Genomic DNA, 238,679 nt, shown 5'->3' on the forward strand with positions numbered 1-238,679 from the left:
ACGCTGTTGTTGAGCTCTAACGTGTTTAATTATTCCACCAGCATCCAACCCGATAACAATAAAAGTAAATTGGGAAAATACGAAACGATTTTGTAAACCAAGCACCGTCGTAATGTTCAAAACAAATATTCGTAGCCGTAATAAAAAGTAATATAGGTACTCTGAATCATCTTAAAAATTCAATTCTCATTAACCTTTCATCGGCTATCAGAGTTCAATTCTGTTTACATTGCGTGACAGAAATGCTAAGATATTCAAACGTTATAATCAAAGGAGGGATCAAAACAGTGTAATTATTTATGCATCAAAGGTTATAAGTACTTCCATAAAATATGACACGTATGTGCTCCTTTTAAGGCACCAGATCAAAATGTCTTCAGCCTTGTTGGAGACTAAAATTTAAGTGGAATGTTCCAGACAGTTTCACATATCATTAACTGCATATGCAACACTGAATTTACTAATTGCCATTGATGGCATATTGTTCATTCGATTTGTGCTGACATCTAGAATATTTTAAAATTATTAATTTTTAAGTCTTTCTTTGCACCACATTGCTCTTTACGCAATGATCACATTCTCTCCACTAACCGTTTTGTTTCGGGACATTAATATTAATCAACTTGAAGATACAAAGCATTCAACCTTATTAAAATATAATAAATAGCATTTACCCACGTTACATTGAAAGTGTGGGCAGAATTCGTTAATTATTGCGTAAATAGGTAAAATTGATTTATTTTCCAACCTTTGGCATACAACCAAACCTGATTTTTATTGTTGAATGGCCAACAACTGCAGATAATAATATTCATTCTTGCATCGCAGACAGAATTTCGCTTCGAGATGTTATTTGCCTTGTTTGGACAAAGGTCAAGTGCTATAAATATTGCTTTTGTTTTAACACCAGCGGATGGCAGTGCCAAACCTTTTTCCGATTGCAAAAAAAAATACCAATAAGCAAATAAAATACAATCTTGTACTTACATATTACGTTTATTCAATCAAATCGAAATATTACAAAAATATAATTTATATGTACATGAGTCCATGACCAATTTAAGAATAAAATATTTTACCACCACCCGCTGGATCTCCATCCGCCTAAAACAACAATTTAAGTGAGTTGAAAAAATGATTGACTGTAATAAATACCTCCTCCGGATCTCCATCCACCACCGCCATAACCCCCACCGCCTCCGATAACTTTGATGACTCTAATGGTGTTGCCACCACCGTATCCTCCGGATCTCCATCCGCCGCCTCCGGATCTCCATCCACCTCCACCAGAGCTCCATCCACCGCCTCCGGATCTCCATCCACCGCCTCCAGATCTCCATCCACCGCCACCATAGCTAATGTAGCCAGCTTCAGCTAATGCCATGATGGCAAGAAGTAACAGACAAGCGAACACCTGTAAAAATTGTGGTCTTCATAAAGGTTGGGCAATAATAGTTCTGTTTAGGTCAATTATTTCTAAACAAGATGACATTTTCTTGGAAAGATGTAAAATAACAATTGACACAAAGCACACACTTTTTTAGTAGTTCACTGATATTTACCTTCATATTTCGATCAAAATTGGAAACTAAATAGTAACCCTGCTTGATCAAGTTTTATATAGTAAAACAAAACCTTGAAACTCCCGTCTGTGATTGTAGGGGCCCATCATCCCCTCTATTATTAAGATAAATCTAAAGTAATTATAGACCGTGAATTACTGGCTTTTCGGAATTTGAATTGTGTGCAATATTGCATGCTTTTGTTAAACATAATTTGAATAATTTTATTTTTTAATTACAACTTATAATGAGAAAGTTGCGCAAAAGAATTATTTTTCGTCAATTTATTATAAAAGCGAAATTTACGCCCACAAAGTCGGAAACACCAAGAGGTTGCATCCTTAACTTTTAGATCAAGGACTGTGTAAAAACAAAGAATAAACAAGTATTGGTTATTGTTTTAAAAAATTATTGAAAATGTAAAAATTAGGATTACCATACATAATTTATTCTTTAGCACTTTTCAAATTATCTCCTGGCAACTGATAATTACAACACATGCGTACTAAATCTGCCTGACATTAACAAGACTTATTCTCCTTTCATAATACAAATTCCACCAAGCAATTTATTGCAGTTTATTAAAGTTCTCTATAGGCAGAAACAAGAGCGCATTTTCAGCCTTCTGATTTTTAGGGTACATAAATTTTTGGTTTGCTAACTTCACCAGACATTTACATATGTAAATAAGCATCTTCATTAAAATTTAATGTCTTTGTGCCATTGAAAGTCAACAAAATGCCTAATAAATATGTTATTAATGTTTTATTATTACGATTTCTGTGTAGCGCAATTTTTAAGCAGCTGGGCAGTTGCATCAGGATTGGACGCATTGGTTGGAATAAAATGGGTTCAAGGATCTCTGGGTCAGAGGAATATTTTCAGTTTTAAAGTTACAATAAATAAAATTATTTTTCAAGTCATGGAATTTTATTCTGACTGAAATGAAGGAGTTTCTAAAGGTTAAAACGAAGGGGTAGCTCTGTTTTGTTGTATATTAATGTTTAAGTAAAAATTGTCAAATATAGACAGATTGACAGTTTAGACGTTTAGACGTCGTTTTTATTGTTTTTTTTTGTTTTTTTGACATTGACGGGATATAGAAGATTTTTTAAGGCAATTTAAAATAGCCGACAATCAAAAACGCTATGACAAAGAATTTAATTAAAAAAACGATAAATAAAATGAATTTTAAACACATTTTTCTACTTTGTGTTCGGATGTGACTGTTTCAATACGTTTTATTGCGTATCGAAAAAAAAATCCCATGCAACAATAACAGTGAATTTTTTTTTGAGTTAAAAACTGTCAATTGTGTCGATGGTTCGATTCCAGCTGGATGCAGAGCTCGATAATTTAATTAAATTAAATTGAATGAGTAAAATACATAAATATTTATTGTTGTACTTGGTAGATTTTGTAATTTATATTTTATGAGGCAAAGTATAGCTCGTTTATAATGCATTTTACCGCACTTATCTTTTATGGCACTCCTCGCTACGCTTATCGTGTCCTAAACCCGGACTTGCGACAAAATGCCGATTATTAAACGCGTATCACAATATAGGACTATTTGTTTTCAATTTTATTTTCTTTATATCAAGAGCATCAGATTTCATGCTATAAAAAAAACAATCTAAAAAAAGCAGATCTTTTTATTTTTTCCAATTCGTAACATAATTAACTTAATCACAGTTTCAATGGAATGAGTTAATTTTTTTGTATTCACTCATTCCCTCATTTATCTTTATTCAAAAGTGTCTACTCTTTTTTTTTATGAATGGACAACACTCCATTTAACACAATGCAAACCTGAAAGTGAAATTAAACTTAATAACAACAACAGTGACGGTTTAATTCTTGTCACCTGACAACATTAATTTCGGCTTTTTTATAACTCTTCACTTTAATTAAGTTTTAGACAAGCATCCAATAAAAAGCGACAAATATATGTAAACAAGTATCAATTAACGTGTTGTAACACACGCCACTCTTAAGATTCTTGTAAAATGATACGTACTTACATGATAATTATGAATGTTAATCACTGAAAGAAATTGCATTGTACAAACAACTCCGCATCTAATCAGAATGCAAATTTCTTTATCTAACTAATTAAGAAGTTGCATTAAAATTGAAATTAGCGTGTCATTAAGACTATTTTTCACATCATTCTTTTTAGGTGACACAATAAGGATTTGGTTAGAATTTCAAAATATCTTGCTACATTGTTTGTGATCGGATTCAAATTTAATTACGTAATTTAATTATATACAACTTTAACAAACAACAATTTCTGTGATATTGATATCTGCTTCAATTTCTGCACTTTTGCAATAGCTACATTTCATAAATAGAACAAAACGCAGCGAGATAATCACATCCTATTGTAATTCCATTCACTTCAGAGAGTGTTGCCCCTCGGAGTCGAAAAAATTATTACAACGTTGGATCGAATTTTTGTAATAGAATCAATTTGTCTTCACACTAACGTAAATTATTATTTTATTAACCCCATGAGGAATATTATGCGATTTGGTTGCACCACACCCGATGATTTAGTGCTTTGAAAAATCATGTAATTAAATGTCTCAATTACGTAACGACTACCGGTATACTTCCTTATGCGCTGAAATCTAGTATTAAATAGTAGTCGCTTGCATACATTTCTGCACAATTTTTAACGTTGTAGTAAAAGAGAGGTGATTTATTCGCCACTTGTAAATGTTAATGCACTTTTTATCGGTAGTTAATAACAAGCAGAAGAGCATTAAGAATGTGGTCACCTTAATTTAAATTTATTAGTTGAGTTACTAATTAGTTGACTTAAGTGTTGGTGATTGTAAAATTATCTTTAGATTCTATTGATCATTTTATTACTATTAAAAGTAAACGAGGATTTGTGTCAGGGAGCATAAAAAACACAATTTAATTTAATGGAAATGTAATTCATGTAAGAGTTTTTTTGTAGTTTATGCAAATTGATGTCTTTACTCATCTACTGAAGTAGTGGAATGTTATAACTTTATTTTCCAGATCAAAATTAATTGATAACTAATTGAAGATTTAATTAAGCCTTTAAGATTTTATTCAAATTTTTAAAATTTTGTATTTATTTACGACGAGTTTTTTCAAGCTCATATTTCAGCTGCACCTACAAAATTGCGAAAATTATGACACTTGTATTTATGTTTCTTAGTTTTCATAAAAACAAAAAGAATTAAACTTTACTCATATTATGTGGGTTTTAAAAATTGAAGTTTTTAGCAAAAAGCAGACAATTAGTGTGGCGCATCCACCATTTGTACAGCAATTTTAAAAATATGTGTCTTAATTTTACGAATAATTATATAAAACTCTTGGTATGTGCAATTTTGTACTTATTTTGTTATTATTAATAAAAGAGTCATGAATTTTTTGGCTCAATAAATATGTACAAGAAAATTTAAATTTCTGAAAATTCTTATCACTAAACACACTAATTTTATTAGAAATCTCTGTACCTATGCAGGTAAGATTAACAGGAAATAAATGACAATACTTTCAAACGGAAGCTTTTGGCAAAACAATTTATTGTAGAAGATTTGTAACTTTCACCATTTTTTTAGAATTTATTATTACCTTTGGTACTTTTTTGGCACTTTAACTGAAAATTGTTTTTGTCTATTTTGCTTATCAGCCACATCTGTGCAATTTCCTTCCACTTAGCGGCTACACTCTTCGACGACACCAACACGCCTTGAATCTCAGCTAACCTTTCTTTTAATGCACCGTTTGCCTTAATTTGCGCAATTACTCGAATCTAACGTAAATCTAGAGAATCAGTTTTCGGTATAGGTCAAAATCACCAAATGTCATTCAAATTAGTCCCTAAACCCGAGAAAATTAATTTACTAAATAGCTTCCAAGACCAAGTTCTTCGTGCTAACCTTGTTATGATTGCCAAATCTGATTATTTTTCTGAACTGAAGATATATTATCCAGAGTTATTATTTATTACAAACAGAAGGTGAGCGACTGTTGCGTTTATGGTAATAATCGTGCAAGTTTTAATTCTGCACATAATGAATTGTGGCTTTTCAGTGAAAGGACAATGTAACATCTTACATTTATGAGATTAGTACGATTAAATTTGTTACATAACAGGCGTGTTCATGTGGCTTGTCAGGAAAGAGTTTACTTTTTATTTAATTGTGCTTTGTTGTCTCTGAGGAAAATCTAGCGAAATTTTTTGGCAGTGCGTGATGATGAAATGCTTGTATGCGTCATCGAGTGATGCAGATGACGAAAATTGAAGTGATAGGGGCTACTGGCAAACAAATCACGTTCAGACTACCGCAGAGACGTGGATAATCGATGGAAGACGTGAAAGTTTTGGTAATAAAGGATCATAATCGCAATGAGCTTTCTAGAATAAGGAAGAAATGAACTTTGCAGTTTTGCGTCGTTTTTAGAGTCAAGTGAATTGCATCCTGACCTCTGGTCACGGCTAAAATATTCCACAATTTTTTTAAATATCCGATGGGGCAATGTATGCCTCAAGCCACGCAACTTTGACCACTCCATTAAAGATTCACTAGTAATGGAAGATCAACTCGGGTCATTGCCGGACCTGACAAGGTTAAAACACTTTCACTGTAAGGTGTTTACGCTGTTTCCGAATCCTACAAGTAATAATTACAGAACAACAAAGTATCCCTTTGTATCTAATTAGCGACATGCCAAGATGAACCATTAAACCAAGTAATGAGATTTATGCATTTTTCCTTGCCATTTCTGACAAGCGTAACAAAGAAATAATTTCACGTGTCGTAATTTTTAAGAAGAGGCCGCATTGGAGTTTCATAATTTAATCAGTGCGACTTGATCGTAATTGTTTGTGTTCTTTTCACGTTTCTAACTGAAATTAAACACTACGCTCTACGTGTCATCGCAGTGACGTGTTGAATTTAAATATAATTATTAGATTTTATTCTGCTTGGCAAATTATGTTTTTAGACTTACAGTCAAAATTGGAAACGCTTTCCAACGATGAATTTTATTGTTAAAGCACGTACGGACGCACCTTGATAATGATGATGATGAATTATTTGCTAATCCACCCAAATACTCACATTTCTTTGATTCATACTTTTTTAAATGTGTTTAAAACCTTGGATCTGAATGCTAGTCATCCGAATGATGACGAAGGGCGTCCTTAAAATTAGAGTTCATGTAAGGACTATTACACAGTTCCGTGTGGAAGATTTTTAGATTCGAGGATTAAGATAAGAGGTACATAGCATTTTTATAATTTATTCCTAATTTGAGTGTTGCAAAATTGTTCTGCGGTCAAGTGCAGATTCTCATTATTCAGTTATTTGTTTATACGGTTGTAAGGTAATTAACAGTTAATTGAATCGCTAACATGTTCTTTAGTTCACCTTTAAGAGTAAACGTTTCATCTTCATAAAACGTTTCTTAATCTAATAACTTGCCATACATAGCACAGAAACATTTATGTCAGTTTCTATTGCAGCTTTTTGTACTAATCTAATTTCTTTTGTAGAGGATTTACTCGGTTGTTTTATAAAATTTAAGCATTTTTGCTTTAAAAATTAAAGTGTTACTCGTTCATTCAGACGAGACTTATTGAAATCCCTATTTTCAAAATAAAGGAAAAAGTTCTTGTTCCTTCTTTATGTTTTTTTTTGTTTATTAATTGTAGCAGTTTTTTTATTGTTTGTTTCTTAAGGCGGTTTAAACGATCACATTTTTTCTCAAATTTTTATTTGTAAGAGTATTTTTCTTTCAAATTGAGGTTCAAGATTTGTCACAAAATTAATGCAGAAATTTTTTTTCTGATAGCCAACCTCCAAAATCAGCGGTAAGGAGGTTTTTTCTCTTTACATGGCGCATTGTTACTGCAAAAAAAATAAAACATGTTCTAAAAATTGTAACAACGCGCTAAGTGAATAGAATAAATCCCTAAACCGCTGATTTTGGACGTTGGCGAACAGGAAAAATTTTTCTGCATTAATTTTGAGACAGATATTAAACGTCAATTTGTAAGAAAATTTCTCTAATTTTTCGAATAAAAATTTGAGAAAAAATGTGATCGTGTCAAACCGCCTTTAATTTCCTGCTAATAGTAAAAATTTGGAAAGGCTACTAAGTACTTTTTGCTTTCTTTTTGCCTGTGCGAATTCAATAAACTTTGGAGCAAAAAAAACATTTTGAAGATTTTAATTTTTAGAAATACCAAAACATTCCAAAAGTAATTAAAACTTGGAGCTTTGGCATTTCTCCCCGAGCAGCTTCAAGTTTGATTACATATTTACACATCATGGCTAAAGTACAATCCTTGGAGTTAATAAGAACAAATCGCCGGTTTGTAATTTTTAATTGGAAAGGAAGAATTGCTAATGAATGTCAAAGTTTCTACGAATATACCGCGTATCTACTATGTCCTATCCGCAGTTGCAGCAATTTGAGCGGATGTTTCAGTTATCAAGATTAACTATTTTTACGATTTTTTGGTCCATAAATTCTCAAATTTTACTCAGTTGACCTCTGCTTTTAGTTCCCCCAAATTTTGTTACACAATCAGTTGTAGCCACACATAACCAGTAACTCGCAATAGCAATTTGAATAAAAATTCACGTATTGTTTATAGACAGAGAAATCCCAATACATATTCAAAGCTGCATGATTACTTTGACTTTCGCCTTGAATAGTTTAGGCAAATACTCACAAGCTCAGTCTAATTAATAGACGAAATTAAAGCAAACAAGCTCCAGCTTGTTCGATTATCACATCAAAAATGACGTGAATACAATAATTAACCGTGCAAGATTTCCAATTTAAACAATTTATTACGACAACTATAATGTTATTATTTTTCAGAACTGTGCCTCGCGGTAAATACAATTCGGCCACGCCACATTGGTTACCACATTCGCAAGAGCATCCTATTTACCTTTTTCTGGTGTGTGATGAAATAGATTTGTTATTACGCAGTGGAAGATTTTTATCAAAAAATGGGCTACAACAGGATTGATTATATATAATTAAGGCCGGGCCTTACGATTATTCAAACTATGTGAAGATTTATTCAGTAACATGCTGAATTTTCACACTGCACCGATTCCCAAGTATAATAGACAAATTGCGCAAGGAATCATTGACCACAGTCATTTCATCTTCTTGGCCGAGATACGGGATTTCGTAAGAATTTTACTTTTGTTTATTAAGACGAGTTTGTTCACATAGTCGCCTTACAAAAAAGGCACCACCGGTAAGATGAGAAATCGGCTTATTACCACATAATTAATTCAAAAAAGGTCATTATTGATTGAAATTTGTGTTGTGGTCATCTCGAGTATCGACCTCGCGATAAAACACGAAGATTTGCAGGGACCTTGGAAAAACTTTCAGATTTATTTCGTCCACGTCAACATCAAAAACGGAAACAATTAGATGCAATTGCGATTGCGTTTGATGACTCCTGGAAACCTTGAATTTGATATCCAGACTAAGATAAAAGGTGTTTGTTGACACGGTTCCATTTTTTGCAGGATTCTCATGTTTGAGATGGGAAAAGTGATGGTGATGGTAAATCCCAAAACCTTGCTATCTGAGTCACTTCCGAAGAAGTGTTGGTTTAAGCAGACTCAGCGGAGTGGGATGCGATGTTTGCTTTAATAATAAAAAATTAACTTCTCTGAAAGTAGACAAAACTAGGAAGTCGAGTCAGTGGTTTCAATGTGACCAATACAAATGAATAAACATGTCACGATTTGTATCTCAGAACATTTCGTCTAAATCCAGGAACAGGTGTCTCTTTAATATTAATATCATCCGTTGCATAATTTGCGTTATAATGGGCGATCCGGATCAACCGGCATTTGCAAAACGAAAGTGCATAACGATGGGTAACCCAAATACGACCGCTGGTCAATTAAATCTTTAACTAACCAGTTATAGACAGACTTTACTTTTCCACCAGGTCCTCCACGGTTCAATGACCATCGCTGATTTTGAACCTTACGCAACAAGCTCTATATTGAAAGGAACATTATTCTCACGATCATTTGGCGTATTGTGGTCCCAATTTAGCAAAAATAATGGTGGCATTTTACTTTCTATGAAACAACTCGACAGGAAACTGTTCTTTATTGGTAGCCCTGTTGATGAGAGGAAGAAAAACAGTGTTAGGAGTTTTGCCATGGGACTATTAACAAAAGGAATCCTTCAGGTGACAAATAACAGCACGCTTGCTGAGGATTTACATTTTGGGGTAACTGGTAGGATCTGGTAGTCGCCATAGATCGTTGCCGATTTGGAATTATTTCTTTTGATTCAGTTACTATTTGGATGCCTGTTGGACCAACAGTGCATTTGACTTCTTCAGGTTTGAATCCCCGGGTGTCCACTAGAAGCTACTATCAACAGTAATTATTCAAATTACACTATTTTGTATTACTTCAAACTGTTGTTCGTTAAAAAATACGCTGTCCATGGCTTTGTTATCAGGAGGGGTCGGATCAGACAGCCAAAGTTGAGCTAAAATGCAAATGTACTGTCTTAAATTACAACTGCAATTCTTACCCTTTTGTTTAAAGTTTATAAAAAGTGGATTGTCGAATGCTGATAAGTCGCATTGGCATATAGGAACGACTTCGCGGTCTCCCATATTTTAGAGCATTGCTACTTTAAATTTTAATACACAAGAATTTAGAGGAACGTTTACCGAAAAAATGACATTGATGACAGAAAATGACTGACTGTTTTAAACAAACGCTAATTTGATTCTTTTTTGCGTTTCAGAAATTTAATGGAGCCGACCCTGTCCTACTCAAAATAGTTTTTTTTTATAATTTAGACAATTTTCCCACAGATGGCGCATCTATCAATAGAATTACAGGTTTCTGTAAAGTAAGTAAAGAATGAGGTTAGGCATATTGAAAAGAATTTGCGCTTAAAATTTCACCTGATCGCAAAGTGTGGGTCAAAAAATCTCAGTTAAATTTTGTAAATCCACGCTATACATTTTAATCTCACGTATTATTTGTCTCAGTTCACGCAGGGATGAGTGGTAGTCCCTCAGGTGAGTGGTTTTTATTGTTGTAAACATAACCATGTTTCGGTTGTGAATTTCTGCAATTTAAGCGAAATTCTTGCTTTAGATTTCACAGAAGATGAGCCCTTGCCAACAAGGAGCTTCAACAATCAACCGAGAGGGAATAACTCTGACTTTAAAATTCCTCAGAAGCTAAGTCCAGCACCAACAGTTTTTAGAAGAAATGTAGCATCTCCTACCAAGCCCAACACTTCTTTTAATAATAATAACATTCACAATAGATTGGGTCATAGAAATTTTCAAAGAAACAACAATGGCGATGGCTTCAATAATAATAGAAATAATGGCAATCAGAATAGGAACAACTTTAATAACTTCAATAGGAAGAGACATAGTGAAGGCAATGAGGGTCCTTCTGCGCCCAAAAGACGATGGAACAACAAGAGACAACAACATCATCAAAATAATTTTGCACAAAACAGACTTAACCGTATTAGAAGTCAGTCAGATCTGAGTGGACATAATTTTGAAGATGGAAGATCTCTGTCAAACTCCAATGATTCTAATGATACACAAGAAATAGACGCAACTGATATTACAGTAGAAGTGATAAATCACAACGCTACTGCACAACAAGAGGAATCAAATCTCAAAAGGTTTAAAATGGTGTTGGATCCTAAAACACAAGCTGCAGTTAGAGTTATTCAGAGTAAGAGAAGAGATAAGCAAGTAATCTTCCCTTTTCCTGTTACTCCTAATGTTACGGAAATTTCTCTACATGAGAGATTCACCATGTTGTAAGTTAACATGACTTCAATATAAATGTTTAAAAAAAAATATATTATTTTTGTTTTGGGGTAGTCTGTGCATTTTTATAAAATGCGGGTATTACCAGTTTTTTGTATTATAGCATGCTTTTATCAATAATGACACTTCATTGTAGTTTATTAATAAATTTAACAAAATGTAAATTGGTGACCTAAGAAACTTTTGTTCCAAAATCAGTTTTGTTCAATTTATTATTTAGTTATAACATATTTTTATACCGTTTAACTGTAATTGTTATACAGACAGAATTCATTTTTCAGTTATGTTAATCACTTAAGAAATTTACAAGTGAGATTTGATACTTGTAGTATACTTGTTAATAAATTTTTGCCATAAACTAATGTACTTTGTTCATTAAATTTCAGCATTGTTTTTAGTAGTAATTGAAGAAAGAGTGAATTCATTTCCTGTATTCTTGGTTGCCTTCTCTCAACATTGAAAACAATTCAGTTTATTTAGGAATCTGAATATTACAATGTGTTTCAATTTAATGTTTTCAGAATATTGTTCATATTATTAGCATAATAACTTCTTAATCACTTATTAAAAAATCTTAAATATTCGGATGGTTTAACTTTTGTAAGTAATAATAGTAATAAACTCCGAACTATCTTTACACGTACCTACAATAATTAAATTAAAAAGATGAAATCTATATCCACCATAACAAAAAAAGACAAAAAAGTCGAATTACATTTAATAAAGGTGAAATGAAAATAAAGCATTTTTTAGAGGTACGAAGTTGAAGTTTATTCCAGTTGAAAAGTTATTTTTTTGTTATTGACCTTACCTTAGCGACATTGAATGAGGAGTTTTTTGTCTGTTTGAATTGCATTTTATCAACGTTGTCTTCTTTCTTGTTACTGCACAGCCCTATTCGCATTTTTTTCTATCCTTTATTCTTGTTTTATCTTCTGCATTTTCAATACGTCTCATTTCACTAACAGTTATCTATTCTTTCCGTTTTCCGATGTTTACCCAGATTTGTTTTTGTACAAAAGTATTCGCTTTGTTTTTGGGTATCTCTTTCATCTTCGGACTGTGTTGATTCCACAGATTTGCGGCACTCAAAATGACAAAAATTGGGCAAATAGGAAGATCCCTTAAATTAGAAATGTGTGCCTTTTTTTCATTTTATTGGAAAACCGGTTTTTACAGCGTTCTTCTTCAAAACGGTCTTAGATTTTCATCACTAACTAGCGCTAATTTCTATCAAAATATATCCAAAGTTTTAGAAATAGGACATCAATTTTTACCTGGCGCATCCACCATTTTTCACAATTCGAAAACTCGTTGCTAATTGTTTTACGATTTTTTTAAAGCACTAAAATATGAGGCTTTAACATTTTATTGGAAGCATTCGAGGATTATGAAACAAACTTTGCTTTGAGAGTATTTTCAAAGTTTTGCTAAAATTATCCCAAATAAAAGATCGTGCAGGTTTCCGAATTTATGAACCAATAACATGTTACAACACTGTAAAGTAACGATTTTCTCGTTTGACGAACTTGTTAGTATAAACACGTCACTTTTTGACCGATAATTTGTTATTTATTATCCACTCAAAATCTCATTATCGAATGCAGATATTCATTATCACTGAAAAAATTCAGAGAATTGCAAGTAATTTTCTTACTTCAAGATACAATTTACATACATACATAATATACTTGTTAGACAAGATTGCCAACTTTACCATCGTTACGAAAGACTCAAGAAATCGTTCTATTTCGAGTATCAATAATCCTAACATCATAACACACTAAGCCCCCTCTCGTTCTGGAAACTTCGAGTTCATCGCTCTTACCTCACAATCAATTTCCATAAAATTTGCAAAATCCTGCTAATCTAGTTTCGCCCCTCGATAATCCCAAAATGCAGGTCAAGAATACCAAATCTTTCATTCACAGAATTCGCTTTCCGGACCTGCGCGCACAAACGGATTAACACATGGAGTGTACAGACACTGTTTGCAGTCGGATTGAGTCATTTTATAATTCCTGTGTATGTACAACAACACTCAGTGATAACATTATCGTTTATTTCTACCACTCTAATACACATGGTGTCGGTTAAATAGTGTCAGTAGTGGAACGAAAAGCATCGCCTCAGAGAAAAACGTTGATTTTTGGATTAGAATCGATTCTGTGCGACGCAACGGTGGTGAGTTTTTTAGGGATGATTTTGTTACAGAAAGAATGAAAGGGGAGAAGTGTTGGGTAAAACTTGGTTTTGTTTGATGTAAATGTTGGGTAGGAGACTTGTTATTTCAACCCACGTGATGTACATAAATATTTGCATTTTTTATTTATGCTCAAACGTTTGTTTATGGTGGTCTGACCACAAATATTGTGGGATATTTTGAATAAACAGTTTGTTTTCATGCACATTTGTACACTGGGATTTTTTTGTACTTTTCCTATACGTTAATTCATTTCACGGTAAATTAAGTTATTTTTTTTGTGTTTGCAATAATTGCAGTAATACGAGTATAGTGGTTGTAAAAGTGCAGTATAAAATGTGACGTCTTTTTAAAATAACAAAATTTTTTGTGACGACAACTTCTTTGTATCGCATTTTTTCACATACTTTACCGATAAAATAATTTGAAACGGTACTGTAAGAATGCAATTATTTATGAATAATGCAAATTATTTCTGTGCACTAAGATCATACAATAGGAATTTTACAATATTTTGCACTTTTAAAATTCGCAATAAAGACGTTTTGTTAATTTTAAATTTAGTATCAAAATTTTTCAGGTTTTATTAAGATTTTCTGGGATTTTTAATTTTTTTAGTCCTTCTAGATGTCTCAAAATTTTTCAAAATTTCTCGAAAATTTCAAGACTTTTTTGAAATTTTTTTAGGATTATTTAGGAGTAAAATTTCGTAAGATTCTGAAATTCTGTAGAATTTTTCTTTATAACTTCATGAGCTTCTCCAAGCTTCTATATGATTTTTTGAATTCTTATACATATGTATGTTTCACCTTTAATTAATATTTAATTATTAATATTTCAAAGATTACAAATTCAAATAATTAATCAAAAAAATGTAAGTAATATTTTTATACACTTATGATTTTCGTAAATTAATGAATAGATATATTTTGTTATTCCGAAATAGATTATTTTGCAAGATAAAAATGGTCTGACCCGTCAAGATATTATCTAATTAACAAATTCCATTGTAACACGTGATGTGATAATCCAATTGATAATAATTTTCATTCAAAAACTACAAATCCCAGTCAGATCAATAAAACAATAAATTAGCGTCTGCCGATCTTGGATAACTCAAGATCGTTGTCAGATAAAAATATTCCGAAGGTAACATTTCATCTGCGACACATTTAAATTACAAAAAGCCAAGTATTACGTGACCTTTCAAAAGCAGCTTCGCTTTTTCACCCTCCGCTTTAATTTCAGCCAAATTACGATGCAAAATCACGATACCGAAAAACACGGAGCTTTGCCGGAAATCGAGAAATTAAAAGTATATAAAGTTAGATGGTTCATTTTGGCAATTTTTGTTCTTTATTCGACGTCAAATTCCATGCAATGGATTCAATACTCCATCATTGCTAATGTTATAACGAAATATTATGGGATTTCGACGACATGGGTGGACTGGACTTCCATGCTTTACATGATCCTTTATATCCCGTTCATTTTTCCAGGAAGCTACCTCTTGGATAAATTGGTAAGTGGACGAGTATGACTAAGGCTAAAAATTATGCCTTGACCTTGACTTTGAACAAATATGCATTCAGCTGATTTATTTAAATTTGCATTATAATGGAGCGAGCATTGTAGGTTAATAAAATTGAGAGTATAAATTAAATGCGTGGCAAAACTTTATCGAGTAACGTTGATAGGATTATTATTTTTAACATTGCATATCGTGTTATTATAACACTCATAACTGATATCACCACAGTTTAATGGCAGTGTCACAGATTTATTATCAATTTAGTTTGTATTTACTTTTTTAAAATAATAGTATATTACTCAATGCGGAAAATAAGATTTTATGTATAAGAATATTGTCGTACACGTGTAGATACCGTGACCATGGCAGTTTTATCGGCCGAGACCGATAAAGTTTACGATATCTGCCTAGGCCGCTGAAGGCCCCTTTTTCGTAACCGATGAAAAATTAATTCATTTTTAATAATAAATTTTCTAATTTAATAAATTCAAGTCAATTCTCCTTTTTTTATTCAGTGAGAGTTATGTAATAAGAATAAACATAAGACAAACAAATTTGTACTCTCAAGAATAATCTGAATGTCTCTTAATCCCTCCAACAATAAAAAATTCCTGTTACCGAGCAGCCAAAACAAAAGTAATCCCATGAGATTAAAATTGTTAATCACTTTTACTGGCTAGGCAGTAAAATATTTTGAGCATTTTACATCTTTTCCTTATTGTTTTTATATTTAGGGTGTCAGAATCTCTGTCCTCATCGGAATAATCGGAACATGCGGCGGAGCCTGGATAAAAGTCGGCTCAGTATCTCCAGATCGTTTTTGGGTCGGATTTATAGGTCAAGCCATAGTAGCATTATCCCAAGTTTTCGTTTTATCAGTACCGGCGAGATTAGCAGCAGTCTGGTTCGGCCCATCTCAAGTTTCTTCAGCTTGTAGTATCGGAGTTTTCGGAAATCAGGTAAAGATAAAAATAACTCGGCATAATGTCCCTAATTTTATATGAGTATTATCATCATTAAATTGTTATGTCAGTTATATGAGGACATCCGCAAGGGCCACCAGGCTCAGACACCATTATTTTATTAATCGTAATAACCTAATCTTGCATGCGACAAATTATCTTGTCAATCTCTAATCAAATGGATTTATTGTAGCTGGGAGTCGCTCTCGGATTTCTTATACCACCTATGGTAGTTAATAGCAGTGGTACGCAGGATGACATCTCCAGAGATCTGTACATTTTATTTATATCCACGGCGATTTACACCTCGATCTTACTAGTCGTTATACTTTTCTGTAGGTTTCAAGAGTTAACAGTCAATTTTCTAATATAAACGATTTTAGTCTTCAAAAATGAACCCCCGACGCCCCCATCCTACGCTCAGTCCCAACCAAACGAAAATCAAGACCCTGGGAACTTCGCTCAATCTCTTAAAAGATTACTACTCAACCGCTCTTACATGCTGCTATTCATGTCTTATGGAATTAACACTGGAGTATTTTACGCGATTTCCACCCTCCTCAATCAAATCGTGCTGCTGTATTATCCGGACGGCGAAGAAGACGCAGGAAGAATCGGTTTGGTCATCGTGGTTGCAGGAATGCTTGGATCCGTCGCTTGTGGAATTTGTCTAGACAGGTGGCACAAGTTCAAGTACGTAACACGGAACGCGTAACATCTCCAAACTAATAGAAATTGATTTTTTTAGGGAAACGACCCTAGCCGTATACGCTTTCTCTTTGATTGGAATGGTTATCTTCACTTTCACCCTCAACGAAGGGATCGGGGTGGTTTATTTCACGGCAGCGTTATTGGGGTAAGAAAAGTAGCGACTCAGTTCAGAAAAAAATGCTTTTTTGCAGATTTTTTATGACCGGTCTTTTACCCGTGGGCTTTGAATTCGGAGCAGAATTAACTTATCCAGAACCGGAAGGAACCTCAGCAGGACTACTCAACGCCTCAGCGCAAATTTTCGGGATCGCATTTACTAACATTTATTCGGTTATTTTTAACAGTTTGAATGATATTTGGGCAAACTCTATAATGTCGGGGATGTTATTGATCGGCACAGTTATGACAGCGTTGATCAGGTCAGATCTTAGGAGACAAGCAGCTCAAGCTTCCAACAAATAAGACTTTGATGAACACCAAATTTTGTCTCATAGTTTGTGATAAGAGTAAAAATTAGGCTTTAATTATTGAGATTCGTATTTTTGAAGGGAACTCAAGACAATAAGATATTAGCTTTTTTTATAATAGAGATGTTCCAGGGTCCATTGAGCATGGAACTAACCAATGTTTTTTATTTTTTTTTGTGAAAGTAAAATTGTTACATAATTAAGCCAAAAAAAAAACATTAAAACTCATATTGATTTCTCCATGTTCGTCCTGGAATTTCAACTACATTCTTTTATGTGGAAACATTCCACGAAGAAAAAGTATTATAGGCAACAGCAGCAGTGTCGCCACGTATAATATAGTGCAGGGATATTTAGTTATGCATTTTGTTCTCTACAACTCGTGTCAAGATTTTGCAGAGATGGATTCCAAATAACAAGATTTTTTAGAACGAAAATCTAAATTTTTGATAACCAACTTTCTGTAATTTTTTTTTATATTGGAGAGAATCCAGCTATGAAAACTTTTGAAACGCTTGGTAATGACTAAACTTACTTCTTAAAAAAGTAACGTAACACCTCTTAAACTATTCTGACAATAATATTCAAACAGAATGTATTTTAAACAAAAGCTTCTATTTTATAGAAAAAAATGTTTCAGCTGTATACTCGTTGTTAGATATTTATTTTTATAGAACGTGTCTGTGAGAAACGTAATTGTTACTATTTATCAAAAACAGTATTTTACCGACAATATTAATCTTCCAGGGTTTATTTAGATAACCTGAAATTAGTAGTACAATATTTACCTTTGAAAATTTTCAAGCTCATCTCGTTCCATTTATAAATTATAAGCTAGTCGTCAGATAGAATTAGTACTCGTTAAAGTCGTTAATTTTCGACTTTACCCTTTGATTTGTGCTCAATTGTCAAAATTGTGGTGCTGCATGATATCTAGCTCGTAGTTAGTTTTAGGACTCTTTGTGATTATAAAACTTGATGTGAGAATGTATGTGCTATTAGTATCGAAAAACTATCAAAAAAAACCTATAAAAAGTTGCTATTTTTAAAAACGTAGGCGCACTCGTTAATCAATCACTGTTAGAGTTTAACTGGTTGCATACCGTTTTACAAAAAAATCCAAAAATATTTTGTGATTTCGCAAACCAGCGATGGTTTACTCTTGGATTCAATCCAATCGTTACAAAGGCTTTAAATGTGATATTTTGTCTTCAATTTTATCAAACGGTTGATGTTACGTAGCTTAGTTGCGAAACTAGAAATTGAAAGTCAGTGAAATTAATTTTATATGAATTTTACATTGTATATCAAAGATTCTAAAAGTAACATGAATATTGTTTTGTAATCTGAAATTCAACTGGGACAATAAATAAACGACTTTCATGATAATGCGAGTTTTATTTGGGAGAGAAATTCTTAATGAATATTTAATTTTACTCATTTACGAAAAGGAGTCGTTAATTTTCACTTCGTGGACAGAAATATTTGCGATATAAACATTTCCTAGTCGCTGTCTTATCTCTGGCCTATTTTTAATTTCCTGGCTCTTTGTCCCGGAATCATTTCAGCCGTTCATAAATCAGAATTGTAAATAAAACGAAAACGACATTTGAATTATTTCTTGGTAAAAATCCGCAAATAGGGTCTTTATTGAGCGAAATACATAAACATTACTACCAACTATTAATAATTCCCCCCACTTTGTCCCCGCGAAATGCCGCGACGATCCACGAACCGTCTTACACTTATTTCAAATTCTACAACAAACTTCATTTAAACTCCTGCGAGGTCGAAAAGTAAATAATTCTTAGTGATAGTGGTCGAATACGTGAAAATTTCAAGAAAAAAATTTAGGAAATAAGTAGTGCAACATGGCTTCTTTGATCACTGTGCGTCTCGACAAGGGAAGTTCCCCCAATTTGGGCTTCAGATTACAGGGAGGAAAAGATTTCGGCACGCCACTGGTCGTTCAAAAGGTAAGAAAAATTTAAGAAATTTTCGAAGCGTTGCAAATTCGGTCGCCTTACATAAACGCGCGTAAATTTAGCTTTTTGTATTTTTAGATTTTTAGATCAGCGTCAGGGTATTAATGGCCTATTTACTCGCCGTGTTTTAATGTAATTCGATCTTGGATGATTTAGTGGTTCGATGGGCTTACTGACCCAACGAACAAGGAATTTCTCGTAATTTTTCTTCTTAATAACCGGACTGCTGCATCCCGACACTTTCTCCGAATTTCGTCTTTGAATGTGTAATGTAATAACTAATAACATGTAATTTACTCGGTACGACATTCCACTACCTTGTGCCGCTATGACTTTTATTTTATGACCGCTGTAATTACGATAAATCACCGTGATTGACTGAAATTTCGTGCAAATGGGAATTTGGTGCCTTTTCCGACAACCTCACTCATCACACAATAAACACCAAACGTCCGGTTTTCTTCAAGCTGGGGATTTTTAAAACGAGTTTCTCTGATTTACGGCGTCTTTAGCAGGAAAATTGACGCCAATTAATACTGGCAAACGATCAAATTACACGTGAAATTCAAAGTTAAACAATTGTTTGGCCTATTTTTACGACGAAATTACCGGAAAATTCATTGAAACAGCTGAATCAGCAAATGATTAGAAAATTCCAGAACAATGCATAAAGTGAGTGCATTCCGTCTAATCGCCCATTTTCGCAGTTTTGTTATTGTTCTTCATGCACGTAGGTATTTCTAACAATAAAATTCAAGGCAGCAATCAAAACTTCCTCGATGCAACTGTGCAGCGGATTCAAGAAATTAGCGATAAAATTAACATAAAGTGAGGCACGCATTATTCACGTGGGAGTGCAAATTTTAAAAACATGTGTTACTAATTAATTATTAATTTAATAATGAGTGATGTGGTAATATTATTTTTTTCCTGGATTGATAGGCATTTTCCAGTAAATTTGTGTAATGGGGAATTCAGGTACTTGAATAAGATAAAATTATCTATATCTTTATAGGGGGAGATATGAATGTAATTAAAAAAAAATCTTGTGTTCATTTTTAGTAAGTACCTACTAATCAGCCGTGATATCAGTAATTCTCAGAAATTGTATTTATTTAATGAAAATTTTGGGTTTGCCTTAAGATGACATCAACTGTTACGTGTAATCTTAAATAAAGTCAAATTGATTGTATTTATCCAAGGTAAAATTAAAAATGAGTTAGTCAACTGTTCAATGACACATAAACATGTCATTATAAAGTTTCAGTGATAACAATAGAACGTTAAAATTAACATTAACAATTTATAATCTATAAAAAACATAGGCTTAGTTAAGGGGAGTATGTAGCACTTTCTGTCAGCAATTTTAAAATTTTACTTCTTTGACATCAATTAAAGTAAAATTTGTCTCTTCTGCTTCATAAGACAGTAGCTTGTACAAATTTCGTTATATGTAATTGTAAATTTTTACCAAACCATGGGAAATTTAGATTTGGTTCTAAAAAAAATTGTTTTTTCTTCTCTGTAATTTTGTAATTTAACACTATTAATAAGCAGGCTAAAAGTAGTAACCTTCAAAATTTCATTGTCATAGCGTTCAAACTACCAGAATTATAAGAATTGTGTAGATTTGCATGTTAAATATTTTATTCAAAACTGTAGTTTGCAATGTTGGAAGCTTCTGTGTTTCTCCTAAAAACAAAAATTTGTCTCTGACCCTATAATTATGTAATTTGGCACAAATATTTCCCTAAAGACGAAATTATACTGTCCCACATTGTCTGAAAACCTACCTCCGCCCATTCTTATAGTGTCAATTTCGTGATGTTTGTAGCACTATAACATTTTTTATAAACAAGTGGAGCCACTATTAATGGCTCATTCATTTTTAAATAGCTGCTTAAAACAAACATTAATCATCACCCAGACCACAAATGAAATTTTAAAAAAGATGTGTTATGCCAAGAATTTTGGCGTTTCATATAAATTTTATCAAAGAATGGCCAAGAAAACGAAATTTTCGAGTTAAAGCCGGAGAGTAGGATCCTCGTTTTTCCAGAAGGAATAAACAGTGATTTATTGCTACTTTTAATGAAACGCAATGCAACAAACGCATTTTGCAACGACTATATTTAGTTGAAGCCAATCATTCTAATATCATCGGAATTGGAATTAAACGTTTATGGTTGTAGAAGAACAGTAATGCGCTATTAGTTTTCATTTTTATCTTAGGTACAACTGTTGATCGGCACTACAAAGCGTAATCTGGTTTATTTACAAAACCGTATTTTTCACATTCTTTCAGCAGGTCGTACGTAAACTAATTAAAAATAACCCCAACAATGTTGGTTTACATTATTTGCTCCTCCTCATCAAGGTTTTGCACACCGTTTCTAAAATAGATACGATTGCAGAAAAATAACTCGTTAAACAAATCTGATTAAGTTGTGACAACAGTCTCGTCGGAAATTATTATTAATTGTCTCTGATGCAATCACAAATCTCATGTAGATTAGTGCATATTAGGTCAACGCCAACATCAACTCGTTTTAATTGCTTCTGGAGCGAAGACGAAAAACAAGGATCAAAGTCAATGAGATTTAAAAAAATAGCGGAACAGAAATAAAGTCATTATCACGCAACAGGAAGTAGTATCGCGGCCAAAGAAAACATTTGAAATAAATCCGTATAACATGCTTAATAATTAATAGAATAGAGTCTAAGATTTATTGTACTATTGTTTGTACGCACGTGTGAGAAGAGAACTGATTAATTTCTCGAGCGGGAAAAGCGGTGCTACTGTACCGTTAAATTTTATCCGCGTGCTAATTTTTGAATAAAATCCACAAGGTCTTCCAATGTCAATTTACCTCGTTCACCCATTTCAGCCACGCAGCATCGAACGCTCGCTGCACTTCAAGAGCAGGAATATCCTTGGCAGATGTTGCTGGAATTGTTAATAACCACATAAATAGTCCAGTATTCCGGTTGTTCAACCACCTGCAGCTGTTTAAATACCCAAGATACCTGCGAGATTCAGTCGTGTAGATATTATACCCCTCAACATGCTATCTAACCCATAAATAACAGTGAAACAATTAGTTGCCATTTTTTGTCGCAGTGACGACTGTCGAAGAATGGACGGACTGGGTTTCAATTATCTACAGGTTGTTGTTGCACTCTTTTTCTTGGTAAATTGCTTCATACTGGGCACATCCTACGTGCTGAATCCTCGTTGTTCGATTTTTTGTGGTAATAAAACAATGGAAAGCTTGAATGTTGTAGACTAGTTCGAAATCTGAATTGTCTTGTTATGGCGAATTTATAGATTCAGGTAGTTTACATTAGAAAGCAATAAATTTGCTGTGAATGGAAATACAGATCTATTAAGATGTTGATTACCAACTTATAAAAATCTACTTTATTGGAATTTGTAATTAGTTCGATCACATTGAAACCACTGAATTCGAGTTTCGTCACAAGTCTCATTGCAACGTATAATTAAATATGTAGTTAATAATAAATTAGAATTTCATTTCAAATTATTATGTACAAGATATCGGGTATCATTTTAATTGATAATAATTTAATGTTTTTAAGAATATTTTTGCACTTTGCCACAATAATTAATAAACAGGCCAAAGATAGTAATGTCCCCAAATCCAATTGCAACAGCTTCAGAACTGGCACAATAATTATGGATAAACATAAGATAAGTTGAAAACTGGGTTGTTCTAATTTATTTTTTGTTTTAACGCCTAATTTGGAAAAATGGCACAGCTATTAAATAGTTAGAAGTAAGTACCATTCATGGTTTTTGAACTATGTACTAACATTACAGCAATTAATTGAAAACGTTAAAATCTCTTCTCTTTCAAAAAATGGAAATTTCTAAAATATGTGTCTCTGCTCTATCAATTTGAATTTTGACACGATTAATAAGCAAGTCAAATAAAATAACTTTCTCATATTTCATTGCATAACTTCTAAAAATTTATTAATTTGATCACATTGAAACCACTGAATTCAGATCTCGCTGAATTTCCCATAATATGAAAATATGGCCAATTTTATTTGTGTACTCAAAGAGTTACTTTGAATTTGATAACAAGTTTGTCTACGTAGAGAAATGAAAAAACAGCCGATTAGCATACATGAATAAGATTTGCAAATCTTGGAAAAGAAAATAATACCATAAAATTTATTACGATGGTTCTGTAAGAAGCGGAGAACAATAACCTACAAAGTTCGATTTCTTTAATAAATTTTGTAATATCTGACATTTTCTTTCTTGTACATAGAAATTGTTTTCAGCGTTGCGTTGCTATCTTACAAATTTGCATTGAATTTCTTATTACTGAAGGCAAATTTCACGCTAGATCACCACGTCATATCTAGCAGTACAGTTGAAAGAAATTCCTAGTTGAATTTTTAGACATTTCAGTACTTAATTTTACAGTAATTGATTAAGTTATAATAACAAAATGGGCCATGGACACCTGAAAGATTAGAAAAATGAATAAAATAGTTCAGGTGCAACCATTTGTTTTATAAGCAACATAAAGCCGATATACCATTTTACTGCCGACTTTATAGCACCTTATATAGCTCTAACTGATAATTTAAACAATGACGCATCGGTACGATTTTAGACAAAGTATTATGCATTTCCTGGATCAAGATGGAATTAGCACCTTTTTAACCTTCGTCTCATGCCTTCAAGACCCCATCATCGTCTACTTTAGTCCCGGATGCATCGATTAAAATTTTTTCACTTTAAACCTGATTATCTTCAATGTGTCAGCCTCATTCGCAAGGCGTTAACATGCAAAACAGCAGCGTCCCATCCCGGGCGTCTCCTCCACCGTCTGCGATTCGCTATTTATAAATCTACCAGTGCCAGTGTTTCAAAATCATACGGCGAAAGTGCCGTGTGCACACAAGAACTGAATAGCCGCTGGCCGGCTGCGTTATCGGCACACTTCTGCAGTGGAGCGCCAGCAGATCCACTCTAATTTTGAGTTTTTGGCAACCATCACCGACAACACGCTCCCACGACATGGTAACTTGACACCGAACTGAATCCAATGAGCACTAGGTCAGACAAGCTATGTGGATGGCGAAAGGGTGTCGTGATTTCCTGGAGGAGGACCGGAGAGCGTTAAAGAGGGAAAAGTACTTACACTTGAGCTAAATATACTTGGCAGTTTGACGCCGCATTTAAGTGTAGCAGTTTAGAGTCCATAAAATTTGCAACAACCAACTCAGATCCTTTTACATAAAAAGTGATAATGTGAATGTGAAGATACAACTTTTATGAATATTCAAACAGAAGACGAATTAACACTTACAATCTAAGACCATTCACACTTTTTATACGAAATTTTCGACAAGTCTTCACTATTGTCAGGTTTTACTAAATTAAGTTCTCACGCTAAAGAACTTTCATGATTATTTTTGGGTTACAGCAAGGTTTTTGATATCGAATTCATACAAATGAATCTAAATACCCCGATACAGGTGTTTTTTTTAATCATTTTCGTATTTTTATTGCTTTAAACTTAATTCGTATTAAATCTACTGATAAACTCGCCGCAATTGAGTGGGAAATTTTTATGGCCTTTACATCTGTAATAATACTAATAATGTAATAATAATAGCAATTAATACGGTGCATTAAAATATTGGACTGTGGGCGTTTTCTACAATGGAACATTTAAAACAGAAAATAAAAATGTTTGCACATTCACAGTTGATAACATTTTCCGTGTAAATACAAAAATTCATTGATTCAATCTATGAAATACGAAATTTATCATCAAATCAATATTTGGCGGCCATCAATGTGTCCTGAAATCCCTGGAATGGGACTATTTGTCCACGCTGACATCGTTTTGTTTATGTAGCAAATAATTTCGTGTTGCTTAGCAATTTCAGCCTCGAAACTGGTGGGTGGATGCAAAAATACATCGTGAAATTTTCATAAACTGAGTTAAATTTGTCCCGATGAGTAACTCAGTTAGTACAACAATTAACATTAATATATCGGGTACTCTACTTGTATTTCCTGTGCCAAAAAATAATTGTGGCTATGAAGAAGATGAAAGAGGGTAACCACGTCGATAAACGCACCGGAAACAGGATCATTTATGTCATCTCGCAATTTCAATAGAACCACGGTATTATTATGCAATTAATTTCGTTGCTTATCCCAGTGCGGGAAATTGCAGTTTTTTTCTTCTAAGAAAGATAGTCTACCGGATTTCCGTTCATGGTCTGCGGCTTCTGCTTCTTGACAGCGAAAAAAGTGCACTAGAGTAACAATCTGTAAATATTTAATAAATATCGCTCTGCCCGTTCGTTATTGTTCGCAGGAATGTTGCAGGTTTCTCGTTTTTGTTGCACTTATCGTAAATATTTCGAAGGTAAATGGGTTTCCGTCCAGACAAGGTTTTATAAAACAAAAAGTGCAGACGAGCAAGACTACAAAAATGCAAACAATGCAACAAGTCATAAACAACAACGAACCCATTTTGTTTACTTGGTGCGCAGTTTTTCTAATGATAATTTGACAATTCCGTGGCGCCGCGCGAATTATTATCGATTTCTGCATGGGTCAAATATGGTTATATTTAGCGAACTGATTCATTCTGCAAATGTTTGCGGTTTCCAAAGATTTGTGGGTTAGACCGGTAACGTTACTTAAAAGTGAAGATATTTCTTGTGGCTGACTTCATTTCTATCAGTGATTAATCCAACGTCTGGAACCAATTTCGTGATCACACATGAGTTATTATCTATGTAACGTGATATTCAAAGACGCTTTTATGAGAGTGGGCCGATCTTGAGCCGCTTAAATTCCTTCAATGAAGAGTATTTATGTGTTTGTCAAAAAAAGTAATGGAAATTTAATAACCAATAAAATTCTAAAAATGTTGATAAATGAGTTACCACGGACTGTTGACCATAAAAGCCCAAAATTAGCGGCGACGCTGACGCGTTTTTTATCAACGTCATTAATAATTAATTTGTTATCGACAAAACCATAGCTGTATAAACTGTAACCATTTCAGATTTATTTAAATAAACCATTGGATGCGCTTGATATGTTTCTTTGTGGCTTGCCAAGAGGATTTTTTTAACTTGAATATATTCATAGGTTCCACCTGCCCCCTACATTATCACCGTTCGTTTCTTGACTCACATTTGAATAATTCACTGAACTTTTACAATGGCGTATTTACTTTAGTTCGTGTCTTTTTAATAGGTTCAGCGATAACATATCTAAATTCTTGTTGAGGCGTAACTTTTTCAAGGTAAATACAATTGTGTAAATATGGAACTCATTTTCTTCCTTCCTTCGTATTGTGGGACCTACTTTAAGAACCTCTTAGTAATAATCTCAAAACGCGTGTGGCCCAACTTTCTTTTTACTCATCAACACTTTTATCTTCGGTAAATTTAATACAAAATGTGACTAATGTGTCTTTGAACTTTGGAAAAAAGGATGATGATTCATGGAGAAGCTTCGTGAAAGCTATGCAGTAATATAAGATGTCACAAAAAGAATAAATAAATATTTTATCGAGTCTAAGATCATTCAACTCCACCTTCAGATTCAGTATAAATATTTTAAAATTTTGCAAAAAATCAAAATCCCTCCAAATATCTCTGTACAGAAGGACACACCACCCCCCCAGCTCCCGGTTGCTTCTTCCTCAGCTCCCTTGCATCCTCCAACTGCCTCCTCAACTTATCTAGTTCAGGACTTTGTACTAATTTCGTTGGACGAATTGGCACCGTCCGTTTCGGCTTTGACATTCGAACTTGCGTAACGAAATTCTTCACATTCTCAACCATTCGCCTTTGTTTCTCTCTATAATTCTGAATACACCTTCGTTTTTCCTCCAATTCGCGCTCCATTTTCAACTTCATCCGTGACAACTCCGACTGCAGATCGGCTATGGACATCTGACACAAAAGACCGAAATTTGAGCTTTCTGTGGGATCGAACTCCTTACGATTGAGCGACTTTAAGTGGTGCAAAGTTCGAATCTCTTCAATTAATTTAACTTTCTTTGCAAGTTCGTCCTGTTGTTTTTCATACGCTGCTTGTAACATCTTCTTGGTTTGCTCTTTGAACTGGTTCACTTGAGTTTTGATTTCTTTTTTGTGTCTTTTTTCGGATTCTTTAGCATTGCGTTCGATTTCTTGTCCCTTTTTCACCATCAGTTTAATTCTTTCTTCTTCGGCGTTTCTCCAGTCTTGGATCTGTCGCAAGAAACTCTCGCGTTGTTCCATGAACTGTTTGAAGCGTTCTTTGTTGCACTCCACGAGTTTCTTCTTAGCTAGAATCGCATCCTCAAAGGTTAACAAGCCTTCCAAGTGTTTACGCTCAATCTCTTCTAGTGATTTCTGTTCTTCAAGTTGACGCACTGTGTTCTCTAGTTCTTTGTACTTATCCAAAGTTGAGCTTCCTTTCATTAGAGCCTCGATGTGTTTAATCTCCTCTTCTTGTTCTTTGACGCAACGACTGGCTTCTCGGAGCACCGTAGCGACATTTCCTTTGATACTAACACTATTTCTTACTTTCGGAGCTTTCTTGGCTTTAAAAATAGGTGGAGGAGCCTCCACGGGAACAGCTTGTCGCCTCGGTTTACAGTAGTTCTTATTCAAAGCTTTAGCACGTGCTAACAACTTCTGAGCTTTCAAGTGATTCTTCTCGAACTCACCCATGAGTCTTCTTTCGATGCCGTCAGGCACATAGAGAGTTCTCGGAATATCTTGTGCTTGGAACGTCATCGTTTCAACTGGCGTGTTTAAAGGTACAATTGGTGTTGGTTTTTTTCTTTGGAAAATTGTGAGCACATCTGGGACTGTTGGAGCTTTCGGGGCGCGTTTCAACATTTTGTCTTTATAGAGGAGTTCATCCACGGTTTCAAAGAGATCTTTGTTGTTGAGCAGTGGGTTTATGACCTGGTTGACTACGTAGTCGTCTTCGAAGAACTGGCATCCTGTTAACGCCGTTTGAACGAGATTGTCTTCGTTCCAAAAGTACTGCAACAGTTTGATCTTGAAGGCACACTTGACTTCCTTCAACAACGCGTATAATTTCTTCGGATCTTGATCGCAAGCAAACATGAGGACGAAAATGACCATCATCATCCTGACGTCTTTGTAATTTCTCAGATTGTAGTGTGAGACCACGTTATTTTTGATAGCGTCCAAGAATCTTCTGTGCGTGATAATTAAAACGAACTTTTCTATTTCTTCTTCCGTTAAAGGTAGCGCCTGTGTTATCAGCTTATTTTCGATGAATTCGTCTCCGGTCACATCCTCACTTTGGCAAAATTCTTGTAATAGCTTGTATAACTTGTTGTATGAGTTGATGTCCATTTTGAAGGCTGACGTTTTGACTATCATTTTTCCAGGTGAACGGTGGCTCCCCTGCAGAACGAGCTGGACTAATAGCTGGTGATTCCGTAATCAAAATCAACACAACTGATGTGTTCAATCTGAGGCACAAAGATGCTCAAGATGTGATAATTCGAGCTGGGCCTTCATTTGAAGTGACTGTTCAAAGGTAAAAAATAGACCCGCAGCCTTGATTGCATTATTGATCAATTGCCCAAATCGTGATTTTTATAGAGGAGGATCTGTTTGGAAACCTGCAGTTATACCCACAGGGCACTCAACATCGGGCACTGTCACTAAGACGTCTTTGGCTGCTAACAAAAGCGAAAATATTGGGAGCATCGGAACTGGACATAATCTCTCAGCTAAACCTTTCAGTCCACAGGTATGGATGCGGTTGTGGCGTCTTGCTTTTAACATTTTTCTTATAGTTGAATGGTGCTGTGAATGGTGGACCAAAGTTAGTCAATAATCAGTACAACTCTCCTTTGAAATTGTACTCTGAGCAGAGCATAGCTGAAACTTTGTCTGCACAGACGGAAGTTTTGTCGACGGGAGCCTTAGGGTATGTCGTACAAAACAACACGTATCCATTTCCTTCCAGAACTTGTTCCTTGCCAAATTACTAAATTTAAAGTCATGTTAAGTATCAGGGTTACTAAAAATAGTTTATACGTCACATTTATTTGCATTATTTACTTTACGTATCTATTGTGATTTCTTCATTTCTAAAGTGAAAACTAGTTTGGTACTGTGCCAACAGTTATATAACCACAGTTTAGCTAATTTTTATTGCTCATAATTTTACGTTTTCAGAGTTAATTTTAAGAAAAACGAAAAGTCATATGATCACACTAACAGCGCCGTTTATCGTATGCTCCAGGAGGCTGAGAGCGAGCCCAAAACACCAGAACCAGGTACTAAAACTATGATTTTGATCAAAGTTTTTGGAGTTAATTTAAACAGGGTACTAGTTTATGTAATCTTATTTAAATTAATTCCACTGTTATCGTGCTCGTATTAATCTTCCCCAACCAGAGCCAGAGACCACAGTAGCCCCATCAGCAATTACCGGTTTGCGCCACGTTTCTGCCCCCATAGACCGTCCCCAATCGGAGAAACCACAACTTCCTCCAGGCCAAAACATTTGCGCAGACTGTGAGCGTTTAATTGTGTAAGTAAGCAAGTTTGCAGGTGGTGGCGGCGGCGTAACGAAAGGTTGCTTGTTTCTGTAGTCGGCCATGTTTTGACGGATTTTTGTTTTCTTGTGCTTAACAGTAAGCCCTCGATCCGATTTATACGTTGGCGGGCGCCAAGTGACATCGCCGAGATCTAACACTCCGCTAGACGACCACAGTCGGCTAAGCAGTCGATTGGGGAATTACCCAAATTCATATAACCCTAATCAGGAGGGAGTCACTAAGTGCAGCGAATGCGAAAGGGTCATCGTGTAAGTCCGACTTTGATGTTGGATCGATGTTGTTTTGTTCGATACCCTTTATTGTAGACACTTCGAGAATCTATGCACTTATGTTATGGTTAGTCCATGCATGACTCTCAACTTAGTATTTCCTCTTAGTCAATTCTGCATTAACACTGGGGTGTAAAAACTACCCTAATCCTAACAATCTTTTATGTTTTTATTACTTCTTACAGCGGAGTCTTTGTTCGCATCAAGGACAAAAACTTACACGTTGAGTGCTTCAAGTGCTCCACTTGTGGATCCTCTTTAAAGAACGTTGGGTCAGTACCACGAATCACCATCACAACTGGTACTAAACTTTACTTGCAGATATTATAACATCAATAACAAACTATACTGTGACGTCCACGCGAAACTAGCTGCACGAAGCAATCCTCCGGCTCCGAATTTGGTGCCAGTAACAGTACCACCGTAAGTTCATTCACTAATCTCCGCCACGGATAAAAACTTTTTTTTCTTAGTGGTGGTAAGGCCCCCGCGAGTGCCATCTCTTCAGCCTTAGCAAGTCACTCTCTCCCATCACCATCTCCATTGTCTCCAAAAACCAACTTGGCCCAACCCTTCCAGGTAAATCTCGTTTGACCTCGCGGTAACTCAATGTTGTGTTGTCTGCATGCACGTCGTTTTAGCCTTCACAGGACAGGAAGGAAGATATTTCAACACCTTTGCAAAATCTAAATATAACACCAGACTATAACAGTAACAAACCCAATAATTTTTACAATAACAGCACCCCTCTTTCATTCAACAAATACATCAAGGTAAGGACTAACTAACTCCGACTTTTAACTACCTTGAAACTATTTCTAATTGTTTGATTTTTAGGCCGGGAACTACTCGACAACTCCCAAACCATTTTCAAGCGTCAGCGCTCCATCGCAAGGTTTTAACACTTTACCAAGAACCGCAGCTCCGGTAATTGCTCCGTTGTCTCCAGTAGTGCCAGCACCTGCGCCATCTTTCAGTCCAGCATCGTCGGCTGGTACGTATTGTTCTTATTAGAACTTAAAACAGTCGCCCTGAAGCCAAATAAGAAACTAGTTATTTCTGATTAGGACGCCTTCCTGCTAAACCAGTCGGTTCCGTGTTTAAAGGTACAGCAGCTGCAGTGCGCTTATTTTGACTTTGGGTGCTAATCTTGGGTGGCTTGTAATTGGTGTAACTTTGTGGTATCAAGAAATCTCCCTCCCTGTCATGTGTTGTGATTGTTACTTTGTTCTTCACTCGTTTAATTTTTTCACTCTTCTTTACAGATTATAAGTCTTTTAATCCGAAACCTCGTCCTTTTTCCCTCTGTTAGAACAATAGCCTCCGCAAGCTTTGTACTTAGCTTTGTAGAAACTTAGTTAATCAATGTTCCTTGATACTTTAGATATAACTTTCTCTAAAATGTATTTTTCGTTATTTTTGCATCCTACTTGGGGTTTTCTTGATATTTTTCTAGTTATACTGTCTTACAGGCACCACAAGATGAAAGATAACAAATTTGCTTGGCGCTTGCTAATTTTTTCTTTTTTCTTTTTTACCTGTGTGGTCTTTTATCACTCTCTGTCTAATCTCATCATGTTGACTAAAAGATCGTAGTGTGAATTTTGTGTGGCCGCCTCCGCCTGAAGAACCCGAAGTTCCCACGGCTTGTCCTCTTTACGTTCCACCCTCTAGTCACCTAAAAGTTATCCCTAAACCTATCAAACAACAAGAAGACGAAGAAGAAGACATAGAACTTGGTCAAATTGAAATAATGGCTCAGTTCCAAGAACCAAAATTATCAGTGTGCTCTCAGGAAGTGTCCGAACTAACAGGGCGAAGAAGTGTTGAGATTATTTCTGAAACTCTGGAGACTCAGAGACTTGTTGAAAGTGTCTTAAAAAACAGACCAAAATCTCCGCCTCCACTTAACGTGGATATTGTCACTGGGGTCACCCCAAGTGCGTCTGTGTGTTCTTTGAAAGAATCTTGTCAGAGGAAAGGATCGTGCCAAAGAAAGGATTCGAGCGAGCTCAGAAGACTAACAGATTTTACACCCAACACCATTGAATGTCAGTTAAAGAGTCAAGTTGAAAACGTAGTACCGCAAAAATGGGAATCCCAAATGGTACAAGCATTGAGAACCATCCCAGACTCAGATCCGTTTACTCAAATTCCGAAAAAGTTTTCTTCAAGTGCATTGGCTTCAGCTCTGGCGATCGCTCCTTCGGAACCTTTCACCACACCTTATAGTACCCTAGATGCGGTACCACTTCCAGAAGAAACCGTCCCTTATTTCCCACCCGAGCATCCTCTGATTATAGAGCCGAAAGAACCAAAACCTGAGAAACCAGATAGTATGTTTGTTAAGGCTCTGCAGACAGCACCGGAGCGACCTTTTACACCAGTGGGTGCACCGGTTAAGAAAAAGAAAAATCCGGCAGACGAGTTTCTTAAAGACCTTCCTAAACCACAGTCGAAATTATCAATGAGAGACGCTTTAACAACTGCAAGTGATCGACCGTACTCACCGATGATTTTAGAAAGTGTAAAACTTGGTGACAAAACCAAAGAAACTACACATGAGTACATAGAGAAAAAGAACCTACAGAAGCCGATGAAACCAACTGCGCTCCCGGCGTCGTTTCAGAAGCCTTTGGTGGACAAACCACAGGCGCCGAAGCCTTTCCCTGTGGTCATCCACGATAAGAAAGAAGAAAAGGAACTTGATGTAAAGACGTCATCTTCCAAGACTATTGAAAAACATAAGTCCGAAAGTACCGTGGAAGAGTCAGTGGAAAACGCTGAAGAACAGCCGATAGGGATGTATCCACTCTTTAAAGGTTTCAGTTGTTCTTTCGAGAACAAATCAGAACATTCGCAGTTTTCGATCGAGGTTTCAACTACACCTCCCATAATTTACGGTGACAGATCCCAAACTCCGAGTGTTAAAATTTCACGGTCTGGTCAGAGCACTGAAAGTGTCACAGAAACAGTAACTGAGGAGTCCAAAAAACACGAAAAACTCCATGAAGAGACAAAGAAAATTGAAAAGCAAGCCGAGCAGATCGTGTTGAGGAAACCTCTACCTGTTACTGAAGCTCTTCACAAGCCTGACAAACTTCCACGGTACCAAGTGAATCTCTCGGAAAACGCCGAAGCAGATTTGATGTTGATGGAAAAGATGGAAGCTGCCAAGGCGCGACAGCAACAAAAAGTGGTTTTGCCCCCGCCCCCCAAACCTCCTAGAGAATTCCAAACTAAACCGATCATCACCATACAACCAGGAGAAAACAATTTATCTCCTGAACAATCCTTTAAACCAGTTTGTGAAGAGCGACCTCCAAGTTCAACATTTTCACCACGTCCACGACCGATTACTCCTAGCATGATTAACAAACCTCCTCCGACTCTTCCTTATTATCAAGCTAACTTGGTAGCGCAACACTACCAAGCGCCAACGATTAATCTCTTGGATCCTACAAGTCCTGCAGTCTCGAGATCTCCAAGTCCGTGTCCAGAACGAAGCACTTCTCCTTTTCCTTCAAAGGCTGCATCCGCTGCTAGACCCAAGTCTCCAGCTCCGGGACCTCCTCCAAATCCTTTGAGATCCAACCAACCTTTACCTACTCCAAGAGATAGTCGCGTAGAAGCGGCGAAGAAAAGTTTGGGTAGTTATATTCCTCAGTATCAAGAAAAAATGAGCGTGGAAAGAAGAAGTGTTCCGCAGATTTACACCTCGAGTGTCCAGACTCAAAGTGCGGTCGTTGACGCACAAAGTCAGAACTTGCAATGCGTGATGAAAGAAAGTAGGAATGTCGAGGATGCTGCTAGGGCACAAGTTATGGCTCGACAAGTTGGTGGTACTACCATGACCACAGCGATCCAAGAGCAGTCTCATTTAGACCAATTGGAACAAATGAAAAAATCTCAGTCTAGGAGCGTCGAAAACGTAGGAGCTCTACAAATTCAACGCAAAAAAACAGTAACTGAAGAGTTCGAGCACACGCAAAAATCTAAGCTTGTACAGATCGAAAAGAATGTGAGCACCACTAAGCATCCATTTCGAGATGTGAGGACTTCCAGCATTGATCAACAAGCCCTGCAAGGTTTACATGTGACTAACCCACAACCTATCACGTCTCCGTTCCTCAAACCTAATCTAGCGCAACCTGCTCCTCCTCTTCAAGTACCGCAGCTTCCTAGACCTACACAACCTATTAAACCAACTCAGCAACCTCCAACAAAGCACGTTCCTTCTCCGTCTTTATCTTCACCAATTAGACACGTCCCTGCGCCTTCGGGTTCTGCAAAGAAACCTGACCAAAATGTAACTAGGTCCAATATTCCCGTTCCCAATGCAGGTGCAGGTTCGGGAGCCAGTGGTGGCCGTCAAGCTGGGGCTGTAGGTGTTGCACCGAAACGTGGCCGCGGTGTTCTTAACACCGCCGCTCTTGCAGGAACAAGAGTACCACTTTGCGCGTCTTGTCACAGTCAGATCAGGTACAAGGTTTTGTGTGGTTTCTGTGGCGACTAATTTTACTGCCTTTGATGTGATTTTGCCTTTATTTTTAGAACTTAACTCTTTAGCTAACAAGGAAAACAAGCGTAGTTCGATTTACTTGCAAATTGGAGAGAATAACACTCCAACTTACAACCAAGTTAATATCACGATACCTCTATCCACGTCCCCGCAATTGGATTCTAAAGGATCTTCTCCGCGTTCAGATTACTCCTCTCATTCTTCCTCCAGTTCTAAAAACACCCAAAACGACATGTCAAGAGACAAGTTTTTGTCTGAGATGTGCAGTAACCCAAACCCTCGAGCTTCCGCCTTGTATTCCGAAATTTCCAAACCGCAAAGTAGCAAAGAGTTTCACCAGCACCGACCAGAGGTTGATTTAGATTTGCCAGATAACTTAACATTTGCTAACAAGCCTGAGAATGGTGCACTAATAACAGTACCAGATGCAAACACGCAAACCCCTTTGTGTTGTCAGTGTCAAACACAGATTGTCAGGTAACTGAAGAAACCCAACGCTAACACCATCATAACGTGTGATTGCTAGGGGACCTTTCATTACCGCTCTCGGCAAGATTTGGTGTCCTGATCACTTCATCTGCACGACACCCTCGTGTAGACGCCCTCTTCAAGACCTTGGCTTTGTAGAAGAACAAGGTCAGTTGTATTGCGAGTACTGCTTCGAGCAGTACTTGGCTCCCAACTGCGCCAAGTGCAATTCTAAAGTCAAAGGGGTAATGTTTCGAAGTTTGGAGGTTTGATCTAACAGAAAGTTGCAGGATTGCTTGAAAGCCATTGGAAAGAACTTCCATCCTGAGTGCTTCAGCTGCTTCTACTGTTCGAAGCTGTTCGGAAACTCTCCGTTCTTTTTGGAGGATGGTAATCCGTACTGCGAAACTGGTAAGTATCAATTTTGATTTTTAGGCAGTTTGTCAGTGTTTTTTGTAGACTGGAACGAACTCTTCACTACCAAGTGTTTCGCTTGCGGCTTTCCGGTCGAAGCCGGCGATCGTTGGGTGGAAGCTTTGAACAACAATTACCACAGTCAATGCTTCAATTGCACGGTAAGTTTAACTCGGTATCGATACAAAAAAGTTAAATTTTTGTTCGTAGATGTGCAAGAAGAATTTGGAAGGACAGAGCTTTTTCGCCAAAGGAGGACGTCCTTTCTGCAAGAATCACGCTCGCTAAGAAGCTTCCAAAGTCTATGTTAATATATTTTTGTGCTTTGTAATTGTAGGCACCTACTACTAAGCTGTATCCCATTATACATGACATGACATAACCAAAAGAGCTAATATACTCTGTATATTAGTATTGTTAATAGTGCTAGTCTTAAAGTGTTACGCAAATACAATCGAAATGTAGATATGTTATATAATGTATCATAACTTATCGTGTTAAGTGCCATTAAGATGTAATAAATAGATGGATTGTTTGAAAAATCATCTACAATAAATATTCTAGATGTATTTAAAGTCTGTGTTAAAACACCTTGACCTTTGAACTTAATCCAAAGAACTAATCGAGTAGCTGAAAGTCACTTGTTATTACTTTTTTACGAGAAATGTATCGAAAAGTGTACATAAAAATAACAATTCGCAATTATCGATTTATTATGGAGGTTTTGCTATAAATTTCTACTTCGTAATTAGTTGAAACGATTTCATAAAAGCAAAAAATGAAAACTGATAATTTATTCTCTGGTAGTTACTTCGATGATATCAACTGGTGGTAGTACAAGGTGTTTATAAATGTTTCTAGAATCAGAATTTCTGTCGTGCACTATCTTTTCCGCTTTGTTTTTATAGTGAATATAACTATCTTGAAAATTATTTAGAATGTTACTTACGTCAACGACGTTTAAGTTACGGTTTTGTATCCAAGTTTTTGATTTTTAGGTTTCAAACCACAACTAGAACAATTTTCTTCTCAAACCTTAGTTTGCTCTATAATCAGAGATAAGTTATATCTGCTATACTTGAAGTTTTTGGAAAATCCAAACTGACATTTATAATGAGCGGCAAATTTCTTTGACTTTTCATTACTACCCCTGATGTTAGAAACATTTATAAACACCTTGTATATCAATTATGTACCTCTATACTTTTTAACTGAATTATTTCAGTGAGCTACAGTTTTTGTGACGAGAATGAACATTTGAAATTATATGGTGCTATTGAAACATGTCCTGCCTTAAACACAACCCACATAAGTTATGCTTGTTTTATTGGTTGTTTTTGTAACGAGAATTTTGTAAGAGATAAAAATGGCGTCAAATGTATTCTGAAAGAATCGTGCAAATCCGAAATTACTTGAAAAAAGGTGCTGAATTTTAACAACAGAATAAAAACATTATTAAAGGTGTAAAGTTTTGTGATTTCTACCTAATCCAAAGGCATTTTATCAACTGAAAAGTTCAAAATCTAATACCTTAAAATATCAAAATTGCAATCTTAATTTTCTATTGCTAATGTTGTTTTCACGACAAATGTACGGCAGCAAATGAAAAATATACATAAAAAGAACAATGCAAAATTAACGATTTATTATGATAGGAAGGTTTAGCTATAAATTTCTTGCTTTTTATGAGTTCAATTAATTGAGCAGATTTCAAGCCAAAGATGAAGATGATGACATTTTTTTTCCTGGTAGTTGCTTTCATCATGTCTATTGTATCGGCTGGTCCAACATTCCCAAGTTTACCTCGAGTTTATCAAAAAGAATACTTTTTTACTAAATTGTGTAAGGACCCGAATGTGGCGAAAATAAGCATTTGAAAGGTGTTTTAATTCAACATGTAGTTTTATAATATACGATAGATTAAAATTTCCTCAGCAGTGCAGCCGTGACTGTGTAAGTGATTGTTTTTGCAACAAAGGATTCCAGAAGAATTGTGTCTTAGGAAGTTGAATAAGAAAAGGTGTACTTAGTACGTATTTAAACAATAAAATAAACACTGGTATTGGTTCAAACTCTGTTATTTATTGTTAATGCTAATTGGTTTCATTTACAAAATTATTTCAAGGCTAGTTTTGTTTATACAATTTTCAAATTTACTAAAATTGCATAAAAATTACAGTGTTGAGGTTCTTAAATGAAGCTTGATTTTTCCGAGATATTACAATTAATTTTCTAAAACTGTACAAATTGTCCAAAATTTCTTAAATATGTTTTTAATCTAAGGAATGTACGGATGTGAAGTGATTCAAAAATTCTAAAATCCTTAACAAAAGTACACAGATCGATCCAGAAGTTTGCCAAGACCAGTTGACTTTTAATAATGGATGTTTAATTAAGGGGATGCATAAATTTTATTAAAAAATAGAAAATATTATAGAAACATCCAAAACGATCTCAAATAAAATAAATCATTTGTCTAATGCCTTTTTTAATACTATACTATTTATTTATTTTTGTGCAATCTACTGCTTTTATACCAAATATACTATATCAAATAAAAAATACAGGGTGTCCCAGAACTCGCGCCCCAGAGAGAAGGGGCTTATGGAGGCAACAATTCTGAACCAAAATTTTGAAACCATAATTTTTTAACTCAAAAAATAACCGAGATAAGACAAAAAAACTGTAGCCAATCCCGAAGCCGAACAGAATTTGAAAATTGGTAACTATATGGACACATACTATCATCCATTGGTCAGTTAAGCATTAGATTCTCGTTGCCTAGGAAATTGGGATGGCCATTTACTCCAATTCTCGAATAAGCTTTTGGGATTGGTTGTTAACTTTTTATCAGTTCTCGAAAACTATTAAACTTAGTCAATTTTTGTTTGGAAGTTTACCACCTGTATTGCTATTGGCACCCTCCCTTGTTCTCTGGGGCGCGAGTTCTGGGACACCTGTATAGACATAAAAAACAATACATAATTATCCATTTATTGCTATGCTTTTGTTATAAATTTATCGGAAATTCCGTGCTCTCCATTCGTTAGTAAGATTTTAACTCAAAAATGAAAACATTAACTTTTTTTTTCTGATAGTTGCTTCCTTGGTGTGTATGAGTTCAGTTGATCAACATGAAGCTCCAGGTTTTTTATACTTACCTATTTGTAAATATACTTTTTTTAATTCATTGTTTTAGAAAGTGGCAAAGATTGCAATGAAAATGAACATTTCAATCTATGCATTGTCACATGTGTAACTTTAAAAGAACCCGTTCGCTGCCCCCGACGTGTGGTAGAGGTTGTTATTGTCATGACGGATATGTAAAAGATGTAGAAGGAGGCAAATGTATCCCAATAAACATGTGCCCATTAGAAGACGATGGAAAACTAGATAAATTGTTAAAAGTTGAATAATAAAACACTTTCATCTTTGAACATTTATTGAATCGAGAAAGAGGCAGTGATGGAACTAATCGAGCAAGATTCAGCGCAACTTAGAATCACTTGTTTTTGGCATTGCTACAACACAGCAGTAGCAAAAAATAGAAATCTTAAACAGGAGGAATCCAAATTTCGCCGGACATTTCCGTTTCTTGTTGCAAGAACTCGTTCAACTGACACTCAGAGGCAGTGGGGTGGTTTTTTGCTAACTCTTTCGCGCATTTCGTAAATTTAACGACTTTCGAAACCATTTGCTTAACACTGAGGGAGTTCTTGGGGGAGTCTAGCGACATAGGCCAAATCCGAATCCAACCGCCTTCGCTGCTTGTGGCAAAGTTCCAATCGCGACCATTTCCCCATTTTTTGTATGCGGCCGGTTTTTTAACATCGTCTTCATACTGAAACAGACAACTTCAAGATTTTGTCTTTGATTTGACAACGTACATTTTTGTTTACGTCGTAGTTTGGCTTGGCTTTTGGCATGTGTAGGTTTACTTTTGGCAAGTTTACAATTTCTAGAAAAGAAAGTCAGTGTTAAAGGTCTAGATCAAGAAAAAGTGTTACTGGGAGAGTTTGCTGACACCGTCCGGACTTTTGCGCGGACAGCAGAGTTTGACCTGGAGCTGGAGATCTGCTTTGCAGACATTTTTCTATGCTTTCGCCGCCACCTTCCAGCGGCGTTCAACACCGAGAGGGTGTTTTTGAACGCAGCACTCTTAGCTCGCTCTTCCTCGCTTAAATGAAGTTGAGAAAAAACATAAACATGATTTGGGGCTTACTTAGACTCGTCCAACCAAACGTCAAAGACTGCAAGACCCGTGTTGTACAGTGGCAGCCCCAAAAGATCAAACATGTCGTGTAACATCGGCTTTTTTACTGATCTATCAGCGTCACAGTCGTTGCTTAAAGCAGGGCTCAAGTTGACCTGTAACATTTCCATGATTGATTAAGTAATAAAAAGAAGTTAAAAATAATAACGGCGAAATAACGTGCGTCTTGGGGGTTGCAAAATTAAAGTTTGAACCAATCAAAGGTCGTAAAACTTGAATTAAAGTTTATACCATCTTTGGATCTCATTAACATTCCAATAAAGCTTCGAGAAGAGCCGGAATAAAATTATAGTGTTCGTGATTGGAACTGGGGAAGAATTGTCAACTCCAGTTTGATCGATATTGCATAATCAAAAGCGATTAATTAGTGTTTATTCCTGCGTCACGCGTGGGGTTTGGAACCAATCATCATATAATTTATCCCACTTGAGAATGATTTAGAAATCGATTTCACAAACCTCAAGTAGCCACGGTCTCAAAGAGCTGTCAATCAGAACGTCAAAACCGAAGAACTCGAAACAATTAACAGTCGGTGGTACTTGATTGACGTGACTCAACACCGTCAGGATGACTAATGAAGAGATACGTTGCCACAACAACCAGTCAGAGATTCCAGCTTGTTGGAAGTACCTCCTTAACTGTCTTAGAGTCCACTTACAACCTAAATACAAGACATGTCAGAGTTCCTACGAGAATTTCTTATACCTGAGCCTATCCTGTCTTTCATTTCTGTGTATCCTGGCCCGAGTTTATTAATAGAAGAGTTAGTAAGGTGTCGAAACGGGTTCCTCAAATCGTTGAGGCTAAACTTATCAGTACCAAACCTTGCAAGACCTTCTTTGTACATGTAAATGGTAATTGGATGGTACGACGGTACGCACACGTAAAGTCTTAGATCAAACTTGTACCCTCCGATCAAAAGCGGCTTCTCGATGTACCTCTGCACGATGGTGTTGGAGTCATAGCTTAATTCGCTCAATTTCTAAAATAAGAGTTCAAGAGAACGTCACAATTCCAGAAGTGTTACCCTGAACAAAAAAATGCCTCGTCCCTGACTTTGAGCAACAGGTTTGCAGATCCAGATGGGTTTATCCTCCATGACTCTCTCATTTCCGTCGTTCTTCCCAGTGAACGGGCGGCCGCTTCGACTACATTCCGCCGCCAGTTTCGTGTATTCCAGAGGAAGGTTGTAACCGTGAGGGCTACCAACAAAAATCACCCAAAAATTTCAATTCTTTTTCTTACCTAAAATCGTAGATCGAGCCGTAAACTTTTCGCATGCATCGTAAATATCGAACTAGGTTGTCTTTTCGACAAATGGTTGATCCCTTGGGTATATGATTGATGTACTAATAAAGTGACGCGTATAAATCAATTGAGACTTTTATTTTCAAGTACCTGCCATGCATACAAATTCCGGTGATGGCTAACCGGGAAACCTGAAGTTCTCCACCAGAGATTCCATTGCTCTCCGGATTCAGAATTGAATTCTCGCCAGCCGCGTTCGAGGCAAACCTACGAATATATTAAAGTAATTTACCACCAATTATATCAGCAAGTCTGATTAATTGAAATGTGTGAAGAGTTAATGTGTAATTAAATTCCCGAGTAGTGTTAGTTCATTTCACGTTTCATTTAACTTAAGTGGATTGAGCGTAAACCTTATTTTTGGAAATGATCAAAAATTATCAAATCTAAAAGTAATTTAGTAAAAGAATTGAAATCGAGGTGAATGAATAATAAAAATTTACGAAAATGGGCCTGAAAACACGAAACCACGCCAAAAAACTATAATATCTAATTAATTAACTTGTTGTTTAGTCAATATTGCCATTTGGGAAATTCCGTAATGGATTTCCGTTATCAGTTTATTTTAAGATTCTAATTTGGGAATAAATCAAAATTCCATTAGATGGGTTATGTCTAAATTTAATTTGGTAACAAAGTTAATGTTTAAGTTTACATATCCATAATTATGTTTGTTGATTGGTAGTATTAAGGCCTCACGGAATTAGTATCTGCGGTATAATGTTATCTATTCATTCTTAAAGAGGTTGCGCATCATAAAGGCTAACAGAAATCACGCAAACCCCACAGTTACTCACAACCTAATAAATATAACTTGTAGTATTTAATGAATTCGATATTTGCACGCGACTTGGATTCAGATTCTATCTAACCCTGACCTGTTAAGTTCATTGCGGTAGGTTTGCTCTTTTCGCGTAATGATAACTTGCATACTTTTCGGGTAAAAATTTATTGCTCCACTAAAAAACAATAGGCATAGTTAAACTTGCAACTTGAAGAAGCGAGAGCTAAAAATAGTCGATTTTATGCAGTTCGTGCAAGAGTGTGATTATTTATTATTTCTCGACCTACGAAATTAAAGTAAATTTTATTCAGAAATTGCTCCAATTAAAAAACGCTTGAATTTACGATTTTACATCGGTGAAAAAATTAATGAAAAATTGGTAATTTTCTTTGCTTTCTTATGAATCTAATGAACATGAACGAATGCTCTAATGAAATTTTCACGGTTTGTTTTAAAAATTTTGCGGTTTAGAGTTTTTTAATGAAGTCATTTGAAATAACTGTCAAAAAACACGTCAAACTATTAATTACAACAATACAATAGATTGGAAACTAATCTTCATTCTTTGACTTCCTGGTCCGTATTTCAGACTGATTTATAATGTTGCGGCGTTGTTTACCATGTCTGTTTGCTGAAATCTTTTATTTCTATTGATTTGTTTTTATTGCTTTGCTGAGAGTATTGATTCTCGCCTTTTCGGTTTCAATATGTTCTTTTGATCAGCGGTTTTTATTTCCAAACACGCCAAACCATGAAAACTCATGAAAATGAATCTGAAGACAAGAAAAGTGGAAATAAAAACATAACATTTCAGCGAGAATTTGAACAATTTTTCAATTGTACAGTTTTTCAATTTCTCAGATATTTAAATTTTCAGAATCTAAGCAATAATAAGCATTCATGATCTAAAATTTGTTTACGGATATTTAGATTTTCTATGCTTTGGTTTTGTATTTTTTTTTCTTACTAAAACAGAAAGTCAATAGTTTGCCAAATTATTATCTATTAAAAATTATTTGTGCTCAATTACAAACTTTCAGAGCAAAAGAGACTAATTATGCGCAACGATTTACCCATTCTTCATATAAAAATGAAGAATGTGATTAAAATCGGATTAAAACCCAAAAAAAAAACGTATTAAATGGTCGGCATTGTCGATATCTCAGTAGATTTTACATCAAAAACGCAACCAAGTACCCAATTCCGTTGTAACTTTGCGTTTATTGGTTACAACTGTAGTTTATTGGGCAAATGTCCGAGGTAAACTAAATACATACTAATATAGTGGACGCCAAGATAAAAAATAACGTCAACATTTTCATTATTTTCTGATAACAAGAATACAAAGTTGACTAAAACAATACCCTGACAGCAATTAAAAATTTATGTCGCACAATTATCGTTTAATTAGCATTTACCAATCGCCACATATCTATACAATATCGATACGGTTAGCAGGTGTTGGTGAGACAAATCATTCCAAATTTAAACGCTTTTCGCTGATTCAAAGTTCTATAGATACACCTTGATGACGCTTTGACGCCGAAAATATAATGTAGCTTAAGACAAAAATAAAGTAGCATGCATTTATTGTAATTTCTGATGTATAAACCTCCCCGTAAAAATAATTAATTTAATGATAGCAATTTAAAAAATTGCATTGGCACGTAAACACAGGTCTTAAAATACATAAATAGCCTGTCACAACAAAGTTGGTTATTCATCATCTTGATTCGCGTTTGCAAGCTTAAATTCGTTAAACTACTTGACAGTCATTAAAATCGATATGTAGAACTTTATTTTTGCTGTTGTTGGAACTATGTTTTGCATGGTTTGTCAACATATCAGTGTAAGTAACAAATTTTTGTGACACTATAAAGTTCCGTTATCTGATTTTCTGTCATGGGAGGTAAATTATGTTAGGATAACGCCATTTCTAGGGAAATTTCACCTTTCGCGTGTGTGGTGCGTTCATAACTCACCTGCGTGAGCAATTGTGGTCCTGTGCCGCTCTCGTTTAATCTAAATATGAATGGTCCATCGCCGAAACATTCCTCGAACATTATCCTGGCGCAGGACTAAACCTAAAAACTAAAAGTGTTGCCGGTACTGACTTTGTACCTTTTTAATTTTCCTTTCGTTTTGCACAAACAGACACTTTTAACCTAAATATAAAGAAATCCATAAAGAAAATTAAAATCCCGGCGAAGCACGCGGTGTCTCGTGAGCGAGTTCACTGACTACGAAATTCAGCTCTTAGCGTCGTGACGCCGAACCAGTCGCAGTCGTTGTCAACGGAGACATTCGCCTCATTCATGCTACTAGCAGGAAGCAGGAAACTCTTATATAGACGCAGGAACTCCGTGGGGGGAGTTGCACCGGGGGTTCCCGCCAACAGGACTATCAATGAATTTTTCAGAGGCTAAAGCCAATTTTAGTTTCCGCTTTGGAACAGTTTAAACTCATTGAAACTGGGTCTCCAATCGAACTGCATTTAATTTTATTTCTTAATTTCTTTGGCCTCGAATCAGACTAACGAGATTTCTATTGACTTATAAAGTAATCTATTGTCACGATAAAAATAAATTTCTGGGCTATTTTAAAAATAGATTGCCTGACAGGATAAAATTATGTGAAATTTCCGATTTATTTCAATAGAAGTTTCAAAGGAACCGGAAACTGGCAGATTGTTCCAGAATAAAGCGATTTAAGCTTCGACTAGGTAAGGACTTTGAGGACCGCAATTTTTACAGCGTTGGTGTGAAATTGTTATTTTATTTAGGAAAGATATTAACCACTGCAGACACTGAATTTAAGTAGCTTTTATCAATTTGCCACGCTCCAAAATCAGACAAAGCAATTTTATTTTCAAACTATGAAATTGTTGTTACAGGCGCGGCTCTATAAAGATAACAGAAAAGGATACGTAAATTAGTTGTGGTATTGAATGCCACCATTTTTTTTAGTTTCTCTGTTTCTAGTGGATTTTGTTTTATTATAAACTGTTCTTATTTTTGTTTCCTTTGTTCTTTGATTCCTTTCTGACATTTCATTATACTCGAATTCTTAAACCACCTCTGCAATCTTTTATTACCTTTTGTATGATAAAGCTGTCGTGTCAAAGCATGACTGGTTTAAATTTTTCGAAACAATATAAGAAAATAGCTAGATCGTTTAACCCTTTTCAAATTTTGCTGAAGGGTTCGTCGAGAATAAATAATACAATGTTGGAGCAGTTTATATTTATTTTTTATTTACTATATTAATTCTTATATCTGATTCCTTCTCGTTCTAGAAATTCCGTTTCTTCAATCCAATCTCCAATCCTCTTTTTTTGTATAGCTTTCCAATTGTACTTTTTCGTTTTTCAGGAAATTTTCTATAGCTTTGTGTGCTAAGCATCGCACGTTATTCTATCCATTAGCTAATTTCACAGTAATGTAAAACTGAAATTATCGGACGAACGTAAATATCTACTTCTGCATGTAATTGCGTTAACATTGCTATCGTAGCCTACTGTTTCAATTTTACACAAGGATGCAAAATCAAATTAATTTAATGTAATTGGAACGAATTTGTAATTTTATTGCCAACCAATAATTAGATTTCTAGCAACAAAGTAATTGGAAACTCAAGAATATTTAAATTATGAAGCTTGCATGTCTTCGTCGGTGTGTTAGTTTAAATCAAAATGAGTACTCTCTGATTAAAATTGAATTAAAGTTTAACTAATTAGTAGAACTTTTTCTCCAAACTAATCGCCGAATTTTTAAAGTGGGTGATTCAAACGTTATAAAACCGACAGCTATAATTGAACATTGTTTCAGTTATGAGCTTTGCGAGTGCACACAATGTTTGATAAAGTGCACTGTTTCAAAGCGATTTTTTTGTTGTTGTTCTGCCGTACTGTAAGTAAAACTTGTGGTTCTTCTGAACTGAATATTATTTCAACTTATTTCTAGATTTCAACGCAGTTTATAAATTCAGCGGTTCTTGAATCAAATGGTTGCGAAAACATCCAACCATTTCTAAACCGCCTAACTCAACTTCCACCTATTTTTGCTTTTAAATTATTGATCTCACCGTTACAATATAGTAGTCCAGAAATCCTAAGCGTTCATGGACAGTTACTGCATTTTGCAAGAAGCGGACTTTTAAATATTCGTCGTATTTTGGGAGCATTCCGTCGTGCAACTTACAATCGAAACGATTTGCTATTGAAAACTTTACTGCTTCTTAACACAGAAGCGTCACTACCTCCGTCGGTGAAATCTCAAACTAGTCGACTTATCTTCTATCTGCTGAAGAAACGATACTTGCAAGTGGACGATTATGCAAACGCACAGGTTGGATTTACCTCTAGTGATAATAGCTTTGGACAAGGAAGATCTGACTTGTCTATAGGATTGCATAGTATTTTAAGTGAAGCGAATTGTCTTAATGCATTCCAAAGGGTCATAGGGTTGATTTCATCAAATTGTCAGATAAATAAACCGATTGATACCACACCTTCCTTTGGACCGCAGCAAAATACAAATGTTGGTTCAGAAAATTATCAGTTTGGCAGTGATACATCGGGTGTGGAAAATTATCAACAAGCAAGTGACACTAGTTTAGGACTTCCGCAGTTTGACAATGTTCCTTCTGTTGCACCTTATCAATATGGAAGTAATACGCCATCAGCTGTGGACTATCAAGGCGACATGACTTCGTCCTTTATGCCTCAGCAATACGGAAATATTCCTTCCGTTGAAAATTATCAATATGGAAGTGATACTACTGCAAATGTGGAGCAATATCAACAACCAATGGATAGGACACCTTCTTGGGGAATTCCGCAATTTGAAAATGTTGCGCCCTTGAGAAATTATCAATATCAAAGTAACACGGTACCGACTGTGGAGCAATATCAACCAGAAAGTGTTCCTTCTTCTTTTGGAAATTATCAATATCAAGGTGATACGGCAGCGTCTATGGAAAACTATCAGCAAGCAAATGACATCACATCTTTAGGAACTCAACAGTTTACAAATGTTGCACCGTTAAGACCTTATCAATATGGAAGAAACATGGCCACGGCAGAAAACTATCAACATGCAAACGACTTCGGAACTTCCTTGGGAACGCAACAGTATGGAAATGCTCCTTCCTTGGTGAACTATCAATATGGCAGTGATTCCGGGAACAACTACCAACAAGCATTTGACACGACAGCTTTAAGAACTCAGCAGTTTACAAATGTTGCTCCTTTGAGGCCTTATCAATATGGAAGAAACATGGCGGCGGAGACACAATATCAACAGGCAAGTGACTTCAGAGCTTCCTCAGGAATGCAACAGTTTGGAAATGCTCCTTCCATGGTGAATTATCCAATCAGACCTGCCGTACAAACAAACACATTCAATTATCAGAACGACCGTGCTGATCAATTTAAAAAAGCGGCTAGTTGTTCTGCGGACAGACAGCAACCGACAAACTTCCCTAAACCAATATCATATCAACCTTCTCAACCTCAACTTAATAACTACCCTAAACCCCAACCCATCGTGCCAAACGTCCCTAAAGTAATTCCTTACACGCCTCAATTGCAACCCGTTCAGACAAATTTCCAGCCACAAGCTACTCAACCATCCTCTGTCCAGTCACAATCTACACAATCATTTTCTGCTCAGGCAAATTCAGTCCAAACAAGCTCTTTGTTGCTTAAAGGTTTACCAACACCGGCAAATGATGTAGAAAAGGGGTACTACAATTTGATCAAAAACAATATGGTGCAGCTTGGCCCCACCACAGATGTTCAAGGAACAACCACGCAGAAGCTAGTAACAACATTTGAAAACATGCTTCAAAGTAGTTCGCTGGGTCAGAATGTTTTGGAAGCTGTTCGTTTCTATCTGCCTGTGATTAGAGGTCAAACTAGTGTCAACTTAATTAAGACCCTACCGACTCTACAACTTGTGAAAACTGAAGATGAACAACAGTACAACATGCTAACGAGTTTCCTAAGAAGTAATCAGTTTTACACCCTCGCAGCAACTCTAAAGTTAGAGTCTTTAACTCAAGAAGAACAAATATGGCAGATTTTAGCCTACATAATCAATAATAATTACAACAACCTCCAGCAAGTTGCACGTTGGTACCGAAATTTGCTGATAACGCAAAAATTCGGGTTTAATTTCTTCGAATTGTTGAGTTTGATACAAGTAACACCAGATATGCAACCAAATCTTAAAGTAATCAACGATTATTTCTATAGTTTAGAATTCCAACAAATTTTGAAGAAACTAAACGTGACTACTTTAGCGAATGTTAACAAACTTATGACGATTCTTCAAGCTGTAGTAACCTCTTCTACCAACTCCACTGTTGTTCAGTCTGCTACCTTCCTACTGCAAAAGCTCCAAATTGTGGCATTCTACTCAAATATGGATACAATAATCAGTTTGATCCCATCGCCACAAAACCCGAACGAGCAACAAAAATACAAAATAGTGACCAGTTTCTTGAAGACTGAAGAAGCTTATCGGCTTTTAGGCTCTGTGGACACTTCAATTTTCCCTGATAACAAAGCGATACTGGAGTACATTTTCAAATTGGTGGTGGACAACAGTGCAGACGCCACTATCAAAGACGCTTTCGAGTATTACATTGACTTGACAGAAAAGTTAGGTCCACTGGAGTTCTTCACTAAGAAAGAAATTACAAAGAATTTCAGACTAACTGAGATTTTCACCGACACCTTGGACATCAAATCACTGACTCTTTCACAAAAAGACGCCTTCAGGAAGTTCTTTAAGTACATTTCTCAAATCAAACCTGATGCCCTTACCAGTTTCAAATCTTGGGATGAAGCAAAAACAAGAGGACAATTTATGAAGTTGCTTTTCCAGCATCTGTTAAGTACAGCGGATGTCGGACAGGAAATTAAGGACAGCATTAAGGTTTTGGATGTTTTGGTCAGGATGGACGGAAAAGCGTCTTTGCCGCCGTGAAAACTTATAATTTTGTAAGTACAAAATTAATAAAAAATTGTAAGTGCTGTTTATTGTACACTTAAATCCTCTTCTTAAATCGGATCTTTACTCCATTACAAGAAACCAAAGTAAGTCGCGCACCGAGTTCAGGCTCATGGTGAGGAACAGCTGGTAAGAGTTCGAGACTTCTAACAATTCTCGAAATAACGCTCGTCAGTTCAGTCATCGCAAACTTCTGTCCTGTAATTTCTCTTAGAGCAAATTACGGAGGATCTCGTCTTACCTATGCAGTTTCTTGCCCCGGCACTGAATGGAAGAAAAGCGAAAGGCATTTTACCATCCACTGTTTTAAATCGAGAGGGGTTAAATTTATCAGGCTCCGAAAAGTACTTCGGATTTCTATGTAGTCCAAATACAAACAACGACAACGTGAGACCTGCTGGTAAAATTGTACCTTTGTACTCAATGTCTTGTTCTAATTCTCTTGCAAAGAACGCACCAGGAGGATAAAGCCGCAACGATTCTTTGATTACTAGTTCCAGATACTTCATTTTTTTAAGGTCTTGAAGAGTAACTGTTCGTTCGAAATCGTTACCGAAAATTTCTCTTTGCTCTGATAGCACTTTCGCCTACAAAAACGAACGAAAAAGTCAGATTTCTTAAAATACGTACTTACTTGGTCTTCAGGGTGGTTAGCCAAGCAATACAAAATAAAGCAAATTGCAGTACCCGTGGTATCGTGGCCCTGCACAAAAAATAATAATATTAGTCCCATAGTTCGAGTTCAGTTACCGCAAACATGAAGTTATCCACTTCTTCTCTAATTTCTTTAAGAGTGAGTCTCTCTTCGTTGACATTTTGTTCCAGCAGGAGGTCTAGAAACGCTTTTCGCTTCCTATTTTTATTAGTCCTCTCATTTCGTGTCATCATTTCTTGTCGGTTTTTGATGACATTCCAAGAAAACGAATGAAGGACGTTGATCGCTTTTTGTTCTCTTTTATAGTCTTCAGTGAAGTGGTAGAGCCATTCGATCATCTTAATTGGTGAGAACGATCTTGAAATGATGACATCGCTTATGGTGTGAACACTCTTTACATATTCTGACTCGGCACATTCTTGAGCATTTATAGAGGTCCCCATTGCACTTTCTGTTGATTGAAAAATCAGAAAAAATACAAGAGTTGGAGGGAGGACTTACCACAGATTACATCCAAGGTGCATAAATGGACCAGATCGCAAATGTCCACAGATGTTTGATTTAAACATTTTTCAAACTTCTTCAATAGTATTTTGGCGTTATTTTCGAAAATCTCAACAAAGTCTTCTAAGATTTGGAAGTGAAACGTAGGAGTAATAATGTGTCGGTGTTTCCTCCATTTAGCACCGCTGGAGGTGATGAGACCTTTACCTAGCCACCCTTCCAAGTACTTATAATCCATTGATTTCTTTAGTATGTTCATGTTGGTAACAACGAATTGGAAAAAATCGTAATCAGCGATAAGAAGTAACTGGCGTTGTGGTCCAGTTTTCACCCTGACGATATCACCATAATTTTTGATGTAGTTAGCAAAAACCATTAAAACATCTGAAATGTTTCCTTAATTTTTATCGCGGTTTTGGAACCCACCTTTTCCGCTCGTGAAGTCCAAAATGTGTCCCAAAACCGGCACTTCCGGAGGAGACGGAAACCTCTTCAGTTGTTTGTTGAAAACGTACACATGTTTGTAGTAGACACGAACAAGTAAACATAACAAAAAAATCACCAAAATCAACAACATTGCTTTGAGTCTCGTGCGCACTGTTTAAGGAAAGTGAAAGTGGAACAAGATAGCAAGTTATCAGTCGGCTGTCTGATTCTGATGCATTTAAGTAAATAAGACTACAGAATTTGCAACAAGGTCAAGTTTAAACTTGTTATTGAAGGCCAAAACATCCAAATATTTACATGTGTCTCCACGTGTGGGTTTTAAATTAATGCAGAAAAAGATGGAAAAAATAGTAAGCGAAAAATAGAAAGAAGAAAAACGGAGTTGTTGGCACCGATTTTAAGACAAAAGAACAAGAATATGAGATGCAAACTCGCTGTAGCTGAAAAGATCCGTGTTTTATGCTTAACATTAGTTCTCAAAAGATAAATACATATTTCTATAAGCCAATCAGTGGAAAGGCCGTGTTAAAGGTAAAAACGTTTTACGATAAGAACTGCGAAACAATAACACAGTCAGTTTTGCAAGCAATTCACTTAGGTGAAAACTTGATGAACTCAAAAATGACAACTTGATGATTTTTATGTTTTTTGAAGCAGAAAATCAGTCTTTTTTTATCGAACAAAATTTTGAAAGACTTAACATAACACAAGGCCAAAGACGCACAATATCATTACGCCCAAGTAAGTAAAAATCGTAAGAGTTTAAAAAAAATATCGTCACCAGAAGTTTGAAAAGTCATAATTTTTGATTTTGAATATTAAACGTTAAAGTTAGATTCCTAGCTTTCTTTTAAAACAAATTTTTATCTCTATTTTAGTTTACATAAAACATAAAATTAAAGGCGCTGGCAAAGTTAACATAGTAACTTATATCTGGTTGACACACATTTTTAACAACGACCTTCTGGCCCAATTTATGAAAATGTGAAAATAACTTGTGTGCTAGTTTTTGTGAGCAACAGCAAAAAGTAACAGCGAAAATGTAACATGTTAGTAAGTCTTTTAGTTTTATTTTTAGGCTTTTAGGTACATATTTTCATATTGTGATTACCAAACACAACTTATATTCTTTTTAGCTTCTTTTATTAATACGAACTTACTTAAACGTTCTGATAAGCTGATAATACCGCACGACTTTAGCGTTTTCGTAAAACTACTTATACAATTGTAAAAAAATTCAATGTACAACATGACAACGAACTCTAAGATCTTCAACGAGACTTTGGAACTTTTTACATGGCCTGACTACACCATGGTTGTTTTCCTACTCCTGATTAGTCTGGTTATTGGATTTTATTTCGGTACGATTAAAGGTTTTAAAGGCACAGAAGACTATTTAATGGGGGGCAGAAGAATGAAAATTATTCCAGTCACAATATCCCTTTTGGCAAGGTAAATTTGTAAGGACTGTATTACAAAAAATTACTCTTTTTTCAGTTATATCAGTGGAATTTCTATGTTGGGGGTTCCCACAGACACTTATCTCAATGGAATCGATTATGTGTATGTCATTATCGGTCATTTTATAGCTGCAGTAATTATGAATACAATTTTTCTTCCTGTTTTCTATGATTTGAAACTAACTTCTTGCTACGAAGTAAGTCGTTCTGTGTAAAAAATGCATATTGGGACAAGGTTTTTCAGTATTTTGAGAAAAGGTTCGACAGGAAAGTTAGAATTTTGGGTTCTGTTGTATTCGGGATTAATCTGGTACGTGTCAAAGCTTTGATTTTAAATTTCCGAAAAAATGACTGATTTTTGAAATTTACTTCTCTATTAATATTGCAGATGACTTGGCTTGCAATGGTTATGTATGTGTGTGCTATAACTTTAAATCAAGGTAACATTAAAGAAATTTTATACTTATAAATCAATTTAATTTTCTAGTGACAAATTTAAATATCCACTTTATCACTCCCGTAATTTGCTTAGTCTGCATTGTATACACATCCATGGTACTTTTAATTCATCTTTATTAAACTAATAATTTATTGATTAATTTTAGGGAGGAATTAAAGCTGTGATATGGACTGATGTGTTCCAATCCTCTGTAATGCTAATCTCATTAATACTCATGATAACAAAAGGAACGATCGACCTCGGTGATTTCAATACTATAATTACAACAAATTTAGAAAGCGGATCTCCGAGGTAAAACGAGAGTTTCAGAGATTTCAACTAAACTAGATTTTTACAGTTTTGATATAAATCCAGCAACTAAATACACTGTGTGGTCTTTATCCATCGGAGCATCTATTTTTTCTCTTGGAACATCATTCTTCGACCAACCTATGCTCCAAAGATATTTAACACTTCCATCAGTTAGCGCAGCGAGGAAGTAAGTCACTTAGAACTGAAAATAAGGAGCACCAAATTTGATTTTAGAGCCGCTTATTTTTTTGTGTTGGGAATGTCTGTTTTCGTTATACTGGCTATTTATACAGGTCTTCTTCTATATGCACATTTTTATAAATGCGATCCATTATCAACAAAGGTACGAATATTGAATCTTCGAATTTAAAACCGAAAATAATTTGTAGCTCGTTGAGAAGAAAGATCAACTTTTACCGCTTTTCGCCATGAAAACTCTCAGTGTTTATCCCGGTATTCCCGGAATTTTTGTTGCAGGAATCGTAAGTGCGTCATTGAGGTATGTTTAACAGTTAAGAAGTATGTATAAAATATAAGTTACTTAGTTCGTTTTCAACGGGTCTCAACTCTATGGCAGCTGTCCTAATCGCAGATTACCGAACAATTTACTCGCAACACCCAACATCAGAACGCAAATCTGCCATAATAATGAAATTAACAATTATTATTTTTGGTACACTCTGTGTATGCCTAGTATACCTCATAGAGCACCTAGGCGCAATTCTACAGGTCCGTGTCAACATTCTGGAAGTCATAACTTACTAGTCATTTTAGGTTTACATGAGCGTGGGAGCAATCACAAATGGTGCAATCGTTGGTTTATTCACTGCAGGAGTTCTTTTTCCATGCATAAATAAAACGGTAATTTATCACACAACTTTCTATCCACGAAATTATGATTTTAGGGAGCTTTAGTCGGGGGAATATCATCCTTAACATTTATGACTTGGCTGTGTTTTAAAGCTCAAGCTGCGATTTTGTCCGGAGAGTTGACATATCCTTTAAAAAAAGTGCGGACTGATGGATGCGCTGAAAGTATACGGCGAAGTAATGTTACAAGAAATGAAACAGTTTTAGAAGAAAACTTTAAGTTGTATCATATCTCGTATTTATGGTACACTTTAATTGCGGTTTTGGTCACAATAATTTGTGGTTCTATCGTTAGTTTCATTTTGAGAGAAGAGAAATGTGTGAAGACGAATTTGTTGGCTCCGATTTTGAGGCGGAAGGACAAGAATGAAAGCTACGAACTTGCGGCCACTGCAGAAATGGGATGATTTATATTTGTTTGAAAATGTTAAATAAAAACGTTAAGAAATATGTAGTCAAACAGTATTTTGAGTACTTTACGTATTTTTTATAACCAACCACAGCTATTAAAACAGTGATTTGCGATAATAACTAAATAAAAAGAGTGATAAAAAAGCAGTGTTAAAGGCAACCGATGACTTAAATTAAGCAACTATGTACTGTCTACTTTTCAGTCAACAGCAGCGCTCTAGGTATAGTATCTACGTCAATTAATTGCGTTGATTGACCCTTTCATGTTTTGATCTAATTGACTTCCAGCTTAATTTAATTTTTGTCGTTCCATCAGTGCACTGCCATGAAGCACTTTCTAAAGAAGTTTAAACTCAAGTGGAAAAAACTGTTGGTGCTATTAGACAGTGCTCCTAAAAGTGACAGTAGTCCTAAAAGTGACTGTGAATATTATTTTTACCTTACCTACACAAACCTTTAATTTTCTCAAAAATGGCAGAACAAGACAACAGAGTTTTTACTATTCCTGGTGTAGACGATGAAAGAGCGACTTTCGAAACTTATTTCAAATGGCCCGATTTTACAGTTTGTGGAGGATGTCTATTGGTATCTTTACTAATTGGAGTTAACTTTGGAATTTTAAACATCTCTAAATCTCTGGAAGAGTATTTAACAGGTGACAGGAAACTACAAGTGATTCCAGTGGCGTTTTCTCTATCTGCAAGGTAACAATTATTTCTAATTGGAATTTTATTGGTTGTTGTAGCTTTGTTAGTGGGCTATTGATGCTGAAAATTCCAAGTGAGACCTACATGCATGGAATGCAACACCTGTACCTCATAATTGGACACGTGTTAATGACAATAGTAATGACTTTTGTGTTTCTTCCGGTTCTGTATTGCACCAAGTCGATTTCCATTTACGAGGTATAAAATTTGTGTAAACAGAATAAAATTTAATGTCTCATTTTATAGTATCTTGAAAGAAGGTTTGATAAAAGAGTGAGATTGTTTGGGTCTCTTCTGTTCATCATAAGCATGGTAAAGTTTTCGATGGCTAAAAGAATATAAAACCACTTGTTTTAGATTGCCTGGCTACCGGTGGTGATAAGCGTGCCGATATTAGCATTCAGCCAAGGTAAAACTGATATGTGTATAATGATCATCAAAAAAGAGATTAAAATCTGTCCCAAAATTACAAAAATTTGTATTGTGTTAGGATTAAGACACAAAATTAAAGTCCAGTTTCAAATGAACCATTTTTTTCAGTAACAGATCTAAATATCTCTCTCATAACAACAATCCTCTGCGTCATCTGCATATTTAATACCTCATTGGTAAGTACCCCATTTTTCAACCCCCTTTGTCATTACATTATTCCAGGGAGGAATAAAATCCGTCGTTTGGACCGACACTTTTCATACCATCCTCATAATCATCGCTCTAACTCTGATAACAATTCTAGGCACCGTAAATCTTGATCCAAATGTGATAATTGACCGAAATTTGCAAAGTACCAGAATTGAACCTCCAAAGTAAGTAATTAACTAATTTAAATTTCTGTCAAATATAAAAACTAGTTTAGACTTCTGGTCGTTAACAATAGGGGGTTGTATCTATTATCTTCATATTCTGGGGACTAACCAAAATATTTTTCAAAAATATGCATCTCTCCCTTCGCTTAAATCAGCAAAAATGTAAGTAATTGTAGGATAAAACTAGTTTTTAGAAGGTAATTTCAGTGCAGCTTGGTTGTTCGTTGTAATTTCAAGTCTGATTTTCATTCTTTTGGTTTATTGTGGGTTTTTATTGTACGCTAGTTTCTATGACTGTGATCCGCTAACAACAAAGGTAAATTTACCATTACAACGCCACAGTAAAAAACGAGAAATTTCAGCTAATTGCAGATCAAAACCAATTACTACCGCTTCTTGTCGTAAAGATTCTCGGTGGTTACCCAGGGCTGTCTGGTCTTTTTGTCGCCGGAATCTTCAGTGCTTGTCTGAGGTAAGAATCACTTCTTGCGTTGTTGTACTAAAATTAGAGTTTCAGCTCTTGGTCTACCACTCTAAACGCGTTAACCACAGTAGTGGTCGAAGATTTTTACCCCGTTTTCTTCGCCAAGCAGTTTCCTCAAAAACCATCAATATTGCTAAAACTAATCCCGTTATCATTCGCAGCGATTTTTCTTTGTTTGATTTTCGTGTATAACGATGTGGGTTTCGTCTTAGAGGTAAACAATTCAATCGTTCAAATCGAATATTATTAACGAATTCAATTTGTTGTTCACATTACAATAAATCACTCGGAATTAGCCATTCTAAAAGATTGACTCACGATCTTTCCGCAGATAAGCGAGAAAATTGTTCTGATATCAGCAGGTCCATTGTTAGGAATTTTCACGATCGGTATAACTCTCCCATGGGTCAACACAAAAGTAATCAATTCAAACTCTACTACTCCGTTTAATCTCTCGTGCTTCAGGGAGCTTTAACTGGAGGAATATCGTCTTTAATTTTTATGGTTTTGTTATCTACTGAATTGCGTGGTTTAAATTTAACATCTCCCGAGAAACCAGTCAGTACAGATGGGTGTCGTTACCATTTCACACCTTCGCGAAACTCTTCAAATTACGAGTAAGACGTATTCGTGCTTTTTAATTCTTACAGCATTATTTTTTAGAGAGCACTTCTTTCACGTTTCTTATCTGTGGTCTACTCTAACAGGGAGTGTCGTCATGATAGTGATTGCGTTATCATTAAGTTGGTTTAAAGGTTCAGATCCTCGCGATGTTGATCCGAGTTTATTAGCTCCGGGATTACGGAGACTAATCAAGCCTAGAGAGTTTCCTAATGAACCTGGCGATGGGATAATCTACGCGTATTATTCTCCGGAAAAAGTAACGAGGATTAGTAGTCTGCTTTTTAATTGTTTTTTATTTTACAGAGAGAAAACAGTACGGCGAATGTTGAATAGATTTGAAAATTTGTCGCAGCTCTGCATGTCCCAAATTACCGCTTGAAAACAAGAAGACAGAACTGTCATGTATTTAATTGCGAAGTAATTATTTATTCCAAAGTCATCAAAGTTAATATTCTCCTCTCGCAAGCAACTATTAAAACTTTATAATTAAGGCAATTTCTGGTTCGCGAGTTTTAGAATTTCAAATATTGAAATTAAGTAAAAACTGTGATTACTTCTGGAAGAAAATGAGTTAATACGAGATAAGCTCGAGTTATGACTTTTTCGTAAATAAATTTCAGTTATAATAGTTTCCTAAGTATAATTTAACAACGGAAATTGTATTATTTCCGTGTGGTTATGTAAATAGATAAAATCTATAAAGTTTTGTTTCAATTTTGCATGAAAAGAGTTTGCAAGAAACGTTAAATTGTATTAAACTATATAGAATAAATTGTAATTAACAAATTATGCTGTTAAATTAAATTCATATTAATTAGACAGCTGGGCCATTTTATCGACAAAAAGAAGATTCAAACAGTTTTGAACAATTCGTTATTTTCAAATGTCTTAAATTAAAAACTACTTCACCTTAGTGTAGAGTTTTATGGTTCATTTAAAAGCTCATCTAACTGGCTTATTAATGTAGTCTTGGATAATTTTATAACTTTGTAAGTGTTCAAATAAAACTGATGTAAAAAATTGTTTAACAGAATACAGTAGACTCTCGATAATTTGAATTTCTCGAAAATTTGAAGTTTTTTTCTGGCCCCTTCGATTTCTCTTCATAAATTAAAAAATTAAATTGTATTTTGATCCCCTCGTTAATTTAAAGTAAAATCGAGAACTTTTTTCCGCCAACACTCGTAACTCTCGTTAATTTAAACACGTGGGCGTACAAGAAAAACAGAAAACTTCTAAACAAGCCGTTCTTATAAATTCCATTGAAGCTTTAAAATCAGATTTTACATTTTTTGATTCTTTTATTAATAAAGGGTTCTTGGAAGTTTTGTCGGAACATAAATCTGTTTTACCAGAAGATTTCATAGCTTACAAAATATACGTGTTACGATATTTCTTCAAAGTGGAGTTGGTGGATTTTAAGCTCGCTTCTCTGATTGGTTTGTTATTCTGCCTATTGTTTGTTTGCCTTTACACTCTCGTTTATTTGATTTTTGTTGTTCTGTTTCTCTCGATTATTTCAATTACATTATATTTTGAACTTTCGATCATTTCAACTTTTTGCCAAGTCCCTTGAATTTCAAATTATCGAGGGTCTACTGTATCTCTAAATCTTGACCAGATGAACCAAAGCAGATTTCGCAAAGGCAGAAGTTAATTCAGCTTTATAAACAACTACCAGTTTTTTCAGTCAAAATTGTATTACTATAATTATTAGATTTTTTCTAATCAGGCTAATTATCAAAATTTTAATTTTGAAACGCGGGCCATTGACTTTATAGAAAACTAAATTATTGTTTACAGTTATTTAATGCGAAGCTAAAATAAAACGAAGCTATTTTACGTTAGTGGTAAACAACATTATAATTACATTAAAATTTCTGTAATTTTAAATTTATAAAAAAAACAAAAATTTGCGCCATCTATCAATTAATGGCCAAACTTGTAACTTTCCGCAACTGTTGCTATAAATTCCTGTAATTTTTTATTCTACATACGTCAAAATCAGCTGATACTGTACAGAATTTGACAAGATCCAAATCCGAAAATAATACACCGATAAACCTGCTAATTGTGATAACTGTCATAATCGGTATTAACCTTTATTCTTCGAACAAACTGCGAATAAGTACTGCAAACAGTCTTGTGCACATGTAAAAACTGCCGGTTATAACCAGTTTATTAATTAAAAATCGCTTTCAGCGTGATTGAAGACACCGCAAGGAAATAATCGATAAGGTTAGTTTTTTATGAATGTAATATAATGAATGAAAACTGTAAAGATTAAGCTCCTGAGTATCAATCTGTTATTTTGCATTGTCAGAGGAATTTTACCTAACAAGTTTGTTTTTTTAACCGATTTTACATAACTTGTCACCTATTAAAAATGAATTTTATTGACCTTGTACTCGTTTTAGATGGCATGCGAAAAAGAGAAATATGTGGATATATGTTAATATAAGTCGAATTTATGTTGATTACGTAATACGCCAATTTCCAAAATAACTTTAAGTGTTTGTTGTATCTAAAACAGCTAAATTTAAGATTTTAGTTTTAATGTTTCTAGCCTTTAAACAAGTCAACAAATAACAGGAGAATTGTTAAACTTGGTGTAAATATTATTCCTGTGCTCTAGACCGGCATTTCTACGTAAGTTCGTAAAACTGTAAAAACTACTTGCAGAAGTCAGACTCCAATTTCTGAGGTTTTTGGTGCAAATGTTGTCTAGTGAATGAATTAAGTACTTAAAAGAATTATGTAGTTCATTTTTGTTTCTCGTAAATAAATAAAGGAAAACCTACCAATTAAAACTAATAATCCAATTGTGCATATTACAAGCTACCTCTTTTATGAATGTTTGTTTCTATATTTAGACCGTTAAATAAGTTCAATTTCCCATTGTTACTGACTTTTAAATAATAGGAGTATTAGAATAATCGAATAAAAGTGCAAGGTTAAAGATGTAGAATATTTTATTTCCAAGGCGATAACTGCATTCCTTTTCGATATAATAAAATTCCAATTATTATTAATTAAAATATCTCGAAAATTAGAGCCCTCTTCCTTTCTGGTCTCATTACATTACTAATTTTCGAGGCCAATTCAAAAGCGCGTATTGTGCACTATCATTTGAAAAAATAAAATATCTATTGTGATAAAAGAATGTACCTTCGATACGAGTAAAATTACAAAGAAATGATAAATTGTGTCATGTGTGAATGTTCTTATCACTCCTCTTAATTAATTGATCTGAAGTAATGTCTTATCACTGTTTAAATTAGAAATTCTCTGACTTTGTAAATTACGGGAGCAATTTGTCATCCGTAAAAAACAGTCACGTCAGTCACGTTTTCCCGTTTGAGCAAACTATACGAAATTTGTTATTTTAAACCACGATATCACACCAATAAACTTATCTCGCTTAAATTTAACTAATTTTAAGGTCAAATGAACATCATACTCGAATCATATTAAAATATTCCATTTGAATTGTGTAATGTCTAAACCAACGTTGTCTAATATTTCCCAAGATCGATAACATTATTACTTTTATTGTATAACTCAGTATAGTAGCTACCTCGTGACTAATCTGTGTCGTTTGACTTAAGTGTTGTGATTGTTTTTAGGGCCACCTTTAGATTGGAAACTATCAATGGGCGATAAACAACGTGAATTTTCGTAAGTCAAAACATTTTTGGGCGGCAAAATTATTATTTTAATATAATTAGCTTAATAAATTGTACAATATTGTTTCAGACTCGTACCGAAAATAATCAATGGAGGTATCGCCGGTATTATTGGAGTATCTTGTGTGTTTCCGCTCGATCTTGTTAAAACCAGACTACAGAATCAACAAATTGGGCCTAATGGAGAGCGGATGTACAAATCGATGTAAGTCGTCTATTGGTTGTTTGGAGAGGATTAGTGTGGGCTGTTTCACAGGTTTGACTGCTTCAAGAAGACGTATCGAGCGGAAGGATACTTTGGAATGTACAGAGGATCGGCGGTTAATATTTTACTGATTACACCGGAAAAGGCGATAAAGTTGGCTGCCAATGACTTCTTCCGGCATCATTTACAGACTAAGCAAGGGTAGGATAGTTGTTTTTTATTAGCGATTATCTCAAGTTATAAAGTAATAAAAAGCAGTTTATGCGCGATAAATATTTGATTTGATTACAGGATTAAAGTTTTTAAGTAATAAACTTAGATTTATATAATTTTGTTTAAGTGGGCAAGATGAATGCTTCTAAAATTGAAGTGAAGGTTAATTAGCGAAATTAAATTTTTGTTGCCATTTTCTATAAATTACATTTCACTTCACACTAAAATTATTACTTACAACGTATAGACCTTGAAATGAAAGAAATGTAAATTGGATAAAAACAGTATTTGCAATTATACACTCCCAATACTGGAAAAAACCAGTTGCGAAAAATCAATAATAATGGTGGATGCGCTGGAGCAATTTTTATTAATTAATTTTTTAGATTCCCAGAATTCCCTTGATTCTTTCTCAATCTTCAAAATCTAGAAAATAAATTTGATCTTTTTTTTAGCACGCTCCCGATAACTCGTCAAATGGCCGCAGGCGGCCTGGCCGGCTTCTGCCAGATCATCATAACAACCCCTATGGAACTCCTCAAGATCCAAATGCAAGACGCTGGACGCGTAGCAGCCCAAGCCAAGAGCGGTAAACTCCCAAAATCACCCTCTCACCTCCTCACACTAATTTTCAGTTGGGAAGACCATCCCCAAAATGACAGCAACCAAAATAGCCCTCGATCTCTTGAAAAAGCACGGAATTCTAGGATTGTACAAAGGAATCGGCGCGACAATGTTACGAGATGTCTCCTTCTCTATAGTTTACTTTCCTCTATTTGCTACGCTTAATGATTTAGGACCTCGGAAAAACGACGGTTCCGGAGAAGCCGTCTTCTGGTGTTCATTCCTCTCAGGTTGCGCGGCTGGTTCTCTAGCAGCTCTAGCGGTAAATCCGTTCGATGTTATAAAAACTCGCCTCCAAGCGTTGACAAAAGCGGAAGGAGAGCGTGCTTATAGTGGGATTTTCGACGCAGTTATGTAAGTTGTGCGTTCGAGTGTGTCCCTGAAATCTAACATTTTTTTCTTTTTTAGTAAAACTCTGAAGTATGAAGGACCTTTGGCGTTCTTTAAAGGTGGTGCCTGCAGGATGATAGTAATTGCACCTCTGTTTGGTATTGCTCAAATGGTTTACTACCTCGGAGTGGCCGAAACGTTACTAGGGATAGACCGTAGCAAATAAATCCGAATTTTAGCAATTTAAGTAATAATCCTTGTTTTGGTTAGATTCATCTATTTGAATTCTGTTTTCGGATTTTTCATTTTGGTTCGTTCTAGAACCTGTTGTTAATTACAAGAAACATGAACACTGTCCTAAATCTTGCCTAAAACCCAAATAGTCAATTAGAGGAAAAGGAATGTTATTTTAGCTTTGTTGAATAGTTAGGATTGTTTTGACAATTTAACTGCAGTATTAAGGATGCAATCATAATTTCCATTAGTTGTACTATTTTGCATTTTATTTATTCAGCAATAAACGCTTCCATTTTATTTATAAACCGCACTATTTTTACTGTACTTATTTGTTCAATTTTTTGTTATTGTTAATTCTGTTCTAACGGCCAAAGCCGATTTTATTTTTATAATGTATCTAGTGAACGACAATATTACTGTTTTTAGCTTGTAGACTTTAGACTGTACGTATAGCCGCCTTGGGCTTCAATTCAGATTGTCAATATAGAAGTTACGTCTATTTATTTTTAATGTTTATTTTTCTATTTATTCCAAGTGTTGAAGTACAACTATCTCTAAACGTTTGAAGTTTATTCTTGTTGTTGATTAACCAATTTTGTCACATTTTGTCATGAAATGTGCACAAAGTCGGCTAATTGGTTTGTGTATATCTGGAAATTGTAAAAATCAAAAAATAAATGTAGAAGAAGCTACATCGAATTTTATTTACCCGTTATTAATCTTTGTATTTTTAAAAAGTCTTGTATAAAAAACGGTTTTAAAAACGCAATATAATAGTAAATGCGCCTATAGTAATTACCTCTTCAATGCAAATTCCTCCTTCTTTCGTCCCACCAAGAATCGATGGTTTTGGCACATTTCCTACCTTGAAATTTGATACCTCACCAAGCACATAAACCGAAGCCTTTCTATAACAAGTTCCCACAACCAGACACACAATATCCGACTGTCTAGACACGTTGCAGAATGGAATTATCTGAGAAAAACTTGCTATTAGAACACACAAGAACCAAACCAGCCACCAATAAACTATCAATCTTGTTCGGTATCATCTGTGTCATCGATGTCTTCGGAGTTTTCCCTGTGATAGCCCTCCCGAAAGCGATTATAGATTGCGGTACGTACGTCACTGCTTCAATTTCTGCCTCAATTAACATTTTCTAGGATTTTACGGACTTCTTGTGATAGCTGTAGTATGTACGATCCAAGTCTACACTTCGATTCTACTAGGAAAATGTTGGATACTAGCCGAAAAAATCGACGCAACAATCAAAGACAAGAACAGATATCCGTACTCAGCTCTCGCTGAAATGACGTACGGGACAACATTCTCTAACTGCGTGTCTCTTCTTGTTAATGTCACCATTTTCTGCGGAGGAATCCCAAATTTGATTGTTGGTACGTGGGTAAGATTCTTTAGCTCGACACTCAAACTCTTTTGCAGCGTCCCAAAACCTCCAACTACTAGGGTTGAGACTGAGCGACGATGCTTTTAACGTTTCTTTCTGCTTCTGGATCATAGCTATAGGAGTCACATTGTGTCCTGTGTTGTGGTTGGGAAGCCCCAAAGACATGAAGTAACACATTCTATAGATGAGAGCCCCAGTGAAACTTTCTTGTAGATTCCTGTGCTCCTTATCGGTGTGTCTGGTGATCATCGTTTTTATCTTAGTCTGCGGCTGTTTAATCTTCAGTCCATCACAACCATCGCTACCCCAAGACTCCGATCTTCCAATATGGGAACTAATTTTTATCTCCTATGGAATCATATCTTTTCAATTCGACATCCATCCGAGCGTGTTAACAATCCAACTGGACATGCAAGACAAATCTAAAATCAAACACGTCATTTTCGGCGGTTTTGCCCGTAAGTCTACTCCAGTTCAAGACTCTAATCCCTTTTTAGTCTCCCTAGGGATGTTTTCTATAGTAACGACGATAGCAGCCATCAAGTTTGGTTCAGCCACACAACCAAGTTTGTTAGAAACACTTCAGACGACAGTTCCTTTGCACTTTGCGGCGTTTTTCGTTGCACTCCAACTGTGTTTATCTTTAGCTGTTAGCAACAGCGCGCTCTTCCAGTATATGGAAGACTGCATGCGCATTCCTCGAGGTAAAGTGTTAATACCAAGAGTAAACAAACTAATACTTTGTCGTAGCGTTCAATCAAAGACGTTGTATTTTAAGAACCATGTTGACTTTTCTTGCTATTTTGATTGCCGAGTCTGTTCCACGATTTGACTTGGTGATGTCGCTAATCGGAGGAACTTTAACAGGGCCTTTGGTGTTTATGTTGCCTCCTATGTTTTACCTTAAGATGGTAGCAATGGAGAGGAAACACACCAAGCAATTAGCGATGGAGACTTTTACGGCTAGTGTTTACCAAACGGAGGAAGAAACGACCCCTGTGCCGTACCTTCTGGAGGACGGCCAGAGAGTGAAGATATTTGACACGATTCTCTGTGTCGCTATTGTTTCCATCAGCGTCTTATGCACAGTTCTTACAACTTATATAAATTTGAAGAACGCTGTGATCTTTACGAATTTCACTCAGCCATGCATTGTTAACATTTCCGCGGCTTTGGTAAATTTTTAGAAACTTTTATTTCTCATCAGCAACTCACAACTGTTATAAATTACATAAATAAGTAAAATAGAGTCACCTAGTGCGTTTGTAAAAATATTATAGCAAAAGTACATTCTTCAGTCGTACCTAACTTAAAATATCACTCTGTAATATCTAGACCTACGTTGTAATAAATTTACACAATTAAAAATCGAACAAGAAGAATCCTCCAAAGCTCGGAGCGGTTGCTCTTTGCGGGAACAATACTTTGTTAACAGTGTGGACTACTCCATTCGTTGCTAAATTATCACAGCTTGTTACAACAGCTCTACCGATCCGAATCTGGTGGCTTCCAGTTCTTCCAACTTGGTGGTGTTGACGCGACATTGCTGGAACCAAAGTGTTGAAGCCGTAAGATTGGGGACCAACGCCGGAGCAGCACAGGACCTCTGCAAATTACCATGATTTTTAGCATAGGATGTTAAGAAATGAACCGACACATTGCTCAAGTACCAGTTGCTTAACTGGGATTGCGCCAAGCGCCCTAACATTACCTGTCAAGATGTGGTTCTTCAAGACGGCATTAGCTTTCTCTTTGTTCTCTTTGAGAGTCTTCAAATCCTCTTCGCTAATCGCAGCGAGAGTCTCGTCGGTGGGAGCCAAGAACGTGATCGATCGATTATTTTCTTGCAAAATCTTCTCGACTTCGGTGTCTTTGATTATGTCGCTCAGAGTCGAGTATTTTGAATCGCTGTGAACCAGGTCAAGAATGTTCTGTGTTGGTGGTAAGAGAACCTTGTCGACTTCATGGATCACCGATCCACAAGATTTTTCATCAAATCCGATAACTCTAGCACAGTTGATTGTGGCGCGGTTGATAACATTAGTAAACAATGGAAGCTGCAAAATGAAATAAAGACCCGGCTTTGGTAACTACTAAACTTACCGTTGAATATAAGTTTAGTCTGAGTTCCTTATCGCGATCATTAGTTTTCAACATCGCATTGTTATTCATATCGCAAGACTGCAATTGTCCTGCGACCGTATGATACAAGATGAGATCTCTCAATTTTTCTTTGTCGCCTTTGATCTCATCCAACAGTTTCACGACTTTGGGGTCCTTGAAAGCTTCGTCGGAGGGCGCAAAAACGGTGGAATTGTTAAGATTGTCGATGTCTTCTTTGAATCCAGCTTGTTCGATAAGTTCGTTGAATTTAGTCAAATTTTCGTTCTCTAAAGCTGCGGTGATGTGAAGAGCAGACTCGGGGATTAAAATCGTATCGATGAGGTGGATCACACCATTGGTCGCCACCAAATCAGCGTCTGTAATCTTAGCTTTGTCTTCTAACACGATTTGGTCATCGGCAGTTCGCTCCAAGTTCAAGATTTCGCCTTCGATGTTATGCGTCGTGGCGTTGCCCATGATGGCACGAGAGCACACAGTGTGGGCCGTCACGTGGTGCTTAATAATACCTTAAATTGTCAAAGTTAGTTTTCCTGAAGACGTTGAATTGTGGTGATACTCACTAACAGCACAAGCGTCTCCTTTTAACAACTTCTGCTTCGCTCCCTCTTCAAGCTTGGCAAAAGCTTCATCAGTCGGTGCAAAAATCGTGTAGTGTCCATTCTCCCTCAAATTCTTAAAAGAGTCCGTGTTTTCCAACACTTGTCTCAAATTGGTCAATTTCTTGTTTTCTCTGATAATCTCTTGAATGGTTTGAGTTGCAGGAACTACAACTCCGTCAATCAAGTGTGCGATCCCGTTACTGGCCAAGTTGTTGGGTTTCGTTATTCGTGCGCAATTTACCGTGACCATCTTCTCGTAGTTCTGGGTCGGATAAGTGTTAATTCTGATGGAGCTGTTTTTGTTTTCGCTGAAAGCAAATTGGTGCATAAAACGGTGATGGGATTGTGGTTCGTCTACCTGTAGATAATGTCTTCGTTTGAATAGTCCGTTAGGTCAATGAAACCAGGAACTGCGTGACTGAGCACCAGGTCATTGTTGGAAAGGGCGTTCTTTGCATCACCTCGGAGATCGACGTTATTCTGCAATACAACAAAAAAAGATGCAAAAACTTGAAAATTTCCAAGATTTTATTAAATATTTCCAAAGAATCCAAATTATGTTAATAGACTTTATGATTTCTCAATATATTATAGCCTCAGAAAATCCTTGGGTTGTTGACCAAATATTTTGCACCTTGTCTTTAACGCTTGAGTTAATTTGCACCAAGAATAATTTTTATTGTGTATACAGAGTGCTCTAAAAATTGCAACTGAACGAACAAGGTCACGAAGTCACCCCTCCTGTTTGACACGGTTAAAAACTGGAAAACCGTAAAGTCATCAAGATCTAAAAGTCAACCTTAGAAAACCTCAGTGTCCTAAACCTTGGACTTACGCTTGAGTTAATATCGATCAACAACAATGCAAGCCTTTAGAATTTTTAAAATTCGGGTTTACTCACCAGCTCGACCATCTTCTCGTTGAACTCGTTGAGAGCAGTGTCCGTGGGCACGAAGACCGTGTAGTTGCCATCCTTGAACGTGTCCTCAAGTCCGGTGGTTTTTATCAAATTCCTGAAGTCTTTTGCCCCCAAATCATTGATAGTGTCCAATATCGATTTCAAATCGAGTTGTTTCTCACATCCTGAACCACCTTTAGTACGCGTGAAGCCATAACAACACTTGTAACGGACCGTGAAGGTCTTTACGACACCGTGGTTGTTAATTCTAAAATGCAGAGACACATAGAGTGTGGATAATTACTCTGACGAAACTTACTTGGTGACACATTCGTACTTATTCGCGCTTTGGTGGCAATTCGATAGACTTATGGCGGTTGAGAACAAATTGGGGACCTGGGGCTCGGTTTCGTTCTTCTTGGATTCCACAGCATCTTCTTCTTCTTCTTCGTCATCGGTGGATTCGTCGCGTTCGATGCAGACATTTGGTCTGAAAGGAGGGGAGAGTTGTTGATTTACACTATTTACTCGTGAAATTATTCATTATAGTCGAGATTAGTGATAGGAAAGATCGACGTCAGCGACAGAAAAAATCAGTTTGAGGTCACCTTCTTCGGTATCTTTTTGCGGAACTTTCTAGAGTGTTCTAAAATAGCCGCGGATGAGCTAACTGTAGATAAACACAAACAATAACTAGCGGATGACTCATTTATTAACTCGATCAAAATAAATTGGCTTCTAGAAGAGAATGAAGCTATTATACAATCAATCCCTGCAAAGGACGTTTTAATAGCGCGATTTAATTTCCTGTCGTTAATTAGCTAACGAGCCACGGGCAAAATTCGTAACATAGAATCGTTTAGGAAAAAATGGAAAGACACGCATCTCTCAGGTAATTCACCTCTGGATAAAAGAAGATTAAGCGCAATCGTCCTTGTGCTGAGATAGCAAAAATAAGCAATCAAGGATCAAGGACAAAAATATAGTTCAACTGAAACAAATCCATTTTTTTTTGTCACAGCGATTATCTATTCTTTTATTTTGAATGAAACAGTTTTGACGCACTGTTTACAAAATTAACAACACATTTCACACTCACATACGCTAATTTTTTATGCAATTAAAACAATCACTCGGTTCACTGAACTCGACTTAATCCAAATCATGTAAGACCTACTTCTTCGTTTTATTTGATGAGCAAGCAAAGTATAGAAAGTCTGAGCATACGCTGTATATAATTACTCACCCCTTCCACCACGGCTTGATATCCGACAAAGACCCGAAGAACCCTCCTAGTCCAAGAACACCACCTCCAGGAATCTGCCCACCTCCAAACGAAGAAAATCCAAACTCAGGTTCAGGGAATCCGGGACTCAATTGTGGAGGCGCTCCAGCCTCAATATCCACGACTCCTCCAGGAATCACCCCCGGGTTGAACGACGGTTTCTGTGGTTTAGGTTGAAGGACGGGCTTCTCGTCAGTTCCAGCTCCAACAGGGTCCTGGTAATCGGGACCGAGAGGTTCGCGTTCTCGCTCGGTCACTTCTTCAACGTCGCGTTCCTGGGGGAAGAGGTTGTGGCGGCTGTGCCAGTTCCATGTGTCTGCGAAGGGGTCAGCGAAGTGGAATTCGCTGGAAAAAGAGGATGGAGGTTTAGAATGGCCTTGGTCATGACGAGCGTTTTGGTAAACTGAGTCATGAATGAATTATTTATTATAATAAGAGATTAGGAGATTTGGAGGCACCTTCTGGTTTCATGATACCATCAGTTAAGACACTCTTCCGTGTTAACGTCGTTTATGATTGTGTTAAATATGCTAATTTGGGCAAATGGATAATGACCACATTTAAACCGCTTAATTTGATTTTATCTCCGTTTCAACACAAACATGGAAATTCACCGCTTTGAACTTCTAAAACTTAGACTCTGATTTCGACATGATTAGATTTCGCAAAAACCTTCCACTTCTAAAAGCGTAAGCAGGAAGCTTACCTTGACGCGTCAATTTAAAAATGCAAAAGTCCACAAATGCACTTTTACGTCGCTAAACAAATTCGCTTAACGGGTTTAATGGAAACTGTAAATCTCTAAATCAATCAACTGTTAGAAACTAACAGGTCTTTGTTTTTTATTTTAATTTTTTCTGGTACTGAAGAGATGTACTAAATACTCAGCTTTGGTTCCGCTCAATTAATTTCACGAACTTTGCTAAATCTGAGAAAGTCTTGTAATTCATGTTTATATTAAGGCAAATGTGTGTTATTGTTGATAAACAGAAGCTTTCGGCGAACTTTCTAGTTCTTAATAATGAGCGTGGATCGCTTTATTTTGGAGATTTGAGAGATATGGTGAGCGGAAAGTTTTCGAGATCGGGCAAAGATGTCATGGATTTTTTACAGATCCTACTTTTGAGATGAATTAATTAGGACGTTTTAAAGAAATAAGTGCTTCTAGTGAGATGTTCGTAACAATGCGTTTTTCTGATTGAGCAACAAATTATTGTTCTCATTTCTGATTCCAATTTTGTGGATGGATATTTATGGATATTTCACAATTTGCAAAACCAAACTTGAATTCTAAAGAAAGTTTTATATAAACGACGCAGTTTATTTTATTATTTTACCTTTGGATCTGTAGTCATCACTTTATCATACTTGTGAATCAAACAATTTTACGTTGCACAACCAAAGAATGTTAATCAATCATTTTAATTAATGCTTTTAACGCACTTGCAAGCATAATAATAGGTAAAACAAAGAATTCATGCAAATCTTATAAGATTAGAAAAAACAGGTTTGTTTTAATTCGTGATAATGAGTATCGTCGAGTTGCTGAGGACCCCGCAACCAGTTCTTAATTTTTAGCTTAAATTGTAACACTCTTCAAGGACTATTTGCAGTTTTTTAGACACAAATATCCTGCTGTAAATTGCGGTAGTAAAAGCCAAATTTACTTAGTATCAACAACGAAATAAACTAAGACAATCACGAATTGGCAATAAATTCTGCTCTTCTCATTGTTACGTAATTTAACAATAAATAATTTATTAATTTTATGTTAATAGAAATTCTGAGTCACTACCTGTCCAATCAGATCCCACATTACCGAATTTATTGACCAACTTAAAATTCTCATTGGAGATAATTAAAACAGGCTATCTTCCTACAATCTTACATAACAAAAGACCTTTCTTCATTTGAGATCCGGTGCTATTTTCGGAGGTACTAGATCATATCATTTGTAAATGAGACTTAAGCATTAGCTTTGCAACACGAATTTGCGACACGAATAGTTCCCAAATTGCATACTTATGTTCTTCGTGTACCATGAAAAAGAAATAACAACTTTGCAAATTCTAGAGTCGGCTCCAAGGTTAGTGCAGATTCTCCCTTTCCTTTTGGAAATGAAACAAAATTTAGAACTCGAGGCTGTGTAATTAAACAATTAAACTTAATTGAGATTGTGATTGTGTTTCCGCAAAAAATAGTTGCAAAATTTTGGCGGTACCGATTTTTTTCCGACTTACTTGAACCTCTGGCAGCACACATAAGAAACGAAGATGCGCAAAAGCAATGCTTTCTTCAGCATTGTGAACTTGTTTTGTATTGTACCACTTTTCACTGTTCACTTCGCGCTATTGACTAACACTGAACGTCTTCGCCATGGTTCCTGCATATAAGCGTTGGTGGAGGTGCTGGTGGGGACCGATGCTCATCATCAGGGCCAGTGATAACCACCGTTAGGTCAACTTTGTTTTATTTTATTTATCTTCATCTGTACCAGTTGCAAAGCATCTCTGAGATGGGACCAAGGATAGTAGAACATGAAAGTCGACTCTTCCTCTTTGAACTTCCGAGAATGAACAAAAGAAGTCGAAACTTTCCAGAGCAGAGTTAATGTTTTCTTGATTTCCGAGAAAATGATGGATAAATAGAAAACTAGTCCTTGAGGATTTTTATGGTGCTTTAGGAGACAGGAGAAAGCGGGCTGCAATGCGCCTCACACATTGTCGGCTAACAATATATATTTATTGATATCTATTCATAATTAATTGTTATTTCTATCAGCTTTCACCCTTCAATTTTTTTCAGCGGGAATAACAACAAAATTAAACAAATATAATGAATTTAATAGTAGTTTTTTTAGCAAAAGATATAAAATATGAATAACTGAATAATCTGTGGAAGGTCTTTCGCGCATCAGATGGAATTAAACACCTGTTTTCGTCTTCCTCTTTCAAATGACTATCAATTAAAGTAATTTCCATATTTATCCTTACCGACACATCACGATAACACTTGTTTGTAACAAGAATTTTAATACCCACAAATTCCATGCTTTATGTTGGAGAAATAATTTAAGTCATAAAAGTCTTAAGTATAACAGTTTAAAAAATGGAGAGTAGCAATCTTTGAAATAACTCAATTTATTAGGTGCTAGAAACTAGTTTTTATTAGCTCATCGCGGTATTACTTTCTCATTTTTTTCTTCAAATTTGCACCGAAACACATTGTAAACGTGCCAAAGTCATAAACCCAGCAACTGCATTATTCAAAATTGCAAATTCACCGGAGGTTCACTTAACAAAGTACAGTTGATTTCTAGAAGTGTGATAATGACCCCGTAAAACTCAGCTTCACCACGCAAACAGTGTAATTTCTGATAATTAGGAACTGCGATATGCATTCACATTTATCCATAAATAGCGGATAATTATTTGCTGATAGTAATTATGGGAGCTTCGTAAAAACTGTCTTGTTGAAAAACAATTCACAGTTTCATCAACAAGCACGTTATTATTCTTAATGGTTCTTTTATGTTACTGAAATAGAGTATATCAGTAGCTTTTTTCTCGAAGAGCTTTCAAGCGATAAATAGCGATGTTATCAGAAGACAGGATTTTAAGAAGTCGCTTGGGATTATTACCTGCTGGCTCAAGTTACAGATAAATACTTCATAAGTATTTACCTTTGAAATCGGCTTTGAGTACTTTTCCTTAATTTCAAGCTTTAACGCAATTAGCAACTTGATGTCTAACGAGCAGATTTTGCCAGAAACACTTTTTTAGATATTTTCGATTTTAGATCTCAAAGAATTAAATAACAGTGAAAATGAAAAAGGAAAGAAGCCGAAAAATCCAAAAATTTGAAATTTGAATAGGAAAAATCAGAATAAAAAAAGGACTTCTAGAAAACATCTCAGTCTCAAAAATCCAAAAAAAAAAATAATGAAGAACCATATGAATTTGGAGCCTTGAAGGTAAATGAATTTCAAATTGAACAAAAAAACTTAAATTCCATTGAATATGTTTGCATATTTTTAAGACCTGTTACATATTTTGATGCATAAATATGGTCGTACTTATTTATGATGACTAATTGTCTGTTTACAACATTTTTATTCATTTGCAAAGTCCAGTCCCTGTTTTGTAATTTCAAATTACTCGTAATACTTATAAAAGTACACGCTCAAAATTAGTGCATACTTTGTAATAATTTCTGTATGGTCTATATTTATCAGACTTTCTCCATTGTAATGATCACTTTGACCGAAGTATTTGGAGTGTACGAAGAAAATGGTAACTCTATCATTACACCAACCACAATAATAAAATTTAAATGAATACCTCCGCTCCGAAAAGTTTAAACAATGAACTTGAATCTAAATTTAGATACAAATTATTAGGGACCAGATTTTTTCAGGCTGCCATTGGAGTAGGTAAAAATCTATTTTATAACTAAGAGAATTATGTAATCAGTACTAATCAGTTTAATTATACCGATTTGCTACACAGTCCGTCCACAAAAAAAACTGATAATTTTTTGCTTGGGCAAGACTGTGCTCTGTTACTGTTTTCGTTAAATTAGTCGAGTGATCAAACCAAAATTACATGAAATAGCTGTCTAATATTGCGGATTTTTAAAATATCTCTTGGTAAATAAATAAGTTTCTTGGAATCAAAATTATTTATGCTCATTTGATATGTTCATTTAATATTTCAAATATTTATAGCCTAAAATTGTTGATCGCTTTTCAACGTAAAAATCAAACTTCAATGCAACATTAAGAAACAAACAACTTCTTATCAGAGGTATGTACATTCCGATAACACTTCGAAATAACTAATTTTCTAGAACAGTCATCATTCCAGAAAATTTTAGTAATCTAACAATAAACTTTTTATGTCTTTGCATTAAACACGTTCTTTGTCATCTTTGTGTTTTTCCACCACCCTATATTTGACAGCTCATGCATTCTAAAGATAAGGCAATTGAGTATTACTTACTATGAAACGAGGTTTGCTGTGGTAATAAAATTTTTGCTTCGTTTAAGTTCAAAGAAGAGTTCTTTGTTGAGCTTTAAAGAATGAAATGTATTAATCATATTCCCAGAATAGCAGGCCACAATGAAAATCGCAATCAAGCTGCAAATAGAGAATCTCAATGCTAATAAGAATGCTGCTGAACTTTCAACATTTGGATCCTCATCTATTATTACAATAATTATTTTTGATTTATGCAAATATGAGTTTAAAATAAATAAAAGTCGTTAATTTACAACAGACCAGATAAAAAATAGAAAAAGATAACATTTCCAAAGAACAGAATTAGCAATTTAAAACAGAGTTTCGTCCTTGGCCTTGCGCACCTCGTACCATTGCAGTGCTCCGGTTATTTGAGACGAAAATTACTGCGTTTTACAATTGCGATGATAATTATTGCTAATAATTAATACAAAGTAGGAAAACTCGGACTTTGGACTCATTGAAACAAAAACAATCACAACATATTAAAATTTATCTAAAATTTCCATTTTACATCAAGATTTGTTTGCATTCTCCACTTTCAAGTCTGCAAATTTCCGACTTAAAAGCTTCATAACATCACCATGATTTAACTCAGGTGTCTTAAAATTGCCGTAATTTTCCTTCACGAATAACGCAAACGGATTTGGCTTTTTCGGTGTGGCAGGGACCGATTTCGTTTCTCCTTTCTTTGAGGTTTTATTAATCAAAACCTCGAATGTCCCTTTACAGTACCCGCAGACTTTTCGCTTGGTATCTAAAGACTTGGTGTGCCGGCCGATTCTAAAAAAATCAATTAATTTATTGTATATTTTAAAACATTACATACGTGTAACCACAGCCATTGCATTTGTAGCTGTACTTCGTTTGTACAATGTAGTCGTGGCACCTTTTAATTGGTGGAAGCTCGGGAAACGTTTTCATTGCGCGACTGGCCCTGTTGAGAAAAAAATAAAAACTGCGAATTATGGTAGTTAAACGCACCAAGCTTTCCAAAAAGCACCATGTCCATCAGAAACTTGATTTATGATCCATGTAGCGGCATGGCAAAGCTCGTGGATAAGAGTGTCTCTTAGTCTGTCAGCAGAGTCTAAAACTTTTTGTGATAACAGTATCGAAGCCGTGCGTTCTATGACTCCGGTCCGGCGGGTAATTTTTTTACAAACACATTTACCAGCCGTGCCTCGAAGTGTGTTGTTCCATTCAATGACGGTGTCTTTTGGTAAAGAATTATCAAAAACTTTCTCATTATAGAGTTGAAATAATCGCGAGGCTAATGTTTCCTTGTGTTGTTTGAAGTGGTTACGAAAAATTAGTGCAGAAATGTCGCACTGGTCAACAGGTACACAATCTAAAACAACAAAAAATGTTAAAACAGTAAAGACAAACGCATGAAAATGTTACTTGATAATGATGCCAAGAAACTAAACTTTTTTTTAATAGTCACAGACTTTGTTTTGAGTTTGGGCGGCACTTCTTTTTTTGGTGGTGCGGGTGGAGACCCTTCTTCTGAACTGTCGAAATTAAGTTCACGAGGAGACAAAACATCGCTGTTGGATTTATCAGTGTCGCTGTCACAAACCCTTTTTAAAGCCTGGGACCAAGGAGACTCTAGCGCTTTTTTAAACCTGGCTTTCTCCAACACTTTGATTAAATTTGATCCGGTGGTTACAGGCTTAGTCTTAATAAGTCTACAAAAAACGTTACATAAATGGAAGAAAAAACATTGTAGACAACCTTTCTGTTTTCAGTAGTCTATCAGTGGTTTTTACTGGTTTAATTTTACACTCAGATGACGGTAAAATCTCGTCCTTTTTCTCCCTCCAGCTGTTCCCATACAAGCTATCTAATAAATCTTCAAAATCTCCATGGTCTGGGGTTTCTGAATCACATAATTAACAACAATCAAATTAAGAACAAATTCTTACTTTGCTGGGGCTTAGCTTCACATGATTTCTTGTGAATTGTTGAACTTACATCTTCATCAAGAGTCAACTTGAAAGAGTCATCAATGATCAAGTTCTTAAAATTTTGCTCCATATTGTCTTCTGTTAGGCTATTACTTATAATAGAACTTTCTGAATCAGTTTTTTCAGCAATTTTAAAGAGTTCATCAAATCTCTTTACGTTTCCTTCCAACTGCGTTGAATTAGCTGCTATGTTTGTCTGGGGGCGTCTAAAAAAAGGATTGTCTTCACCTAAAACAGTGGAGACTTCACTAAATCCAGAAACAACACTAGCATTATTAACGGCGTCAATCCAATGCTCGATAGTCTTCATTTTATCTTTAGTTTTTACTTTTTCTATCGGTTTTTTATGTGGTGTTTTATCACAATCACTGTCAGAGATCACAATTGGTGATTGATTTAAGTTTTCACTTTTCTCAGATGATGTAGAACTTAAACTTATTATGGACTCGTTACAACGTTGTTTGTTTTTTATATTAAGTGACTTTCTCACGTTCTTTTTGAGTGCTAACTTAGTTGGAGCTAAAAAAAGTGTTCATTATTTCTTGACAATAAGTAGTATTGCAACCAACTGTTTTTCACTGGTTTGTGGTTCCTATTAATTTTCGGAGACATTGAGCTTAATAAAACAAACGATTCATCCATTTTTTAAACTAGAAAAAACTGTTAAAACTTATCACAAACTGAACACATTTTTGAATTTGTTTTGACTTTTAAATGGCAGCTGACAGCTGGGTCAGTCAGATTAACCAACACTCCAAACAATAAAACACTAGAAAATCAAAGACGGGGACAAAGATACACCAGTGGCGTAGTCAATAAATCTATTTATTTCTTCAGTCTCTTATATTAAGATTTGTCTTTATTTTGCACTTTCAACTCTGAAAACGCCTTCCCTAGCATCTTCATCACGTCCCCATGATCGGAGTCCGGCGTTTTATAATTGGCGTAGTTTTCCTTGATAAATAATGCAAACTGGTTTGTTTTTTTCGGTGTGCATGGAACAGACTTTGTCTCACCGGTTTTTGTAGTCTTATTAATAAACACTTCAAATTTTCCAGTACAACGACTACAAACTCTTGATTCGGTGTTAAATGATTTGGTATGGCGGCCGATACTGGAAAAAAATTGTCAGTTAGTTATAACAAATTAAATCAAACATACGTGTGGCCACACTTTTTGCATTTATACGTGTATTTTGTTTTTACTACATAGTCGTGGCACCTTTCAATCGGTGGAAGCTCAGGGAAGGTTTTCATTGCACGGCTCGCCCTGTTAAAAAAAATAGAAACTTCTTATTGAAGTAGTTGCGACCTACCAAGCTTTCCAGAAATATCCGTGGCCATCACAAACCTCGCTTACAATCCACGTAGCCGCGTGACAAAGCTCGTGAATTAGAGTATCTCTGAGTCTATCAGCAGAGTCTAAAATTTTTCTTGATAGAATAATATCAGCTATGCGATATTTCTCCCCGTTTGATCGAGTGATTTTTTTACAAACGCACTTTCCAGCAGTTTCTCGCAGTCTGTCGTTCCATTCAATTGTTGTATTTTTTGGGAGCAAGTTCTCAAAAATTTGTCTATTGTATAGTTTGAAGAGTTTCACGGTTAGTGTTTCTCTGTGCTGCTGGAAATTGTCTCGGAAAATTAGCGCGGAAGGGTCACAGTTGTCTTTATGGACATCAGAGGACAGAGATGCTAAAAAACTGTAGGTCTCACTAGAAGAATTTTTGTTTGAGTTCTCTAGTTGGGATTTAGAGGAAATTTTAGTTGCTGTATTACTGCTAGTTGATCCATTGTTTGCACAGTCTTCAAAGTTAAGTCTAACAGGCTCCAGAACATGCTTGACATCTTCAGTTTCTGAGTCTGTGTCGCTATCACAAATTCTTTTTAAAGATTCAACCCAAGGAGATTCTATAGCTTTCTTAAATCGCGCTTTTTGGAGTGTTTTCAATAAACTAGATCCACTGGTGTAAGCTTCTTTTTTCTTCACTGGTCTAAAAAGTAATTAAAAATAAAAACAAATGAAAAAGTAAATAAAACCTGTCAGTCTTTGGAAGTTCTCTTGGAATTTTTTTCCTAATTGTTATTCTAGATTCTGACGATGGCGATATAATAGCTTTTCTATTATTAAAAGGAGAATCTTTACTTTTAGTAAAATTAGATAATTCTACAAAGCAGAAAATTATAACAGATCATCAAAAGTATTGCAGAAAATGCACCTTCCTGGTCATCACATTCAAATTGTAGATTTTTTGATTGAGTGTTATGAATTTTTTTACTTATACTTTCATCAAGAGTCAACTTAAAAAAATCACAGTTTAGCTCTACTCCCTCATTTCTGGCAGAATTGTTATTTTTACTACTTCCTTCCATGTAATCTTCAACATCTAAAATTCCTTATAAAAACAGTCATTGCCTCTTTCTTATATTACCTAACAATGATGAACTGTCCAAACTTGTCTCTTTATTAACATTGTCAACCCAATGTTGGACTCTTTTGTATTTTCCCTTCGACATCTTCACGTCGTTTGATTGACACTGATCACTTTTTTCAAAAGACGTTCTATGAGAGGCAAAAACCACCTCACTGTCATCTGATATCTCAATGGGAGTGTCATTCAACACCTTTTCACTTTGTGACGATGAAGAACATGTTGAGCTTATCGTGAGAATTGACTCATTAGCACTAGCAACCTGCTCTAGACAGAGAGATTTTCGAAAGTATTTTCTCAACGCTAAAATTGATGGGCCTAAAAGAATTCATAATTGGCTCAACTTCCCGTTTTACATACCTTTTTTCACTGGTTTAAAACTATTGTTGACTTTCGGCGACATCGAACTTAATAACTCAAAAGAGGTATTCATTGTAAAAATATAAATAAATCAATAATTAAATATCACAATAAATGAATACAAAGGTTTGACGTTCGGTTGAAGTTTAAAATTTGACAGACCGGGACAGCATTACCAACAGCTGTTGAAAAACCCTAAACATAGGCGGCGCAAGGAGTGAAACTTGGACAGTGGCGTATTGAAGAAATAAGTATAAAATTTCTTTATTAAAAGATTTAAATGCTGATAACAAAGCTAAAAATAGACCTTTGAGATTGACTCCCAGCTCAGACAACCGCTAAATCGTACATTTTTACAAAAATGGTGTTGAATACAAATTCTAAGCAGTGGGTAAAACTGAAAGGTAAAAATTCCCGTAGCTACTTTAATTACTGAGAAGAAATACCATGTTTAACGTAATAATACATAATAATAATAATACAAAATCCGCCACTTGAATCTTTTACCTTTCAATTACAAGCCCGATATATACAAAAGTACAGTTATGGAATCTGACGTAATTATACACATAAAATTTAGGCACATTTTTCAAACTTCCCAAAAATAAACGTGATCGGACGTTTTTGTAAAATTTATCACAGAAAAGCATCATTCATGGTAAATAGATTCTTGAGATTTCAACGTTGTTCTATTACCATATTGCATCCCAATAAAACATAACCACAAGTCCAGAATTTTGCATTAAAGATCGAGAAAGATTTAATTTGTCACATGTGTATTGTGGCTGCTGTGTATCTTGCTTCTCCTCTTCGCCACCGCCACTGACTCGGCCGGTACTAAAATCTCAAAATCAACACAATTCCCATTAATTCCTTACACGTACCCTAATGAGAATCTGCCCACTTGTTGTATGAGGATTTCTATAAGCGTAAAGTACCCAAAGTCCCAGTCCTGCCACCATTGCGATTAAAAATAATATTGCCACGATACTCGAGACGCCCATTCTGACAGGTTGGTTGGATCCCAGCGCGTTGGCGTTGTTAAACCCGATATTTCCTAGTTTTTGGTGAAATTCGTTCTCGTCGTGGACGTAAGACATGTTCGTTTTATCAAAGATATCAGCAGCGCTGATGTGTGAACATACGGAGACGTTCAACTGTTTATTTTGGCAGTGGTTGGTCAACCAGTCTTGACGGTTCCTATCGACGCCACTGGAGCAGCGCTTTAGCGTCGGGCACCAGTAACACTAAAACGACAAAATGTGTATTTTTTCAGGGTTCTTCATAAAACTACCTGAAATGACGGAATCACTTTTGTGATGCACGATTCGCAATCGTCCTGTTGCAAACATGTTGGTAAAGCTGTGAGGTAAATTACCGTCCAGTTCCTGATGTCTTCCTTCACGAAGTTAATGCGGTGGTACTCGTAAATCGTCTTCCGGCGAACCACTGAAAACTACTCTTTAGTACCGTTTCGACGGATTGGTGGTACTTACAAAATATCGTGCGGTCGATTATGTACGCATCTGAGAGTCCGACTTTAACTGGATGGTGATCATCAGTTATGTTCTTAATAAATAAAGGTACGTTCTTGTACACGAAGACTATGTCGCCGTTTTGATGCAACGTGACTTGGAAGGTAAACTGTCCTTCATTTGCTTTGTCTTGGAGAGAAACTTTTTCCCATTCCACTGTAAACGCGGTACCATTATCAGCGTACCGAATAAAACTATCATTGGAAATGCTCGTATCAAAGTTGGCCATCAAGGGAGCAATATACTGGGTGGCCGCGAGCCAGGAATGTACATAATCACCAGTGTATAAGAACCCCCCAGTTGCTATCGTCACATTTTTTATCAGATGCCCGTAAAATGGAAACTGGAAGCTCAGTTGTACAGTCTGTTAAAAAAAAAATTAGAACCGAAAGACAACAACCTGTAAAACTTACAGCAGCTCTCCGATGTGACTTTGATAACAACTCATTAACTTTAGTGTCAGGATGATTCATCAAGTTCACCCAGTACGAAGGACCCGACTCAGGATCCGTTCTTATCGTACTATTATAATATAAATGATTGTCCTAAAATCAAACATTAGATTAGAAACACCACATTGTGATCTTTACTTCAGTAGAATTAGTGATGTGGTGTTCAGTCAAAGTCTTGTTGAAAGCTTCACTTTCTTCATCTGGTGGAAAACTGTCGATGGTAACATTAGCTTCTTCGTCGTTTGTTAAAGTAATGTTTTGTAATTCAGTAGATTTTACAGTTGTGTCGTTATTGGCTAATACAGGTTTGATCGTTGTGATGTTCTTTCGTTGACCGGCTCCATTTTCCCCGAGATTTTTTTCTAAGAAGGGTTTCGTTGCATTCACGGATGGAGCGGTTTTGGTGCCTTTACCCAGCTTCTAAAAAAAAGAAAATAACATTGAGCTGTTTGTGTTTTATGGTACAATGTGAAAATGGTAATGATTATTTTTGTAAACAATAGAATGTGACAATGTAAAAACAATACATTAGGCAACGTTTTATGAGCGATTGATTTCCAGCCGCAACCATTAAATGTGTGCTATGAAAGATTTTTATTGCATGTACCAATTAACACTATAATTAATGTGCCATAAATTTTTTGAGATTACTACTGTTATCGTTTAATCGATGGGATTTCGCGTGTTGTTTTCACACTGAAAGACTCTTTTCAAGGTATCGATAATAGTGCAATACGATTTCGCAGTTACATAAATCATTTTTTGTATTGACAAATCGTTTCCCCTTTTCAGGTAACAAAGTTAAAACAACCAGCACAATGGCACCAGTGTTGCATTGATAAAACGATGCCGATGGCTGAGAAATAATCTGTTATTTTCCATACTGAGTTACACAATCGGTGGTTTCATTACCATAAATATTTTATTTACAATCAAGACTGAAAACTGGAATTATTAATTCCATTCGAAATCACTGATTTTACATAATAAAGTCAACATTGTAACATAAGCAAACTTGAGATTCTAAAAGTGTATCCCTTTCGCCACATCATGTCGACGCAAATAAACTCATCCCAACGTGGAGGCGCATTAACAATAAGTAATAAATTTCTAACAAGCAGATATTATTGAATTTACCAACGATACTTACTGTCTTAGTTGAGGACACTTTATTGTCGGTGAGCGTTTTATTAGCAATAGCACCGCCATCATTAGTTCTCTCCGGTTGCGGCTGCGATGCGGTGGGCACAATCTGGAAAATTTAATGATAGTATAAAACCGTTTTATTTCGTGTTTAATGTTAAATAGGTAAATATTGATCCATTTTGTGAAATTTTCCTCGCGAGTGCGAGAACCATTAATTAAAGAAACATTGCTGGCAGTCATTATCATTGCGACACTTTTCTTGTTATTGAGACAACTTACTGGTTTTTTTAGCACTTCAGTGCTGTTGGAGTCACTGCGAGTGTTACTTTGGTTGCTTTCGATTTGGGCGTCCCTTCGATGGATGATGTGTGTTTTGATATCTTCTGATACGTCATTAGTTCTGTAATAGTGGTAGTCTGAAACAAACGGAAAAATTTAGTTAGTTATTGAAGACAAAACCTTGATCTATCTGCGTACAAAAACTAAAGCGGAAATTAGATAATCGGTGTGAAATTTAGACAAATTTGCACCAACTGTTCTGGTATAAATTCTGAATCAAGAATCACAAAACTGGAAATATATTTTTAGCACAAATTCGTGTTTTTGTATTGCCGAAACCTGACATAGTAGTCCTCTCCTACCTTTTCTTCCCAATTAACATACTGGCGGGCGTTGAATATTTTCACGTGTTGGTAGCTCTGCTGGGCTTTCCATCAAATTGTAGGTCCTAGAACACCCAAAAGTCCCAGATGTGACAGACGGAGCTACCAACACACTTCAAATTGCAAAGCCGACACCAATTATTGATGTTTGAAACTTTTTGCTCTCAAATGTATTATTTTGTTCCCATCACGGAGAAACACTATGTTAACTTAAAATTTAATGTAATAGTTATTTATTGTCTAATTTTAGAAAGTCGCAGCAACTAGCTAATTCGTATCACAAATTTTAAGGAAAAAATTAGATAAATTCTTGCTATAGCTCATTAAAATTAAAATTCAAATGATTTAAGGGCTATTATCATGAAAAAAAGACTGAACCAGTGACCTTTTCAAAGAGGACCTTTGGCGCACCGATTTAACAACTTAAATACTTTGCTCCACTTTCTTCACTTTCATAATTTTTTCCTTGTTCGCCAAGTCTCTGCTTTTTGCCGACACTTTTGGTGAAGGAAAATTGACTATAATTTCTCTTTGTCAGAAATGTTTATACAAACTTCATTAATTAATAACTCAGCAAATTACTTCACACGTTCTTATCAATATCTCCGCAACAAATTAGTGATGGCAAGTAAAAATAAACACATCATTGGGTGGTCCTCAATCAATCTCATAGTTTTATCGTTATTTCTGCAGGTCATGGTCTTAATAAATTATGACAAAAAGTGTCGTCCGCTCGTGTTTTAAAATGTGTTTTTTTCTAATCATTTTACACGATAAAAAAGTTTCTTTCCGCTCGAGATCTCAAGGGTAATTAAGTAAAAAAATTCAACTTTCGGATATTTGTGATCCCCCAATTTTATGCATTACTTGTTGGAACTACAGTGAATGGTTTCTTTCATTTCGACAATCGCTAATTGCCCGTAAATTTGGATCTACGCTTTGTTATACTTTATTGTTTACGATGAGTCACTTCCACTATCTTTACAGTTACGTGTTTTGAACTTGTGATCAAAAAAAAGAAACGAAAGGATGCAATTTCACTGCACTGTTACAGCCGATTTGTCATCAAATTATTAATACATATCAACACAAGTAAATCAGGTCAATGTAAAAGGATGAATAGAAGTGAAGTTATGACGATTTATTCAGACGATATTTATTATGCAGTGGATATTTTCAGCACATGTTTTAAACTGTTTCCGGCTTATAATCCTAGCTGCTACGCATAAAGCAACATTAATATGCACACCATCGGTGTTTTATTTATTACCAACATTTTACTTGGTAAATCACCGAAGTGATTCGCTTTGATGGAGCTACAATTTTTGACTTATGAATGAAAAACGGAAGCAAGGGACAATGATCTGTGTTTATGATTTACATTACAAAATGAGGCTAATGACATATGAAGCATGGAGCATGAAATTCAGGGAGAATATAGTTGTGTTCAAAGCGGCTGATTTTTATTACTTGTCATTAAAATGATGGATCAGCTTCAGTGTAAAAAATTGCAGGAAATGTTGGAATGAAAAAGTTCCTCTAAAAACATTTAATTTACTCCAGGCTTAGTTAAGAATTATCCAAAAGAATTTTATCAAAACTGAATGTATTTCATTATTATTATTTAAACAAAAGATAAGACTAATAAAAGGTTCATGAGCCTATACTACACTCGGAGTTTTCTAACTGTAAGTCCACCCACATTTTTAGCCAATTAGAAGTTTGCAATGGGAATTTACCTTCTTAAATTCAACTATTTCTAAATAATCTTTTTTTAATGTAGGCGGAGTTCCACCAAAATTAGAAAAATCTGAATGTACAACTAGACTAATGTACAGTTAAAAATGTCGTCATTTATTCTTTCCTGTTGGGTTATTGTCACACATCGCAACAAAGAGCAAATGACTAATTTAACCCATGCAAGCAACCGCATCCTCTACCACCTTATCTTAAAACCGCAATTTTTAACATTTATCTTTATTTATTTTCTCCAATATTGATTGATGCGCACTTCCGAGCAGACCCCGCCGAAAATTAATTAGCCCTCTGATCTAAGGTCAGAGCGTAAGTAATTGTTTTTCAATAGAATATATTATTATTTATTTACCGCGAGATTTCTCTGTCAGGTTGGTACCAGGCAGAATCACTGTTTAAATATTTATTCACTTTATCAAAGTTTTACATAATTATCAACCTGGACTGATTGAATTAATTCAAGAGCAAGGTAATAATGCAGATCTGTTTACGAATTCCACAATTACACGCTAATTTCTTCTAACGTCAATGAGACAAAATTGAACACCTAAATTTAGCAAGCGGTTTTAGCAACAAGTGAGTTAATTATTAATTTGTTGCTCCAATTAACCAACTCGCTTAAGCTAAACAATGTTGTAATAATGCATTTTTGTTTTGAAACAGCGCAATAAAGACGCTCTAGAAGTTTCATGTTTTGTATAATTTTGCCAGCTCTATAATTACATCGGAACTTGTTTTCTAAAATGGGTCGAAATTAATGGTAAGTACTATCAGTCACAGTGCTACTATCTTGTTAAAGCTGATGACTTTAATTCGAAGGAACTGGCAAATTGTAGATACTTTTATGTAACCTTGCATAAATTAGGGAGACGGGATCAAAAACAAAGCTGTTGTGATAAGGAGATTACTAAATGCTGAAGGAGCATGTGTCAAAAATGATGATAACGACCATTTGATCAAGCCGGAATTATAAATAAATTTGGCAGACAAGTAAAGTTGCAAATATAGACTAGGAATATCTAATTTGGGAAAAAGTTAACTGTTCTATTCTAATAAATTCTTCGGAATAGTTTGAAACTTGAAGATGTCACAAGAAAGAGGAGACTCTTGTGGTAACTTGGAGTCAATTTTTGTTGACCAATGTGTTTACTTGAGCACATTTTGCCTTCAAGCACTTTTCTTTCAAAAAAAGTAGGTGACACCGCAGTCACCCGACTTTTGTTGACTCTTTTTTATTGATCTTCCAACCTATCATTTCTAATGACGACAGTTTTATTCACCTTTTCTTCGCCGCACATTTCGCGAAAATCTCAACATCTGTAAAGACTGCAGAAAAAAACCTGTCAAACATGACAGAACTTTTCCACTTAAACTCCCCCTGTTTTCCTCCACGCACGTCATTCACCTGAAAAACCCCAAAAAAACAGCAAATTTTGAACCCGACTGGTCATTTCCCCCGATTTTCTTCACCAAGAGTTCCCAAAAACGTCAGCAATATTCTTTGCGCTCAAATAACGAGGAAGAACTTACCATTTGTCAAACCAAGTGTTAAAGTTGCGAAAAATAAAAGAAAATACGCACACAAACCACCACACATTACACACAACTTCGCCATTTTTGTTACCACTACGAAAAACTTAAGTCGACTGACGTCATAAATCACCACTCGCACTCAACAACTTGCTTTGTTCAGAACTGTCTTAGCGCAACGTGAACGCGACTTAAAGAGCGGCGTTGCCGGCTGTTACTTTCGCTGATTTGTTACTGTTGAGAAAAAAAAAAGTTTGCCTTGAATTGAAACCCCCTCGTGCTCGTCATACGTAAGACTAGAATATTTCAATAAATTTGGTTTGATTTATTTGAGTTTGGATTGATTTCGGGGATGAAATGCACGTGGCAACGTAGCGGACGTGCGCAGCGTCAACTGTGACAGATCTGTCAGTGTCATGGTGACACCTGACAGCTGTCAAGTTCTTCCGAATTAGTTAATTTTCTGTGTTTTAAATGAACTAAAGTAGGAATTGTTGCTGCTTGAACATGTAGCGGGTGTTCACGTTTTGAGATCATGATTACTCCATTCGACGATTTCGTTTATCTCATCAACAATGTACTTCTTGGAGAGGAGCCGGTAATTTGTTGTTTCTAAAAAAACGATTTTTTATGTCTGTTTTGTAGACCATCGAAGACTTTATTCTTCTCATTGGGACAATAGTGGCTTTCGTAGCTTTCGTCCTTTGGTGTTGTTTCCCTGTGGTCCCTAAAGACTCCCAAACACCTCTCCACTATGAAGGTAAAGACTACCAGCTTAAATACAACCAAAGAAAAGTGGATTACTGCTCTACTTAAGTTTTAAACGACCATATCATTTTACCTCCCCATGAACCATGTAATTTTACTAATGGATTTAATATTACTTGGTTGTTTGTGAAGTATTCAAGCGTCATTAACGCTCGCTCTCTTTAAAATACTCCATAATTTTCGACTGATAATGGGTCTTCAGCTTTCTCAACTGTCTAGTCGTATTACTTTTCCATTTTTAGGTGATAATTATCGTCAGGCTGTATTTTCTAGTCACATTGTTAATCCTTCACAAGATCTAAATGTACCACTGTGTATTTATTGTAAATAATGTATGAATATATTTTGTCAATTAAAATTGTTTACGTGGAATGTGTATTTGGTGTAGCAATAATTTTTTAAGACGTCGCTTCATGTAAACAATTACAAGATTTTACAAAAAATGTGTTTCTCTCCATTTACACGTCAGTTTAGGTTCGCTTATAACGTGCTCAAGACTGGGCGAAAGAACATTTTCTTCTTCCTCCAAAGACACGGTGGTGACCGGACATTCCTCTCTCTTCTCATAGATAATGTTGCTCTGAATATTAATATTTTGATTGTAAATCGACTAAAAATCATGTCATTGGTAATAATAGACTCCCTCGAATCTCACCAAGAAGTCTAAATTCAACACTGTGTCGTGGAAGTGCGCGTTTTTAACACTTAGCAAATCCAATTTGTTTTGAATCATTATCTTTCTTCTCATTTGGAACATTCTTTCAGTCCCTTTCGCCACGTACATCAACTCTTTCAAAGCATCCAAAGCGTTGGATAACCGAGCTTCCTTCAGGATCGTATAAACTTTCATTTCATTGAACTTCTCCTAAAAGAACCTTTCAGTATGAAATTACGCAACGAAGTACCTACTCTTCCAAGATCTTCAAAGAAAATGCGTTGAATTTCACACTGAAGGTACGCCTTCCATTGTCTTATATCGTCCAACTTTTCTTCCACGATTCTCCTGTCTTCCTCAGTGGGTTCGACTCCTTCACTCTGTAGCTCTCTCGCTACGGCCAGCCATGTCTGGCACATCCTCAACGACTCGAAGTTCTCAGCAAACAACATAGTCAACTAAAATCGTTAGTTGATTCTAATAAACCTCATTACCTCATCATCAGCGTTCAATTTTGCGTTAAAAGTCTTGTAGAAATCATTAGCAGTCTTCACTCTGTTTTTGTGTTTTATTTTGATAGCGTAGAAGATTGCGTGGATTCTAATTCTGCTCATCTCCAGGATCTCTTTTTTTGGGATGCAACCCTCAAAAGAAGTTTTTTTTGCTTGGCACAGTTGTACCCAGGCGTTTTTTGGTTCTTGTTCGTGTAACTCCATTTTCTTGTCGCATTCTCGCTCAGTCTTCCTCCTGAAGATTGTTAAGAGCATCGGAATTAAGTTCTTCCCGTGTTTTCTCCACGTGATTAGGAAAGGGACGCAGGATGCTTTAAAGGCCGCGTCTGCGAGAATACCAAGACAGAGCGATTTTACGACAAGTGTAGAAGCCTAAAATTGACCCGCATGTTGTCAAAGTTATTGGCCACAATAATCACCTCTGTGATATCAAGCATAACATATATTCCTCCTTGCTTCAAGAATTCACGGTACAGCGGTTTAGACCTTAATGTACACTCCCAGAGCAAGAAAATTGCACAAATAGTCACTCTTACATCAATAAGAATGTCGGTGGCTGTTGGATGGACCACGCGATGCAAGAAGCTAGTGCATAATTTGATAACTTCAGCATTGATGTTGAAGCCTGCGGTGTCTAGAAATTGTAAAATGCAAAAGCCGTGAGCTAGGACTTTTTGGTGCTCTGTTCTTATAGTCTCGTGCTCCAGAATTTTATTCATGACCCCTGGAAGACTATCTAAAATAGGTACTTGAAGTGTTTGTAGTGGCTTACTGGTAATGACATCCACCGCTTTGTGCTCTCCAACCTGAAAAGAGGTGTTCGCGAATCCTGTCATTAGACATTCATTCAAGCAGTACGTGTACGCTTCAAGAATTTCTGCCTCGAAGGGCCTCGTTGCATAACTCTCAATGATGTCAATGATCCTATAATAGCTTTGTGTTAACACTCTCTTGCTCTTTTAGTTATACTTGATAGGGCCGTTGAAATGGATGAACACCTCCTCTGCAACCACCAGAAACTTTGGTAGAATTTTTAGAATGATCTTAATAAGTGCGCACTGCTGCTCCAAGTGGTTCTTTGTTTTACCCTCAATTTGAAACATCGCTTTTAGAAACACTTTTACCACCTCAACTCCTCTGGAGCTCTACAAGCAAAAATGATTTGTCATTCCAGATTTATTAACAACCTTATAAATCGCTTCACGACTGAAGAAAAACAAACAGAACAAGACAATCTTCTTGAACTGAAAGTCGGAATTCTCGTTTGAACAGTCCATTTTTGAAACTATGTTCACCGCCAAACTTATTAAATCTACAAAAATCGATACAAAAAAAGAAACGCATTTTTGTATTTACCATCAAAAATACCACTGCCGTGAATATGCAGTTCTGGAAAAGTCTCCAAAAGCTTAAGAATAATGGCTGCTATATTATTGCGGTTTGTTTTGTGTACCGACGACAAAGTCGTCCAATGGAAAGCGTACTGGACGCTCCTTTAACAAAATAAATGTTTTTTGCCATGATCCTAAAGAATCGTACCATAGCGCAGCGTTTGATGGTTCTTTTATTGTCATTTTATCGTGATCAATCGCGGTTAACAGTTTCCACAAGACGCAGCACGTATCTTCAAGCGATGTAACTTTGTCTTGAATAGTCGGACGTTTAGGTTTGATCTCGCCGCGTCGATTTTGCCACTCTGGATCCAATCTTTGTAATAAGTTTTCGATGGGTTTTTCGACTAGCATTTTTTCACCTGCAATCAAACTAGACTCTTTCTAAGCGAACTTTTTTGTTGTATACATGCAGGTGTCGATATCTGGCAAACTAGAAACATAACTTCCAACAAAAGCGGGTAGATAACATCATTGACGACTTCTACAAGTTGAGCCAGAACTTCTGGTAATCTGCTTAGTTCGGCTGCCTCCTTGAGGGTTTTTAAAGGGGTGAAACAGTTCCAACAACGTGGTGGTTTGGTCTGTAATAGCCCTTTTATCGCATTTAGTACGAGTTTCTTCAAGTCGTTGTTATGCAGACATAAAATTAAGTATCCTGTTGGACTTTGCGTCAGTTTTACTTTCACTATTATGGTAGAAAGGTACCCAATAGCGAAAAATACTCTTGAAGGTCTCGGCTGTAGTTTACCTTATCAGAAGCTTTTGTCATTATTGGAGGAAAAGCGCTAAAAATCAGTAAACATTCTAGAGGTTTTTTAAATTGTGGATTTTTATCCAGTTTTTTTACTATAATTTCGTATAACTGAATGATGAAAGAAATATCCGACAATATCTGAAAAGAAATGATAATCAGTGTTGGGTAAAACATCGAAAAAACAATACAAATGCATAATTGCTGGCGTTTAAAAAATGTTGAAGGATTTTCAGGTGTCTATCAGTGGCATTTTCGGAAATTGGGTGCTTCATCAAATCTACAAGTTTTCTTATTATTATAGAAGGATTGTTTCCACAAGCCATGATAAAATAATAAAAATTCGTTTTGACAAGTTTGAAATTTAAAAACGAATTTGTTGTCAACGTCCCACTTGACAATTTTAAATTTGACGTGTAAAATGAAAAGTGATGGTTTAATCTGTATGCATTAACTTAAATTATAAAAATGAGAATTTGTTTGCGGTGAAATGAAGAGAAAATTTCAAATTTTGCATTTTTGTTAAATGTAACAACCGACTTTACCAATAAGGCTTTTAGATTTCCACTCAACTTGTGTACAGCTGGGTTTCGCATTAAAATTAATTGTTCCCTTAGTTGAATAACAATTAACTCATTAGTTGTATAATTACTTAATTGTTTTTTTTTATTCACGCTGAATTTTAATGCAAAACTAAACATATATTTATTACGCGCCACTTTTTTGAATATTGAATTGACCAATCACATGAGTGCCTTCACAATTTAAAATGTCATTGGAAATTGGAAGTTGTCAAAGTTGTCAAACACCGGAAAAATGTGTAGCAAAATAACCAATTTACGGCAATTATCCTTTAGTTTTAGTAAATTATCATTTAGACACTCTCCTAATATTTCTAAAAATGTGTCTCGCCTAGCCTTAAATGGGTAAAACAATTTACTTAACTTTTGTAACATAACCTCTAACATGATTTCTAGCATCGTCTCAGTGCGAGGCCTTTCATTAACGCCCCCCAAATCCGGTCTTATGGAATTTTTCGATGATGAAAAAAACTGGGGCCTACACGAGGTTAAAAGTGGTCGCTCATGGAAAAAGGAAGAGCTTAGATTAAAATCAAATAGTGACCTACACAAACTCTGGTACTTTACTTTCTTCTGGGGTAATTTTTTAAGTAAATGTTTCTAGGTACGTTTTATTAAAAGAGCGTAACATGTTACTGACTATGGAAGAGGAGGCTAATGAGCAGTTTAAACTTTTTCCAAGCCCTGAAAGAATAGACAAAGTTTTAGATTCCATGGACAATTTAGAGGCTGTTGTAAGAGAACGCAACGAAGCTTATCATCAGCTAGAAAGGGGTGAAACTGGAGAAAGACCGGGAAAAGTTAGGACTGGACCATTTGGGCTGAAATATTATCACAAGTAATGATAACTCTAAGGGGGTCATAAAATTTTGAGTTATTTTTAGGATGCAACAGCATTTAATTCCAAAGGAACTTAACAAGAAATTTCGGGAGACTTACGAGGAATATAAACCCAATCCTGACACAGAAGCTTTTCTTTCAAAATACACTGAGAAACTTTATATGGCCAAAAAGAGGCAACGAAAGTAATTTTCCAGTCATGTTTAATCTCACAATATTAACTTTTTTTATGTTTTAGTCGAAATTTTAATCATGTCGTTGGTTTACTGAAACGTTTCCCAAATATGGACATGCAGGCTCTGAAAGAGCAGTACCCAGACGTTGATATAGAAAAAGCCAAAGCCAGCAGAAAGTGCAGGGGTCATTTTACACCAACTTAGTTAAGTGTTAATAAATAGTACCAAGCAAATTTCTTTGATTTATTGAATTAACTACATTGTTATTGTTCATACAGTGAAGTAATTGAAATACATTTCAAGATTGCATACAAAATGCCATTTCTGAGCAAACAATACTGTCACGATAATGAGTTAAATAAATATCACTGTTATTATTAAAATATCAATAAACTTTAACTGATCTAAACAGCACCAAATTGACCTAACTAAATTTCAACGTCGGTTAAGCACCATTCAAGCTACAAAGGGCTACATTTTGGACTGGATTAGAAAGGATATTTTATAGTAGAGATAAAGTATTTCCTAAGATTGATTAGATGTATCCCTTTAAATACGCGCTTTCCAAGACTTGGAAAATTCTAAACTTTAAAAGGTAACGAAATATCACAGTTCACAAATGTCAAATTAACCACTTAAAATTGACCAAGTCTACAGAATATTCGGCCTGCAAATACATTTACGGTATATCTTTGACAGTACGTCAACACGATAAACATGTGCATTGTCTACATGTGCATTATTACAATATCAAGCGTTATTACATGATACAAAAACTATTAAATATCTATCACATTTGTATATTCATAAATATCAATAAATAGAGAAGAAATGACTAGAGGTCTAAATAAACTGGAATCGTCTGGTTAGCTACAAAAATATATCAGCCTATTCAGAGAGAAATAAGAAAAAGCAACCATATATACAATAAAACTGGAAACGTGAGTAAATTACAAAAACTGCAAATGTACAGTAGTAGATGGCCACAACTGCTTTAAAGAAGTGTAAATATCCACGCATTTTTTGCTCAAAGGGTCCGTTTCTGGGATCGTGCTCAACGGAAAACTGTCACCCTAAAAACCAAATTAATTCTCTGTAATTCCCAGCGACCAGACTCACATTTTCATTGTTATAAGACCAGAGGACCTCCAAAGTCGAAATAAAATTCTCAAGCTCCGCGTTCGTAGCAAAGTACAGAATCCAGTCGCCGCTACATTCGTGCACTTCTCTACATGAAAACTCCTAAAAAAATCTATTATTAATCGCCATCTTTTTTTAATAGGTCACTTACCAGAACACACCAACTCTGCTCAGCTGAAGGCAACCGGAACGCCACCAAATCAATGATAGCAGCACATGACAAAACTTGCGGCCCTTTAATGGGCTGGTGCTGATTTCTGGGGGGTAACAACGAGGAAACGGTGCACGGGAACGCTTCCCGCACTGTTAAAATATGGTCACTGGTCATTAAAAGCGAGCAAGATTGAGTCAGCATTTTTTCCTTCTGGTTGTAGCCCTACAACGTCACGATAAAAATAACAGAAATAGTCGTAAGTTCGATATTACCCCACTCGCTGCATGGACTAGACATTGCAACCAATCGCTCGCTACGTACTCATCAGGGGCAGCCAAATGTAGAGCTCTGCCCTCAATTATAAGTTGGAAAGTGTGGGGGCGAGGGCAGTTGTACACTCTTCTGGCGCCGTGACACGATCCGTTGATCAGTGGGAATACCCTCATTGGGACTCGCTGAGAAGCGGAGGATAACATGTAGAGAACTCCGGCCCTGGAAAGAGAATGTTTAAAAATTGTTTAATGTGTCAAAAGGAGTTACTTTAAGATGAAATAAGCAGTTTCCCAACGAGACTCAGTATCCGATGTTTTGAACATGAGCGGGCCTTCTTTGTTCGGGCCTAAGGGTGTTATTTCGGGGATATCCGGATTGAAATCTTGGATGTTCACTATGCTGTAGTAGAAGTATTCTTCCTCCTGGAAAACAATATCATCTCCACTTCTTTACGATTTTTTTCCTTACCTTATCCACTGAAGTTTGTTTGCAAATTGCTCTCCTCAAATTAGCCATGTCCCTCATGCTAAGATGTTTAACGGCGGGCAGACGAGGTTTATTAATATCTCTTCTCATCGCGACTTCGAGCTGTCCAACAAGATCACCCGTAATTTTCGCACAACCAGTAGTAATAATACATTGCATATCTTTATCGTAATTAGATAAATGTATAGTTTGAGAACTTGGACCTATCAAAATCGTGTTGAGCTCCGTGAAGGGTAAAACAAAGTGATTGCACAGGGCACTGCCCAGCTTGAGCCCGGTAATATACAGTGTGGAATCGGTGAGTATTAAGAGAAGCGGCTTGCTTTCGCCGTTGGTAGCGTAAGCGCTTCTCACTGGGAATATCTATAAGCACACAAATAGAAATAAATTAACTTTCATTACTGGTTCTTACCCGTAGGAGCCGTTCGAGTCGACTTCTAAAAATCTCTTTCTTCATCTGCATGACGAACTTCTTATCCACAGCCTCTTCGGTTTGTCCACCTTCTTTCCCTCTAAGGATCTCTCTTTCCAAGGCTTCGTCTACATCGTCTCTACCTTTATACTCGAAGTTGATCCCTTTTACGTACAGCCCCATGTACTTCCGACAGTTCTTCTGCTTGTTCTGGGCTTTCACATCCAACATCTTCTTCAAAGTAACATTTCGGAGAAACCGATTGATTAAAGACGACTTTGAAGTCGCTGGTTTTAAACTCTGCAAGCTCTTACTGTTGATCATGTTCGATTCTTGGCTCCCTGACTCCGACGGCGCCATTTTAAAAGGACTCAACGAGTAATGATTGTTTTTATTAACTTTGCGTTTGGGCGAATGCAAATGACGGCCATTCGCGTTTTCCGACATATCAGAAATCGTCTCGTTATCAGACCAGTCCATCTTTGTCGTCGAAGCATATTTACTAACTGACTTGGGACTCTTCAGATCAATCTCTTGGACTTCTTCAATGCTGTCAGTTTTCTCTGGTGCGGGATTTGGGGCGATCACTTCGAAGTCTTCGGGTACTTCTTCAGGCTCTTTGGCCTTTCTACGAAAAAAATTGAATTCTTTCAAGATCATTTGGTAAACGGTGGAACTCTTTGGTTTGTTTTGCTGTTCAAAGGACTTCTGGAACTTGTCGTACTCGTACGAGTAGCTGATTCCTTTATGTTCGTACACGTTGCTGTCGCAGACGATTACATTCGCCGGGATGTTCTGAGTGGGATAGTTCGGGTAAAATCCCTCGCTTGCGGTTAGTTTGAGATTCGGTCTGTTGGAAACGGGTTCAATCTTCGGCGGTGCTTGTAAAGACTCAATTTTGAAAGTTAAATTCGTGCAGGATCTGCGGCGAGACTCATGAGTGGAGGAGTATACGATATCTTCTTGTCCTTCCGGGACACCTCTCTCCGCCAACGGAACAGACGTCGAAAAATTAAGAATGTTCTTCAAACTACCGAAAATATTCGAATCAAGAAGATTACTATCAGATCTCCTCTTCCTATTGATCTCCTCATGTACTATGTTAGTATCAATGTACTTCTTCGGCGTTGTCTTCTTCAGACAACTCGACTTCGGTTTCCCCAAAGTCGGCTCCTTCTTCACACAACCTTCCTCATCTTCATCAATAGAGCTAGAGGTGCTTCCCGTCGAACTTGACGAAGTTGAGGAATACCGGGGGTTGTGCTGAATGTACAGATCCGATTTGATTTCTCTTTCTTGGGGGGTTTTTTCGAAAAACGGGGCGTCGCCCTCGGCCGCCCAACTATAACGCCCCTTGACCACATCGGGTTTCCGTACGAAACCCCTCTGGAAAAAGCTCAAAGACACGTCAGGTTCGTGGGTGATAAACCCATGGTTAATATGAATATCATCAATTTTGGTACTGTTGAGTATGTCTTCATGGAACGAAACTCTTTTCTTGGGGGTGTCAGACTTGGATTTTTTCTTGCGTTGTCGCCGGAACACGATCTGTTCTTCCGCCGGTTTTTCCACGACCGGTTCTTCAACGATTGCTGGTTCAATAGGATTGAGTACTTTTAAGTTTTCATTGACTTCTTCTGACATGCTGACGTGCATCTGGTCAGTGTTGTCCACATTGAGGAGTTTATTCTGCAAGGTGTAGTCCAACAGTTCATAACTGTTCAACGAGATGTTCATGACGTCGCTTTCAGGTTTGTCAAGCACATCTTTGATTGGGTGTTCCATTTCAAACACCTCATCACTCAGTGACTTGTTTAAGACATCTTTCTTGGATTTTTCCAGCGATTTAGAGGTGGACTCAATATCAAACTTATCAAAGTAGCTAGGGAGTGATTTCGCGCTTTGGTGACGGTAATTTTGATCTTTCATGTCTTGTTTATTGTCGTCTATTTCTATTGCTTCATTTCTTTTGATGTTAATGAAGTTGAGTTCCTCTTCTTTCTCTTTGGTAGCATCTTTCTTTTCAATATCATCAATATCACAACCAATTCCGCTCACGGACATCACTGATGTGATTTCGCTTTCACTGTCCAACAGTTGGACGCCTGAATCTTCTGGTGAAGCCAAACTTGAAGTGGTACTCGACGTCATTTGCAGTTCTTGACTATTATGCTTCTTCATTCTGTTTCCTTTGTGCTTGTTATCAAATTCAACAATGTCCTGAATCTCCATTGTGTTGCTGCAACATTGAGACCGTGGAGTTTACATTACACCCTAAGTGTGTTATTGATTTCTTAATGCACACATCACAACACTGATTTCAGTCGTAATTGGGGTTATATTAAGACACTGTGGAGGCGTTTTAGGTTATATATAAAAATGACCTAATTATACGAACAAAAAATACCAAATACAGATGCTACGAAAATAAACAAGTGCATATGACTAATAACTCAAATGGATTCAGTATGCAATGAAAGTTACCTTGTAATTATTGTCCTTGAAATTAATATTCTTGTAGGTTCACTTTTCGTTGATTTGCATTGTTCTTTTAAGAAAATGGCACGTTAAAACATAAAAACGTCATTATTTTTGTTAGGGTGCCGAGTTTGACACTTTTGAGCATGCGTTTGCTGTCACTTTGACGTTTCTAACGCACATTGATTTTCTGGCAGCACAGGAACGTACTCGCGTCAGGGGCGTACACAGAACAATTTCAACAAAAACTTGAAATAAAACTTGCTGACCGCTCTATTATTTTATTGTGTCTTGCCATTTTGATATTTGAATGAATTTTATGATGATATTGAATGATATTTTTGGAAAAATGTGAAGCAATTAAGTAAATTTAGAATAAGCTAAAATAAATCGAATAACTGGAAGATTCAAGCGACCCAATGATTTATAAACTTTTAAAATTGCGAAATTTAATGTTTAACCACATTCTAAAATTTGAATCAAATTAATAAAGATTATCTGAAATCTAGAAATATTGCTATAGTCTAAAAATTGCGCAAATCTAATAATTTGAATAATTTTGTGGCATCTCAACATTTAACACATTTTCTTGTGGAAATTTTAAAACACAAATAATATTATGTCATTGTAATTGCTTAAAAATAGCAGTTTTATAACAATCAAATTAGTATTTTTGTGAACTGGATCGGTTTCTTTTTTTGCTGTTATTGATAACAAATAAATGTCTTTTATTCTTACAGATATACAAACTTAAAATTCTTTTATTGGTGATTGACGCAAAAACTATGGTATTTTATTGATTATGCAAATGTTAAGAGCGCCTCATAACTCAAGACACTCCTTGCAATAGACACTAAAAGAACTGCGTGATGGAATTTTTACCCTTCAATCTTTTCAACTCAGGTCAGAAACGAACTAGACAACTTTTAAATTTTTATTATACATATAATACACAGAATATATGTTACATATAAAATATATTTCTCATTATTCTTGAGCATAAGAAATTTTTACAAAAATTCTAACTTCACTACAATCTTACTTAACAACTTTCACGTCTTCTACAGGCATGAACATACATTAAAAAATTGTACGTAATAAATTACTTTATACATAATAAATTAAGAGTATTCAGCGCTCCTTCTCGTTCGAGTACACATCGCATATTTCTTTCTTTGTGTTTTTGGTGGATGCGCCGGGTGAGTTTGACCACAAAGAAAGAAATATCTTTTCATCGCGATCCAAAAGTGAGTTAGGTACATGGATACACACACTTAATACTGGAGCTGGACAAACCCATTTGGAGTAATAAATGCGGTATATACAAGACATTTGACACCCTGTTGACGAGTATTGAATTAAAAGTATGTACAAACGTATTTACAAAATAAAGGAACGTAAGCGGACGCAATTTTGTTGTAAAACACTAACTAGCTTTTATTGTAAAACTATTGTCGCAGTTTGTTCACAATGAAAAAAGTACTAAAACAATGTATGATACTACACTATGCAGACATAGACACTGAGGTACATCCATGGACTCTGAAAGTGGCGTTAAATTAAGTTAAATATATCCTGTAAGATACATGGATGAATTCTAGTTACAACATGAAGACGTACAACTTAAAACACGTAAAGCCCAAGCTTTGGTTTTTGACTGCAAATGATTGTCTTAATTTTGTGCAAACCTGCGTGTTGAAATTTCAGGAACTTTTTTTACTACATTTCTTTGAAATCATGAATGCGACCAAAGCTCAAGCAACTAAAATTAACATACTTCCCAACTTTTTCCTTGCGTCCTTATAATAAGTCTGGCTTCCTCCATTCAAGGAAAGTTTCGCGTCAAAAGTTATGTAAAACACAAAAGTGGAGCCCCTGATTAACTCGGTAATACTTTTCGGTAATAGAGCGGGGAGTTGAAATGCCCGTGGGGCTTAGCCAGCTCCTGTTTAACGTAAACACACACGGTAGAGTGACTAGACAACAGAGATGGCAACCTTATGACTGTTGTTAAGAGCGGGCTGCAGTCTAATTGTGTGCCTTAGGGAAGCTGCAGATCCTGATCTTCTTGAGGAATGGGTCAATGTTGTTGTCACGGTACCACTTGAATCGCCGTTGCCGTAACCGAGACAGTGGCCGGTACCATGGACTCCAGGGAAACATAAAGAGAGGCAGTTGGATATCCAGGTGAAAGGTGGCAGTTTTCTGCACGGATCGAAGTTTAAATGTTTTAGTAATGAACAGCATCTATAGAGAAAACTGTGTAAAATGTCTGTTTAGTAGTCACAACAAAACGTTCTATGGCTATGACTATATGACTATGTGTGAGTGCAGAAAAGAGTTCGAGGGACATTCAAAAAACGACGTCTAGTTTCTGGACGTCGTTTTCGGAAACACTCGCAAGGATAAAATGTACTGCAATTTCTACTCCTACACATTTTTAGTTTAAAAAAAAAACGTGAAAATAATAAAGTTTAATAATAATAATTTGGCTTGTTGTGGCGCATTAGATTATTTTCGTCCAAGTTTGTTATATATGTTTAGTTGGTTGCCTATAATGCAGGGCAATTCTATCAAAGGTGAATTTGCAAATCTCTTATGACATGAGCGTACAAACAATAGGGGCCAAGAAGCATTTCTTATTATTATTAATTTGTCCTTACATTGTCCCAATAAGTTATATTGTATGTACATATTTAAAACAATTTTTTTTCACTCACGCATACGCATCATCAATCTCATTCTTCACTTCATTACATCAACATTTTCCGAGAGTTTCCTGTTATTATTATTATTTAATAAGAACAAAATATTGTTACATACATTGTCGTTTATAGTTTTGCAAGAAATAAACATTAATTCATAAATTCGAACCACATAAAAAAATAACTGAGTTGTGGGCGATTGAAATTTCGGGTGGATGCCAAATGCCCAAAATTTGTAAAATTTCTCCGGAACTAGAATAGAAAGATGGGATTGCAGCATCGTTCTTCTCGTCTCTATTATGCTAAGAATCCGGTCGTATTTCGACTTCGAAAATTTAATTTATTAATGTAACTTTTTTTCACCCAATGAAAAAAAGTGATTTTTTTACTGTCTCCTATAAACTACTTGACCCACCGATCTGAGATTTGGTCAGTTTATAGATCTCGACTTGCTCTTTCTATTGATGTAACATACAACGGTATTGGTCGTCGTTTATAGTTATATAGAAAAAAATCCTTAAAAATGACCCTCAAATGCCATAAGAAAAATCTAAATGTGTCTATTCCATTTTACTCAAATATTTGTTATCTAGTCCTTTATTAACAACAGCACTGCAAATATATTGAAGATATAATCTGGCAATAAAACCTCTGATAGTAACAATAATCAGAACCAAAAAAGTTCGCAGATACAAACAAATCTATAGATTAGACAAGCCCATGTTTAATTAATGTTAATTGAGATTCTCATTATAATTACACACGCCTATCTGTATTTTTTGTTCGGTCGCTAAATAAAATGAGTGATGCAAGCAACAATGAAGAAGAAACACAAAGAAACGAAAAACCAGACTATGCAAATTTGCGTGAGTTTCGAAATAATTCAATCCAGTCGATATCCACCGATGTGACTATAGTAGACGGTACTCCATGCGAAGAGAAAAGTCAGGTTGAGTACTATTCTGAATACATAACGGTGGATGAAAAGTCGCTTCCCGTCATTTTGGAAGAAAATCGGGAAAAGAACGCTTCTCCTGAATATATCACGGTTTTAAACGAAGGGAACGAAGAACACGATCTGGAGGAAAGAAACAAGTCAAACCAACGAATTTACCCTTTTGGTGCAGGAACGAAAAGATGTTTTTTTAAGAGGTTTACTCGTACCCAGGTGAAGTTCATTCTCGCAGTGGTGCTTATTATAGTGGCTGTAATAATTTTTTATATTTTTATAAGGTATGCTATTTAGTTTTCCAACAGGACTAGCTTCACGCCAAATTAGACGGAAACGGGTTATCTGATCGGCAGTTCTTGCAAAATCTGTTAAGGCTTGATTATAGTTAATAAACCCAAGAAATTGTACCTCCATGATTACTGATCGTGTGTTTTAATTTACGTAAACGAGTAGAGTTTATAGTGATAATGATAATGGTAATAGGTTTAGACGGAATGACCTAAGTTGTAATGAGCTGCCATTTCATTAAAAATCCAATCTGGCTAGTCCTTCATAAATTAAATTAAAAAATGTATAAACAGAAAAAATGTTCATGCGCCTACATAAATTAAACGAGTAATAAAACCATCAACAGACCTTGTTTTTTTCTTGTAAAAAACCTAAAGAATTTTACTCCCGTTTATATTTAGCCCGCAATTTGTACCTCCTGTTACAAACCGCGATTTATTTTTACAAAATACCTATTTTAATACGCGGATGGACGACAATACGAAATAACATGGCTTTGAGTCATCGCGAAACTGTTCCAATTCCATATTTAACAAGCACAAATTATTACCATGTTTTTCTCGCTGCAATTAAAAAAAACAGAGGCCTAAAATAGTTGTCTAAAAATTGTAGGAGTAGAATTTAACATTCACGCAACTCACCGTAAATTTCTACACAAGTGTGTTGAGAAGAGGCAATAAATTACTGGATTGGCAGCTGAATTCAGCGGTGCCAGGCTTTGAATTAATGTAGCTATGGCAATATTTGTCTGAGTCTTCGGAATGTGGCCATACACTTGGAGCAAGTCGAATACTATATAGGGACTCCAGCAAAGCACGAACACTGCAAGCAAAGTCATTTTTTATTTTATTGATGTGGCAATAAAAGCAACATTAGCGAAAATCATTTATGTACCAGAGGCGAAAAAGTTGGCTACGAGGGGTCACTGGACTTTTTCGGTATTTTAACTGAAGTTTTCAAACTGTATTGTTTAGGGTTTATGAGCATTTCATTACTTGAATTACAGGTATTGATCAATTTTATCACAATATTTTTTCTTCGTAATAAGAAAACTTGTCACGGTAACTCAAAGAGAACACTAATCCAATTGATTCGAGTTGATTGAAAATGCAGGACGTCTCTTTTAGTTAAAAATTGCGTTAAACTTTTCAGACTATTGGCAATTTGTTTTTTTCCGTGACCTCCTTTTACCATTGAAACAAACTTTTCATTCTCTTACGGAATTTTCATAACAAATTGCATACTAAAATCATCTGCCTCTTTAGGAGGGTAATTTTTCATAGAGTTGTTTGGATGACGGACATGGTGTTTACCCACAGATCATCCATCTTCGAGTAAAAGAAATGAAAATAAAGAATGGATTAAGAGTGTCTCATTTAACGTGAAACGTTAATCTCTGCTTTAATGATGTATCGAATAAAACGTCGTTGAATTGGTCCTGTAATCGTTTGATATAGAACAGATTTCAAATTGCAAAAGTTTGCGTTGTAATTCAGTTAAATTTGCTTTTAATCCATCAGTTTGGATGAAAAATCGCTAAAATTTTGCGTTCTTTTCGCCTGATTCCCCCTTGAAGCAGAGTGTTGCATGACAAAAGTCAGTAAGCCCTAAAGCATGACCATTTCGTAGCCAGACGCAATCCGACCCTCTGGTGTAATTCAGTAGACACGGTAATTCCGACCTTCATAAAATACTCAGGTAACGGAGCAAAACGGCAATACAGTAAAAAGTAAGTGTCTGTTAACTATCTCAGATGATACAGCTGAAACAGTTATTAAGAGCTACTACTACAATTTGCCCCAACTCACCAAAAACGATAACAAAAGTCATTTTTACAGTCTTAATTTTTGCGCGAGGTATAATTCCTCTCGAGCTAGCACGACGACTGTCGTGTTCTTCATGGAAATGTCGAGGTAGCCTGTCACGATGATCCTCGCCTGAAAAGAACAAACAATTATTTTTCGCGCTTTTAATGAAGCCATCAATGTTGACGTTTTAGAGTGGCGGCTGTTTGTTGCTTTTCGTTTCGCGCAATAAAAAGCCAATTACAATGCACTAAAATATCTCGTAAAAATTTAATTATCGCCGTGCTCGGCGTTAAACTGCGATTCCTACTAAATTTCGGATGATGCAGGTCATGTCTGCTCATAAATTCACGGCGAGAGGAAAATCGGGGGCGTCATTATAGCACCGATCAATTCACTTTCATTTTAAAATACTTACTGTGGCGAATGGGGATGTGACCAACGGGTATCAGGAGCTTGCTCTTCGACCAAATGGTCCAAACAATGACGGCATAACAAGCACTGATGATAAGAGCAGGAAAAACAAAAAGCACGAGGGCGACAAGAGTCATATAAACCTTCCATTGCCAGGTTTGCATTTCTATCCAACATTGGGGTACATCTGAAAAGATTTTATTAACTCGTAAATTCACTACTTTCTCACAAAAGAATAACAATAAAAGACTAAAAAAGCTCGCTTTCCCGTATCCTATCATTCATCATAAACTATCATAAAAACGACCTAAACTTGGACAATAAATATCGGTATTTCGCTGCCTAAGATAACTTATCTTAACCGATCTTGCATGAATTTTTGTTTTAATTTAGACACTAAAAATACATTGTTGATTCAGGTCGCGTAGTTTTGTCTACAGAAATTAATTTTCTGCTTGCATAGTTCGGGTAACGATAATGAAATTAAATTAAACCAAACTAGATGTCTCCCTGGCATTCACTTTCATTGTGATATCGCAACAACTGAGTGTGAGTGTAATTACATAGTTTTTGATGTTTTATGTGCTCTCGCAGCTACTTACATTTAGTGGTTTAGAATAGCCCATTCGAATTAAATGTGGTAATAGATGTATGCATACGAAGGTAACTTACAGTGAAATATGGAGCGATTTGAATTTTAATGGCCTGCAAGTTTCCAAGCTGTTGCCTTTTTTAATTTCAGAGTCGCGATATAACAGCTCCAAAAAAGCAAAATTTAAAGTAATGACTTTGGCGCATCCACCATTTTTAAATTATCCTTAAAATTTCATTTTCAAATTTGTCTCATATTCACACGACTCGTAGTGGAATCAGAGACAAAGCGACAATCTTTCTACACGATTTGTCAAATTTAATACGACACAAATTGCCAACGAAATGTTCCCAGGGATTTGAACGTTGGAATTTTGATAGAGCGCTCATGTAACGTTTTTAAAATCACATATTTATTTCAAGTTGACCTGATTTACGCACTTTGCGAATTATTTTTATTAAAGGTTACAGTGACTGATATTTTAGTGTAAATCAACGAACGTGTGCACGTAAAATAATAAATATGATGTTTGTTTTAAGAGAAACAAAAATAGGACAGAGTACGGAGCATTAGAGCATCATTGAAATTTTTACGTCTATGAAACTCAAGGAGAAAGTATCATCTTTCAGTCATTAGGAAAATTACATTCATTAAAAAGGGAATCAAGACAACAGTTTAAAATATGATTAAAAGCTTTCTAAAGCTCTAATTTTAATTAAAACCGTTCCCTTGATACAGTTTGCTAAGCCTAAATAAGAAATATTATCTTAAGAACTAAAAAACTGACGTCTACCTCCATCATTTTTAATAAAATCAGATCACATTTCACTCTTACCTTCAATGGGCTTTTCTTCAAAAAGAAAAACTGTGGGTAAAGAAAACAAAACGCTGAGAATCCACGCCAAGATTACTAAAACCCTCGCACGCTTCCCTGGAAAGAAAAGACAAATAAATATCAACATTCTTTACGACTCCATAAATTTATACAACAAATACTCTTTTAAGCCAACATTTCAGTCTCATCTAAATAATCGAAAAATTTAATTTTCTACTTGTATACAGTAATTGAATTTTTCACTGTGTCGTTCGTGCGGGTTATGACATATCTCGTCGGAAAAACCGGGAAATTCTAAGACACTAAAATGAAGATTGAATGACATCGGGTTGGCTGAAACCCGACCTTAGAATACAGTCGTTAACTTGGCGAGGGCAAAAAGTGGATCATAACGCGGTGGTGGGATCAACAATTAAAGAGGATTTCGCTAGATTTATAGCTTGTAAATGTTGAGACAGTGCGCAAAAAGTAGCCAGTCAATGACATGGTGAAATTAATTTTTGTGGTGACCGGCAGCATTTTCATCACCAAAACAAGAAACTTGGCGAAACAAGATAATCTTACAATCATACAAGATAAACGTCACATTATGCATTTCCACAGTGTATTTATGTGTCATTATGGTAATGCAAGGAGCTGAATATTACCACCGACGTAGTAAAATGTTTGCATAATAATATGTCATTATACATTATGTAACGCGAGTGGTACTCTATTGTATAATTATTATTTCGATAGTATCGGGTGTCACAACTTCAGAAATTTATTTATTTATTAAAGGTTGGTATAAGAGAAATTTTTTAATGATTTTTTTTAATGAAAATCATTTTCTATATGTCCCAATTTTCTAGATTTTGCTAAATTGTTATTTTTAATATTCCATCGAAATTAATTAATTAAAAAAAAGTGTAGAACACTTTGGCCAAACTTTTTTCCACTTGGTAGTGTTAAAACGAAATAAATTGTTAAATTGCTGTCTAGCTTGTTTATTATGCATAAAGTAACTTTAAAGTAATAGGTAAGTACATACTCGTTTTATGCGAGATTTCTAGCAGAATTCAAAACTGTGCTAATTTTGTCCGTACGTCAACAAATAACTGGAGTTTAAAATTTTAGGTGTCGCCAGAAGGGCAAAATTTTGAAGCTTCGGAAATGTCGATGTCTCGGAATTGCGACAGATAAAAAGATACGGTTTTCTCTATCGTTTTTCTCGCATTTTTGTCGCTAAGAATTCGGTATTACACTTGCCAAATTTGAAAAAAATACAAGAACAAACCTGAGCTATTAGTACACATTTTGCGCAGAATTCAAAACTATATTATTTCTGTAAAAATGGATCTTCTTGGCCCGAGGGGTTGTTATAATTTTGTCAATTAAACCGTTATCTTTCGCTCAGAATCTCCTTAACTGTAAAAGTGGGATACAATTTTTTACTTTTAAAACTACTGGCGCAGTGTGAGGCGCTTCTTTTTATTACGGTCCGGAATTTGTATTTTTAGCGAAACTCTTTACAGCGTCGTTACGTCGGTTATCATCACAGAACGATCTACTCCATTGTCATAAAAATTAAGTGGCATCGTTGAAGCATCAATTTATTGTTGTTGTTATAAAAGAGTAATGAAAACTCGCAAAAGCAGTTTTTCCGAAGTAAATTTACATTCAAACATTACCTTTCAATGAATCCGAGTCTATTATATTTACCCGGAAGCGAGGTGTTGAGCTCTAAAACCCCATTAAAGACAATGATGAGGTATAAACTCCACCTAAATAATTCAGTGAAAAGCAACCCGAGCGACACTTTCCCTCGCATTACTCATGCAACCTTCGCTCTCCTGCCTGATTTAACCTCAACGAGGGTAGTTAATTGAATTTTTAGGGAAAATGACAAATTATCGAGTGAATTGGACCTATTGTGGTTATAACGAGTTGCCAACCCTCTTCTATCTAAAAATACGACTATTTCGTTTGATAATAATTTTAAACGAGAGCGGATTTAAAATTTGTTCCAATTTCTTGAAATGCTGACTTGTATCTTGACGTAAAATAAAATTACTTCAATTCTAGAAAACGTTTATGTTCGGTTCGTATGCAGTTTATTTAATTTGGTCAACGAGAAGATAGCTTCATTTTCTTACTTGGCGTATTGTTAAATAAACCGAACACGAAGTGTCGATGGTACAAAAGATGGAACCAAATTTGGAAAGGTCGAAGAACACCGGAGGTCATATGAAAATATACAAATGTTATATTTAGCGGTGAACTTTCACATGTTGGGCTGATGGTGAGCCAGATTTAAGATAGCCAAAATTCGAATAATTCCTTTTGAATGAGGTAACTTTGCGGTGAGAACAGGTTGGCGCCAATCGACATCAAAAATTCCCGACAAATTTTAACCAGAAACAGATTTTTCAATTTATAATTATTATTCACAAGACAGGTAATACATTACAAAGTCTTTGAGATCAAAGAAATTTAACGTTAGTCAAAAGCAGAGTTGTACTCAGGCACTATTGGAAAAAATGCTCATGTATTGAGGCCATTTGCAAGCACAGAATCTTCAGGAGGAGTTCAACTTGTCTGATCTGTAATTTGAAATAATTTGAAATTACACGTTCCTAACTGTGAAAAAAACTCAACAGCAATATCGACAATAAATTTTAACTGCAGACTTCTCAACCAAAATTCTCTATAATGACAGTAATTAGTCCGTGTTTTTGTAAGAAACCGCTCCGACGAATACAATTTGCCAAGTCATAAACGTTTCAGTTTTTGCCGTATGATGATATGATTCGTTCAAGCTTCAGTTTTTTCAGTAATGGCGGTGTTTTGCTGTTTTTTTGCTCATTTTTGATGTGGGTTATTATTTCTTACAATGAGACGTAATAAAGCCTAATGAAGTACTGCGTTTTTTTGGCTGCGACATAATTCACTCGATGAATAGAGAAATTCTACAAAGAGCAGATGTAAGGTAAAACTGAGAACAAAAAAGATGACGTTTATCTCCGTGATACGCCAACAGATGACGAAATTAGAATAAAGACGCAGGAAGGGAAAGGTGGAAAAGATACTAGCCACGCAGAGGTCAGCTGTAGTTTGACAAGAATAAGAAGCGAAATGAGTGTCAAAATACTTATTTTGATGAGGCAGCTCGCGACAATACAATTATTGATAAAATTAACAAAACAACAAAAAACCTCTCAAGTCTGTAGGCGTTGTGCCAACGGCTGAATCCTCAAGAATTTTAACAAGACTACACAATTAATCTTCATTACATTAAAAAATTAATAGTCCCCTACCTACATAGAGGCCCACGGCTAAAAGAAATTTTTATTGATATTGAAATTTACATAAAATTATAGTTCACTTTCATTCTGACTTGGAAATGTCAGATAATATTTTAACTGTTTTATGGTTAAATGCTTGCACCTGTAACAGCTTTACTTAATTTACATAAAAACTCTTCCCAAGCATCGTGTAAATTAGCAGATACTGAAAAATAAATAAAACCGTCAAAAAAATTATCAAACCCACTTTGAAGTAAAAGTGATCAAATGAGGTTGTGGCATTTCCATTTATTTTTTCACGAAACGAGGATTTAAAGTTGCTATGCGTAGAGGTAATTGTGTGGAATATTTTTGTGCTATTAAGCTGGCGTTTCCGGTTCATTAATTGAATTGTTGTGGCTAAAATTTGGAATTTACCAACTTTGGAACTTTTCGAACATTGTTAATATTTATAACGACTTTCATGGACCAATTAGTCAATTAATAACTAATTAAAATCTGATCAAGATAACGAAAAATTTATGAACAACAACCAAGTTAAATGTTACTAATTTTATGATAATTATTGTTAATTCTGACTTGAAATATAAAATTGTGTGTTGAAAAAACATTAGTTTTATGTCCAACCTGAATTTCCATGTTCCTTAAAAACACTAATTATAATAATTACAAGTTTCTTTAGTTTAATTTATCACTATCATCCTTGTTGTAAGATGCCAAATTAAAATAATTTATAACGATCTACCTGACGAGCATGCTTAAATTAAAAACTAATTAACAACTTTATTCGTCAAACTCTAATTGGAAGCAAGTTAAACCCAAACTAATTTCCTCAAACGAAAAACCGATACTTAAAAAGCCATTCACATACATCTCGGGAACGATTTTCGGAGACATTTATTGTACTTTTATATGTTGTTGGTGAATCGGAAAAACTTTAAACAAGCAGGTTGAATGTTCCTTGATGAGCGCCGATGTAAATTTCCCAGACAATCATAACACTGATCGTAAAACTTATCGGATGTCATAAATACTCACAACTCCCTGAGAAGTTCATAGGATGAGTGATGGCATCGTATCGGTCAATGGAAAGGGCAACGAGCACATAAGTTGAAGAATATGTGACCACGGCCTGGAGGAATCGGATTATTTTGCAGAGGACATTCCCAGCGTGCCACGCCACTGTTATCCTCCAAGCGATGTCTGTGGACACGTTAATTAAGCCCACTGCCAAATCTGAAACAAAGTTTGTCGATTCCAATTATATTGGAATTAAAGTTGGGGGCAGCGGACAAAGCGGCGATTAATATAAAGGGTTGTGGGGGTGGTTTTTTAATAAACGATCCAAAGGGAGGCACTAATTTATGGTTGCAGTGGAATTATTTACTCTGAAAATTGGTAATTTTTGTTTTCTAAACGATAAAATTCAGTTTTGCCCTAGATACTCCCTACGTGCCTAAAGCACCGGAGCCTCCGGAGTTTCCGGTTTTTGGGGTTCACATATCCTTCTCCGGAACCGATCGTTAAATTTTCATGGCACATGTTTGAAAAATCAGGCGCATCCACCATTTTTAAATGTCGTATTTTTATTTAATTCTCGGTCTGCAACGATCAGATTAGCAAATATTCCAATTTTTTGTGTTTAGACACAGGATAATTTATGTGAAAATCTTTTACCAAAGCCTATAAAGCACAAAACTACAAGTTTCTTTTGTGCTCTGGCTTAGCCACGATGTGGCTTTTAGAACCGCCATAAATCATCGCATTTTCATAAAACATTCTTCTTCCCAAGCAAAATTATTGCGTGGGCAATATTTCGAACCAAATTTATAGAAACACTTTTAACAGATCTTCAGTGATACTGTCGTAAATCGTGTTGAAATAACAATGGTGGCATCAAATTTAGTTATTGATAGTAAATTAACATTTCAAATTCTTGGAGCGAAATAAAACCAAGTGAAAACGTAGTTGAAGTTAAGCTTGCAGATTTGTACGATAGCAGCTTGTCAGCTTATCTGAAATCTAAGCACCACTTAAAACCAAATGCACTATCCAGGCAAGATTTACATCGTCTCCATCTGCGTTTTATTGTCTCCAATAAGTGTGCATTTCTTATAGAGTGCCAAGATGCAATTTTGGTGGATGCGCCCGGTTAATCGCCCCATTCTTTACGACTCCGAATAAATTGGAAGCGAACGACCAAAATCGATCCCTAACTAGTTTACAGCGTATCCTAAAACTATCCGAACAATAAAACTTGGCGTAACACAAAACTGATAGGACTATCCGAGGTATTTTACGACGACATTGTAAAATTAGCAAAGGATGGGACCACCACAGGTTAAGGTAACAGAAAGAAACGAAGACTTACCAGCAATAGCAAGCTGTCTGATGAAGAAGTTCATTCTGGACTTTCGTGTTTTTTTGCTTACGACAAGGGCCACGAGCACTGCAGAATTGCCTAAGACGATCACAGTAAACAGCACCCAAAGTACGGTGAACTGCTCGGCCTGGAACAACAGATAACTTCTTAACACACTTAGTTAATGTACTGAAAACTTCACCTGAGCTTTAATTTAAATTACCACGAGTCGCTAAGTCTCGATTAAGACACTCTAAAAACTTTTTTTAATTACATTCGGAATTAGGTAACAGACGGCAATTTCCTGAGGAAGTATTTACACAGGGAAATATTTAAGTTAGTCATTTGAATAACAAAACTTGGTAATAATGTAACCACCTACGTGTGAGTGAAACTTCCAAATCGGATTTTATGACTTTTGAGCGTCGGCGGAACTTTGCTGAAATGATATAATTGCGACTGTGACATGTTAAGTTTCCGACAACCAAGGGATTAAATTTCATCAAACTGAAAATTTAATATAAATGAAGGCGAGAAATTTGAAAAGAATGTAGTTGCAGCAAAACTTTATATTCTATCTATAAACTCTCCATAAACCTTTTTCTTTATCGGGAGCCCCTAAATCCCCAAAGCTGCCACCGCATCAAACCCTCCTAGCTATTCTTATAACAAAATAAGTCAGGTGCAGAAATTTAGCAATTCCTAGTGTTATGGGGCTCACAGCTGCGCCCATGTAATTGTTATAGCCCTCGCGCCATAAATCCACCTCTTTTAAAGCTCCTAACTTTCCTAATAAGTTAACCTGATGTTTAGAGGCGCCTCCGGAGCAGATATCCAACAATCACATTCGAAATTAATTAGATCGAAAATCCCTTCCATCGTCAAAAAGTCTTTCGCAACTTTAACCTGATTGACTTGTTTGTTTCCTAACAAATTTCCTTGTCAAAAACTGACCCTGCTAAACCGAAGGAACAAAGCTTGAAATATCAGATTCAGTCGTAAATCGAGGAAATGTTGACTGAAATACAGTTTAATGTCGCGGAAAGATAGCCTCACAAATTTTATTACTCAAATGTGCGTTGACGGTTCTTCGGAGATAATCGCTGATTTTTTAAGTGGAATAATTTAAAGTCATTGATTCTGGAGCAATTAGGCCATGGGTAATCTTAAGGACACGAACGAGTTCTTCCTTGATGTCTCGGCTTTCGGGTGAATTCACCGCAAGAAATCGAAATGACCGGTTCTTAGCTAGTTCAAATACTTGAAGCGAACAACGCGAGTTGAAAGCTTTTTGTTGACTTTAAAATTAGGTTTATTGCTTAGTACATGCAGAAGATGGGAGAAGGAGGTTCACGACGAAGAAAACAAAGTGGAACGGGATCATGATTTCTTGATTCGATAGGTTTCGGGTTTCTAGGACGCTTATGAATTTGTAGTTGTAAAAAACAATGCACAGTTTTTGCTCCTTCAGACTTTTCCGAATTTAATAATCCTGTCTAATAATTCAGCGCCATAGAATTCACCACATGAATGTGACGCAGTTATAAAACGAAGATAATTACCAAAGAGCCAGAATTTAATGGCAGGTTGGGCATATGTTCGAGCTATAATAATAACTGTTTCAATCTAGAATTTGCAAACAACTTTGTAGTATGGCCCTTGGCGACAATAATCATTTGAATATTTCATAAAATGGAGTAATTAATATGGTTAAATCAATTTTGTCATTATCTCGCTTCCGCGGTTTTAAAGAGACCGAACCAGTTGAAGTTTATTTGTTTTATAAAGTAGTGAAAAAAGCTAAATTACGAAGGCTGTAATTAAATTGTTCCGGCTAATTGCTGTATTCCAATATGACTCCACTTGTCGTCATGTCAATTTTAATATCGCAATAATTACAGTTCAAAGCTGAAATGCAATATAAAATAAATTAATCGCTTTACATTTTCCTGAAACACATTTTCGCTTATTAATAAGATGAAAGCACGTTAAACTTAATCAAATAAATCGCCTGTCATTCACTGGCTTCATGTAAGTTGCAAAGTTGTCAAATTAAATTATCGGCAATCTCCTTAAGTGATCGAGAGATCATTAAAGCAGTTGGAAGTTCATCAAAGACAAAGTACGAAGTGATTAAAATAGCCCCCACTAATAAGACTTAACTTGCGGTGACAAACTACACATTTAATGAAGTTCTGGTTCAGTTAATGAGCTGGAAAACACCAAAACGATCAAAGGGGTAATTAATTTGTATAATGGTTGAATTTTTATTCGAGCATTGAGCTCGAATTCTTCTTCATTTTAAGTAGTTGAAAGCTGAGATGCAGTCAGGGAGCATTTTTCTAGTTTATCGAGAGTACTTTTATTTGACGTCGTTTATCACAGGGAACAATTACTCTATTTATAAAAAGTTTAGAAAATCTTGGAAAGCGGAGAAGCTATAATAGCTCTTACGACGTGAACAAATTGAGGAATGCCCAGACGAATTTTGGGTGATATGACTTGTATGCAAAAAAGATCGGATGCTGACACTTGGGGTTGTTTAGCTACTGGAAGCTGGAGAAATCGCCGTCAACGTCAGATGATGGGGTTTTCGTTTTTTGACGGCCTAGATAAATGGGGGAGGGAATCGTTATGATAATTCGGAGATATGTTTATTAATCATACTTTCCGCCGGGGAAAATTAAGTAAAAAAGGCAAAGGAAGTCATTTGTGTGTTAATTAGATATTACTGTCATCGCAATACGAGAATGTATTTCGAGCTTGAGCACAAAAAACCTGTCCTATAACCACTAAAACGCCCATTCACAAAAACCCCCATAATGATTTAACGAATTAAGCCTAAGCTCGATTTTGTGCTTATGAAATCGTGCTTTGCCTCCATAAGTGTTTTTTTCTCTTAACGAAGAGAAACATCAAATGCCAACTCACATTCACTCCCATATCAAACAGTAATTTCTACTCGCAACCAAGCCAAAAAACGTTGTTAATAACGAGAAGTCCGTTTTCATACGAATGCTAATGTAACGAGTACAAAAACCTACAAATTCACTTTACTAACTCGAGTCCTAACTTCTTGCACGCATTAAGCTGCCTTTATTGTTGGCGTACGTATTTGAATTTTATGCCACCATTGAACGCCACTTAGATAACAACCTATTGAAAGTTTAGGGGTAGTTTTTTTACTGTTGAAACAACCCATAACTTTGTTTATAGCGATCAATGCGAAACGATAAAAGCGATTAAAAGCGCGGCCACATTTACAAAATTGTGTCAGAACCGTTAGCGAAACCTTTAAAGTTATTAATTGTAAGTTTCCAGTTCCATTCAATGATCTGAAGACAGACATTAAACAATTCGAGTTTTTGCCGTTCGACTCAATAACGCCAAGAGACAGGTATTATATCCAAAAAGGAAAGTTCGTATTAAATAGAGGAAAAAAATGTTGTTATTTAGAGCTTAGAGGCTCGACTTCAAAGAACTTCACAATACCTTCAAATAGAACTGTTTAATTTTAAATTTCAATTTTTAGCGGTACTAAACTTCAATTTCCTGCGGGACTGGCAAGTCCCAGATGAATATTTAAATTTTGATTTGTAAATTGCTAACAAATCGAATTCACGTTTTTGCACATTCGATCGTAATTTAAAATGTGCCTCACGACAAAATCAAAATGGGATACGTCAACAAACGTGAAAAGTTCTTAAAATTCGTTCTATTTAATATTGTTTCCGTCACTTCGCTTTATTTATGGACGACGATATGTGATATATCAACTGTCAGGTCCACTCAATAATTTCCTTTTGTTTTGTATTCACATTAAAAGTGGCGGAAAATCATAAGGTTATCGCTCCGTCCCGATTTTTTAACAAAGGAAAAGGCAATTCCCATCCAAAATTTAAATGAGCAAACATGTCCACAATGAAATATGACATTCGATGTAAAATCCCCTCAGGAAAAATAAATAAATAAAAACGCCACTGTTAGATAATGGAAAAGTGGCGAAGGAAGAGATTAGAAGTGTACCCATGAGAATCATGGACTGCAAAGCGACAGACAATAACAGAAAAACTGATCGGGAGTCCGTTTTGTTTTCCTAGTAAATGAATTTTTTCGCGCGGTTTCGATATTATTTATTGGAAGTATTAGCAAAAAACCAACACTTTTCTAAATAAAAAAATGAGATTTATTGCCCGCCAAGGTGGCTTAGACGATTTATTGGTTAGTATAAGTGTCAATAAATGTAGAAGCACAAGAAAGCAAAAACACAAGAGTAAATCACAGTTGCAATTTATTTCCCGCAGAAGTTATCAGCGAAATGCGGCATTTACTAGACGCGCTCACTTTTTCTAAACAATTGAAATTCAAGAAGTTTCCGCAAAACTGGCGGAGCGTTTCCGCACGCATTGATTAGTGGTTGGCAATTTTGGCGAGATTCTCCAATCTCCAATCAATATCACTTTTGGCGATGTCGGGCTTCATTTAACTCAACTAATTCGCTGCATTAAACTGGGAGAAAATCGATAATTATTGGTCTTAAAGAGAGTTGGAGGCTTTGGAATCATGATAGAACATTGTATCTCAAGGGTGGTGTAAGCCTATTACCCTGAAGTGGAGATTAGTGCATTTTTCCGCAACCAAACTCTGATTGAATGTGGCGTCGTACCTGGAAACCAATCAAAATAGAAAATTATTTATTGCACATGATTTACATGTTGCAGTCATTAATTTAAATAATCGATTTCACCAATCGGAAAGAGATTAGAATATAAATGACTCCACCTCTCTCTTTTGTGCCCCTCTCATGGTCCCACCCATTTGTGTGACAAACTTGGCGTTCTAACGACAATTTCTCTTCTGATAAATTAATCGTTTGTCGGGGAAAAATTGCAATTAATTTGTTTGAAACAAATTGGAGCTCGGAAATAAATGCTCGGAAACTTGTTGCTTCAAACCCAAAACTTGCCAACTTTTTTCTTGATTTGGTGTTTAGAAGTTGTATTGGTAGTATTGCGCTTTACATTCCACATCTCTGGCTAGTGTTGATGTAACAGGGCTACCAACAGATTTGAAATTCTAGAGACGTCTCTAAATTTTTGTTCCACCTCCAACCCCATAATTTTTCTTATAATGCAAAGAACCAGAAAGCTTCGGTTTCTTTTCTGAGTATCCAGCAACACCAAAATTGCATCTAGCTGTCGTATAGCTCGCTTTGTAGTATAAAAGCAAGTATTGTTGGAAGAAAAGCGGATATGAAGCTTTCTCTCCCGCAAAACCTCAACCGAATATGATAATTTCGTTTAAGACCTTTCAATTCCAGTCGAACTGTTTTAGTTTGTAAAAGTGATCCCTTTGTATGTCAAGCATCTCGCAGAATTCTGATCGACTTCAGACAGAAGTTTATTGATTTTATGCCTACAAAGATACTGAATTCAGCCACAACTACACCCATGCGATGAAGTATAAAAAATCGAACAATAAAAGCCGGTTATGGCTTCTGTGGTTATTTCTCTTATTCCATATAATGTATGAGTCATTATTAAAAGAATGCTGGAGACATATCTGGGAGTAAATTCGCCACTACGTTCAAAGATATATCAAGATAAACGCTTTGTATGTATCTTTTTTATAGCTTTTGGAGTTTGGCAAAGCTTGCTCTTGAAGGCGATATGTCATATCGTGCTCAGGATCGTCTGTGGGCATAAAGGTGATAAATACCATCACCAGAGGCCGATACGCAATTTTAACACAACTTTTTATTAGAAACTATTTTTCAGTTAATCCGCAGGTATCTCGTAAAAGCAAAAATAACGTTATGATTTAGTGATACAGATTCCGAGATTAAAGTGTGTGTGTTCCGAAATTATCGAGCGTTTGTTTGTTCTAGATTTACCCCGTTCGAAAAAATCTGGAGTAATAAATATAAATCCCAAGTGCGTAAAAATAAATTGCCCCAACTGTATTTTATTTAGTCCCTTCTCCTTTAAGACTGTTTTTATTCAGTAATGAGTTATTGTTATTCTTAATCAATAACAGTCTTGCAGATTTATCGTCTTACGAAATTTATGCGAGCCCTTTATGCGGCAACACGCTTGTTTTGAGCAAAAGATATGTGATAATTAAAAGCTGTCTTCTGCATTAGTTTCAGGTTGTAGCGTGAAAGTTCAATTTACGTGAAAAACCTCTTACAACCAAATTGTTTAAAAGGATCCCTCACATTACTCCTGTATTACCCGTAGCTATAATTAGGTCAGTGGCGTAACTGAGGGAGATCACGCGGATTTCAAGCCCTTCTCTCCCTTTCAACGAGTACTTGGAGATCTCCAAAAAATGAGATTTCACAACGGCCGTTGAACTCAATTGATATCCGTTTTATGACAAAAATAATAAACGTTAGCTCCACCGAAACAAAGACAATTCAGATCGAGCAGCGTCTCATAACTAACATTGTAAAATGGTGGATTAGAACGAGTGTTGGGGGATTTTGGGTCAGTTTCTATGCTAAACCGTATTGTAGTGTTCTCGTCACATATTATCAATTTTTCAAATGTGATCCGGAACGATCTTTTTGCACTTTGTATGCAGAGGAGGATGTTTACTTTTCGATTGGGTTTTTATTTTCTTCGAACGTGGGTTTTATTGTTTTTGGGGAAATTAACGAGGAGCTCACAAAATCATGGGTGCGAAAATAACTAGGAGGTTATTAATAGTAAAATTAGTAGTAATGAAAATTCCCCACGTCTTTAATGTTCCATTATTGTACATCTTACGGTAATAACCTCTCCCCTTTTCATCAATTTTGTCCTTTTCAGTCCTTAATTAGCAATTATTGCATTAACATCCCATCGTGAATTTTTTCATCCTCTTCGTAACAACTTCCTTTCTTTAAAGGGACGCCATAAAATTCAAATAAGCAATTAGCAAGTGCAATGAACCCGAAAACATCTCGTCTAGTCAACTAAATCTATTTTGATTTTCTACAATGCCGAAATTTTAATATAAATTGGATCCGTTGGTTTGTGGGTTATCCTAATTTATGCTTTGAACAAAGAACACTTCTACTTCCTGCGACAAAACCGTTTCCATCGAATCCACTCTCCGAAAGTTTTTTTAGTTGTCTGTCTGCTTTCTATTTCGTACAGAATAAAAACTGTTTACAACCATCTTTTTACCACTTTCATTGCACAGACGACAGATTATCATCCAAGGAACAAAGGGGATTATTACTAACGCAGAATTCAGAGAGCTTTGAGCTACGCTAATAAGCTGCGATATTTACAATTAATGCAGGTCGTAAAATATAAGGTAAACTTCCGAACAAAATATTTATAGTGAAATACTGAAACGTAGAAAATCAGAAAGTTCCAAACAAATCACCGCAATCCAACTTCCTTAGAAGCTAATAATGAAAAAACTAACTTTCCGTCCAGAAAAAGTATCCAATACGTTTCTGTATCGATTGCGTTTAATAAAGCTTCTCGCACATTATCGCACAATCGACCAATTACAGATTACAGACCGACTTGATTTCCCATGATGGAACATTTCCTGGTGTTAGCAGATGACGGTCGCGATAAAGTCGTACTGATTAAATCAGAACTTAAAAGGAACATATGGTTTGACATAAGACGGAGACCTGCTGCTAAAACCTGTACATAAATTTGCATGTAAAAGTGTGATGCTCACAAACAACTCCACAAAATTGCAACGTTTAATCTTGATGCCTCCAAAGTCTTGTTGACTTTGTGTGTTTTTTTACAGGGGCTTTGATCCACTCTGAATCTGTTTACTTCGATTTGTAGTTTGTTTGATGGCGATTTTAAATCTCTGATATGATTTGGATGTTTTTTAGCTAGCTTCACAGAATCCTTTGATTAACGAGATCGAGTTATTTTCACCTACAAAGTGACCTAGGCTAAACTAAAATTACAATGCTCAAAGGATTATTGTGATTTGTAAGCCATTCGAGTGTTAAGACCGTTAATAACTTGTAGTTAAACTAATGTTGAGGGAGTTTTCAACGCATTCGGGTTCTGTCACAGACATGAACCCAAAAAAAGGACAAGAGCTGAGTCATTTTATCTGCAAAAATATCTTATGATATTTACGTGAGTTTATTCCGAAGAGGCTACAATGCAAATTCTACGATGAGGTTGTTTGTACTTTGCAAAAGAAATAACTCAATACTTGTTGACATTTTGAGATGATGTAAGAGCGTTTCTGGGTTACTTCTGTATTTCGCAAGTGATAGATAACAATACCAAGTCTACAGATTTTTATTCCGAGATTTTTCTTTCTGAAACTTTTCCGCATATTTTACAACTAATCTCAAAGCATCCCAGGCCTGAAATTAAATGACATAGTTTACATTCTAATTGCTTTCTAGTTTTCACACGTTTACGAGACAAAAAATGACATTAAAATCTTAAACGACAATTTTTAAAGCTTATGACATTAATGTTCGTTAATTTGAATCCATAAACAGAGAACTAAGTAATAAAGACGTGGAATTATGTTTCCGAATCGCTGTTTTATGTTTTTTTAACATTCTTTATACCTCATCAGAGCTACTTAATCAAATTAGGTAAATTAGCTCCAATAAAACAATATGGTCCATTTGAATTAATTAGAAATTTCATTAATTTAACATCTAAATTCTTGCTTCATGGAACTGAAACTTTCAGATTTTTGATTACGAAGAATTGATTTCGACTTCGACTCTATTATTACCGGCAAATGACAGCCCAAAAACCGATACGATCGTTTTTTTGACTGTTACAAATAAGTCTAATGAGTACCTTCATTATGGTTCACAAAAGGATTGCCCCATTGTTCTAAAGAAATACCATTGCCTCTAACATTTCAATAGATCATTGTAACGGCTCGTTACGATCCAAACTGTAGCAGTTATGGTTTTGTGCTCCTTTCCTTTGAATAATTAGCGTGATTTGCAGAAATTAGAATTCTGCTAAAACGCGTCAATTTTTCGAATGCTGTGGCTACGTTTAATCAAACACAAAACAGTTAATTTCAAATTTCTCTAAATCCACCTTAATTAGCACTGTTTGTTCGATAAGCTAGTTAACATAAAGTAGGCGCCATTTATATTCAAATCCCACTAATTCCCTCATATATATGGACATCTGCATGACACGTAAAATGTTCATGTTTGGCGTTAAAAAACTCGAATGGAAATGTCGCTAGAGTCGTATTCCGATGAGAATACTTTTTTAAGCTCCCAGTTCTTCGGAGGTCTATACATTATAACTAGGGAAATCGAAACGATCTGCATTGTAGATGGAATATTTTATTCATGAAGTATCTATAACCGACGAACCGCAAAATGCAAACGCAGCTCCAATAATTGGGGTTTAGATAGCGGAGTAGAAGATAGATTTTTTCTTGGTCGTTTCGCTAATTATCGGGACCCACTCAAAAATGATAACTCCACCTCGACTGTCCAAAAATTATCCACTGAAAGCCGATCCAATATATCTCAACACAAAACGGTAGCTGAATACAAGACTAAACTAACGACGTGGATTGGACGTTCGTTGATCGTATCTATCGAGATTGATTTCTGATCCCTTTCCATTCCCATTAATAGTTTCCTTTCAGGCTTCCGAATTTTGACCGGAAATGACATCAGATTTCAGATGTATTGATTTAAAGTGAACACGCCGATAATGTAATGTTTCGGAAAAAAAGCAGTCAAAACCATAGTTTTTCTAGAAGATCCCAGACCAAGCACATTTCGCGGAGGAAATTGCAGCCTATTTACAAACCGATGTCTGTATTACGGTTATGATTCTGAACAGGATGCGTATAGAATATCACGCAACAAGAATTACGCACGCAGTGAAGTAAATTCATGACTAAAATTATGCCAAATTTTTGATATCGATATCTCGCTTATTTTTTAGAGTAAATTTAAGTTATACATATACAAATTTAAGTTATTATACATCAGTGAACGCAGAATATTACGCAGATTTCAAATCTGGGATTTAAATTCAGATCCGACAACAAATAACTGAGTTATGGCCGATCAAAGTTTCGGATAGTTGATTTTCATATTTTCTCATTTTTCGTAATTTCTAAAGTTAAATATCTCGGAAACTAACTTGAGATATTGAGATGCGGTATGCGCCATCGTTTTTCTCGGCTCATTTTACGTTAGAAAAAAAGCTTAAAAGCCCAAAATTCGATAGCGACTCAAACGATGAAAATTTTTCATTTTTTTTAATTTTTGGTCATAACTCGCAAACTATTTATCCTATAGATCTCAAATTTGGCCAGTAGATAGATTTTAAGCTCCTCTTTCGACTGATATATAATTCAATGCTATTAAACGTCATTTTCATTTTGAAAACATTGGTTGAAAATTACCCTAAAATGATGTTTTCAAAACAGTTTTTGGCCAATACCTCGTTTATTTATTAAGCAAACTCAACAAATTTGGGTCTCATTTTACGCAGAATTTCACGCTGAATCCAAAAATATGGTAATTTTTTAAAATTTGTCAATAAATAACGGAGTTATGGCGGTTTGAAATTTTGGGTTGTCGCCAGAGGGTCAAATTTTCGAAGGTGTGAAACAATTCATGCTCGATATCTCGGAAATTATTCCAGATATTGGAATGCGGTTTGCGGTATCGTTTTTCTCGCGATTTTTTACATAAGAAATCGTTTTTAGATTTTCCAATAGTCGAAATTTGCAAATTTTCGCGAAAATTCATGATTAAAACTATACCAGATTTCTCATATCGATATCTCGCTTATTTTTTAGAGTAAACTTGAGTTATTATACATCAGTGAACGCAGAATATTACGCAGATTCCAAATCTGGGATTTAAATTCAGATCCGACAACAAATAACTGAGTTATGGCCGATCAAAATTTCGGATAGTTGATTTTCATTTTTTCTCATTTTTCCCAATTTTCAAAGTGAAATATCTCGGAAACTATTAGAGATATTGAGATGCGGTTTGCGCCATCGTTTTTCTCGGCTCATTTTACGTTAGAAAAAGGGCTTAAAATCCCAAAATTCGATAGTCGGTTTTTCGCGAAAAAAAATTGCGACTCAAACGATGAAAATTTTTCATTTTTTTTTATTTTTGGTCATAACTCGCAAACTATTTATCCTATAGATCTCAAATTTGGCCAGTAGATAGATTTTAAGCTCCTCTTTCGACTGATATATAATTCAATGCTATTAAACGTCATTTTCATTTTGAAAACATTCATTGAAAATTACCCTAAAATGATGTTTTCAAAGCAGTTTTTGGCCAATACCTCGTTTATTTATTAAGCAAACTCAACAAATTTGGGTCTCATTTTACGCAGAATTTCACGCTGAATACAAAAATATGGTAATTTTTCACAATTTGTCAATAAATAACGGAGTTATGGCCGTTTGAAATTTTGGGTTGTCGCCAGAGGGTCAAATTTTCGAAGGTTCGAAACAATTCATGCTCGATATCTCGGAAACTATTCCAGATATTGGAATGCGGTTTGCGGTATCGTTTTTCTCGCGATTTTTTACATAAGAAATCGTTTTTAGATTTTCCAATAGTCGAAATTTGCAAATTTTTGCGAAAATTCATGATTAAAACTATACCAGATTTCTCATATCGATATCTCGCTTATTTTTTAGAGTAAACTTGAGTTATTATACATCAGTGAACGCAGAATTTTACGCAGATTCCAAATCTGGGATTTAAATTCAGATCCGACAACAAATAACTGAGTTATGGCCGATCAAAGTTTCGGATAGTTGATTTTCAATTTTTCTCATTTTTCCCAATTTTCAAAGTTAAATATCTCGGAAACTATTAGAGATATTGAGATGCGGTTTGCGCCATCGTTTTTCTCGGCTCATTTTACGTTAGAAAAAGGGCTTAAAATCCCAAAATTCGATAGTCGGTTTTTCGCGAAAAAAAATTGCGACTCAAACGATGAAAATTTTTCATTTTTTTTAATTTTTGGTCATAACTCGCAAACTATTTATCCTATAGATCTCAAATTTGGCCAGTAGATAGATTTTAAGCTCCTCTTTCGACTGATATATAATTCAATGCTATTAAACGTCATTTTCATTTTGAAAACATTCATTGAAAATTACCCTAAAATGATGTTTTCAAAGCAGTTTTTGGCCAATACCTCGTTTATTTATTAAGCAAACTCAACAAATTTGGGTCTCATTTTACGCAGAATTTCACGCTGAATCCAAAAATATGATAATTTTTTAAAATTTGTCAATAAATAACGGAGTTATGGCCGTTTGAAATTTTGGGTTGTCGCCAGAGGGTCAAATTTTCGAAGGTTCGAAACAATTCATGCTCGATATCTCGGAAACTATTCCAGATATTGGAATGCGGTTTGCGGTATCGTTTTTCTCGCGATTTTTTACATAAGAAATCGTTTTTATATTTTCCAATAGTCGAAATTTGCAAATTTTTGCGAAAATTCATGATTAAAACTATACCAGATTTCTCATATCGATATCTCGCTTATTTTTTAGAGTAAACTTGAGTTATTATACATCAGTGAACGCAGAATTTAACGCAGATTCCAAATCTGGGATTTAAATTCAGATCCGACAACAAATAACTGAGTTATGGCTGATCAAAGTTTCGGATAGTTGATTTTCAATTTTTCTCATTTTTCCCAATTTTCAAAGTTAAATATCTCGGAAACTATTAGAGATATTGAGATGCGGTTTGCGCCATCGTTTTTCTCGGCTCATTTTACGTAATAACAAGGGCTTTAAAGCCCAAAATTCGATAGTCAATTTTTCGCGAAAAAAAATTGCGACTCAAACGATGAAAATTTTTCATTTTTTTAAATTTTTGGCCATAACTCGCAAACTATTTATCCTATAGATCTCAAATTTGCCCAGTAGATAGATTTTAAGCTCCTCTTTCGACTGATATATAATTCAATGCTATTAAACGTCATTTTCATTTTGAAAACATTCATTGAAAATTACCCTAAAATGATGTTTTCAAAACAGTTTTTGGCCAATACCTCGTTTATTTATTAAGCAAACTCAACAAATTTGGGTCTCATTTTACGCAGAATTTCACGCTGAATCCAAAAATATGATAATTTTTCACAATTTGTCAATAAATAACGGAGTTATGGCCGTTTGAAATTTTGGGTTGTCGCCAGAGGGTCAAATTTTCGAAGGTTCGAAACAATTCATGCTCGATATCTCGGAAACTATTCCAGATATTGGAATGCGGTTTGCGGTATCGTTTTTCTCGCGATTTTTTACATAAGAAATCGTTTTTAGATTTTCCAATAGTCGAAATTTGCAAATTTTCGCGAAAATTCATGATTAAAACTATACCAGATTTCTCATATCGATAGCTCGCTTATTTTTTAGAGTAAACTTGAGTTATTATACATCAGTGAACGCAGAATATTACGCAGATTCCAAATCTGGGATTTAAATTCAGATCCGACAACAAATAACTGAGTTATGGCCGATCAAAGTTTCGGATAGTTGATTTTCATTTTTTCTCATTTTTCCCAATTTTCAAAGTTAAATATCTCGGAAACTATTGGAGATATTGAGATGCGGTTTGCGCCATCGTTTTTCTCGGCTCATTTTACGTTAGAAAAAGGGCTTAAAATCCCAAAATTCGATAGTCGGTTTTTCGCGAAAAAAAATTGCGACTCAAACGATGAAAATTTTTCATTTTTTTTAATTTTTGGTCATAACTCGCAAACTATTTATCCTATAGATCTCAAATTTGGCCAGTAGATAGATTTTAAGCTCCTCTTTCGACTGATATATAATTCAATGCTATTAAACGTCATTTTCATTTTGAAAACATTCATTGAAAATTACCCTAAAATGATGTTTTCAAAACAGTTTTTGGCCAATACCTCGTTTATTTATTAAGCAAACTCAACAAATTTGGGTCTCATTTTACGCAGAATTTCACGCTGAATCCAAAAATATGATAATTTTTTAAAATTTGTCAATAAATAACGGAGTTATGGCCGTTTGAAATTTTGGGTTGTCGCCAGAGGGTCAAATTTTCGAAGGTTCGAAACAATTCATGCTCGATATCTCGGAAACTATTCCAGATATTGGAATGCGGTTTGCGGTATCGTTTTTCTCGCGATTTTTTACATAAGAAATCGTTTTTAGATTTTCTAATAGTCGAAATTTGCAAATTTTCGCGAAAATTCATGATTAAAACTATACCAGATTTCTCATATCGATATCTCGCTTATTTTTTAGAGTAAACTTGAGTTATTATACATCAGTGAACGCAGAATTTTACGCAGATTCCAAATCTGGGATTTAAATTCAGATCCGACAACAAATAACTGAGTTATGGCCGATCAAAGTTTCGGATAGTTGATTTTCATTTTTTCTCATTTTTCCCAATTTTCAAAGTGAAATATCTCGGAAACTATTACAGATATTGAGATGCGGTTTGCGCCATCGTTTTTCTCGGCTCATTTTACGTAATAACAAGGGCTTTAAAGCCCAAAATTCGATAGTCAATTTTTCGCGAAAAAAAATTGCGACTCAAACGATGAAAATTTTTCATTTTTTTAAATTTTTGGCCATAACTTGCAAACTATTTATCCTATAGATCTCAAATTTGCCCAGTAGATAGATTTTAAGCTCCTCTTTCGACTGATATATAATTCAATGCTATTAAACGTCATTTTCATTTTGAAAACATTGGTTGAAAATTACCCTAAAATGATGTTTTCAAAACAGTTTTTGGCCAATACCTCGTTTATTTATTAAGCAAACTCAACAAATTTGGGTCTCATTTTACGCAGAATTTCACGCTGAATCCAAAAATATGATAATTTTTCACAATTTGTCAATAAATAACGGAGTTATGGCCGTTTGAAATTTTGGGTTGTCGCCAGAGGGTCAAATTTTCGAAGGTTCGAAACAATTCATGCTCGATATCTCGGAAACTATTCCAGATATTGGAATGCGGTTTGCGGTATCGTTTTTCTCGCGATTTTTTACATAAGAAATCGTTTTTAGATTTTCTAATAGTCGAAATTTGCAAATTTTCGCGAAAATTCATGATTAAAACTATACCAGATTTCTCATATCGATATCTCGCTTATTTTTTAGAGTAAACTTGAGTTATTATACATCAGTGAACGCAGAATTTTACGCAGATTCCAAATCTGGGATTTAAATTCAGATCCGACAACAAATAACTGAGTTATGGCCGATCAAAATTTCGGATAGTTGATTTTCATTTTTTCTCATTTTTCCCAATTTTCAAAGTGAAATATCTCGGAAACTATTACAGATATTGAGATGCGGTTTGCGCCATCGTTTTTCTCGGCTCATTTTACGTAATAACAAGGGCTTTAAAGCCCAAAATTCGATAGTCAATTTTTCGCGAAAAAAAATTGCGACTCAAACGATGAAAATTTTTCATTTTTTTAAATTTTTGGCCATAACTTGCAAACTATTTATCCTATAGATCTCAAATTTGCCCAGTAGATAGATTTTAAGCTCCTCTTTCGACTGATATATAATTCAATGCTATTAAACGTCATTTTCATTTTGAAAACATTGGTTGAAAATTACCCTAAAATGATGTTTTCAAAACAGTTTTTGGCCAATACCTCGTTTATTTATTAAGCAAACTCAACAAATTTGGGTCTCATTTTACGCAGAATTTCACGCTGAATCCAAAAATATGATAATTTTTCACAATTTGTCAATAAATAACGGAGTTATGGCCGTTTGAAATTTTGGGTTGTCGCCAGAGGGTCAAATTTTCGAAGGTGTGAAACAATTCATGCTCGATATCTCGGAAATTATTCCAGATATTGGAATGCGGTTTGCGGTATCGTTTTTCTCGCGATTTTTTACATAAGAAATCGTTTTTAGATTTTCCAATAGTCGAAATTTGCAAATTTTCGCGAAAATTCATGATTAAAACTATACCAGATTTCTCATATCGATATCTCGCTTATTTTTTAGAGTAAACTTGAGTTATTATACATCAGTGAACGCAGAATTTTACGCAGATTCCAAATCTGGGATTTAAATTCAGATCCGACAACAAATAACTGAGTTATGGCTGATCAAAGTTTCGGATAGTTGATTTTCATTTTTTCTCATTTTTCCCAATTTTCAAAGTTAAATATCTCGGGAACTATTGGAGATATTGAGATGCGGTTTGCGCCATCGTTTTTCTCGGCTCACTTTACGTTAGAAAAAGGGCTTTAAAGCCCAAAATTCGATAGTCAATTTTTCGCGAAAAAAAATTGCGACTCAAACGATGAAAATTTTTCATTTTTTTAAATTTTTGGCCATAACTCGCAAACTATTTATCCTATAGATCTCAAATTTGCCCAGTAGATAGATTTTAAGCTCCTCTTTCGACTGATATATAATTCAATGCTATTAAACGTCATTTTCATTTTGAAAACATTTATTGAAAATTACCCTAAAATGATGTTTTCAAAACAGTTTTTGGCCAATACCTCGTTTATTTATTAAGCAAACTCAACAAATTTGGGTCTCATTTTACGCAGAATTTCACGCTGAATCCAAAAATATGATAATTTTTCACAATTTGTCAATAAATAACGGAGTTATGGCCGTTTGAAATTTTGGGTTGTCGCCAGAGGGTCAAATTTATGACGGTTCAAAACAATTCGTGCTCGATATCTCGGAAACTCTTTCAGATATTGAAATGCGGTTTGCGCCATCGTTTTTCTCGCGATTTTTTACATAAGAAATAGTTCTTTGATTTTTCTACAGTCGAAATTTGCAAATTTTCGCAAAAATTCATGACAAAAACTATACCAAACTTCTGATATCGACATCTTGCTTATTTTTTCGAGTAAACTTAAGTTATTATACATCAGTGTACGCAGAATTTTCCGCAGATTCCAAATCTGGGATTTAAATTCAGATTCGACAACAAATAACTGAGTTATGGCCGATCAAAGTTTCGGAAAGTTAATTTTCATTTTTCCTCATTTGTCCTAATTTGTCCGATTGATCTCAAATTTGGACAGTAGATAGATCTCCAGCTTCTTTTTCGATTTAGGAATTCGACCAAAATCATTGGTGCGGGAGAAGCTGGTTGATATTATAAAATGTACATTTTTTTAATAAACAAAACATTTTTAAAAAATGTATTTACAATTTGTCTGTCCCAACTTTACTTCTATTGATAATGTAATACAGTTTCTCGTGATTTTAAAAGCTTCATTTAAGAAAATTGCATTCTGTTTACCATCTGCATTACGTCTATATTTTAGTAGTTATAAAAACGCTGACGATGCTCGAACGTCCGTAATTAAATGTAAAATGCTCCGCTCTCGCCATTATTAAAACGGAAAAGTGCAATTTACGCCGCGCCATCAAATTCTTGTAATGATCGTAATTGGCACTTTGTAGCGTTGACATTGTCATTCCGCCTGAAAATCGTGTTAAATCATGCGTTTCAATCTCTAATCAATTAGTGTAGTTAGTTTAATTATTTTAATGCCTGATACAGAGTGCCATCGGTGCAATTTACTTGAAATAAATCCAGTCTAAAAGCTGTCAACGATTAAGTTCTTCACGGTTGTAAACTTTAATTAAAAATGAAATTGAGCCAATTTCATCGGATATTCTCAGATATCATCTACGTTTAAGTGCATAAATTGCAGTGCTTTCAAGTGCCATTGTCCCCAGTCTTTTTACCATTTCCTCATCCATTTCCCCCCAGGGATTCGTATCTGGTCACACTTGAGCTTCCGACAGAGATTGCATGTCTCTCTTTTTAGTCCTTCGTATGTCATCTCATTAAATGCGTGGTCAGGGAATTTTAATTTTCACGTGAAAATTACACCGAGATTTGTTTGACTAATTACTACAAAAAATTCTATTTGAATACCACTAAGCTCGCCGTAATCAATTCGATTAAAATATAAATGTTCTTTTTAAACAAATTTTAGTACACTTATCGTTAATGTAAACAATCTAAATTCCAGCGGGACCATCATATAGACTTAAAAGCGACATTTTGATTATGAAGTGCTTTAAATTAAACGGATTTTGCAATTAGAAACCTGTTTTACAGTTATTTTTTAAACGCCGACTTCGGAAAAAGCTTCACTCCGGACCATTTGCGTCGAAAATATACACGTAATTGCCCCGTAGCAAAATTTTATTGCGCTCCATTCACGGATGCATCAGCTTAATATCGAATAAATTTGATAAGCCTCATCCCATAACTAGTGAGCTTTGATTTTTTTTCATGTTGGTACCACTGCTATGCTTTGCATTTGAATTAGTGTTCAACCTAAAACAGTCAAAGAGACATTTTAAGACGACAAGTTGAGTAAAAGTCCCAACAACTGAAATGATAAATCTCCGTCTGTGCAGGACAGTATGTTAAACACAGTTTAAATTGCTCATCTGGCTTTCGCGTTATTTGCAAGTCATAATTGTATGCAACTCCTGTGGGAAATGCTGCAACGTTGCAAACTTTCCAGAGATCCCGAATTCGCGCAAACTGGAAACAATTACCGTTTTAAATCTGATGAACTAGATTGTGACTTTTTCAAGCCAGTTCGGTAAATTACAGTTATTCTTACCTTGTAGAAGTAGAAAGAATTAAGATTGGTCGGCGTCGGTGTCGTCAGTGAGGAATTGACGTCAGAGACAGCCAACGTGGGTTGAGCTCCTTTATGCTGAGGTGAAACTATGACAGGAAAAACGAGCGAGTGTGTATCCTGAAATCCTGGAGTGTCACTGGAGTTGCCGCTCAGCAGGATGTTTATGTGCTGGACATCCGGGATCGGAGCTCCACTCATCATTCACTCGATTTAAGATCAGTCTATTGACGCATTCTTTATACTTTTCATCATCAATTAACCATAGAGGTCGTCCTCAAACCTGAAAGGATAATTGAATAGTAAGAAACAAGCAATGCAGTGTAAAAACTCGATTTGAAATGAATTCAGGATATTGCCATCGGACTCGGACTGGATGTCCTGTCACATATTTTACATTTCACCATTTTATTGTGGAATTTAATGTGAAGTAGCATGTTGTCCACGCACTATTAGATAAATACCAGTGTAGTTCTAGACAGTTAGCATAAAACTGTCACCGACTGGGATATTTAGCTATCCGTGTTCATGCTGCACGTTTTTTATTACTGTCATATTTTCCATTGCCGGAGAAAAATGCTAACAGATTCGCTATTCCGTTGAGATATCTAAAACTCTTGTGCAACAAAACGAGACATGGACCATGCAAAAACACTTATTAACAAAGTTTAACTAGAACTAGACGTCGATATGGAAATTTCGTTCGATATTGCGCAATCAAAGTAATTCACTATAATCAGCAATGCTGAAAAGCTAACAATTCTACACAATAATGAGGGAAATTGAACACAGCGTGTGGTACAATCGACGTTATTAAGACATATTGTTAAATTGAAAAGGTCTTCGATTTTTCAGGAAACCCGACAGACGGGGAATATTTGGCCCAATTTTAGGGCTTTGTCATTGATTCCACAATACCGTCAACAATGTCTCATTTAAGATCACTTTCTTTCCAAGTTCGAGCACATTAAGCACGACTGAGAATGATAGCAGTATGTTGTAATAAATCACGCTATTCATTAAACGGAAATGATATGAAGCAGGAGCCATAGGATGCAGATTCGTTGTCTACGGGAAGTTCAGATATGAAATGAGAATAACGATAAGAAAGGCCAAAATTATTCGACAAGTTTAAATCCTCAATTTTGAATACTTGAAAAATATTAGATAAATTGAAACGTGCAATTTTTGAAAAATTAAGGAATTATAAGATCGGTAAAATAAATGTTTTCACATTTTAAATTGTTCGGAAAGAAAATATCTCTCAGAACCCTTCCATACTTTTCAAAATTTGTATATTTTTGTAATTTAACAAATTTATTTATGATATATTTTCAGAGTACAAATTGCTAAATCATTTCGCATCGTAGACTGTGCAAATTTCCAAATCCGCGAATCTTTAGCTTAAAGTTGAAATTTAAAAACGTTGAATTAATTGCAGATAAACAAATCCACAAATCTTCGTTAATTCGGTGCAGCCAAAATATTTTTTTAGGTAGAAATTACGCGCGCCTGCATAAATAACCAGAAAGCGAAGTTCCTGCTTCAAGCAACTTTTCGCGGAATAGTGCATAATTTTTTAGTCAAAAAAAACGCATTTCCCTGGAGTGTTTCATAAAAACTACAAACAAGAAAATGAATCATTTAAACATCCCAATTAAACCCGCGTATAATTGCCAACAAAAAATAATCTTCATCATATAAATAATGCATGTCAAATTGAATTAAAGAACAGTGCCCATTTCTCGTTTTTTCAGCGTCAAGTCGACGTACAAAATGTTGTCCGATAAAATCCCGACAGACATTCTTTTTCTTTCTTTAATGATCGTTTCCTATTTACAGAAGCTATTTGAAAGTTTTTCTGTCAAGTTGTTGTCTAGTCGTTTCATACCGCATTATCCGATAAAAACTCCCAAGTCGGAGATGAGAAAATCTCGGGTTTTAATGTGTTGACTATTTTGTAAATAAATGTGATCCGTGATTAACTGTTGAGACTGATTTAGTGAGGAATTATGTAAGAATTGGGTCGTCTCTGTCTTCTAATTAATATTTATTAGTAACAACGTGATAAATAATGAGCTTAATAACATGTGTGTGCCACATCGAAAAATTTACAAAATAGTTTAACTAAAATAAGTGATCGCAATTCATCACGGAAGTGAGACCACTAATCCAGACAGAATCGATAAAACTTTATGAAATAAGAAATTCCATAAGATAGTGGAGATAAATTCAATTTATACGTTTCGTCCATATCTGAGATTCCACTTTAACAATTAAAGTTTTCGACTGTTGTAAAGAACGTTAATTTATCCTAGGACGAAGCGACAGGATAAACGATCCGTGCTTCTATAGCTTTTTAACTTTTTTTATTTGAAGAATTATTTTTCTCTGTTAGTGAGACGAAAATTTTAAGATACAGTCATCAGCAACACGCTTCATTTGGAACGAGATTTATTGCTATTGTCAAAAGGGGGCTACACCTCACTTTATTTTTTCTTATAGTTTTTGATAAATATTTCGAGCTCCATAGCAAGAATATTCCTTAATTTGTTCTGTGCTTCCATAAATCTGCACTTTTCACCAGCACAGTTCATTTTCCTCGAATTAATTTATCTCTGCCACAGCCAGTGATAAAATTTTCCTGCAGGTATCAACCGAAAGATTTCCGATAATGTAATCATCGAGCGACAACAATAGCGGTTCATCTTTCTTTAGCATGTTGGCTGATGTACCTCTATAAATAAGTAGAAGTATTTCGGTTGAAAGCAAACACGACGACAGATACTCGCTGCTATGTAAATGATGACCCAGAAAGTATGGATGTCTAAGATTTTTGACATTTATAAATTCAGGATTCAGGAGTCTTTTCCTCCTGTTTCCGTTGGCGCCTATAATTCATACTTTTTAAGCACACCATTATTTACAGCACTCGTTTATTTGTCGCCTCCATTTGCCATGATTAAAATAACTCGAAATTTCGGTGATTTGTTGATTGTCTTGTTAGCTTCGCGAGCACACGAGTCGAAAGTATCAAATGGACTTAAGTTCGGTTAATTAAAACCGCCAAAATCGGTGAATTCTCACGATTAATAATCGTTAGCTGCGTCCTCTTGATGGCTAATTTCGGTAAAACATGACTATAAATTCCGGAGTTTTACACGGACTGCTAATGAATTATTCGGACGGCGATTTATTGGAGTGTTGTGGAGAATTTTTTCGTTTCATTTTTGGCTGACTGAAAATCACTCAACAATTTCGAATGGACAATGAAAAACTCCAGTGAAACTCACAGAAGAATAATAATTTTTAATTTTTCGTTGCCAATGAATTTTATCTTCGTCACTTTTGTACCACTTTCCCAATCCGAGCAATATTTCTTATTTTTTTTAGTTGCAAAATTAGTCGCAATCTGAAATTCGCCCACGCATTCGATTTATCGTAGGTACAGGAAAAATTAGCTCTCTGAATGCCTCAGCCAAAATTTCTATTTTTGTTTCTGAATTATTCGTCATTTTTCCTGCAGAGAATTTACCGATTTACAAAGGAGCGGTCATAGAAATCAGCAGAATTTGAAAGAGATATGTTAGGTACCTGTAATGGGATACGTCTCAATTTTGATTAATAAGATGGCTCCACAAGCAACTGTCAAGTTTTTTACTAATCGCAAAATATACCTACTGATGAATAACATGAAGTTATAATACCTAAAATGTTTGCTAAACTGCACTGAAAATAACATTTTAATAAGTGCTCTTACAATTTGGTGACAACTGGACAAATGTGACAGTTTTTGATTAACATTTCCCAGAAATTACAGTTACAGTAATATGTAATTTGCTCTGCTGAACGGCCAATGACAGAGCCGCATTTTAAACTTGGCGCCTACAAAAAATTTTCTGCAGGAAAAATAGTCTTTAGTAATCTTAAGCCTGCGCGAACTGGCATAAATTGACAATCTTATTTGTATTTTTTGTCGGAAGCGTGAACGACAAGACGTGATTTATCGGCTTTATAGACAGCGAAAAAGATGATATATTTAGGAAATTTGTCTTTGGTTGGACGTCCTAAAAAAATTTAAACCGGAGCCGAAAAAACACGTAATCAGCAAAGCTGCTCGATTACATGCAATTAAATTAGAAGCTTTGGAGGCTATAAATTCGAGGTTATGGCAGCGGAAAATTGCTATTTTTATGTCCGGGGTCTAATTTTAGCGATTGACTTTTCCTTTTGATCAAGAATTGGAGATTATAAAGTGGATGGTCTAAAACTGACAGAATTAATGATTGTTTTTTTCTTTATCGTGTACCACTTTAAGTGAGTAAACAAATAAACAGTTCTTTAGATACGCTACTGTTCCAAAGTGGGTGTTTGATCTCGTTAAAAGCTCGCTAATCTCCGAGTAAAATCTTGTTCTACTGTACATAATCTTGAAACCTATAAACTTCTATATTGGTGACAATTTATGCACTTAAATGTTTTTACTACGCTGTAAATTTAAAAGACATTGAATTTAACGCAGATTTGGGATCATCTAGTTTCATTATTTTTATATGATCTCGTCGTATTTTAATTTGATAGGTAATTTAGGACGAAGAAAATGAGTGTCACAAACTATGCTATCTTACAACTATAATAAAAATATTAGTTAAATAGCTTTCGGTGACACCTGATAGGATTTCAAATAAATAAGTTGTTCTTAACACGGCAATAAAATGCATGAAGAACGAAGATTGCGTGGCCGGTTTTTTATAAACTGTTACGTTTTATGAAATCCGTTTTATGGCAAAACAGTAGGCAGCGCGTTTAGACAGTTTTTTCGTCTTCATTTACCTGAGGCTAGACATTTTTTTTGTTGGTAGCACTGAGCGCTTTGACAACTGTACCAACAGCTAGAAAAATCTGAAGCCTGTTCTACTGTTGGTGGCCAAAGCCCATAAAACCATCGTCCAAAAAACTTGGTAAGTTATTCACTAAAGCTAAGCTGAAACGAAATAACTCTCTAAAATATGAACGTTGAGAATAACGAAGGCGCGAACTTATGAATCTCAGTTTGAATGTTGTGCCAGATGGATTATCGAACAAAAAGTTTTCTAAGTGTGCCAGAAAACTTTTCATTAACTTGATAAATGAATGGATGAACTGAGAGCGAGGATGTGTAGGTCAAATCCCAAAATTAATAAAAGAAATGTGTTTGTCCACTCTGAGAATCGACGTTGAAAGGAAGAAAAGATAATTGCCGTGTATAAAACACAAACAGGTAAATTACTATTTTTACATGGTCAACAAGATAAACGAGCTTAATACAAATCCGACAGAAGAATTAACACGTTTCAACGAAATGTGATCAAAAAAGCCGACCAATAAATCTCGGTACATACAGTGAAAGGAAAAATATGTATGAAAAGAACGAATTGTAAATAGATGGCGTTCACATTTGTGACCTCCAGATCCAAATTTCTAACGCGCGTTAAATTACTCATTAAAACGGTCGTTCCACATTTAAATACATTTTTCTTGGGGTTACAAATGACAGAAACGTGATCGTGGCCAGCTCAAATCTCTTTTTTCGCACTGTTTTAATTACTTTTCACAATGTTCTCAAAATTTATTATTTTTGTGAACATTTACACTTTATTGCGCCGTTCATAACTGTGATATTACCCATAAATTTTATTTAAAGAGGAATTAAGAATGAAATTTACTGACGTGAACCTACATTTTAAATTCTAATTAAAGAATGGCTCTTATTTAATTATAATAATACGCACGGTGGCTTCTATTCCTAAAAGGGAGTGTCTGAAAAACGGCGTCAGAGCTGATTTTAATTTTAATTTTTCACTTGGTGGTAAAAAAAATCAAATTGGATTTCGGAGGACGAAGCGTGGTAAAAATGTATCAATAACTTCTCGGTAATTGTTAGAAAAAGTTGTGTATTAGATACACACGAACTTGAAAATCTCCAAAAAAATCAAATGGAATTCAACTCCTATTACTTTGTTGGTAGCACTGTATAATCTACCAATTTTGATGTTTCAAACCTGTCGAGACACTTGTCAACAATGACAGCTATGCATATAAATTCATGCTTAACCTCAAGTTGTCAAAGTGACGTTTTGAGATAACAAGTCCTGCCAACAGAATTATTAAAATTTAGTCACTGAAAATAACCGTGAAGTTAGTAGTTACTCCTAATATTTTAGTTCTACAAATAAACAGGAACGTTATTGATTGATAAAGAAGTTGTAAGATCAGTAAATACGCAATAACATTTCCATAGATCCTTGGAATTCAGATACGAATATTTTAGCTGCAAATATTTAACTTGGTAGCCACCGTAAATCTCAAGTTCTCCAACAAAGACAATACATAAAGGAATCAATTTATTCGTTTCTAAAGTCCAAAACAGATTCTTAAAATACTTATCTAATTTATTTTGAGTTATCTCATCCCTCCAGAAATAAAAGAGCAAAAATTCAGAGTGTTAAAGTCTTAAAAATGATTGACGACGTTGTTTATGTAATTTTTAAAAGCCGTCCGAAAGCCTCCTGACGCAATTCTTCACTGGTGGAACATTTTATTCGCTTTCAGTTCTTTCAAAATTGTCCAGTCATTTTTGCGACACAATCCTCCAAACGCCACTTTATTAGTCAAACTGTTGACTACACTTTATTCCTTCCAGCTTTGTCGCGAATTGAAATTTTGTTGTTCCGATGTGGAAAGCCATCATCCTTTATTCGGATTCAGTCGTAATTCCCATCGATGTGGATATGAAAATGCCCAACAAAAACTGCAATAAATTAGCTTGTTTGGAACCCCCAACATAATTTTATTTATTGACTGGTAAAGAATTCCACTTTGGAAATTCTAAAATGAGCCAATTTTTTACGAAACAAATAAGCATTTTTTATCTGAAGAAATACGAGTATCGCGACCTTTTTTTGCCGAAAATAAAGCAACTTTTTCTTAGTCTACAAGTGAGTCCTTTGGGATGAAAAGTATAATGGATTTTAAATGGGTACAAAGACAAACTGACCCTCTGTGGTAACATCAGTAATTGAACTTTGTATTGTCTTCAAATTTATTGCACCTAAATTAAATTCTATTTAAATCGAACGGAAAATAAACTGCTGCAGTTTAGTGTCAGTGAAACTAAATATTTAGTCGGGTTTTAATATTGGAAGCACAAAAGATGCACCGACATTTTAATTGAACGTGCTTAATCCCCGAATAATTATCCGAACAAAAATAAAACCTAATTAACGTCAAATTACAGACATGTCGTGCCATAAAATTATTTCTCTCGATTTAATTTTAATGCACGGATAATAAATATTGATTGGTCTCTGCTTTGTTGCTGAAATTAATGAAGTTATTTCCTTTTTTTTGAATCAAATTATCTTTATTGCTTTACACCGTCTAATTTTCGGACGTTGCCTTAACATTCTTGATCAAAGGTATCAACTAAGTTCAATAATTAAAAATCTACTTCAAACATAATAAATAATCTCAAGATCCGTCATGAAAACTTCGGTCTTTTAACAAGAAGATTGTATCTCCTAAAAAATCGTAACGGTTGTAATGAAAAGATGTAATTATGTAACATTAAATTTGTCAGGTTCCAGCTCAAACTGTGAACAAATAGAGCAGGTGTTGTGCCGTCATTTCTATGGTCTAGTTTATAATAAATCAAAAATAGTTTCGTCAGTCATGTGTATAAATAATCAAGTGCACGTTCTTATCTTCGTTCATCTTAATACCGACAATTTACTTGTCAAGTTGGTTCTTGAAGAGTTTTGTAGGCTCCTGCTGTAGCTAATTTATTGACGACGTAATTTTTCATTGGCATTACAATGATGACATCAAAAATGCAAGCATGTTTACTGGTTTGCTCTGTTGGGTATCAAAAGTAGCCATTGTGATTTGTCCCGGAGATTATATGCACTGTGAATACTAAATTGCCCAAATTCGTGAGCATCTGTCATCATTATCGAGCGTTTGATCAATAGAAACAACGCTGTTATTTAGTTTTAGATGTGAGCGAAATTCTGTCATTTTTGTAACGGTTTTCCAAATAGTGACTAAAAATTAAAATAACGAAATATGCTATGCTTGCCAGTACACAGCACAATTATTTTTATTAAAAATACCTCGAATCTAATTTAGCTCCCGCCTTAGCGTTGAGACCACGACATAAATATTGCGCTTATTGTATTTGCTCCTAAAACTGTCACCATTAATTCCATTAAACTCTGGATATTCGTTAGGTGTGAGTAATTAATTGCTGACCATTCGCTGACTATAAACTCATTCATCAAAGTGGAGTTAAAACCGTCACTCCAAACAAATGGAGATGGTAAATTCCAACATAAAAAGTCTGATATAACTCCTTTAATAAAAATCTGAAACTATGAAAATATACATAATATAATTTCTAACTATGCAGTAAAGTGATTAAGTTTCGTTCTACTGTGTCGTTTCAACTTTTCAATTGTAGGCACATTAAAAAACTTTGCGAGTCTCAAATATTTTCCACTCCAAACCTCAACTGTTATTTTGGTTCGTTTAATAGCTTTCACAAAAATTAATTTTACTTGTATTATCTGTGTTCATCATCACTTCGCAAACTTCCTTCCAAAAACCATTAATTTTCTCAACGTTTTTATAAATTGGTTAGGATAAAAACGTCTGAGATGAATTCTTAACAGCCACATTTTTGCGACGATGATTAATGGATTAATAATTAACGCATTGTTTGAATACTTGAGTTGAAAAATAATGACCTCTTAATTAAACCACGTCATGTACAATTTTTGTTTATTAGGGGATTTCAAAGAATTTTTACCACCTCATCAGCTCATTTGATGCGCCTTAAACTTTCTATCGTAATAAATAACATTAAAATTATATTCCTAGAAGGCTCGTTTGAGAGCGTTCCTGACCAATCAGATGGAAAATGCAAATAAGTGTGCCTTCGTTATGTTAGATCAAGTGTAACTTTACTTATTGATGTGCTACAATAAGTGTAAAGTGTCTTTAAAAATTCAGTTTCTTGATAATTAGGTGGGACGCGTCGGAGACCTTTCTGATATTTTTAATATTTTTCAAAATTTCATTGTATTGATAAATTACTTGTCGATCCGTTTCATCTCTTTTTGCAACGTCTGAGTCTTTTTTAAACCTGTTTACTGTCTAAATTTGATCCGCCTTTAGAATTTTCAGTATTGGTGAACTTTCACATTTGAGGAAACTCTAGTCGCGCAAGGAAAGAAAAACTAGTACTTGCATATACGGTTTCCAAAGGAGAAGCGAAAGAAAATCACTCGACTCTCAGCAAACAATAATTCTATTTCAGTATTTTTTCTTTACCCCGGTAAATATTTATTGTTTTAAAAAACCGGTAGTAGTAGCCAACATTTTAGAATTTAGTCTACTGTAGTGTTATGAAAACTGCTTTCATCGCGTCCAACGAAAACAGTCTTCCTTTTTGTCTGTTTAGATTTCAAATGAAGCTTAAACATGCACTTCTGCAACTCTCTAAATAAATCCGCATTACATGCATGAATCAAAATGATGGAGTCGTGTCCGTTTGAATAATAAATTTATTACTCGCCACTTCTCCGTACTATATTATTATCATTAATAATTATTATGGAGCCATAGTGCTATGAACTTGTACGCATAAATTATTTCGGTGGGCTATTGTTAGAAAGCCCGCACCTTTGATGTGGTCTATTAGTAATCAATCTTTTCCAAGCTTTTATTATTCAATTCATAACCCAGGCCAACAGCATTTTTGGTGCCTAAGATGTGATAGCGCGGATATATTGGGCGTTCTGATCAAGAAACTGCAACAAATTTTTCAAGATTTCAAGATGCTGTTTTCGCCATAGTTTTTTTTTTATAAATATCTAGCTTATTTGTGAAGCAAACTTAAAAATATATTGCTATAAACTGAGCTAATTTAAAATTTTGGGTAATCGCCAAATGACCAAAATTTTGAAACTCCGGAAATGTAGTTGTTTCCTATCTCTGGAACAAAGATACATGGAAAGATGCGGTTTTCGGTATCGTTTTTTTCGCACTATTGTTGCTAAGAATCCGATCTTAGTTATGCCGAATTCAACGGAGGAAAAATTAAATTTTTGGCTTTTTGACCGTCACTCGTAAACTGACCGACCAATGTTTGTAAATTTAAATCTTAACTTTTCCTGTGCTTGGACTTTTACGAAAAACTATGGTAATTTCGAATTCCAACTCATATAATCCAAATAGCTGAATATTAATGATCTGCTTTTGATATTTATGAAAAGGTTGAATGGATAGCTACATCGACATTTCTTGGATTCTGTAATCACCATTTAGATTGTTTGTGAGGTCATAATGTCAGGGAGATGGTGTGTATAATCAAAGTTTGAGGTAGTTTATATGAAAATTTGCCAAATGTTGAAAGGAGCATTGGTTGGAGTTTCTGTATATTTAATTAATAACGCGAATGCTAATGAATGAAGTTGAGTGGAATTTTGATTGCGGGCAAATAAATATTTTTTTTATATAAATCATTTTAGCTGGAAATAAGTTCATTCCCTATTCATTTTAGAAGGATTCATACATAAATTGTCTTAAAATGTTTGCAAACATTTCAAAGAGAAGAGAAACAGACTCAATGTTTTGGATTTTGTATAATTTTATTATTTCATTTTCTCTATTTCTTAATTAAAGCCTAAAAGCTTCACCAACTTTTTTCATTTTTAATTTATTAAGCATTTAAAGGCGAAAAATATAGCGACATAAAATTTCTAAATGCAGCGTCATGATTCTCTCCTTTAGTGCAACATCGGCGGGAACCCACACTGCAACATTTACCACGATGGTAAATAAGTTTTCCTATAAATTGCATAATACATTGATGCAATTAAACGTATAATTAAGCGTATGATAGCTGCTCACGTTTGTTAAGCCTCTCAAGATGCTCGAGGGAGATAAGACACAACCCATTGCTTATTTCCAGACAAGTAACGGAAATTTATTAGTTCTTGTGTTTTTATTATTTTCTATAACCGTTTGATTTAGAAGTCACTACGAGTAATAAACTTTATGATATTTCACAATGCAATAAATCACAAAAAATACATAAACCAGAGACACAAACAGCTTAGTTGTGAGAGTTCGCGTAAATCAATCACCATAAATCACCGAGAGGTATTGAGAGATGAGGATAATTACACGTGGTAAATTTATAATATCGGCTTCCAAGCTCGGAGTGATTGGTTTATTATCGACAGGAGCCTTCGAAGCTATTATTAAAGTACCGTATGTACATACTGTTTACAGAAAAAAATTGATTATAGATAAAGATTCTCACTAATGCTGACCATTGGAAAAAACCAAAACGATGTTATTGACTTAAATTTCGGTTCCCCGGTAGCTAAATCCTAAATTGCCACACTAAGACGAAGAAAATTGCAAAAGATAACAATTTAGAACGTGAATTGGGGATATACCTCTCCCTGCTTCATTAAGCGAATATTTGCGGATTGTAAGAAAGTTAAATGAATTGGAAATAAAGCTAATCCTTTTTTTCCACGTTCTAGGGAAAATTAATTAGTCTTTATTAACAGCAGTCAATAACCCTCGAATAATGGAAAAACTTACAAAGTTAATTGAATGAAAATCGGGTTCATTCAGGTAAAGAATAGCCAATTAAAACTGACAATTAAAATATTTTTCTCCAAATGGTTGCTTTTCCTTAAATAAATCACTCGTTTTCCTTAGACTCGTGCCATTACATTCAATTTCAACTATGCGCAGGAATTTATAGCAATTGTACAATCGTAAATCTCTGTTTAAAAAATGGTCATAAATTCTAATTTCCTTACATTGTGGATTTGCAAGTCTTTTCAGTGCTTGTTACATTCTTTTATCGACGATGAAGAACAAAAATCGCGTTGATTAATCAAAGGGAGACCTTAAACGAGCAACGCTTCATCTACTGAAACTAGCGCATAAAATGAACTTTGCAAACAACGTTACAATTTCGTTATTAATTCAGCCTCTCCTGCAATACACCCATAACGATTTCTAGCAACCTTTATATCCATCCACACTAAATCTCTTCCGAGAATTCGCAACACAAGATTGTTTACACTTGCGACACCGGTCGATAAAATGTTGATTTCTCGATTTATTTAACAAAACCAACCATTTTTCCGAGTTCTTTCATTTGAGAAAACAAAACTCGCGTTCCTGGAAGATTAACGAGTCATTTTTATTCACTTTTCCTGCAAATTAATGATTTGACAATTTGTTCTGTCGTCGGGAATTTTAAGAACACAATGCGGCGCAATTTTTCAGCTTTAATTGCTTGATTTAAATTGAACCACCTTTGAACCGTATATTTTCGGCTTCAAAGGTACTTTTATTTACACAATTAGTTACCTAGTAGTTCCAAAACTATTTATTCGTCGAATTTATATGGAACGCGAGTCGTAACTTTCCCAGGTTTACGCAATAATCATGTTTGGATTTTTTTATTGAAAGTTTAAAACGGTGTGTTTACAGATTGTAATGTTAGACACATCTCTATCTCCATAAAAACGGCACTGGTTTGCTTAAAATAGGAGCTCGAACAATAAAAAATTTACGAATTTCTGTGGAACATCTTCACAATTAAAACTCGCCCAGGAAAGTGACTTTCGTTTACAGAGAAATATTTTCCCAACTCCCCAACTTGAACAATAACTATAAATCGATTGCAATGTGTCCCTTAAGTGCGTTCTAGACTTTTTGGTCTGGAAATTTAAGTACGCTTGAAAAGCGCTCCCGGATTAGTGCTGAGGAAGCTTTTTCCGCATTTTATGTCAAACTCGTCGTAAATTAGAAATTTAGTTGTTTAGACTATTTACACACTCGAAGGATTATCTAACTCTCATAACATCGCACTTACAGTCGTCCGATAATCCCACTTTATAGCTAGTTTACTAAACCTAGACAAGTCCTTACTGGCTATAAACTAAAAATTTTATTTTGCCTTCATTTCGGTTAATTACGACGGATTGTGTTCTCTCATCATAATTGGCAGCTGCCATAAAATAGCCACTAACAGCTCAGTTAATAAGCAGCGACGGATCTTGGCTTAAAAATTTATCTTCTAATGACTCTCTTCACAAACTCGGCCTTGCGTTTTCTCGTCTGTTGGTAGCACTGTGAAATTTGAGAACTGTCAACATTCTCCTACCAAAGAATTTTGATGAGAGTAGCTATTAAAATTAATAACTGTGTTAATGCGTCGGTTACCTTAATGCATTTTTGCGCTGTGTACTTAATGTCGCAAGAATTAATTTATGCAAGTTAATTACGCTTACGTAATTGCTTCAAAATTAAATTAAACAAACGAATTTGAATGATCGAATTGTGAAGGAGCAACAAAATCAGTTTTACCAACAGATTTCTCTTCCAACCCACTTACACCCTGTAATTGCCCCATCATGATTTGCAGATTTTTGACTGGTGGTTCTACACTTTTAATAAATTAGTCTCTCATCCATAAAACGGAGAATATTGATGTGACATAATGAAATCAGTTTTATGGAGACATAATAACTTCATGTCGTATTTTCTCAATATGGTGTTCTGGAGCAATAAAATAACAAGTCATAAAATATGTACTTAACACGAAAATTAACGAAAAATGACAGCTTCAACGCCGACGGATGGGTTTACGTTAAATGGTGTTCTAAATTTGAAAATTTCGTACATAAATAACCAATTTTTGTTGCTATTTATAACACAAGGGCATTGCCGTATTCACCTGTGAAGCTGCTTTTAAAATGACATTGTTTGCGTTAATAAAATGGAGAGTTTAGTGGAATGTTTGTTTTATATTTAAACAGATACGAGAGAGGAGTATATTTTCGGCTGAAATTAAGTGGAATCAGAAAGTTCGCGACAGCTGGGAAAATCGCGCTAGAGGAGCTTATTTTAATTAATTGTTTGCTAGGAACTTCGGACCAAAAAGGCGCTACATTTTTTTACTTTTTATTCTTCTGATTCAAGCTTTTTGCTTATTAGCCTAGCCCAAAATATATTTTTATCTTTTGAATATTTAAAGTGATTGGCCAAATTCTAGTTCGTAATTTTCCCACAAACTAATTTACATGAGACTCAACTCAATTTTGTTGGCTATTTCATAATAACGAATGATTTTTATTTAAATTATGAAAACGAAAATAATATAATAAATAATTATAGTTGTGCCATTAAAATTAGTTCGCTTCAAGTGGGTTGAAAAATGTTACAAGGCTCATTTCAAAAGTTCTTTGCCTCTAAACAAAAATTATCGTGTATATTTAACAAAATTTGCCTGTCGTAATTTGAATTTTATGTATCACTGAAAGCAAATGTAACATTTTATGTGTAATAAATCAAAGAATTAGCGCAAATTTCAAGAAATATTGATAGCCCACGCGTCGACATATCGAAAGAACGTGATGCACTCAAGGAAAGCATTTTCTCGTGTGTGGTAAAACACCATTTTTTCAAACAGAAAAACATTACCTACTTCTTTAAGTAAAGTGAAATGCGAACTCATATCTCCTGAAAGTCGGCACCAAGTCTGTTGAAAATCCTCTTTAGAAATTAGCATTGTTATCGCGATACCCCACACAACATTAACCACTTAATGTCAGCATCCCCACGGCACAGAAATGTCGAACAATGTTAAAGACATCGTGCGAAGGGTCTTGAGAGTTGGGATCGGTGCTTTAACATTCGAAGACCGGGTGATACTAAAGAAACTGACGCGGTTAAGTCCACACAATTCGTGGTACGCCCCCAAAGGCACGCGCGACTCTCGCGACTATCCTCGTTTCCGATGAGGAGTGTGTCCAAGTTCTTCTTCACCTCTTCTGTCGACATTGCCACCGGATGCGCAACGCTTATGGACGATTAACGGCACACGGCTAACACTCTTGAAAATGATATTTTAATTGGCCCATCGTGGCTTCTGGCTAATGCCACATTCGGGATAATTGTCGAATTTTGTTAAGGAGTAATTGGAAGGCGGCACAAAGATTCGACCTGAAAATAACTTTCTTGTTCTTAAATTAGACGAAAAACTGAGGTATTTTTAAAGTTAAAGTACCACATAAAGTCGCATTTCGTCGGCGGAAGTATTTAGGATTTCCTGAATATGTCCTGATTACTCTAAATTACTGTCAACGTTATGTTTATTGAAGTAAATCGCGTCGCTTTTTGCACCGGAGTACTGGACTAGAAATAAATTGAATGTCTGTGTTGACTGAGTTACCAAAATTCAGAGATCCTGCAATGAGATAAAAAAGGGAGTAAAATTGGCTGTGGAAAAGGAGTTTGCCGTAGATTGAATCAACAGCGTGAAATCTGCCAACTCCTTCAAAAAAAAATCTTCTTTAATTAATTCGTCATCTTACCAAATCTCACATAAAGTCGTTTTCCTTTGACGGAAGCATTTCGAACATCCTGACAATGTCCTGATTACTTTGAATTACTGTCAACATGTTGCATATTGAATTAAATCACGTTACATTTTACACGAGTAAATAGTGAACTAGAAATAAATTAGATGTCAGTGTTGACAGGAATATTGCAATAATTCAAAAGATTTACGGCAATTAGCCGCTGAGCGAACAAATTTGTACCATTTCTCCACATTTCTGAGATTGTCTAATAAAAAACTAACATGCAAGGTACCAATCGATGGATTCGGCGCCGAAATGGGCTGTCGCATGTCTTGAATTGAATCAACAGTTTTGTACTAATCTCCGGTTATTAAATTTGACGAATTTTGTTAGAATTGAAAAAGTGCCGGGAAATTGGGACAGGTGCCACTTTTTGTTAAAGTTTACCACTATTTATCCCACTTTCCGCCGCCTGAAGAAACCAATTAGCTTCTCCCATCGATTTCATGTTTATTTTGTCAACAACACTAACGGTGTTAATGATACTTTTATTACAAATCCAACGAGATGAAGAAAATAAACAAATCTAAGAAGTAGTAAGAAATTTCAATTGCCCATTAAACAAAATGCCATTAGCATCGTTCACTTTACCAAAAAATAATCACCGCACCTTGTTTCATACAAAATTACCACGCTCAAGATAAACACCTTCAGGCTACAATTTGACTGCTTCAGATTATCGCTTTGATGCCCCAAAATTATTTTATAATAAGATAACAGCCTCGACTAGTTTTTAACACTTCTGACTAGTTCTTAGGTCAAAACTTCACGAATTCAAGCTAAATCTAGGGAGATATTTATAATGGTAAGCTTAGCTTAGGACCTTAGAGTTACAAGAGATTACACTACTGATGGCAAATGGATTTTAGTTGATGTGCCAAAAACTGCAATCACGCCAGGCTCATACATTCTTAGATAATGACTGTTCTAAATTATAATTTACACAATTTATAACAAGAACTCAAAGTTATAATTTAATTCGTTTTAGGAATGTTAAAAGGATAACGACATTGTAATGATGTGGCAAAAAATTAATGAAATGCTACAAAAAATTATAGATTGATTGTCATTAAGTTCAGATTTTTGCTTTCCGTTTAAGGGGTCTTATTAAATTATTAAAATTTATAAATATTTTATTTATTTTTCTCATTGTATTGTTTACTTCACACAGGGCTTAACAACAATACAAAAATTTAGTTCAAGAAATTCTATTAGCATACATTAATAAGAATTTCCTTGAGCTCAAATAAAATGTGAACATTCTCTGAAATGACTCAGTTTATACAAAATAACGTGTTATATCAATAACACAAAGTTCAGTTACCTGATCTTAAGTATTATTGTAAATAATAAAATATTTTACTGTGAAATAAGAAGCTACAAGTGAAAAGTTCATTGTTTAACTTGGCTCAAACTATTTCCATTCAGACCTCGTGAAAATCTTAAACACACGTACGATTAGTTTCACTGATTCTTTCGTCTCAGGTATTTGCAAAATAACGCAATTTCTGCACAAATCGCTTCTGCTAATTTGAATGCCACCTCAAGCATACAAATAGCTATTCAAATGTAAATTCAGAAGACGCTAAAAGCACCAAACGCCACCGTGTAGTAATTTTCACATTACGTAACCTAGTTTCCAAATTGTTTTTTAAATAAATCCGTTAGAGTTGCTAAGATATTGCTCGATGAATCTAAAATTTTGCAGTGTTATAAACTCTCGATGTGCACCCGGATACGACCAGGTTTACATTGAAAAAATCCCAAAATCTCGTTTTTCTGAGATTTAAAATATTAGGAATTTTTTAAAACGTCCGTTTAGATTTGATGACACTAACGATGATTAAAATTTTAATGATTCGACAAACGACGTGATTATACCTAAACGATCGTTTTAAAGTGGCGTTAATTTTCTTTTACTTTTAAGAAAACCACTAAAAAAACGACTTCCGCCAAGAAATTTTATCTATCTAATTAATATATCTACGATATGAAGAAGACGGTGATAAGAACTGGCGTAATAATTTACAAAATCCCAAATTACAGTTTCAACGGCCATTGGCTAATCCTTGATCGTTAACAAGACACTGTACTTTTGGAAATGTGAATTATTCATGCCTGTATTAGTACATGACTATTGAATCGCAACGAATGAGTCACTCTCTCCTTTTTAAGAAAATATTCTTTTTTATCCTCGCAATCAACACGAACACTTTCATAATCCAAAAACAATAGCCAATTTAGTTGAAAAGCAACGACAGACGTTTTTTTGTACGCGGCAATTAATAGTCCATGCGAGATAATCATCGAACTTCTTAGTATTCAAATGGGCTACCATTAATGTCAATTTTATTGTGGGCGATTAGGACACGATGGGGCACTATTTTAAACACTCTATTGGAACGGATGACAACTGTAATTGATAGACAATGCAAAGAAAATTTTACCGAGGACGAAAGCTTTTTAGCTCGGGAATTAAAAGATCTTCCAATACTTTTTATTTTGAAAATATTGGCATCCCATCCATTTAAATTCCTAAAATTTGCTGAATTGTACTTGGAAGTTTACCCCACATCCGCATCGGTCAGTTTCCAAAAGCTTCAACTATGCAAATCATAAACTGTGGAAACTTCATACATATTCAACTTCCATGTGCAGATATTCTTGGTACCAAGCGAAGCTTCCTGTCGCTGTAACGTACAGGAAACAGAAAAATTCAGCTCACCCCGTTAAAAAAAGCCTTTCTTGCCGGAGCCGTGAAATGAGGCTGTTTTTCGAGCTTCAAATTTATTGAACTCCTCTTAGAAACACTTTTCGCCATATACAAAACAACATTTGCGAAAAGAGTAATCGTGAAGTTTTATACTGTTTTTATGACCAACGGGCAGTGAAATAAAAGCTTGAATGAATAATTTTGTTTTACAACTGCTCCATATCTTATTTTAAATCTGTTTGGAGCGATAATTTGGTTCAAGTAGACGGGGCACAATTAAGTAAAAATTTGTTCGGATTTTTATATTTTTTGGTCTCACATTCAAAGTAATTAGTGTGCCGTGCCGTAAACTGAAAAATCTCCAGCTAATTTATTGCTTTGTTTTGAAAATCGCTTCACTTGTAACATAGCAGAAATATGTGCTAATTTAACATAACACGCTGTAATATGCGATTTGCTTTAAAACGTTTTGCACATTTAACTGTAGAATCAACTTTCAAAAGTAATGATTTAACGAATTTATGAGACGAACGAGAAAATTTAACTAGAGAGGATAATTATTATAGCGCTATAAATTTCAAAGATCGATCGTGATCGTGTCGAAAAAAAAAACACCAGAAAACCGCATAATTTCTCCCTATCTATGCATAAAATATCGGAAGATGCTTAAGGGCTTTCCGATCTTACTTATCGACATTTTATTGGTTGCACGACAGGACATTAAGTTGTCCCGTTTAGGGATAGCAGGAAAGGTCGAAGCGCTAGGAATTTAAACGATCTTCCTCAAGAAGTCTACTTTACAGGACGAATGATCGTGGCGCTAATATGAACAGCAGCTGTTTCTTCAATTTATGGTATCATTACAGCAACATGTGTACTAGTGGAAATGCTGTCGGCATTTCTAATTACACCGTATTCTTCCATACAATGTCTCGATATGTTATCAGGACGAATATCCACAGAATGTGCTAAACCTGCTATTTCTGCGACCATAAATATGGAAAGCGAACAACAAGAGACATTACAGATGATAAAATCGGCTTCATTTGGAACTGACTACCTCGAAGGAAATTTATTTACGCTTTTTTCTGAAAGATGGGCGCGAGATTAACTTTACCATTAATCAGAAAGATGGGGTCGATAGGTCGAACCCATCATTAAACATCACCCATTGATGTCAAATAAAATGATAAATAAACTTTAACATTTACCGTCTGTCAATCATAACGACCATCCCGGCATTCCTTCAAGGAAAATGGCGGTGAGATTAGCTACCGCCGAATTTATTTCTTTTTTATATAATCAGTTTTTAAATAATTTAGCTTGATAGGTGGTCTGGCGCTGATCCCAGCACTATAACTTATAAAAATACTACAGCTTCTTTTAATCAGCAGGTCTTGTTTCCGCTGCTAGGATTCAAAGATGTTATTATAGCAGATTTATTGTTAAATTTTAGCGACGGTATTTGGGAAAAAAATAGCCGTTTATTTATTGGACAGACATCCTTGATCGGGTCTATAATTAAATAGAAAAAGTAGACTTGCCAAAGAGGTAAAGATGAGTCGTTTCCGTTTTTCTAAAGTCATTTGGTTGGTTGTTTCGAACTTCAGACATGTCGCTGAATCAATAACGACTTTCATTCTAAAAGTGGCTTCTGATGGCCGCGTCGCGGCGCTCTTAAATCCAGTGATAGCCGCTATCAAAATGATAACAGTTTGATTCAAGCTTTCTCCACTTTAATCAAGCCGCGGTGGAACTGACAAAATGATTAATAGAAATGATACTTATCAAGTGTTCGGATCTCGTTGTTATGCCTGTAGGAACTTCATAGCCACTTAATCGTCGAATTTCCGAATGATGAATGGATTTATTTACACCATACGTCTATATTTTGATATTGTAATTCCATTCAATACCACATTCTGTCACGGTTTACCCATAAAGCTCAAACTCCGCCTCCTCCTATTGTAATATCGTATATTTTAATTATGCGTAAAGAAACCGAGTCTTTGCTTCAGGATATGCCTGTACTCCGATACTAATGGCTCATTTATGCCATTCTAGACTGAAGAAATCGCAGACTTGCAAGAAACGACACTGACTTATTAGTTATAGAAAAGAATTTTATTATTGTAGAACTGGTCGTTTTACAGCTACAGTGTTTCCATGAAGTGAAATATGGTAGTAAGTGCAAGAGCGGCAATGCTCCTCACGATCAAGATTGCCTTTTTGTCTCCAGCCACAAATTACAACCGTATTTGTAGATATAAACTTTACTTGATGTAATACAAGATTTCTCATTTACTATAAAGTGACTCGATGATGTTCCTTGAATTCACGCCATGAAATATTCAAGCACTCCTACTCCTTTCTGCTGTTCCAGAGGGAAACTGTTTACAAAACAAATACAAGGGTCATATTGTCTATTCCTGACGTCAGAAGTGTCACCACTTTTGATTTGATTAAAATGCTGCGGGATCCCCGTCAAAAGTCTTCTGGCAGCGATCCATCACCTGCAAGAACCAAAGTTTACAAATCCACTTAATTTCAACAAGAAACTTAACATTTTTAAAAGCTGTGAATTTATAAAAAATACTTTGTTCTTTTTGTAAACCCACAAACATCTTAGATTGTTGTAAACAACTTTTGTGAAACTTAAGCCGAGCTAATTGTTTTAGATAAATTCGGAATCATTCCGTAATGTTTATTTGTACATAGATCTTCAAAGAAGAAGTTGTGCCCAAAGAAGCCCGCACATTATAAATACAACTTTTTCTATTTAGGGCGCCCTATATTACTGTTTACGAACTCATATTTTCATATAGCTATGAGTTATAAAACGTTATTGATTGTAATATCTGCATTTTCTGCAAAACTTCCTCGACATCTAATGGGTGCATCGTTCTATATTCCAAAAATGTTACGCTTGATTTCCTTTAAAATGAACTCTAAAACTAAACTTTCAGCTACATTAGGTAGAAATTTATCCGACTTTGGAATGTTTGAAAACGAGCAAATTCAAAATCAATCACAAGCAATCAGCTTCACAACTAGAAATAGTTATTTTTCTGTCAAACGAACCGACGAAAATCTTATTGTTATTACAAAGAGTACGCTTTTGAAATTTCAGCTGAAATGACTCAAACATCCGCTTCGTTTCAACAAGACTAATAACATTTTTTATTCATAATAGACTTGACTTTAAATTTGTTTTCTCCTCATAAAAAATCAATCCGCCTCGCGAATTCCCAACAATACGGAAGCGAAAATGGAAATTTATTGTTTCACGATAATTTAAATTTATTTAAATGTCAGGGGCCGCTTGACCGATAAGATAAACAGAAAAAGTAAAGGTCTTGCTCGTGCGGGCGGTGTTTGAGATACAGAACTAAATTACTTTGGGGGCGCTTAAAAATTATTCGACTAATACTTATAGTGGCATTAAAAGAAAGCGTGGGCAAAACGTTATTAGACATGAAAAAGCGTCTACCTCTTTCATGTTTAAAGTCAGTTCTAACTCTTTGTTATCTAATTGAATACGAGTCAATTTTCATAAATCGTACAAAGGGCAAAGACGTCGCGTCGCATGTCTGTTAGTCATTGACTGAAAAAAGTCATGTTTTTTCCCTAACATTGTCACCCAGTATACGACCTTCAATGTCAACGCTTATGTTACGTCATATTTAAGTTTCTACATTATTTTAATCCAAAAATGGCCCAAGACCCTGAAAACCCCCAAGGAGCCTCTCCTCACCCTCCACCCTCGTTGAACCCGTTTTCCAGAGCTCAATCCCGAATGGGTTACAGGAGATTAGAGGAAGACGATGAATTGCTCATGCCCCGTCCCAGCATTTTACTCCCTCATCTCCTGCAGTCTGAAAAGCGGTTTTTTGAACTAGTTCACTCAGGTATTCATTAGTTCACAAGACCCTTATCCTTGTAAATCCCTAATTTTTCAGGGGACGTTGGCGCCGTTAGTGATTTTCTAAATGAGAATCCCGGTTTTAACATAAATTGCATGAATTTTCAAGGAGTGTCGGCGTTGTTAGTAGCCGTGCAAGACCACTCTGAAGCGATGGTGGAGTTTTTACTCACAAAAGAAAACGTTGATATCGGCGACTGCGTTCTGCATGCGATCCGTGATAACCAACCACGAATTTTAGAAATGCTGCTGGAAAAACAGAGATCAGCTGCGCCGAGTCTTGAGTATGTTGGCGTGACGCACAGCTCTGATTTTCCTGATTATATTACTCCTTTGATTCTGGCGGCTCAATGTGGGCATTATGAAATTATAGAAATGTTGATTGATCGAGGGCACACGATAAGCAAGCCACATTCACCGACGTGCAGATGTGTTGATTGCAGGGCTCAGTTAGATCGAGATGATCTTCTACATGCAGAGCAATTAAGAATCAGCTTGTATAGATCTGTGTGCAATCCAGCTTACATCTGTCATTCTTCCCGGGATCCTATTCTTACGAGTTTTCAGTTGTCGAAAGAGTTGAGGGACTGCGCTTTTTTCGTTCCCGAATTCCGGAACCAATACAACGAGCTGGCTCAAGAAGTCAGCACCTTCGCGGTAGATTTAGTCGGTGGCTGCAGAAATTCGGGAGAAGTAGAACTAGTTCTTAAACAAAAATCCGGGATTCAAAACGCGAGTATTTTCGCGTATCCCCGACTAGTCCTTGCAATGGACTACAAGCAAAAATTCTTTGTTGCTCATGCCCACATTCAACACATAGTAGAGTCAGTTTGGCACAGCAACTGGCATGACTACAACCTAAAACCGATACCAGCAAAAATCGTATATCCTGTCTTCCGCATTGTTATGCTCCCCGTCGTAGCCGCAATGTGCATAGTCCTTCCGAAGCACCCAATGGTCGCTCATTGGAACATACCAGTAAACCGCATGATAAACCATGTGGCTGCATACCTCGTCTTCCTCATCATTATTTTCCTTGAATCGAACATGTCGAAAACGAAGCAGAAGCGGTTTCCACCTGATTCTGGACTGGAACCTGTTATTTTGTTGTTCGTTGTGGGTAATTGCTGGAGCGTGATCAGAATGTGTCTAATTCAAGGCCCTAAACGATACTTTAAATACCTCTGGAACTGGCACGCAGTCATCTCCAACACGTTCTTCGTGTTAACTTTTGTTTTTTGGTTAGCATCGTACATAGACGCGTTGAATAACGACCAGGTTGACTTAGAGAGAAAATTCTGGCACCATTTAGACCCGATTTTGATAGCTGAAGGCACTTTCGCGGTAGCTACAATCATGACGTTCTTCAAACTGATGTTTTATTGTCGTTTAAACTATTATCTGGGACCTCTGCAAATCTCTTTGGGAAAAATGTGCTCAGACATGGCCAAATATCTTACGATTTTCACGATAATTATCCTGTCGTTCACTGCAGGGTTGTGCAGATTCTATAATTACTACGATGGGATGGTTCAGGTTGATTCCAACGCTATCAAAACAGCCCAAGTGTCTTCTTTCATTGATTTTAGTACCACTCTTAAAACTTTCTTTTGGGCCGTTTTCTGCATGGCTCCTTTAGAAACCGCGGACGTGATCATTGAAAATTTGCCGGGGGAAACAGAGAATACTACGATTATCAACAAACATCTCTTCACCGAAGCTGTTGGATACATTGCTTTCGCGCTTTTTGAGGTCCTCACAGTCATTATGATTCTTAACATGTTGATCGCAACGATGTCCTCCACGTTCCAACGAGTTTTAGATAACATCGATGTTGAGTGGACATTTGGGAAAACTGATTTTTATTTGGAGTACATGTTGCAGTCTACGTTACCATCGCCTTTGAATTTGTTGCCCACACCTAGTGGAATTTCGACATTCATGGAGTGGTTTCAGGCGCCGAAAGTAGATTTAAGAGGTTGCTTTTGTTTTTTCATGATAAGAGTTAACAGTCAATTTTAGAAGAGGAAAAAAAGAACGATTATCCTGCACTTATGTCGCAGTTAGTTCAGAGGTATTTCAGAGATAAAGATTCTTCAGCTGGTCCCGAAAATGACTTGGATATTCTGAAACAGGATGTTGCAGATCTTAGGCAGATGGTTGGTGACCTTCTAGATGCCAAGGGGTAGAATAAAAATCAAAAATAAATAATCTAAACTACAAATCACAATCACAATTTGTTTTTGCATTTACGAAACTTCTGTACGTTTTACTTTTTTTTGTGGCTTTCGTTTCAAGGATTAATCACAAACATACTGTCGAAATTTAAACCGTTTTATTATAAACATCAACAGTAAGTTTACTGGAAAATTCTCATTTTCATCCATCAATGGATGCAATAATAATATAATACACGATCGTGTACAAAAGCTGCACACTACTTTTTATTACAAAATTATTTGTACATAACTTAGGACATTTTTAAGAATTTTTTATATTCAAAGTACCAACATCAAATAAATAAATACATTTAAAACGCAGGAATATACATAAAAAACTATTTAGAAAGCATTCCCTTTTTCGTTCTTTTTCTTTTGATTTCATAAATGTCCAAAATTATGAGTGGCAACATGACTGGATTTTAAGATTTATCCCGTTTCTTGAAGTTACGCTTACTGGCACATCGATTTATTATATCCGTGACGTGTCCCTTGTGATCGAAAATCTTCATGATTTGAGTTTTTGCTTCGATCATGCCGTCATTTATAATTTTGATTCTTTGAAGATTGCCCTAAAAACGAACAAATTAGCCTCAGCTACCGTTTCCGCTTTTCTTAACTCACTTTAATTAGTTCGTTGATTCTATTTATGTCCTTTTCAAAATTTAGAGCCTCTTGAGATTCTGTATTCTTAAGTAGTTCGTTCAACTGATTATAGACGGTTTGTTCTTGCTCAGCCTAAAATATTTCAGTCAAAACAGTCAAACACCGAAATAAGAAACGTACCAAGTCCTCCATTTGGGTCGAGAGATGATAGATTTTCCACCCATTGACTTTCTCTTGCACTCTATACTGGTTGGCCAAATCCATGATCGTCGGTCGTCTCTCGTCTTTGGGTCTGACATCAGAATACCTTAGATAATGATTGTGGGTAGCCTTCCAAGTTTGCCGGTAGCTGTTCAACAAGCTAGCAGAGGCCGGTTTCCGCACTGTGGTCACTTGTCCAGCCTCCGGAGCTCCATCTCTCGGTTCATCCGACTGATTACCATCAGAATCATCCGGATCCTTCTTCATGGTGCTCTCAGAAATAAACTGCATGTCATCATTGTGCTCGTCAATATCATTACTCCCAGTCCTGCAACAAACCCTCGTAAACACCCTCCAAATTCATCCCACACAACTCACAATTGTTGTTTCCTGGGTTTCTTCCTCGGACTCATCTCCATGGGCGGCTTAACAGTCTCTTCCTCTTTATTCAGAGGTACATGAGGCAAGCTATCTTCATTGACTTCAGCTAAACCAGGACTAGACGTGGCGGAGATCGTAGTGCTACCTCCAGAACTATGCCCATTGCCTCTAGAATCCGGTCGCGACGGCGGCGAAGTCGATGGCAAGGGTTGCTGAGTTAAATTCGTCAAAACCGGTGTTAGATTCTTCGCCGCTTTCAAGGGAGAACCTTCATGATCTCGCTTCCGCAAAATGCTCGGACGAGGGGAAGACGTCATTTTCGTGGGGGCCGGTTGCTCCGTATTTATTTCGGCCTGATTCGAAAACTGTTGAGTACGGTTCTGGTCAACCACCATAACTGGATTAAACCTCATTTGTTGGTTCGCAACAATACCTATAAGAAAACGATAAAATTGTATCAACAAACATCGGTACCTTGGTTTTTATCAAAACTGAATTAAATATTTCGAAATGTGATCTTGTTTATTTAACGAGGTAAGAAAATACATACCATGCACTTGTGTATTTAAAGTTGGTGGCCTAATTTGTTGGGTTGATTGTGGAAGAGCAGCGAAAGATGTTGGTTGTTGACCGAAAGAACGAGCGACGGAATAGTTCCCTGAACCATCGTAGAAATACGTACCAGTTGCGAGAGAATACGTTGAAACACTGCTCGTTGTGGTACTGGTGCTAGTTTGAGGTGCGCTTGTCGGACCTGGAAAAATGTAAACAATAATAGATTGTCAGTGACAATTACAAACAAATGAAGTTATCGGCCTGCTAAGTGAAAGAAGTTTTAATGGCACATCAGGTCAGAATAAGGCACTTCCAAGTACGTCACAGTGACGTCACTAGCCCCGCCCTCCGGTCTGTGGACAAGTAAAGCATTGCATTTGATAATAGTATATTATTTTGATCAAATATCACACAAAATAATTGTGTGTATTAATGTATTAACCAATTACTAGCCACTTCATGATTTTGAGGCCAAAAAACCTAAATTCGAAGCAATATCTATTTGAAACGGGTTGTGACGTCACGTTGGAAATGCCTTATTCACATAAAAATTAGAATTGCAATTTCAATTCGCGCAAGACAATTTCAAACCAGTGAAGCGAAATAACTATATATTTCTTTCTATTGAGAGACCAATGATGTAAATTTTTTCAAGTGAAGAAGCAATATAAAAGTTATACAAAATTGTTACATGTAGGCGTGAATAAAATTAAAACCTATCCTATTTGTGACGTCTCCTAAAACTACCAAATATTCAGGACCTACCTAAAAAAATTGATGAGTTTATAAAAACACTTGAAATGTTCTTCACTGTATTATTATTATTAAACCAAGAGAATTAGATTACGTACTACCGTGTTGGCCGTGTAAAAACTTAATTTAGTCACCTTATCAGTAGATAAGATATCAATCAGAATCTGTTTTTTTACCCCGCTGAGTAAACCTGTATAAATACATTCTTTATTAATGTACGATAAAAATGCGGCTAATTATGACTTACGTTTTCAAATTAAAACATATGTTTTTAGCATTGTTAACTCACTTGGTGATGTTCTTCTGGGAACAGACGATAAAGAAGCGTGAATAAGAACATTTGCAGTTTGATTGGTTCCTTGCTGATTTTCGCTTTGCGAGTAAACACTAGCGATCGGTATAGTTTGTGACGAAACCACAGCTGATTGCCTTTGACTCACTATTGCAGTTGGCACATTTACTATAAACGAAAATTAGAAAAAAATCTGTGATTCAATTCTCATTTAACTTACCAGTTCTATTATTAGCAGCTGTAACCACGGTCGGTGTTGTTTTAATGGTAGCAGGTATGGGAGTAAAATGAATGGCACCTATAAACAAAAAGTTACAAAAAAAATAAGAAGTATCATCACCAACCTTGAGCAGGCTGTGTTATCACTTTAGTGGCTTGAGTGTGAACATTCCTTGGTTGAGAAGGATTTGCCAAAACCACAGTGTGCAGTGTCCTAGTTGGCGGTATAATGTTAGAATTGGACACCTGTGGTGGTGCTGCTGCCGCCACCGACAAACGCCCGATTGTCACGCTGGGTTGAGTGGTGACAATCCTGTTGGTTGTGGTCCCAATCACTGTTGACTGTTGTGGTTGAGAAGCCACTGCGGTTATTCTTGCTCCTGAGGTGAGAACTGTTGCTTGGGGAGTCACAAGACGCGCTCCTGTTTGTGTGACATTTACAGGGATCGTTAATCGCGCTGTTGTAACCTGTAACGACATTCTAGTTCCCTGTAGATAAAGACTGATAACTCACCACAGGTCTGGCTGTAATACTTTGTCTCTGGTTCTGAGCTGAACTCGCCACTGTTAATCTGGGAGTAAACTGGTTACTAGTATTAGCACTATAAACCACAGCCTGGGTCCTAGCAGGGAGCACTTGTGCAATAGTCACAGTGTTGCCTAAACCTTGAAGACCAGCAGCATTCTGTCCAGGCTTGAAAGAATGCCCAATTGTAATAGCAGAGTGGAGTATTGCAGTCCCTGGCCTGATTGTTGAAACATTCTGAATCCCAGTCTGTGACCTTGAAACCACCTGGGGTTTTCCAGTCACGCTAGCTCCACGAACGGGAGAACTTAACACAGTTGTAGCCCCCTTAATTTGAGAACCATTGGAGGAATTGGTCAACCAGGCGGTTCCTGGGGCGGGGCTCGGTGTGCGAGGGGGTCGCACAAAAGCGTGAGCCTGAACAACAACCACTAGAGTGGTACTTATGTAAAGTGAAACTTACCTGTCCACTAGTTTGTGCAGCCACTACCATGGGTCCTCTGACTGCTGCCACGTTGCTTCGCGGTGCCGCAATGTTCGCAACGACTGCTGGTCCTCTTGGGACGTGGTACGTTGTACCACATGGAACATTTTGAGCCACAACTGGCGTGGTAGATAAAGTAATCTGTGTGGGTCTTTGTATTGTAATGCTGGCAGAGCCCTGGGGCTGTGCTTGACTACTAGTCAAAATACTCGTAATTTGAGTACGTGCAGCATCTGAAACTAGGCCAAATAAACAACATCACATGTTTTAAAGTGCACTCACCTTGTTTGAATACTGTATGGGGCACTATATTCGTCGTGATAATAGTTGGAGTATTGGAAGGTGATTGCCCTGAATTTGTAGGTGCACCTTGAGCCAAGACGCGCATTCCACGCAACGCCTGACTCACAATCAAGGGGGCTTTCCCATCTACAGTTCTCACTGACTGATTTCTAGCCAAATCTAAAGGCAAGGATTTATGAACCTCCTTGCTCTCTTCACCACTTCCACTCATAGCACACCGTTTTTAACGAACATTCATAAAAAATTAAAATTATTACGATAAACGCATCTGCATAAAATATTAATCAACTTTAACAAACTATAAGATTTTGCACGTATTAAGAACAAAAGCCATGCTACTTGCTCCAAAGTTTTGAAGTTGGAAACTCAAAGACCTCGTACGAAATTTTAAACTTAATCATAGCCTTCAAACTTAAGAATATACGATTATGGACGACAACAACATCACAAAACGCAAATTCTTGACTGACGCCATTGCTATTGCTGTCAAGAGCGCGTCACTTCATTAGTTCGAAACTGCGCACGTAACTCCCATTAAACTGAAATTATTTTTTTGTATGATTCCGTATTCAAAAAGTGTGGGAAATAAAGCGGTATAATTAAATTTTAATTATTTACATATATGACTAAATTTAATGATTGTAAAGGCAATCGGTTATATTTTTTTAATATTGTGTTCGTAGATATGATATTTCGATCTTCCGAGGTGACTGTCAAAAATTGAAACGTCAACGCAATTTGTCGGCCACGTATTTTGGTATTTTAAATGGCAAGTTGTGTTTTCTTAAAATTCCAGTATTAGAAAGCTTAGAACGTCATTAATTAGCAGTTAATATGGTAAAATAAGGTTTTTTATTATCATAACCATTTCAAAACCACTTGTTTTAGCCTCTTCGTTTGGACATAAAACGCAAGCTTACGGCACGTTCCGATCGTGTAAAATGCGTGGATTTGCACCCCACGGAGCCCTGGATGCTCTGTTCTTTGTACAGTGGGAATATAAACGTTTGGAATCATGAAAACCAACAATTAGTTAAAACTTTTGAAGTTTGTGATTTACCAGTTCGTGCAGCAAAGTTTGTACCTAGGAAAAATTGGATCATTGCCGGGTCAGATGACATGCAAGTACGAGTTTTCAACTATAACACCTTGGATAGGGTGCACGCTTTTGAGGCCCACTCAGATTACGTCAGGTGTATTGTTGTTCATCCAACTCAACCTTACATCCTTACTGGAAGTGGTAAGCTAATGCAGGAGTTATATATAATCAAATTAAAGCAGACTTGTAAAATTTGGCTCGTTTTTTTAAAGAAATAGGGGCTTTTCTTACTTTTTTTGAGTCGCCATGTGACTATGAGTGTTCAGCTTATTGGAAACTAAAAAACTAATTTCTATTATTCTGGTAGATGATATGCTGATCAAGCTATGGAACTGGGAGAAGGCGTGGGCGTGTCAGCAGGTCTTTGAAGGCCACTCCCATTATGTCATGCAAATCGCCATCAACCCCAAAGACAACAACACTTTTGTAAGCGCCTCCCTCGACCGCACCTTAAAGGTGTGGCAACTAGGGGCATCCACTGCCAATTTTACTTTAGAAGGTCATGAAAAGGGGGTAAACTGTGTGGATTACTACCACGGTGGCGACAAACCTTATATAATCTCTGGAGCCGACGACCGCCTGGTGAAAATCTGGGATTACCAAAACAAAACTTGTGTCCAAACTCTTGAAGGTCACACTCAGAACATCAGCTCTGTTTGTTTCCACCCTGAGCTTCCTATAGTTTTGACTGGCAGTGAAGATGGGACTGTTAAAGTCTGGCACGCGAATACCCACCGCTTAGAGAGTAGTTTAAACTATGGTTTTGAGCGAGCATGGACAATTTGTTGTCTCAAAGGGTCTAATAATGTCGTTATTGGTTACGATGAAGGAAGTATTTTAGTAAAAGTTGGTCGTGAAGAACCGGCAGTTAGCATGGATGCCAGCGGTGGCAAGATTATTTGGGCGCGACATTCAGAGCTGCAACAAGCGAATCTTAAGGCGTTGCCTGAAGGGGCGGAGATTCGAGATGGCGAAAGGCTACCGGTGGCTGTAAAAGATATGGGGGCGTGCGAGATATACCCGCAGACAATACAGCACAACCCAAATGGGCGTTTTGTTGTTGTTTGCGGCGATGGAGAGTACATAATATACACTGCCATGGCTCTCAGAAACAAATCTTTTGGAAGCGCGCAAGAATTCGTCTGGGCACAGGATTCTAGTGAGTACGCCATCAGAGAAGCAGGCTCAACAGTTAGAATCTTTAAAAATTTCAAAGAGAAGAAGAACTTTAAGCCTGATTTTGGCGCAGAGGGGATCTTTGGAGGGTGGCTGCTTGGCGTTAAGTCAGTTTCAGGACTTACGTTCTACGACTGGGACTCTTTAGACCTTATTAGAAGGATTGAAATCCAACCTAGAGCTGTCTATTGGTCTGACAGTGGTAAATTGGTATGTCTCGCAACGGAAGACAGCTACTACATTCTTTCGTACGATTCAGACCAAGTGCAGAAAGCTAAAGAAGAAGGAATTACAGCTGAAGATGGCGTCGAATCCGCGTTCGAGGTTCTTGGCGAAGTTAGCGAGACCGTGCGAACTGGACTTTGGGTCGGCGACTGTTTTATCTACACCAATGCTGTCAACAGAATAAACTACTTCGTTGGAGGTGAGCTCGTCACCATAGCTCATCTTGATCGTCCTTTGTACGTCTTGGGCTATGTCCCACGCGACGATAGACTCTACCTTGCCGACAAAGAACTTGGAGTTGTTAGCTACCAACTCTTGTTATCAGTTCTTGAGTACCAGACAGCTGTTATGAGACGTGATTTTACAACAGCCGATCGCGTGCTGCCCTCTATCCCTAAAGAACACCGCACCCGAGTAGCCCACTTCCTCGAAAAACAAGGCTTTAAAAAACAAGCTCTCGCTGTAAGCACCGATCCTGAGCACAGATTCGAACTAGCTCTCGCTCTAGAAGACTTAAACACAGCTCGTGTTTTGGCCCAAGAGGCCAACAATCCCCAGAAGTGGAGTCAGTTGGGAGAGCTAGCCGCTTCCACTAATAACCTACAGCTAGCGAAAGAATGCATGCAGCGAGCTCAAGACTACGGCGGCCTTCTCCTTCTCGCTACAAGCTCTGGTGATGAAAACTTAGTGAGGAATTTAGGAGAAAACACGCACTCTGAAGGGAAACACAATTTGGCGTTCTTGTCATACTTTCTTTTGGGTGATTTGGACAAGTGTATGGATATTTTAATTTCAACCGGGCGATTGCCGGAAGCTGCCTTTTTCGCACGCTCCTACTTGCCGGATAAAATATCTGAAGTTGTCGGATTGTGGAAGGCAAAGTTATCGTCCACCAACGAGAAAGCCGGCCAAAGTTTAGCTGATCCTAAAGATTACGACAATTTGTTCCCGGGATTACACGAGGCGATTGCTGCCCAGAAATTCTATAATAGCCAAAAAAAAGGATTACCATCTGCGAGTAGTGCAAAGAATGTTACACCAAACCATGAAAGGAATTTAATAGAGGAGATGAAGGCGGCATTGGGCCCTGAAGCGTGCAATTTGCCACAGACGAGGTAACTTTTAGATATGTTTTAATTGTAAGTTAACTTTTTTTTGTACAGCCAAGCTCAACCTGGGGAACACAAAGCGTCTTCAGTATTGCAACAGGAGGATGAAGACGACCTAGATTTAGATTTGGAAGGCGTTAATATTGATGATAACATTGATACAACTGTGAGTTGAGTTTTGGGTTTTTACTTGTTCTAATTTTTGAATTTTCAGGATATCAACCTAGACGACGATTTGTTAAGTGATTAATATTCAGAGATGCATTCTCACGCTACTATTTAATCGTTAATGTTTTTTATTGTCAAGTATTTTATGTAGGAAATATGTAATAAAACAACTATAAGTTTCTTTTGCTTTTTTATTTACAGCGAAAACAGTTACATAAATAGATGTGCTAAAATGAATAATGTAATTTTGTAAGAATATGAGTTTTATGGTTTTTAATTCTTGAGATTAGCTCGGATGAAAGTATTGCAAAAAATAAAATAAATAAAAAAAAATTAATACGGTTTGTCTTCAAAATTAAAGATATAGGGACTTTTGGTTTGTCTCCAATTGTCAAGTTGTCATTTCACGTTTGACATTTCTTGCTTTTGACAGCAATTCAAAAGACTGAAAAACCGGTGAAAAAAAACTACGAAATGAGAAATTTAGAAGAATTTATTGTCCCAAACGACGGCGAAATTACCCTCTGTGAAATAAACGGACGAATGCAATGCATGAGCTACGAATGTGCCAATCTTTCGACGTTCACAAATTCGGTACCCTTTCGAGGTTAAGTGTAACCGTCTAAATCTAATTTTTTCAATTTCAGATAAATAGCCACCCGAAAATTCATATTAGTCGTGATTTACTCCATCATGCGAGTACGACTGATGAAGCGAAAGCGTTATTTCTACCCACTGATGTCCCCTTTTTGAAACAACTAACTCAAGTGTACATGGAGCAAGGCGTTAAAGAAGTGCTTCATACCGCGGCGTGTCACAACCATTTTCTTATATCGAATAGTGCCTTGTTGTTGTTGCAAATTTTAAGATACTTTAGGAAAGTCAGATTGGTTTTGAACCCACTTTTAGAGTATAATAGTTCAGAAGTGGTGGAGGAGCTGAGTCAGACTAGGAACTGGGCTAACACGTTAGTGAGGTGTATAGTGTGGCATCCTCACATTTCGCGTTTGGCAGTCGCTACTTGTGATGATACTGTGAGAATTTATTGTAACGATAATAATTATATCCCCATTTTAAAGTGTAAGCAACAAAAAAATGTGACTTGTGTGGCTTGGAGGCCACTGTCTTTGACAGAAATCGCAGTGGCACACGAAACCGGAATCATTATTTGGAATGTCGATTTCAATTCATTGGTAATTTGAATGTTTATTTGAACCAAATTAATTTCTTTATTTAGGTTGCCAGACCCTCTATAAGTAACACTGTTATGTTGCACAAAGTGGACCACCAGCCTTTAATGAGTCTTACATGGAGCCCCAACGGGAATATCCTAATCAGTGCTGCCGCACATGACTCCAACATCCTAGTTTGGGATGTTGAACAGAATAGAACAAGTACTTTAAAGGGCTGTAGAGACTCTGGAAACATTCTTTTAAAGTGGTCTCCATCTAAAGACAAACTGTTGACTGTTTCAAGCGGATTCGTTTTCAAGTATGTCTTATTTTAACCCTTCCAACGATAATTTAATTTTTCTAGAATTTGGGACTGTCAACACTGGGAGAGCGACCGCTGGACTGTACTCTCAGGTCACGTACAGTCAGCTTGTTGGACAAACTGTGGAACTCATTTAATGTTCTCCACCTGTACAGAACCTGTAATTTATGGTTTAACAATTAAAAGTGATCAAATTTTCACGAGTAACTCGGACACTTCAATTGATCACGCTGTTCCATTGTATGATCTTGCTAAAGTAGACTTAGAAGGTGTAGCTGTTGGTGGTATTGTTCAAAGCATGGAAACGGACCCTAAAGGGAGACATTTAGCAATATTTTTCAAAGATACAAACTGTGTGGCTGTTTTCAGCGTTGTGACATCACCACTACTTCAATTAATTCCAAGGTAAAATGTAGTTGAACTGTTGTTGTTTTTTTATTATTTTTTTTTGCAGTTCAATGGTTGTTGGTTTACCTGCTGAAACGCCGTGTACAATAGCGTTCCAACAAAACTTTAAGCCTGGCGCCTGTTTGACGATAGCTTGGTCCAGTGGACGCATCCAACATTTCCCCATAATTTACACTGACTTAACACGTGACTTTAATGCAAGTCAGTATAAGTCATTTAACATTTCAAGATAATTTTGTATCAAAGTTTTATTTACATAATAAAAATAAAATTAAGTCTCATTGTCGTCCTCGTTTGTTGCTTGTGTAAGTTCCAGGATCAGACTGTCTTTTTTCTATAAATTAACAATTTTATTTGAGTACATTTCAGTGTGGGCAACTCACTTATTTTGTTTTCAGCCGCATTGGAAGCTGAGACGAACGTTCTCTGCAGCTTCGTTTTTTTAACTTCTCTGTACTTCTTGGCTATGTCTTTGGAGAGCTCAGCAATTCTCACCATCAGTGGGGCTGGATAACTATGAGAGAATTTTAAAAAATAGAATATACAACTGTTTTAATTACCTGCAACCCATGAACTCGACATTAGTGAAAGTTGTAGCTAGGGCAACGAGGTATTCTTCAGGGAATTTTCCTTTGTGGGCCTTCATGAATTCTTTGCGAAGCTGCCAATGCTCCTCAATATCAGTATCGTCGCGATATTTATCAACATCCCAGTCAGTTGGGTATGACTGAGTCATTTCGTCGAAAAAATACAAAAATTTCGAATATTTTTTAGTTTGACTGTTATTAAAAAGTTGGGTTAACCCAGACGTCAAAAACTTCGACTAAGAACACCAACTACTACAATTCAAATTCCCCCAAATCGAAACTTTGTTTGTTTTGACGTTTATGTGACAGTTTGTTATAACCTCTGACAAATTTACTACTTTGTTAATGATTTGCGTAAACCCACCATAAAAAATAATGGAATCAAGGATAGAAACGTCGGAGTTACAACAATTGGTGGGAAGCGACGTAGACGGGGAAAACGATGACAGCACAGCTCATGACGATACAATCAGCGAAGTAAAGGTTATATCACCCGTCAGAAGTAACAAAGTACTTTTTAACATTTTTTTTTACTATTTTTAAGCTCAACAAGCGTTCATTACAGATGTCGTCGTCTGAAAACACAAGCCATAGCTCCGTTACCAAGTTCGGGAATCGCTACAATTTGGGTGTGAACCCTGCAAACTCAAAAGTGTCTTTTGTAAATGAGAAGCGCATGAATCGCGACACTGCCAAAACCACCACAGCTAGGCCGAGAAACGTGCATAAAGGTGAGATATTTGTTGTTTTTTTAGCTATTGTTTTCCATTTTACACTTTATTTGATTTATTTTATTTTTTTGTGTTAATTTTTATTTTTGGTTCTGCACGTGTGCATGTAGATAATAATACCAATGTCCGACATCATTGTTTTGTCTCTGAAGTGCCTGACGTACGTCACATGGAAAAAGCTCTTTTGGGGCTCTTAGCCGACTTTCACTCTGGGAAACTCAGAGCATTTGGAAGTGGATGCACTATGGAACAAATGACCAACATCAGGCAGCAACAGGAAAAGCTGGCCAAGCTCCATTTTGATCTGGGGTCTGCAACTGTGCCCTCACTCAATGATGAAAACCTGCTGCGATCCCAAAATACCATGAGCCAGCTTATACAAAGACTTGAGCAGCTGAGTGTCTCCATTGAAGCGCTGCACAGTAACACAAATAAATAAATCGATATGCGATTATTTAACATTATTTTTTTTAAGTAGTAAGTTATTTATATCCAAAGAAATTCTGAAGTTGTAGTTTTTATACATTTATGCAACTTGTTCCTACTCTTATATTGATTGTTTACGCAAAAAATGGGATCCCCTCATCCAAAAGCGAGAAGAATTAGGCGAAATATATGTTTTCACTAAAGCTTTTTTTCTTTTTGAATGACTGAAGTGGAAATCGTAACTTTCCACTAAACTTGTTAATCACCTTATCCTGTCAGTGTCAGATTTTCTAGGTTACAGAACTGTCAGAAAGTTTGGTTATTATTTTGATGTCACCTATGCGTTGTGGTTATTTACCCCATAATCTCAGTTGTAACCAATCAAATCAAATTACAAATCATGTGCAAGTAAAAATAGTGTTTCCTACTCCACCACAATGAGTAACGAAGAAAGACTGGTAACGGAGGTGCCCAGCAGTCTCAAACAACTCGCTCGCTTGGTGGTCAGGGGCTTCTACACCATCGAAGACGCCCTAATAGTTGATATGTTAGTCCGAAACCCGTGCATGAAAGAAGACGATATTTGCGAACTCTTAAAATTCGAAAGAAAAATGCTGCGAGCTCGTATAGCCACGTTAAAAAATGACAAATTCATCCAAGTCAGACTCCGAATGGAAACAGGCGCCGACAGCAAAGCACAAAAAGTAAACTACTACTTCATCAACTACAAAACTTTCGTCAACGTCGTTAAATACAAACTTGATTTGATGAGAAAACGCTTGGAAACTGAAGAACGCGATGCAACAAGTAGAGCAAGTTTCAAGTGCCCTGGCTGTCTTAAAACCTTTACAGATTTAGAAGCAGATCAACTCTTTGATTACATGACCAGCGAATTTCGGTGCACTTATTGCCGCGAAGTTGTGGAAGAAGACATGTCTGCACTACCTAAAAAAGACTCGCGGCTACTCTTAGCCAAGTTCAACGAGCAGTTGGAACCTTTGTACATTTTATTGCGCGAAGTGGAGGGTATTAAACTCGCTCCTGAGGTTCTTGAACCGGAACCTGTGGATATTAGCACAATTCGAGGATTAGACAAGAAAGCGACATCCCTACCTCAAGAAAGCTGGTCCGGGGAAACAACGCGACATGCTGGCTTCATGGTGGAAGAAACAAGAGTCGATGTTACCATTGGGGATGAAAATAATACAGTCGCGGCTAACGCGCGCAAAGAAGCGCCGATTTGGATGATGGAGTCTACTGTTATAACTAAAGAAGAAGACGCCAAGACTGCTGACGCAATCATTGATGCGGCGAATGAAACTACGAGTAATAACGGCAAGACTGACGATATTATGAGTGTGTTACTTGCTCATGAAAAGAGACCGTCGAATTTGGCCGCTAATGCACTCAAAGGGCTCAATAACGAGTCCGATTCAAGCTCCGATGAAATGAACGAAGTTAAGGAAGAAACGGCGGAGATAGAGAACTCAGATAGCGAAGAGGATGATGGAATTGTGCCTACAGTCACTGTCGGGAATCGTGTGTACAACATTACAGACATTAACGATACCGTAATTGCGGAAATGACGCAAGCAGAGAAGGAGATTTATGTTCAAGTTTTCCAAGATTACTACCCACATATGAATTATTAAATGTTTATTATATAAAGGAGTACACTATTTTTGTAACGATACAAAAGTACTTTTTCTTACGAGCTAAGTTAAAAGCGCTTATACTGATTTAATTAAACCTTGGGTGTATATTTATGATCTACAAGTGTTTAATAAATAGTTCATCCTACTCTACCAGCGTAAATACGTCGTTTCATTGCTGGGGAACTTGTGGGGGCTAAAATTCACGAATTAATAACTATTACTAAAGGAACAGTCCATACCTTGACGCAATTATCGTTATACTCTGGGGGTTAACTAGTGGTTGCAACTTCTCGGTGAAACGTTTGTAATTCCTGTCAAGCTCTCTTTGGTAGTCTCTTTGGTCGGGTCCTATCAAATTTTTATTTTTCTTTAAGGCATCAAAACACCTGAAATATTCCCATCAAATCAGCACTTAGGCAAACCTCCAACTCACTTTTTACAAAAATCTTTAAAACACAGCCTGAGTTTGTTCTGATGTTTGGTTAACGCCTTCCCATCGCTGGGCAAAAAAGTCAAAGCCATTTCCAACGGTCCTTGATTAACCGTTGTACCAATACACCCCTGTAACACCATCTGCAAAATTTTCGGATCCGGCGGCTCTTGGTGAGTGGCAATCGCCAACTCGTTCGTCTTCTTCTGGATGTCTTCAATAGCCACCTCTATCGGAGTCAGGGTAATCTGCTCGCGATGAACCACTTGAATACGAGTTTTAACGTAAGGAAAGTGCACAGCTGTTGTTAGGATAGTTTTGCGCTTATACTGATCGCGGAGTTCTCCATGGGCCTTTCCCGTCATGGTGAAAGGAGTCGCATAAACAAATCGTTCTGAAAATGACAATTAGAAGAGTTTTTCTAAAAGGACGACCTTACTTATGTTAAAATTGCGATCGAAATGGGTTTGGCGGTAGCGCAATTCGTACTGTTCAAAATAAGGCTCCACGTAAGTTATCTGAATGTAGGCTTTGTCAGGATCCAAGGCGCTGATGTCCACAATATTGGAGTCTTTGATAATCATCACGTTCTCCGGCCCAAACCTCTCAGCGTAGAAGTTCTACAAAAGAATGTAAAAATTTGAGCGTGGTCTCACTTCTACTTACTTCCAAGCGGCTGAAAATCTCCGGAAGTTTCGTCAGCGTGGGCTCTTTATAAATGAACTCTTCTCGGTCTAAATCCCCAAATTTAGAGCCATAGAAACCGACTCTGAAATAAGTGCCGAACATTCGTTTCCCTTGAAGTTGATCGATGCGAGTGTAGGCGTCATGGAGTTTACTGTGAAATCACTCTATAAAAGCGTGTTTAGCGATATTTCCTGCCTACCCGTGAATGTTGGCCAACTTCTTAAAATCCCTGTTGTTCTCCGCGATCGGAATCAACACCCTGTAGATATCATTCATGGGTTCGTACATCGCCGCGACGTGGAAACTGCTCGCTGCTTGTTCCAGCAGCCCCACGAGTCCAGCTTCTGTGAAATGCGACCCCAAGCAACCTCCTTCCTTCTCTGGACTCAAAACATCATCCGACACCGCGCTCTCTTCCAAGACATTCGGACTAACCCTTTCCAAAGCGGCGGCTCCTGCAGGAAGATGCGGTGAAGATTCCGACATCACCAAATACTCCGCGACTAAAGCAGCGGAATGCACCAAACACATCCCGGCTTCGCAATGATTGCTCCTCTCCATGTGCTTCTGTGCCATGTTCTCCAGCCATGTCAGGCGCAGATCTGGGGAATTCTGGTAACCTTTCGCGATACGATACATGAGATCCAGGAGCATTTCCGGGTCCTCTTGGAACTCCTTCATTTTTACGGTGTCCGACAGAATCATGTGAAGATTGAAAACCAAATCGCGGACTTGCTCCGGGAAGGTCGTTTCTTGGAGTTCCGCGTCTCGCTCACCGTATTCCAGAATAGTTTTCAAGGATCTACGGAGAGATTCGTCGCTGAAAGAAGCGGAAGTTCCCACGAGACTGCTCAGGGACATGGTTACTTGCATTTTGACCCGAGCAAAGTTCTGGAAAACTAGTTTAAAGTACGGGAAAATTTGAAGAGGACGCTTACGTTTCCGATTTGGAAAGTCTGACGCATCAATAAGTACAGAGATGCGGCGGCTTGAGAGCGGACAGATGCAATCTGAGAGCCACAATGCTTCAAGAGTAACAGACAGAGATCGGCGCAATGTGTACTTTCTTCGTCAAATAACGCGCTGTGGAACTGTTAATAAAATTAATTAAATTTACACATTACACTCTGACGCAGAGGGGAGAAAGGAGGCTAACAATGGCGTTTTCCAATCAATTATGTAACTTGAATTTGAAACCGCAACTTTTTTTTCTCACCTTAAAAACGAGATTTCGCTGCGACGCAAACAAATGTGGCAATATCGTCGTGCTTTGATTTTTGCTCAAAGCATGCAGCAGCACTGTGAGAGCCAACCCAACCAAACACTGTTGTGAATCCCACTGGGCCACCGTCGCGACGCACCGCTCTAAAGTATCCAAAATGATGAACGACGCCTCTGTTGCAAAATGACCCTCCAGATGCACGTCGGGAAACAAATCTTCCTTGGGTCTGTCAACCACATCAGCTATGGGTCTATACGCCGCCATTTGCTCTTTCCGCCACCTTAATTTCGTTTCACCAGACCCCGGAGTCTGAATTCCACCTTTTCTTCTTTGCATCATCTCTCTTGCAGAACCTTGACCAAGAATGACGTCTTCGAGAAGCGACAAACCGTCTTGGGATACTTGGGCGTGAGCGTAACCAGAGGGCGGCGGCGCTCTTCGTCTTGGACGGTATTCAAAGCAACTCGTGCACGCGTCTAAGAGGTGCAACAGTGTGGCGAGTCGTGAAGAAGTGAGCTCGCCGAGCCATTGGGACAAAGATTCGCGCTCGACGTTCTTTAGTACCCACAAGACGCAGGTTAGGAGGTTTCGGGTCACCTCGGCGCTGATTCCAGATTTGCGATTCTAAAACCAAGACCCTGTATATCGAACTAAACAAAGTAGAAGAACTACCGATTGGAGGTTGTCACAATTGACAGGCGGGACTTTCCCAGCGATGGCCATAGCCACGGTCTGGTTGATGTTGGGTTCTTCGTCGGTAGGGTAACGATCGCTTTTGTCCGACGACCAACGATGAAGCAGATGAAGAACGTCCATTGCGATGGTAAGAAGAGGTAAATACAAAGCGGCCACGCGTCGACGAGCCTCAGGAGTCGAATAACGCGGATCGCTATCGTGCCATGACAGCAAAGACTTTATGGTGTCCACCGCCTTGATATGAAGATTCGGTTTACTGGAAAAATACAAGAAGTGAACACTCAAAGAGTCCTCACCACTTACTTCATTTCAAGAATGCTTGCAACGTCCGCCAACACGATGCCGGTCAAATAGTGATGTTGCCTATACTCTGGTGAGAGTTCAGCGAACGTGCTAACTCTTTCTTGGCTCGCTGGAGGCCCTGATAAAAAGGAATTTTGACTGGTAGAACTAGTAACGCTGGGACTCGGAGACACTGATGGTCCTGCCACCATAAAAGGCGTGGCAAACGGCAAATTCAAAGCGACGTAATGTTCGTGACTGCAAACAATCCTCGCGCATTCCAATTTTAGCTCCACCAAGACAGCAGCATCTTGCATGGACAAGATCTTCGCTTGCAACTGTTTATTGTAGTAGCGAATGGCATTGAACACTGCGCCTCTATCACAGATAGATAACAGATCAAAGAAGAAGAAGGCTAGAGCAGCGTTAAGTGTGTGCGCCCTCCTAATGTCGCTCGTGGAATGCGAAATTATCTCAGCCGTGATCGTGTGAACCAGCGAGAAGATATCGTCAAGGAACTGCTCCGAAAATCGGGTTTTTCGCGGAGACTCCAAGCTCCGAGTGTGGGCAAGGTGCTCGACCATGCTCTTGACGATCAACTCGAACAAAAACCACGCGTTTTGCATTGTTAAGTCTTTGATTCTTCCGCTAGAAACCACCCAGTGGAGAGCGATTTCGTGATGGACGATGCGGTGACATGTATTGATACTCGAACTGACGTTGTCGTTATTGGGGGCTCTCATACTCGCAGCTCGGTCTAAACCTCTGGACTGTTGCAAGTGGGCTACTTCTAGATCAGGGTTCGAGTTACTCCGAGTCAAAGAGACACCATCTTCCCATTCGGGGGAACCATGACCGCTTGTAGACAAAGGATGTGGAAGATTACACTGATAGTGAATGTAAGTCACCAAAAAAGCGTTTCTGGAGTGTTGATCAACCGGTAAATCGAGTTTCTGTAACTGAAATGTAAGGTTTTGTTGATTACCGCAAAGAACCTCACCGAAATGTTCTCCAGAAGCAAACAAAACGCTTCAAAAGCTGACTGTCCGATGTTGAGCGTGTGTCCTGAGATTCGTGGGGGCTGCACCAACAACTCCAAGAGACTGTCGAAGATCAAAGGCAGATTCTTGACGATGGCTTCGGGTTTCGCTCCGGCCAAACCAAGAGAAGCAGCTCTGTGAAATTTCTGTACTTCTTTGATACTACATTTTGACCGTACCTACCGTAACTCATTTTCTAGTCCTGCTTCCCCAAGTCGCGGAGGTACGATCCCAGTGTGAACGTAATCATACGCCAATAGGAACCTCTCAACAGCTGGGTCATGAGTGTGGACGGAAGAAACAGAGTCCAAATGCACGGTAAACAACCCCTTATGATTATCCAACCATTTAGTACCAGGAAGATACACATCTGGTGGGATATAACTGTAGTTCTTCGGGGGCGTTTCTAGCATGACCGGTAGGCAGAACTCGCCGCAGATTAATCGCCCGTCGCGGATTAGAGGCAACCACTGGAATTACCATACAATCAATACTCGACTCACTTACTTCTTCACTCACCGTGTATCCTACTGGTGTATCAACAGACGATTGGTCGACCTTCTTCTGACAAGAAATGTGATAGAAGGTGAACAACAGATGGTGATTGTCCGACAACGCGGCTGGTAATTTCATCTTAATCTCATCATAAAAGAACGGATTTTTACTGTGGTAAGTTACAACGGTGAACGCTTCATTGGTCATCTCTGGACAACTAGACTTTCCATAGATGTTACACAACGCTTGAGTGTCGCTTTCTCCAGCCATCAACTGCACTTTTACCGCTAGATTCCTCGCAGAACCAGCGCGATTCGAAAAATTCAACTCCTTTGGACTTACAAACAACAGATTACGGTAATTGTAATGTGGTAACAACAGTTCCTTCATCGGAAATTCGAGAAGTTCTTTAACCGGTCGTCCTTTATCATCTGGATATGGATACAACTTCACTAGTTCTGTAGTTAGACAGTTTTTGTACTCTCCAAGACATGGTGCGATCTCCAGTTTAAGAGTAGCTGGAATACATTTAAGTTTCTTAAGGATGGTAGTTGGTTTCTTGAGTTCATGAAGGCACTTGTAGAGATCTTCATCGCGGAGTTTTTCACCTTCTTGTTTAAAAAACGAGGAAACTGTTAAAGTAATCGGGCGGAATGATTCAAGAGTTGATGCCAAGTGATCGGGAGACCAGGAGCGTCTTTTATCAGATCTTCGCTCAAGGGAACCTCTTCGAGTTAAACTCCCCATGTCGGTGGCTCGTCTTCGGAGTTGTTCCAAGCTGCTGCTACCTAGTTTACGATCTAAATTAAGTTAGTTGTGCCATTATAATACTGAAAAAACTGAAAAGTACCTAAGCTGTTGGTAGTTGAAGTGGAACTGAAAGAATCCCGATCGGATTCTCTATCCAAGGAGTTCCCCCCGTTGATCACGTTCATTAGATAAATTCCAGTCCACGCAAATGCTTGTCTGTACTTCCCTAATCGCTCACAGACAGCCACAGCGTTAGCTTTGAGCTTATCACGGTTCTAAAATCATTTTATTAATTATGATTATTAAAATTGTAATAAAAAATACCCGTTCTTCTTTCATATACGGTTCCACGCATTCACTGAGATCGCCTTGAAGAACTTTTTCCAATCTAACGACTAAGAACAAATCAGGCGATGGATTTGTGATATTAAAAATACATCCTCTAGCCAAAGTACTGGTGTCGCTATAAGGCACATGACCGCCCAACATGCGTTTCAGACCTTCCGGATTCAGATCAAAATAAAACGTTTCCGAAACTTTTTTGCGTTCTTTTGAGTCGTACAACGCCATGGACGCAAAGAGCGGCTCCACTTCCAAATCCAAACTAAATCAAATCTCTAAGGATGGTTCAAGAACGAACGACAACTTACGTTAACTGATGGCACTTGACCAGAATTCGGTGTCCCAGCGGCTCCGAAGGCGGCACCGCGGGCAGTCTCTTCTCGATAGGCTCCCCGATGTCCTTATCCCCGGGGGCTCCTGAACACAGCGCGAAAACAGCATCCTGTCTTTCAGTCTGGCGGCGACTCTCATTGACCTGGTCCAAAGTTTCAGGGGCGTTTTGTTCTAGGATTTCAGAAATAAGAGGATCCCCAGCAGAGTGGCGCAGATCCAGAGACGCCCAGGAGTTTCTAGGGGTGAGAGTGTCGCCACAAGAAGACACCGAGACCAAGGACGCGATGCTTTGCCGGCTACTACTTGAGATGGACGTTAGATCAGATTCACTAGCAGCTTCAAAAGTGTTAGTTTGGAAGTCTACTTCAAATTCTTGTTTGGGGCTAGGTTGCAAATTTTTTGATAAATTAGTTCTGCTGGAAACGCTACTACTGAGGTTTCTGTGGTTGTATCTAACTACTTTCCAGTTTGAGGTGTAGCATTCAACACAGGCTTGAACATGAGGGGGTAAAGTCTCCCTAGAAAAATTAATTGAGAAAGTTAGACGACTGCTAGTCAAAAAATTACAGTTTCTCCTCTGGTAGAATGGGGTGGAGCGTTCTGATCGGTCTTTCTATCACATCCACCTCAACATCGCCATGGGGCACGTCTAAAATTGCGTGTAAAGGGTCCCTGTCTATTAAATTCTGATACTGGCTTAGAAACTCCTCAAAGTCTATAGGGTCCACTACATCGTTAGTCCAACTCTGGAAACGAAGGTAAAGTTTTTGGGAGCGTTATCAAGAAACTTACAGAAGAAGACGACGGCGAAATTACACCGCCCTTATTACAAGCTACATTGCGGCGAACATCAGCGGCGTGGTGTCTAAAAAACACAAAAATCAGTCTTCATTCAATGATTGAAATTGTTTTATTTACTTGGATAGTTTTTGAGTGAACGCCCTCGCATTTGAAGTCATTTTTATTTACAGATGTCAACGAGCTGTCACATTGCTGTCAAACTACTGTCAGGTTGAAGTTGACAGATGTCACTTTTTTTACTTTTCTGAGAAATTGTGAGCGTAGAAATACAGTGGGTTTTTCGAGATTGATTTGTGTTCAGTTTTCTGTAAACTAAATTAAACCAAAAGGGTTGTGGCTAAAGGAAAAAACCACCCGGAACATTTTTCTTTATTTTTAAAGTGTCCGGGGGATTGTGGGTACCGGATTTTTCCGAGTCCTAGCCGATCCTTGCTGCGTCCGCCTTGTTGGACACAATCGACCAGTGGAAGAATCTATTTTCGCCATTTGCTTTGCGTGTTTGTGCATCTTTTGTTGTGTTTATGTTTGTGATGTAATTTAACTTTCCTGTGATGGAGGTTAAATCGGAACCAAGCATGTTCGATATAAATAAAATATGTAGGGCTTGCCTTTCCGAAAAGGGTGAAATGAGATCTGTGTTCTTGACCGATGAATCCACCGGACATGCCATCATCCTTGCAGAAATGATCACTGGAATCTCTTCTGTACAGGTTAACATTAGTTTTTAGCTCTTTTTTTGTGTGCAAGAAGTTAAAAAATGTGTTTTCGTCGTGGGAATTTCCATACCTTTTGTGGGGAGGCGCCGAAGAAATTTTTTAAAACTTTTTGAGTGGGGTTTCAGGTTTCAAGCAGGTGGCAAAAATGTCGTGTTTTTTTTTCAAGATATAAAAATAACAATTAAGGTCTTCCATGGCCTGAGGTAATTTTTAAATTGGTTCAACAAAGTTATTCCTAAATTTTGTTTAGATGGAATTGGACTGTGGTCTATTATTTTCTTCAGGTTGGTACCAAGTCTTGAAAGTGAAAAAGAGGCCTTTTTTAATTCTGGCTGAAAATATTTAAAATAAAGCGTTTTACATATCTATGAACCAAAGCTTTGTTTTTTTTATGGTGTATTATTTAATAAGGGTACAATGATATTGCATACACGCAAGAAATTTAAAAAACTGTTAAGCAAGGCTATTATACTCGAATTAAATACTATGCTTTATCTACAACAACCGTTTCGATCATTTCATATGAGAGTCACGAGAGTCATATTTCCACGAGTTGGAATAGAAAGAATGTGCTTATCTTCATACTTCTACCAACACAGTCATGATATATAAAATAAATTAATAATTATTTCTTCTTGTCCCCACTTCTTATCGTTATGTTTACACCGGGAAAAGCAAATTTTCAATAATACAATTCCCTGCCTATGAAACTCGAAATTATAGCCCAGAGCTCATATTTTTCCAATTAAATAACATTTTATCAGTGGTTTTATTTGATTCACTTACGGATAGATAATAAAAACGCACAATAAAACCTACGTAGAAAGGACAGAAAAGAAACATATTGATCAGAGGTGATTTATTTATATTGGCAATCAAATAGAAACAGTTTTTTTGCCCCCACGTAAAAGCGGTGGCACATTGAACATCTGACACGAATTTCATTATTTTACGAGCGTTTCTCTTTTTTAGATCGACAGCGGCGACGGTTTACCATCTTCAGTTTGCATCCAATGTGTTCACCAAATTAGCAACGCATATACTTTTAAACAACTCTGCGAACAATCCGACACCAATCTCCGCCAATATTTGGGTCTGCCACCGAGCATCAAGCAAAGAAAAGAAGAAGAAACGTCCCATTCGTCTGACTTTGCAACAACTTTGCTTTTGGACAATTTCGGCCTGGACTCGTCTTCAGGAGACAGCGATGAGGATGACTACAAAATCGATTATAACTTACTCCAAACTTCGATACCTGAAAACGCGAATGATGAAAAGGCCATAGCTCAGAGACAACTCCTCAAAGCGGCGAAGTCTCAAAAAAGCAAATTGTCGAAGAAGAAACTCCTGGCGAAAGCTGGAGGAAAAGCTGCAGTTCTGGCTGCGAAGAAGTTGAAGCGAAATACGAACCAATGCAACGTGTGCAAGAAGCAGTTCATCAACATGAAGTCGTTTAGGAAACACCTGCGCACACATATTGAAGACCGTCCATATAAATGTAAGCTGTGTCCTCGGGGGTTTACTGAAGAAAACTACTTGAACAACCACATGAGAACTCACGTGCCTGAAGATCAGAAACCACACGAGTGTAAAATTTGCAAGAAACGCTTTATCCACACCACGTTACTCAACAAACACATGCTGAAACACAGTGGAGAGAAACCCTTCGTCTGTAAGATCTGCAACAAGGGATGCTACGCCGAAAACAGTCTGCTCAAACATATGAAGATTCACGAGAAGAAAGAAGGGGATCCTGCGCTGCTAAAGCACATTTGCGACTACTGTAAAACTGAATTTCCAGACGCTGGAACGTTGTCGGTGCATATAAAACAACATACAGGAGATCGACCTTTTGTTTGTAACATCTGTGGAAAGTGTTTCCCTCAAAGATTCAATTTGGAGCTGCATCTCAGGACGCACACAGGAGAGCGCCCGTTTCAATGTGAAGTTTGTAAGAACGGCTACGTTTCAAAAGCGAGTCTAAAAATCCACATGCGGACCCACACGAATGAGCGTCCTTTCGTCTGCGACTTTTGCGGAAAAGCGTTCCGACAATCCGGGGATCTCACGAGTCACAAGAGACTCCACGGCACTGAAAAACCAATCGAGTGCCAAGTTTGTCAGAAGAGGTAACACTTCTCATGTTTAAACTTCTTCATTAACTGGTTTTTATAGGTTCACCACTGTGATGAAGTTGAAGTATCACATGAGGAACCACACAGGGGAGCGCCCCTACGTCTGTACGGTCTGCGGACGAGGATTCACCGTCAACACCATTTTACTACGGCACATGCGAGTGCACTCTGGAGAGCGCCCTTATGTCTGTGTCACCTGTGGGAAGGCCTTCTCCCAGTCAAGCACTCTAAACACCCACATGAAGGTACGTTACCACGCGTTAAGAACTTTGGTAATGTTAAACCCTCTAGGTGCATGCCCCGTCGCCGAAATACAACAATCAAGACAACCAACAACGCATGCCGAAGTTCCACAACACGAACGAACAAAAATTCCAGCAGCCCCCGCACCAACCGCAGCAGCCGCCTCCCGATCACACCAATCGTTTGATGCAAACTGATAATCGGATGATGCAACCGGAGCCTCAGCGCATGATGCCTCAAGACAACACCCGAATGATCTCGAGCGATGGTTCTCGAATCATTACCGATAACTCGCATCTTTTGACTGATAATAGAGGTTTGATTAATGACAATACGCGTCTTTTAACCAACGATGGTGCTAGACTGTTAGTTAATATGGCGGAACCGCCAAGACTGCTCGTTCATGATAATTCAAGACTTGTGACGAATGATAATCGGTTGTTGACTAATGATGGACGGTTATTAACTAATGTTAATGATAATTCAAGACTTCTAAGTAATGATAATGCGAGGCATTTAGCTGTTATAGAGAGTTCTAGGATCTTAGCTGATAAGTATTTAGCGGGATATGAACCATATCATCGAGGGCATTTGTAGGTTTAGTTGGTTGCGTTGGAGGTATGAATTTCTGGTCAAAATTACGTTGTGCTGTAGGTTAATTTATACGTTAATTAAGTAAAACTTTAGATGAAATAACGGAAAATCAAACGTGAAAGACTTAGTTGCGACAATGTGCAAATTCCATTTCCATCTGAATTAAAGACAGATGAAAAACAACTAATTTTACTTATCTTATTTTAAAAATAGGACTTTGTGCAGCTTGAAAGATTTTCAGTTTAGTTGCCATATTTCTAGATTCACGTGTTTCTCAATAGAAACTGAAATAGATATAGCGTCTCTAAGATTCTGTGTACAAGTACAAAATTGCGGTTTTCTCATCACACTAAAAGTAGATTTTCGGATGTGGAAAAATTGAGTTATGTGATATGTGGTGTTTTGAACAGAGTAAAATTCTCTAAATATTCCAAAAGGGGCTCCACGAGGAGCCACGACCATGACTTCTCATTATTTGCAAAAAAAATAGTACCAAGCCCTTTCTTGTAATATTTTAAGTGCTATTTTAAGATCTAACTTATAACATAGTGTAAGTTTCTAACTTTATTCAAATACATTTTTTATATACATACAATTTTTACTACCCCTAAACTCTCACCATTAGGTCAAAAGTCTGAAACCTTCCCTTTCCTCTCCCAATCTCCATATCTGGTGGGTTCTGGCCCTTTGGGCCCCCCAATTTCACCAGTTTTAGGATTTGTGTTGTCAGGAAACGGTTCCAAGGGTTCTTTTTCTCTGTAAGGGTGTTCTGTCAGTTCCTCAAGCTTCTCAAACTGTGCCGTTTCGCGCAGTTTTCGTCTAAACTCTTGCATTCTAGTACTGGGCTCTTTAGGCGAGTAGTTGACAAAAAGGGCTAGAAAATAAAATTATCACAAGTTCAAACAAAAGGGAACGGTACCATTAAGGGACAAATGCCTGACGACACCGTGGGGCGACGCTTGAAGGAGTTTGCAAGCAAACATGCTCATTTTGATTGTTTTGTTGTAGCAACAAAATATTTGTTTTCATAACCTTAAAATCACCTGACACCTGTCAAAGTGACAAACAAGGTTAGGTTTCACAGCAAAAAACTAAGTGATATTACAAACATATTTATTCGCTTATTAATCTCTTTGTTCCGTTTTCCTTCAGTGAATAAAAGGTTGCCAAATGTTGCCAAAAATATACAGAAGTGATCAAGACATGAGAAGGCACCAGATCAACACCCTGAAAATTTTTAACGATAAGTGAGTATTTCACGTAATAAACGTTAAAAATAACGAAATTATCCCGCGTTAAAAGCGTTAAATAACGAAATTGTAGTGTTTTAGAAGTCTGTGAAGGAATAGAATATCAAATTACGTTCACATCAGGGCGCAACGAGTTGTGTTTGCGTATTTCTCTAAGTAAGGAATTTCCCAATGAGAAGCCTTTGTTGTCGATTTCGCCCCCGATTATCCACCAGTGGGTTAATGCAGACAGTGAGATTACTTCAGCCCCTGGACTTTTAAACGTATGAAACTCCTCTTTATTCTTCTGCAGATTGAAACTTTGATTTTAGTTCACCATTCATTCCGATTTGGGGCGCGTTGTGCAAGCTATTATTAGAGAATTTGAAAGGAATCCGCCCCCATTAAAGAACGATTGTTCTTCCAGTAGTATTACGCCCGGTAGCAACATTACTTCACCCACTCTCCCCATGAGAGGTAAATTACAACTTGCTTTGTTTACCGCTAAGAAAGTTATTCTAGATGGTGAGAGATCTAGTCCAAATTATAGTGTGATGAATAATTTTACGTCCCCCACGCACTTGCCAAACCATCAAAAACGATTTATTTTTCCTGAACTAAGCAAACTATCGATTGAAGAACTAGAATTTTTAAATAACAATGTTGACAGGCAAGAAGAGTTCTTACATGAAATTCCTGCAATCAAAGAACAAAACAAATTTTTAGATGATCTCATTGTGCAAGTTGAGGAGTTGGCAGGCACGTAGCACTACAGTTTGTCCTTGTTTTAACATTGTGATTGTAGAATCAAATTTATCCAAGCAGGAACAGTTGGGGGAGCTCAAATCCAATATTGATCAGAGGATAGAAGAAGTCACAAAATTAGCATTTGAAAATGAAAGACTGCATGTTGAATATCAAAATTTATCAGATAAATACTCGCCCGCGAATATTAAGGTAAGAAAAAACTTGTTTTTTATTATTTCTGAATTATTTCTTAGGATCAGTTGAGGTCAGCTGCTGAGAAAGCTGAATCAGAGAGTGAAAGTATAGCCGATTCCTTCTTGAAAGGTGGAATTGATGTTGATAAATTCGTGAATCTGTATACTAAATCAAGGACTTTGTGTCAGAATAGGAAAACGAAGGAAGAGAAACTGTCGCATCAGTTGGACAGTCTGCACAGGGCTGGATTTTAATTGTAGTGTGCAATATTTGTAATTTTATTACTCAATAAAAAAAAGTAGCTAAATGTGGTTTTTGTTCCATACAAAATCAAAGTCATGTTCAATTATTAATAGCTTTTTAATTGAATGAAATCAGACAATCGTTACAAAAACAATAATGCCAATTGAAGGTCAGGATCATTACACAATAACTTCAGAAGTTTTATTGCGAAAAGAAGACGTCCGTACGTACTGACAACTTATTGTGAAAACGGAAAACCTCGGAAGCGGAAAAGTCAACCTAATTAACTCCTATAACGCGATTAAATAACACAAAAATATATATTATTCACAATCGTAGTAGCATTTACAATCTGTAATCAATATGACCACATTAAAATCTTCCTCTTGAAGAAGTCTGTCCTCTACTGGATCCACCTCCACCTCTACCGCTTCCTCTTTGACTTCCGCGAGGTCTCGACGATCCTCTGCTACTTCGCGAACTTCTCTGTCCTCTCGGACCACCTCTTTTAGCCCCCCTCACTCTAAAACTATCACTGCTATGTCCATTCCATCCTTCGTTCTGCCCTCCAAATTGATCTCTATTGAAACTACCTTGACCGCGGAAGTTACCTCCGAAATTCTGGTTTCTGCCGCCAAATTGACCTCCATAGTTGCCGTTACTTCGCCAATTTCCTCTCGATTCATCATAATACTCATCGTAATTATCCTCGTCTTCGTAGTGTCGGAAATCTTGGTCTCCACGGTTAAACGACCGAAAATCTTCATCGCCCATGTCGTTTCTCATATCGTAGTCTCGTGGAGGCGGCTGGAAATTGAGCTCGCGGTTGACCACGTTGCGGTAGTCGGGATCCATAGTTCTCATGTCGCTGTCTCTGTTGTATGAAGAGAAAGACCGCATGTCTTGGTCCACGTTTCGCATATCAGAATCGGAGCGCATATGATCTAATTCTGGATTGTGATTCGGAATGTTGGTACCACCTGGAGAATCGTCGTTGCTGTCGTAGTCGTTCAGGTAGTCCTCGTCGTCGTTGATAGGCATCACGTCGTGAAGCTCCTCGATCTCTCCAGAGTCTATATACTTCTGGAGCGCCTCAGGGCCCTCTGCAATGACCGACTCCAGCTTGGAACCAGCTAAAAAATAAAGATTACTTAGCACAGCTCGGGTTCGCGTAGAAGACTTACGTTCCACCGGTATCAATTTCCCGTAAATTATTATGGCACTAGGTGCGATTTTCTGTAAAGGTACCACCCCGGGAGTGTTTTCAACAATTTGACTAATGACCTCGTTGATGGTACCAGCAGCATCCTCTGTAACACACCCAGTTATTAAATAAAACACGTAAATCGGAGATGGCACCATAAGTTTCATTCCATTGCGCTTGGAAGTTCCTCGGAATGGGTTTGCTGAACGGCACCTTCTTAATCTTGGTTTTCTCTTCGGCATTGGTTACCAACATATCTAAATCCAATCCTGGAATAGCCGTGGGACCATCAGAACTCATGGACGTCAATTCAACTTTGTCGTCAGGACCCATGCCTGGAATAATCGACGGTTCCTCTGCAACAGCTATATTAAACGGTGCAATAACAATTCTGGGTTTAACGTACCACCAACATCCATGTCCTCGAGTCCCGCGATTCCCGCAGGAAGAGTATTTAGGTTGTATTTGTCTCTCATTTGATCCCCTGGTCGGTTTCTGGTCCAGAATTTACTAGTGTGATCGTTGGAGCCTGAACAGAGAATATGACCCAATGGATGCCACGCCAGGGTCCAGACTATGCTATCATGGGCTTGTTCTATAGCACCAACTTCCTTGTCAGCACTAAAATAAAGTTCCTAGAGTGGGAAATGGTAAAATGATACCTACCCAACATGCCAGAACATGATAGACCCATCAGAACCACCGCTAGAAAACAGTCCTTCATGTATCGGGTGCCACGCGACGCTTGAAGCTTCTTTTTTGTGCCCTCGGAACGTTTGTACTTCCTGATTCAAGTTCCTCAGATCGAAAAGTTTGAGGAGATGATCACGTGAAGCTGTAATCAACCAGTTGCCGTTCTCGTTCCACTTCAGATCCATCACAGTTGATTTGTGCGCGTGTCTGTATCAAGCGACTTAACGTAAGTACATTTACGCTTAGTATACTTACAAAGTAGCTAAAGACTGTCCTGTTTTGGGGTCCCACAGTTTAATAGGTTGCTGGTTATCTTTGCTACCAGACACGATAAGGCCTTTCTGGGGGTGCCAATGGACGCACTTTACATCAGCACCGTGTCCTATAATTGTTAGTCGTATTCGTTGCAAAAGGGGTGAAGTCTTGGTCTTACCTCGCAGTATCCTCTCCTCCTGGTATCGAAAAAAGTCCCAAATTCGCAGAGTACCGTCATCTGAGCAAGTAACAAACTTCGTATCCGACGGGCTGAAGCTAAACAACACATTCACAGTCATCACAGAGGCAAAACATTACTATTATATAATATTATCATTAGTGCAGAATGATCCTTTAATTATTAAAAAAAAATCCAATTGAAAAGCATTATTAAGGGTTGAATTTGTGCGCACAATAAAACACAGTCCTTTATTTATTTACAAAACGTTTCTCTTCGACGTCCAAGTGGAAATAAAACAAGTATGCGTTTTTTATCCTTTTATTGTTACAACAGGCCGGACAGTTAAAAACCGAGCAAAGGAAAAAATAAAAACGCAAGTCCAAACATGTTTCCATACTTTCGTTCAAGTCCAGAAACAAGCTTGGAATTGTCTCTCTTTGAATTTTTCATGAATTTATTGAAACGTTGTAATTTATACATCACGGTACAATATCACAGATTCTTATTTTATCATTAATCTATCACAGCCTATGTCTCAGTAATGAAAAAGAAAACATTTTTTTGTGCCGACAGTTATCTCAATCTCTGTTTATTCCAAAGAAATTGCACTAATGTAAGGAAGGATGGGGTAAAGTTTATTAAAAACATGATTTTCAAAATATATACAAACTGGAGTAATACGTAGAGAAGTTGTAGATACCTTATGCCTCTTAGAGCTTCTTTGTGAGCTTGGAACATCTTCACGTTGTTCATGTTGGACTGCCAATATTTCACGTACCCCGCGTGGTCCCCCGTTACCATCCAACTATCGTTATGACTCCAGACCATGGTTCTGACTGGGCTGTCATGGGCCTGCGCAAACAGCAAAGTGCTCAAATTCTACCGAAACGAGATTTCAAAAATAAAGACAAGCCCAGATTTGAAAAAAAAAAACGATCGAAAAGTCCGATTTTATTCCCGGTCTTGACTGGAAACTTGACTTAAGAAAATCGCTGTATTTGACTTTAGCGGATTTGTTTATGGACAACTCACTATAGCCCCTGACATGCAAAATCAAATTCCCTCTACCTAATCTAACTTAAAATTATCCTCACTTGTAAAATAGTTTCAAAATTAAAGGTAAGTCCATTCCACAGCGTGAACTCTCCAGAGCTGGCGCCTGTGACGAGTCTCCTGCCCTCTGGTGTCCAAGCCATGCAAAAAATGGGGCATCTCATCTTATTTGTCGCCGTTTTAACAAATCGCGTAGTAACGCAATTTATTGGATTATCTTGGTAACTAGGTGGAGGCATCATATCAGGGTAATACATAACGTCTGGTTGCAGGGCTCTTCTGTCTCTATAATCCCTCTGCCAGACTCTAGTCTAAAAACAAGAAATTTGTGTCTGTTTCTATCAATAATTTTTAGTATTACTTGTAGTGCTTTGATAATTGAAGAGTTGTAATCCACTGTTTTTCTCATAACAGATTTCCTGAGCCTTTTTCCATCAAAATCCTCCAAAGTCATGTTGCCCAAGGGTCCAGGCAGAGGCCTCTGCATGTTCATGAATGGTCTAAACTGAGGTTTGTGTTGTCCATAGCCCCCTGAAAAAACCCCGTTAGCCACAAAACACACAGCAACCCTAAATTACCTGGTCCCATGTTGGGTGGGGGCATGTTCTGCGGCCCCAGGTTGGGGGGCGGCACAGTCATGTTCGGAGGCGGTTGTGCAAACTCCATCTTATCACAGTTGGGAAGAGTGTTTCTTTACTTCAACGAAAACACTGATATTTGTGTCATGGTGGCTACAATCCACGAAATATTAATGAAGGCCGCCACATCTTACCAAACATGTGTCCACATTGACACTGGCACGGCTCCTTCTGGTACTCACCTTCAGATATAACTATTTGCGCATATAAAAATAGAACTTCTACAACAAACAAAACGTGAAAACACTGGAAATAGCGTACAGAAAACCATAAAGAAATTCGTTTCTGTGAAATTCAAGATGGACTTTCTTCGCAGATTCGATTTTGACTGCGCATGCGTCGCCAGGTTACCAGGCTTGCGTGTTTGAAAATTTTTCTAACTAATAAAAATAAAAGTCACTGAAAGTTGTTGTCAAACTAAAATCAATTTGTCAAACTTTGAGGTTAGCTAGTTGTGATGGCACAGGATTATGATGCGAAAATTAATCTACATTTAGATATAAATCATGGCTTGGACAGGTAAGGAGCGCCCCTTTTGTGACGGATTTTACTAGTAAACTTTGTAGAGTGACAGAATTGGTGCAGACGCGTCTTATTGAATGCGGCTGGAGAGACCAAGTTCGTTTAGCTTGTCGCAAGGCGATCACAGAGAACGAAAAACACGTCCCCACCGTAGACGAACTCATTTCAATTGTAACACCAAAAGCTAGGAGTATGGTACCTGATGCAGTTAAAAGAGAATTGTTGCATGAATTAGAATCAATCTTAATCAATGTGGACAAGTTTGGCTACAGTAAGACTTTTTAACTAGGTGCAAATTAAGAAATAGCCACAATTCATCTTTTATTGGGTAACAATTACAGTAACTCTGTTGCTTAACTTGTTCAACTTTCTCCATATCATTTAAAATGTTCACTTGACTCTTCAGTCTCTTGCTAAATTCATTCAATAAATGAGCATAATAACAGAAAATGTGTTGTGGCAATAAATTTTCGTTCGCAAAGTTTCTCCCGTTTATTGCAATTTGATGGGCTTCTTCATCATTGTTGATTGCCCACGTGATTTTGTCAACAAGATCTGAGAGATCGCGTTTCGTCGTCACGTAATGAGTATCAGGGATCAGATCGTTGTAAAAGTGTTCATAATATTGAGATTCCTGTTTTATCGCTAAGGAGCCCCCTGCTAAGAGATATGGAAAGCGATACGCCGCCACTGTCCCATCCAAACCCAATTGGTATTTATACTACAAAAAATGTATCATTTTGAGGATGTCCACAAAAGAACCTTACATCAAAAAATGAGAAAAATGAGATATGTTCTGATTTTCCATACACCTCTTGCTTGTCTCTAAAGAAAAAGAAATTTGTTAATGAGACGTTGAAGAGATCTGGATGTTTTCTTGATATGTCTATAAGATCTAGGCGGTGCTGGTTTGAGTCTCTGCCTCTCCAGAAGGCTTTTTCTATTCTGTCTTCCCAGGGAGTTTTCACGTTGCCTTGGACTGACAACATATCTAACATGACTCTGAAAGCAAACAGTCAAACTGGGGTTTTTGGTTTAATTGATTTATACCTGCCCATGTTCTCCAGGGAGGATTCTGTAATATCATAAGTGGGCATGACAATGTCATAATTATTTGTGTTCCCACACCAGGAAAAAATCGGGAAAATTTCAGATTGCTTCTTTACTAAAGGCCAGTCTCCTAAATTGACAAAAAACTCAGTATCAGGTAATTGTACTTTTCTACTTAACGATGATAAAATACTGTCCATGAACACTTTGAAGCCCACATACTTTCCATAACAATTTCGAAACACAGCGTTGTTTTTTATTACATAATGGCACAGACTTATGGAATGTGGCTGATTAAATTTTTTAATCACCTAAAAACTCTGTTATAACTCCAAGTCTTTTCCCAATGACCTAATTACCTTTTTTCTGAGTTCACTCCAGTCTACACTTTTAAAAGGCTTCAAATCAGACAGCACTTGCCTTGGAACATCACCACAGTTCCATTTCTCTAAAAAATGATCAATATTCTGATCATGACAGTCACAATCATCTGGATAAACAGTCTCTGGAATGTTATAAGGAGACTTATCAACATCCTCGTCCTGATACCGGACGACAATTTTCATGTCATAACATGGCTCATACAATTTGTACCTAATAATGTAAGAACCATCCTTATTATCAAGGTGATTTATCCAAATCCTGCATGGTTTCTGAGACTTTGTAAAACCGTCCAGGGAAACATTAAAAATAATTCCTGGATTCTCAGTAATACTAAAAAGAAACGTTACGTAAAACTGTTTCAAAACAAGAGTTTTTACCTATGATTTTGTATATTCACAGCTTGTATAAAAAAATATCTTGCCGGCATTGTAAAAATGTGCGGCTCCAAACCGGGGCCCCATACTTTGGAAAATTTGGCACTAATGGTAGTCTTACTGGCTATTGTTTCTTTGTACAAAGTAAAAGTAATGAATAAATAAATAAAATAAAAAAGGGTTGTCATTGCTGAGGTTAGTTTGATTAGTTTGACGTTGCAGGGGAGCCAACATTGGGTTTGAATTCTAGTTGCTGAAATAAGGAAAAATCTGAATAAGCATTTTAAATTTCTCAAAATCGTCCTCAGCCGTAGTTTACTGGTAAACTTGAAACAGACATACTAGTTAATTTTGTATTATAAATGTTCAAATTTCTGGGGTTTTAGTTGTTAGTGATTGGCAGTGCGGTTTCTCCCCAAGTCCACTGCTACCAATTTACCAACTCAACTTTTGCAATTTCATAAGAATACACGGCAGGGCCCTTTTCATCATATTTTTCAATTTTGTTTGATTATTATTCATTGAATTTCCGCTCCTTTAGCACAAAATGCGGTTATCATTACGTTAGTTATTCCGTTCGTCGAATTTTTTGTAATTAAAACTACTTTTAGGTTAGGTTATGTAAATGTATTTTGTACCTTTTTAACAATATTTATTATTTCTACTGGATTGTAATTAAAGAAACTCAGGAAAATGAGCACCATCAGCGACTTACGCATTGCGGTAATCTGTTCAAGCAACATGAATAGAAGTATGGAGGCTCATGCTTTCCTGGCCAAAAAGGGATTTCTAGTCCAGTCATATGGCACAGGAGACAAAGTTAAAATTCCAGGATCAGCAGCTGATAAACCCAACATTTACGATTTTGGAATTTCGTACGACGAAATTTATCATGACTTATTGAACAAAGATAAATCTTTGTATCCTTTTAAAAACTAACATATTTTCATCTAGTTCTGATTTTCCTTAACAGTTTCTTAGATATACTCAAAATGGTTTGTTGCACACTTTGGATAGAAATAGGAGAATCAAGTCACACCCTGAAAGGTTTCAAGAAACTGATGAAAAGTTTGATATTTTAATAACGTGTGAGGAGCGCGTCTATGACCAAGTGGTGGAATATATGGATACTAAGACTCCTATAGATAACTCAATAGTCCATGTGATTAACATAGATATTCAAGATAATTTGGAGGAAGCAACAATTGGCGCTTTTTTAATAAGTGATATGTGCACTATGGTGAGTGAATTGTAGTAAAAACAATCATAAAAAAAATTGTTGCAGTTGGCAAAAGCTGAAGACTTAGACAATGACATTGAGGAAGTCTTACACAACTTTGAAGAAAAATGCCAGAGGCCTATTTTACACAGTATCGTGTTTAATTGATTTTTATTAAAGAAAAGCTTGATGTGAAATATCCTTACATTTTATATATTTGTCTTCCTGATATAAAATTTATTACAAAATAATAACAAAATCAATGTTGATCTAAATGAGCATACACTCTTCTTAGTTTTTCTCTCTTGTTCTTATTTTCATGCTTATTGATTTTCTTCCAAGGTTTTTCCCCCAAGAGCGCCGCATTCCCTCTGAAAAAATAAGTTACATAATGAAGAACAAAAACAAACTTTACTTGAGTCCATTTGGAGGAACCATTGCTCTCCCTTTCATATGTACAGTTGGTTCTGATTTGTTAAAAAACACCTTGTCTACATCCTCTGTTGTTGCATGACTTTGCTGCAAAAACAATTTAATTTCAATAAAAAATAAAAAAAATAGACAGACCTTGACTGCTCTTATTTGCCTGGGTGTAGCTGTATTTTCCAAACACCGCGTTTTCTGTCGCTCTGGCCATGGATGGTACTGCCTTTGCTCAACATTAGGTGGAGAATGACAATATAATAATTTTCCGTTTATGTAGTCTTTTAAAATGTATCTTGCAGCTCTTGGATTGTCTGGTTGGCCATTTGCAGTCATAAAGCCTCTGTTATCTACAAAAAAAAATTAACCCCTCGGTGGTCAAGTCCCGTCAACTTACAAGCATAAGCATTTAGTAACTCTTCAGATGTAGGGCATCTTTCAGGGTCTTCACCTTCCATGGGTGAGGGCAGCATTATTCCATATTTGTCCTCCAAAATGTGTCTTGGTATTATATGGCAGACCAGATTCACTGGAGGGACATGGTCTCTCATTTGATCTATTGGTAAGATGCCATTTATAATCATTTCAGCTTTTGTGTAGACAAATCTGGGCATCACCAGACCTGGACAATCACAAAGAAGAAGATCTTTATCTAAGAAGATAGTTTGGAAGTGTTTAGTCTTTCCAGGAGTTGCAGACACTGAGACTTTCTTGGCTGAGAGAAGAGAATTTATGGTAGAGCTTTTACCCACATTTGGATACCCCACAAGACCTATAGTTGTTAAGTTTTCAGTCACTTTAGGGCCCTTGTGGATTTTCTGGAAAAGTTCTATCAACTGGTGTTTTGTCAAAATTTCTGGACAGTTCCTAAAGTCACCCTCAGGTGGTGCATTAATGAGTCTAGTTATTTCAGTGAGTCTCTGAGCAGTTTTCTCAACTTCCTTTTCTAAAAGGTCCACTGCTTCTTGAAGTTTACTAACAGTTTCATGGTTTTCTTCTGTTTCTTCCTCTGTTGACTTTTCTTTTTCTTCTTCTGAGGCCAAGACAGCTGAGTAAAATACCACAAGAGTGTTAATAGAAGTAAAATAGTCAGTCCAAGCCTGTCTCTGTTGTAAAGTTAGGAAATCAGCCTTGTTAACTAGGATCAAGTTCATTTTATTTGAGGAAACCTCCTTGGTGTATTTTTCTAAGTCTGCACAATAAAAAAGCAAAGGGTTTCTGGCATCCACAATTTGCACAACCACATCACTTCTCTCCACAACTCGCCACAGTTGTCTCCAAAACTCCAAATTTCTCTCATAAGGAGTCAGTAAAATTCCATTGTCCTCCTGCAACTTTGACAAACTTTTCCTCCACTGCAAAAAATACTCCTTTTCATTCTGATCCAACTCTTGGCGTGACATGTCAACACTCCATGGGGGTCTCCTAGGGATTGTCAACTCCTCCTTATGTTTATTATGCAAATCCTTTGCTTTTTTCCGCTCATCTTTAGTCAACAACCCCACATTACATCTTGGATTGACAAACTTAATGTCAAGTTTCTCAGCCTGGAACTCTTCCCCAGTTAACTCAGCTGTGGCCAAAAACTCTTGAAACGACGACTCTTCAGTAACCGACTGCAGATTTAGGCGGCCCCAATTATAACCGTCCTGTACCTCAGTTGTGTGTAACTAAAAAAAATAATTAACCGTTGATTTTAACATTTGATGTTATACCATGGAATTATCGGTAGCAACGCGCCGGCCTTTATGTGCCCCAAACCTGTCTTTAATCAGCGAACGCCCTAAATCGGGGCCTTTCGATTTCTTCCCCATTTTTGTTTTCACGTGCACTAAACAAAAGTGACAGCTGACGCGACGTCAAATAAACGTCAAAGGTAGGAGGTACCATCCGAATAACACAAAAAGTTCAAATCCGAGTCGGGTGTCAATAAATAAACCCATAATTCACACATAAATAATTTATTATCGGTGTGAATTTACAAGTATTTGCTTGCTCATGCTTAAATAAAGGCGTACGGTATTGTTGTTGTGTTCTTTAAGGAAGTATTATACAATTGAAAACATAAAAAACCCTACATTCTAGTTCTTGGTGTTCATATTGTTGGTATTGAAATTATTAAAATCCATACAAGTAAAACCAAGAAGGTTTTGTCAATTCCGTAAAAAATTCTTTAATTATTCTTGTGCTTGGTTAGATGCTTCGTTTTGGCGATTTTTCGAGTTCCGGGAGCTTAACAACAAAGGTAAAGTCCAAAATTCCTATGTCGATTATGTCTAATCAGAAAACGCAACAAACCCTAACGTTTTCAAAACAAATAACTTCAAGCTTGAGGTCCAACAAGGTTATATTTTTTTATCGTTTCTTTCGCTGCTAAATAGTTCATTAGAATAATTGATAAGTGATTCAAATTACCCAACGATAAGAAAATATCCGTGAGAATGTTAGACTTGCTATCAATAATGTAAGTCTTCAGAAACATGTCTACAATGCTAAACACCCAAAGCAGTCCAAAAGTAATAACTGAAATGTTTAATTGCTTAGCGGCTTTTGCGTTGCTTGTTTTCATCTCCATTTCCTTCATTTTTGAGTAAAAAGTAGCGAGAAAGTACAACAGGAACACCAAAAGAGTATAGGTTCGAATCATCATTGTAAACTTGGGGCATTCCTCCAGTTGTTTTGGTTTCCTGTTACTATAAGTTGCGTGTTTCATGGGTGGGATGCCACTACGGGATGAGTTGACTATGCTGTAGATGTTGTGAACGATACTGTTGATTTCATGAGACTTTCCAGGGGTTGTGACGTTGATTGGGTTGTATAAAATATCCCAAGTTGGGTCTTTCTTTTGGCTGAACAATTTCACTTGCATGTCGTATTGTAGCAAGAAGTAGAGAGCCAGGACACAGATCATGGGTATCAAAAATAGGACCAAGATGATAGTTGTTAATTTCAGTTTGTGAACACTTGTTTCTGGCTTTGACTCTTCTATTTGTTTCGCTCGCTTCGACTTAGGTGGTGAAGCTTTCACGGTGCTCACCACAAGAGACAGAGCTGAATGCAGGAACGAATATAAAAACATTGAATATTCCATGAACATGTGTTCAAAACATTCTTCCTCAGACATGTATGTAACATTGGACTGAACTACAATACTAGTACTAGCAAGTTCTTTATTCTTTTTGTGTCCATTTTGTACCATCATGTTCTTGAAAAACGCCTGATAATTCAACAGGAAGTCTTGATTCGGAAATGTGGAGCTCATCATTGTTTCAGTGGTCATCAAATTATCACTCTCATGCTCATTATAGAACTCCGTCACTGGATCTTCGTTCTCTTCAATGATTGCAATGTCGTTCTCTTCGGGGTATCCAGGCGGTGGGCTCACCACACTTTGTGCCATCACAACAGCGCAATACAAGTAGAATATTCCGATAAAAAACGTGTTCAAAGATTCTGATAAAGCCGGAATTGAGATATTCTGAAGATTCACATTTTTCAAAAATCGGACGAAATACACTGCACCCACAATTCCAAATAAGACGAGTATCACACTGATGCATAAATATGTTACGTACATTTTGAAAAGACTGTCGGAAGTGCGAGTGGATCGGCCCCCATTGCCGTAGGTTGATTTCTATGTGGGTATGAAGTATGTTATCGCTCGTGATGTGTAATTTTACAACAGTTAGGTGATTAATGTACCGTTTTTGGGTGCATGTTATTTGGAGGGAGTCTTTTATCGATAATTATGCAGGCTTTTTAGGTTTCGCGGTTTTTTGCGTCGATGAAACGAAAACGAAGATTAGAAAAAAGGTCACTTGTCCACGTAATCTGGTGTTATCTGTGTTCTTCCCAAATTGTTTTCACTGTTATTTATTTTTCTCAATTTTGTGTTTGAATGTGACACTCGGAATTTTAAGCATCTGATTGCCTTCCCGTCATGTCTAAAAGCCGTAATTTTTTTCCCGCCCCGATGACAGATTCGAGGGAGTAATTCACCCTTATTGACTCACATCCTGAAAATTCCTCCTCGCATAATAACTCTTATTTTATGCACGCACCTGATACAGGTGTACGTTACGCCTTAGTAAACAATTTATAACCTGTTAAATAAGAAATATAGTCGACGACACTGGAATATTACCATCCAGTTCATGTCTTGTCACTGTGCTAACTTAACAAAACTTTGCAGAATTTATAGGGATGCCAATCCGACGAGCTGCCGACCCAATCAGTGTCCAACATGTGTGGGACGCAATCAGATCAGCCATTCTTCAGCGTCAGATGGCAGACTCCAAACGGATCATAAAATATTTACAAAGGGTAGACAAATGTACCTACGCCCAAGCCGAATTATACATTCAACAAACACTCAACGATGGATTGATCGTGTAAGTATTGTTAAAAATTTAGGTGTGACAGAAGCATGTTTGAATTTCCCCAGGGCCTTACAAAAAGTTACAAAAACATCAAAGGGAGATTTGGTGGATAGTTTTCGCATCCCAACACATGAAGTGCCGCCTTTGGATGGGAAAGACTGGTATTGCTTTGAATGCCATCTTGCAGGAAATGTAACAAATTGCGGTGGTTGCTTCCGAGTTTTCCACGCTGATTGCATAACAAATGCCCGACGAAAGTTTGAAGAGTTCAAGAAAAGTAGTATTCTTTATGAACAACCGGCTAAGCCCTTGAAAGACGAGTCCACGAATTCTGTTAATATTTCATCAGATTCTGATGTTAACACGAGTGAATTGAGTACTTATAATTTGCCGTTGAACAACAACGATTCCAACAGCGGACAAGGTAAAGAAGATGTGCAAGAAACACCTATGGAAGATGAAGGTGGAAGCACATACGACGAAACGTTGTGCAGTATGTGCAACATTTCGAAACTACAAGATAATTGCAAACTAGAGAAAGTCGAACTGAATTATCTTCTGAAATTTGTCATTCATAGAATTCAATCTTGGGTAACTATCAAAGTGGTTTTTATTTTTTGTTGCAGTTGTTTTTAGCTACCTAACACGATAACCCATACGATGGCCGCAGAAGACCGACCAGAATGGTTAACAGACAAGGAGTTAACATGGCGAGCAAACCAACTTTTTTTCGAACACCGAGACATGTCCGTTATAGAAGTAAATTTAAATAATGAGTCCTACGGCCAGATACATGAGTTTTTGGCAGACGTTTTAACAATCCAACATAATGTCGCTATTTTTCACGGAAGTAAGTTGAATCATACTCTCAATCTTTGTTTTGCTATCTTCATTTCAGTTGAATCACAAGAGTATGGCGCCGCTGAGCTTATGGTCCGCGATTGCATGCACGACTTGACTGAATTAAGACTTTGCGTAGACTGTTATCGCCACAGTAACGAAAAAATTAACGCGCGATGGTTCTGTCTCCCCTGTAGAAACCCCCATAAGTTGGTTTGGGCGAAGCAGAAGGGATACCCGTACTGGCCGGCAAAGGTGACACCACAAACAATGAAGTTAACGAAACTGATTCTTTTCTTAGATCATTCAAGAGACCACTACACACTACGATGTAAGATTTTTTGGTGGAAAATACGAGAGATCTCTTCTAGCTAAAGCATTTATTAAACCAATCGAGACTCCACAATCAAAGTTACAAATTAAATCGTCTTCAGCTTTCAATAAAGCCGTGGATGAGTTGAAGTTCCATCAGAGGCTATTGCAGAATCCCGACGAACTCCAGAAACTGATTAATTCGTCGAAGAATAGAATGCGCCTCAAGCACAGAACTCCTCCAAAGAAAATAATTAGCTCTTCCCCGATTAAAAACGGAAATAATGCGTTTGATATGAACGATGCTTATAAGTTTGAAGATGTTCCTTACACGCCGCAAAGCATGACTTTAACACATAACAGAATGAAGCGCAAAAGTGATCTTTATGAAGAAGGTACGATTTTAGCGCTTCTAATCAAAAATTTTACGTTTTTTATTTAGGGGGACCTTTGGTCAAAAAGAACTCCACCACAATCGAGGAAGATAAAAACGAAAGTCCCCATAACGTGTCCGACAGCGTAATTCACATATCCGATGGTGAAGAAGACGAGGAATTTTCTTACAGAGAAAACTCAAATTTTAGCTACAATGGTACTTTCGAGCAAGTTACAAGCTCCACTGAACATTACAGGACTCCTGAAGCGGTTCAAAGGAACCAAGAAAACGGGATGCAACAACTGGATCAGCCCTACAGTGATTCAGTGGAGAAGGTAAGTTGAACGACCACACTTCTCGCTGTTTATTGTTGTTTTTAGATGAGGAGAAAACTAGAAGGTTTGACTGACAAAAAAGAAATTATAAAATGTGCAATGGACTGTATGCAGGCGGAAGTTGATAAAATTACCAATGAACACAATGAACATTTAAAGAGATTGTTTGAATCACATAACGCACAAATATCGGAAACTAAGAAGAAACAATGGGTGAGGTTTTTAGCGTTTGAAATTAAGTTAGAATTTCTCTTCTGCAGTGTTACAACTGTGAGCAAGATGCCATCTATCACTGCTGCTGGAACACAGCCTACTGTTCACAGAGCTGCCAACAACAACACTGGCAAGCAGAACACAAAAAAGTCTGCAGGCGTAAACGTTAGAGTCCCTCAAAGAAACTACACAAAATATTTTTGCATACTTTATTTTGTGTATGATATATTTTTATAGTTTTTAATCATTAGATCACACTATAATTTTTGTCATGTAATTGTTGATGCGGTGGGGAAGATTTGGCGTAATTTTCAATTTTATAAAACTCATTTTGGTACGTTTTTAGGACCAAAGTAAAAAAAGTACAATTATGATAGTTGAATTAATTGTAGGCAATAATTCAGTTAAAAATTACAAGTTTATTATGTAGATGTGGATTGGTTCATTGTTGATCTTGAAAGTTATGCCACTGTTTCTTTGTGTTATATTTCTACTTTTATCGTTTAGTGAAAATAGTATTGCTTATATTTTTACATTAGAGTGAATTTTTATGTACTTGACAAGATATAATTTGTACCATCCTGGATTCTTTGCAGCTTTGTTGAATGCATGTACAAATAAATTCTATTATTCCTACACGTTTATTCATCTGTTACCTCAACAAATTCTACATTTTTAAATGCGTTTGCGATACTGTTGTGGCTTTCTAGGAACTGGAGTTCTTCTCTTGACAACTGCTCCCCCAGTTGTCTCAAGGCGGCTAAAATTTCCGCCTGTAAAGAAAAAATCAGTTTATGGGTTTAGTGAAAGTGACGCCACCTTTTGTCTGTCTCTAGCTTCACTAGTCAACTTGTTGAGTTTGCAGTCTTGTTCAATTGTAAATAATCTATCTCTCAGTTGTTTAGGCTCTCTTTTACCAAAAAGTCTGATGACTTCTGGTGTTTTAAATGCTTCAGATATGGCAGCTTGGGTTGCCTTGAAATATCAAAGTTAGTGAGAGAAATGAACTGTCTTGGCTAAGTACAAGTTGTACAGCCCCTAGGGCACTAATTAAGGAAATATCGCCTTTGACCAGTTTAGAGAGACTGTCATTTAATTCCTTTAGTTGGTCCATGGTGTCCTGTTTGGTTTCTTCGTACTCCCCCGGATCTAAATCATCCCTGAAAAATTCCAGGATTATCCTTGGAGGACAGCGGTAATGGAGACTAACTTGCAGCTTTCCAAGTCTCCTAGTTGTTCGACGAGGCGGTCCAACTGGTCCTCAAGATTCTGTTTTAACTTGGCGGTTTCCGCTTTTCCATACGAGGTCATTCTGCTGTTTGTAAAATCACTTAAATAATTTGCATTTTTTTGTAGGTTATATCAATTTTCGGGCCGATGCCCGTTAGCTTTTTTGTTATCTAGGTAATGTGAGTCAAGTTAGGACGTATGTACAAGTAAAGTAAGAGTGATGTGTTAAGGGGTACGAGGGAGATGGAGATAGGGAGGTCTGTCGGGATGAGGGAAATATGTTGCGTCGTAGTTCGGTAATTTTCCGTTAGGTGCGTTAGGTGTGCTTTTCTAGCAACGTGAAAGCCGCGTGTCATTTTTAATAAACTTATAAGTTTAATTTAAATTTGAGGAAGTGACATTGAATAAATTCGAGTTCGCATTAAGTTGAGGGGTGTCAGGCCTGTTGTCCGAGTGGTGCGAAGACGCCCCGAGTGCGTTAGAGAAATAAAGAAAACATGTTTTTGGGTTAAAGTTCCGCCATCTTGAAACTGTCTTAACCTTTGATTAGGAATTAGTGTAGTGTTATCTAAGTGACGATTTCAAGAAATTCATTGTCGCAACGTGAACTTTGGCGATGATCGCGCTCTGTTTGTGATTGCGTTGGAGAAGAGTGTTGTGATGTCAGTCCTGAACATATGTCGTTAAGAGGAGAAACGCGGCGGCCTCTGTGAGGGACGCACGCCCCAGGGCTGACATGAGCGGTAACCAGAAGCAAACAGCCGGGGGAGGGCCCCAAAACCAGCGATACAACGCTACACTGTATCCTTTTGAGTTACGCCCATCTGTCACCCAACTGTCAGTCCACTGTACCCCCCCAGTCAATCCTTGACTAATTAATTATTGCATTAATGTTGGTGCCGCGCTGCATTGTTTCATTAGAATGTGAATGCTAGTTCCCTGTTTGCAGTGGTGGCTACAGGCTGGTAAACTTTCATTAGTTCACATTCACCTGTGCAGACCACTAACCAGTCATTATCAGTCCATATGTTTGAAATCACGCCCAAGTATTTACGTTTGTCCCATACGTGCGCCAAATAACTCCGCGGCTGTGTCCCAAATCTCGTTGCATCACTATGTGAAAAGTGAAGTGGTGGCATTGTATTGTGCTGCTCCTTTCGCGAATTAATTACATAATTGTGTCTGTATTGCCACGCATATTGCATGGACGAAACTCAGGTAAGACGAACGGGTTTGATTTGTTGTTAAGCGCAGCGGCGGCTCGTGACCCGCTTTTGACAGAACCCGTTTTTCCAGGTGGTTTTTGTGGGTTTTCCCGAGTGGTGACTTGGGATTTTTTAAAAATGACCAGTTGAATGCGATGGTTGACGTTCTGGTACGGGGTTGTTGTTGCGCATGCGCTTCCATTGTTCTTCCTGGCGGCGGAACCAGGAACCAAGTTGTACAGTCGATACAATGGCGTTGTCGCCGAAATTATTTTTTGACTGACAATCATCATTATCATTTAACAAAAACATCGTGCTCAGATTTCGCTAAATCTTGTTTTTAACGTTGATCTCGTCCCGACAACGAACTGCGTCGCGACGCCTCAAGAACATGTGATTGATCAGTGGGGTTCTGTAAAACGCCCTTATCGATTTTTGGTGTTTGGTGCAGGCAGACGTGCTCCGCATGTCCCAGCATTGCTCGTTCCTTCGTCTCTTCAGACTTCGTTGTTTTCGTGTCACCAAACGTGTTCAGTAATTTACCCCCCGAATGTTCGAATCAATGACTGTGCATTTTCATTTGACACAAAGTCCGTGTCGGTGGTTGCAAAAGTGGTTGTGGTGGTGAGTCACACGACATGAAGAGATTTGGCGTTTTAAACTGCGAGTTGATGGCTTATTATCGTGTGTGGGGAGTGACTTGCGTGGGTTTTTGATTTTTACTTCCGATTTTTCGACTTTTTGAGGTTATTGTCGCGTGAATGCGGCGGTTGTGATTTTTCTTTTCGAATTTTCAAGATGTCGCGGTACGTGACCAATGGTCCCGTCAAAGAGGGCATTTGTTTGCTGCCGCCCACACATTACAGGATGATGCCGCCACAAAGTAAGTTGTATTCATCTTTTTTTTTTTTCAACATTTACCCCACAAGGAATTCCATTGGTCATAGACGCTGCCTGCACGTGTTTTATTGTCAGACATGCCGAGTCTCTTGTCTCGACAAAATCAATAATGCCTTCGCTAACTTTACTTAATCTCTAATTTGCGTTACTTTAATCCATTTTTAATAGCGGGGCTACTCTTGTTATCAACTTTTACATCGTCACGCCTCAACGTCGAGTATCTTGAATTATTAAATTTAACTGTACGGTTAGCTGCTAAATCTCTCCATTATAATTGCCTTGTTTCCGTAATTTTGAAATTTGTTTTTTCTTGCTACAATGTCAACAAAGATGTTTGCATTAGTAGTTGCAATATTTGCTTAAGCTGGAGGTCCATGGGTTTATTACATCAAGATACTAAATTAATCTACCGAGAAAAAACTTTTCTAGCCTACATTTTATCTGTAAATAGACCATCAACTTATATTTTCGTTCTTCTTAGCTTGATACAGGATGTTTCAAACAAAAATATCGCGCCATATACAGGACGATCGATACGCAACATAACAAATCTCTACAGTTGGGAGCAAAAATTTTGAACATCAGTTTCAATGTGTTTACATTGGTTCTAATTACAAAAAATTGTCAAAGCACACGTTAGATACTTAACCACCCCCTTGCAAGAAACGGCAATATCCTGTGCAATTTCTTTTTGCCGCGTGTGAAACAGGTTTTACAATAATAAAATCCCAAGTTGACAATACTACTTTCGGGAAATATACCTGGACTGTCGGGTTCAAACAACCCCGAAGTATATCTCTAAGGACAAAGCTACCTGGATTTTCGTGTTATGATTTATGGTTGTTAACCCAAACTTCTCTTATTGTTACATGGAAAACGAGTTTTTTGTGCAAATCAGGACCACATTACTTATGATCAGTCTATTTTTCACGACGCTAACGTCAGAGTTTATCTCCTCGCGGATCGCCATCACGGCTAGGTGCTAAAATTTAAGCTCCAAAGTGCCAAATGTCGCGTTGAATGCGAGAACATGACAGTGATTTTTTTTCTTCCCGTCTTTCATTCTTTTTTTGTTTTTTATAGCAACCGCTAGCACAAATCTTGGATCATCCGGTACAACACCAAAAAGATTTGGGTCACTTTTACCTCAATTAGTCTAATGACCGGTTGATATTATATAAAATCAGTTTATTTGCTCTTGTCGCCCAAATCACAATTTTGCATCAGGAATGCTCCACACATTTGCACTATGAATATCGACAAAACACACTCATTATCAGCCAACACTGCAGAAGTAAACAATTTGCAAACTCACACAAACTGTCAACAACTGACAAACAATCCACTGATTGCACAACTTATGATTCATTTCTTTTTTTCTTCAGTTTTTACTTATTAGCTTTAGATGTAGAATCTTTTTTACATTATTGAACTGTTTAAACGAACTTTTTTTTTGTTATGCAATATTTTTTTTTTTTCGTTTTGACCACCTTATTATTACAATCATTAGATATTTATTATTATCTGATTTGAATGAGTCTTAAAATTGCTACTGCATATTTGCAATGTAATATTGCAGCATTTCTTGATGTTTACAATTTTATTATCATAATGATGCGAGTGAAAGGTACATCATGAGAACACGCAATTTATTGCAATAAAGAAGTGACTGATTTTTTTTTTATTCTGGCGAGCTCATTTTAAGTTGCAAATTAAAGTGCGTCCATGCATCTTCGCGCCACAAAAACAGAAAACTCTCAACCCAAGTATTTACCTGCAGCATAGCTTAAAGTTTTCCGATAACCAATACGGTAACCCAGATAAGGCTAATTAGATTCTGATGATGTTGGGTGCACCTTGGTTCTAATACTTTGAAGGGGGGCATCTCGGGGTGGTTCCAACAAAACAATTCTTCAGTCTTGTTAGTGAAGTTTTAACACAAGTGTTCTTTTTATGTGAAGCGGAATGGATTATTCAATGTTTAATTTCGGTTAGTAAATTTGAACAAACAGCTTTTTATGATATGGGCCCTGTCGTTCTGTTCCCACGTTGAAAAAGAATGATTGTTTCGTTTATTGGTCTTTTGCTTCTAAATCACTGATGTCATAAATTTATGAAACCCACATGTTCTCAAGTGACGTTGGCACTTAACTGCCCACAATCATTGTTTTATAAAAAATAATCAAAGAACTTTTCTACCGCATCAATCCATATTCGACAGATTGATTCGATTTGGCTTTTACCTCTCCTGACTAAGCTTTACGGTATTGATTTCACGACACTTTCTTTTTCCAGCAATTATATTGTGATGAGGAACTCTTTCGTTGCGTCGGTTCCCAGGTTTATTGGAGCATATGAAAATTAATAGAAACATGAATTTAAAGATCAGTTTTATGAATTAAAACGGTTCCCGTTCCATTTCAGTGACCTACATTTTTCCTGCACCGCACTCGTGCATTCTGCTTGCCTACATCCTGCATTACAATCTATTGATTTACTCCACCTCAACTTTATCATGCATTACGATTGTAACGTTAGTTGTTTGTAATCATTGAAATTGCAGTCAATGCTTAAAATTAGCTTTTTAGGATTAAGCGTCGGTTATTGATTGTAGCCCATTGTGTGGAAGTCCATTCATTACTTTCACGGTAACCGTGGGTTTAGTATCAATCGAAATCACGTAACGGACTTACATACTGAGTGGGCATTTTGGTAGTAACACGGTGAAGTCTAAGTCATTAATTGTAAAAGTAACCATGTAATTTGGCATGACTCGAGCCTTGAAAAGAATTTGCAAAAACAAAACATATGGAAATGATTATGACTAACTAACACTTAATCTAATTACAATCTCGCAATATTGGATAAGTATTTACTTAACTAAATGCTCAGTTACCAACCAATTCCGCAGCCACCACGTAAGTAACACGCGTGACAGTTCCTATGATTTCTGCATAAAATCACACGCAAGGACGTTGTTAATGAAACCTGTTACTACTAACATTTTTTCTTTCAGGAACTGATACTTTTCATGTTCCGACGCAGCCGTATGTGCCACAACAGCAACCCAACCAGCCGGGAAATCAGGCTCAGACTTTGAGGGGTATAGCACCAGCAGGGCCTCCAAATCAAGCTTCAACTCCGCCAACCAACGACCTTAAGGTTCAATCAGTACCCCAGCAGCAGTCCATGAATCATATGGTTAGTAGCGAAATGTTATACTGAGTGATTGTAAATATGGGCTTTGTTAAACACATCGGCTTTAATTTCAGCTTTTTATTCCGCATTATGTAACTAATTGAACTGCACTTTTAAGTCAGCCCTAATTACGTTTAATTTCTATAATCAATAATGACATGCAGCTATGAAATTTCTCCTGTAATTTACATAAGAATTATCTCATGTGCATTAGATTTATGTGTAGGAAATTGTTCAACAAAGATTTTATGGGTAAATGAGTTTCACATGGAAGCTATCAATTTAGATACAGGATTCTCCTAACAAAACCATAACGTGGATTTTTTTTAATCGATTCCGGTTTTGCCCGCCATTACTTCACTTCGATAAATAGCATATTTCTACCGTTTTATAATTTTCCGATAAGCTATCAATAAATATACTGATAAGGAATTTGATTGTTCGTTTAGTACGTAACTCCACAGCAACAAGTGCGTGGAACTCAAGGACCTTACTATAGATCAGGACCACCTAGTCAAACAAGCAGAATGCCCAGTCAGCACCGGGTAAGAACGTCATTTTGTTTTTTGCTAGAAATATCTGAAACTTTCTTTTAGGGTCAACAACAGATTTACCAAACCCAAGCAACCCAGTACATGCAAATGTCTGTCCCAGCGCAGATGTACATAACTAATCCGATGCAATATTACAATGGGCAGAGGCCGCAACCTTTTGTACAACCAACGGCTCCTGTTCTTTACCAAGGACAAGCAATTCCTTCACAATTTCCGTTTCAGCCAAATCCGAGTCAAACACCGGCGGCCGTACCTTGTAAGTTACGAGGAAATGAATATGACTTGTGTTGAACTAATTTAGTTTCAGTTCCATATTTTTCGATAAGGCAGAGTCACCCTTCGCAATCAGCGAGTGTTCCTCCTAACGCCAACCAACCTCTTCCAAATATCAATATCCAGCAACAACCGCCCACTTTTCCAAGGCCACATAATAAACGTAGAGCTAAAGCAATACCTGTTATAGACCCGGACACTGGTTCGTTGTACAAATATAAAGAACAATTAAACTAATTTCTGTTTACAGGCGTTGATAGGTTAGATGAGGTTTACGAACAGCATAATAGCTCGCATCCCCCTTCCGGTGAGTCATCTGCAAGACAGACGCCTCAACCTTCCGTAAACACAGCTAGTAAAGAAATACAAATCACTTTTGCAAAGCAAGTCCTACAAGCAGCGAATAATGAAACCAGTATAGATGATCAAGAAAATCACAGTGGCCCCTTAGACCACGAAGCTCTTTATCATCCTTCAAATTCTCAAGCACCCGGGCCAGCGTCAAAACTTGATCATATAGTTCAATCAAGTAACCTAAAGGTAAGGAAAAAAACAGTGCATCAAGATTGCGGGTAATAATTTCTATTTTCAGGCCCAGGCCAAAGAATTCGTACTGAGTTCGTCGAATACTGCCAAAGAGACGCCCATAGTGTCCGCGAATTGTGACGCTGTTGAAGTTACATTACCTAATAAACAGATGAAAGATCGCGAAAGTCCGGCGAAAGGTCGTAAACAGAAAGAACAAGCGCGCGAGCATAAAGACTCTGTCAAAGATACCCCAATCAGGGAAAAAAGTGATAAAGAATCTTCCATTGTAAAGAGCGATAATAACAAAACGAGAGAATCGTTAATACCTCCCGCCAATGTTGCATCGACAGTGACGGTTCCAATTGCAAATAAAGACAATAAAGAGGTTGTGAATTATCGTGAAGATAAAAAAAATCAAAAAAGAGACAGTAAATCTGATACTAACGTGCCTAATGTTGAATCTAATGAATGTGCGGCTGCGGTTACGAATCCGCCGGCTCAACCCGCTCAAGATGTCACGTCGAGTGGTAAGTCAAAAAAATTTATTCATTTTATCATTGGAGTGTTTGTTGATTGACAGGAAGTATTGTTGTATCTATTGTTTCTCAATCATTAATGGTATAGAAAAAAGATCCGATAATTTTGCTTTTATCACAGCGGACAGGCTTTGGAATTTGAAATGTGTTGGTAACTCTGCCTGTTTTAAGTTAATACATTTGTCATTGCTGATAACACTGCGACGAAAATGTTAAAAATGCAATGTTTATTAGTGAAAAGAAACTTTCAGTTTTATCTAAATCGTTCTGAATGTTTGATCCTTATAATCGTTACAAAAACCTTTTTGGGCGTAATGACTTTATTCTCTTGTTTAGTCTGGTTTTAACAGACTTCCAAGAAATTCCGTTCTTTTGAAGTCTTTTTGTCAAAATAAGTGAGTAAATACTCTATAAATACCCTTAATAACTCAACGAATAAACACGATTATTATGTAAATTGCCACTTATACTTATTTCTTATTTGACGCTCATAAATGTTTTTAGTGCAATCAACGCCACTCTCGCGTTCATTTTTAGTGCACTCAATCGCTCTAACGCTTCATATCGCATTGAACTTGATTCAAAAGTGGAGACCTGAGTCACTTTGCATATTAATTGGGGAAGTGCCATTTACTATTAGTCATAAAATAGAAATTTAAAGCTGTAATGCGTGTTATTGTAAAATTCCGGAGAAAGAATTCCGTTTCAGAAAGTCGACAATAATAAACACGCTTCAAAGTTATCAATTTAATTTCAAGAGTAAGGTCGATAATTTGATAATATTTTCTAAGTTGATTCCAAATAATTTCTAAATTGTCTGTTGACTCAAACTTATTAGAACAGCACACACTATTAACGGAAATAATTGACCTAAATGTAAGTATTCGCAATCAAAATTCGAATTTCAAACTTCCTGTCTGATTTTTAAGATGGTGCTGACATAACGTCAAAGTGAGGTTAGGAGGTGTCAGGCACCTTTTTCAAAAATGCTAGGCGCGAATTTTAAAAATTCACCACGTGTCGGTGTTGATACATTTCTAAATAATTTACCTCATCTGCGAGACAGTTATTCCCAAATCCTGGAAAACAGGATATTAAATGTTAATTTAGTTTCACCTTTTTGTATATTTTTATAAAAAAAAGAACCGAGTGAGAATGCATTGTGAAGGTAGTTGATGTCCGTCAAGTCCAATCAACTTGCCGTTAAAACCGACCTACGTCCATCAAAGATCGATCAAAACCAACTTGAATTTAATTGTTTTTTGGTGATTTTTTTATCAATTGACGCAAATTGTGTGGGAACGGTTGGCAGTTGTTGAAAACTAGTCATCACTTTAATTTAATTCTTTCTTGTCGCCCCCTCCATAGAAATTCCCTTGGCTCTAGGTGTCTCTGTTTCGAATTATCAGCACCATAAAAAACATTAGCAAAAAGTCCGCAAATTTAACGCCAGTTTTCAGAGAATATCGGTGCGTAAAGCAGCCATAAAAGCTTGTTAATTTGCCATAAATCACTCTCTTTAAAAATAAAATTGGACCATTGTTGAAATTAGTGCAAATGTGAAAAATAGGACTCTGTTTTACTATTTGTGCCAGAAAATGGGTCGCAGAAAACGTAAGTGTCTGGTCGCAGTGTGCTTTGAAACGACAGGTGACAGGTGTTTGATTGCAAAACAGCCAAAGAATGCGATCAGAAAAAGTAGTTAACGGTTTTAGAATGTAATTTCTTCTATCTTTGATCAACTATGGATATTCCCCAAATTCCGATCAGTTGCATTCCGTGTGTCGTGTCCAAAAACTGCGATTTTCACTTCGGTACGGTCTTCGGGTAACCGAAAAGAACCGAAGACGGACAAGATGGCAGACGACCTCTCATTGAGCGTCGACCGCATGGGTCGCACGCTACGTGGTAGAATTTTCAAGAAATTTTAGTTTGTTAGTAACGTTCATACTCTGGCAATACTCAAATGCATTGTTCATACTAGTGTCGTGTTAGTTTAAGTTGTGTAATTACGTTATAATCGGTAACTTCGTCGCTTTAAATTAAATTTAATTTGACCTTGCGGTTCTTGGCACTACTCACATTTTTACATTACTCGAAAAATAACTTCTAGAAATATTTGCTCAAATTTGAACGTAATCTCCAAGTGCAACAGTGACTGTTTTTTTTCAAATGTGGTGTCCGTTTATGGGAATTGTCTAGAAGCAGCACGACTCCCACTCATGCACCCCGGTCATAGTCTAAGAATAGCACAGTGACCCAGCACAATGGACACATGGCATACAGTAAATAATAAGGGTAAATCTACCACATATTTTCCATACCACCATATGGGTACCGATTTAGCTCGGGTAATACTAGTACAGATTCTTTTAGAAAGTTGTTCATCCAGTTTTTGCACTGGTTATTACGAAATGTCGCGGCCTTCTGGGCGAAACCGACCACATTTTTAGGTTTTTTCTGACCCAGAAAGACCACTCACACAATTCACATCAAATTCCTCAACAATCAAAAGCCATAAAAAATTCACGAGCCGTTCCGTAACCACGTGGTTTTCGTCAAACCTGACGGACCCAAATTTCCCTAGAAAGTGCTCCGCTGCACCGGTAGTTTTTTGCAACGTCAGGATCGCAAACAATACTTTAACCGGCCAAGTGTTGCACTCAGATGAAGGAATATAAATTATTTCCAAGGCTGCATATTTTAATAATTATATCGCCCATTCATAAGTCAACTTTCAGCTCTTGCAGAATATTCAGTTAATTTAGTGTTACAAGCTTTTACTTCGCTCTTATCTTGAATTATTGCATTCATAAATCGCTCGTGTGGTTTAAATATTAATTGCTGCAAAATTTGTCACTTTGCGGGCGATAATTTTCATTTTTTGCCTGTCATTGTTGACCTAATATTTAATCTATTGAGCGAAAATGTTAGACACTCCCAAATAGATGACTCCTACAATATAGAGGTAGTCATAAAGTTGCTAAGCATTGTATTTGATGCCATAACTATAATTTAATGTATCCACTTATACTCTTAACCTAAATATCCTTGTGTGAAAACGCTTGTTAGGAACACAAACAATTCTTTTGATATCCTAACATGTATTTTTAATTATGTTCAATTATGATGGTTTTGCATGAGCAAACAAAAGATAAAAGACTAAAACTAATTAAACCCAGACTTACCTCTAAACTTGTCTAGACGGATATTGATTCTCACGTCACGAGTAATCTTGATCGGAATTCTGAAAGATCTTAATAATATCTTGTTAGATATCATTATCTCATTGTTTCCAATTGATTAATAAAATAAGTAATTTAATCCTGTGTGACATTCTTGTTTCACAACATGTTATCGCTGTTGGCTCGACCGACTGAAAACCACAAACTTGTTACATTGGTTATTTACAATACACATTATCTTACATGACATTTCCTTTGTAAGGTTATCATGTTTATTCTTCGCATTATCGCAAAATCGAACGTTATTAAATTCCAAGTTCAGAGAACCCTAAAAACACAGTTCCAGCTCCACATGATGGGTTGTAGTCATAGTGGCGTTTTATACTGTGAACATTATCAGGCTGTGCTCGCTATAGGCGCTAGTTCATGCTAGTGACACACATCGCACTGCTACACTATCACCTTGTCTACACTCTATGACGCCCAACTAACTTTTTTATTTCAACAGCAAAATCGAAGAACTCTTCACAAAGAACCAAGGATGGCCAGAAACAAATATCAGCAAACAACCAAAAGCAGGCAGCAGCAGCAGTGGTGGCGCCGGCGGCGACGGCAGCGGCTGTCGTCCCAGCCCCTCAGCCATCAAAGCCCAATAGTAAATCGAGTAAAAAGAGTGAACTCAATCAGAAAGGTGCGAACAAAGAGGGCACTGATATGGATGCCTTCAATGATAATGTTCGATTGGACGCCGTCAATGCGAACATCAACATGACCAATGAAATCAACGCGAATTCCGTTGTGAACAATTCTAATACTACGAATGTTCCTGCTAACGAACCCAATAAGAAAAACCAGAACACTGAAGTGACAACGTTTAGGACTGAACCTAAGACTTTACCCAAGAATAAAATCGATATTACTGATATTGTTAAAGAAAAACCAAAACCTGTAAAATCGTTCCCTCAACAAACTGAAACTCAAGACGAGATTGATCGGGCTGCGCCGGTCAGTAATGACAAAATCGTGCAGTTTAAAAATGAAGCCAATGCCAAATCAACGACTGAGAATAATACTTCAGCAATCATTGAAAAGTCTGAACTACCCTACAGAGAAGGTTAGTATCCTGTGTTTCTTATGTAGTTTGTGATAAAAGAAGCATTCTTATCAAACCATGACAGAAATACTGCTGGAATTCCTCTTTGCTGACTTTATAAACTTACAAAAAATTCAAAAATCTTTTATCATGAACACCAACTCTTCTCTGTTTCAGGACAATGGACTCCAAACAACGTAGACGGCAAGAAAGTCTACGACAAAGAGTTCCTGTTGGCGCTAAGAAATGATCCCGCAAGTAGGAAAAAACCGGACAATTTACCCGACGTTATAATTGCAGACGATCGAGGCGTAAGTACTCCCCAACCAGTGCTTCCAACAAACGCTAACACTTGCTTGCAGAGACTAAGTGATGGAAGATACTCAATGGGTGGTAGAACTGATTTCACACCACCTTTCTCAAATTATGGAGGCAAATCAAGCTCGCAAAGAGGCGTAAGTAACATAACACTAGATTTTAGAACCCGTCTTTATTTTATTACATTTAGCCGCTTCCAAAACGCAACAGCCAATCCGGTAAAGCCGGCGGTGGCGGCAAAGGCAGTAAATCCCAAGGAATGAAAGTCTCAATTTCCGTTCGCGAGGACGTTAAACTCCATGAAGTCGAGAACGCATGGAGGCCCGCTCGCTTCTATAAAACCGAGGAAATGACCGACGAGGATAAGAAAACCGAAGAACTCTACAAGAAAGTTCGAGGAGTACTCAATAAATTAACTCCTCAGAAATTCGAAACCCTAGTTGGTCAAGTGCAGGAACTTCAGATAGATACTGAAGAAAGATTACAAGGAGTTATCGACTTGGTGTTCGAAAAAGCCGTTGATGAACCCAATTTTTCAGTTGCCTATGCTTTGATGTGCAGAGAGTTGGCGCTTATGCAGGTTTGTTGTTTGGCGGTGAGAAGTTATTCGGTGGTTGACGAAATTTTGCAGGTCCCTGCAGCTAGTAGTACTGAAGATAAAAAAGAAATGGTGCAGTTCCGCAAGTTGTTGGTCACAAGGTGTCAGTTGGAGTTTGAAAAGCAATCGCATGATGAAACTGTTAGAAATAACAAAGTTAGGGAAATCAACGACTGCCAGGATCTCGTAAGACTACCATTTCTTGCTGTTTCTATTATTCATAATGTGCTTACAGGAAAGGAAGAAGGAACTTCAGTTCGAACTGGAAGAGTATGACCGTCGTTTGCGGATGAAATCCGTCGGGAATATTCGATTCATTGGTAAGATATATTTTTTTTATTTCTCTAAATGCAATGAAACCAAAATGATGTTGTAAATGAAAGTAGTGGACCGAAATCGGCTGAGGAAAAACTTTTCGCTGATAGAAACTCAACGGAGCTTACTATTGCGTTATCGAGAATCACTCTAACTCTGATTTTTACTTGCAGGTGAACTGTTCAAGCAACAAATGTTGACCACCAGCATTATGATGCGGTGTCTTCACAATTTATTACAAAACAAAGAGGAAGAAAGCCTAGAATGCCTTTGTAAATTACTTACAACAATTGGCAGAGAATTAGAAAGAGAAGGCACCAACAAAAAAGGTGTTGAATTAAGCATCATTTTTAACGCCATGAAAGACATTGTTGTCGACAAAAAACAGGGAAAAGTTAGTAGTAGAGTTAGGTATGTTGCACACCTTCCACTTCTTCGCCAAGATTCTAACTCTCAACTTTCAGATTTATGCTACAAGACGTCATAGATCTTAGGAAAAACAAATGGATTTCTCGCCGCCAAGATTTGAACCCCAAAACCATCGACCAAATCCAAAAAGAAGCGGAAAACGAACATTTAAATATTCAAGCTATGAATTCTGTTCCTATAACTCCTAGAAAAGACGACAGAGGCAACAGCGCCGGCGCTAACTCAGATCGTAAACGAAGAAACGTATCAGATGACGGTTGGCAAACTACCTCGTCGCGAAATAGGACTCCATTTACTGTACAAAGTGATAAGTTAAAGAATAAGCCGGTAAGTTACATCTCTTGGTTTTATACTGTGTTTCAACGAGTTTTTACAGCCCCAAACTGACGAACCTTTGGGAAGCAGACAAATGTTCGGCAACTGGAGCAAAGGCTCTAATATTAAAACCGACGCATCCGCCGCGACGAACACAGCGAACATGTACGCCGCACTTGAACATATCGACACCGAAAAGCGGCCTTCCGGTAAGTACCTCTGCCACATTTTCTGTTTTTACCACAATCCCAGCTCCCCATTATTAAAAATTAGTTAATTTTGGGGCGTTTAGCATTGTGGAAATCATCGCTGTGTTCGCTATGTTCTGTGATGACTGTTCTCACAGCAATACAATACGCAGCAACATTTTTTTTTCTTACCGAACGTGTGTTAATTGTTTTGTTTTTAAGGTTCAAGGTCGAGTAAGGACCCTTACAGCTCCAAAGGGCCGAGCTTGGAACGTGCTAATTACAAGCAGTCCTTTGATGGAAGAGGTTCCAGATCTGGTTCTCAACATAGATCGGTGGAGAGAGAAAGCTCGACAGTGTCTGTTCCACAGAAAGTTCCAACTTTACCTCCTACTGAGAAAATCGTGGAGGCTCAGGTTCCAGCACCTGTTTACTCAATGTCAGATGAACAACTGGAGAGACACGTGAAGAATAATTTAGACGAATATTTGAATGATAGTTGTACTATTGAAGAGTACAGCCAAGACACGCAAGCAACGGTTCCTCCGAATTATTTGGCCAGGGTTGTAGCTGATGGGTAAGTTTATTAGGTTTTTTGCAATTTTATACACGCACAGATTCATGCGAAGTTCAACACCAATTGTGGAACTTGTTTAGATTATTGTGCAAGAGTAAGTGGAAGGATTCGCTAACACCACGAGAATTTTGAATTCAATGAGTGGAGTTTGATAGTGCCCTTTCGACACTCTCTCAGATACCAAGTGATCATGTTCTGATCATTTTTTTTTTTTTAGATACCTGCACGTGCTTGAACGATCGACAACTGCCCGTATTAGAACAGGAATATTATTTGCCAAACTAATTAAAATAGGCACCCTTCCTTTGGACGATTATTGTATAGGTTTAGAAGAAGTTCTGGGTCAGGTTGACGAACTCACCATAGATATTCCAATGATCTGGAATTATCTTGCTGAGATTTTAGGTAAGACGGTTCTTACAAGCTATGATTCGCACTAAATTATTGTTTGTTTTGCAGTTTATTTGATCTGTGATGAAGCGTTACCTCTCGTCAGGTTGTATAAATCTTCTGAACTAATTATCCAACAGGGCCACGGTGCGAAATTCTTAGGTTCATTATTTAAGTTAGTTGTAAGTGAAAAGGGACCCAATTTTCTCATTAGCTGTTGGCAAGCGAGTGGGCTTGGCTTTGAGAGTTTCATGGATGCTTCTCAAGTTGACTCATTCGTAAGAGATTACGTAAGTAAAACTTCAGTTTGTATCACAATCCCAGCTCCACATAATCGTTACTTTGATTATAGTGGCGTTTAGTATTGTGAAAATTAATGCCGAGTTCGCTATGATTTTTTTATTACAATAATTAAAAAATTACACTTCTCTGGCGACAGTACTTTTTTTTTCAATTGAACGTGTAATAACCCTTAAAATTTTCTTACAGAATTTAGATTTTCTATGCGGTGGTGATCCAACCGCAGGCCAAAGTCAGTTAACGTATGAACAAATCTCCAAGAAATTGTTGGAGTTCTTTGCCATGAAGACCTCATTTGATGATATTGTTAACTGGATAACAGTAAGTTTGTGGTTGATTGTTGTTGCTTTTATTAACACTTTCTTTACAGGCAAACGTGGGAGAATTAGTAAAAGAAAATAAGTTTGTTAGGACTTTGGTTACTGCCATTTTTGAGAATTCTATAGCTCGTCAAAAACTGGTTGTGGACAATATAAAGGATCACTACAAATTGCTACAAAAATACGTTGATAATAACTCAAATTACGAGTTGCAGTGTCTGTACGCGTTGCAAACTTTAATTCACAAAATGGAGCACCCAAAAGGTTAGTACAAGTCTTGGAATAGCTTTCACGATATTCTGATGATGCTTGTTACATTCTAATTTACTTAACAAATATTTAAAAGTGAAGACGTCTTTATCAGATTATCGTGACAATCACAGTCATGCAGCACTCTATAATCTTTATTATTGTGGTGAAGAAAGTACTGTGTACATCAATAAGTACTTCCTATTTTCGCGGGTTTACGTAGACCAACGATTATCAAAGTACTTTACAGTTAAGTTTGTTGTGGCGATTTTCTATTTGGTGTTTTCTTAGGTCTTCTTTTGACGATTTGCAACCAGCTCTATGAAGACGCAATAATTTCTCAAGACAGTTTTATTGCGTGGGAAGCTAGTGATGATCCTGCTGAGCAGGAGGGAAAAGGTGGGTTTATTCAGTGTTTTTTTATGAGTTTACTTGATGATATTTCTAGGTGTTGCACTGAAACAATTGACCAGTTTCTTCACTCAACTGAAGGAAAATGAAGAAGACTCAGGGTCATCATCAGATGAGACCTAGCAGTTAACTGTCCCTTTTGTGATGCTGGCGTCCTCGTAGACATAAAAAATTAAAAACTTATAAGTGAATTACAGTGACTTACAACCTAGTTAAACAAATTTTTACACTCCTGTTATAATATACATATATATATTATATATACTTCATAAATATATGTTGCGAAACGTGTGAAGCACAAACTGATTAAAATTCAAGTGCGGGAATAAACATAAGTTATCAAGTGCCCTCTAATTAATTGGAAACTAAGACATAAAAAATTCAAGTGATACAACCGGACGAGCAAACGTAAACTGTAGTGAAAGAATACTTGGGCTCAGCTGGCCTTAAATCCTGTTTTATACTGTAAAATCGTCTTTATTATTATTTATATATATTTTATATTGTTTATTTGGTAACTTTTTATTGTTTATAGTGACGTCGTTATTTTAAATGCGAATATTGGAATTGCTTAGTTAGTTTCGGCTGGGCCCGGAAATTATATTACACGTCATTGTAAGCGATTGATCGTGATGTTTACTTTTGTTATAAATTAATTTGTTATATATCATGATTTCTTACTGTTAAGTTATTATATAATAGGAATAATTATTCTGTATAATAAATATGCAGCTGCACAGTCCAGTTTTAGATTTTTTTTTAAATATATAATTTTATTTTTTGTGTTTGAACAAATCTGAAACTGCTTTGAGCGACTGTTACTAGTCAGAACTATTTTCTTAGAAATATTGTATATATTTTCCAACGAAACATATACAGTATTTTTCTGACTGATGTGTACATAAACTTCCTATGGTTGATTACCCAATTTATATTCAACCAAAACTCTTTATTTTATTAGAGATAATGAATTTTCAAGGTGCGGTTCGCTTCTTCCTTTACCCCCTCATGTATCATATTCTTCATTAAGATGGTCGAAGCAACCTTGTCTTGGAAACTAAAAACATCTTTTTTACTGTTGTGTAACCAGTCATTATTTTGCGAAGGAAATTGAAAGCTGGTTTCCTCAGTGATGCTATCAACTATTAAACTTAGCGGTCAGGGATCGATGAGGAAATTGTTTAAAATATGGTTGGTTTATTGAAGAAAATATACATAAGTGTGTTAAATTATCAAGACAGACTCTGCCAAACTGTTAATAACATTTATAAAACGATGCTAGGCAACTGACATAATAAATGAGCAAAATACCAACACAAACATTTTTTTATTTGTCCTTATTCTTTCATTTATTTTAGTTATGTAACTGATTTAATAACTTTTCCGTTGTTGATTTAGTAGTTGCGTCATGTTAATACAGGCAACCAAATAAGTTACAAGTTGCAGTGATTTCTCGAAATAAGTTAAAAGATTCAATTTTTATTTTCAATTATTTGTACGTATAAAATCACAGCCTAATTTACAAGCTTTCTGCTTCCTTCACCGTTTCAGGTAGCTTCCTATGCAAAGTTTCAGGCAACTTTAAGGCCAAGACTCCGGCGGAAACCGCGACTCCCCCGAACAACAACATCGGTAACGGCTTCACATAATTCCCCTAAAACTTCCGTTTAAAATCCACCTCATTTTCCAGAATTCCCTACCAAAATTGGCACAAACGGCGCTAAAAGTGCCCCAACGCGGGCTACAGTAGACGCAGATCCTACCCCTCCACTCCTTATAATAGTGGGCAACATTTCAGCAGTGTGAACGTAAACGACTCCAAAAGCTGACGTCACACTTAACTTTCCTACGAGGAAAAGAAGAATTATAGCCCAAGTCATGTCTGCAAAAAGTTAATTAAGTCGGGCAGTGACAACATCTCTGTTTACCAGACGGTACAAAAATGGTAAGAGTGCACGTCAAACCGCAAAGAAGTAAAGAACCGACGAGGGATAATCTTCGGCCGAGTTTGCGGATGCTAATCCAAGCGATGGTGTACCCGGGGATCTCCACCAAGCTGACGAGGGCGAAATTGACGTATTTGTTGCCTCCGATGCTTGTGGAGTTGACTGAGAGGCCGTAGTACACGAAAGCGTTGACGGCCCTAAGGAGACTCTGTACCTTCTGAAGACAATTCGGTAACTTACCACACGTAGTAGACAATGAGGAGGCGTATAATGATTTTGCGGGATTTTAACAGTTTTTTGAAGACTTTCAACATTTTGGTTCCTTCGTTGCCTTCAGCCTCATGTTCCTACAAATCGATTTGATGAAAAGTCAATCGCTACAGAAATTCTACGTACTTTTGAGGACTCTTCTTCGAATGAGGCAAGGAGCGACTCCGATAACGTAACATTGTTAAATTTCGCTGCTTTGCACACAATTCCTTTGGCTTTTTGCCTCTTTTCGTTAGCTAGTAACCACCGCACAGATTCTGGTATTATCCTAGAAGCTGACATTACTATAGATTTAGCTTCTCCGATTCTTACCAGTAATAAACAAAGAAGAGTATGGCAGGTCCTGACACTATGAGTTGAATTGCAACCCAGTCTTTCGTATACCAGGCAATGGGGGCCACCACAGCCTCTCCAATGGCGTAAAAATAATTCAGAACTATTCCTGTGACTTCCCTTTTTCTCTTTCCCACCATTTCGACGCCGATGATGAATGCCAGTGGAAACACCCCCGCTGTCCCCATCGCGTTCACAAACATCAAAATAACAAACGTTATGTAGTTGGGAGAAAGAACTTGAGCACATCCTGAGATACTCATAAGAAGAGTACACAGAATAAATACTTTCTTGCGGCCATATCGGTCCGCCAAGACTCCAAAGAGTCCTGACCCGACGATGATACCAGCGAAGTGGCTGCTTCCGATAAAAGACAATTTCCACTGGTTTTCTATACATGTCAGAGTCCACTAAAACAATCTTATTGGTTTTGATTTCTGGTTAATAACAAGAGTTACGTCATTCACGATGGTGCGTTCTTCGTGGTCGAACACCCACGCGTTACACTTTTCGATTTGAGTCGTAAATACATCTTTTGAGCAAGTAAAGTTTGAGATGGAATGGTTTGTGGTGAAGCGGTCGCAAAAATGACTCTTTGTGTCCATAATTTGGTTCGTGCTGTCGCTGGGGATTGCCCAATTGACCCATGGGACTTCGTAGGTTGTGTTATGGGGGTCCTCGCATTCGGGAATGAGACATCTAGAATGATTAGGATCGTTTGTTATGCGAATTTTTATAAACGGAAAATGGTAATTGCGATTCCTGAGCTAAACTGTTTAAAAATCGCAAGGTAAAAAGTTGTAACTTCCAAGTGTCAGTTGCGTTTATCACCACAAAAATATTTTTTTAGGCGACTTAAACTAAAAATGGAAATTTTAAGTAAGTCTTTTCTGGCCGCAAACACTTTTGGCCGATCTATGGTGGCGCCATCTATCCATAGTTTTGCATATTACATCAAGATACCGACATTACCCCCAATTTTATAATTATTTGGGTAAAATCAAATCGACAAACTGCTGTAAAGTGCAACAACGACATGTTGAATTATTGAAAATGAACATGTGCAGCAGTGCTGCTGCAACAACGTCAAAAAGCACATCAAACCTAATTCATACAAATTTTGAAGCTACACATGCCGAAACTGCGAATGTAAATAAAGAAAATTTGAACTCTTCTGAAGGATTCATAAATATTTATAATTATTCAGTTGTTATAAATGATTAAATCAATAATTCATAAATAAAAATTAATTAACTTGTAAGTTTAATGATGTCGCCTAAAAAATCTTAAAAAAAGGCTCGGCCAAAAAAGAAACACTTTTTGGCCTTGGTACACAAATAGCTATTATATAACAAATCTACGAAAAAGACAAATGTTTGAGGGATTTTCAAACTGTAATAATCATTACATATTAGGTAAAAAACTGTTGGGTACACAAGTGATAAAAAGCTTATTAACCGACTTTTCGTAATGTTCATGCTGCCGTTATCGCCCCCTTTTTAAATATACGAAATGTTCATTTTCACAGTCTGATAGTTAAAAGTGGACAAATTTGTAAAATGTGCGAAGACACGCAGCCACGTATTATGCTAATTTGTTACCTTGACATTATAACAGACAAGTCATAATTACCTGTAATTAGGTATTCCTGCAGTGAAGACATAACTCAAACTGTTAGCGGCTCCAAAAAGAACAGGAATACAAATCAAAAGGTACGTAACTATTTGGTACCTCCCTAATTCTCCGAGCTCTTCCAGCATATCATCAAAATCCATGATGGTGACTACAAACGAAATATTCAAAAGTCATTCGAATTTAAATGCTAATCTTAAAACAATGCAGCGATTTGCTTTACACGATAAGAAGTTTAAATTTATAACTCTTACCTAAAGACGAACAAGATTTGCGCGTGGTGACTGAAAATATATTTTAATTTTTTTTAAATCTAGATAAAAGTTTCTGCGTTTCTGTGATTTTCTGAAAGAATTGTTTTATCTACGTTATCTGAAGATAGTTTTGTTTCAAGTTCAAGGAAGGATGATTAGGAGCTGAAAGGCCACCATTGTCGTCATCTGCAATAATTAACACCTACTCAATCGTTAAAAAATCATCAATTTACAATTAACTAAACTTGATACTAACCTTAATTAATCGATTTCCGATAAAAGGTCAAAGTCACTGCAGTTGCATCACAGAAGAAAATCTGATATCGCCGGATGTTCATACAACACTGCCGCAAGAAACGGTAATTTTCTGTGGTAAATCTAATTGTTATGACGTAAGATAAAAAATGGAATCGCATTGAAGGAAGTCTACTCATACCATCATGCGATAATAGCTTTAAAGTATTTAAACGGATTCTTTATGTGCCATGGTAAATTCCGAGAAGATCGGACCCATCGCATGGGAAATACCAGCAGAAGTAATAACAAATATTTACGCTGGAAATTGCATAGTGATAAATAGGATCTTGTGCAAATATAATGGAAATCACCGTAAGGTTCTAACGAGATTACGGTGCGTCGCTGGTACTGGACCAAAATCGATAAATTCATTGAAGTCCACACAGACGCGTTGTATGCACCCTAAAAAAAAAGCTTTGCTCGCTTATCACAGCTTTTTTTTTCACAATTTATCTTATCATTTTTTTTAATAGAGGGGATACTGCAATCTTTCAAGACTGTTTATGTTTACATGAGACAAAAATGATAATTGCGAGAGGAGTGAGGAGTCCGGGAGTTGCGTCTGCGATACATTCGCAACGGATCTTTCTATTTATTTTTTTGGAATTCGTCTGGTCTGATTACAGAATGATCATTTATTATTAATTGGTCAGTCAGCGATCAAGTGCCAGTGAAAAAACCGCCTGATCGACAAGAGTGGAAAATTACAAAAAGAAAGTCGCTCAGGTAAGATTTGGTGCTAACGATTTGCTTCACCCTCTTCTATTCTGTGCACTTTTCGGTTACAAGGGTTGAAACGATCCCAAAGCTATTCACGTGCTAACGCTAATAACGCGGAACAGAGGATAATCAATCTGGATTTTTCCTGTCCAGACACTGACACGAGTTTATCGCAGTTTTGTCTGGGGGATGACCTTCGACGATGCAATATCACGCTTTGTTCTAACGTGTCTCGTGTCGTTTAAAAATTCCTCTGTGGTGGTATGGAAAACAAATTTTGAAAACATCCGGAAAATTATCAAAAAAAGTGTTTTTCAAAATAAGTACGCGCGGTTTTCATTCTTCGAAAGTGAATGCGAAGATTTAATCACATGGCAATTATACACTTTTAGCTTCACGATAGCATAATAATAACACGTTGGAATTTCTGATTAGTAATGGTTTTTAAGAAAAAGTGAACTAGTTTTCATTTTCGCGCGTTTTAAAACGAGACGGTTGTACAGGAGGTTGACGACATTTTATAAATTCGACCTAATTTTTTCATTAGCGCGAGCAAGATGGATAATTAGACGTCAAATTAAAATGTACATAAATAACTCAGAAGCCGCACAATTAGGTAGTTGGAGCGTAATTAGACAAACTGAAAGATGGAGGGAAAAAATTGTTTTGAGTCCTAGAATTTAAGAGCAAGTTATTGTTCCCTCAGTACCGGGCGAATTCATTTTTGATAAAAAAGTTTGAGAAATGACAGGTCAGTTCTTCTATTGTTTAGTATTATTGATCGTAAAACGTGATGTATATAAATAAGCATGATTTTTAACCAAACGAATTGTTTAAAACGCACATAAAAGTGGCGACGAAACTTAATTCCTGAATCCACTATCTCATTCAAGAATTCGTATCTCAATTAATTGATTTCTAATTTTATTTTTTTATATTGATAAAACGATATTAAATTCAACAAATCAATTAGGGTTAATGTATCCGTGAATTGAAATAAAAAGACAAAATATCGTAACACACAAAACATCACATTTTTACCAAAAAACACAAAATCGGTCAACTCGCTATACTTACACCACCACGACTGTGAATGCAGTCGCACTTGTTATTTATAGACCAAGTGCATCTTCATTTATGCATAAATGTCAACAAAACACGTCATTACGTAAAATCACATTTTATTAAATAAAAATGTAACAAAACAAAATGGAATATACATCTTTAAATACACAAGAAACACATTACGACAGTTCAAATCCTGCTTGTTGTTCAATTGCCGCCAACAGCTTATTTTTCAACAATTCCTCCTCTTTAATCACCGGTATTTTAAGGAGATTTAAACAAGTACTGGCTGTCGGCATTCTGTCTTCACTCCCTGACGATTGTATACAGAACTGTGGATTGAGCTCCTGAAACAATAGTCTTAAAAATGTCTCTCAATTTTCGTACAAACCTTGAAGCCTAATAACGGCGGTCTTGAACAACTCGTAACAAACTTGAGCAACATTTTCTTCTGAGATTCAGTAAACTTATTCAGGATCTTCCAGAACAGGTTAACAGTGGGGTGATCCCCGGTAAATTCACCTAAAGAACGTGTTTTAGACTTGCTCAGTTATAACCACCCTTACCTCCATATACAGTGTGAGCCTTCAAATCACTTAAATCAATCTCTTGAGTGTCGCCCCCGATAATAACTTGCAGCTCGTTGTGATTGAACAGTTTTAGCCATAAGAGGGGCACAACGCTGTCTAGCCCTTCCCGAAACGCAGAACACTGTTTCTTCAATTGAACATTCAACTTCAAATCTGCTAGTTTCTGGATGTATTCCAGACGGTTTTCATTTGTTACCTGGATATTGCTGCCGTGGGGTTTCAACTCTACAACCTACAGAACAGTGAGAAAAAGTTATGTGAGGGGGTGACCTTACCCGAGTCTCTCCCAAATCAGTGTTGACTGTCGTGAAGTCTAAACCGAGATCACTGACATCCCCAGAATAGTCCCTCAAGTAGAGGAGGTTCCGGTACAGGACCGGGTCTAAGGATTTGAGGTAATGGGCACTTGCTCTGTCTACTAGAAGTTTAGCCAAAAAGAATTCTGCTAGAGGGAGGTCCACGAGGATGTTCTCAAATATTGCTTTTCCCACGAGCCTCCCGATGAAATAATAATGTTCCATGAAGTTCTCCACGATCAAATGAACATTCGGATTAGGATAGAGAGTATTATCGGCTGTCATCAAGAAAAACCCGCGATTGGGATCAAACGCCGTCTTCAACACCTCGTTAATAAACTCCTTGAAAATACCACCACCATCAATCCCCGCTTCCTCCAACCCCACGTTGTTTATAAACTGAATTCGAACTTTGTGCCGCAAATCGGTTTCGTTTTTGATCGACAACTTTTCAAAAGCATCCTCATACAAATGCGTGCGTCGTATCACCACTAAATTATCATTGAGGAACTCGTGGTGAAGACGCTGGTAGTCGTGCTCCCCTAAACTATTCCTGCACCAATCTCTCAAGAGTAGAACTCTCGTGTTGAAACCGATCAGAAACGGGAGCTCCTGTAGCACCGCCAGCGATCGCTGTTCTATCGTAGAGAGAGGAGGCAAATGGTCTTCATCTGAACAAAGCGAAATGAAGGAACAGTCTTTCAAAATGCTTTCTCACCATCATTCTCAGTGACTAATCCGTGGAACGGCTTGATGATCTTCGACAAGTAATTCCGTCGCGACAAGTCTTGCGAAATGTGGATCTTCTTCGCGGTCCAGAACCCGTGAGGACAGAACTGTTTCCTTAGATCTAACATGTACAACATTTTAACACAGTTTAAACACGAACTGTACAAGTGGAGGATCTCTGGAGTTGCTGGAATCTAAACCAATCAATGATGACACCTGCACTTTCAAAGAAACTTACAGAACTGGATCTACACATCGGAAATGCGAGTTCTACCAAATCAACGGCTACATTCTTCAGTAACTTCGACATGGAGTACAAGTCGTGTTGCGAAAACGTCTCGCTCGTGTCCGAGTTCTCTGAAAAATTCGATATGGAAGACGTGGAAACACCAAGAGATTAAAATACAAACCTCGGTCAGTCAGTGTCTCTGTATAAAACGTAAAAGTATCACAAAAAACGGAAATATTCGTATGGCAATCTTTCCATGACAGCAAACACGACCCTCGGAGCTCCCCTTCAAGGCTCCGCTTTCGAGTTAACATGTTCCAGAGCTTGTTCAAGAAAACTCCGTTCAAACCAAGTTTATACAGCAATCTGCAAATGTCTCTCGTCAGCGCGAGTAAAATTAGCGGTTACACTTACAAATATTTCCTAATTGAATCTTTGTAAACTAGCAACAAGTTATGACAGAATTTCGCGAGCGACATGAGAATCTCCTCATTATTGCTATTCTGCTCGAAAAAGTGGAGCCATTTCCTCACTCTTTCGGGTTTGTTCATGATGTGTAGATAATCAGAAAGCAGCGATTCTTCTTCAGAGACTTGCACCTCGCTTTCGTCATCACTATCATCATTGATGAGATAAACTGGTGGCTTCAACTGGTGGATGTCCGCGCTCAAATGCGAGAGGACTTGAATACTATCAATTGTGGGCTCTGGAGACAAAATTAGTACCACGGGGGGCTTTCAAAAATCGTAAAATTACCGTAATCATCGGGCTCCAAGGCGAGTATGCAATAAAACAAACTATTACTAATCTGAAAGTGGTAACCACTATTCAAGTAACGTATAATTTTTTCGTAAGGAAAGTCCCGTTTGTTCTTCAAATAGGGAATTAAAACAGTTTTGATGTTCTGAGTAAAAGTGGGTTTAAGAAAATTACTACAAAATTCCGACATGATGATGTCCTGGGAGCTCTGAGATACTCGCATTGATTGAAACGGGCGATAAATTAGATTCAGAGTTGGTTCAATTAAATTCTTGGTGTTGCCATCCAGTAAATTACGTAAATACTCATAATAACCTGTTAATTTAAACGGTAAAACAACCCAGAGAAGTGTGTCTCTCACCTTTGCGGATTAGGTACTCTATAGTGTCGGTGTTACAAATAAAAACGTCGAGACATTGCAACATGAGCTTGGTCAGATCAGGATGATGGGAAATCCTCAAACATAAAACTAACCACCTTTTGATTAACCACGCAAAATTCACGTCCCTCTCCAAGTTGTGGTTCGTTTCCGCGCTTTGCAATAATAAGCATTGGGAAAGTTTTAGCTGAAAAATTCCATGAGTACTAATCAATTCATTATTTACACTACCAGTCTAAATTTGTCCTGGTCACCATCATAAAAGAATAACAGTTTGGATAACAAGGTCGGGATGGGGGTGCTTTCAAAATTGTGGTCGTAAAAGCTTCTCTCTTCTTGCTTTTTGTGTTTTCTGACCAAATAACTTCGAATGTGGGACTGTAAAAGTTCTGCACTTTGCAGTTTCAGACGTTGTTCCTATGAATGGAAATTACACGTTGTTGTGAAAAAAGACTTTTACCTGTCGTTTCCTTCGTTCTTCGTGTGTTTTCTGTAATAAGAGATCTCTGGACATTTTTTTGCTAGCCCCTGACAGGTTTTGTTCAGGCTTTGTTCTGTAGTTGCCCTCAAAACTGTATGACATTTTAAACGCTGAAAGGAGAATGGTTTATTACACGATTTTAGAATAAAACGCAGATTCGCACCCATTTTTATAATTTTAATACACTTTTTCGTAAATTAATTTATCAAATAATGAAAATGAACGTATCACGATTTATAAACGTCATATTTGACATTGACACACAGTGGCGGCAACAAAGTGATAATAAAATCACTCAATGAAAAAACGAATGGGAGGTGTGGTACCAACTTCGGGTCACTAACACACTAACTTGGTTCTTACATGATCCGATTTTTTTAAATTTATTATAATTAAAATTAACAATCTAAGTTTCCAGGGGGTGGTTTTATTCAACAGCTTTAACGAGGGCTTCTCCTACTTCGACAGCAATGAGGGCCTCAGCGCGTGCCTGGAAAGAAGCAATTAGAAAAAAACTTTTCCCGTAATTTTCTTACTTGATCTGTGGTTGCTTGGGAAAGTTGACTCTGTGCCTTGCTGAGGACCTCCCTGGCGGCGGAAGCATCAAGGTTTTCAACAGGGGCCGCTTCTTCAGCCAGCACCTAAATTCTCATATTAAAACTTTACTTCCCTTTTAATTATAATACAACCTGAACTGATGAATCCTCATTGATTGTAACAGTGCCGCTTGACACAAAAATCTTCTTTACAGTTCCCTCGTTCTCAAACACAGACACAACGCCTGGCTTTAAAACAGCCAATGTGGGGACGTGTTTAGGTAAGATACCAAAGGAACCGGAGAAAGACGGGACATCGACCTGCCTTACCGCTTTCGCGTCGTAGAATACCTGCAAGGGGGCTTTAAAGACCATGACCTTACGCAAAGCCGTTCTTACCTGATTTCCTGCGGCAAAAGTGAAGCTCATTTCATCAGCATAACCTCTTTTAGTGACTGTGTTGAGGGTGCGGCGGGTTAGAATACGTGAAACACTTCGCATCGCTGCCATTCTATCAAAAGAGACAAGGCTGGTTTAAAGACTAAACGCTAATAACCTCGATTATTACATAACATTGAAACCGCAAAATCAGTGGAATTATAAGAAAAAGGGGTTGCAAAATGGAAGGAATCGGGTTTTTCAACTTACTCTGCTGTTTTTAGTGACGTTTAACTAAGACGGAGCAATTTAATTTTGGTAAAAGGCTGTGGAAGTGCCTTGATTTGGTGATCGATGTCACGCGTCTAGGGAGTTTTGGGCTTTTCGTTGGTGAACCTTCCTGTCAACAGCTGTCAAATTGACGTAGAGCGGGTTATTTATAGCATTTTAATAAACAATCTGTTTATTTTTAGCAATTTTAAAGATTTTAGGGTAAAATGGCAGAGTGCAACGATAATACAATCATAGCAGGTGATAACTGACTTGCTAGTTTTGCATAACTTTTCAGCAATTTTCTGCTTCAATTGAAAAAAAAACACCAACTTAAGACTAATTAAAACACAATATTATATCAAATTTTTAATAAAAGCAGAATAATAGTTCTGGAATGTAAACGCACATTGTTTAAATTCATCATCTGGAATCTCCCCAATTTCTAGATCCTTTAAAGCAGGAATCGCCCTTTCTATGCAGTTCTTGTCATAACTGTAGTTTTTTTACTAAATCACCCATATCTTGGCTTCATTTTCCCCGAGAAAGCTTTCACATGTTCCTTAGTGGCTTTTGAAAGTTGTTTTGTAATTTCCTCCTCATCTAAACCTTCCAGATTTTCTACATAAATTGCTTCTTCAGCCAAAATCTGAAATTTCTCAAGTTAAATCAGAATATTCCATTCCTTAATACAACCTGAACTGAAGAATCCTCGTTAACCGTAACAGATCCGCTGGAAACGCAAATCTCCTTTACAGCACCTTCATTTTCATAAACTGTCACAATCCCCGGCGTCAAGTTGGCTAGGGTAGGAACATGTTTAGGTAAGATAGAAAAAGAACCAGACACAGTTGGGACATCTACTTGTTTAACAGATTTTGCGTCGTAAAAGACCTAAGGGAGTTTTTCAAAAGTTTACACACACAAAGCTTACCTTATTTGCGGCAGCAAAAGTGAGGATCATCTGATCAGCGAAGCTTCTCAGGGAGACCATGTTAAGGGGGCGACGGTTCAATAGACAGGAGACATTTCGTAACGCTGCCATTCTACTGAAAAGACAAGTACAAAGGTCGTGATAACTTCACTTCTTACATAACGTCGGTACGATCTTTTCAGTGACAAAAACGAGTGGGAAAAACTTAATTGTTCGAGTAATTTTGAACTTACCTTTCAATTTCAAATGTTATTTAACCAGAATTGAACGAATAAATTTAAATAAAATGGACCCGCTTCGTTTAGGTACAGCTGTCACTGGTGCAGAGATAACTCTGACTGGTGTGAGAATTTTTAGTAAATTTCGTTCGATTTTGTTGGCGCCCCTTCTTGTCACTGTCAGGTATCAAACTGACAATTTGACATAAACAGTGATCATCGTAAACAGTTTGCGTATTTTTCCCGAGTTACAAAAAACGTGGGGCTAAAATGGCAGAGTCCAGTGATAATAAAATGATAGTGGATGATAACGAACCGGCTACCTTTGGACAACCTCTGAGCAACTTTCTACTCCAATTGGAAGATTACACACCGACTGTAAGCTAAGAATTTGTAAGTTTCACCACTTGAGGACTTTTTTTGCAGATCCCGGATGCAATTACCGCTCACTTTTTGCGTACTTCTGGATGTGACGCCAGAGATCCGCGTTTAATCCGCCTGATTTCTATAGCAGCACAAAAGTTCATCTCTGATATAGCGAATGATGCTTTGCAACACTGCAAAATGCGCTCTAGTAACTCTTCAAGTAGTCATGGAAGCTCAAAGGTGAAGATTCCTATAGCTTGTGAGGTTAAGTGGAAATTAACTAATTTTTTTAGAGCTCCAAAGGGACCAAAGATAGAAGGTACTGCTTAACAATGGAAGACTTGATTCCAGCTTTGGCTGAGTTTGGCATCACCATCAAAAAACCACATTATTATGTCTGAATTTTTATTAACATTAAGAATAAGAGAATTTTGAAATAAAACCACAAGTTATTTAAAATATAAATGATCAGACACCTCCCAGATGTTGAGATCCTCCAATGCGGGAATCGCTTTGGTGATATAATCGCCACAGTTCTTCTCATAACTGCCTTTATCACACGATTCTTTATTAACGCAGCTACATTCGTCTCCATTTTTGTGATTTTGTACCCCCAAGCTCATCCGTTTCCTCTTCTTAGCACCCGTCGTGTCCCTAATCGTTCTCAAATCATCAATATTGGGCGTCATGTACAACCCCAAACTTGGATAAATGAAAAAGACAAAAATGGCGAGAACTGTTAGAAGACAAATCGGCACTGTAACAGCCCAGTAGCGTTGTGGCAAACACGTTATTCCAATCAATTTAAACCACTCATCAGGGACTATCGCCCAGACTAAATACAAAATGAAAAATGTCCTAAAACTGAGGAACATCGCAAAGCCGTAAACGGCTCTACTGGGGGTAGGTGCTGGGGTATGCTCTGGCATTTTAGTTGAAGTGGCTGTATTTAGGGCGCACGGGGTCCCCCGCAAATTGAATTGTTTCAGTGATGAGATTTATGTTCTCGAAAAAACCGTTGACGGCGACACGCAGATTTCGAGCGTGGGGCGCGGAGAATTTTCTAGAAAAAAAAAATATTTCTGGCTAGAAAATGAAAAAAAATATTTACGCCTGCAAAAGATTGTCCTTGAAGGTAATTTCTTTCTTAACGCCACTTCTTTTGGGTTCTGAGTCAACTCTCAGGACGTGGAAAGCGATTTCGGCGAGACGTTGGTTGGGAAAGGGAATTTCAATATCACTAGTTGGAGTTAATGTCATATACAGAAATAAAAACAATCAGAAGGATATCTTAAAAAGGATACAGTTTCAATTCGTCCATGGTTTCTAAACATATCAGAAAAATATTTAAATCTATTTTGGTCTCAATAAATTTGAGGTTAGAATTGGATAACCGTCAAGTTGATGTTACAGAATCCTGTAATAAAACGGTTTTAGTTTGATTAGGTAACTAAAAGATGGCAGCAAAATCAATATTTCTATCATGAATTTAAACGCATTTGAGATTTGAACTTGGTTTATGTGTACCCAAGAAAGTGTTTTTGATTTCATCGGTCCTCGTTTTTGTCATTTTTCAGTTATTAATTATCAAATTGTCATGATACAAATTTCACCAGTGGCGGCGACAACGGCAGGATATTGGAACAAAAATCCTATTGTTTTCAGACAGTTCTATGGGAACGAGTTCTCGATTATCAAAGTAATACACAATACATAATAAATAATTAAGTAATTATTGTAGGAAAAAATCCTTGAGTGAATATCCATACATAATTTTAGCGATTTGAGAGTTTAGGGGCGGAGCTTACCTGTGGCGAATCCCAATAATCAGGGGCTCATAAAAATGTAATATCCAAAGGGCAAATTAAATTAAATTTTATTTTAAGCTTGCTTTAATTAGAGGTAAAAAATAAATGTGGATTTAATATACATTTTATTCTTGCGATTCGTTTATACAATACATAGATGATAAGGAATACAATAAGTTACTACCATTGAGTTGTATTTCATCAACGGTTCAGTCTCTGAAATACAGTACACTTTTACATTATGAAAAAGTAAACGTCGTATTATTAAAAATCATAGAAAAACCACGTCTACAACATTTTACACTATTTTTCAATTACCTAGAACATTGGAAAATAGAATAAAAATACTAAAAACGCCTTTAAATTATAATGAAATGGGCATTACACTTATACCATGAGGAGTGTAACGCGATATTGCGAGGGTTGAACCCTAGGCACTGCAATGAGGTAAAATGTCGGTTTCATACAGTCTTATCACAGAAAAAAAAAGTCCGTTTGGTGTTGTTTGAACGTTGATTAAAGCTCTCGGCAACAAAATTAACCAATCAACTTCAAAGAGAACCAGTCTGTAAATTAAAATAAAGCTCATCGAGAGTATTTGGTAATGTAATTAAGACGCCCGCGCATACTGAATCACCGAAGTATACTGCATCGTCTGCATTGGCTGCACTGGCATTGACTGCACTGACTGCATCGACTTCATTGGTGAAGTTGTCTCCTTGACGTTCAGTCGAGCCATTCGTGTTCGGGATTTCTCCTCTTCTATGGCTTTCGCAATAACTTTCGACCTCTTCCTCGGCGGCAAACTCATCTCGGGGTCCGGAGATAACGATCTCGACGGTGATGCGGGATTCGAACTGGGCGGCGTCAACGGGGTTTCTTCTTCAGACTGGTTATTCGGTATTGCCAACACCGCTTCCAGTAGATGTCTGTTGCGAAGTCCCTCGCTCAGATTGTCCAAAGGAGAGCCTTCAACTGAGGGCGAAGAAAAGAACGCAGGAGGTCGTAGTGCGGTGATTACTTCAGGGTGTCTGGTGAACACCAGGTCTTGGCGTTCAGTCATCGACGCCGCCACCGCTAGCAGATCAATACTAGTACTAGCGGACGTCGGTGGGAGGCTATAACCAGGAGAATGTTGGTCGCGAGGGTAGATGTAATAACGCACATCGGAGTCGTAACTTATGGGGGGGACTTCTTGAGGGGGCAAGTCTCTGCTCTCCTTGTCACTACTGCTGGAGCAGGAAGACTCGGAGGACGACGATGCGGGCGGTGTAGGGGCAGTGGGGGCACTGTCCGAGTGGCTTTTTATATGGGATTCCATGCTCTTCTTCGAGTTGAAAGTGTCATTACAAATTGTGCATTTGTAGACTTTTTCTCCGTAGTGCGCCACTTGGTGGAGCTTCAACACGTGGTTATACCCGAAGGACTTCCCGCAGATCTCGCAAGAATACGGTTTTTCTCCGGTGTGAGTCCTACTGTGGACTTTCAACTGTTTGCTACAAGTGAACCCCTTTTGGCACACGGTGCAAACGTACGGTTTTTCCCCAGTATGGGTCCTCATATGGATAACCAATTGCCCCGACTGGATAAAAGTCTTTGCGCAGACATTACATTTGTGCGGTCTTTCCCCAGTGTGAATGCGCATATGTCTATGGAGTTTCCCAGAGTGTTCGAAGGCCCGCGAACACACTTCGCATTTATACGGACGCTCTTTCGTATGGATCCTCCTATGGACGCTCAGATTCTCTTTAACGCTGAAACTCTTGTTGCAGAACTCGCAACGGAAGGGTTTCTCACCCGTATGGGTACGGTAATGACGGGTTAAGCGAGCTGGCACTGCAAACGTCTTCGAGCAGATGTTGCAGCGGTAAGGATCTTCATTGTCTTTACTGTGGGTACGTTGGTGCGCCTGGAAGGCGGCTTTCGAAGTCAACATCTTGTTACAGATAGGACAATGAATCGTAACTTGATCCGCTTGCGGAGTACTAGCAGAAGGAAATTCGGGTAAATCTGGACTACAAACGACTTTCTTCACGGCACGATGAGCCTCTTCGATAGTTTGGACAGAGGCGATGGGAAGAGATGCATCATCGTTGTAATATCCAACCATTTCCGGCATTGGCCAGGCTTCTGAAACAAAAAAAAAGAAATTTAGTGAAAATCATAAAAACCTACAAGATAAGTTTTCCGAGTACACTCTCGTGCGAAAAAATCAAGTTTCCATGCTCGTATCTAAATCCCCAGAGATGAGATGATAAATAAAAAAATTGTGTACTATCAATTTCCTCATTTTAAGTTTGTTTACACTTGCTGATAAGTAAAAATAGTTTCGTTTATTATCTAATTTTATGACCCTAATGAGATTTTGATACAATTGTCTCAGATGAGATCTGCGCAACAGTGACATGTATTTTTTTTTAGAAAAATGTTATCGAAATTAAGAACACATTTCGATATAAATTCTCAGAGAACATAAAACCACTCGCGCAAAAAACGGGTTTCCACTCTGGTTCCACCAAATACGAAGATGAGTATTGACAAGATAACTTCCTTTCGCTCTTATTTACAATAGGTGCGCAAATAGTGCAATATCTTTTCCTTAATTTAAGTGTGTTTGTTTTTACCAATAACCAAAAATAGTTTTGATCCCACAATTCTAAAATAAGAGGAATGATAATAAATTATTTCGTTTGACATGCAAAACATTTGTAATAATTTGACGTCCGTCGTAAAAAAAATCGGAATTGAATAAAGTGACGCCAATTTTTTAAAACGATGACATCAACGTTTTTACCGTTTCGTTACATTATTCACATAAATAATTAATTTTAAGTATTCGGCTTTTCTGTTCCCACTTCACAATTAATTAAACATACCTAATCAAATTGGGAAAACCTGAAAGGTCAGGTTCACACTGAAAAAACGATTACCCTTACTCATCGTAAATGTGCTAAACATTGTCTATAGTCTAAAATCAAAGTTAAAATAACAATAACAAGCAAACAATTGTAGCCTTGAGTCCAACGAAAGCATTATAAAGGTGTATTAAAACTTCTACATTATTTTTCAATAAACATTATTGGCGCACGTTAAAACAATTATGTAAGCAAACATGTTGAAGTAACATTGTTATTGCTGAAGTTACATAACTGTAAATTAACGTAATGTGGTGATTAATAAAATTGAAAAAAAATGTGATCAAAATATGGATTTTCAGCTTCAAGATTTATCACGATTTTAAGGAAATTTAAGGACTATAAATAATATATTTTATGTGAATAAATTAAACAATGAACAGGGAAAAAAGTCTGGGATAAGATAAAACAATTCTAGGTCGGTGAAAATTTTGGCAACCTCAATTTGAAATTTAAATTCTAGAATTTGCACACAGCCAACACCGCAGTGGATTCGGAAATAATCAAAATAAATTATAACCATTTATGATCTTTTCGGTCAAGGAAGTCTCCGCCTAAATCAACGACTTTTGAATGAATATAATTTTAGACAATGTCAGAAAAAGAAGACCGATTAAAATTAATTTAATTGTTTAAAGACTGAATTAAAAAAAAATCAAAAAAGAAAAAAGAGAAAAAAAAAAAATTTAAAACGAACCGATCTGTTCTGGTTTGGCCTTCATGAATAACTTTTTGATGATGTCTGGAGCTTCCATGCTTCTCTCGTCACCACTGGAACCGTTCTGAGCCATGTCAAAAAGAAAAGTAACTGAGGACGGACCAAACAACACATGAAGACGTCCAAGAAGGCACTGCCACCATCAACGAAAGTGCAGTACAACAATGCAAGGGTATGACAAGTGCGAGTGCGTTGATGATGGGCCTAAGCCCCGCCCCATGCGTGCATTGCGTAGGTGGGGATGGGGAAACTTAGGTCGGTTTTTGACCCCCAAAAAAGGACCCTCGAAGTCAATGCACTCATCTCTATTCCCATGAAACAACGCTGATTGTCGACTTGGCCACGTCTAGACCGCGATTTCACCAGTTGCGTAAACGCGAAATCGCGGTAGGTCAAGAGAAAAAAAAAGAAACCAAAAAAAAAACAACGACGACAATCCAAAACCGAAACGGCACATGTACATTTTTCGATCTAGAGTGCCGAGCTATTTATAATGATGTTGATTGGCCAGGCCAAAACAACTGCTAACCAACGGCACGAGGAGCGATGCATTGAGGCGACTTACTGCGGCGTTTCAATTGAGCGGCGAACCCGAGGATAGGAGATACGCGTGGAAACGGCACGAGCGCATGAGCCGCAGTCATTCGCCTCCACGTGGCTGTGGGAGCCGCTTTTTTACAACGATCACCGACCTCGACAACCTAGAGAGACGTAGGTCGTGAGTTAGAGCGCCCCTTCCGCCCCCCAGCCCGCGCCGCTCCACGTTACGTGCATTTTATTTACTCAATGGCATTTTAAACGACTTTCTAACAAAAATCACGACAAATCCCTTATTTCAACAAAAGTACAAAAATTAAAAAAGTGCAACGACTTACTAAAATCGGGGAGTTTTCACCAAAACCACAAAAAATGTCTTCCCAACGACCCTCAGTCACCTTTATCCCAAAAACCACAAACACGAATGACAAAAAAAACTCTAAAGTCAGGTGGCACCTACTTGATTTTCATGACTAGAGTAAAAATAAAAACCAAACATAAAAAAAGAGACTTACATTTTTCCGCAATGGCAGAGGTGGCGGTCAAAAAGGCCATCCGGGGGTGGCGTCACAGGCGCGAATTCTTCGCAATAATGTATCGGTCGCTGTTGTCTCTTGCACCACCAGGACCTGTCCCAACCTCTTCTCTGTAATTTTGCAACAATTTTTCTTCAGTACCACACTTATGTTGGGCTAAAATCAAACTAAAATGTTTACCTCTCGCGAGTTCGGCGGCTGACGACCCGTCCCGAGTTTCTCCGATCAGCCACATCTCCCCTCCGCGCTGCTCCCCTCGCCCACAAAGTGCCGCACAGTCTGCTGCCGTATCTGACACGTGGAGGCGAAGTACTTAGGCGTTTAATTTCGTATTTGTTAATAAACATATTTTTCTTCTAAACCACCGCCGCTGTCAATATCGCGATAAAGATAAGACACGCGCTGGCTTAAATGTCGCGTTGCCGGATTGTTTATTTAATTGTTGCGTATCGCCTGAATCGAGTTGGCATGGTTAATTAATTTTATGCGTGGCCTGGGTCAGGATTCGCTAGGAACAATTTTTGTTTCAAAGGTGGTACGACTGGGCTAGATCATGGGAATCTTGACCTACTAGGACCGTGGGGACTAGAATTTTCGTTTAATTGATATGACCTTGGGGGAACTGGATGGCCATGTTTAACCAACAAATAGATAAAACAGATTTTATTCCGTGCGTTCAGGTGGATGCGTATTTTTAATAATTTTTATTATCTTTTCTGAGCTCAAAAGCTCCAGATTCTGTTGCATTCAGATAAGAAGCACACGCGTTCTTGTTGATAAGAACAAAACATAATTTATCAGCTACACATGTCTTTAAAAATGCATTAATTTATAAGTAATTATCAACAAATTAATTGTTAAGACGTCCTCTCCTTTCCACAAGGATTTGTGATTACACAACTTGTTGTATGATCACACAATATAAAAATTAGACTTGAAAATTATTTATTTTGATAAACACATTTTTTTTAAATGTCACATGTGTAAACACGTAAATCAGTTCAATTTATGAAACCGTTTGTTATTTGTGTTGATATAAAATTAGTACGACTTGAAAATAATTAGCACGTGTCATTAACGCAAAACAAAACACATTTATTGTCACATTGTTGTAAATCATAATTTACAATGCAGTGCTTGGGGATGACCTTCATCTGATAAAAGTGATAGTGTCTGACTTTGAAATTTGTTAAACACAAAACAATAACAATAATCAGGCGATGTTGTCATCAAAATAATTGAATGATTATTGTCTATGAAAGCGCAGAGGGTTAAAAATTTCACTATGAAAGTGGCCTTGGAAAAAAACACTTTTGTCTGTTATTGAAGACCATTTATTAGAGAGTTTTGCATGTATGTATGTATTTCGAACTCGAATATGAACTACAAAAGTCAACATTCTCACAGGAAGTGCAAAACACATAATTCTGCAAAAAACACACTTTAGTTCAACTTTTCCATTACGCAAAATCTGCTTTTTGCGACTTCGATAAACAATGTACTAATATCATTGATGACTTTGTAAAATTACTTAAGTCTAAAGTGTCTTTCTTACTCAACCGTGTTTCTAAATTTTTACTGTAAATATTCTATCCACGCAGCAACTATTTTTTTACGACACTAGTGGAACATTCTTTGTTTTATTATTATCAGATTGACCTGTTGAGTTGTCCCTCCTGCTTAAACAATGCAGCGTTTTTTGTCTATACTTCTGAAATAATGTAATTTCAGACCACCAAAAACTGGTTTAGAAGGCTGAAGAGCACTAGACTGGCGATATTGAGACTAAACGTAAAAAAAATATTAATTTCTGATTAATCCTTTGCTTTGTCAAGGCTGCAACCTTTTAACATTTGTTTGAATTATAATCAATAATCATGTATGATACATTAGAAATTCACGTGTTTCTAGTGTCCAGATTGAAACTGATTTCATGAATGTGATTTATTACAGTTGGCAGGACTGTAAAGACGCTGAATTAACCAGTTTAGCTAGTCCTGGACCGTTTAACATATTTGATTATACAGTGCGATCGACTGAAAAGGTAGAATTTAGAATTTGTGATGTGGCAGGTCTGCTTGTCTAATTTGACAGTTTGAGGTTGCTCTGACTACTTGACGCAATTTGAATTTCTAAAGTTGGCGACTTTTATCAAGGAGTGTAAATCACTTTTCATTTTCATGAGAATTTTAATTTGACTTGCAAAATGTCCAGTGGTAACGTACGTCGCAGCGTCACTGGCACAAATTGCCACATGTCAAATTTTGTATGGTATTCAAATAAACTAGATCCCTCAATGTTTATAACAATTGAGTTTATGTTATGGCAACCTTGTAATTAAATGACATTTATATTGACACTTGTCTTTTTTCTGCCGCACGTGGCAGAAATTACACGTCTACGTATTGTAATTTTCTTGATAAGTTGGAAATGTGCGCATTTTCGCATGTTATCTTGTTGTTACTAAGTAAGAATATTAAAAAAAAATGTATAGTTGAGTTTTGTAACGTCTAAATTTAGCCAACTTTGCTGGGATTGAACCACTTGTTGCAACTGTCATCTGTCATCCACATGTGCATTTTTCTGAAAATATTTATTTGTAATGCACTCTTCAAAAAAAAAACTTCCAAGTTAGCCTCTCCTTCACATGGCAGCACTACGCAACGCAAAGTGCGTAGTGACCTTTCCAAATATTGCAAACGTACCCAACGCATCGATAAATTTTAGCGCAACAACTGTGCCTATCTTAACAACAAATTTGTAGATATAAGCAATTCGTTAAAAATGACATCGTATCAGGAGTGTGGCCGTTAACCTCAGCTCCACGTGCTCCAATTGAAACGCCTCAGTCCTTCGCCGCCTTGCGCCAGTGCGAGCTCGTGGAGGCCAACGTACAGCCCCCCTCTTCCCCCGCCTACCGCCTCCGCGCGGAAAAGCATCGATCGGCGTGGATTTTTGAAAATCAGGGGGCGATTGGGCCTATGAGGGCTAAAAATGGTGGAAAAGGGTGGATATTTTCGGCTTTCCCGGCTATTTTCGCCGAGAAAGAGAAAGTTTGCAGTTCCGAGGTTAGCCGAGTCGCGGCGAGGACGGGCGACTGTCACGGCCACCTTGACCAATCTCAACGTAACTTAAGTGTGCCTCGTTTCGACGTGTGGGAACACACATAGACGGGAGCCACTGGTTTGGGGGTCGGGGAGATGAATTTGGTTGGTAGCTCTGGGGGGGTTTGGGGCGGCGGGGGCTAGTTTTGGCAATAGGCTGTTGCTAATGCCACTTTTGAGAAGTGGCACGGTGACGTCAACAACCTTGAAATATTCTGTTGACATCAATTTCGCCCAAAGTAAACACAATCGAATTATTTATTTGCAATGTACGGCGGCTTTCGAACGCTAAATTGTATTTTCAGACAAAAATGTAAAAAAAGAATTTGTATTTCTACATGTTTTGTCTACTTTGGATTAAAAATAAAATTTTATTGTTATAACTGATATTTAATTTTGATAGCTTTATCATCCCCATACACCAGTGGTACTCAAACACTTGACAAATCCTATTCCAATAATTTACCTCCTTTGTAAAAGTCTGTTGTGACCTCTACCTCTAAAATCCAATACCCCGATAAATTTAAAAGTCTAAATTTTTGAATTATAATAACTCGATTATATTACAATAAACTTTGGTTATTATTAACCTTTTTTACACAACAAATTGGGCTGTTCTGTAACAACACTGTAAAAAATAGACGCTTTGAAAGCAAGACAGAAAAAGAAAGTCTTTGGAACCACATAATAAGGGACAAAGAACTTAAAATAAGGACAGACGATAAGAAAAAGTGGCACACAAAAACAAAGCAGATCGATACAAAGATGAGAAAACACAGGTGCCCCAAAAATACACAAAAAACAGGAGAAAATTAGGTATCAGAAAAAACGAGCAAAAATTCATCAATCAAATTTCCCTTGGGGTAAAAATTAATTATTTACATCACAACTGATTTAGAAGTCTAAAAGCGAAAGCGCGAATTTTTAAATATGGCAGTGGCGTGCTTATTTTCGCTAATACCAGCAAAGCATATTAATCTAAAATAAAACAAAGAAGCTTTTATTACTTATCTCAAGAGTGTTATGAGCATCCTTAATTAACAAAGTTTTGTAAGAGAATACATTAGGACTTTAATATAAACGATGACGGAAAATTTTTAATTGTAATTAATGTTTTATACCCCAGTTCTTAAATTTTGATTCTAAAACTATAAAACCTTGAGACTTCATCTTACAATTAGTGCGACACTATCACTATAACTCTTTCAAAGCTTTAAACGCAATAACAGTTACAATAAGTCACAAACGCCCCAAGTTCAGTGACGTACCCCCAGTTCTTTATGTCTATTAAAATGAGAGTTAAGATGGGGGCTCTAATTGTAACGTGCTTCTGAATTAAATTCTACTGGCTCTAATCTAAATTCTTTTCAGGAAGAATAAATATCCACATTAATGTAAATTAAAAGAATAATTAACAGAACAATAAACTGATTTGAAGCAGGAGGTAATAAATTTAAAGTAATGACAGTGGGCGAAGCGAACCATGCAAAAAACTCCGAAAAATGTTAAAATGGTTAGTTTTTTATCGTGATATTAAAAATAAGCTTTTGTTTATATTAAATTGTTGTTGTTTTTGTACGTTGACCCTTGAGGGAGTTTCAGAGCCTCAAAACTGCCACGCTATTATTGATTGTCGCCAATAAATAACATTAGTGCATTCAGATAAAAATATGCACTACCAACTGGGTCGATTGATTTTTTTTTTTATTTTGGTGCTTATCTTCGTTATCTGAAAATAGACAAAAACAGCTAAACACACATGACCACTTCTAACTCTGGAATTTCCCCTCCACCTCGAACGACGCCGCCGTCGCTGGCGCCGGTTTTATTTTATCATACAAACTATGATGTGCTAGTATTAATTTGAGAATCATGTTTGTTTCCCTTGACCTAAATATAACACTTTTGGTAATGCTTACAAGATAGAGAGTAAAAAATAAATGTGGAGATATCCTTGTGACATTTAGATTTTCGTGAAATCTAATGATAATACACGAGATAGGATAACCTTTAATTTGTTGCTGTTTGATAGAAATTTATTTTTGTGCAAGTGGAGATGTGGGGTTATCAGGGGGAGCTGAGGGCGCGGTCTCCGTTCTAGAATGCAAAGGGACAGCAGTTCCCAAAATGTAAAAAAACTGTAATAAAACAAAGCCCCCCGTGGTAACAGACCTAAGAATAAAAAAAATTGGTTCTTCGTCATGCATGACAGTCTGTGACAAATGTAATGACTTGTATTATTTCGGAATTCTTTTCTTCGAACTAAAGAAACTGTATCGAAAACAGCGGTCTCAATATAATTAATTATCGGTAAAAATCTCATCTCCGCTCATTTGCTACAAAAACTCAAAACTGCCCCACTTTTTCTTTCATCATCACCACCAGGGGTTGGGTGATTGTGATACGAAAGTAAAAGCTCGCTTGGCACAAAAATCAATTCTCGGAGTTTGTAAGTGAAGGTGGTAGGAAGCTGCGTAAAGGGCCGCCGCACAACGCAACACAGAGTGCACAAAAACAGCACCGACCGAATTTCATTGCGCAGTTCACTGGCCGTCCTAGGATGGGGGAGCTTTCTGTGGTTCAATAACCTCGCTTCGATGGACCGCACGTGGTAGCGACGCCCTATATTGCCCTACAACGCCGCGTTCTCCCCTACCCTATCCTATGTACTTCCGCACCAGGACCATCCCTCCCGAAAATGAGAGTGATGTGGCCCGAAATAAACCCCGACACGTTGACACAACACTTTACTACAAACGAAAATAACAAGACTGGAAGAAGAATAAAAATAGGACTTTGGGCGATCGTGGATGTGTGGGTTAACACTTTATGAGCACAGTATAATAGACGGGAAAGTAGATTGGGTCAAACTGCGATTTCAAAATTCGCGCGTCTTTGTGACAATTCCGTGTTTAATTAATGTCAGTTTTATGAAAGTGAGGTTAGCAAATGCGAATTGTGAGGCGCGAAATTCAATGTTTTCAAGATACGAATACTGTCGATTCGACAATAGAAACAGGAAGAATCCTATTACTAATAGTCAGCTTAAGCGACCCAACACGCCAAGTCAACCAATAAAGAACGATACATTATGTGACTTAAGGCATCCTTTATGATGACTTTTATAGCCCAACGTCATCAAATTGTACTTGACTTGTGACGCAATAACACTAAAATTTGCAGTAAAGATCCTCGTGTTCGGTGTACTTCTCATTTCGAGCAGTTGTCTTATTTTTGACCCCGGAATTACAAACAACTTTGCGTAATTTCCAAGAATGGAAGAAATTTCTGATTTATCGCTTTACACATAGTTAAAACACACTAAAATAGCAATATAATTGCTCGCGTCATTACAATTTATCTAGCTATCTCATGGATAATCGCAGCATAAATTTTGTTCGGTGTTAAAAAGAAGTCAGACCGTTAATGACACTACTTAAGAACTTGCTCAATTTAATTGCAATTTTGTAGGTCAGTGCATATAAGTAATACCGGCAAAAAAAGAAAAACCCACGACGACATACCGCAATTCGTAAAGACACGTGTTCTTTTAGAAAGTCCGGCAAAGTTTCTCTTTCTCTGCAAAGACGGTTAATTTGAAACAGAACAATCAAAGGATACGTGTTTAAGATCAGGTTATTTGATTTATCTAAATGTCCTCACGAGCAGTAACCGAATTGTGCAACACGTGGATTTCTTTTAGATCAACGACCGATGCTGTGCATCTGCCGTACAAAATTAAAACCACTGGAATTACTACAGATCGAGAGCTACAAAAGATCTTTTTTATCCCAAACTTTAATTGGCCGCTCCTATTTTTTCTTGTGGATAATTTTATCCGATAAGGTCGCTTCACATTTCACCGGTCCAGGTATTTTTAGATAAATAAATTTAGCACTTGATGAGATGGGGTAAGTTTCGTATACAGTCCAAACAACCCAAACATCAATTAAGCGCCGAGCTTGCGATGACCTACTTTTTCCCCCTTGTAATTTACAAGGGGATATTGGATTTTTCCGCCAAAATCAAATACGGCGGAAATAAACAGTGAAAGTGGTAAAAATGTGACGAAAATACGGCTTTGAAGTGGACATTTTGAGGACGCTGGGTGTAATTTACAAAGGCATACCAGGTGATCTAAAAGATTGGACACGTGAAGAGAGGGGAAAAAGTTATGATACAAATGCAATTCGAAACAGTATCAATCAATCTCTATATCAAAAACAGACGTTCTTATCACTTAGTTCAGCTGAGTCAGAAAATGCATCAAATTGCTGAATGACTGAAATATACAGGTTTTATTGCGCTCTTACGTTAGAACACCCTCTCAAACAAATGTTGCTCTCTACTTTCTCGTATTACTTTAAGGGTGCGGTGTAAATATAAAGATTTATGGAGCAAGGTACTGACTGGTGTGTTGACTTTTAATGCTAGCATTCATTTGAATTAACACGAAGAGTCGCTATTCTGAAGAAATGAAATTTAACTTCCATGCCTGTTTAAATGTTTAAATAACAATTTTCGAAAAAAATGTAAGTACCTTTAATATTGTTATAGGTAAAATATCTGAATTTTGTACTTTAAGGAAGCAAGAATCGAATACACAATCTTGTAGAAAAACAAAACAAATTAAAAATAATTTCCTTTTTTCAACAATGACTTCTTTTAAATAATTTTATTGTCTGAACTAATACAAGATGTTTATAAATGTTTTTAGCATCAAGGGTGGCCGCTCATTACAAATGTGGGTTTAGATTTTTTCAACTGACATTTGTAGTTAACCTCGATAAAAGTAAAGTTTTGAAAAAAACGGTTCTTGTTGTGGTTTGAAGCCGGAAAATCAAAAACTTGGACACAAAACCGTAACTGAAAAGTCGTTGACGTAACTGACATTTTAACTAATTTTAAATATACCTATACATACATAAAAAGAAAACGGCAGAATAGTGCATGACATGAACTTTAAAGCCAGCCTTGATGCTAGAAACATTTATAAACACCCTGTATAAAGCATTAAATCTTTATATAATATTTTGAAGCAAATAATTACCTACCTATAAATTATTTAATTTAGATTTTTTTACTTTTTTTGTCTTTGTAAAACACTGAGTGGACCATTGCGTTAGTTCCCGAATATTTCAAGGATCTAGAAAGTGTAGAAAACAAGAATAATAGCCCAAAGCTTGTACTAGAGGCAATAAAAATGGAAAGAAATCGAAGAATCTCAAACATCGCAGAGATCGAGAGAAGCGAAAGGTTGATAAATAGATTCCCATTTTGAAAAATCTAAAGAATTTAGAGAAACTAGGAGGAAATCATAAAACAATTTAAGCGAACACAATTATTTTAAAATACTTTAAAAATTATACTGACAACTGTAATCGAAAAGTTTCATCCATCATGGCGTAAAATATTGAATCGCAGTACTTTTAGTAAATTTTTATGGTCAATCCAAAAATTCCCAAGATCATATGAGCAATAATTTTTGGCATGCGTCAATTTGTTCAGATTCGACGTACGTTTTCGGGTCCGTAGGTTATTTTACTTTCGTTTTTCTTATTTTGATGCTAAAATACAGCTCGCTTCGCTCGCTAAAACAGTTGGAGATACTTTTTGGAGATTGAAATTGCTTGCAGGATCACAGCTCGATTCGCTCGCAAAAGACAATCAGCGGTGTCTTTAAAAGCGCGGGAATTGTTACCCAAATATAGGTCTTTCTCCTTGTTAAAGACAGTCAAGGGTGCCCTAAAAAGTGATTATTTCGTTCACTAAACACACTTTTGGGAACGCGAAACTTGTTAAAGACAGTCCGGGATATCCCATGGGGGCGTGGAACTTATTGGCCAAATACAACTCGCTCTTCGACTGCAAAAGACCGATTATACACCACAAAACTGCTAAGATAAAATACAAAAAAGAATTTAATGAATTCCTCCTGCGTAAGAGAGTAGTAAATAAAACCACAGTGTGAGGCGCTTAGAAACCGACAATGTACACATGTTCCTTGAAAAAATGCTTGATTTTGTAGAAAAAAACTTAAAGATGTTATCCCTCAATAAATTATCGCTTATCTCTGTCATTATCAACCCCAACAGATGTTTTCTTCTACCTCCAAGTCGCATTACTGTCCAGGTAGCCCCCGTTAATTACCCACTTGTTTGACATTTCTGCTCATGAATGAAAGTTATAATTAGTCATACAATGACGAATTGTGCAGTTACATGTCAAAGCTTTATCAAAAGCAGACAAAGTCGTTGAAT

At 36.8% G+C, this 238,679-nt stretch overlaps 48 protein-coding genes, 1 long non-coding RNA gene and 1 pseudogene across 71 annotated transcripts; 21 read left to right on the top strand and 29 right to left on the bottom strand.

The window, feature by feature from the left end:
• Positions 1-9,754: 9,754 nt before the first annotated feature.
• Positions 9,755-10,236, bottom strand: LOC148175252 (uncharacterized). Its single transcript, XM_088036970.1, has 3 exons — positions 10,152-10,236; positions 10,027-10,106; positions 9,755-9,982 (listed from the first exon to the last, which is right to left on the bottom strand). The coding sequence occupies exons 1-3, from the start codon at positions 10,234-10,236 to the stop codon at positions 9,755-9,757; spliced, it is 393 nt and encodes a 130-aa protein (XP_087893096.1).
• Positions 10,237-10,442: 206 nt separating this feature from the next.
• LOC148175253 (uncharacterized) lies at positions 10,443-11,896 on the top strand. The gene is made up of 2 exons (XM_088036532.1): positions 10,443-10,650; positions 10,730-11,896. The coding sequence occupies exons 1-2, from the start codon at positions 10,632-10,634 to the stop codon at positions 11,422-11,424; spliced, it is 714 nt and encodes a 237-aa protein (XP_087892658.1). The 5' UTR covers positions 10,443-10,631; the 3' UTR covers positions 11,425-11,896.
• A 1,511-nt stretch (positions 11,897-13,407) lies between these two features.
• Positions 13,408-18,693, top strand: HisT (Histamine transporter). Its single transcript, XM_088037799.1, has 7 exons — positions 13,408-13,614; positions 14,882-15,155; positions 15,899-16,123; positions 16,320-16,461; positions 16,510-16,819; positions 16,875-16,982; positions 17,029-18,693. Exons 2-7 carry the CDS (start codon positions 14,892-14,894, stop codon positions 17,297-17,299), a joined length of 1,320 nt encoding a protein of 439 aa, XP_087893925.1. The 5' UTR covers positions 13,408-13,614; positions 14,882-14,891; the 3' UTR covers positions 17,300-18,693.
• A 341-nt stretch (positions 18,694-19,034) lies between these two features.
• On the top strand, positions 19,035-36,147 carry Zasp52 (Z band alternatively spliced PDZ-motif protein 52). The gene is made up of 22 exons (XM_088036972.1): positions 19,035-19,280; positions 28,721-28,872; positions 28,938-29,088; positions 29,135-29,268; positions 29,520-29,620; positions 29,742-29,875; positions 29,922-29,934; positions 29,982-30,153; positions 30,360-30,446; positions 30,496-30,597; positions 30,648-30,753; positions 30,816-30,947; positions 31,012-31,168; positions 31,242-31,294; positions 31,364-31,393; positions 31,440-31,503; positions 31,559-31,714; positions 31,764-34,656; positions 35,223-35,409; positions 35,455-35,575; positions 35,624-35,739; positions 35,789-36,147. The coding sequence occupies exons 1-22, from the start codon at positions 19,176-19,178 to the stop codon at positions 35,864-35,866; spliced, it is 5,244 nt and encodes a 1,747-aa protein (XP_087893098.1). The 5' UTR covers positions 19,035-19,175; the 3' UTR covers positions 35,867-36,147.
• On the bottom strand, positions 25,992-28,712 carry LOC148175256 (cilia- and flagella-associated protein 99-like). Its single transcript, XM_088035437.1, has 6 exons — positions 26,967-28,712; positions 26,724-26,899; positions 26,534-26,647; positions 26,379-26,462; positions 26,241-26,347; positions 25,992-26,086 (listed from the first exon to the last, which is right to left on the bottom strand). The coding sequence occupies exons 1-6, from the start codon at positions 28,710-28,712 to the stop codon at positions 25,992-25,994; spliced, it is 2,322 nt and encodes a 773-aa protein (XP_087891563.1).
• A 2,855-nt stretch (positions 36,148-39,002) lies between the features above and the next one.
• LOC148175257 (putative tubulin polyglutamylase TTLL2) lies at positions 39,003-44,257 on the bottom strand. Its single transcript, XM_088035977.1, has 10 exons — positions 43,926-44,257; positions 41,250-41,366; positions 41,097-41,200; positions 40,879-41,053; positions 40,557-40,833; positions 40,310-40,512; positions 39,801-39,946; positions 39,586-39,755; positions 39,466-39,536; positions 39,003-39,419 (listed from the first exon to the last, which is right to left on the bottom strand). Exons 1-10 carry the CDS (start codon positions 44,004-44,006, stop codon positions 39,132-39,134), a joined length of 1,632 nt encoding a protein of 543 aa, XP_087892103.1. The 5' UTR covers positions 44,007-44,257; the 3' UTR covers positions 39,003-39,131.
• A 4,710-nt stretch (positions 44,258-48,967) lies between these two features.
• Positions 48,968-50,794, bottom strand: LOC148175258 (cytochrome P450 4d2-like). Its single transcript, XM_088036078.1, has 6 exons — positions 50,545-50,794; positions 50,116-50,502; positions 49,710-50,065; positions 49,594-49,662; positions 49,201-49,546; positions 48,968-49,157 (listed from the first exon to the last, which is right to left on the bottom strand). The coding sequence occupies exons 1-6, from the start codon at positions 50,693-50,695 to the stop codon at positions 48,997-48,999; spliced, it is 1,470 nt and encodes a 489-aa protein (XP_087892204.1). The 5' UTR covers positions 50,696-50,794; the 3' UTR covers positions 48,968-48,996.
• A 361-nt stretch (positions 50,795-51,155) lies between these two features.
• Positions 51,156-54,058, top strand: LOC148175259 (sodium-coupled monocarboxylate transporter 1-like). Of its 4 annotated transcripts, XM_088036164.1 has the most exons (15): positions 51,156-51,306; positions 51,444-51,651; positions 51,702-52,017; positions 52,063-52,222; positions 52,270-52,335; positions 52,414-52,465; positions 52,513-52,580; positions 52,631-52,776; positions 52,823-52,963; positions 53,011-53,119; positions 53,166-53,275; positions 53,322-53,505; positions 53,551-53,637; positions 53,682-53,890; positions 53,942-54,058. In XM_088036164.1, the coding sequence occupies exons 3-15, from the start codon at positions 51,806-51,808 to the stop codon at positions 54,051-54,053; spliced, it is 1,656 nt and encodes a 551-aa protein (XP_087892290.1). In that variant the 5' UTR covers positions 51,156-51,306; positions 51,444-51,651; positions 51,702-51,805; the 3' UTR covers positions 54,054-54,058. The 4 variants fall into 4 exon arrangements, with proteins under 4 accessions (XP_087892290.1, XP_087892287.1, XP_087892288.1 ...); XM_088036161.1 differs by having other exon boundaries at positions 53,682-54,058; XM_088036162.1 differs by having other exon boundaries at positions 51,444-51,618; positions 53,682-54,058.
• Positions 54,059-54,354: 296 nt separating this feature from the next.
• Positions 54,355-57,624, top strand: LOC148175260 (putative sodium-dependent multivitamin transporter). Of its 3 annotated transcripts, none has more exons than XM_088036135.1 (14): positions 54,355-54,761; positions 54,803-54,962; positions 55,011-55,076; positions 55,122-55,173; positions 55,305-55,372; positions 55,419-55,570; positions 55,616-55,732; positions 55,778-55,886; positions 55,933-56,042; positions 56,088-56,268; positions 56,386-56,472; positions 56,520-56,671; positions 56,718-56,934; positions 56,982-57,624. In XM_088036135.1, exons 1-14 carry the CDS (start codon positions 54,529-54,531, stop codon positions 57,009-57,011), a joined length of 1,734 nt encoding a protein of 577 aa, XP_087892261.1. In that variant the 5' UTR covers positions 54,355-54,528; the 3' UTR covers positions 57,012-57,624. The 3 variants fall into 3 exon arrangements, with proteins under 3 accessions (XP_087892261.1, XP_087892262.1, XP_087892263.1); XM_088036136.1 differs by having other exon boundaries at positions 55,311-55,372; XM_088036137.1 differs by lacking the exon at positions 55,616-55,732.
• A 1,046-nt stretch (positions 57,625-58,670) lies between these two features.
• LOC148175261 (mitochondrial glutamate carrier 1-like) lies at positions 58,671-62,665 on the top strand. The gene is made up of 7 exons (XM_088036138.1): positions 58,671-58,916; positions 60,305-60,356; positions 60,435-60,569; positions 60,621-60,770; positions 61,238-61,371; positions 61,418-61,760; positions 61,815-62,665. Exons 2-7 carry the CDS (start codon positions 60,331-60,333, stop codon positions 61,960-61,962), a joined length of 936 nt encoding a protein of 311 aa, XP_087892264.1. The 5' UTR covers positions 58,671-58,916; positions 60,305-60,330; the 3' UTR covers positions 61,963-62,665.
• A 201-nt stretch (positions 62,666-62,866) lies between these two features.
• mah (solute carrier family member mahogany) lies at positions 62,867-64,697 on the top strand. Of its 2 annotated transcripts, XM_088035706.1 has the most exons (6): positions 62,867-63,090; positions 63,138-63,371; positions 63,418-63,550; positions 63,596-63,840; positions 63,880-64,086; positions 64,133-64,697. In XM_088035706.1, the coding sequence occupies exons 1-6, from the start codon at positions 62,940-62,942 to the stop codon at positions 64,567-64,569; spliced, it is 1,407 nt and encodes a 468-aa protein (XP_087891832.1). In that variant the 5' UTR covers positions 62,867-62,939; the 3' UTR covers positions 64,570-64,697. The 2 variants fall into 2 exon arrangements, with proteins under 2 accessions (XP_087891832.1, XP_087891831.1); XM_088035705.1 differs by having other exon boundaries at positions 63,596-64,086.
• Positions 64,554-70,680, bottom strand: mfas (midline fasciclin). Its single transcript, XM_088035704.1, has 9 exons — positions 70,529-70,680; positions 68,250-68,633; positions 67,323-67,493; positions 67,007-67,271; positions 66,464-66,585; positions 66,067-66,413; positions 65,486-66,012; positions 65,094-65,439; positions 64,554-64,988 (listed from the first exon to the last, which is right to left on the bottom strand). Exons 1-9 carry the CDS (start codon positions 70,588-70,590, stop codon positions 64,744-64,746), a joined length of 2,469 nt encoding a protein of 822 aa, XP_087891830.1. The 5' UTR covers positions 70,591-70,680; the 3' UTR covers positions 64,554-64,743.
• A 3,101-nt stretch (positions 70,681-73,781) lies between these two features.
• LOC148175264 (uncharacterized) lies at positions 73,782-76,026 on the bottom strand. Its single transcript, XM_088035493.1, has 7 exons — positions 75,846-76,026; positions 75,235-75,795; positions 75,044-75,188; positions 74,711-74,997; positions 74,291-74,657; positions 74,136-74,243; positions 73,782-74,089 (listed from the first exon to the last, which is right to left on the bottom strand). The coding sequence occupies exons 1-7, from the start codon at positions 75,916-75,918 to the stop codon at positions 73,822-73,824; spliced, it is 1,809 nt and encodes a 602-aa protein (XP_087891619.1). The 5' UTR covers positions 75,919-76,026; the 3' UTR covers positions 73,782-73,821.
• A 56-nt stretch (positions 76,027-76,082) lies between these two features.
• Positions 76,083-78,233, bottom strand: LOC148175265 (uncharacterized). 2 transcript variants are annotated; one of them, XM_088035496.1, is made up of 7 exons: positions 78,068-78,233; positions 77,708-78,010; positions 77,495-77,662; positions 77,316-77,442; positions 76,592-77,269; positions 76,438-76,545; positions 76,083-76,390 (listed from the first exon to the last, which is right to left on the bottom strand). In XM_088035496.1, the coding sequence occupies exons 1-7, from the start codon at positions 78,138-78,140 to the stop codon at positions 76,123-76,125; spliced, it is 1,725 nt and encodes a 574-aa protein (XP_087891622.1). In that variant the 5' UTR covers positions 78,141-78,233; the 3' UTR covers positions 76,083-76,122. The 2 variants fall into 2 exon arrangements, with proteins under 2 accessions (XP_087891622.1, XP_087891621.1); XM_088035495.1 differs by having other exon boundaries at positions 77,708-78,025.
• Positions 78,234-78,315: 82 nt separating this feature from the next.
• l(1)G0289 (plexin domain containing lethal (1) G0289) lies at positions 78,316-85,343 on the bottom strand. Its single transcript, XM_088035494.1, has 9 exons — positions 85,148-85,343; positions 81,480-81,616; positions 81,205-81,306; positions 80,193-80,474; positions 80,016-80,147; positions 79,564-79,966; positions 79,362-79,516; positions 78,952-79,314; positions 78,316-78,904 (listed from the first exon to the last, which is right to left on the bottom strand). Exons 1-9 carry the CDS (start codon positions 85,230-85,232, stop codon positions 78,836-78,838), a joined length of 1,728 nt encoding a protein of 575 aa, XP_087891620.1. The 5' UTR covers positions 85,233-85,343; the 3' UTR covers positions 78,316-78,835.
• A 156-nt stretch (positions 85,344-85,499) lies between these two features.
• Positions 85,500-86,287, top strand: LOC148175267 (uncharacterized). The gene is made up of 2 exons (XM_088035497.1): positions 85,500-85,745; positions 85,793-86,287. Exons 1-2 carry the CDS (start codon positions 85,683-85,685, stop codon positions 85,961-85,963), a joined length of 234 nt encoding a protein of 77 aa, XP_087891623.1. The 5' UTR covers positions 85,500-85,682; the 3' UTR covers positions 85,964-86,287.
• Positions 86,288-86,313: 26 nt separating this feature from the next.
• LOC148175268 (uncharacterized) lies at positions 86,314-89,260 on the bottom strand (annotated as a pseudogene).
• Positions 89,261-89,974: 714 nt separating this feature from the next.
• mRpL47 (mitochondrial ribosomal protein L47) lies at positions 89,975-91,057 on the top strand. The gene is made up of 5 exons (XM_088036103.1): positions 89,975-90,153; positions 90,205-90,366; positions 90,413-90,646; positions 90,693-90,833; positions 90,887-91,057. The coding sequence occupies exons 1-5, from the start codon at positions 90,044-90,046 to the stop codon at positions 91,026-91,028; spliced, it is 789 nt and encodes a 262-aa protein (XP_087892229.1). The 5' UTR covers positions 89,975-90,043; the 3' UTR covers positions 91,029-91,057.
• On the bottom strand, positions 91,054-95,953 carry prd1 (pleckstrin homology domain-containing protein pruning defect 1). The gene is made up of 8 exons (XM_088036102.1): positions 95,774-95,953; positions 93,290-95,528; positions 92,860-93,240; positions 92,659-92,813; positions 92,391-92,610; positions 92,116-92,340; positions 91,944-92,066; positions 91,054-91,897 (listed from the first exon to the last, which is right to left on the bottom strand). The coding sequence occupies exons 2-8, from the start codon at positions 95,519-95,521 to the stop codon at positions 91,775-91,777; spliced, it is 3,459 nt and encodes a 1,152-aa protein (XP_087892228.1). The 5' UTR covers positions 95,522-95,528; positions 95,774-95,953; the 3' UTR covers positions 91,054-91,774.
• Positions 95,954-97,743: 1,790 nt separating this feature from the next.
• Positions 97,744-142,303, bottom strand: LOC148175271 (cardioacceleratory peptide receptor-like). 3 transcript variants are annotated; one of them, XM_088036696.1, is made up of 9 exons: positions 142,188-142,303; positions 127,610-127,910; positions 109,014-109,152; positions 107,681-107,878; positions 103,359-103,454; positions 101,936-102,118; positions 101,521-101,649; positions 100,354-100,534; positions 97,744-97,972 (listed from the first exon to the last, which is right to left on the bottom strand). In XM_088036696.1, the coding sequence occupies exons 2-9, from the start codon at positions 127,829-127,831 to the stop codon at positions 97,744-97,746; spliced, it is 1,377 nt and encodes a 458-aa protein (XP_087892822.1). In that variant the 5' UTR covers positions 127,832-127,910; positions 142,188-142,303. The 3 variants fall into 3 exon arrangements, with proteins under 3 accessions (XP_087892822.1, XP_087892820.1, XP_087892821.1); XM_088036694.1 differs by having other exon boundaries at positions 97,744-98,014; XM_088036695.1 differs by having other exon boundaries at positions 97,744-98,014; positions 142,184-142,303.
• A 7,246-nt stretch (positions 142,304-149,549) lies between these two features.
• On the top strand, positions 149,550-151,948 carry LOC148175272 (short transient receptor potential channel 4-like). Its single transcript, XM_088036973.1, has 3 exons — positions 149,550-149,745; positions 149,797-151,737; positions 151,782-151,948. The coding sequence occupies exons 1-3, from the start codon at positions 149,550-149,552 to the stop codon at positions 151,946-151,948; spliced, it is 2,304 nt and encodes a 767-aa protein (XP_087893099.1).
• Positions 151,949-152,079: 131 nt separating this feature from the next.
• On the bottom strand, positions 152,080-156,824 carry Sap130 (Sin3A-associated protein 130). Of its 4 annotated transcripts, none has more exons than XM_088035488.1 (11): positions 156,278-156,824; positions 155,975-156,228; positions 155,503-155,928; positions 155,111-155,453; positions 154,987-155,064; positions 154,764-154,934; positions 153,717-153,920; positions 153,164-153,599; positions 152,765-153,113; positions 152,603-152,716; positions 152,080-152,550 (listed from the first exon to the last, which is right to left on the bottom strand). In XM_088035488.1, the coding sequence occupies exons 1-11, from the start codon at positions 156,507-156,509 to the stop codon at positions 152,401-152,403; spliced, it is 2,757 nt and encodes a 918-aa protein (XP_087891614.1). In that variant the 5' UTR covers positions 156,510-156,824; the 3' UTR covers positions 152,080-152,400. The 4 variants fall into 4 exon arrangements, with proteins under 4 accessions (XP_087891614.1, XP_087891613.1, XP_087891612.1 ...); XM_088035487.1 differs by having other exon boundaries at positions 155,500-155,928; XM_088035486.1 differs by having other exon boundaries at positions 155,975-156,234.
• Positions 156,825-156,975: 151 nt separating this feature from the next.
• Positions 156,976-160,256, top strand: beta'COP (coatomer subunit beta'). Its single transcript, XM_088035489.1, has 5 exons — positions 156,976-157,135; positions 157,187-157,538; positions 157,705-159,913; positions 159,962-160,073; positions 160,122-160,256. The coding sequence occupies exons 1-5, from the start codon at positions 157,133-157,135 to the stop codon at positions 160,155-160,157; spliced, it is 2,712 nt and encodes a 903-aa protein (XP_087891615.1). The 5' UTR covers positions 156,976-157,132; the 3' UTR covers positions 160,158-160,256.
• A 211-nt stretch (positions 160,257-160,467) lies between these two features.
• Positions 160,468-162,258, top strand: LOC148175275 (aladin-like). Its single transcript, XM_088037082.1, has 5 exons — positions 160,468-160,669; positions 160,723-161,268; positions 161,313-161,566; positions 161,612-161,974; positions 162,024-162,258. The coding sequence occupies exons 1-5, from the start codon at positions 160,550-160,552 to the stop codon at positions 162,208-162,210; spliced, it is 1,470 nt and encodes a 489-aa protein (XP_087893208.1). The 5' UTR covers positions 160,468-160,549; the 3' UTR covers positions 162,211-162,258.
• On the bottom strand, positions 162,211-162,847 carry LOC148175276 (partner of xrn-2 protein 1-like). The gene is made up of 3 exons (XM_088037089.1): positions 162,538-162,847; positions 162,361-162,491; positions 162,211-162,311 (listed from the first exon to the last, which is right to left on the bottom strand). The coding sequence occupies exons 1-3, from the start codon at positions 162,711-162,713 to the stop codon at positions 162,256-162,258; spliced, it is 363 nt and encodes a 120-aa protein (XP_087893215.1). The 5' UTR covers positions 162,714-162,847; the 3' UTR covers positions 162,211-162,255.
• Positions 162,848-162,939: 92 nt separating this feature from the next.
• On the top strand, positions 162,940-163,757 carry LOC148175277 (uncharacterized). Of its 3 annotated transcripts, none has more exons than XM_088037085.1 (3): positions 162,940-163,074; positions 163,130-163,295; positions 163,406-163,757. In XM_088037085.1, exons 1-3 carry the CDS (start codon positions 162,940-162,942, stop codon positions 163,732-163,734), a joined length of 630 nt encoding a protein of 209 aa, XP_087893211.1. In that variant the 3' UTR covers positions 163,735-163,757. The 3 variants fall into 3 exon arrangements, with proteins under 3 accessions (XP_087893211.1, XP_087893213.1, XP_087893212.1); XM_088037087.1 differs by having other exon boundaries at positions 163,448-163,757; XM_088037086.1 differs by having other exon boundaries at positions 162,940-163,047; positions 163,109-163,295.
• Positions 163,758-163,977: 220 nt separating this feature from the next.
• On the top strand, positions 163,978-165,480 carry TfIIEalpha (transcription factor IIEalpha). Its single transcript, XM_088037083.1, has one exon. It carries the CDS (start codon positions 164,159-164,161, stop codon positions 165,371-165,373), a length of 1,215 nt encoding a protein of 404 aa, XP_087893209.1. The 5' UTR covers positions 163,978-164,158; the 3' UTR covers positions 165,374-165,480.
• Zir (dedicator of cytokinesis) lies at positions 165,363-172,690 on the bottom strand. 2 transcript variants are annotated; one of them, XM_088037080.1, is made up of 19 exons: positions 172,572-172,690; positions 172,446-172,518; positions 172,221-172,399; positions 171,629-172,171; positions 171,303-171,582; positions 171,079-171,253; positions 170,253-171,016; positions 169,917-170,203; positions 169,694-169,868; positions 168,715-169,646; positions 168,388-168,667; positions 167,710-168,339; positions 167,432-167,584; positions 166,693-167,384; positions 166,473-166,644; positions 166,246-166,426; positions 165,810-166,200; positions 165,616-165,762; positions 165,363-165,569 (listed from the first exon to the last, which is right to left on the bottom strand). In XM_088037080.1, the coding sequence occupies exons 1-19, from the start codon at positions 172,610-172,612 to the stop codon at positions 165,524-165,526; spliced, it is 6,141 nt and encodes a 2,046-aa protein (XP_087893206.1). In that variant the 5' UTR covers positions 172,613-172,690; the 3' UTR covers positions 165,363-165,523. The 2 variants fall into 2 exon arrangements, with proteins under 2 accessions (XP_087893206.1, XP_087893205.1); XM_088037079.1 differs by having other exon boundaries at positions 170,253-171,028.
• A 139-nt stretch (positions 172,691-172,829) lies between these two features.
• On the top strand, positions 172,830-176,723 carry LOC148175280 (uncharacterized). Its single transcript, XM_088037081.1, has 4 exons — positions 172,830-173,164; positions 174,143-175,299; positions 175,346-175,550; positions 175,597-176,723. The coding sequence occupies exons 1-4, from the start codon at positions 173,006-173,008 to the stop codon at positions 176,143-176,145; spliced, it is 2,070 nt and encodes a 689-aa protein (XP_087893207.1). The 5' UTR covers positions 172,830-173,005; the 3' UTR covers positions 176,146-176,723.
• Positions 176,694-177,209, bottom strand: LOC148175281 (succinate dehydrogenase assembly factor 4, mitochondrial-like). The gene is made up of 2 exons (XM_088037090.1): positions 177,062-177,209; positions 176,694-177,016 (listed from the first exon to the last, which is right to left on the bottom strand). The coding sequence occupies exons 1-2, from the start codon at positions 177,129-177,131 to the stop codon at positions 176,769-176,771; spliced, it is 318 nt and encodes a 105-aa protein (XP_087893216.1). The 5' UTR covers positions 177,132-177,209; the 3' UTR covers positions 176,694-176,768.
• Positions 177,210-177,303: 94 nt separating this feature from the next.
• Vsp37A (Vacuolar protein sorting 37A) lies at positions 177,304-178,604 on the top strand. Its single transcript, XM_088037084.1, has 6 exons — positions 177,304-177,389; positions 177,466-177,655; positions 177,704-177,848; positions 177,894-178,130; positions 178,177-178,328; positions 178,373-178,604. The coding sequence occupies exons 1-6, from the start codon at positions 177,313-177,315 to the stop codon at positions 178,565-178,567; spliced, it is 996 nt and encodes a 331-aa protein (XP_087893210.1). The 5' UTR covers positions 177,304-177,312; the 3' UTR covers positions 178,568-178,604.
• A 50-nt stretch (positions 178,605-178,654) lies between these two features.
• Wdr33 (WD repeat domain 33) lies at positions 178,655-182,933 on the bottom strand. Of its 2 annotated transcripts, none has more exons than XM_088035775.1 (12): positions 182,763-182,933; positions 182,521-182,673; positions 182,304-182,473; positions 181,984-182,253; positions 181,590-181,741; positions 180,887-180,984; positions 180,709-180,835; positions 180,427-180,660; positions 180,167-180,381; positions 179,916-180,116; positions 179,741-179,866; positions 178,655-179,689 (listed from the first exon to the last, which is right to left on the bottom strand). In XM_088035775.1, the coding sequence occupies exons 2-12, from the start codon at positions 182,606-182,608 to the stop codon at positions 178,929-178,931; spliced, it is 2,442 nt and encodes an 813-aa protein (XP_087891901.1). In that variant the 5' UTR covers positions 182,609-182,673; positions 182,763-182,933; the 3' UTR covers positions 178,655-178,928. The 2 variants fall into 2 exon arrangements, with proteins under 2 accessions (XP_087891901.1, XP_087891900.1); XM_088035774.1 differs by having other exon boundaries at positions 179,916-180,125.
• A 27-nt stretch (positions 182,934-182,960) lies between these two features.
• LOC148175284 (enhancer of yellow 2 transcription factor-like) lies at positions 182,961-183,586 on the top strand. Its single transcript, XM_088035776.1, has 2 exons — positions 182,961-183,099; positions 183,147-183,586. The coding sequence occupies exons 1-2, from the start codon at positions 183,038-183,040 to the stop codon at positions 183,385-183,387; spliced, it is 303 nt and encodes a 100-aa protein (XP_087891902.1). The 5' UTR covers positions 182,961-183,037; the 3' UTR covers positions 183,388-183,586.
• Positions 183,389-185,150, bottom strand: LOC148175285 (protein O-glucosyltransferase 2-like; the record flags this gene model as incomplete). Its single annotated transcript, XM_088036974.1, has 5 exons — positions 184,914-185,150; positions 184,512-184,866; positions 184,153-184,463; positions 183,870-184,104; positions 183,389-183,823 (listed from the first exon to the last, which is right to left on the bottom strand). Coding segments are annotated over exons 1-5 (1,521 nt in total), but the record flags the coding sequence as incomplete, so codon positions are not given.
• A 157-nt stretch (positions 185,151-185,307) lies between these two features.
• Positions 185,308-186,326, top strand: Ssu72 (Ssu72 CTD phosphatase). The gene is made up of 3 exons (XM_088036997.1): positions 185,308-185,830; positions 185,892-186,150; positions 186,196-186,326. Exons 1-3 carry the CDS (start codon positions 185,604-185,606, stop codon positions 186,295-186,297), a joined length of 588 nt encoding a protein of 195 aa, XP_087893123.1. The 5' UTR covers positions 185,308-185,603; the 3' UTR covers positions 186,298-186,326.
• Positions 186,322-188,437, bottom strand: Ns3 (nucleostemin 3). Its single transcript, XM_088036996.1, has 5 exons — positions 188,268-188,437; positions 186,950-188,222; positions 186,697-186,902; positions 186,545-186,648; positions 186,322-186,500 (listed from the first exon to the last, which is right to left on the bottom strand). The coding sequence occupies exons 1-5, from the start codon at positions 188,364-188,366 to the stop codon at positions 186,389-186,391; spliced, it is 1,794 nt and encodes a 597-aa protein (XP_087893122.1). The 5' UTR covers positions 188,367-188,437; the 3' UTR covers positions 186,322-186,388.
• A 178-nt stretch (positions 188,438-188,615) lies between these two features.
• Positions 188,616-193,643, top strand: LOC148175288 (zinc finger MYND domain-containing protein 11). Its single transcript, XM_088037788.1, has 9 exons — positions 188,616-188,797; positions 190,745-190,943; positions 190,997-191,522; positions 191,568-191,781; positions 191,830-192,026; positions 192,073-192,478; positions 192,526-192,794; positions 192,840-193,007; positions 193,055-193,643. Exons 2-9 carry the CDS (start codon positions 190,756-190,758, stop codon positions 193,175-193,177), a joined length of 2,091 nt encoding a protein of 696 aa, XP_087893914.1. The 5' UTR covers positions 188,616-188,797; positions 190,745-190,755; the 3' UTR covers positions 193,178-193,643.
• LOC148175289 (uncharacterized) lies at positions 188,730-190,129 on the bottom strand. Its single transcript, XM_088036975.1, has 2 exons — positions 188,894-190,129; positions 188,730-188,813 (listed from the first exon to the last, which is right to left on the bottom strand). The coding sequence occupies exons 1-2, from the start codon at positions 190,127-190,129 to the stop codon at positions 188,730-188,732; spliced, it is 1,320 nt and encodes a 439-aa protein (XP_087893101.1).
• LOC148175290 (protein LZIC-like) lies at positions 193,630-194,441 on the bottom strand. Its single transcript, XM_088037792.1, has 4 exons — positions 194,218-194,441; positions 194,032-194,167; positions 193,827-193,982; positions 193,630-193,780 (listed from the first exon to the last, which is right to left on the bottom strand). The coding sequence occupies exons 1-4, from the start codon at positions 194,316-194,318 to the stop codon at positions 193,649-193,651; spliced, it is 525 nt and encodes a 174-aa protein (XP_087893918.1). The 5' UTR covers positions 194,319-194,441; the 3' UTR covers positions 193,630-193,648.
• Positions 194,442-194,643: 202 nt separating this feature from the next.
• Positions 194,644-211,439, top strand: eIF4G1 (eukaryotic translation initiation factor 4G1). 3 transcript variants are annotated; one of them, XM_088037784.1, is made up of 24 exons: positions 194,644-195,038; positions 199,235-199,260; positions 199,359-199,543; positions 199,990-200,085; positions 200,137-200,350; positions 200,396-200,569; positions 200,618-200,907; positions 200,960-201,422; positions 205,125-205,730; positions 205,887-206,020; positions 206,072-206,164; positions 206,218-206,607; positions 206,659-206,811; positions 206,861-206,945; positions 207,114-207,351; positions 207,405-207,696; positions 207,746-207,893; positions 208,095-208,449; positions 208,667-208,854; positions 208,909-209,129; positions 209,329-209,460; positions 209,510-209,723; positions 210,000-210,107; positions 210,157-211,439. In XM_088037784.1, the coding sequence occupies exons 1-24, from the start codon at positions 194,974-194,976 to the stop codon at positions 210,240-210,242; spliced, it is 4,956 nt and encodes a 1,651-aa protein (XP_087893910.1). In that variant the 5' UTR covers positions 194,644-194,973; the 3' UTR covers positions 210,243-211,439. The 3 variants fall into 3 exon arrangements, with proteins under 3 accessions (XP_087893910.1, XP_087893911.1, XP_087893912.1); XM_088037785.1 differs by having other exon boundaries at positions 200,402-200,569; XM_088037786.1 differs by lacking the exons at positions 194,644-195,038; positions 199,235-199,260 and adding an exon at positions 196,080-196,325.
• A 139-nt stretch (positions 211,440-211,578) lies between these two features.
• On the bottom strand, positions 211,579-214,732 carry LOC148175292 (organic cation transporter protein). 2 transcript variants are annotated; one of them, XM_088037789.1, is made up of 9 exons: positions 214,555-214,732; positions 214,301-214,451; positions 213,127-213,367; positions 212,648-213,078; positions 212,462-212,603; positions 212,306-212,412; positions 212,048-212,262; positions 211,820-212,001; positions 211,579-211,773 (listed from the first exon to the last, which is right to left on the bottom strand). In XM_088037789.1, the coding sequence occupies exons 2-9, from the start codon at positions 214,441-214,443 to the stop codon at positions 211,639-211,641; spliced, it is 1,596 nt and encodes a 531-aa protein (XP_087893915.1). In that variant the 5' UTR covers positions 214,444-214,451; positions 214,555-214,732; the 3' UTR covers positions 211,579-211,638. The 2 variants fall into 2 exon arrangements, with proteins under 2 accessions (XP_087893915.1, XP_087893916.1); XM_088037790.1 differs by lacking the exon at positions 214,555-214,732 and having other exon boundaries at positions 214,301-214,548.
• On the bottom strand, positions 214,652-214,988 carry LOC148175293 (uncharacterized). 2 transcript variants are annotated; one of them, XR_015770200.1, is made up of 2 exons: positions 214,811-214,988; positions 214,652-214,740 (listed from the first exon to the last, which is right to left on the bottom strand). It is a non-coding gene; the product is annotated as an uncharacterized LOC148175293 (long non-coding RNA). The 2 variants fall into 2 exon arrangements; XR_015770199.1 differs by having other exon boundaries at positions 214,667-214,756.
• Positions 214,989-214,992: 4 nt separating this feature from the next.
• On the bottom strand, positions 214,993-216,793 carry LOC148175294 (uncharacterized). The gene is made up of 3 exons (XM_088036976.1): positions 216,750-216,793; positions 216,649-216,700; positions 214,993-215,253 (listed from the first exon to the last, which is right to left on the bottom strand). Exons 1-3 carry the CDS (start codon positions 216,791-216,793, stop codon positions 214,993-214,995), a joined length of 357 nt encoding a protein of 118 aa, XP_087893102.1.
• Positions 216,736-220,353, bottom strand: LOC148175295 (ubiquitin-protein ligase E3C). Its single transcript, XM_088037787.1, has 13 exons — positions 220,263-220,353; positions 220,079-220,209; positions 219,850-220,035; positions 219,601-219,805; positions 219,237-219,554; positions 218,895-219,186; positions 218,662-218,846; positions 218,490-218,608; positions 218,241-218,445; positions 217,502-218,193; positions 217,203-217,458; positions 217,028-217,158; positions 216,736-216,983 (listed from the first exon to the last, which is right to left on the bottom strand). The coding sequence occupies exons 1-13, from the start codon at positions 220,264-220,266 to the stop codon at positions 216,816-216,818; spliced, it is 2,892 nt and encodes a 963-aa protein (XP_087893913.1). The 5' UTR covers positions 220,267-220,353; the 3' UTR covers positions 216,736-216,815.
• A 98-nt stretch (positions 220,354-220,451) lies between these two features.
• Positions 220,452-221,418, bottom strand: LOC148175296 (ATP synthase F(1) complex subunit delta, mitochondrial-like). The gene is made up of 5 exons (XM_088037794.1): positions 221,284-221,418; positions 221,035-221,146; positions 220,789-220,986; positions 220,636-220,740; positions 220,452-220,589 (listed from the first exon to the last, which is right to left on the bottom strand). Exons 2-5 carry the CDS (start codon positions 221,143-221,145, stop codon positions 220,527-220,529), a joined length of 477 nt encoding a protein of 158 aa, XP_087893920.1. The 5' UTR covers position 221,146; positions 221,284-221,418; the 3' UTR covers positions 220,452-220,526.
• A 221-nt stretch (positions 221,419-221,639) lies between these two features.
• Positions 221,640-222,588, bottom strand: LOC148175297 (ATP synthase F(1) complex subunit delta, mitochondrial-like). Of its 2 annotated transcripts, none has more exons than XM_088037796.1 (4): positions 222,451-222,588; positions 222,218-222,329; positions 221,980-222,177; positions 221,640-221,932 (listed from the first exon to the last, which is right to left on the bottom strand). In XM_088037796.1, exons 2-4 carry the CDS (start codon positions 222,326-222,328, stop codon positions 221,798-221,800), a joined length of 444 nt encoding a protein of 147 aa, XP_087893922.1. In that variant the 5' UTR covers position 222,329; positions 222,451-222,588; the 3' UTR covers positions 221,640-221,797. The 2 variants fall into 2 exon arrangements, with proteins under 2 accessions (XP_087893922.1, XP_087893921.1); XM_088037795.1 differs by having other exon boundaries at positions 222,218-222,332; positions 222,451-222,584.
• A 2-nt stretch (positions 222,589-222,590) lies between these two features.
• Positions 222,591-223,266, top strand: Taf10 (TBP-associated factor 10). The gene is made up of 3 exons (XM_088037797.1): positions 222,591-222,813; positions 222,862-223,041; positions 223,095-223,266. The coding sequence occupies exons 1-3, from the start codon at positions 222,706-222,708 to the stop codon at positions 223,200-223,202; spliced, it is 396 nt and encodes a 131-aa protein (XP_087893923.1). The 5' UTR covers positions 222,591-222,705; the 3' UTR covers positions 223,203-223,266.
• On the bottom strand, positions 223,190-223,730 carry PIG-P (phosphatidylinositol glycan anchor biosynthesis class P). The gene has a single exon (XM_088037793.1). The coding sequence runs from the start codon at positions 223,728-223,730 to the stop codon at positions 223,251-223,253; it is 480 nt and encodes a 159-aa protein (XP_087893919.1). The 3' UTR covers positions 223,190-223,250.
• Position 223,731: 1 nt separating this feature from the next.
• Tcs6 (Threonyl-carbamoyl synthesis 6) lies at positions 223,732-224,224 on the bottom strand. The gene is made up of 3 exons (XM_088037798.1): positions 224,106-224,224; positions 223,913-224,041; positions 223,732-223,864 (listed from the first exon to the last, which is right to left on the bottom strand). Exons 1-3 carry the CDS (start codon positions 224,120-224,122, stop codon positions 223,732-223,734), a joined length of 279 nt encoding a protein of 92 aa, XP_087893924.1. The 5' UTR covers positions 224,123-224,224.
• A 493-nt stretch (positions 224,225-224,717) lies between these two features.
• LOC148175301 (uncharacterized) lies at positions 224,718-229,490 on the bottom strand. 2 transcript variants are annotated; one of them, XM_088035286.1, is made up of 2 exons: positions 229,295-229,490; positions 224,718-226,739 (listed from the first exon to the last, which is right to left on the bottom strand). In XM_088035286.1, exon 2 carries the CDS (start codon positions 226,726-226,728, stop codon positions 225,220-225,222), a length of 1,509 nt encoding a protein of 502 aa, XP_087891412.1. In that variant the 5' UTR covers positions 226,729-226,739; positions 229,295-229,490; the 3' UTR covers positions 224,718-225,219. The 2 variants fall into 2 exon arrangements, with proteins under 2 accessions (XP_087891412.1, XP_087891411.1); XM_088035285.1 differs by lacking the exon at positions 229,295-229,490 and adding an exon at positions 228,222-228,768.
• Between the last annotated feature and the right edge of the window lie 9,189 nt (positions 229,491-238,679).

Source organism: Gnatocerus cornutus, chromosome 5, assembly GCF_029298725.1.
Source record: "Gnatocerus cornutus isolate USDA-ARS CGAHR chromosome 5, icGnaCorn1.1, whole genome shotgun sequence".
Taxonomy (NCBI): domain Eukaryota; kingdom Metazoa; phylum Arthropoda; class Insecta; order Coleoptera; family Tenebrionidae; genus Gnatocerus; species Gnatocerus cornutus.

Bases quoted from the DNA above. Each gene is read 5' to 3' on its own strand.
- LOC148175295 (XM_088037787.1), bottom strand. The intron at 219,555-219,600 runs GTGAGAGACACA...TTAAATTAACAG, and splicing joins AGAGTACCTAATCCGCAAAG to GTTATTATGAGTATTTACGT. The intron at 217,459-217,501 runs GTAAGGTCACCC...ACTGTTCTGTAG, and splicing joins CTGATTTGGGAGAGACTCGG to GTTGTAGAGTTGAAACCCCA.
- LOC148175284 (XM_088035776.1), top strand. From the start codon at position 183,038: ATGGCACAGGATTATGATGCGAAAATTAATCTACATTTAGATATAAAT. The intron at 183,100-183,146 runs GTAAGGAGCGCC...TAAACTTTGTAG, and splicing joins ATAAATCATGGCTTGGACAG to AGTGACAGAATTGGTGCAGA.
- Zir (XM_088037079.1), bottom strand. From the start codon at position 172,612: ATGACTTCAAATGCGAGGGCGTTCACTCAAAAACTATCCAA. The intron at 172,400-172,445 runs GTAAGTTTCTTG...CTTCGTTTCCAG, and splicing joins TTTCGCCGTCGTCTTCTTCT to AGTTGGACTAACGATGTAGT. The intron at 172,172-172,220 runs GTAATTTTTTGA...TAATTTTTCTAG, and splicing joins ATTCTACCAGAGGAGAAACT to GGAGACTTTACCCCCTCATG.
- LOC148175257 (XM_088035977.1), bottom strand. From the start codon at position 44,006: ATGTTCGAGGAATGTTTCGGCGATGGACCATTCATATTTAGATTAAAC. The intron at 41,201-41,249 runs GTACTTGAAAAT...TCACTTTATTAG, and splicing joins GGAATTTGTATGCATGGCAG to TACATCAATCATATACCCAA. The intron at 39,420-39,465 runs GTACGTTGTCAA...TGTCTGTTTCAG, and splicing joins ACTACGACGTAAACAAAAAT to TATGAAGACGATGTTAAAAA.
- LOC148175259 (XM_088036161.1), top strand. From the start codon at position 51,806: ATGTACAACATGACAACGAACTCTAAGATCTTCAACGAGACTTTGGAA. The intron at 52,336-52,413 runs GTACGTGTCAAA...TTAATATTGCAG, and splicing joins TTGTATTCGGGATTAATCTG to ATGACTTGGCTTGCAATGGT. The intron at 52,466-52,512 runs GTAACATTAAAG...TTAATTTTCTAG, and splicing joins TGCTATAACTTTAAATCAAG to TGACAAATTTAAATATCCAC.
- LOC148175272 (XM_088036973.1), top strand. From the start codon at position 149,550: ATGGCCCAAGACCCTGAAAACCCCCAAGGAGCCTCTCCTCACCCTCCA. The intron at 149,746-149,796 runs GTATTCATTAGT...CTAATTTTTCAG, and splicing joins TTTTGAACTAGTTCACTCAG to GGGACGTTGGCGCCGTTAGT. The intron at 151,738-151,781 runs GTTGCTTTTGTT...AGTCAATTTTAG, and splicing joins GCCGAAAGTAGATTTAAGAG to AAGAGGAAAAAAAGAACGAT.
- LOC148175260 (XM_088036135.1), top strand. From the start codon at position 54,529: ATGGCAGAACAAGACAACAGAGTTTTTACTATTCCTGGTGTAGACGAT. The intron at 55,571-55,615 runs GTAAGTAATTAA...TATAAAAACTAG, and splicing joins ACCAGAATTGAACCTCCAAA to TTTAGACTTCTGGTCGTTAA. The intron at 55,887-55,932 runs GTAAATTTACCA...GAGAAATTTCAG, and splicing joins GTGATCCGCTAACAACAAAG to CTAATTGCAGATCAAAACCA.
- Wdr33 (XM_088035774.1), bottom strand. From the start codon at position 182,608: ATGGAGTTTGCACAACCGCCTCCGAACATGACTGTGCCGCCCCCCAAC. The intron at 182,474-182,520 runs GTAATTTAGGGT...GGGTTTTTTCAG, and splicing joins CCCACCCAACATGGGACCAG to GGGGCTATGGACAACACAAA. The intron at 180,836-180,886 runs GTAAGACCAAGA...TAACAATTATAG, and splicing joins GGAGGAGAGGATACTGCGAG to GACACGGTGCTGATGTAAAG.
- LOC148175281 (XM_088037090.1), bottom strand. From the start codon at position 177,131: ATGAGCATGTTTGCTTGCAAACTCCTTCAAGCGTCGCCCCACGGTGTC. The intron at 177,017-177,061 runs GTACCGTTCCCT...TTTATTTTCTAG, and splicing joins CAGGCATTTGTCCCTTAATG to CCCTTTTTGTCAACTACTCG.
- LOC148175290 (XM_088037792.1), bottom strand. From the start codon at position 194,318: ATGACCTCGTATGGAAAAGCGGAAACCGCCAAGTTAAAACAGAATCTT. The intron at 194,168-194,217 runs GTTAGTCTCCAT...GGAATTTTTCAG, and splicing joins GGAGACTTGGAAAGCTGCAA to GGATGATTTAGATCCGGGGG. The intron at 193,781-193,826 runs GTGGCGTCACTT...TTTTCTTTACAG, and splicing joins AAGCTAGAGACAGACAAAAG to GCGGAAATTTTAGCCGCCTT.
- LOC148175277 (XM_088037085.1), top strand. From the start codon at position 162,940: ATGGAATCAAGGATAGAAACGTCGGAGTTACAACAATTGGTGGGAAGC. The intron at 163,075-163,129 runs GTACTTTTTAAC...CGTTCATTACAG, and splicing joins CACCCGTCAGAAGTAACAAA to ATGTCGTCGTCTGAAAACAC. The intron at 163,296-163,405 runs GTGAGATATTTG...GTGTGCATGTAG, and splicing joins GCCGAGAAACGTGCATAAAG to ATAATAATACCAATGTCCGA.
- LOC148175265 (XM_088035495.1), bottom strand. From the start codon at position 78,140: ATGAATACCTCTTTTGAGTTATTAAGTTCGATGTCGCCGAAAGTCAAC. The intron at 77,663-77,707 runs GTAATATAAGAA...AAGGAATTTTAG, and splicing joins GGACAGTTCATCATTGTTAG to ATGTTGAAGATTACATGGAA. The intron at 77,270-77,315 runs GTTTTATTTACT...ATTACTTTTTAG, and splicing joins GAACTTCCAAAGACTGACAG to ACCAGTGAAGAAAAAAGAAG.
- LOC148175271 (XM_088036694.1), bottom strand. From the start codon at position 127,831: ATGATGAGTGGAGCTCCGATCCCGGATGTCCAGCACATAAACATCCTG. The intron at 103,455-107,680 runs GTGAGTATTTAT...TTTTCTTTCCAG, and splicing joins TATGAACTTCTCAGGGAGTT to GGAAGCGTGCGAGGGTTTTA. The intron at 100,535-101,520 runs GTGAGTTGGGGC...CTTTGCTTGCAG, and splicing joins GACTTTTGTTATCGTTTTTG to TGTTCGTGCTTTGCTGGAGT.
- LOC148175261 (XM_088036138.1), top strand. From the start codon at position 60,331: ATGGGCGATAAACAACGTGAATTTTC. The intron at 60,357-60,434 runs GTAAGTCAAAAC...ATATTGTTTCAG, and splicing joins GATAAACAACGTGAATTTTC to ACTCGTACCGAAAATAATCA. The intron at 61,372-61,417 runs GTAAACTCCCAA...ACTAATTTTCAG, and splicing joins AGCAGCCCAAGCCAAGAGCG to TTGGGAAGACCATCCCCAAA.
- Ssu72 (XM_088036997.1), top strand. From the start codon at position 185,604: ATGAGCACCATCAGCGACTTACGCATTGCGGTAATCTGTTCAAGCAAC. The intron at 185,831-185,891 runs GTATCCTTTTAA...ACAGTTTCTTAG, and splicing joins TTGAACAAAGATAAATCTTT to ATATACTCAAAATGGTTTGT. The intron at 186,151-186,195 runs GTGAGTGAATTG...AAATTGTTGCAG, and splicing joins TAAGTGATATGTGCACTATG to TTGGCAAAAGCTGAAGACTT.
- LOC148175267 (XM_088035497.1), top strand. From the start codon at position 85,683: ATGATTACTCCATTCGACGATTTCGTTTATCTCATCAACAATGTACTT. The intron at 85,746-85,792 runs GTAATTTGTTGT...TCTGTTTTGTAG, and splicing joins TACTTCTTGGAGAGGAGCCG to ACCATCGAAGACTTTATTCT.
- Ns3 (XM_088036996.1), bottom strand. From the start codon at position 188,366: ATGGGGAAGAAATCGAAAGGCCCCGATTTAGGGCGTTCGCTGATTAAA. The intron at 188,223-188,267 runs GTATAACATCAA...TATTTTTTTTAG, and splicing joins TTGCTACCGATAATTCCATG to TTACACACAACTGAGGTACA. The intron at 186,501-186,544 runs GTAAAGTTTGTT...TTATTTTTTCAG, and splicing joins GTTCCTCCAAATGGACTCAA to AGGGAATGCGGCGCTCTTGG.
- PIG-P (XM_088037793.1), bottom strand. From the start codon at position 223,730: ATGCCAGAGCATACCCCAGCACCTACCCCCAGTAGAGCCGTTTACGGC.
- LOC148175264 (XM_088035493.1), bottom strand. From the start codon at position 75,918: ATGGATGAATCGTTTGTTTTATTAAGCTCAATGTCTCCGAAAATTAAT. The intron at 74,244-74,290 runs GTGCGTTTAACT...TTTTCTCAACAG, and splicing joins GGTGCTTTTTGGAAAGCTTG to GGCCAGTCGCGCAATGAAAA. The intron at 74,090-74,135 runs GTATGTAATGTT...TGATTTTTTTAG, and splicing joins TGCAATGGCTGTGGTTACAC to AATCGGCCGGCACACCAAGT.
- Taf10 (XM_088037797.1), top strand. From the start codon at position 222,706: ATGGCAGAGTCCAGTGATAATAAAATGATAGTGGATGATAACGAACCG. The intron at 222,814-222,861 runs GTAAGCTAAGAA...CTTTTTTTGCAG, and splicing joins TGGAAGATTACACACCGACT to ATCCCGGATGCAATTACCGC. The intron at 223,042-223,094 runs GTGAAGATTCCT...TAATTTTTTTAG, and splicing joins GTAGTCATGGAAGCTCAAAG to AGCTCCAAAGGGACCAAAGA.
- LOC148175256 (XM_088035437.1), bottom strand. From the start codon at position 28,712: ATGATAGTCAAAACGTCAGCCTTCAAAATGGACATCAACTCATACAAC. The intron at 26,900-26,966 runs GTACAGAGATAT...CTGAATCTGAAG, and splicing joins GGGGGGTGGTGTGTCCTTCT to GTGGAGTTGAATGATCTTAG. The intron at 26,648-26,723 runs GTAAAAAGAAAG...CACAATACGAAG, and splicing joins GAAGATAAAAGTGTTGATGA to GAAGGAAGAAAATGAGTTCC.
- mah (XM_088035705.1), top strand. From the start codon at position 62,940: ATGGAATTATCTGAGAAAAACTTGCTATTAGAACACACAAGAACCAAA. The intron at 63,372-63,417 runs GTACGTGGGTAA...ACTCTTTTGCAG, and splicing joins AATCCCAAATTTGATTGTTG to CGTCCCAAAACCTCCAACTA. The intron at 64,087-64,132 runs GTAAAGTGTTAA...ACTTTGTCGTAG, and splicing joins CTGCATGCGCATTCCTCGAG to CGTTCAATCAAAGACGTTGT.
- LOC148175252 (XM_088036970.1), bottom strand. From the start codon at position 10,236: ATGGGAGACCGCGAAGTCGTTCCTATATGCCAATGCGACTTATCAGCA. The intron at 10,107-10,151 runs GTAAGAATTGCA...TTTGCATTTTAG, and splicing joins TATAAACTTTAAACAAAAGG to CTCAACTTTGGCTGTCTGAT. The intron at 9,983-10,026 runs GTAATACAAAAT...TGTTGATAGTAG, and splicing joins TTAACGAACAACAGTTTGAA to CTTCTAGTGGACACCCGGGG.
- LOC148175276 (XM_088037089.1), bottom strand. From the start codon at position 162,713: ATGACTCAGTCATACCCAACTGACTGGGATGTTGATAAATATCGCGAC. The intron at 162,492-162,537 runs GTAATTAAAACA...ATTCTCTCATAG, and splicing joins GTCGAGTTCATGGGTTGCAG to TTATCCAGCCCCACTGATGG. The intron at 162,312-162,360 runs GTGAGTTGCCCA...GTTAATTTATAG, and splicing joins TGCGGCTGAAAACAAAATAA to AAAAAAGACAGTCTGATCCT.
- LOC148175289 (XM_088036975.1), bottom strand. From the start codon at position 190,129: ATGTACGTAACATATTTATGCATCAGTGTGATACTCGTCTTATTTGGA. The intron at 188,814-188,893 runs GTTGGACCTCAA...TAATCGACATAG, and splicing joins CGATAAAAAAATATAACCTT to GAATTTTGGACTTTACCTTT.
- beta'COP (XM_088035489.1), top strand. The intron at 157,539-157,704 runs GTAAGCTAATGC...TTATTCTGGTAG, and splicing joins TTACATCCTTACTGGAAGTG to ATGATATGCTGATCAAGCTA. The intron at 160,074-160,121 runs GTGAGTTGAGTT...TTGAATTTTCAG, and splicing joins ATGATAACATTGATACAACT to GATATCAACCTAGACGACGA.
- LOC148175301 (XM_088035285.1), bottom strand. From the start codon at position 228,315: ATGGCTCAGAACGGTTCCAGTGGTGACGAGAGAAGCATGGAAGCTCCA. The intron at 226,740-228,221 runs GTTCGTTTTAAA...TTTTTGTTTCAG, and splicing joins GGCCAAACCAGAACAGATCG to AAGCCTGGCCAATGCCGGAA.
- Zasp52 (XM_088036972.1), top strand. From the start codon at position 19,176: ATGGCTTCTTTGATCACTGTGCGTCTCGACAAGGGAAGTTCCCCCAAT. The intron at 28,873-28,937 runs GTAAAAAATAGA...TGATTTTTATAG, and splicing joins TTTGAAGTGACTGTTCAAAG to AGGAGGATCTGTTTGGAAAC. The intron at 31,295-31,363 runs GTGCGCTTATTT...TGTGGTATCAAG, and splicing joins TTAAAGGTACAGCAGCTGCA to AAATCTCCCTCCCTGTCATG.
- Vsp37A (XM_088037084.1), top strand. From the start codon at position 177,313: ATGTTGCCAAAAATATACAGAAGTGATCAAGACATGAGAAGGCACCAG. The intron at 177,390-177,465 runs GTGAGTATTTCA...ACGAAATTGTAG, and splicing joins CTGAAAATTTTTAACGATAA to TGTTTTAGAAGTCTGTGAAG. The intron at 178,131-178,176 runs GCACGTAGCACT...TTGTGATTGTAG, and splicing joins GCAAGTTGAGGAGTTGGCAG to AATCAAATTTATCCAAGCAG.
- HisT (XM_088037799.1), top strand. From the start codon at position 14,892: ATGCAAAATCACGATACCGAAAAACACGGAGCTTTGCCGGAAATCGAG. The intron at 16,124-16,319 runs GTAAAGATAAAA...GATTTATTGTAG, and splicing joins TCGGAGTTTTCGGAAATCAG to CTGGGAGTCGCTCTCGGATT. The intron at 16,983-17,028 runs GTAAGAAAAGTA...GCTTTTTTGCAG, and splicing joins TTCACGGCAGCGTTATTGGG to ATTTTTTATGACCGGTCTTT.
- TfIIEalpha (XM_088037083.1), top strand. From the start codon at position 164,159: ATGAGTAACGAAGAAAGACTGGTAACGGAGGTGCCCAGCAGTCTCAAA.
- LOC148175296 (XM_088037794.1), bottom strand. From the start codon at position 221,145: ATGGCAGCGATGCGAAGTGTTTCACGTATTCTAACCCGCCGCACCCTC. The intron at 220,987-221,034 runs GTAAGAACGGCT...GCCCCCTTGCAG, and splicing joins CTTTTGCCGCAGGAAATCAG to GTATTCTACGACGCGAAAGC. The intron at 220,741-220,788 runs GTTGTATTATAA...ATGAGAATTTAG, and splicing joins ATGAGGATTCATCAGTTCAG to GTGCTGGCTGAAGAAGCGGC.
- LOC148175294 (XM_088036976.1), bottom strand. From the start codon at position 216,793: ATGTATATTCCATTTTGTTTTGTTACATTTTTATTTAATAAAAT. The intron at 216,701-216,749 runs GTGATTTTACGT...GCATAAATGAAG, and splicing joins ACATTTTTATTTAATAAAAT to ATGCACTTGGTCTATAAATA. The intron at 215,254-216,648 runs GTAAGTATAGCG...CTTTTTTTTTAG, and splicing joins GCATTCACAGTCGTGGTGGT to GGTGCATACAACGCGTCTGT.
- LOC148175258 (XM_088036078.1), bottom strand. From the start codon at position 50,695: ATGTTGTTGATTTTGGTGATTTTTTTGTTATGTTTACTTGTTCGTGTC. The intron at 50,066-50,115 runs GTAAGTCCTCCC...TTCAATCAACAG, and splicing joins CACCTTGGATGTAATCTGTG to AAAGTGCAATGGGGACCTCT. The intron at 49,158-49,200 runs GTAAGACGAGAT...GAGAAATTACAG, and splicing joins CGGGGCAAGAAACTGCATAG to GACAGAAGTTTGCGATGACT.
- Sap130 (XM_088035485.1), bottom strand. From the start codon at position 156,509: ATGAGTGGAAGTGGTGAAGAGAGCAAGGAGGTTCATAAATCCTTGCCT. The intron at 154,935-154,986 runs GTAAGTTAAATG...TTTCGTTTATAG, and splicing joins AGCTGCTAATAATAGAACTG to TAAATGTGCCAACTGCAATA. The intron at 153,921-154,763 runs GTGAGTTAACAA...ACATTTTTCCAG, and splicing joins TCCCAGAAGAACATCACCAA to GTCCGACAAGCGCACCTCAA.
- prd1 (XM_088036102.1), bottom strand. From the start codon at position 95,521: ATGGAGATTCAGGACATTGTTGAATTTGATAACAAGCACAAAGGAAAC. The intron at 93,241-93,289 runs GTAAGAACCAGT...GTGTGCTTATAG, and splicing joins GACTCGAACGGCTCCTACGG to ATATTCCCAGTGAGAAGCGC. The intron at 92,067-92,115 runs GTAAGTGACCTA...AGATTTTTTTAG, and splicing joins AGCAGAGTTGGTGTGTTCTG to GAGTTTTCATGTAGAGAAGT.
- LOC148175275 (XM_088037082.1), top strand. From the start codon at position 160,550: ATGAGAAATTTAGAAGAATTTATTGTCCCAAACGACGGCGAAATTACC. The intron at 160,670-160,722 runs GTACCCTTTCGA...TTTCAATTTCAG, and splicing joins TTTCGACGTTCACAAATTCG to ATAAATAGCCACCCGAAAAT. The intron at 161,269-161,312 runs GTAATTTGAATG...TTCTTTATTTAG, and splicing joins ATGTCGATTTCAATTCATTG to GTTGCCAGACCCTCTATAAG.
- Tcs6 (XM_088037798.1), bottom strand. The intron at 223,865-223,912 runs GTAAATATTTTT...TTTTTTTTCTAG, and splicing joins AAGGACAATCTTTTGCAGGC to AAAATTCTCCGCGCCCCACG.
- LOC148175297 (XM_088037796.1), bottom strand. From the start codon at position 222,328: ATGGCAGCGTTACGAAATGTCTCCTGTCTATTGAACCGTCGCCCCCTT. The intron at 222,178-222,217 runs GTAAGCTTTGTG...AAACTCCCTTAG, and splicing joins CTTTTGCTGCCGCAAATAAG to GTCTTTTACGACGCAAAATC. The intron at 221,933-221,979 runs GTTGTATTAAGG...GAGAAATTTCAG, and splicing joins ACGAGGATTCTTCAGTTCAG to ATTTTGGCTGAAGAAGCAAT.
- LOC148175292 (XM_088037789.1), bottom strand. From the start codon at position 214,443: ATGGATTTTGATGATATGCTGGAAGAGCTCGGAGAATTAGGGAGGTAC. The intron at 212,002-212,047 runs GTAAACAGAGAT...AACTTTTTGCAG, and splicing joins TACCATTTTTGTACCGTCTG to ACATGACTTGGGCTATAATT. The intron at 211,774-211,819 runs GTAGGGAATTCT...CGGAAGTTTTAG, and splicing joins CGCCGTTTGTGCCAATTTTG to GGGAATTATGTGAAGCCGTT.
- mRpL47 (XM_088036103.1), top strand. From the start codon at position 90,044: ATGTGTAGCAAAATAACCAATTTACGGCAATTATCCTTTAGTTTTAGT. The intron at 90,367-90,412 runs GTACTTTACTTT...AAATGTTTCTAG, and splicing joins AGTGACCTACACAAACTCTG to GTACGTTTTATTAAAAGAGC. The intron at 90,834-90,886 runs GTAATTTTCCAG...TTTATGTTTTAG, and splicing joins GCCAAAAAGAGGCAACGAAA to TCGAAATTTTAATCATGTCG.
- mfas (XM_088035704.1), bottom strand. From the start codon at position 70,590: ATGCTGAAGAAAGCATTGCTTTTGCGCATCTTCGTTTCTTATGTGTGC. The intron at 66,013-66,066 runs GTGAGTATCACC...TGACAATTTAAG, and splicing joins AGGAGACGCTTGTGCTGTTA to GTATTATTAAGCACCACGTG. The intron at 64,989-65,093 runs GTAATGTTAGGG...GGTAATTTGCAG, and splicing joins GAAGAACCACATCTTGACAG to AGGTCCTGTGCTGCTCCGGC.
- LOC148175280 (XM_088037081.1), top strand. From the start codon at position 173,006: ATGGAGGTTAAATCGGAACCAAGCATGTTCGATATAAATAAAATATGT. The intron at 173,165-174,142 runs GTTAACATTAGT...TCTCTTTTTTAG, and splicing joins CTGGAATCTCTTCTGTACAG to ATCGACAGCGGCGACGGTTT. The intron at 175,551-175,596 runs GTACGTTACCAC...TAAACCCTCTAG, and splicing joins CTCTAAACACCCACATGAAG to GTGCATGCCCCGTCGCCGAA.
- eIF4G1 (XM_088037784.1), top strand. From the start codon at position 194,974: ATGAGCGGTAACCAGAAGCAAACAGCCGGGGGAGGGCCCCAAAACCAG. The intron at 200,908-200,959 runs GTAAGGAAAAAA...TTCTATTTTCAG, and splicing joins TTCAATCAAGTAACCTAAAG to GCCCAGGCCAAAGAATTCGT. The intron at 209,461-209,509 runs GTAAGTTTGTGG...CTTTCTTTACAG, and splicing joins ATATTGTTAACTGGATAACA to GCAAACGTGGGAGAATTAGT.
- LOC148175288 (XM_088037788.1), top strand. From the start codon at position 190,756: ATGCCAATCCGACGAGCTGCCGACCCAATCAGTGTCCAACATGTGTGG. The intron at 191,782-191,829 runs GTAAGTTGAATC...TCTTCATTTCAG, and splicing joins TGTCGCTATTTTTCACGGAA to TTGAATCACAAGAGTATGGC. The intron at 192,479-192,525 runs GTACGATTTTAG...TTTTTTATTTAG, and splicing joins AAGTGATCTTTATGAAGAAG to GGGGACCTTTGGTCAAAAAG.